Genomic DNA, 202,508 nt, shown 5'->3' with positions numbered 1-202,508 from the left:
TGTCAGGAGTAGTACGGCCAGCAGGAGCAAGGAAGTCATTCGGTTCCTGTACTCAGCACTGGTTAAGCCACACCTTGAGTACTGTGTCCAGTTGTGGGCCACTCAGTTTAGGAAAGATGTTGAATTGCTGGAACATGTCTAGAGAAGGGCAACAAAGCTTATGAGGGGTATGGAGCACAAGCCTTACTGGGAGAGGCTGAGGGAGCTGGGGTTGCTTAGCCTGAACCTTATTGCTGTCTACAACAATAGGAGGGGATAAGTTGAACTTGATGATCTCAAACCTAGGATAATAAAAGCCATTTTAGGAGAACTGAAGTCCATGTGTTGGACTTGAGAAACATCAATCCATCAAATGCTTAACAAGCACAGCACGTGGTGAGGTGTACTGGGAGCCTGTATCCACTCAAGCAATGAAAGGAGCTGCTCACCTCAGCACACTGCTGGCTTGAACACAGTCTGAGCAATTTCCATGTAGAGCCAAGCAACTGGGTGATGTTGCTTTACACTCTGGCTGTGCAAGCCTGATCTCTCCCCAAACCTGAGCTGTGGGGAATGTAGGTTACTTGTGGTTTGGTTTTTGAGAGGTCTGCAGCCTCCACTGCACCTGGGTTATGTAACAAGGCAACCTTTCCACAGGTTCAGACCTGTGTATTTTGGGAACTGAGGACTTAAAAGTTACACCAGAGCAACAAGCAAGGGACGGACTCCAATGGTATTAGAGTCTTAAGCCAGTGATGGTTTGCAGCTGGGTGTTCCTCTGAAAAAGGCTTTCCCTTGATATTCCATGTCCACTGAAGCAGAGATGTTTCTCTGTAATACTGCACTTCAAAGTTCATGTTCCACAGATCACCATAAACATGATGTTGTTTTAGAACACGACAGGGTAGCAAGATGCCAACAACTGTTCTCATATGTGGCCCATCAAACATCTCCACTAAGCCATGGAAAATGGGGATTTGACATGATGCTTTAGTGAATGAAGTGCAGCAAGAGGCAAAAATTGTATCAAACAAAGGGTTTCTAGAAAGACAATACTGGGACAATTGTTATAGCTGGTTTGGAGAAGGTTAGCAGTTACCATGAGGAGCTCAATGGGAATCCATGCTATGAAAATAAAACTGAGACCTTAGCTCTCCTCATACAACACAGTTGCCAGACCACCACAGCAGTAAGCCTGAACCCAACATATCTTCAGTACCATTATCAACTCACACCACTGACCTGCTAAGAAAGCTGGCTGTTAGCTTCCAAGGCTTTTTGGTCTTTGTCTCAGGAAACTTCATCAGCAGAAGCAAGAGTAAACTGATCAACAAAACATACAAACTGATTTGTTATCTGGGGCAGCTCATCTCCCCCAGGTGAGATGGATATAGGATTTACCCAGCCTTCAACAACAAAAAGGTGCCAAGTGGGTGGCAGCAATGTTACACCTTCAGGGGAACCTGTTCAGAGTTCACTCCTTGCTCATTGTCTTGCTCAAGCCAGGACACAGCATTCTGATCAGCCAAAGTCCCTTGATTCTCCAGTTTGACCATGGAAAAGAGCAGTAACTCACAGATTGTTCTGTTTGGGCAAAGTCAGCAGAAGCTGTCAAGACCATTTCTGCTCTCTCCACAGCAGTGCGAGCAAGCTTCAAAGGTCAAGTCTTGGACTGTCAACAGGCCAAGGAGGAAGCTCTTACATAGCTTACACATGTTCACATTAACACTGCTTTTTCTTCTGTATCCAGCACATTTCTTCAATACCCCTCACATTATCTTGCCAATCTTCTGCTCCCAGCAGCATTTCCTATCTTTCCAAGTGGTTTTGGCACCATTTTTTTTTCCTGCCACAATCTTTATCTCAATTATGTCATGGCCTTCAAGTTGCAATTCACTTAGAGCACTACAAAATTGATACTAGGCTCTGAAGACAGGCACTTTTTGTCTAATAAAAGATGCTAGGTTTCACCCTGTCCCTCCTTCTTGCTGAAAAGCTATTTAGTAGCGGGTAGAGCCTGTGACACATTCCAGGAGCTGGTTGATGTCATGTACAGTTGTGCAATGGGTTTTCAAGTTTCCTGAGGTGCTGTCAGTGTCAATTTACTGCACAGAACACTTCAGTTTAGTTTGTAACTCTGAAACAAAGAAGAGAAACAGCAAGAGGATTTAGACTTCTTTTCAGATGAAGATTCCACATGTGGGCTTTCAGAGAACACATGAATCACAGAATCATTTGTGCTGGAAAAGAACCTCTAGCATTATCAAATCCAACCATTAACCTAGCACTCCTAAGTCTGCTGTTAAACCACGCCCCTCAGCACCACATCTATAGTCTTTTAAACACCTCCAGGGATGATGACTCAACCACCTCCCTGGGCAGCCTGTTCCAGGGCTTGACAATCCATTCAGTGAAGAAATTTTTCCTACTGTCTAACCTAAACCTTCCTGTGTGCATGACGTTACTGTTAAGGTTCTTATTCTCACAAGAATAATTGTCTCAAGAGGAGACAATTGTCTTAATTGTAGAATTCTCTGATTAAAGAAATGTAAAAATGCTGTGACAGTGTTGCCACCTAAGTTTCCTTCACGAATTTCTAAAAGGAAGCACATCCCTCTAGCAAAGCTCTGCATCTGTTGCTTGCCAAGAGCAGGCAGCATTCCTGGACAGACTTCTAGGTTAAATTGCCTTTGAACTCAATTTTGAAGAGAACTGGGTTTCCATGACCCTCATTATTACACATGGTCAGTGATTCAAAAGAAACAGGTCTATCAGCTATGCTTTTTAAATTAAGCTGCAACTGTTCTTCCAGCCATATCGCAAACCAATGTACTTCTAAGGAACCAAAGTAAAAGGGAAAATAACCCTCAGGGAAATTCTCCAGCCAGTTTGTCTCCCAGAGTAAACCTAAAGCAAAGTTTATTAGCAAGGCCTCCATCAAGAAAGCTTCACCTGCACAGCAGTTGTTACAGAACAGAGCAGCCATGAGTGAGCAATAAAGATCAGGAGATGCATTCATCGTCCCTGCAGAAGAGGTCCCTTTGTCTGTTCAGAGATTGTCACCTGTATTGCGACCTCGAGTCCACAGTCCCACAAAGAAGGTCTAAAGGGTCACAAAGATTTAGGAAAACAGATCCATCTTCAGTCAATAACCTCATAATGGAGACTGAACTCCATCAGAGCATCACAAACCTAGACAGATGGCAATGGTAGTGTCTGTTTTTATCACAACTCTGTACACTGGTATATGGAGGAGGAAGGTCTTACCTTAATCTTCCACAAAAGCTGCGGACTGTGCTTCACAACTATTTGTACCCTGCTAGTTATCTAAAAGCACACAAAAGTGCACCTTTTCTTCCAGCTGACCCCTGATTCAGACAATCCACATTTTTTATACTCTGAGTGCAAGCAAAAACTAAAAAGCAGTTGTTCTCTGGTGGCAACAGTCCCAGGCTGAAAGCCTCATTAGTAGAAAGGTAAAGATTTACATAAACTATGCATGAAATTCCCTAATCTGGGCATACACATTATATACCCTAAAAGTATCAGCATCAGGGTTTGGTTGGTTGCTTGTTTTATGGATGCTTGTAGAAATAAATTTTAACTCTACTGATCATTTCATGATCCTTCATTTTAGTGATTTCAGTGCTGGGTCAAAGGTTGGACTGGGTGATCTCTGAGGTATCTTTCGACTGCATGTTTTCTGTGATCTTTAATGATCCTTCAGGACAAGCCTTAGGTAGTTGAGAAGAGGAAAGTTCCACATCTATCACAAAAATCATACAATTGCTTAGGTTGGAAAAGACCTTTAAGATCTCCATGTGATAAATTTTTATGTCTAATTGGATGATGATCTCAAACTCTTCAAAGCTTCTCCAGCATTACCTTCTGCTGGAAGATTAGATTACATAATTTTGGGGGGCATATTTGTGTATCTTGCTCAGTTATAAACAGCACAAGTTTATTGCCATGATGTGACCATTTCAGGCTGTGCCTTTAAGAAAGGGACAGTTGCTGGAACACTCTGGCTGAATATTTTGAAAACATTCAGATATTCTAAACGAATTTCATTGGTAGATAGGTAGAATGCAACTTTTAGTTCAGTTTGAGTCTGTCTCTGTTGCAGTCTGTTCTGCCTTTCCAGCCTGTCTACTTCTGAGCAACCAGCTGGAGCTGACCTTGAGATATGAAAACTAATCCCTGCATGCGCTTTTGAAGCCTAACAAAATTTCATCCTTATTAATTAGCTTTTCTCTCTCTCTAACCCTTTTGGGAAAAAGGGAGGTAGGGGGAGAGAGGGGTACAGGGGGGGAACCCTCCTCTGTCCGGAGGAGGGAGTTTTGTTCTGTATTACTTTCTTTGCAGTGTATTTCTGTATATATTGTAAATACTGTGTATTGTGTATATATATAACCTGCATTTCATCTTGCTTGTAAATATAGCTTTGCTTCTCCAACTGAGCTAGCTGTGGTTTCTTTCTCTGTGGGGGAGGGAGAGCTAGGCCTTCTCTCACCACCACACATGAACACTTTGAAAAACTAGCTTGTGAAGTATCTTAAGTAACAAATCCAGGTTTTCATGAGACGCCTCCTGATGGTGCAACTAAGGCAACCTACCACAGCACCACAAGTCATGTCATTCACAGGTTGACGGTGCTGCACTCCCTGTAATACACTATGCACATACTAAATACATCTGGTATTTTATTAATGAGACAAAGCAATTATCAGTGCACATTTTAAGCAGAAAAAAAAAATAAAAGAAAAGCACCTCAGACATTGATACCGTAACCAAAGTTCTGTGGAAGCTGCATTTTATTTGAAAATCCACCCATTTTTGCTAACATACATTTTAATATTTTCAACAAAAATAGAATCTGCAGAGACAATGCAGCAAGTATGCTTAATTCATGTACAGAATTGCTTTCATATCGTGGACTATCCTTCTGAAGGCCCCACTCCACCCAGCAGTTGTGATTTATTTACACAAAGCACCGATCAACAGTGCTGCTTTAATTCTTCGATAACTAAATACCCACTAGACCTGTGTAAGGAAGCTACTTCCCCTTTTTGGACTTTTTAAAAGGTACATGATCAGAAACGTGGCACTAGCCAAATGAAAAGTCTTTCCCCCCCAACACACAACACGTCCTTTTTTTGTTTTTTAACAGAAAAGAAGGAAAGTCTCAAAGTGAAAGCAATTCCTCACATTCATTTTGGAAAGGCCTTATAATGTCAAATGTAAAAATAATGACATGTCAAGCATGAAGCAGTAAAGTTCCTTCCCAATGCACTAATGCTGAATTAAAAATGTAGTGCTTCTTCTAGTCAGTTAACTGTTCCCTTACAAAATCCTAGGCACAGAATTGACTATAAGGATTAATGCATTTTACAGCTCTTCCCTAATTCCCATATATATTGAGAATTCATTAGATTCAGACCTTTTAAAATATTTAGTGCTCTGTATGTCAGCTGAAAAGCTTTCTGAATCAGATTCATTCTTCGTGGATAAAAATCAGACATAGTGTGTACACCCATACTCATTTTCATAAGGAGTTTTTTTTTGATACAATATTAATGTTAAGTTGATAATCATAAATAAATACAAACAATAATACATAAGGAATGTCTACTGCAAACTGAATATATCATTTAAAAAAAAAAACCCAAAGAAGTAAAGAAGTTAATTTCCATTACTGCTGTGCCTACATTTGTGAGGACTGAAGAAAAGGTAACTGCAGAATTACGAATTAGGATTTGACCCTCCCCTGCCCAAAGTCTTGTTTCACGTTATGGTAAAGGACACATCCCCACCGGACAGCACTTCCAAACACCAATCTCAATTCCCAGAATAAAGGCATCTTTTTGTTTGTTATTTGTTACCAATTAGGGATATTATTAGAAGCTGAAAGTATTGACCTCTAAGTCACCAGAAAACAGATCTGTCTTAGTCCATGGCAATTCTTGGCTTTGTCTCATATAGTGACATTTTCTTACACAGTTGTCCCAGCTTCTTTTGTTGGTCTTCATCATTTCACTGCATCACTTCATGGAAGAGGAGAGTTTGAGAGACTGAAGTTCATTTTCTCCTGGAAGTGGGGGTTTACTGGTGAGCACATCTTTTTGGAAACCTTTTCTTCCATTTAACACAGTTACATAAACTGAATCTGGAAAGATTAAAAACCCTTGTGTTAACATCCAACAGAAGTAGGACTTCACTATAAATCTGTTTTCTTAAACAAAACCTTGCATTCTTCAATTGCCCAAGCTCCCCCAAGATCTGGAGGTTTGAGAAAAATCAGGGCCAGAAAACAACCAAAAGCCATCAAGGTGTTTATCCAGCTACACCAGCCTATGGAACATCTCTCTGCATTAAGCTGACTTGTCCAACAATAAGAAAATCCCCTGACTCATCCATGCACCATTATCACCAGTGGCAGCACAACACAGATCAACATAAATATGAAGAGAACTCAAAGTAATTTTTCATGCTGAACCAGAAGCAGCGCACACCAAAAAAGCAGACATTGTGTGCAGGGAAGCCTACTGTCTTTCTGCGGTCTCATTCCTTATGCTGAATTCTTGAATTCTTCCAGGTTCTCCCTTATTTTAGTATTTAATTCCCTGCCCCTGATTGGAAAGAACAGAACCACTCCAGCACACATGTACCAGGACTGAGCCCTTCCATGCATGAAATGAGTACTTCCTGCATAAAGTGAACTCCTTGGTGTGGTGCTTGCGCAGGCTGCCAGCAGCAGACAGGGGTTTGCTGCTGACCACAATCCCTAAGAATCTTCCTGACCAAATATCAAATACCAGGCAGTACCAGCTCCTTCTCCCTAACCACAGCAAGCACCAAGGGTGCTGGTGCTTGCAGGTCAGATGGGAACTACAACACGTCACTTCCAGTGACTCGATCAATCCTTTAAACCACTGCTGTTACAAATAGGATGTGAGGGCGATCTGGCTGCGACATCTGTCACCCCATTGATCGCCAGGGTTGATTCGGCTGATCTGGCTGGCTAGGCGGGTGTCCCCTTCCTCCCTCACCGCTCCATGTGCGTCCCTCCCGAAGCTGCGCGCTCGGTCGAAGAGGACGACCTTCCCCGATAGAGACGGTACCGTTCATCGGTCAAGGGTATACGGTAGCTGCACTCCCCTGAAAGCTCAAGGTCCATTTGTGGGAGAGAGAACGTAGGGTTGGGGTCGGAGTGGCTGGAGAGCTCCCAGACAGAGAGGGACCTGGGTGTGCTGATCGACAGCCACCTGAATATGAGCCAGCAGTGTGCTCAGGTGGCCAGGAGGGCCAATAGCATTCTGGCCTGCATTAGGAATAGTGTGGCCAGCAGGAGCAGGGAGGTCATAGTGCCCCTGTACTCTGCTCTGGTTAGGCCGCACCTTGAGTACTGTGTCCAGTTCTGGGCTCCTCAGTTTAAGAAGGACACTGAGACACTTGAGCGTGTCCAGAGAAGGGCAACAAGGCTGGTGAGAGGCCTTGAACACAAGCCCTATGAGGAGAGGCTGAGGGAGCTGGGATTGTTTAGCCTGGAGAAGAGGAGGCTCAGGGGTGACCTTATTGCCCTCTACAACTACCTGAAGGGTGGTTGTAGCCAGGAGGGAGTTGGCCTCTTCTCCCAGGCAACCAGCACCAGAACAAGGGGACACAGTCTCAAGCTGCGCCAGGGGAGGTTCAGACTCGAGGTGAGGAGGAAGTTCTTCACCGAGCGAGTCATTCGGCATTGGAATGGGTTGCCCAGGGAGGTGGTTGAGTCATCGACCCTGGAGGCGTTCAAGGGGAGATTGGACGTGGCACTTGGTGCCATGGTCTAGTCATGGGGTCTGCGGTGTCAGGTTGGACTCGATGATCCTCGAGGTCCTTTCCAACCTAAGTGATACTGTGATACTGTGAAATACTGAGTTTCCAAGCCACTTCCACAATGCTTCCAACTCAACACAAACTTGTTCCTATTTTCTTTGGAAACAGTTCTAGTCTTATTATTAGAACTTGATTTAGAACTTTGTGTTACATTACAAAAACCAGCATCTCCCCAGAGTAATGGACAATACCTAAGTTGTTTTACAAGAAATCCTGGAGAGAGAGCTCTGCAAAGGGATCCTTTCCTGAGGCTCTGTGAGGACTCTGACTGGAAGGACTGGATGCTGCAGACAGCTAGTAGGAAAGACGACAGAGAAAGGGAAAGAAAGAAAAAGTCTCAGAATGACAGAATATGAAAGCTGAACATGTAATGAAAGGACAAAGGGAGGTTAAGAGGAAAACCTGGCAGAAATCAACTATTAAAACAGGGTGTTTGGTCATGTGGAAAACAGAAAGCCTCATCAATGGTTGGTGTAATGCAGAAACAAGCTGGACATGACCCTCCGGAAAAATAAAGTTCAAGTGGCATTTGCCAAATCAGCAGATAACTTTGTGTCTTCACTGCAGCTTTCTTCAAAAGAAGATACAAACATTAAGCCTGAGTCCTGTGAAATAGGTTAGCACTCTCCCTGCCTTGCTGGCAATCATATGTACTGGCAGGGACAGATGAGGCCAGGGTCTGGTCAGAGCATGACAGCTTTCCACATACCTTCTCCAGAAATAACAACTCTTAGCATCTTTTCCCTTCAAAGTAAGATTCATATAAAAAGAGGCTGGACAGCAGACAATGGAGAATTGTCAATTTGGGGCCCAGAAGGAGAACACAGGATACATTTTGGGGGTAGAAAATTAAAAATAGATGAGTTTGTCAACTGATGCCATTTTAGGTGAGAACTGAAGACTAAGACCACAAGTCTATACTATCTGTATTAAGAACAATCACATCCTGTAGCCAGGTACTTAAAGGACCACAAGACAATTAATCCACATAAAGCACATTATTTACAAATAGGTAATATTGGTGTTCCAGCTGCTGCTGGAAAGGACCAATAACCTGCAGGCTGTAATTGCAGGAGTATCTATTTGTTGATTTAATTTTTTTTAGCCCTTTTCCTTCTTCATTAGTGTCTTCCCAGTTACAAAAGGTGTTTTATTAAGTTCTGTTTGCCTTCCTCCCTCATAGAGCTTGCATGTTTTTGCAGTTACAATTAACACAGTCAGCGTTCTCCATTTCAGGTTCCATCACTAAGTTCACTCATAACTGAGTTACTATTCACCACTGTACCCCTGCACTTCAGACCCACTGCAGAAAACATCTTCTGAAGATATATTTAGTATGAAAATCCTGAATGCCTGCTGACCTAGGCATGACAGAGAACATGCTTATGGGAAATGCCGGCAGAATTGCCTAGGGTGTAAATATTACCACTGCACATTTAAAACTTTCAGGTTAATGTCTATCTCAGAAACCATGTGGGAAGAAGGAGTTTTTTCAGGATAACTATTCTCTGTCTGGTTTGAAATCTTTATCCCCACTTCCCATGCAACACTTGGATCCAGTCCCCATAAATAGATTGTAGAAGAGTCATGAGACAGAATGGGAAGTGCTTGAGAAGCAGTTTCAGGATGTCAGAAGTTCCCCTTTTAAACTTGGTTCTTCCTTTTGGAAAGCCATAGCTGACACACCCCCCACTCTCCAGGATTTAATCCAGACTAATGATGAAGTCCAACAGTCACAACTTCAGCAAGGCAGGCCTGTGACTTAATTCCCTGAGACATTCTTCCCCTTCATGGTCAAATGGCCTGAAGTCACATATGAAAAGTCCTGTTAAATTGAGTTGGCAAATCTCCAGTTGTTATCAGGTCCAACGTAATGTCCCAGTTTGAAAGCAGTGTGGAAGCCTGGTAGAGCTCTGTCATTTATGCAACATCAGCATGTAACCAGAAACAGAGGTGAAATTTTAGGAAGCCTGTTCAGATTAAATACTGGGAAAAAAACAACTTGACAATGCTACTTTCTAGGTGCCACAGCCAAATTGAGACCAGACACAATACTTCACAGTAAATACATAATCAGATGCCTCTAATTAAAAGAGGCCTTAAGAAAAAAAAAAAAAAAAAAAGTGTAAGTATACTTTGATAGTTTCCTACTTTGCATCTATATAGAATACTGGCTATAAATAGATCTGAAAATCTGAACCTACCAGAGCAGTTTCTAAGCAGCAGAATTTGAAACAGCAGCACTGGCTACTACTTTCTCTAGTGCAGATAAATCTAGAACTGTGATTTAGTCTCCTTACTGCCCAGAACTTGTGTGATCAAAAGTGCAGCATCCTGTGCTTGATCAGATACAAAGCTTGTCTCACCTTCAAGTGTTCATCATCTCTTGTGCTTCCAACAAAGACAAAAACTCTCCAGAGTCAAAGCAACACAGAAGAGCCCAGAGGACACTGGTTTCTCATTGAACAAGTCTACATGCCTGTGAAGTCTACTTTCTGGCGTAGGTCTGTTCTTACGGCATACCCTGTTGTTCTACTTTCAAAACAAATACCCAAAAACCCCAACAAGCCAAGAGAAAAGCCCAACAAAATTCAACTAAAAAACAAGAAAACCCCACCCAACCCCACAAAACCAACTCTCTTACTTGCACATTTAGCTATTCTTCATTACCAGGCAATCACTCCAAACACCCTTTCTGTCCACTTCAGTGATGTTATTGACTGCAAGGTTGCAATTCACACAGATGTGAGCAGTAGGCCAAGTAAGTTCTTTGCTGGTTTTTTAAACCTTAACATTTTCACTACCCAGCTGCTTCCCCTTCTAAGGCTACCTTGTTTTGGGGGTAATCAGAGCAGAGTGCATAACACTTAAACCCATACCAGTGGTTTATCAGTACTGTAACATTTTATATTAGCCAAGATCATAGAACCAATCATAGAGTAATTTGGGTCAGAGAAGACTTCAAAGATCATCTGTTTCCATCCCCCCTACCATGGGCAGGGACACCTTCCACTAAACCAGGTTACTCAAGGCCCTGTCCATCCTGGCCCTGAGCATCTCCAGGAAGGCAGCATGCACAACCTCCCTGGGCAACCTGTTCCAGTATCTCACCACCCTCACTGTAAGAAATTTCTTCCTAATATCCAGTGTAAATCTGTTCTCCTCCAGCCCAGATTAAGATAATACTTCTTTCAAAACTATGAATATCATCTTCCCCATGATTTTCAAAGCAACTCTTCTAGTGTCATTCTCAATTGTTTCAATTATTTTGCCCTTAAAACCCCTCACACTACTCTTGTTTTTGATAGCAAGAATTAGAAATCAAGTTGCATGCCTGTAAACAGAATATTTGAAATAGAAGCAAAATATGTCTAGAGATAAGAAAAGTATTAAGGTTAATTTTAAAAAAGTATTAAGTCAGGAACACCAGTTTAAATTACAGACAACACTGGCATGCCTATTTTACCAGTCTGTGAACAAAGCAGGAGGAATTCCCAACATAATACAATTTGGCATCACAATTTTTTGGCAACAAATTTGTACCTGTCATTATGCCTTAAAGTACCTTCAGGTTTCTTTATTGTAGACAGCAGCTAAAATCCATCAGCAGACTAGAGGTAAGTGATGTAATCTGGTGCTTTAAACATAAATATTAAAACTATTTGCTTTTTGTCACCAGGATACCATGGACAAAACCTGTATTAGAATCCTGGTGTTCAGAGTGATCCATGTGGGCTGCAGGCACTCTGAGCTGTGTGCCTTCCAGACAACCACTCTTTAAGCTTTGCACTCCAAGAACATATTTTTTTTGTCTTTATTCTCTGATCTCTGCCACAACAGGAGCATGAACTGAACACAAACAGGCAAATATGCTCAGAAGAACCTCAGGACTAAGCATAAACTGTATGTAACAATGCAGTTCTCCTCTGAGACTATAGGTTAGTAAATGCCTTCTCTGCAGATAGGGGGGAGCATCTCTCACAGGCAGCCTTCGTTTCAGTTCAGTTGTTTTATTTGGGTCAGACTTCTGAGAACTCAACACCTGCAAGCAGCACAGATTCTGTGTCTCGGGGAAAACCCAATTATGTAAATGATCCTTAATCCTAATGATCAAAAAGGTGTGTGTTCTACCAAATTAATTCTCACAGGAGCCAAATGTTTTGTCAGATATGCACAATAACTCTGCATACCTCACTTGTGACTAATTCCTCCTTTTCCTGTTATGACAGCCAGCTAGGATTCAACCTAGACCAAGCCCTGCAATGTCAAATGAAGCAGAAAGGCTCACCCAGCTGTTCAGACCTACTTACCTGTCACAGCTAAATTAGGCAGGTAGGCAGATTTCTGCCCCCCCGACATTCCCAAATGGAAATTGAGAAAACAATTCTTACTCCTGAGGATTCTTTCACTTTTTCTCTATTTAAGAGCTGTCACAAACACATTTTTCCCCTTGAAGTACTGTAAAACCCATGTGAAGGATACTGAATCGCTTGTCTGATGTGCCTGTGTGTGCAAAGCAGCTCTCAGAAGTTCAAGTCAGTCAACAGAAAATGGTATTTCCATCTACAGAAATCTAGCAGAATCCCTTTCAAATAAAGCTTTTAAATTTCTTTAAACATAGCCACAAGACACGCTGTATGCCCACTGGCAGCACACAGCAGTGTCACTCATAAAGGAACAGGACTCAGGCACTTTCCTGTTCCAGTATACTTCTAGTTGTTCTCCCTCCACACTCCAGTCCCCAGCAGCACACATACACCAATATACACCTAAGTGAAGTCACACATGAATGATCTTCTACAGTCACCTATAGAGACAGAGCTCTTCATAGTAAGATCAAGATACGGTCCTGATATACTGCATTTTCCTAACAAGCCATGATGTACTGTGGGACTGCTGACAAGAGCATTTGACTGTTAAGTAAAGCCACATTTAATGCTGGAGTTCCCAATTTAACTGGCAGATTGGCTCTGCCTCCAGCCACAGGTCAAACACAAAGTCTTAAGGATCTCAATGAAGGTGTTCAAAGTTCTCCATCCTTCTTCACCTCTACTCATTTTTCCTACTGCAAAAAAACATCTTCAGGTGGCTATGTTTTGCAAAACAAACAATAAAAGGTAGGTATTTAAATACCATTATTATTAAAGTCAGTTCTTATCAATGCTCAGAGTAACCCTTCAACACACTTGCATTCTTGTATGCTAGGTGATGAATCAACATCCAACAGGAGAAGCAGAAGAGCAGTCAAGGTAAGGAATGCTCCCTTCAACATCACACCTTCACCTAACAAGGAAAGGTCAGCTAGGTTAGCATAGCTATTATCTTCACAACTGTGTCCTCTGCAAAACATGGAGGAATACAGAAACCTTTGGCCAAAACAAGGGTTAAAACTAGATGCACATGCCATATGCCTTTCACAGAATGGTCAGTTCTAACAGCCAGGTGCTGGGTTGAAGTTCCACCAGGTTTTGATACAAGGGTCTTTTCCAACCCATCTCATTAATTTAAAAGGCTACATACAACCTCTTTGTCCTCTGCAAAATCATAGAATGGTTTGGGTTGGAAGGGACCTCTGAAGGTCATCTAGTCCAAGCCCACCCTGCTGCAAGAGCTGCAAGAACTACCACTTATGTTGTCATATAAACACACAGCTTACACTTAGCTTACAGCTACAGTCAGACTGTTACTTTATAAACTAATACTTTTAAGTGTAACAGGTCACAAAACAGTGCCACCTGCATTTAGCAAAAAGCTGTGATGGCACAGTCTCACAAAGCCACACTTGGAGGAAAAGCAGCAGAGAACATAAGGTTCAGGGAAGAAGCTGGTCTTCATCAAACAGAATTAACATTAACTATTCCTAGTACAAAGTACTAGGGTACAAAGTTGAGGGTAGTCTCAAACACATTGCCAGAAAAACAACGCCATCAAAATGCTATCCTCTTTGCTTCTGTGAAACAAACCTGATACTGCCAATATATAGATGAGAAGGCTAGGAAGCAATCCCTACAGGAATCACTGGGCTTGTGCAACACATTTGCCCAAAGCAAGAAAATACCAAAATACTTTTGAAGAAACTGCAGCAGTACAGGTTAGGAGGCAATCTGCTAGAGAGCAGCCCTGTGGAGAAGGACCTGGGAGTCCTGGTGGATAAGAAGTTATCCATGGGTCAGCAATGTGCCCTTGTGGCCAAGAAAGCCAATGTTATCCCGGGGTGCATTAAGAGGAGTGTGCCCAACAGTTCGAGGGAGGTGGTTCTTCCGCTCTACTCTGCCCTGGTGAGGCCACACCTGGAATACTGCATCCAGTTTTAGGCTCCCCAGTTCAAGAGGGACAGGAATCTACTCGAGGGAGTCCAACAGAGAGCAGGATGATTAAGGGACTGGAGTACGTGCCTTATGAGGCTGAGAGCCCTGGGGCTGTTTAGTCTGGACAAGAGAAGACTGAGAGAAGATTTAATATATGTTTATAAATATCTGAGGGCTGAGTGTGCAGAGGGAGGGGACAGGTTCTTCTCAGTTGCACCCTGTGACAGGACAAGGGGCAATGGCTATAAACTACAGCACAGGAGGTTCCACCTCAGCACGAGGAGGAACTTCTTCACTGTGAGGGTCATGGAGCACTGGAACAGGTTCCCCAAAGTGGGTATGGAGTCTCCTTCTCTAGTGACTTTCAAGACCCATCTGGATGCATTCTTGTGCAACCTGTGCAAGATTCTATGGTCCTGCTCTGGCAGAGGGGTTGGACTCGATCTCTGGAGGTGCCTTCCAACCCCCAACATCCTGTGATCCTGTGACATCTGTAACTGGTCCCTAGCACCAAGAATTTTGAATGTACCCACCTGTGCTCCTGGTACAGGGCCAAAAGGATTTGGTGGTCTCATGACTGGCTGACTGTATATTAAAGTTGGCTGTGTCATTACTGGTATTCCTCCCATCTGCGATGGCTGAAAAAATCCAGACAACATTGAGTCACACATAGCATTAACACACTGCAAGTATTTAACAAGAGAAAGGATAATGGCAAACAGGTGAAAATTCTTGATCATAACTAATAGGAGCAATTCTAGACACTTTCCACAATACTCTGCAAATAATGGTTAGAAGAAAGGGACATTGGAGCCTTTTCAAGGAATACTCTCAATAACAACTGAGCCCATTTAATCTCTTTCTGCAAAGATGCAAGACACTAAAATACTTAAGCACAAGCACTTGTGCTGGTTATCTTGGTCCCAAAACTAAGGTCTGACAGCACCTCCCTGTCTGCCTTCAAAAGCACAGGAACAGTTTTACAGATGCCAACACAGAGCTGATAGAGCTCAAAAATGTTGAAAATTGAGAACTGTATGTAAAGTCATGCTACAATCTAGATTATTACTGACACCACAGCTGAGTCGAAACAAAGCATTTAACATGTATTAATAGTCTTAGAAATCAGGTTTCATTTCTTTTACAGAGTACACCCATCTCTGGGGCTGCTTTTGGCACATCCTGCAGGCTTAGGCTGATGCTCATCAGTATGCCTACTAAAGCAATCCCCATTCCAAGCAGCTTTTCCTTGAGTAATCCTTTTACTCCTCCTATCATGCCAACCAGTTGTTTGGGCAATCAGATGGTCAATCCATTCAAGGAAGTGACCCTGATGAAAACACCCTACAAAAGATGTGAATTAAATATGACTGCTAGCACAATGAAGACACAGTAACCATCAGTCTGGGAATTCTAAGCTAGTAACAGAACTGCCTGTCCCAGTATGCCCTCACCAAGGGAAAAAAGCCTGTTACTGGACTGCCACTTTGAAATGGCCATGCTCAGAACTCTGGAACCTACTACTACTTTTAAGAAAAAATACAAGGATTATAGAGTGGGTCAGTGTTTCAGAAACTCCTAGGAGCAACATTCAAATGAGCCAGGACAGTGTTCAGGATGTGTTATATAGCTCACTAACAAATCAAAATAGGAAGAAAATGCTTCCAGTACCATCAGTGCAGAGCTGTGCAGATCAAATCTGAATTAACACTAGAGGTAGTTTCATAGTTTCATAGTTTCATTCAGGGTTGGAAGGGACCACAAGGATCATCTAGTTCCAACCCCCCTGCCATGGGCAGGGACACCCCACACTAGATCAGGCTGGACAGAGCCTCATCCAGCCTGCTCTTAAACACCCCCAGGGACGGGGCCTCGACCACCTCCCTGGACAACACATTCCAGGGTTTCACCACTCTCATGGTGAAGAACCTCCTCCTCACATCTAGCCTGAATCTCCCCACCTCCAGCTTCATTCCATTCCCCCTAGTCCTGTCACTACCTGAGATCCTGAGAAGTTCTTCCCCAGCCTTCCTGTATATTTAGTTATACAAAAAGAAGGGCCTGACTTTGAATCACACAAGGACAGAATGTTAGGGGCTGGAAGAGACCACAAAAGATCATGCAGTCCAACCCCCTTGCCAGAGCAGATCACACAGGAACGCATCCAGGCAGGTCTTGAATGTCTCCAGAGGGGAAGACTCCACAACCCCCCTGGGCAGCCTGTTCCTGTGTTCTGTCACCCTCACAGTGAATTTTTTTTTTTTTCCTCGTGTTTCCATAGAACTTCCTGTGCCTCAGCTTCCACCCATTGCCCCTTGTCCTGTCACTGGGCATCACCAAGAAGATGCTGACTCCCATCTTCTTGGCACTCACCCTTTACATATTTATAAACATTAATGAGGTCACCCCTTAGTCTCCTCTTCTCCAAACTAAAGAGCCCTCAGCTCCCTCAGTCTCTCCTCATAAGGAAGATGTTCCACTCCCTTAATCATTTTTGTGGCTCTGCACTGGACTCTTTCAAGTAGTTCCCTGAGGTTCTTCTTGAACTGAGGAGCCCAGAACTGGACACAGTGTTCTAGCTGCAGCCTCACCAGGGCAGAGTGAAGGTGGAGGGTATCTTCTCTCCATCTACTAACCACAGCCCTTCTAATACAGCCCAGAATGGCATTGGCCTCCTTGGCCACAAGTTGCTGGCTCATGGTCAACCTTGCATCCACTAGGACCCCCAGGTCCTTTTCTTCTTCACTGCTCTCCAGCAGGTTAGTCCCCAACCTATCCTGCTCCATGGGGTTGTTCTTTCCCAGGTGCAAGACTCTACACTTGCTCTTGTTGAGCTTTATTAAATTTCTCCCTGCCCAACTCTCCAGCCTGTCTAAGTCTCGCTGAATGGCAGCACAGCCTAAGGGGAGAGTGATTTTTTGCAGCCCTGTTCAAAGTGGATTTGCCAAATAGCATAACATGTCAGCTGACCTTTGGTCTGGAAGAAGTCCTTAGCTGTGTGTTAGAGACAGTCCACTTCTACAGATGATGCATAAAGATGCTTCAGCACTGGTCGGAGCTGGGGAGGAAGAAGTGGGCAGGGTGCCTGGAGGTACCCAGAGGCACATTCCTCTCTATGCAACAAGGGGACCGTGGTGTTTAAGGGGGTACTTTAAGGTACTTTAACCACAACAATTTAAACCAGAATATACTACAGGACTTCATGGATAGTTACTGGGAAGCATGATATTCTCCCAAAAGCCTGTCAAGAACACAGTTGTCCACTTCTGCAGTTCACTTACTAATTGTATACAAATGATAGATCATTAATCTAATCTGACTGGGATGGAACATTTATTTGTTACACTAGTCTGTGAGCCATTGAACAGAGTAATTGTATCTCCCTTTTTGTTCACTGCATCAAAACTTGAGGCATTAATGCACATAATTTCAGGAATATTTCAAAATTTGATATAAGAAAAATTTTAACAGCTCCTCAGAGCAACATGCATCAAGGTCAAGTTTGTATTAAAAGCATTCTTGTACTGGTGTTCAATCCTCAACCAACACCACAACGTGCCTCAGTGCCACAAACTTGCAGCTTTTTGTACTGATCGTCACAGGTATCTTTTGCTCAATTTAGAGGAAATATTTAAGGAACTTTTCATTTCACTGATAAAATATTCCTGTTGAGAAGGTAGCTATGCTCACGTGTGCTGGGTTACACCCATCCTGGGGGAGGGCTGCAAGAGCCCTGCTTACCAAGGGGATAAGAGAAACCTGATCCAGGTGAACAGAGAGGGACTTGATTTCCCCCTCCAAGGAGGAGGGGTCCCCTGGGTCAAAGGTTTCCTGTCCAGCAAGCCTATAAAAAGGAAGACACTGCAGCCATTTTCTTCTCTTTGCTCCTGCCTCGCCTATTTGAAAGGACTAGGAGCCGCTGCTAGCCTCCTGGTTCTGCCATGTGGTCAGGCCTGCTCTTCTCCCTGCCGCATCCATGCTTCTCTAGAGGACTGAAATCCACATACATCGAGGGAGATACAAGGCCATCCAAATTTGGTTTTGTATTGTTTTTTTTCCTATTCATCCTTATTCCTTACCCTTGTAAATCCTCCCTGTTACTGCTGTATATATGTTTTTGTTAAAAATATTACTTCTCCTACTTCCAAACCAATTCCAGATTATATTTTTGGTAGATTTACCTCCAGTCTCTCTGGGGGCAGGGGGAGAAATTCTCAGGCTTCTTCTCTGAGCTCTTAAGCTCCAGTTAAGGCTCAAACCACTACAGTATTTTGGCACCCAACGTGGGGCTTGAAAAATAGTATTTTATTTGAAAAGTAACACTTTGTTTGGAGAAAAAGGATTGGAAGTAGAGATGTTAACTTTTAAGATTATAATGTTCCAAGCTTTTGCATGGGTTTTTGGCTGGATCTTTTGGACCCATATCTATACACTAATAACTTATCATATGGTTTGGTAAATGACAGAGATGCTGCTTGACTGGATAAAAACTTTACTAATGAAGTTGGGCAATGTACCTCAAATTCTATGACTTTTACTGGCAGTTGTAACTTCTCTAACAGAGAACTTTTTGGAAGCAGACTATGAAACTAACCATGTAGATGAAAATGTCTTTGAGGGAAAATTGCATTATATAATTATATGTTCTATATTTTTAAATGTAATCCTCATAGTAGCATTCACTCTGGCCATGTGATGAGGGGGGAGGTGCTAACCCATTAAGAACTCTCTCCAGAGGAACAATGGGCGCAATGCAATCTTTTGTAAGCTCTGACACCCGAGGGGTGGGGTGTTGTGAACACTGCTAAGCACTGTGTAAGTAGGGACACACAGAGGGAGGGGTCAGATTGTAGTGAGTGCTGCCCAGTGGAAAGGGCTGCCCGCTCTCAACCTGACACATGGGTTTGCCCCCATCACCGGCAGGTCCCCACTCTAACCCCTGATGCTCCTGCCCACATAGTTCCTCTACCACCTGTCACCACGCTCCAGAAAAAGATTCAGAAGTCATCTCCAAACACGGAGGGTGAGGAAGGCATGTCAGCAGGACCCAGCGCAACATGATACACTTATTTCTACAGCAATGAAGTCCATTAAGAACAGACACTGTCCTAATTTTTAGAAGTTTATAGAAACTGAGGTAAGAAATGGTAGATTTCAAACAAAACCCACTTAGTTCAGAATAAACCAATAAGAGCTGAAAATCAACCATCAGTAAAAAGTTCAGAAAAAAAAAAAAGACTGCTGGCAAACTACAAGCAACCAAGTAATACAGAGCATCTGACTTCTGAGTTGCAGGAGTTCCACTCACCATCCCGTAGCCCATCATTCCTGTTGGCGTTGTGGCAGGATATGCCATGACAGGTGGTGCCTGGTGTGAAAAACAGTGGCGAACTTAGAGGAGAAGAGATCAGCTGCATACTGGTTATTGTCTTCTAAGCTTAGGTCAAGTGCAGCACTTGGATTATTATGAACATAAAGAATAAGTAAGATTTGCAGTCTTGTGTGTTTCCAAATTATTTCAGATGTAATGCAACACCTATGCTAATCCTGGAAAATCTGTAGTTGTGTTTTGATATTAACCTCTTAGGATCCTGGTTGACTAAACTACACTTCAAACTGCCATTCTCTCTGCATCCTGTTTAAAGAAAACACCGAGACAGAAATTTGAGAGAAAATATTCAGGAAGCAGAAGCATTTTTTTTCCCCAATCACATGAAATATAAACTTGTCTGTCAATGTCAGAAGTAATGGTGCTTGAAGAGTCTCAAGAGCAAATTTTACAGACTGAAAGAGAGAATGACTATTGGTTCTGCTGAGACTACAGGAATTCTCCTCTCTTTAGCCAGGACGTGCACACTATGGAGATTTTTCCAGCATGCTTCAGTACAAATTCAACTCTAATACAAATATCTAACCTGCATTACCTCTCACTCACCCACTTAGTACAGTGAATTTGAGCAGGTTAGGTTCTCTTAGTATTTTGGAGCTCTGATAATATTATCTTTAAGTTAGCTTTTCTGAAGTTACAGTAAAATTGCTGTGAACAGACAAAACCTGGAGTAAAACTACATTTGGTGAACAGTTTGGCAATGAATACAGAGAAAACCAGCTGATAACTCTTAGAAAGAAAGTATATTAAAGAGAGATCTTTATATCCTACCCATATTATTTGTTCTGCAGTTCTATTATCCACTTTTAAGAAGGACAAAAAAAACCTCTCTTAGACTGTAAATTGGGGCTTATAAACATTCAGATAATTTTCTGTCTATCCACTCCACCTCCTGTTAGTCAGTCTCTCCTTTAAGAAAAAAAACAGCCTAATTCTCATGCTGTTACTGTGGACATTACAATTCATGACAAGACAAAGACCACACACATCACAGTACACAGATTATTGACAGAAGAAAGAGGGAAGTGACCAAATATTTATTATCGGATTAAAGCGGATAAATTGTAACATTAATAGGGTATCAGCAAAGCTGCTTCTGAATTAATTTCTAAGGTATCAGCTGCCTTTTCATAGGTAGTAGCCAGTGTCACTGGCATTTCAGTTGCCATCAGAACAAATTTATCTGATTTTCTAGATTATGTACTACCCAAATATTTCACATAACTGGCAAAGCTATCATGAATATTATTTCCCTTGTGTACCCACATGTACATATATCTGACTAAATTTATTTTTGACTGCTGAAGTATGGACCTACTATACTTTAGAATTGCCCTGCAATAAAAACAGAATACAGGGAAAGACCAATATCACTGTTGACATAAGAGAAAAAAAATTCCTTTAAATCTAAGGCTGCATTCCTCAGACAGGAAGCACAGGTTGTTGCTTGCCCTTTGTAAACTGTCAGCATGGATTTTCTCTTTATATGAGCATTAATGACATATTGGTCTCTCCCCACTAAGGGAAAAAAAAAAAATAAATCAATTAGAAACAAATAATCAAGATCTACCATAAATGTGAATAAAGTGCCAAGTGTCACAGAAGCCCATGAGGTTTCATGCAGTTATTCAAACACAAACATTTTTATCTTCATTCAAAATTCACCAAGTGCATTGAAGGCAGCACAGACACGTGCCCCAGCTCTCTGGCAGCAAATGGTAGTTTAAAGCAAGAAAAAAACCCAAACCTTGGTATTTCCCATGCCATCATTCGAGTCAAGAGCCTGCAGACCACCTATGAAGTTTGTGTATGCTAAGGAAAGCTCAATTTTTGGCACACCAAAGATTTTAAAATGAGAAACGTGTAAATAGCAAGAAGGTTATGAGATTCTGCAAGAGCAGTGGTTAATATCAGCATGCCAATCGATTGCAAAAGGCTGTGGGTTGTTTCACTTACGTATTGTGGAAAATGCATGCCATTCTGTATTTCCCAGGGAGAACAATTACATAATGCAATAACACTGGATTAGAAGCAAATACTTACACAATGGAATATACACAGATAGCATTTTAGTTCACAAATACATTAAATGTTTACCTCAACACATTCTTGTAATTCAAGTAATTCACTGAGACAACAGACACCCATGATACTGTCATCGTTACTAGGTTTGCAATTGTTTTGCATGGTCCACTTATTTGGTATATGCCTTTTTTCCAAGGATGAGAAAGCCATATTTTCAAAAGCATATTTATTGAGCAAGCAGCAGCAAGTCCACAATAAATAGACCAGCAGAGAATGATAAAACTTTTTTTCCCCCTAGATCATTTCTTTAGAGATTTCTTTTATATTAATAGAACAGTATCACAGGAAGTGTCTCAACGGTATAGTAATAAAAGCTGTTAAATGTAATGACTTATCACAAGAAGATGCATCTATACAAGACATGAGTTATTAAACAAATTCAAGCACAAGTAAACCACTGGTCATTAAAGCAGGTGAGTAGTTACAGTTTCTTCAACATACACACCCTCTAATAAGGCCCACAAACATTTCTCTCTATATAAACACAGTGAATTGATACGGGATGCTCAGTAAGGGAGAGGGAGTGGATTCAGAGAGACAAGGTTTTCCTTTCCAAACCCACAGCACTGTATTATTACACTGTGAATTGAATCTCCCTCACTCAGTTGCAGAGTCAGATGCAATAAATCCTTAGAGATGGTTTGTTATCTGTGTTGTCCATATACAGTTTCTCCAGGTACTGGTGAAAGGCTGTGCAGGATTCATGTGCAACACTAACCATTGAAGATTACTCATGTAAATTATTGACTTCTTTTTTCTCATGTTTTGGAGGATTTTTTGGGTGTGGGTTTTGGTTGGGGTTTTTGTTTGGTTAGTTTTGGTGGTGGTCATGGGCCTTTTTCGGTTTGTTTTTATTTCTTTGTTGGGGTTTCTGCATTTTAATTTTTTTTTTGGGGGGGGGGGGAGGGAGGGAAGTATTGGCATGCAATTAAGAGCCCTCACTTTACATACTACCCCAAAAGTCTTGCCAGTTCTATCTGGTATGAAGATCACTACAACTGACTGACATGTATTTTAAAAAACTGCACACACTGGAGCAAGAAAGTAGTATCTAAGTACATTAAGAAAGCCGAATCCCACACCACTGCAGACACCTCTATGGGTATCTTGAGGTTTAATCTCTTGTCCCCTTCTCATCCTCAGAGCAGGCTGAGCAGTAATGTTACACATAGTCGACAAATCAGCAGGCCTGAAGAACTTTTCACACTTCTACTTTTCTGGACTGCAAAGTGGACCCCCAAATACCACCACTGGAACTCAGTTTTACTTCAGTTGAATGAAACAGAGGCTGCTAACTTGCCATAAGGGAGCCTAGTCAAAAACTGCTGAAGTTAGTCAACAAAACTAGTTACTAGAATACTTGAACTACTGAATAAATTGTTTATGCAGATGATTTACTAGAACCACGCAGCTAAGAAAAACAAATCCAAGCAGCACACATCTCAAACTGACCACATCTCCAATGTTCTACTACTCTTTTACTGCAACTGTGGCTCACTTCCAGACTTCCCAGTCACACATCAGCCCATGTATCAAAGTTGCAGGGAACTCACTGTTTTAAAATATTTGCTTACCAATGTTGGAGCATTCCATGCAGTTGTAGGTGCAATCTTGGGTTGCCAGTTGGAACCGCCTGTTAATTTCTTTTCACCTGGCTGAGTCCAGTTTACATCACTTCAAAAAATGTTTTAAAGATTGGTTAGAAGATATTGGATTTTCTTAAAAAACTCTTATCAGGTAAACACAGTTTCCTTGTGGAAACTTACCTTCTTTTACTAGGAAAGAAATGCATTTAGCAGAAGACTTGATCAAAGATCTCAGGACACCTTGTTTGATCAAAGAAGAGTAAGGTACAATGCTCAACATGAGCCACCTCAGCTTGAGTTGAGTTACCCAGTATAGGTAAGTTAGTCTAGCTTACTTGCCTTGCCTTATGATAATTTGGTCAGGAGCAACAGCGTACATTTCAGGATGATTTCACAGATGGTCCCAAAAAGCCTAAGATTTGCTAATCATTCTAAGTTTTCTGCTTGAGCAGATGTTCACTATTTCAGAACACGCCCTGCTTCAAAATTCACTTGTCTAAAGGTCAGCTACAAGTCAGAGACTGTAGTTTCACAGCCATTAATACAGCTTGGATTCAGGATACCGAGTCGGTCATGCATGACAATGCACAGCCTCAGATCACAGAGTACGTAGGAGGTGTGTTAAGATTACCTACCACGACAAAAACATTTTGGTGAACTCATTCCCAAAATATATACAAAGCCTGAGATGAATCAGGAGGACATCTTGCCTGCCGTCCCCACTGTCACTACCACACTGTCTACTGTCACCTTCCAACAGTTCTCAACAATTTGTTATAGCTTGTAGAAGAAGCAAGTACATTCCCAAACATGCTCTGAAGGTTAACATTATGTTAAACAACCAGGTTTAAACCTGTAGTTTCATAAAAATTTATTATCAAGAAAATCCAAATGCTCAACTTTTGATGAAGCATACTCACTTTTTAGTGGTTCCATTGCCAATGCCCAAATCTGTCACAAAGTAGAAAAAGATACTATTGGAATTCTGCTGGTTTAAAAGAATTAAATTAAGCATTTACATTAGTAGTTCAATACTTACTGCCTACAAGATTGGCTAAAGATGAATCCAGATCATCTGACACTAATTTGTTAGGTGGAACTTTGGCAACTGGAAGACTCTGGTTTTGAGAGGCCACTGTTGGTTTTAGAAGACCGCCTAGTTCATCAAAGCCTTGGAGCAATAAACAACAAGTCATTAGAATCCCAGGCCTCCCACAAATGTCATGACATTCAGTATTATTTAATAGACAGCCAGTTCAACACGAGGGCTGAAGTACAAAATTTAACTTAATGACGCCACACTGTTGAAGGATAAAACACATCTCTGATAGAGGAGTTACTGGAGAGATTGCACTTTACTAGTTTAACCTTTATGACATCAATTTTACAGGGAATGGATTCACAATGACTGCAATCAAACTGTAAAACAAAATGAACAATGATCACACAAGCCTTTGCTTTCAACGAGTCACTGGTTTGCTCCAAAGGAATCCAATGTCAAACCCAAAGTCAAAAGATGAGAAAGTTTGTACTTTTCAGCAGCTCAGACAGAGCTACAATCCACATCAACTGTGGATGCTTTGACAATTCATTATCATAGAATCAACAAAGTTGGAAAAGACCTCAAAGATCACCAAGTTGAACCTGTCACCCAAGACCTCATGCCTACTAGACCATGGCACCAAGTACCACATCCAATCCCCTCTTGAACACCTCCAGGGATGGTGACTCCACCACCTCCCTGGGCAGCCCATTCCAATGGTTAACAAATCTCTCTGTGAAGAACTTTCTCCTCACCTCGAGCCTAAATTTCCCCTGGTGCAGCTTGAGACTGTGTCCTCATGTTCTGGTGTGGGTTGCCTGGGAGAAGAGACCAATCCCCTCCTGGCTACAACCACCTGTGACCATTTGAGGCTGTGCCTTTAAGAAAGGGACAGTGCTGGGACACTCTGGCTGAATATTTTGTAAACAAAGACAGGTCTAAACGAATTTCATTGGTAGAACGCAGCTTTAAGTTTTAGTGAAGCTAGAATTTTTCTCAGTTCGTTCATTTGTTCCTTTCCCTCTCCCAACTGAGTTAGCTGTGGTTTTTTTCCTCTTTGCGGGGGAAGGAAAGCTAGGCCTTCTCTCTCTCAACCCACTACACCACCTTTCAAGGCAGTTGTAGAGAGCAGTAAGGTCTCCCCTGAGCCTCCTCTTCTCCAGGCTAAACAATCCCAGCTCCCTCAGTCTCTCCCCGTAGGGCTTGTGCTCAAGACCTCTCACCAACCTTGTTGCCCTTCCCTGGACATGTTCAAGAGTCTCAATGTCCTCCCTAAATTGAGAGGCCCAGAACTGGACACAGTACTCAAGGTGTGGTCTAACCAGTGCTGAGTACAGGGGTACAATGACTTCCCTGCTCTTGCTGGCCACGCTATTCTTGATGCATGCCAGGATGCCATTGGCCTACTTGGCTGCCTGGGCACACTGCTGGCTTGTGTTCAGATGGCTGTCAATCAGTACCCCCAGGTCCCTCTCTGTTTGGCAGCTCTCCAGCCACTCCGACCCCAGCCTGTAGTGTTGCATGGGGTGGTTGTGGCCAAAGTGCAGCACCCAGCACTTGGACTTGTTGAATGCCATCATGTTGGACTTTGCCTATCTATCCAGCTGGTCAAGTGCCTCTGGAGAGCCCCTCTACCCTCTAACTGGTCAAATTCTACTCCCAACTTGGTGTCATCTGCAAATTTACTGATAACTGACTCAAGCCCCTCATCCAGATCATCGATGAAGATATTAAACAGGGTGGGGCCAGCACTGATCCCTGGGGGACACCACTAGTGACTGGCTGCCAGCTGGATGTGGCACCATTCACCACCACTCTCTGGGCTCAGCCCTCCAGCCAATTCCTAACCCAGCACAGAGTGCTGCTGTCCAAGCCACAAGCTGTCAGCTTGGCCAGCAGTTTGCTTTGGGGGACGGTGTCAAAGGCCTTGCTGAAGTCCAGGTAGACTACATCCACAGGCCTCCCCACATCCACCAGGTGGGTCACCTGATCAGAGAAGGAGATCAGTATCTGCCCATCCTAAATCCATGTTGGCTAGGCCTGATCCCTTGGCCATCCTTCAGGTGCACAGTGATTGCCCCTAAGATGATCTGCTCCATAATCTTCCCTGGCACTGAGGTCAGGCTGACAAGCCTGTAGTTTCCAGGTTCCTCCATCCGACCCTTCTCAGCACCCTAGAATGGATCCCATCCAGGCCCAAGGACTTGTGAGCATCCAAGTGGCTCAGCAAGTCCCAAACTAATTCCTCATGGATTTCAGGGGAACTACATTGCTCCCTGACCCCATCTACCAGTTCAGGAGGCCAGTTATCCTGGCGTCCTCCTGCCTTATTGTTGAAAATTGAGGCAAAGAAGGTAGTTAGAACCTCAGCCTTTTCCTCATCTTTAGTTACAATGTTTCCCTCCAGGTCCAATAAGGAGTGGAGGTTCTTCTTGCCCTCTTTTTAGCATTAATGTATTTATAAAAATGCTTTTTATTATCTTTCACAGAGGTGGCCAGCTTAAGCTCTAACTGGGCTTCTGCCTCTCTAATTTTTCTCCTACATGTTCTAACAACTTCCTTAAATGTATCATGAGTTGCCTCCCCACCTTTCCAAAGGTGATACATCCTCTTTTTTTTCCCTTAATTCCTTCAGGAGCTGCTTGCCCATCCAGGTCAGCTACCTTCCCTGCCAGCTCATCTTTTGGCACATGGGAACTGCCAGTTCCTGTGCCTTCAAGAGCTCCTGTTTGAAGTAGGTTCAACCATCCTGGACCCCTTTGTTCTTAAGGGCTGCTGCCCAGGGTACTTTCCAAATAAGCTGCTTGAACAAGTTGAGGTTTGCCCTCCAGAAGTCCAGAGTGAGGGTTCTGTTAGTGCTCCTCCCACTTTATTTCCCTGCATATTGAAAACTTCACTATCTCGTGGTCACTGCACCCTAGGCAGCCTCCCATCGTCACGTCTCCCACCAGCCCTTCCCTATTGGAGAACAGCAGGTCAAGCAGAGCCTGTCCCCTGGTAGGCTCACTTAACAGCTGTGTCAGGAAGCAGTCCTCCATTCGCTCCAGGAATCTTCTGGACTGCCTCCTCTCTGCTGAATTAAGTTCCCAGCAGATGTCTGGCAGGTTAAAGTTGCCCACAAGGACAAGATCTGATGATCTTGAGATTCTACAGGCAACTGGAGGCTGTCTCATCTCCTCATCCTGGTTGGGTGGTCTATAACAGACTCCAACCAGGATGTCAGTTTTGTTAGGCCTGTCTCTGATTTTAACCCACAGGCACTCAACCCTTTCATCCACAAGCTCAAGTTCTGCGGCATCTAGCGATTCCCTAACATACAGGGCCACCCCTCCTCCTCTTCTCCCTTGACTGTCTCTCCTAAAGAGCTGGTAACCCCCCAGTGCAGTGCTCCAATTATGTGAATTATCCCACCATGTTTCTGTAATAGCAACTATATCATAGTCCTCCTGGTGGACCAAGACTCCCAGTTCCTCTTGTTTGTTATCCATACTGCATGTGTTGGTGTACATGCACTTCAGATGGGCTGTTGATTTCTCAATTAACCCTAATTTATGCTCCACTCTCTCCTCTCCGGAGAGACTGGTTTCCTCACCCACCCCCTTCAGACCTAGTTTAAAGCCGTCCCAATAATCCCTGCCAACTCCAAAGCTAGTAGCCTCTTGCCCTTTCTAGATAATTTCACCCCATCAAGGTCCAGCAGGTCAGGTGCAGTAAAAGTTGCCCCTTGATCAAAGAACCCAAAATTCTGTTGCCATTATTTTCTAAAACAATCTCATCATTGAAAAGGTAATGTATAGGCAAAGAAGGGCCACAAATATTTTGCACAGTTATCTCAAATTAATTACAACTTTATCACTTCCAACTTTATTCTACAAATAGACTTAATTTTGGCTGACAGCATGGAAAAACAAAGGCTGTTCACAGCATGAAGTTTTAATGTGCAAAATATTTAAGTGAAGGATATCAGGGTAAATATTTCAGCAGGGTGCACACAGAAACCATGTGGAAAGGAAAGAAAAACTGGATGAAGAATGCTGCTAGTGACCTTTTAAAGTCAGCTTTTCTTCATCTGGAATGATGTCACAACAGTGGGAGTAAATACAGATTAAGAGATTTCTAACTCAAGGATAAAAAACAGTTAAAAAGGACATACTAAAATAAATGATGTGTCTTACCACCAGAATCTAGGACAACATTAGAAGATTTGTTTCCAAACACAGACTCAAAGTCAACATTAAGGCCAGCTGATGGCTGTGCTTGAGCAACAGGAGACGGAGTGAACCCTGTGGGGAAAACGAAAGAATCTGAAAGTTTGTACAGTATTTCCCATGAAGCCACCCTCTTTATGCAAGACAAATCAAATAAATATGTAGATTATTTACATACTGCAGAGAGACTAGGAATACATCAAAGGTCCAGGTTACACTCTGACACCAAGAAGCATGTAAGAGAAAGAGCCAGAAGCAGTTCATTTGGAGAGACTCCTCCAAAGAAAGGTTTTGTCTCAAAAACTGGATAGACAGGCCATAGAAGACATTCCTCCTTCCCCCAGCTGATAACCCCCTGGACTAACTATTCAGATGTTCCTTACTCTTTTACCAAACACAATCAAATTGAGGAAATAATCACCAAGCTTCTCCAAGAAAAGAGGCTGGCTGGATGCAGGATCTGTTTCAAGATTATCTGTCCTGAAGATTATTCTCACCATGCTTTATATTTGATTGAGCAGTTCTCAGATGCAACTGGACTAAGATGCAAACCATCCCAAGGTGCCTAGCTAGTAATGCCTTGAATTAGATACTCTTCATAGTAATAATTTTTATAGCACTTATATTATTTTTGGACACACACTTTGCAGGTCAACCATGTTTTGCAGTAAATTTCTACTAATTATGTCAAAATACAGGGAATTAAAGCCAACTTAAAGCCAAGTTTCAGCTCCCATGCCTATCTGAACTCAGTCCATTTGTCTCCTATGTATCTGTAAAACATTGTTATCCAAATACACTTTTTTTCCCAACACTGAAACTTTGCAGAAGCATAAAGCATTGCATATGATGTTCAGCAATATGGCAGTGAATATTGATGTGTGTCTAAAATTGTATTTTATAATGTTATATGTGATCACACACATGTGCATCTACATCGTCTTGATACAATAGTACGGCAATTACAGCTAATTATTACTTTCTATGAAGGGCACCAAAACTATGAAATGCCATCTTGAAAACTACTGCTTCTGGGTTCTAACCAAAATTTTAATGATATGAAGAAAAAAAAAAAAAAAAAGTAAAACATTTTTAAAAATTATCAGAAATCTTTCAGCAGCAGAGCATCAGGGAGCTGAAATAACTCACCAAGTTACTCTTACTTCTCTTGTTTAGCTTACCATGACAGCACCTCACTTCAATCCTACTGTTTTCCTGAAATAAGTCACATTTCACCTCATATTTAGTAACTACAGGATGCTCTCCTTGAACCAAAGATTTACAGATATTTGGATTACCTGTTCCTTCCTATTTGTCTTAAAGGAACATAAAATTTGTAACTCAAAATCACTCATCTCTAAGAATTTAAAGAATGTCCTTTTCAGTCAAAACAAATCCAAGAAAATAGCACACAGCAAAACATGGGAAGCAGTAATGTGGGAAAAGCCTGGGAGTAAATAAACAGCAAACCAAAGTCAGTATCTTTATGACAAGTGTACTGTCAAGTTGTAACAATCCATTTCAGAGACTCTGAAGTGTGGATAGCAATTCCTTTGATGGGATGTCCTGCAACTCTTAAAACTGTGCCTGGACTGATAGAAAACTTGACTTACAATAGCTCACTTTCCTTCAGAAAATGGCCTTAAGTGAAACAATCTGAGTTTTGTGCTCTCACCTTTTAAGTAGTTTCAAGCTGCATGAAGCTAACAAGATGAGGCAAGCTAGAAGACAATAGGAATCCTTTGAGTTAGCCTCTGAAAAAGATTAAATCCTACTCCTGGTATCAACCACCAGCCCAGGGCATTTTGTCTAACATGGATGTTTTGAAAGGTCAGTATTTTTCATGGAGTTCCTTCAGGGAATAAATAAAAGAGACTTGACTAATCATCTCATGTTTTGGATATGGAACAAAGGAACAGAGTCATAGGTAATATTTAACAGTTGCTTAAATTACTCTGATTTCTATTCAAAGACACCAAACCAAAATGTAATTTCATGGTGCTTTAAGAACTAACTCCTCCACAAACCACTTACTGAAGGTATTCCGAAACTCTGCATACTAACAATGTTAGCATTCCCTGTTCAATCTGGTTTAGACAGTTAATCATCTGTCACAGAGCACAGCCTGTTGAATAACTCACAATAGGATGCCAGAGCCAGCACCAGAACTGGGTTACTATACAGACATTACACAGCTGCACAAACAATTCCCCAGTTATTTAATGTATCAGATTACCTATTTCGTGTCCTGTGGCAAAGCTTTGTACTAGTTTAGTGCAGTGTTTAAGAGTAATATATCAACAAAAAAATGCCGTAAGCAGCAGGAACATCCCAATTCCTTTATCTTACAAGCAATGAGGTAGACTTAAGATGAGAAGATACTTTTAACATGCAAATCTTGTGTGGTATGTACAACATATAAACTAAAAGAGATCCTGAAATGGAGAGACACTGATTTCATGGTTAGATTAAATAAGCCTTAGTTCAGCACAAACAGGGAGAACACATACTATTTGTGACAGCGTGTGTAGCACAAGCACATGAATAGAAGTTGGAGCTGCTGTAACACCACACTTCTGTAGTCAACAGCATACCTACTAGTTCTAGGCACAAAACACACTCAGATTTCTGTGTCTGTGGTAAGGCTGTAGCCCATTACCTACCTCCAAATAGACCAGCTACAGAAGAAGGCTCATTGCAGAAATGAGAAGCATTAGGGTAAGCTTGAGGACCACAAAAAGAGTCTGATAAGGCATATCACACAAGAGAGAAAGCCAAGAAAGGAGAAGAGGCAGAGTTACAGAAAGAGAACCAAGAGACACTGTTTATCTGGTATTAAAAAAAAAAACACATTTTCAGGTCAGTTTCTAAAGCCACATATACTCTAATAACATCAAACCAGTGGAATGAAATCAATACACACCAGACACACAATACGAAACAAGTTTACATCATCTACAACACAGAAGAGGAAAGCACAAAGTTACAGCTATACTACTCTAAATATTATTTTAATTTTGTTTTCCCAAGCAAATGCCATGTTTTACACCCTTGGAAGAAATGAGTGTAAAAGTTTCAAGGCATTTTTCTTATACCTGAAGTATAAGGGTACAGCCCAATAGCAGATTTGTATTTGGTTGCCACAAAGGGGTTTAGTGCAGTAAATGGATTGTAATGATCTAAAGAATCAGAAAGAGTTATTTTAAATCCACAGTCGCCTTGTTTGTGCTATAGCTAAAACTGCATCTCCATTTCATGTATCAGTCTCTCAGGAAGTCACCCCTTGGTTCTAGGTGTATCTACAAAGAAGGAGATATTGGGCAGGAGTATAATGCACCAATGCCATCCTTCTCCAGCAGCTTCAGGGCTGTCATTTGATCACAGATCAACAAATGCCACAAAAAATCCATCTGGCTCCTTGGTAACAACCCTGCACTAACAGCGTTTTGTATGACTACAGAACAAACTAGAATGAGAAAGCTGATTTGACTGAGTAACAGTCCTACTAAACCCCACTATTTCAGATGAGCATTCTACATTCACACGAACCATATATATTTTTTTGGAAGTGTGAAAAGAGTGATTTGAAGCGTAGGCAAGATTATTGCCCAGTTCTCTCCCTGGGATCTCTCAAGTTCACAACAGGAGCTGTTGTGCTTGATTTCAGCTGCTTTTACTCTCCCCTATCAAAAGACAATCTAGGAAACTACTTAAGATGACAAAGCAGAGATGATGTATCCCTGATGATATCCCTTTATTTTATCTCCATTAACCATCAGAGATATCAAAGACCCCTTTGCTCTAAAAGTCTGGATTCTTCTGGGATCAACTCTAGAGGGGTTGAATGTGCAAAAAGAAAGCACTGGTGGTACAGCGCAATTGTCTTTAAGCTTAGTTTAAGAACAGAATCGATGTGTAATTAATTGATTTTTAGTTTATGAAGGCTAACGGAATCCTTCATATTGAAAAGTAATCAAATTACTATGTAGCTGCACCACCAGAAATGTTAAAAGGATTTCTAATATGACAGTCATGCTCCATCACCTCCAAGATTTCAACAGTTGTAAAAAGGTGAGTCATTAGTTTATTGCCCAACAGGTAAATAGGTTGAATAGAGCATGAACCAGAACATGCATGGCTTTACCAGTTTTGGTCATGCAAACACAAAGGTGGGAGAGTGTGGGAAATCAACTACCAAAAAAAGTTAGATTAAGCTCCTGTGTTTAAAAAGAACATTTCAATATGAGGAACAAAGTAGCAGCATTTTGTTTTAATTCTCAGGCATACATATTTTACCCTAAAATTCCTAAGCATAAGAGACTGTGTAAAACTCAAATGACTGCCTTAACTAATTTCTTTTATATCAGGTAGAACCCCATCCAGGTAGGCAAGCATGGATTTCAACACCATCATGATGGCACAATTACTAAATCAGGTTGTAACAGTACAAAATCAGCCCCAAATCACCAGGTTTACTTTCTGAAAGGTCCCACAAATATACTTTAGAAACTGGAATGTTAATTATTTTAGGAAATAGGAAATTAGTTGAAAATAGTACTTTACCAATAAACATTTCATGTGTGGGTGTCCTACTGGTGAAAGTAGACACATCAGAAGACACAGACAGATGAGCAGCATCATTAGTTTTTGTTAGGAAAGGATTTAGATTTGGAATGGCATCATCAACACTATCAACAGTAGCAGAAAAAGGATCTGTTCAATTCCAGAGAGCAAGAGAAAGAAGAAAAGGAAGATGGATTTAGTTACATGCTGCTTCCTAGATACAGCAGAGTAGAGTTAAGAAGGGTCCAGGAAGTACAGGGTTTTTCCTGCCATCTCTAAACTTGGGACAACTTAGATAACTGCTCAATTTTCAATTTCTCCAGGATTACCTCTTCTCTGCTCAAGAAAAATACCTACACTTTTACTTGTTTTTTTAAATTATAAATCCAAGACAGTATTAAAGTGTGCTTCTTCCTGAATGTGTTTTATACTCAAAATTAATATGTTATTGCCCTGTAACCACAATCACTTGATGCTTCACTCAGGTGCATCCTGGCACTTGACAAATTCTCTGGAGCAGAAAGTGCCTCCTAGCATAAGACAACAACAGGAGCTAAGGGAGGATTTGACGCAAGCACCCTGAGGGCTGCTTTAAAACCCAAAAGAACAAAGAGGCACTTGCACTGCTTCAGCCTGTGTTTATGGATTGTTGTAGCTACTGAGCATCATGAAATTTTCAAGAGCTATGAATACACCAAGGCAGCATACAGGACTACAGCTTTTTCCTTACTACCTGGGACAAGCTTGTAGCCATTAACCCCAAGAAAGGAAAAACCTGCTGTGAGGACACCTGCCAGTGAGCAGTGACATAGAAAATGTTCCACATTACAAAGCTGTTGGACAATACTGAGGAATGAAGGAAACATCAATCTATGTGAGTCACTTCCCAAGGCATATAGGAGTGTTTTGAGGCCTCCTGAGGGTGGATACAATTCCCTTGCTAAAATACTCCTGTAACTTCAGGATCCAACAGATAAACAGGACACAAAAGGCAGCTACAATGCTTGCCGACAGAAGTAGCTGTGGTTTAGCTGTCTGGCTTCAAAGCATGTGAATCCTTGGTGAAAACAACCCATTGGTGAGATCACCAAAAGTTGCATCTAGTCTAGTTTATCACAGATTGATAACATATAGATTCTGATCACATGCGAGTCTTAAAGAAAAATAAGACTAACTCCATTATTCTTTGCAGATTTAGTAAATGTTTTGATTTCCAGCAAGTTCAAGGTATCTTATTCAGTAGGATCTGACTTCTCTCACAAATTGCTTGGCTATGTTACAAGAATGAGTGAAATACCTTATAAAGCTTTGTTGTAAATCATTCAATCAACAAAATGACAGTATCAGACACTGCATAAATAAGCAGAATAAGCTAATGTAGTATTTGCAATATGTAACAGCAATAAAATATCTGTATTGTTTTATGTGCATTTTAGAGAATAATATTATTAATGCCTCTGTGGACATGCCAATCAGCTGAAACCAAGTCCTTGCTTCCAGGTACTGCTTCAAACTGTTGTCTGCTCTGAATGCTATTCTAGAAGCTGCAGAACAAACAGATCTGACAATAAACTAGGTCAGAGTATCCTTTAATCAGCTCCTGCTTCCTTTTTCTGCTGCTGCTTCACATTCTTCTGATTCTATTGGTTCTCCTTATAATTGGAAAAAACATCCAAACAGGTCAAACTGATTATTTCCACACTGATACATTTGTTTAGTTTCTGAAATTTAGGTACAAATTGATAGCTGGCAAACACACCAGACACTGCTGGCAAGGTCTCCAAACAATCCCAACAAAAAGCTCAGATAAAAGAATATGAGAACAGCTGAAAAACATAAAAGTTTTTTAACCATATTTGCTTGAAACTACTGCCTACTGGAACTATTTTACACACATAATCAACAAAAAAAACCCACTACATACTACTTTCTATTCCAAAACCACAAGGTTGGTTGTGGAGTTTCATGTGTTTTGACTAGTAAGATAAAGCAATACACCTCTAGATTGCGATTTTCTGAGAAATGCAATCTGTTCTCAGACTCTCTGCTCACCTCCCTCATTCTAATTCTAGCCAGTGTGTTCAATCTTGTCCGAGTCTCAAACTTGCCAATGCTGGTGACAAAGTTAACTGAAAATCAATTTGGTTTGGGTCATTTATATGCTTGCATATTCAGATTTTAAGAACTGCTGTCTCTCCTGACAGCAGCAACTCAATGTTTCTAAAGTCCAATTTCATCCCTGAATACACATGGCATCTGTTTGTATCAATGAAATTACTCTGCACCTTCAGGCTATCATTAGGCATTAATGATTCAGGTGCATTTCAAAGAGCATTTGAATTTAGCAAACTTCTAGTTGGGTAACTTAAAGGTAGAAGTATTTTACCTGAGAGAACAAAGGGTTTTCAGTAGCATCTCTTACAGTTTGAAAGAAGTAAACTGAAAACATAAAATTACAGCAGCCATTCCCCAGGGGTTTTAACATTGTTAGCCCAACATTTTTTGAAGAACAATACAAAAGGCAGCAAGCCAAATATAATAGGAATGTAACAAATTATCTTTTTATTACACATGTAAGAGCTGCTGCATAAAACTTAACTGAATTTAGTCCACTGCAACTTTATCTGGATGGGTACTCAAAGTCACTATACACATACATTGTCATGTCAAAAAATTACCTAAGAGAAGGATGCTGTGCAATGTTTAGTGCACAGGTTCCACTCTTGGCTCTGCCACTGACTTGCTGTATGACTTCAGACAAGTCAGTGAATTGCTCACATTTCCCCATCTGTAAAATTCAGAAAGCAATTCTTATCTAACCTAATCTATGTGAAATGAGTGTTCCTGTCTGTAAAGCTGAAAAGTCTTATGTGTTGGGTTGGGTTTTACTCCACGAAAGGTAACAAAAAATAGTGATCTCAGAATTTTAGCCTCAAGTTTTAGCAGACAATCTGAAATCTTCACAGTTAATTAAACCTCAGAAGTCTTTAGAAATGTGTCAATAGTAAGCAGACATATCAGTGACTTAGTGAAGACTTGTAGCAGGACTAACAACACTGAACACAGACTTTCAGGCTCAATTTCCAGGTTAATAAAGAAATACTACATTGTGATGTGACCTCGGAGTGGAAGATAATTTCCTCTTTCATTGCTCACCCATGAAACAAATATGACAAGCTGAAATAAAAGATGTTTTCCAGTAAATGAACAAGATGAGCCACAACATTTCTCTCCACTTCTAAACTCTAAGCCTATTAAACACTGAAATCTGTGTCTAACTCAATATGTGCCTCACTGCATTTCTCTCAAAAATCCTCTGCTCAGCAAAATTAAAGGACAACTAAACTACTTATTTTTGAAGCTACCACATATACTAGTATTGCTTCTGCCACTCAAAATTGTGTTACTTCCTTACAAATGGGGAGGCATACAAAATGCAAAGTACAAAGCAGAAGGTAAATAGGAAAGTCAAGTATATACACTGCTTATTATGATGATATCCAGATAGGTGGAAAGATATTCAGGTAAAGTTATAGCTCATAACAAGATAGCGAAGTAAAATTTCAGCACAGGATTATTTCAGTGCCTACAAACTCCCTGAAGCAGCAACTCCCATTTTTTTACATCTTAAGAGCATTTGTGCAATCACCTTACTGATCAATTTAAAAAAGTAATCTGACAATAGCCATGTAGTTCAGGAGTTTAATATTCTGTGAAGTCTTATTTATGTAGAAAACTAAAAAGAAACATCTTTGTAAGAGATTTTTAATCCTTCACGAGTATAACCAACTGTGACAGGTTACGTGGTAGGATTAAACCTTCACACTACCACACCAACAGTGCAAGCAGGCAGTGTGTTACATGTATCAGAAGTAATCTGCAACACTACAAAGAGAAAATCAGCTTAGAGTAAATGACTAAATGCTCTAATATTCAAACTAATCTACCAGTAAAATTCATGACTTTCTAAAATGCTCTTGCTTGCCTCCTTGGTTTAAGGGCTTGCCTTTATCAGTAAGATAAACTAACATGTCATTCAGTCCATCACAGCAATTGGGCAGGATGACAATTTAAGTGTTCTGAAGTAAATCTCAGAGAGAGGACTTCCTGATAAATTTTGTCTCTTCATTTAAAGGGCTCCAAATGCATCTTTTTGCTCATTTGTCTTTGTAGTTAAATGAAATACAGCAGAAGTGTATTAAGAGGTGCCTTTTGCTTTCAATAGCTGACTGACTTATCTTGCCTTCTGTGCATAATTGTCACAACTGTCTCCTTTCAGGCCTCATCCAAGTTCTGCTCTATTATGACCCGTAAATTTGATTTAACGTTAGACAAAACCGAAGATGCACAGTATTCAAGTTCCCATGTATGCAGCATGGGCTATCTGGCAGACATCTTCACACAACAGACTTCTCACAGATAAGTTTCTGTAGCTTGCTATATGACACTTGAAGACAGCAATTACAAGGCTGACAGAACTTGCCAACAACTTGAGTAACTTTGCTACTAAGAACTCTCAAATCAAAAATTTTCTTGTAATCACCACATGCTGCCACATTATTTTAATCCATACCCATGTTTGGCTTTTCCTGTTCCCTTCATCCTCTTGTAACCTGTCTTTTCAAGATCTCTAAGGAAGAAACAGCTCACAGACTAGTACATTTACAGGACCACAGACACAACAATTAGAACCTTCATCTGATTCAGAATTCTTACCTCCCCAGGTACTTCCTACTTGTGGAGCAGCAGATATAGGATGTACAGACGGATGAAAAGTTGGCTGCAAATCAAGCAGATCATTTGGCAGCTTTGAAGTGCTATAAAGATAAATTTATACAACTGTTAGAACTATGTCAGTTTTCAATACAAGGCAAGTGCTAGAAATTGTCAATAGTAAGGAAAGCTTTGTTACAAATGTATTCATTGTTACAAAACCAGATAGAACTAAGCTGAAAATCAGGCAGTCTAGTGAACTTCACATTTTCAGTTCTGCAGAACTTATCTTGCTAAATGAACACTTTTCTATCTTATTCCAAGTGACTTTTGTCAAAACCGTTTAAGTCAGACAACCAGTGTTCTCACTTTCCTCATAGTCCAACACCAGGGCTAGAGCATGTTGTTCAGCAATCTTCAGCAACTTTCAAAATTAACTTCATGAAACCCTACAGTGTGACAAAATCAGGCTGTCAGAATGAACTCGAATCAAATAGAATAGACCAGACCAGGTTGGAAGAGACCTTCAAGATCATCATGTTCAACCCATCATCCAACACTGTCTAATCAACTAAACCATGGCACCAAACACTCCATCAAGTCTCCTCCAAAACACCTCCAGCGATGGCAACTCCACCACCTCCCTGGGCAGCCCATTACAATGGGCAATCTCTCTATGAAGAATTTCTTCCAGTCTAAACCTCCCCTGGCACAGCCTTAGACTGTGTCCTCTTGTTCTGGTACTGGTTGCCTGGGAGAAGAGACCAGCCCCACCTGGCTTCAACCTCCCTTCAGGTAGTTGTAGAGAGCAATAAGGTCACCCCTGAGCCTCCTCTTCTCCAGGCTAAGCAACCCCAGCTCCCTCAGCCTCTTCTCACAGGGCTGGTGCTCCAAACCCCTCATCAGCTTTGCTGCCCTTCTCTGGACACATTCCAGCAACTCAACATCTTTCCTAAACTGAGGGGCCCAGAAGTGAACACAGGACTCAAGGTGTGGACTAACCAGTGCAGTGTACAGGGGGAGAATGACCTTCCTGCTCCTGCTGGCCACACTATTGCTGATGCAGGCCAGGATGCCATTGGCCTTCTTGGCCACCATGGCACACTGCTGCCCCATGTTCAGCCAGATGTCAATCAGTATCCCCAGGTCCCTTTCTGGCTGGCTGCCAGCCTGTAGCTCTGCATGGGGTTCTTGTGGCCAGTGTGTAGAACCTGGCACTTAGATGTGTTAAATCTCATGCTATTGGACTCTGCCCATCTGTCCAGCCTGTCAACATCCCTCTGCAGAGCCCTTCTACCCTCTAACAGATCAATATCTTCCCCCAGCTTGGTGTCATCTGCAAATTTACTGATGATGGACTCAATCATGGGCTGCACCACCAAAATGTTACACCTGAATTCCTATCTTTCCACTATGACCTACTGTCGAGAAAGCGGCTTCTATCTATGAGCCGTTGAAGAACTTCGGGGAAAGCGAAATATAAAAAGCCTAGAGTTCAGTTAGACCTCTGACACACAAAATGAACAAAAATTTGCACATATGGCTGTTCATATAGACAGAAGCGAAGTCACTGTGGCATCCAAGCATCTGTCGACATGAGACTGGCAAAAGAATTCAAAGGCTAGTAATGACATCTGAGGTCTCTGTATATTCTCTTTCTGAGCAAATCACTTGTATCACTCAGTTTCTGCCATTCTATTTCACTCATGAATTTCAATCTCATTTTGCCACTCGTGCTCCTATTAAAAAGCAGCAGCCTGGTATAGCCCTAAAATGTAAGCAGCAGAACCAAGACAATTATCAAGGTAAAGCTTGTTTGATGGTTTGCTTGGTAGTGAACAGTGCCACATCCAGCTGGCGGCCAGTCACCAGTGGAGTCCCCCAGGGATCAGTGCTGGGCCCTGTCCTCTTCAACATCTTCACCGATGATCTGGATGAGGGGGTCGAGTCAGTCATCAGCAAGTTTGCAGATGACACCAAGTTAGGGGCAGATGTTAGTCAGTTAGAGGGCAGAAGGGCTCTGCAGAGGGATCTTGACCAACTGGATAGATAGGCAGAGTCCAACATGATGGCATTCAACAAGTCCAAGTGCCGGGCGTTGCACTTTGGCCACAACAATCCCATGCAGAGCTACAGGCTGGGGTTGGAGTGGCTGGAGAGCTCCCAAACAGAGAGGGACCTGGGGGTGCTGATCGACAGCCACCTGAATATGAGCCAGCAGTGTGCCCAGGTGGCCAGGAGGGCCAATGGCATCCTGGCCTGCATTAGGAATAGTATGGCCAGCAGAAGCAGGGAGGTCATTGTGCCCCTGTACTCTGCTTTGGGTAGGCTGCACCTTGAGTACTGTGTCCAGTTCTGGGCCCCTCAGTTTAAGAAGGACATCGAAACACTTGAACGTGTCCAGAGAAGGGCAACAAGACTGGGGAGAGGCCTTGAACACAAGCCCTATGAGGAGAGGCTGAGGGAGCTGGGATTGTTTAGCCTGGAGAAGAGGAGGCTCAGGGGTGACCTCATTGCCTTCTACAATTACCTGAAGGGTGGTTGGAGGCAGGAAGGGGTTGGTCTCTTCTCCCAGGCAACCAGCACCAGAACAAGGGGACACAGTCTCAAGCTGCGCCAGGGGAGGTTTAGACTCAAGGTGAGGAGGAAATTCTTCACCAAGCGAGTCGTTCGTCATTGGAACGGGTTGCCCAGGGAGGTGGTTGAGTCATCGTCCCTGGAGGTGTTCAAGTGGGGACTGGACGTGGCACTTGGTGCCATGGTCTAGTCATGGGGTCTGTGTTGATAGGTTGGACTCGATGATCCTCGAGGTCCTTTCCACCCTAAGTTATACTGTGATACTGTGATATTGCATCTAATAGCAACCAACTGAACTTATGACCCAAGATACCCCCTTTAGGGCAGCTCCTGATGTAAAAATGTGTTCTTTGCCCATAGCAGTCATGCTGCCAGCAACTGAATTTAAATGTGAAGACAAACTAGCTTTTTAAATTTTACTTTTTGAAGAAAATGCTCATCTTCACTATGCAGCATTTCTGGCTGTTTGAACAAGCTTTCTCAGATCTTTGTGTTTCAGAAGCAAGATCAGATATTTAAGTTTTTAAATTCCAAGTATACACCTATTTCCAATTCTAGCATCCAAAAAGAACTTGAAAGAAAAAAATATTTTAAAGAAGTCTTTCATTTAGCAATACTGAGACTCCAGCTCTTCCTACGTGATTCAGGTATTTTTCACACATTTGGTGTCAAGTTAATTTCCTACAACAGCTTTCTAACAGGGAAAGAAGGCTGTCAAAGTGCTGACTACTGTAAAAGAACAGCAGATTCTTATGTGCTCAAACAGAAGAGCTAAGCAATCCTTTAGGTTTAGGATCATGCTCAAGGCAAAAGCATGCTTTCAGAGAGCTCTATCTATACTGCTAAAAGCACTGCACCTTCTGCTGTTGCTGGATTTGACAGATATTTTACAGAATGAAGGCCACACACCTACTCACACAAACAGTTCCTGCTAGTTGAAGTTCAGGATTAGTGTGCAGTGAGTACGCTTGCACTATCCTTGCAAGCCCTTGCAGATAGAGATATTCCAGATACAACTCAAGACTGCAAAACCTGCCTCTCTTCTTTCAAGCCCTGTTTCAGGCTTTCCTTTTTAGTGAAAATCTAAAAAGAACACTTGTTACCATTCTACTTTTGAAGATCTAGAATTGCAAGACTGTATTAATCTTTATGTATTTATTTTTATGACCTCCCAAACTGAATTTTGACTTTTCCCAAATCAACTTGTAAGGCTCCTTGGGGACAAAGCATGCATGGTTTTACAGTTCCAACCATCTGGCTGACTGACCAAGAACTGGCAAGGGCTCTCAGCAGTTGGCTTATATCAGAAACTATTCTGCAAATTTTTATGCCATTTGCAGCAATGGGTTATTTTCTCATCAACTTCTACCCAAATGATCATTACTTATCACATTAGTAATGTACTCTACACCCACCCAATTATGTACAATATACATTTTGCAGCAGAATTTCAGAAGAAACCCCAACTGCAGCGCAACTGTCAGTGAAGCAACACCCTTAAGCATACCTGTTTGAAGAGCTAGGGGTAGAAAAAATATCAATGGCTGGTGTAGTCATGACGCTTCCTGCTGTGGTCGACACAGGAGAAGCTGCAGTTGTTAAAGAGGTATGAGGTTTCTTTGCAAGTTCTTTTAGACGTTGCTCCTGTTGGGAAAGTGAGCTGGCATAAGAAATCCAGAAAGATCATTTGTGTGTATGACTTTGGAGGCAAGTAAAGCCGAACTTAAGAACACTCTTCATTTTTTCTACACAGTAGCGTCAGCCACACCACAGTGTCAGCAGTGGTACAAATCCTTCAGAAACTATTTTAACAAACCCTCCACAAGTTGTATACGTACCTAAGATTTAACTGGCAGCGCTCTACCAATAGTACACATTCAGTATAATAATTTTGTTTTTTTTCTTTGCTCCTTTAAGAATCCTAATAAGCTATCCACAAGAACACATTAAAAGTGTTTCGTTACAAATTCTGTATGCCTACCTTTAAAGCTTTTAAGCGAGCCTGCTCCTCCTCTAACGCAGCCTGTTTTTCCCTTTCATCAACTTTTGTGAGGGACAGGCCAGTGCTTGCAAGGGAAGAGACGGCATTGGAAAGGGTGGTAGCCCTAGAAGTAATTGGACAGGAGAAAAGCCGGCTGTTAATAGCTGACACGTGATAGGAACGTCAAAAGAACAGTTTCCTGGTATCCACCCAGTCTTCTGAACTCTTTATATAGATCTTACACTGTACAACACAAAGTTTAATTAAGATTCAGCATATGAACTGCTAAATTAACACACCTAGAAACTGTGCTACCTACTCTTAAATCCTGAATTTGGGATCCTCCTCCTTAAGTGCTTCCACTTCAAAACGCATCACAGAAATGTTTGAAGCCTTTGCTCTTTTCCTGCTTGCCCAAGTAGGCATTATTTGTAGATAATACAGGCTCCAAATTGTTGCTAATTTAACAATTTTAATTAAGAAATTATCAACACAGCTAGTATATCCATGGGGAAAGCTTGCAATTTATCATCATGTTTAAAAGTGTGCAAAAAGGTTTAAAACAAATACTTTTAAAACAAACTAATCTTTCAAAAGAAAGCAAATATTCTGAAAAGTAGCTAACAAAATGGTGCTAAGCCCCAATATTGTCCCTACCATAAAAGAACATATAAGCCATAACTAACTATCTTATTTATTGAACATGCAATAAAGAAATGTTATTTATCTTTGCAAGTATGATTATGAAGTTAGCTCCAAATTGTGCTTTGTTTTAGCAAGCACTCAAACCCACTGAATGCTTTTTATCATATACACTATGGTTTTAATCCTCTATTACTTTAAAAATCCACTCTTAAGCATCCATTCTGGAAGCATTTCCTTGCTTTTGACCAAAAAAAAAAAAAAAGTGATTAAATGAAGTGTTGTAAGGACATTTATAAATAAAAGTTACAGCCCTCACAGAAGTCTAATGATTAAAATGAACATCTGTAGGCAGAAAATGAAAAAATACTTCTCAGAAGTTCCAGATTAGATGTTAAAAGTGTAACTTCTACACGAGATACTCTACAACAAGTGACTGTAGCTCCCTAAATTCTAGTTCTGTTGACCTGGAAGAAGTTAAGTATTTGGCAGAAGATAGGATAACTTGCTGCTCTAACACTGCTAATACAGCACCTTCAAGGTAGCCTACACAAAACTTAAGTTCATAATGAAACTGAAAATAAAGTACTTAACATTTGATTCAACAATTGTTTAGAAGGATAAGGGGCATAAGCACCTGCTTGCAGCTGTGGAATCTTTGATCTTCTTCCCTTCTAGAGAAGCTAAGTGTTGTTCCAAGGCATCAAGAAGGCTACTTGGTGCCTGCAAAAAGACATTCAGGAATAGATTTGGAAAAAACTAAGGCAAAGCAAATCAGTAGTCAAAAAAAAACTTTCAGAGAACACAACTGTAGGGCAATTGGTACAATAGCTCAGCATACTTAGACCCCCTCTTAGCATCCCATACATATTTAATTACTTGAAATACCAGGCCACGTACTCTCTTCACTAAATTATTCTGTCATAATGACTTGCCAGTGAGTACTGAAATAAGTCAAGAGATGTTACGATTAACAACTAGGAAACAGCAAGCAGACAATCGGAAGCAGTCAAGAGTATTTTAAGAGACACTAAAAAGGAAATTGTACCTAAAAATCATTTTTATGTGCATGTCTGCAAGCCTTCACAATGACTTCCCTGGGCATATAGCCAAAAGCAACCTTGCTAAAATCCATAGCTTCATAGTATAATGTAGAAGTTTCATTATGTGAACTCACTAATACAGATTTTATGTTCAACTATGATAGAAATCAGTGGCCTTAAACTCAATTAGAATATGTCAGAAATTATCAATAATATTTTACAATAGGATCACTGCATACAAAGCCAGGCTCTGACAGAGGTTGGATTTAATCATAAACTTGGAAGTAACCTGGTGACAGTGTAGGCAAGAAAGCCTATGTGAATGCCATAATGCCAGGTTTTTCTGATTAAGCAACCCCGAAACAGACATGAGCTGGCAAACACATAATAGGTTTATCTACCTGTGAGAGATCTGGTATGTCTCCTCTGTCAATTCCAACTTGCTGTAATAAAACAAATGAGCTTTAGAACCTGTTTGCTTTTGTTAAAGGCAGAGATGATCAAATAAACATTAAGATGAAGTCATGTAAAAAGCACAAACCTGTCTATATATGTTTCATGTCTCCACAATCTGAACTTTATAACAGTTAGTTACAAATTTTTGTTAACTGTATACACATTTGAAGTAGGTGTTACAGAGATATTTTAATGATACAATGTTAGAATTAAACACAGCAAGAATCACATTTCAGAATTTTAAGGCTACAGAGGTTTTCTTATTCCAGTTTATAGGAAAAAATTCTCAGACCTACTGGCACAGTGCATGCATTTGCTAAAACAAAACACCTTCCAAGTTCTGTAAAGAATCCATTTTCTAAAATGCAGATCTAGCTTAAAATGCTCTGCATCAGGATATATATTGTTACAACAGAGAGACTAACACTATCAATATCAGTTCATAGTGCTGTCAACTAAAGACACCTGGAGGCAGTATCTCAGATCTTTTTTTTTTTCCCCCAGTCATGACTGACAACGAATCAAGCTTTATGACTTAATTTCTTCCTAAGAGGCATATGAATACTGACGGAAACCAGAACAAGAACAGAAGCACTTATCAACTGTGAAATCCACAATACTAGGACATTAATTCAGCAGTGCTTCAGAAATAAGAAACTAACATACATCTTTACAAAAACATAGACCCACAAACCAAAACATTTTGGAAGGAAATGGAACTATTTTTTGCTCTATAAATACATCTAAAGCCAAGATATGTTTAAAAAAAAAGTGATTTTTAGAAATCACGTATTTATCTACTTGTCTCCATTTCTTCTTTGTGAAGCTGCTGTTTCATCCAAACCTTATGACAGAATGGTTTGTTTCAAACTAGAATACAGTTAGAGTCACAGAAGGTAGCAGATCACCATGAAGTTACGCTGTTAAAGCAAAGCTCTTCAAAAGAAAGCTCGCAATTATCATGTAACCAGAGAACTGTTAACATTCATATTTACATACTTTTCTTCTTAAGATAAATCATTGTCATAGTTTGGGCTGGGTGCCCTCTGCTACGGGGGTGTTTCCTGTGTCGAGAAGTCCAGCCCAGTGGGTGGACACAGGAAATTAGGTATTTCTACCATAATCCCTGCACCACTATAATTTTACAGCGGGGTCTGGCACTTCCTCTTTTCCTTCCTCTCCACCACCCAGTAACTGGGGGAGATGTCTCCCGGCCATGGGCCTGGTTAGGCCCAAGGCCACAGGGGGATGGGCAGTCTCAGATCTGGCTGGCTGAGACCAGCCTAGCGAGGCTGGGGGGGAAGAAGGAGCCCTGGGGGTGTTTGGGTGCACCCTCAGGTGGGGATGGGATCTTTCTGGGTCTGTTTTGGGGTTTCTCTTGTCACTGTGTTTCTAGCTTTCTGCACGCACTCACTGTTTTCTATTTAAACTTTCCATCACTTTTGCAACCCGTTTTGTCTGAGTCGTTATTTCTGCGCGTGGTGGGGAGGGGGTTTGCCCCAACCCATTACAACCATTAAGCATTCTATTTGGATTTTTCAACACCGTCCTCAAATGAACTAATCATCAGGGAAGAGACTAACAAGATGACCACTGATGCAACTGCAATCAAGCTGGAAGGAAGAAGTATCTCTCCCCGGAAAAAAATAGCCCTTTATGAGCTTTTCAAATAAAGGGCAGCCAGTTTGCCTGATGAAGGCTTACCTCTGCAACTTTAAGGAACTCCGAGATCCGTGTCATTCTTGTGAGAAACTTCTTATAGATATCAAGGCCTTCTTTGCACTGATTCTTTTTCATATCAAAGTATTTTTCTATAAGCAGTAAGAATACTTGCATTAAATAAGAAAATCAAGCATTCTGCAAAGGCTATGCAAAATAAAAGCATATAAACCAAGACAAACAGAAAATGCCTGCAGATCTCTTTTACTGGGTTAAATGCAGAAGTTGCTACACCACCTAACTTGCACCAAATTACAAAAGCTCCACTGAACATGAGCTAAAGATCACACGCATGCCATTCCACTTTACATTGCTGGACCTAGATCTCATAAAAGCAAAACCACCCTGAAGAGGACAATCAAGTTTAAGAATAGGTCACCCAAAGAAATGTAAATTCATCATCTCGGGTTGGGGTGGGGGGAAAAAAAGCAAAACCTGAAAAAAGGCAATTTCACAGTCTGGCAGTAAAACATCTACTGTATTCCAGTGGCCATGATTCAGGCCAGATTTAGATGTTCTCTGCCAAGCCAATGCCTCTTGTTACGGTGTGGTCTTCAATGAGGTGCCACTGATCACAAAATACTGGTGAAGAAAGCAAGAGAGTCCCACTATCCTTGCAATAGAGATTCCAAGGCTTGTTTCTACATTAAGCTTTACTCAAAACATGAGTGAAAGCAACTGCATGCTAATTCTTACTATTGAGGGAAACTAAAATATCAGAGTGGTGGAACACTGCAAACAGGTTGCTAACGGAGGTGGTTGGGGCCCCACTCCTGGAGATATTCAAAGTGAGGCTCAACAGGGCTCTGGGCAGCCTGATCTAGTTGAGGATACCTCTGCTTACTGCAGAGAGGGCTGGACTAGATGACCTTTGGAGGTCCCTTCCAACCCAGACCATTCTGTGATTCTAAACAGGGGCGTCCTAACTGGAAGCATGACTGTCCTTTACTGACTAATTCTGGGGGCTTCTTTCCATTTTGCAAACATGGGGTAATAACAGCAGTTAGGTAGCTTCATCCCATCACAAAACACAACCAAGTAAGATTACTTTCTATTTCATTTTCCAAATTTAGGCTCCCCTGCATCTCCAGTGTGTGCAAGTGAAAGGGCCTAAACTTTAAGGTTGTAATTGTGCTAAAAATCTAAGACATGCTCTAGAAAAAAACAACCAACTCATAGAATCAAGCAACAATAAGGTTTTGATAGCCAAGCAAGTGCAAATTTGTAGCTGGCAACTTATTCCACTTAAAAAGAAACAATATCTGATCTTTTTTCTTTGAGACAAAACATCAACATCATTATCTGGGTTTGCCACAGAGTTCAATGAGACAAAAGCAAACAAGCAAGCACAAAACCCCCCCCAAAAAACCCAAAAAACCCCACACCAACACAATCCCCCCAAAATAACCAAAACAACCAACCCAAACAACTCTAAAGCAGGGCAAGAAGAAAATGAAGTGAAAAAAAATCCTGACCAGGCTCCACTTTCAGAAGTTTACCAATCCCTGTATATAATGCAATGGAAGATATGGTTGGGTAGAAAAACCTTGAGAACAAATCTGAATTAGAAATAACAGTAATGTTTTGATGCTTTAGAGCAAGACTTATTTTCAACTTCTCAAACGAAAAGGCAGTTGTATTTACCCAAGAGGTTAATAATCCCTTCATTATATGCTGCAAACAGTCTAATGGCATCTTTGAAGAGAAGCATGAAGGCAGCATTAATTACACCATTTGTAAGTTCATTGCTATTGACCTAGGAAGATCAGAAACAAAGTTATATTAAATGAATTGATCTTTTATTGGAAAACCTCTAGTTGAACTCCAGTGCTCTATCCCAAAGCATGCTTTCCAATCATCTCAGTGGCTATTAGTGGAAAGTAGCAGCATAGCAAATCAACAAAGGATCTCTCAGCACAGAATTAAATCAAATAATTTTGGCAGACATTTTTGTTAACTAATGTTAATTTTAAGAAACATAACTAGAACACAGAGAGCAGAAATAATCAGCTCTTAAACAATTCTTACACAACATACACAGTAAACAACACGAATTCAGTACAAAGTATTCTCTCCAGTAAGCTGCATATTTTTTGGTTTGTTTTCCTGGGTGTAGATCAATGAACAAAACTATTTAAGCTGTTTAAATTTTGCAGATAACACAGATCCAAGCTCAAGACATTTGATCTTGACCTATTTTACAAGCTTGCGCAGCTTTGTACAAAGTCTATAGTATGCTAGACGTGTATGTGCTGCTACACTTACATTGAAGTCAAGAAGTGCATCCATTTGATTTTGTATAATTGGTACAGTTTTTAGGAGTTTTTCTGTGCTCATTGTTCTCATAACTCCATCAGCCCTGTACAAAACAAAAGAACATTCTTCACCTGAATTTTGAAGGCGTTAGCGAGAAACAAACAAAGAAAATAAGAGAGGTCAGAGAAGACATTTAAATCATGGCCGAAGCAGGCATTTTGGTGTTTAGGAATGCCATCTAGCCAATAAAATCATAACAACTGCAACTTAAAAAAGCCACAATCTTTATTTGGCCAAAATATGAATCCAAGATGAGTTTTTATTCAAAGTAAAAGAAACTGACAGTGTTTAGAAATAAAGCAGAGCTATGATGCACCAAATAACCAAAAAATGCTTCTAAGGTTATTTCTGAAGCCAATTTTTACCTATGCTTCTTCCAGTCACTTGATTATTTCATGTCAGTTCAGAGTATTTTCTTTTCAACTAAAATCAGTAGGAAAGAACAAACAAATGCGGCACTGTTTTTTTCAAGACTTTTCTGAAATTTAGAGACCACGTGACACTTCCTTTTAATGGCTGACTACTAATATTTGGTTGTTTATTAGTTATCCAGATTAAAGAGACAAAGATCAAAGATATCCAGGAAAAGCAACAACTGAGGAAGAGACTAGATCGCCTCAGTGACAAGAAACAGCTGCTTTCCCTAAGACAAAACAGACAGCCTTGCAGTCCATCAGTATGTACACAGCAAACCAAGTGTTTCCTGCAAGTGCAAATCTCACAATACATCTGCACAGAAAAGGCTGTGGCTATTCTCCAGGCTGAAAGGCAAAGGGCAGCACATTGATTCCAGCTTTCTACATATTCTACTTGTGCTGTACACTCCTTCCTAACAGCAAACAGCAGCTGCAATAAACCCAATGTGGCATGGCACAAAAAAAAAACCCCACTCCAAACAAACAAACAAAAAAATCCACACCCAAACCAAAAACCCTGAGGTATGAGAAAGCTCATTGCTACCAGCAGAAGTTATTGCTGCTGGCTCACAGAAGACCCAACAATTGTGTATCTCTGCAGTGTTTCTGCAGTCACCTGGCCACACACACATCATATATGTGGAAAAGGTTAATGGTTTTGTGTTGTTGGGACTGCAACCACCTCTAACAGAAGAGACAGCAGGAGAGCTCCAGTGTTCCCCTTTTACTTTATCAGCACATTACAAATCCAAATATATAGCGTTAGCAAGGAGGCACAAGGGATCTGGACATTGTTCTCAGGCCAGTTTCAAATGCCTTTGTAACACTAATGCAAGATACCATTAGACAGCCCACTAATGCAGTTAGCGCATCTATCAGTTTTAAGTCAATATTTTTGTGGGTTAAGAATTTAGCTTTCGGCATCAATATAAATTGCCCTGTGTATGAATGATAAAGGATGCCCCAGTGAACAACTAAAATTGTGGGTTTAACCTTTAAAAAGCACATCATACAGAGATGATGGACAAAGATGGAAAGATTTTCAGCCATGACAAGTACATTTTCTCCAGCTTTCCCAATGGAAAAGATCTCCAGATTAATTCCATTGTTCATTACAATACACGATTTACACAACTACTCACGCTCTGCACTTATTTTACACGTAAACAGGTACCTAGTCTCAAATGACCAATTTCTCTTTGAAAGTGTTCACATCCCAGGGAACTTTTTAATGCCTCAAACTCAGAGTAACATCTACAACATTCTGTTAAGATTGTGAGTTGCACCTTTGCGAAGGCAGTAAACTTCACCCAGACATTTTGAGACAAGAATGGAGAAACACCTAGGAGGACTGCAAGGTGTTTTATGGAACACCTGCCATTTAAGCATTCCAGAGCTAGAAGCTCCAGTAAATCACAGTCCACTATACTATATGCAAGACAAAGTAACTTTGTGATGTATTGTGGAAGACTGGTCCAAACTTCAACTTTTTGGATAGATACTTTGATGCATACCTTTTCTCATTTCTTTCTATTAAACTGTTAAATGTCTGAAGTAGTAACATTACAATAGCTGAAGTCATGTTTGCAGTGTATGTAACCAAGCAGTTGAACCTGCATGTGTCATGGGAGATACCCAAGAAAAGCAGGCATTATTGTCTATACTAAGCTGAAGCCAACACTGGTAGCTTCCTACTGGAACTACAGGACAGAAGGAAAAACAAAAAATCAAGATAAGCAAACCAAAATAGCATCCTTACCCTCTTTTTACTTTTGTGAAGTCAAAAGCCACTTGTCTATAGGAAACTGCCTTTTCATTCAGATATCTACTATACCGTCTGATAAACGTTGACATGTCATAACCTAAAAAACAAGTTTCAGAACCTCATTACTTACCTAGTCAATTAAAGATCAAGAGCATGTCTCTAAATCAAGTGTAAGGTATTAAATACAAGACTGTGTCATTATTATATTTGCCTGATTTAATACTTATGAAGAACCATGTACATCATTGTATTCATGATGTAATCAAACAGACAATTCTATGACTATCTCAAGACCTGAAATATGTAGATGTTTATATTTCACTTCCTAAGGAAATTACCTCCAAAAGCAAAACAAAGTGTTTTAATGAAATTCCTATCACAGTATGAGAGAAATTACTACCAAAAAATTTACATTCACCAAGATGTTCACATTCACCAAGATGTTCACATCAACTTCATACCACATTCTTTGTTGTTTACAAATGAATAGGGGGGAAAAAGGCATCAAGGTTAACATTGAGATATCACAGTAACACCAAGGTTGGAAGAGACCTCAAAGATCATCAAATCATATGGCAAAGTTTTCTTATGTTAAGAGAGTGGAAATTTGAAACATTTTTATAACTGTCAGCCTAAGGTTAGAGACCAAGAAAAAGATCTGTTACAATCCATACTGAGATCATGCAAATTAAAGACTCAATAAAATAAAGCAATTTAGTAGAACCTTGCTTATCCCTGAGGTTTCTGTGCCAAGGCAACTGCTCAGAGTTTGTTTACATGCTCTTGTGGTAAAAAATAGCAGTTACAAGAAGTAATGCAAAAAGAAACCACCTCACGAGATAAAAAAAGACCAACCAAAACATGAGAGCTAGATGTATGATCAAAACAGCACTGAGCTGAAGTCTAATACTTAAAAAGGGTATTTCAATTGAGAAAATCTGAACCAGAGAGATATTTGCCCATAGAATGAGTTTCCAAATGTGAATGGCATGGTTGTCAAACAATTTAGCAATAATTGTTTTTTTTAAAGACAGTACTGCCTCTATGACATACTGCATCTGACATATATATGATGCATTATTTTAAATTTTAATTACTAGTCAGAACATACCTCTCCCAAAAGGAAAAATCTTTTCACAAACAGGGGGAATACAAAGTCAGATGTATTTAGCTAAGAGTTAGAAGCACTTATAAATGAGCCTTTCCTAAAAGATGCAACAAATTTCTCTAACAGAAAGCTTCTGCCATGCCACAACAGCCTTTTATATTAATTAATGCAGTCTGGGGTAAAACAGACAGAAAATTGCCTTCTTAAATGATGTGGTCCATTAAAGCTACCCAGGTGTATTTACTGTCCCCCAGCACACTACTAACTGCTAACGAAAAAGATGTCTTACCTTGCAATCCACTTTTGTCTAGGAAATTGCTCAAATTAAACAATGTGTTTCTGGACGCCAGATACTGGATAAAACGCTGGATGAAAGGAAAAATTGGAATGCTTTTACTATACATCAGTGAGCTGGAACTAAGGTAACAGTACCAAAACTTTATCCAGTTCATGAAATTCAGCTGTTATGCTTTAAGAATTATTTCAAATCCAGAAACTCTGACAAAAACTCAGCTAACTTAATTTGAAAATTTAGCCATTATTCTCACTGTAAAACTCTGTGAACAAAGCAAAGTCATGAAGGTGCTGCATGAAAGCTAGACTGAAAGACCTTTTTATTTTAAGCCAGAATATGGAACTAGAAACTTCTGAAACAATCCCTCCTCAAATAGATTCTCATTTTAGATGCTCACAATTGTTTCACTAACTTCAATTTTTATATAACCATTAGATAAAGCATCTTCACTCAGCATATAATTTTAATAGTGTTTAGATTTAAACTAAACACTATGAAAGTAAGTTGATATAAAAGGTTAGTTTGCTTATAAATAAAACATTAAATAAACAGAAGAAGCCACATAAAACATTGCAGAGTATCAAACTTGGTATGTGTCATTCATTAGTTACGTATTCCAAACTACACTTCACAAAAATGAGTGATGCTGTTTTCCTGTCATGAAGACACATTTCAGATAACTGGCATCACATTTTTTTTAGTAGAAAAAATATTTTTATCTTATGAGCCACTATGCAGGTTGCTGCTACAAAAATAAACCCATTATGCACTTGCAATAACATTTTGACAGAGGGAAAAATAGTTCTGTTTAAGGGCAACATGTACCATTGGATTATTACCATAAACACAGGTTACATGCAAACAAGACTGGAGAAAAGTACTCAGTATATAAATGAATTAAGATATGTTCAGCTGTTGATAGCTTAACTCAGCTACAAATCAAGCAAGCCAAAGCTGGGGGACCAAAAACTTTCCAGAGTTCTGTTAATTTCATTTGTTGGGTTTGGGTTTTGGGTTTTTTTTTTGTTTGTTTGGTGTTGGTTTGTTGTTTTGTGTGTTTTCTTCTGGTTTGGTTTGGTTTTCTTTTCTTTTCTTTTTTTTTCAGTGAGGTATATTTTTTTAGGGGTTTTTGTGGGGTTTATTTGTTTGTTTTGGGGGAGTTTTCTGTTGTTATTGGGTGGTTTTGTGGTTTTTGTTTGGTTGGGGTTTTTTTTTTTTACAAAAGGATTTACAGATTCTCTATAAACTTCTGGACATTTTCATTAGCACTGTATTTCTATGTTCAGTGTTCAAGCACTACTTCTACCTGTGAAAAGCTTCATCCTGAGCAACAATCTTACCCTCATTACTTCTGTTAACACATTTAGCCACTAAAATTTTTTGGTAGCTTTATTCTTAAATAAAAAGTATTTCAGACAGTGGTCCCATAAAATAACTTTAACTACGATGAATTGTACTGGAATCAGTTTAAAATGTCTATGACGCAAAGTGCAAGCACAGCAAAAGCATAGACTATCTTGAATAGTATGAACAATCCCCATGATAAAGCTTAAAGTCAGCATGAGAAGTTTGCCCTCTTGTGGTTTACTTAGTTTCAAAGCATAGATTTTCACCAAGGCCAGAAACACTGCAGCTGAGCTGCAAGAGAAACCAGTATGTATATTTATATTTTAAAATTTCAAATCCTTCACAAGATAGTCAGTCAGCCAGAGGGAGCAATTACATGACTTCTAAAGAGATCTGAATGCAAGCCAACATTTTGGTCCTCTCTAAAAAAAACTACTTCCAATTTTCTAAAGCTATCCCTTTTAATTCCAAAATTCTTGTACTTCATGTTATACTGACTGCTGGCAGTAAAAAGCAATGTTTGCAAACATGTTCTAAGAAAGCCTTAGAAGTATAGTTTGGGGGGGTTAAAATGCAGAATATTGATGCTGTTGCTAATCTTGGCTCTTCAAAAAAGAAGGTGCCATAGCCAGTTCACAAGTACACTTTGGCTTCACTACAGAAGATTAGGGAGCAATGGTGGAAATAAATTCCAAATTAAGTTGTACAGAGACCACCTGTGCCAGCTAGACCATGAACCTAAAAACAATTCACTTTTCAGCTTTCAGAAAACTTTTTTTTCTTTTTTCTGTTATTAAAATAACACCACAAAAAAGGTACCTCTAGCATTCAGGACACTTGATTCCAGAATTGCAATCTTTAAAGTAGAAACAGACTAAGGAGGCAAACATCTTTGTTTATGGAAAGTTAAACACAAAAAGGTAAAAGTCCCGTTTTCTTACAAAAATAATTATTGGAAGTATTTAAATGGTATTTTTAAAGTGCTGTGACTGTTCCCAGATACAGAAAAAGATGTATTACCTCATTTCCATACACCATTAGATGATGGGTTGTGATAAGGGATTTGAAGACCACTACCCAGCTACTGTTGGTAGTTCTTTCAAACAAACTGTCAGCTAGTTGTGGGATGTTCACATTCATCTCATTTGTGCACTGGATTAAATCTGCAATACAAGAGTTTTTGTTATTATTAGTTCTGCGAAGGAAGATCAGTAATACACAATCCCAAAAAAATCAGTACACTCATTTTATATAGTGTTCTTTTCTGCAAAAACCAAGGGGCTTCCAAGTGAAACAAACAATTTCTTGAAAAACATCATGGCCCACGTCTACCAAAACCTTGTAATACAAACTCCACTCTGCTCACTGCCAAGATTTCAGGTCCCCAGTTGCTTTTGCAGTTGCCTTGGAAGGTCCTGGAATAGAAGTACCATCACGACTTCCATGATTTTTGACTAACAACTTCCAGCTTTCAAACATCTAAAGCACAAAATAGCAAAGTAATTCTTACATGCTACCATTTAATCAAGTTCCACTGGAAGAGTATGAATAGAATTAACTGTAGCCTCAGATTTCTGGACTCTTAAAGGACCAGTAAACCCTTCTAGACATTAGTTCAATCTGAATAATACAGGATTCAAATATTGCTTAGTCTTGATGCAATACGATCAACATCTTCAAAATCATGGAGGAAATGTTAAGTGAAAAAAGAAGCCTCTAGCTACAATGTCTGAAACTGGCAGATAAATTTAGTTTTTAAAATGGCTTAACTGAAAAAATGGTTAGGAGCTGGGCTACCTAAAAAACTTGGATGTCCAGTAGATAGGGTAACTGTTTTAAAAGCTAGATCCTATCTTCCAGATTTGCTACTGTCACACCTGTATAGCATGAGGACCTGTACTTATAATACAACCAAAGTATGTAACAATCCAGAAACTGCCAAATGCCAATGAAGGAAGCAGTAACTTACCATGATGCCACAGGGACAAATTAACAAAGTTACATTTTCACATCCAAATGTGATACAACAGCTTGCTAGCATTTAATATGAAGCTTAAACTTAACACAACAGAGTACTGATTGGTTTTTACTGCTACTACCAGCCCCAAAAGTAAGACAGTAACTGTGACTGAAACTACCAGCTAGTAAGGATCAAGATTTGAATAAGCTCTATGCCTGGATGTCTATGGGATACTAAAGCCAACTGCAATCTGAAGGGAAACATTTAACCTTTTAAGACAATTTTATATCGGGTTATGAACAACCATTCACCATAGAAGACTCCTGAAAGATAGGACCTTTCTTCAGACAGGCAGGTAAACACAGCTACCACAAACTCAGAACTAAAAACACTGCTATTTACAAGCTTAAGCATTACAGGAAGCAAACAGGAAATTACTTCCACATTCAAAATGTAATGAGATGGAAAGATTAGGCATTCCTTTATCTACAAGTAAAACTGTGATGACTACAGGCATTCACAACCTCATTTTTAAATCATGGTTATCTACTACTGAATGGTGATTTAGAGCTATTAAAACAATGCTAGGATGTTACTCAGCAAATTACATGCACTGAACTGGGTCATTAAAACCAAGCCCTGCAGCTTCTTGATCTTCAGGTCTTCCCATCTAAGCAGTAACACAAGCAGTTTTGTGCAAGGCTATGTTGCAGGAATGCACATTAAACACAAAGGTAAATGCATCACAGGATGTAAAGTCATACATTTTGGCATAAGAGGTGCAAATGCATGATAGAAAGCAAGAACTTCTATTCTTAAATGCAACATATACCAACTAGTCAACAGAAACAAAGAATCATAGAATCAACAAGGTTGGAAAAGACCTCAAAAATCATGAATTTGAACCTGTCACCCAAGACATCATGGCAGTAAGTGCCTCATCCAATCCCATTTTGAACACCTCCAGGGATGGTGACACCACCACCTCCCTGGGCAGCCCATTCCAACAGCTAACAACTCTCTCTGTGAAGAACTTTCTCTGCACCTCGAGCCTAAACTTCCCCTGGCGCAGCTTGAGGCTGTGTCCCCTTGCTCTGGTGCTGTTTGCTTGAGAGAAGAGACCAACCCCCTCCTGGCTACAACCACCCTTCAGGTAGTTGTAGACAGCAATAAGGTCTCCCCTTAGCCGCCTCCTCTCCAGGCTAAACAATCCCAGCTCCCTCAGCCTCTCCTTGTAGGGCTTGTGTTCAAGGCCTCTCACCAGCCTTGTTGCCTTTCTCTGGACACGTTCAAGTGTCTCAATGTCCTTGCTAAACTGAGGGGCCCAGAACTGGACACAGTACTCAAGGTGTGGCCTAACCAAAGCAGAGTACGGGGGCACAATGACTTCCCTGCTCTTCCTGGCCACACTATTCTTGATGCATGCCAGGATGCCATTGGCCTACTTGGCCACCTGGGCACACTGCTGGCTCATGTTTAGGCAGATGTCAGTCAGCATCCCCAGGTCCCTTTATGTTTGGCTATTCTCCAGCCACTCTGACCCCAGCCTGTAGCTCTGCATGGGGTTGTTGTGGCCAAAGTGCAGCACCCAGTACTTGGATTTGTTGAATGCTATCATGTTGGACTCTGCCCATCTATCCAGCCTGTCAAGGTCCCTCTGCAGAACCCTTCTGCCCTCTAACAGATCAACACCCACTCCCAATTTGGTGTCATCTGCAGATTTGCTGATGACTGACTCAATGCCCTCATCCAGATCATCAATGAAGATGTTAAAGAGGATGGGACACCACTAGTGACTGGCTGCCAGCTGGATGTGGCACCATTCACCACCACCCTCCGGGCTCAGGCCTCCAGCCAGTTCCTAACCCAGCACAGAGTGTTGCGGTCCAAGCCATGAGCTGACAGCTTCGCCAGCAGTCTGCTGTGGGGGATGGTGTCAAAGGCCTTGCTGAAGTCTAGGCAGACCATGTCCACAGCCTTCCCCACATCCACCCGGTGGGTCACCTGATCATAGAAGGAGATCAGATTGGTCAGGCAGGACCTGCCCTTCCTAAATCCATGTTGGCTGGACCTGAGCTCTTGGCCATCCTTCAGGAAAGGAACATCCTTATGGAGCAGATCATCTTGGGGGCAATCGCTGTGCACCTGAAGGCTGGCCAAGGGATCAGGCCTAGCCAACATGGATTTAGGAAGGGCAGATGACACCAAGCTGGGGGCAGGTGTTGATCAGTTAGAGGGCAGAAGGGCTCTGCAGAGGGATCTCAACCAACTGGATAGATAGGCAGAGTCCAACAGGATAGCATTCAACAAGCCCAAGTACTGGGTGCTGCACTTTGGCCACAACAACCCCATGCAGAGCTACAGCCTAGGGTCGGAGTGGCTGGAGAGCTGCCAAACAGAGAGGGACCTGGGAGTGCTGATCGACAGCCACCTGAACATGAGCCAGCAGTGTGTCCAGGTGGCCAAGAAGGCCAGTGGCATCCTGGCATGCATCAAGAACAGTGTGGCCAGCAGGACCAAGGAGGTCATTCTGCCCCTGTACACTGCACTGGTTAGGCCACACCTTGAGTACTGTGTCCAGTTCTGGGCCCCTCAGTTTAGCAAGGACATTGAGACACTTGAACGTGTCCAGAGAAGGGCAACAAGGCTGGTGAGAGGCCTTGAACACAAGCCCTATGAGGAGAGGCTGAGGGAGCTGGGATTGTTTAGCCTGGAGAGGAGGCGGCTAAGGGGAGACCTTATTGCTGTCTACAACTACCTGAAGGGCAGTTGTAACCAGGAAGCGGTTGGTCTCATCTCTCTAGCAACCAGCACCAGAGCAAGACGACAGTCTCAAGCTGCACCAGGGGAGGTTTAGGCTCGATGTGAGGAGAAAGTTCTTCACTGAGAAAGTCATTCATCGCTGGAATGTGCTGCCCAGGGAGGCAGTGGAGTCACCGTCCCTGGAGGTGTTCAAGAGGGGACTGGATGTGGCACTTGGTGCCATGGTCTAGTCATGAGGTCTCTGGTGACAGGTTGGACTCAATGATCTTTGAGGTCTCTTCCAACCTTGGTGATACTGTGATAATTTTCCCTGGCACTGAGGTCAGGCTGACAGGCCTGTAGTTTCCAGGTTCCTCCATCCAACCTTTCTTGTGGATGGACATGACATTGGCCAGTTTCCAGACATCTGGGACCTCTCCAGTGAGCCAGAACTGGTGGAAAATGGAGAGAGGCTTGGCCAGCTCATCTGCCAGCTCTCTCAGCACTCTAGGGTGGATCCCATCTGGTCCCATGGACTTGTGAGTCACCCCAGTACATGTCTGTCTTGTATTGGGGAGCCCAAAGTTTGGGACAGCATTCCAGGTGTGGCTCACCAGGGCAGAGTAGAGGAGGAGTAAAACCTCCCTAAACCTGCTGGACACACTTTTCTTGATGCACCCTGGGATGCCACCAGCCCTCTTGGCCACAAGGCCACATTGCTGTCCAGTGGAGAACTTGCTGTTCATTAGGATTCCAAGATCTTTCTCTATGGAGCTGCTTTCCAGCAGAATGATCCCTAGTCTGTACTGCTGCCTGGTGTTATTCCTTCCCAAATGCAGGACTCTATACTTGTCCTTATTGAACTTCATGCATTTTGCCTTTGCTTAGCTCTCCAGCCTATCCAGATCTCATTGGATGGCAGCACAGCCTGACAGGGTGTCAACCACCTCCCCCAGTTTCATATCAGTGAACTTGCTGAGAGTACACTGATCCCTTCACCAGGTCATTGATGAAGATATTGAATAAACCTGGACACAGTACTGATCCCTGGGGAGCACCAGTGACCACAGGCATCCAATATCCCAAAGCTCCTACATGACATGTGTTTCAGAAAAGTTACATTTATCTAAAAACTTCTTTAAAAGTATTCGTATGAGCAATGTCAATTAGGTAAAGAAACATTTGAGCCATTAAATCCAAGTGAGATCAGCAATTTTTGTGCTAACCATAGCATAAGTAGTACAGTACAGATACATCAGAAGAGAAGACGTCCCCCACGGCTGCACTGCCTGCTCGGGAAGACTGACACACACAGTGCTTACTTATCCTACTCCTACAGACACTCTTCATTAAGGGAAAGGAACAAATATGTAATTATTTTCACATCCTACACTTTACACAACTTGTCTCACACCCACCTATGAAATTACTAGATACATATTTTGAGATTTCAGAGCCCAAAGCAACATCAAGACTCATGCTGGGTATGGTATGACCAATACAACAGGCTGGTATATAACCAAAGGGCAAAGCACTAAGGGGAATGGATTTAAAGAACAAAAAAGAAACCACAAATAAATAATTGAGGAATTAAGAACAGATAACGCTTGGCCAAAGTATGATGACTGTTTCATCTCTGATGTTCTTGTTGTAGGAGAGAAGAAGGACAATTGAAAGCTTATCCTCACTGATACTAGAGGAAGTCACTAACTCTAGTGACCTGCATGGATGTCCACAACACCTTACAGCTGAAAAAACCCCAAATTTTCCCAGGAAGTATAAACCATCTTCCCAACTCTAAAAGCTGCTCCAACTGCCATAGCATAAGACATACAGCATATGGGTCTACAGTTACTAAATAATAAACACTTATCATTTCAAAAAAGGAAGCACTCAGCCACAAGAAATTTAAGTTAAGCTTGCAGCTGGCTGGAAGAGCTGCACAAGCAAAGCTTAGACAGCAGTGAATGCACTGTTATGTCCATGGATGTAGCTGGAGATAGCCCAGAGAAAGGCCATCAGGATGGCCAGGGCGTAGAGCATATCATAGAATGTTAGGAACTGGAAGGGACCTCAAAAGATCATCTAGTTCAACCCTGCTGCCAGAGCAGGATCACCTACAGTAGGTCACACCAGAACACATCCAGGAGTTTTAATGTCTCCAGAGGAGACTTCACAATGTCTCTGGGCAGCCCATTCCAGTGTTTTGTCACCCTCACACTGAAAATGTTTTGATGCACAAGAAGCAGCTGAAAGAGAAGCATTTATTCCATCTGCAGAGCAGAAGGCTAAAGGCAGGGAGGGAGAATATAAACACCATCTCCACCATCAGGTGTTTCTTAGAAGTTCACTGCAAAAGGATGAGAGGCAGTAGACACATTGTAAGAAGAGAAATTTTTATCAGATGAAGAAATTAAAAATCTTCACAATGAAAGTGGTCAGGCACTAGAGGCCATAAACAACCAAATATTTTGAAGTTTGACATGGTTTAAGGAGATGGTTAATTCTGAGGTCCCTCCCAAACTAATGTAAGCTGCTATTTTTTGTATTGTCTATGGACAGAGAATGACAAAATGGGAAACAAGTAGATAAAAATTACAAAGCAAGTCAAAGTTCAAAAGAACAGTCCAACAGGAGTAGAATTCCAAGAGAGTCCAACCAATTTAAATGATTGATATGACTTATATTTTGAAGAGCTCCATTTACCTACAGGCACTAAATTATACATCAAATTTCAGCAGTCAAAACTATTCTGTTCTTAAAAAAACAGTTCTAGTTTGTTCTTAAATAGAAGGATCTAAACCACTTTTGCTGTAGCAGTTAACGTTTTTACTGTTAAATGACTTCTCCATTATTCAGTTCTGGGCTTTTTCCAGCAAAGACTTTGCAAGGAATTGTAACAAAGATCTGGTCTACAGGCATTGCAGGAACATTGAAGATAGGCAATTCCACCTGTATCAAAGACATGGTATTGCCTAATCCTGCTGAAGTTAACTGGTACATGTCCAGTAAAATACTATATAATACCCTGGGAGATACAGTCTTTTTCTTACCTAGTCAAGATATCTACAGACTTTACAATGTTCAGCCTTCACTACAAGAATGAACCAAATGATCAGTCCTTTTAAACAGCTTAAAAGTGAGAGACATATCAAGTTGAATAGTAGAGGAAAATTACAGCAAGACTCAAGATTCATGTAAATGTGGATTAGCCAACCTGTCGTAAGTGATCACGAGTCTTGACCCATAGGAACCACAAGGCAGTCAGGCTAGATAGGAATACAAAGGCATCTGCCACAAATTACCTGAGAGAATGTGCATGCTTCCAATATGCCTGCGGCATAATTCCTTGTGTGAACTTTGTGCACTAAGCAGCTTCCTAAGACATAGCTATGAAAAACTAGTTTACTTCCCCAGAAAAAGAACCACCAGGTAAGCTGATGATCATTTTCCTTACAGAACATAAAACCAGGCTTCACTACCTCAGACTTTATCATTTGCAGAAACTTGAACAGTAAACATAAGACAGAACTAAGTACTTCATGCACTGATGAATTCCAAAGGTTTAGCAATACAAATAGAAACATTCCTCAAAATAAAAGGTAAGTATCAACATGAAATATTTGCAAGAACCCAGATCTGCCAGACCAGTGTGTCCTACACCTCTAGTTACTCCAAGGTAGGTCAAGTATGTGACAGATTACAACCTTGATAACTATTGCTTTTTCATCTGTTATAACAAAGATACTGTCTGAAGTGAGAGCTTAATTGGTTACACTCTCCAATATGCTGACAGCTTGGGTTTTGTTATAATGTAAGAGACAGTATCCATCCAACAAGCAGGCAACTGAAATACGATTGTTTTACATTAGTAGGCACACACAGTGCTGGGGTGGAAGGAGGAACCTGGAAACTACAGGCCTGTCAGCCTGACCTCGGTGCCAGGGAAAATTATGCAGCAGATTATCTTGGCGACAATAAGGATGCCCCTTTCCTGAAGGATGGCCAAGGGCTCAGGTCCAGCCAACATGGATTTAGGAAGGGCAGGTCCTGCCTCTCCAACCTGATCTCCTTTTATGATCAGGTGACCTGCCTGGTGGATGTGGGGAGGCCTGGGGACGAAATCTACCTGGACTTCAGCAAGGAAGGCTTTTGACACCATCCCCCACAGCAAACTGCTGGCTAAGCTGTCAGCCCATGGCTTGGACAGGAGCACTCTGTGCTGGGTTAGGAACTGGCTGGAGGTCCATGCCCAGAGAGTGGTGGTGAATGGTGCCACATCCAGCTGGCAGCCAGTCACTAGGGGTGTGCCCCAGGGATCAGTGCTGGGCCCCATCCTCTTTAATATCTTCATTGATGATCTGGATGAGGCTGTCTCAAGATCACCTGACCTTGTTCTCATGGGCGACTCCAACCTGCCTGCCATCTGCTGGGGTCTCAACACAGCAGAGAGAAGACAGTCTAGGAGGTTCTTCGAGTGCATGGAGGACAACTTCTTATCCCAGATGCTGCGTGAGCCTACCAGGGGTAAGGCTATGCTTGACCTCTTCACCAATAGGGAAGGGCCGGTGGGTGATGTAGTGGTCAGAGGGTGTTTAGGGGACAGTGACCATGAGATAATTGAATTTTCGGTATTCGGTCAAGCTATGAGAGGTAGCAAGAAGACCTCCACTCTGGACTTGCAGAGGGCAGACTTCAGGTTACTCAAGGAACTAATTCAGAGGGTTCCTTGGGATCAGAGCTGGGCCCCATGCTCTTTAGCATCTTTATTGATGATCTGGAAGAGGGCAATGAGTCCATCATCAGTAAATTTGCTGATGACACCAAGCTGGGGGCAGGAGTTGATCTGCTGGAGGGTAGAGAGGCTCTGCAGAGGGACCTCGACAGGCTGGACAGATGGGTAGAATCCAACAGCATGAGATTTAACACATCCAAGGGCCAGGTTCTGCACATTGGCCACAACAACCCCATGCAGAGCTACAGGCTGGGGTCAGAGTGGATGGAGAGTGGCCAGGCAGAGAGGAACCTGGGGGTACTGATCGATGGTAGGCTGAACATGAGCCTGCAGTGTACCCAGGCAGCCAAGAGGGCCAAGGGCATCCTGGCCTGCATCAGGAACAGTGTGGCCAGCAGGAGCAGGGAGGTCATTCTGCCCCTGTACACTGCACTGGTTAGGCCACACCTCGAGTACTGTGTCCAGTTCTGGGCCCCTCAGTTTAGGAAGGACGTTGACTTGCTGGAACAAGTCCAGAGAAGGGCAACAAGGCTGGTGAGAGGCCTTGAGCACAAGCCCTATGAGGAGAGGCTGAGGGAGCTGGGATTGTTTAGCCTGGAGAGGAGGTGGCTAAGGGGAGACCTTATTGCTGTCTACAACTACCTGAAGGGCGGTTGTAGCCGGGAAGGGGTTGGCCTCTTCTCCCAGGCAACCAGTAGCAGAACATGAGGACATAGTCTCAAGCTGTGCCAGGGGAAGTTTAGGCTCAAGGTGAGGAGAAAGTTCTTCACCGAGAGAGTCGTTCACCATTGGAATGGGCTCCCGAGGTAGGTGTTGGAGTCACCATCCCTGGAGGTGCTCAAGAGGGGATTGGACGTGGCACTTGGTGCCATGGTCTAGTCATGAGGTCTGTGGTGACAGGTTGGACTCCATGATCTTTGAGGTCTCTTCCAACCTTTGTGATACTGTGATTCTGAGTCAAAACACACTACATTCCTCAGCAAAAACCAAAACAACGCACCAAAGCCATAAAAGGACAGTAAGGTAAACAACATCCCAGTTGGGGAATATTTTATATACTCCTTCAGACAGAGATGAAATTCAGATTAAATCAATTCCTGACAAGTTTTGGCCAATCACCATTGAATCTGAATTCGTGTTTGATAAAACAGCTAAAAATGTAAGGCAATTCTGGTATGAGGTTTGGCAGCTGAGCTTGTTCAGGACAAACTGCTGCAGAAAATACTTCTGTGGAAACTACTTGGGAATAGAAAATACTCTAGATTAGATACTGCCCTCACAAGTTGGGAAGATATGCCAGAATGAGTCACCTACGGAACACTATCTCCAGGTAACAGCTGCAATCCTGGGAAGCAGTTCATACACAATATTCAGACTAAAAAGAACTAGAAAAAGTCAGTCATGGGTCCTGCCAGAAAATAAAGTTTGCATTGGAAGAACTTACCCAATTTATTTCCTTTTTTTCCATTTTTCTTTTTTTTTTTTTTCCCCTTATTTAAAAAAAAAAAAATCAGATCTCAACAAGCTCCACAAGACTACTGATTCTGTTTAAAGGATCTAGTTTTCATACTGTAGCTATCCAATGTGTGAGCAGCTTTGTTTGGATGGCAGGGTTTCTTTTGAACCCTCCTAAAGGTCCTACTGTTATAACAAACTCAGTGTCTCCACAAAGCAGCTTCTTACGTGGGTCAGGCCTGCCTCTCACATCTGGTCACAAGTGCAGCACTGAATCTTAGTACAAGATTCAGTAAGAAAAAGACCATGTGAACGGAAAGGGCAAAAATTGCCTTAATGTATATTTTAACCTCAGAAACTAACACAAGAAGTATAAGGAGTGATTAACGAAAGGAATGTACACCTTCACCACATGAAACAACTATTTGATTTCTCCCAAGCCAGCATTAAATTAACATACCAAATTAACATACAAAAGACACTAGGGATAATTAATCAAGCAAACCACATGCTAATAGCCAGAGCTCTTATATTCATATGCACATATTCAGCTCCAGGTCCAACAAGAGTCTTCAATTTATTTTGTGATCTTCCACAAATACACACTTACATAGCTATGCCAAGTAACAAGTCCTATATATGACTAGTCCTATTTTAAAGATTATTAAAGCACTATGCTATTAAATTAAGCAAATAGCTGATTTCATTGTACTATTACCTTCAGGCATATTTGCATGCTGCACATCAGTGCCCTGCCACAAAGTATTGTCAAAGCTTAAAGGTCATTCTGAATAGACTATACACTTTTCAGAAAAATTCTGCCCAGACAAGAAAAATATTATAAAAGACATACATATATAATCACACACAAATTACAACTTCCATGGAAAAGTCAAAATACAAACTGTCAGGAGGAAAAGTGAAGTTACTGAGCAAACTAGGAAGTTGTCTGGAAGCTGTCATTTGCCTTAACACCTCATCTTTTCTTAACAGGAGAAAAGCCAAAAAATATTGATAGATCCAAAGTACAAGCCAAGTATGCATGAGATGAAGTTTACTTCAGTGGTGAATAAACTCAGAGCTGAAACAAAAACACACTATAAAGCCATTTTTTTTTAATATAAAAGGAAACATAAAACATTTATTGAATGAGTTGACTGATTATTCTTGTGAAATTATGCCCACATAACGAAGTTCAATAGTGTGCACTCAACCTAGGATATGGATTAGCTTTTCAACTGAAGAGAATGTGCTGGTGAATGACATTCTGCTGGCAAAAAGGAGCACTTGTGGCTAACCATGAATAGTGAAATATGGAACAACATCTATAGTTCAAACAATTTTTTTCAAGACTGTGCATCTGCTTGTGATTGCTCTTTTCCCTTTTCACCTACGGCCACATGAAACAATTTTAGTAAAGCACCTGAGATTTTAAAAGTTCTTGATACAGGATTATTTTTTCCTCTAGAGAAGCAGTTTTTCCACACAACATTCAAAGCTGAAACACTTCTATTTTATTACGCTTCTGAAAATCACACACAGTGGGGGAAACTTTGGTGTCTCAAATGAATCCAGCAGCTGAAACACACATATAGATGTATGCTCTGTTAAGACTTCAGCTCTCTTCTCCAGCTGTCTGATTTCTTCTTAAAACTCCAAAGTTACACGATTTTCCAGTACATTAGGGTCTCCTTATGTTATACTTCTCATTCAAGACAAATATTTTATCAGTGCAACAAACATTAAGTGTTCCATCGTTTGCAAGTGCTGAGTATCTAGATCTGTACAACTTCACAGGTAAAGCATTATCAAGGAGCGGATGACAATCTCAGCACAGACAACTGTTCCCCACATGATGACACAGTGTAACAGCAGCTAATGCTGTCATCTGTCTTTAAGGATCTAGTGAAACATTTCAAAGATCAGAAGTGTGGTGGTTTGGCCCTGGCCTGAAGGACAGATGCCCACCGAAGCAACTCTATCGCTCCCCCTCTTAAACGGACAGGGAGAGAGGGGGGAAAAAAATAATATGTATATATATATATATATATATATATATATATATATATATATATATAACAAAAACCAGCAATAGGATAGAAGCAATTTTAATAACAATAATAAGCAATAGACCGCACGGAAGCAAAAAGCAGAGAGAGAGATGTTAGTCTCTACTTCTCATCAGCAGGACGATGGTCGGTCTCGGGAAGCAGGGCTCTCTAACCTTGGTGATTACTTGGGAGGACAGATGTCATAGACGAATCCCCCACTTGCTTCTTATATCTGAGCTAACATCATATCGCATGGAATACCTTTTTGGCCAGTCTGGGTCAGCTGGCTCAGCCATGTTCCCTCCCAAGATCTTGCCCACCCCTCAACATACTCTTGGGGCAGGGAAATGTTGAAAGGACACAGCCTGGATACGTACTCAACAGTAGCCAAAACACTGCTGTGTTATCAACTACTGCTGCAAAACACAGCACTGCAAAGATGCTGTGAGGAGAACTAACTCCAGCTCGATCCAACCCAATACAAGAAGTAAGTAAATCTGTGCCAAACTGATTAACACACTAAAGCAATGGGGTTTAGGCTAATAAGTTTGCCACTAGGCAAGAAATTCCCTCATTTGATTTTGTGTTTGGAATACAGTTACATTAAACAGAGGGAAGTAAAGTTTAACTTAGTATTTCTAAAGCAATTGTATGGGTTCTGAAGTAATTTTCCCCCATACTCCTTGAAACAGCTAACATAATCCACATACTCAACTATCATTTCCAGGAGAACTTGGGAAAATGTTACACAATAGAAAAAAACATAGGTATTATTGAGGGGAAAAAATAATCAACAAAAAAAAATAACCCCCACAAAACAGCAACAAAGAAAAACAAACCAAACAATGAACCCACCCCCCAAACAAACAATAAACCAAACACATGCATACAGAGATGCTCTATTTAGTAGAACATTTGACAGCAAATCTCAAATGGAGCAGAAACTGAATTTAGGCACACACTGCAGCAGCTGCACAGTCTTCCATGGTCAGTTTTTATTGCATCATTTGCTGAACTAAAGACTTTTTTGTAGCCTGGGTGATTTGTGTGGCATTTAACATGAAAGATTGTATTTACCTAATGTCTCCATATGAGATATTTTTCTAGTTGCTTTGTTCTCTTCAAATCTCCATTACTTCCTACCTTTTATAGTAGTCAAATCAAGTTAAGCTCTTGTCTTCAAATGTCCATATGAAGCATCAAGAAGCAGCTTTTTCCAACTGGCTGCTGCTGACAGCAAGTATTTTGGTTATTTTTTTTTCTCTCCTCCTGACAAGCTGATTATGAACATAACAAGCACTTAAGGTATTTCTTATTCTAATTTTATTCAGTTTCAAAAATGCTTGGTTTCGTGTTTCTTTCCGAAGACCTACCTAAATCTAAAATTACTCCAACTACATACCAGTTTTCCTTGAAAGTTTATTAATTCATACATCTGAAAACATTTCTAGAATATGTAACATGTACTCTTCTTCAATATTTAAACACAAAAGGATTTAGCTATGCTATGAAAGGATTTTGGACACTTTAAAAAGACAAGAAATTGGGAATACAAAAATAAAAACTAAATACAGAGACTGGCTGTAAAATCTAAAATTATAATCCACTTCTATAATTAACAGTTCTGATGACCATGCACCCTGACACCTCAAATTGATTCTATGCATTCCCACTGACATTTTAAACACAAATAGTGTGTGCATATGGTAAGTTTGTAAATAACTTCCCACCACAGGTGACTGCTTATTTAAATATGAAACATAGGATTAAGAAGTTCCCGGATGTCAGTAATTTTCAATAGAGACTCAATCTGTCTGAAAAACATTGAAGTAGTTTTGAACAGGAATTGAAGCATGCAAAAGTGACAATATTTTAAAATTTATTTCATGCTCAAAGAGATACATTTACTAACTGCAAATGAAGCCTGTGCCAGAACAAAGAAACCCCAAGTAGAATACTTAAGTGATTAAAGCTAGAAGGAGAGAGTGATGTTAAATTTCAGTAAATGACATTTAATCTGGTTGAAGAATATTATATATCCTGAATATATCTGAAAACTGAGCAATACCTAAACATTTTCACAATTACCAGAAAATACCTACAGCTTGAAACCAAAATATGTTATGAACTGTATTTGTTCTAAATTTAGGGGGGTTCTCTTCTGAAAAAAGCCATTTGTACCAAACTGACTTACCAGAAAAAGCATTCTACACAAGACTTCCCAGAGGCTTCACCCAAGTCATCTTGAGAGTGGGACAAGGAAATATGCACCACAAGTTTCTTATAGCTAACAATAAAATTTAAAAACAAAAATTCTTCCTCTGCACATAATGTTTTTCTATGAGGCAGATACACTTACTCAGGAAATAACTTATGGAAGGATTAAAGAAATGTGAGAAGACCCACCCTGTTCAAGGGCTTTCCACGTTTAAAAAGGAATGTGATTTCACTTTATCTGTATTAGATATGCAGGATAAAAAAAGGCAGAAGGCAAGTTTTATATAATGTAGAGTAACTTGTTCTACAGCCAACATTTTAATTTTCTCAAGTAGCATCTTGTCTTTTTCTTCCAATTAAAAAGGAGACAATTGTGTTCTCTCTGCTACCTAAAACTGTAATTTCTAACCACAATTCCTAGAAACTATTTTAAAATCCCTAACAGGAACCCTGGGAACCCAGAATTATTGCCTCAGGTATCTCTGTCCAGAATTAGTCTTAGGGCAACTCTTTGACTAAACTTTCCTTCTATGTTTGAAAACTGCAGAAAAATGATTAAGATACTTTCTTTGAAAAACAGTAAAAATGGGTTCAGCTGGGCTACTGCTTCAATGAAGACTTCTCCAATAGCATTAGGATGGTCTACCAAACCTCATCAGCAAACAATGCACCAATAAATCAAACAGCAAAGGAAGTTAAAAAATAAGGGAAGCATGATTCAAAACCCAATAGGTAAATCATGCTTAAGAGTATCCTTTGAATTTTTTAATCTTCATTCCCATGTACAGGTAGGTGACAAATTGCCATTTTGATCCATCAATCATAATGATAATACAAAGTTCTCCACAGTTACAAATACTGTTGAAATGATGAGTCTGGCTAGGCTACCTTTGCAAGACATACCACAACTTCTCAAGTAATTTACCTTTAAATTTCCTGGGTGCTCCCATCATACTTTAAAGGCTAACATTAAAATACTGCTAAATTCTGTCTCAACAGCTCCATCCATGTACTAGAATCACATCATGGTTTGGGTTGGAAGAGACCTTAAAGAGCATCTAGTTCCAGAACATTTCAGGGACAAATACTAGAAGAGGTTGCTCAAAATCCCATTCAACTTGGTCTTGAACAGTTCTAGTTTTGGAGCCTCCACAACTTCTCTGGTCATCCTCTTCCAGTGCCTCAACATCCTCACAGGGAAGAATTTTGTCTGAACATCTAATCGAAATCTATCTTCTTCCAGTTTGAAGCCATCACCCATCATGTCGTATCACTACACGTCTTTGTAAAAAAGTCCCTCTCCATCTGTCCTGTAGGCTCCCTTCACATACTGGAATACTGTTATAAGGTCTCCCCAGAGGCTTCTCTTCTCCAGTCCGAATAACCCAACTCTTTCAGCCTGTCTTCACAGGAGAGGTGTGCAGCTTACACCATCGCTGTGGCCCTCCTCTGGACTCCCTCCTACAGTTCCATGTCATTCTTTTGCTGGGGGCTCCACAGCTAGAAACAGGCTCATGAGAATGCAGTAGAGGGAAAGAATCACCTCTGTTGACCTGCTGGCCACACTTCTTTTGATGCATCCCAGGATAAAGTTCGCTTTCTGGGCTGTAAGCACACACTGTTGGCTCATGTTGAGCCATATTGAGTGTGGTGTAAACATGATACTCTAATTTCAACTACGTTTGTCTCACTAATCCAGAAACAGTTACAGGCAAAATTACCTAAGTATAAGTGTATCATGACATCTCATAAACAAGTTACAGCAGTTAAGAAACTGAATTTATCAATACCATGATCGTTCCTCTTATATGTTTATCTATCAGATACATCTCTCCTTGGAAAAAAGAAATTACAGTTTCAAGCTGCAAGCATCATCATGCTATGCTTTCAGATGAAAGAAGTCACTGTTATTCTATTAAGCCAAATTTAGGAGAACTACTTAAATTGCCATATCATCATAGGAGAATAAATAAGTTCTACATACTTAGTATCATCAAGTTATACAAGGATTCACATTGGATAGAACCTCTGGAGGTCATCTACACCAATCCACATCTGAAACAGGTCCATTCCTATCAACTAAGCTTGTTAAACTCCACTCAGATACTGCAGAGACTTGATTAAACTTAACCAGGCTCCAGTAACCTCTCCCTCTAAGGAATAAGTTTGCAAAAACATCCAATTGTGTAACCATTATCGGTGACAACTAGTTTTGTTCAATTCTGTGACTCTCTCTTCCATTTAACATAAGGAAAAAGTCTGTCAAACTCACAACTGAGTAGACTTATCACTACCAGATCTAGTTTGTTTTGCTACTGCTACAAGCTAACCTTCCTTTGTTTCCTCAACATTTCTACTCTTCAAGTACCAACCATAGCTTAATTCACCTAGATATTGATGCAATTTAACACATCACAAGCCAGGTTTTTAGGCCAGTAAAAATTCATAGGAACAAGTCAGAGTGGTTACACATACCGTTAGCCCAGGAGAACCATCAATGGGGAAGCAAGAGTGAGCCTTAAATTACACTTCCCTTCTGACTCCAACTACCTACGTTTTTTATTATTTGAAACAACAGCTACTCTATTTCTGAAGCCCCTCATAATTAGGTTCAGCCTATCACATCTCAATCACTATCAAAGCACAGAAATCAATGAATCAATTTCACTCTTTCATCTTAAACATAATTACCCATCTATGACAGCTTACTGATATGAAGTAGGGTGGTCCCTTTTCTACCTCTACCTGCTGACAGCCACACACTTCCATTGCTTGTTATGTCACTGCTGGTGTGCTTCCCTCCAAACCACATTAATTTTTCAGAAAAGAAAAAAAACCCAACACCTTAAGTAGTGGTGGTTGGGATGATGATGGATGACACACATGGAGACGAAACCCTGCATAGTTTTTCCCTTGTCCTACAGGACAAAAAAAAATGTCTCACATAAGACCAAAACTGACAAAAAGGAACTCCAGAAGAGGAGATGACATGTAAAATTAAAAAGAATAAAAGGAAAAAGGAAAGTGGGCAATTTTCCCCCACTTTCAGCAACAATGAGCTATTGTATTATTCAACCATCCAACTACAAACATCCACTCTTGCCCAAAGGTCTGCCTTGGCCTTTAGTGGTTACTCCAACATTTTCATAAATCCAAGTTTCCTTAGACCTATCTCATATTCCAAAACCCAAATGTTCTGGTGCAGATTAAAAAAGGAACTTCCTCTTGTCCTTCTCAGTGGAGACAAGGATCTACCCACTGAATAAATACCATCAACACAATGAAAAATAACAGTTCTCTACTCTTAAGTATTTTTCTTTCAATGTGACCTAACTTTCCAGTCTTCATAATCAGCTGATACCTGTTTTCTCTACAGTTTCACTAATGTTTTTGTTTATTTTAAATATAGAGCCCCAATCTGGATAATGAAAGTTCCCTAGCACCAAATACAATGGAAACATCTGTTTCAAAAGATATCCTTCTATAGATAGATGGAAGGATGCTTCATCTTCCAGGTAGCATCACTTAAGTGGTTTATAAGGAAAATTAAGCCAAAGCCTCTTGTTGTGCTCTCACTTTCACATAATCCTTTTACACTCCACTTTGACACATTCTTTGTCTATTTAGAACTCAAGCATTCACTGAGTACTACTCCAATTTATAAGCATAATTTTGTTTTCTAATCTTGGTCTGAAAAGCAGCTGCAAACACTCCCCACACAATGCTACTCCCTCCTAACACATGATGTATTCCAACATACCATTCTGTTACTAACAAAAAGACTCATTTGAACTAGATACAGGCATTCTCCACTTTAAATATCCCCCCAATTTGATATAAGCAGCTGAAGCACTTCTCCCATGCACTACTTAGAGACATGCAGACAAAAACAAATTAAAAATACAGGCTTGTTTCCTGAGGCCACAAAGATGGTTTTCTGTAATAAAAGAACTATCTTTGTTTAGATCTTAGATATTAGTTATCCTTCTACAGTTCTTCCAACAACTTCTTTTGCCCGCTGTTCTTCAGGATTCACATTATTGACATAGCCACCTAAACTTTAAGAGATTTAAGCTAAGAATCAGAAATTTAATTCCAAAATATATTTACTGGGCCATGTCAATTTGAATTCAACTAACAATAAATATTCCATAGCACAGTTTTCTGGGTGTAGCAGTTTGGGCTGGGTGCCCTCTGCTGTGTTCATACAAGGTGTATTTCCTGTGTCCAAAAGTCCAGCCCAGAGGGGCGGACACAGGAAACCAGGTATTTCATCCCATAATTCCCTGCACCACTATAACATCCCAGCGCGGGGTCTGGCACTTTCTCTTTCTTCCCTCACCGCCACCCGGTAACTTGCGGGAGGTTTCTCCCGGCCTCGGACAGTCTCAGACATGGCCAGCTGAGACCAGCGTAGCGGGGCGGGGAAAAGAAGGAGCCCTGGGGGGTCCTGGGTGTACCCTCAGGTGGGGATGGGATATTTCTGGTTGTGCTTTTGGGATTTCTTTTAGTCACTGAGCTTCTGTCTCTCTGTAAACATTCACCACTTTCTATTTAAACTTTCCACCACTTTTGCAATCATTTGTCTGAGTCATCATTTTTGCCCGTGGTGGGGAGGGGGGTCTGCCTTAACCCATCACACTGGGTCAAAAAAGAACACTCTTCTAAAGAAAAACTACACTAACCATGAAGTCACAAATACCTCTTTTGTGAGGATTAAAGAAAAAAAGCTTGTTAATGTTTGAGCATTCTCAGTATCTTTTTCTCTCCCTTTAGGCAGGCATGGGTTTAAGATAATTATTATTAAATTAAAGGTTATCAATCTCCACAGTGGATGCAGCATAATGACAAAAAAATCTTTACATAAATAATCATCACTGGTTCTACACTTTTCTGCAAAAGAACTGTTTTGACACAATAAGCTATGTCTCCACAAGGGATTTCTGTTGATACTGCAGCTTTTTTCAGCACAGAATCCTCAATATGCCATTTAAGAGTGAGGTCTAAGCTCCTCCCAGTACAAAATGTCTTTCCAGTATATCTTTATTAAAAATCCACAGAGACAATTTTTAAGCATATATAGTTATTTATATATGGTGATGTCACACAGTGAATATAGCTAAAACACCCAAAGCCCAGAATTCCACAGCTACACTGGGCACAAAATGTGAAAATGATTACTAGCTGATGGTCACACCAGTGGAGGTTTCTGTTGACACCAAATAACCCATGGCTCACTGGAACTCTTGGCTGAGAACGTGAAAGCCAGACTTTGAATCCTGTCACACTTGGAAGTGATAACATTGCTTTTCTACATACCATAGTAGCAATTTAAAGGACGTCTTAAAAATTACAATTTGCCACATGCAACATTATTAAACTGAAATATGCACACCAAGCTTAACAAGTTTAAACTGGGGGAAGATCTATCAGCATGCAAAGATAAAACATTTTTTGCCAAAAATCATTGTCAAATTTTTCCTGCATGCCATGTACACATAAAAGTTTGTGAAATTCTAATTGCCTGTATTTCATATAAAGAAGAGATAGAGGTACAGGATTATTGATATAGGTAAGATTTTTCTCCCTCTCTAATTTAGGTAACATTTCTCATGACATCTTTTCAGATATTGAAGTTATTTTTCTTCTGCTAAAGTATTATCCACTTGTGAAGTTCTAAGTTTTATCAATATTGCATTACTCTTAGGAAAAGATCCTAAGTTGTCCTTCTAAACAAGACAACACATCATCTACTGTTTCAGCACCCTAAGGCTGAGAAATACACAAGACATGTTAAAAAAACCCTACTAAACACTTTTGCTCTACATTTAATTCCCACAGTACTATTTTAAAAAGCATTTTATCATGAAGTCTAGTCCAGACTAAGTATTAACTCCCACACATAAACCAGTGAATTATTCCTACTGAAGAGCATCTGTAAACTTGTAGCCTTGATCTTGATCTTTACAAACATGCTTAATAATGAGCCTGTGAATCATGATCTAAGGTCATGCTTTATTCAAAGATGAGAAATGCCTGTACTGGCCAATGGATATGACAATTCTTGCATAAGTAGTACATGCAATTTAACCGTTGGCCTATTTAAACCAGGGAGAAACAAAAGCTCTTTTTCACTGATCATATGCTAGTTTCAATGCATTTCAAAACAAAATAATGAATTCTTTTCAAGATTAAGTCAGCATTTTCAGAGCATGTAAGTGCAAACACTTGAGGATGCATCCACTTCAGGTTCTGATGAGTAAGAAAGCAGGTACATAAATTAAGGGTTCTGTATGAGCAGGGAGAAAGAATACTTTAGCATAGATGGCCAGGCAAAGCATGGGTGTTGAATTATAGCCCTCTGATTCAATATTGAAATTAATATTTAATTTTAGAATGTTAAAATGTATTATTAAATTATGTTAATAATAGATATTTAAGTGTCCAATATAACATTTATAATTTAGACAGTCATGCACAGTGGATGGCTAGAAGCACAATGAATTGAATTTGGTGGAACATTTTGATGAAGACTAAATACTTTGAAATTGTACAGCTTTAACGCTACTTTTATCTCCTACTCCAAACATGAACCTATTTCAAGAAAACAGTCTGCATACTTGCAAGTCTATGCTAAGGTTTTACCTTAAGGCGCACAGAGAAGGCTCAGTATGGCATCACATCAGTATGTCATGTCAAAAATACTGGCCCTCAGGTCTCTCCATTACCGCATATACATGGAATATGTTATCATGCTGTTCTCTGTCTTTCTCTCCAAGAAGAACAGTTTACATACTGTAAATTTTTTGGTTATAGCATGCACTTACAGCCTTTTCCATCTGCTTGAGAGGAACTTAGTCTGTAAACACTCCATAGCTATTACACGTCCATAAGCTAAAAAGTTGCACTAATGGACATGTGCTAGAAACAAGACTCATGAAGCACATACAGGCTGCTGTTGTACTGCCAGTACTATGCAATCGCTGCCTATTGCTTTGGAATACCTTCTAGACTCATGTGAAGTACTAACAGATGCCCTTACCTACTAGCTTGCCAGCAGTGGCACAGTAATATTACTGTAGCCCAGCCTAATGTCAACAGCTGAAAATGCAGAACAAAAATCCTCAATGAGCACAACTCTGAAGTTGTTCTGCTGCAATGTAATTTCTTTATTTTGAGAAGCCATGTCTTTAACATATGCAGAGCTCTCTTCAGTATCCTTCCTCAGCCCTGCAAAGAACTCCTGATCTCAAATTGTGGGAACCAGTTCTGTAGTTGTAGATGTCAACATTTGTGATAGAGATAAAAGGTCTGTCTTCAAAGCTTCTAGTCACAGAGCTTGACTGGTTCATACACAGTTCAGCTCAAAAAGTATGCCCAAAGGCTACCTGTGCCACATCCCATCTGATACTCCATTAATACTACATTACAGAAAAGCAAACATACAACTTCATGCACAGCACATTTTGTCACTCAACACCTCTAGCGGTTTCTAAGTCTATGTATCTTCTAAATACATGAAGTATATATGCATATGTAACTCAGGTGCTCGTTACATGCTTAAACTTCCATGTCCCTTTATTCCAAAATATGCATCAGAAAGTAATTTTCTAGTGTGTACTATCACTTGACAGCATAGCAAAACTGAATCCACCAGAGTGTTAACACCAACCTGACCGCCTGCCACCACATCTCACAGAAGAGATTTTCAAGCTGAAAAATTCTACTGATCTTTGCTATTTTAGAACTAACCATACAAATGTAATTCACAGGTTTTCCCTTTGAAGGGCAGTACTGCATCTTTGATTAGACAGCTTAATAGACAAAACCAAAGAAAAGAAATAAGCAAAACATCTCATCTGAAGTTCCCATACTTAATTAAATATTAGTCTTACTTCACTAGCTCAGAAGTCTTACTCTGGCAAAGCTGTTTGGAATATCTGCTGTTTTCTCCCATGTTGAAGAAAGACTTTGGAAATGGTATTTCCTTCTATGCAGAACTTAATTCAGAGCAAGAATAGTACATTTTTCCTGAATGCCTTTGGGAGTTGTCAAGAAACATGTATTTGAGTTAAAGGAGTTATGCCACTCTATTTGCCTACCTCCATTAGTGCTGAAACTGCAGATGAAGATGACTATCTCCATCTCCACACAATGTTTTCCGGTCAAACTATGACCTTCTCTACATTAAAGGTTTTCCAGTTTCTGGAAAGCACTTGGGCCATAATACATCTTCTGGTAGGCAGCCTCCCAGACTAGGTAATGCCTGCAGCATATTAATTGTCTTCAGCAAATCAGAAAAAATTCAACATAATTGTAAAAACATTTGAAATGTACAGTGGAGACATATTTCTTGGCAGGCAGCATCCTCTGCAGCTTCACCTACAGCAAAGGGCGGCCTAATTAATTACTGGCAAAAAAAAAGCCAGACATATCACTTTGTGGATTTAAGCCTTCTTTTGTCAAAAGTTCATGCTAGTTTGTGATACAAAAATCAGCTGTGTTGCCAAGAGTTTCTACTAATGCAACTGCATCTCTTACAGACCCTTTTGCCCCTGCAGTACATAGATTTAAAAAAAAACAAAAAAAAAAAACCACACACCACTTCACAATTCAATGTTTTTCATGTACTTTGTACTTCATGTACATAGGTTTAAAAAAAAAAAAAAACCAACAAACACACACTCCACAATTCAATGCTTTTCATGTACTTTGTGGAAAAATTGGGAGTTCAACACTATAAAGGGAAGAAAAAAAAACAACACTGTGAAACTTTTGCACATGATTTTTTAGTCACCACCTAAAATGGTATGATTATTAAATCATGCTCTACCAACATCATGAAGATGCAAAAACTACTTTAAGTAACCTATGTTCATTTTAACACAGGGAGTGTCAAAAGCTCAGGACAAACTTACTGCAAGTGCTGCATTTTCTGAAATGAAACAAAAGTAAGTCCAAAATATTTAGTTTGTTTTTTTTTTTTTAATTAGGCCATTTATTACAAGACAGGGCTGTATGTGTTTCCTTATAAATATCATGATGCTCACCTACTGGAGCAATACTCCTCAGATAGTAGCCTTCAGCCCAGATTCTTTCTATGAATGAACTTTACACACATCATGCCACAATCCAGGCATGCAACATTTCCTATCTCTATGTGGAAAATCTGTGCCTCTTCTCTGTTGATTTCTTAGGCAATACCTACAGCACTGCCCTGTCAGATGATCACTTACTGCTTTAGCTGACTAAACAGAAATGACCTTGTTCTCACCAAAAGGGAAGGGCTGGTAACCAATGTGAGGCTCAGAGACAGCCTTGGCTGCAGTGACCATGAAGCAGTTGAATTTAAGATCCTCAGGGCAATCAGGAGGACATATTCTAAGCTTATAACCCTAGACTTCAGACGTGCAAACTTTGATTGCTTCAGAGATCTGCTAGCCAAAGTGACATGGGACAAAGCCCTAGAGGGAAGAGGGACCCAGGACAGCTGGTCAGTATTCAAGGACCACCTCCTCTGTGTCCAGGAGCTATGTATAACAACAAAGAGAAAAGCAGGTAAGAATGCTAGGAGGCCTGCCTGGATGAGCAAGGAGCTGCTGGACACACTATTACTTAAAAGGAAACTCTACAGGAAGTGGAGGGAAGGACAGCTATAGAACAGGGGGTATATAAGGAAGCTGCCCGAGCAGCAAGAGACCTGGTTAGGAAAGCCAAAGCACAGCTTGAATTGAATCTAGCCAGGGAGATTAAAGGGAACACTAAGAACTTCTACAGGTATATTAATGGGAAGAAGACGACTAGGGAAGGTGTGGGCCCCCTCAGAAAGGAAACGGGTGACATGGTCACAAGTGACTTGGAAAAGGCTGAGGTTCTCAATGACGACTTTACCTCAGTCTTCACTGCAAGGGCCTCTAGCCACACTCCTGGAGTCATGGAAGATAATGGCACGGACCGGGAGGAAGAACTGCCCATTGTACACGCTTGTGATCACCCGAGAGTCCATGGGACCCGACAGGATACACCCAAGGGTACTGGGAGAACTGGCAGGTGAGGTTGCTAAACCCTTCTCTATTATATTCCAAAAGTCATGGCAGTCTGGGGAAGTCCCCACAGACTGGAAAAGGGGAAACATTACCCCCATCTTCAGAAAGGGTAAGAAGGAGGAACCAGGGAACTACAGGCCAGTCAGTCTCACCTCTGTGCCCAGGAAGATCATGAAGCAGATCCTCCTGGAGGCACTACTGACACAGAAGAATAGTGAAGAGGTGATTTGGTACAGTCAGCATGGCTTCTCCAAGGGCAAATCCTGCCTGACAAACCTGGTGGCCTTCTATGAGCAGGTGACAAAATTAATAGATGAGGGGCGAGCAACTGATGTCATTTACCTGGACCTGAGCAAAGCCTTCGACACTGTCCTGCACCACATCCTGGTCTCCAAACTGGTGGCACACGGGTTTCATGGGTGGACCACTAGATGGATAAGGAACTGGCTTGATGGCTGCACCCAAAGAGTGGCTGTCAATGGGTCCAAGTCCCAGTGGAGGCCAGTGACAAGCAGAGTCCCTCAGGGATCAGTCCTGGGACCTGTCTTGTTCAACATATTTGTGGGTGACATGGACAGTGGCATGAGTGCACCCTCAGCAAGTTTGCTGATGGCACCAAGCTGTGTGGTGCAGCAGACACGCTGGAGGGAAGGGAGAGGTGGGCACAAGCCAACCTCACGAGGTTCAATAAGAGCAAGTGCAGGGTCCTGCATCTGGGTCGAGGCAATCCCAGGCACAAATACAGGCTGGGCAGCAACTGGCTGGAAAGTAGCCCTGAGGAGAGAGACTTGGGGGTGCTGGTGGACAAAAAGCTCAACATGAGCTCTCAATGTGCACTTGCAGCCCGCAAAGCCAATCAGATCCTGAGCTGCATCAAGAAAAACAGAGCCAGCAGGTCAAAGGAGGTGATTCTCCCCCTCTACTCAGCTCTGGGGAGACCCCACCTGGAGTACTGTGTCCAGTTCTGGGGCCCCTATTACAAGAGGGATATGGAGGTGCTGGAACATGTCCAGAGAAGGGCCAGAAGGATGATCAGAGGGCTGGAGCACCTCTCCTGTGAGGACAGACTGAAGGAGTTGGGGCTGTTCAGTCTGGAGAAGGCTCCAAGGTGACCTAATTGTGGCCTTCCAATATCTGACGGAGGCCTACAGGAAGGCTGGGGAGGGACTTCTCAGGATTATCAGGTAGTGATAGGACTAGGGGGAATGGAGTGAAGCTGGAGGTGGGGAGATTCAGGCTGCATGTGAGGAGGAAGTTCTTCACCATGAGAGTGGTGAAGCCCTGGAATGGGTTGTCCAGGGAGGTTCTTGAAGCCCCCATCCCTGAAGGTGTTTAAGAACAGGCTGGATGAGGCTCTGGCCAGCCTGATCTAGTGTGGGGTGTCCCAGCCCATGGCAGGGGGGGTGGAACTAGATGATCCTTGTGATCCCTTCCAACACTGACTGATTCTATGTTTCTAAACTGGATAAAACAGCATTAAAGCTCAAATAGGTGATTTAAAAAAAAAATTAAAAATCACCTATCTCCCCCCTCAAAACACATGCATCTTCACAAAACTATTTTGACTGACATGCGTGCAGCTCTCTCATGAATGGAGGCAGTCAAGTAATGGAACAGCTAAAATCCTCCATGCTATTAATAGAAATGTTGAACATTCCTGCCCAATTTAGCTTTTACTTCCTTCTTCATTTTAGACTAACATTTCCCATGAATATTTGGATCTCTGAGCAAACCTATCCTGTCTCATCTCAAGTACATCATCAATGCACATTTGAATAATATTCTTTTACAAGAACTCAACAGTTAAACTATCAAACCCACTCTTCACAGCCTATGTTCAAGTTTCTCATATACTATGGTAAAGCCTAGGGCTGGAGCAGGAGTGGTCTTCACTGAATACAGAGCAGGAAAATGAGGTTGCATCTTGCAGCACTACTGATTAAAGCTTTACCAATTCTCAACAAAGCAAAGGATCTTACAAAGAGGAGCATACTCTATCAGAACAACATTGTTATGTCCAAGTTTCATAAATCCTGATCAGCTCTTCCCCTCACCTCCCAGTTTCACATACTGTTCATGAGCATTTTACTAGTGACCATGTAGTTACCAAGTTTCATGACATTTCATTGAAAACATGGAACATCAAACCCTTAAGTTTAAAACTGGACCAGTGAAGGAAGCTGTATATAGAAATAACTCCTCCGTATCATCCCACAGCTTTCAGATGGGAATTTCTTTGTTTACCATGTACAAAGATATGTCGCTATCACAAACACCCTCTAAAATAAACTAAAGCCAAGAGCAGAAGTAAATATACCATCTGCCTTTTAGTCTTCAGTAAAAGAGATTATTCCACCCAAATTCAATCTTAAAAATGAAATTGTTTCATAAAGAAAATCTCTAACAATGCAAAATATAGTTATTCCACTTGCTTTGAATGGAGATTTAGTCACCAGTTAAAAACCTTAGAGAGCTAAAAAGAATATGCAATTATAGTAAAACTAGGTGTTATAACAGATTGTACTAGCCCTGCTGCATACCAAGAAGCTGTCCACATTAACGGTTTAAAATAAGGACAAAAGTATCTCCTCTAATGCACTGTGTTTCACTTACAGATAATTAAATCTCAAGAGTCTCCTCATAAAGTAGCTGTAAACAAAAAGCAAAAGAAAACACAACAAACCAAAAAATCAGCCCCTGGAAATGTAAGAGTTTCAAATTCATAACAATGCAATTTCAAGCATCAGAGGTTGGACTAATTGTGCTGTTACCTGGTATCCAAGAACAAACAAAAAAAATTCTCTGGATTTCCCTCCACTTAGACACCAAATTAGCAAAAAAACCACACAAACACCACCAACCAACCAAACCCAAACAAAAACAACAGCAACCAAAAAAAAAAGAGAAAACAACAACAAAAAAATCCAAACCAACAAACCCCACATCAACCTTCACATACTCCATATTGTTCATGCAAAGTAATCTGCTGGGAAATTTACTTAATTTATGGCTTTGCTTTAATTACATTTGATAGGCTTAATGATCCCACTGTTGTGGCAAAGCATTCTAACCAAACAGATCCAGAAAAAATAATAATAATAAACCAGGTTGGAAGAGACCTTCAAGATCATCGCGTCCAACCCATCAACCAATCCAACCAACCTAAACAACTAAACCATGACACCAAGCACCCCATCAAGTCTCCTCCTGAACACCTCCAATGATGGTGACTCCACCACCTCCCCGGGCAATCACTCTTTCTGTATAGAACCTTTTCCTAACATCCAACCTAAACCTCCCCGGCACAGCCTGAGACTGTGTCCTCTTGTTCTGGTACTGGCTGCTTGGGAGAAGAGACCAGCATCTGCCTGTCAACAACCTCCCTTCAGGTAGTTGTAGAGAGCAATAAGGTCACCCCTGAGTCTCCTCTCCAGTCTAAGCAACCCCAGGTCCCTCTGTCTCTCCTCATAGGGCTTGTGTTCCAAACCCCTCACCAACTTCGTTGCCCTTCTCTGGACTCGTTCCAGCAAGTCAACATCCTTCCTAAATTGAGGCGCCCAGAACTGGACACAGTACTCGAGGTGTGGCCTAACCAGTGCAGTGTACAGGGGCAGAATGACCTCCCTGCTCCTGCTGGCCACACTGTTCTTGATGCAGGCCAGGATGCCATTGGCCCTCTTGGATGCCTGGGCACACTGCAGGCTCATGTTCATCCTACCATCGACCAGTACCCCCAGGTCCCTCTCTACCTGGCCACTCTCCAGCCACTCTGACCCCATCCTGTAGCACTGCATGGGGTTGTTGTGGGCGATGTGCAGAATCCGGCACTTGGATGTGTTCAATCTCATGCCGTTAGATTCTACCCATCTGTCCAGCCTGTCGAGATCCCTCTGCAGAGCCTCTCTGCACCCCCAGGTCCCTCTTTACCTGGCCCTTCTCCAGCCACTCCATGAACTAGCTTCCCATTAACTACCAAGAACTTAAGAAAAAAGCCCTCTATCTTCAGACCATCATTTCCCCCTAAATCCCAATATGATGTGCTTGTCTTCATATTTCAAACAGCTTACAACCAGGAATTTTGCTTCTTGAGCTTTTCCATTCTATGGCCAATCAAATGCAGTAACTTGTTATGCATTTCATATCCTTATTACAAGTAACTGCAGGCCAGGAATACACAACTGTTCCTATTTGGTTCCCGTTGACTTTTCCTTCATTCCTATGATTAAAATCCACTTCACATATACTTTTGATACTTTAAATTTTATTCTGCCATGTGGTACTGTGACACTCATGACTGAAATACAAGCACTCCAGGGAGAAGTAACTCCTATTGAATTTAAAACAGGTTATTAATACATCACATAAAATTCCACTAAAAGGATAATAAATTAAAATTCAGTAAATCACATTAAAACTGGATAATTAGAGTATGTCTGTATCAATGAAAGCAAGGGGACATAGACCATCACTGTAAGAATTAATTCTAAATTAAAATCTACCTAAGGATTTCAGTGTCTTTCTAAAGCAGTAAAGAAATCTGGCTTCTCAAGAGGGAAAAAAAAGGACAAGATATTGTTAAAAAGGGCATTTTTTCATGTTTCTACATTTTACACAAAAAGTAATGTTGGATCAAGAATATGGAGAGTTGGGATCAGAGAAAGAAAAAGTTTGAAATAGGTTGCAATGATGCCTGTAACTATTAGAGCAGTATTGGATGAGGAGGGAGGGGAAAGGGGATAAATCAAATTCAAGTGTGACCCAATTTCCTATTAGGTATCGATCCATTTGTCAACAAGAAGAGAGAGCAGCCAAAGAAGCCAAATGCAACTGGTAACAAATACAAGTGAAATGCTGATGTGCTATCTGAACATACAGGGAGAAAGAGGGAAAAGAGCAACACAATATATAACAAAACTAAGCCCAAAATGTAAAGCAAGAGACAGGTAGAGAAACACTGTCTTATCACATTACACCTCATTATCCATGCCAGAGGAATCCAAACATTGCCAACAGCAAAGCAAGTTACAAGCAGCCCTTAAAGCCAAGGAACATGAAGACACCTGTTTCTAACTTCTGATAGTCAAGACACTCAACCTTCTGATTTGGCAGAGAGCAACAAACCACAGAGCTGCTCTTGAGTGGATTTATTCAAGATTGCCAGATTGAAGGCATAAAAAAGAAAAAAGCCTGAAAAAAAAAAAAAATTAAAAAAAATCAAGCATTCATTTGTAACCTGAGTTTAAATCTTCCTATGTTACCCACTCTGGGTCTAGAAATCTAGTTTATTATTGTAGCTTTAAAGACTTCTAGCTGAATACCAGTGAGTAGGTTTTGCTTTGTTGGTGTTTTGGTTGGTTGGTTTGGGGGTTTTGTGGACAAAAATTGAAGAATGATAGAAGTTTCATTATCACCTTTTTCAACAGAATAAAAAAATAATAATCTGCTTTTAGACATTATTAACCTGGAAAAAATTATACATGAAATATTTTACTGTGAAGCAGTGTTAACGATTCTAACTTTATACAATTTAAAGCAGAAATTAAGTATTAAAAAATGACAAAGGTTACAAAAAAATAGAGATACTTTTTGATGTCATAGTACACAGTCAGCAGCTGGAATAGCTGAGCTACATGTTACTGCAAGTTCCGTATTTAGAGTAAAAATGTGAAATAACAGAGCAGTTTCAACCTCTGTAAACTTATCACTTCCTACATTAGAAAAAGAATCACTGCTCCTAGAACAGCACCACTGTAAGAGCGTAAGGATGTTGTGACTGAAGGACTGCTTGCTTGGGAGGAAACAATAAAGAACATTAAGACTTCAGAAGTGCTCTTTTCCCTTTTGTCCTGAAAAGTCATACAGGAGAAAAGGAAAAAGAAGGGGGTTGATGTGGAGTGAAAATTACCACAGGTGTGGGAGAAATTACATAAAAGAGCTCAGAATAAGTAACTACTCTGCTCTATCAAGTGGGCTGGAATGGATGACCTTCAGAGATAGGGGTTAGAAGAGACCATTCTGTAATTCTGTGTGTAGTAAAATCCACCATTTTTTTTATTTTACAGACCATGTATATGAATTTAAATACAAGCACTGGATTTCCCTTCCCACCACTCTTCACTCCAGTAAATTTCCTTATACTTCATGCTTGAAACTGACCCACAAGTTAAATTTTGATATAAATCTTGTTCTTTTACCCCCCCGTCTTGACATAAAACTTATAAAAGCCTAATTTACTCATGTTTAATATTGCAAATGATCCAGATAAGCATTACTTTAAAGCTCCTTTAGCTCAACAGCACAATTGGAAAATCTAGCATATTTGTTAAGTCTTTATGAAATGCTTAACTTGAGTGAGTTACTTTCACACAGCTAAATACACCCTAGTTCCCTAATTTCTCAAATCTCAATACCTGATTTGTCACATATTACTCATACCTTGGATTTGCCATCAGCAAGCATGGAGTACCACACTGAATTTACTAATATTATTTTGAGATTTAGACACTACCAGCTAAAAGATAAAGCTAAGAGAACAGGAGGACACAGTCTCAGGCTGCGCCAGGGGAGGTGCAGGTTGGATGTTAGGAAGAAGTTCTATACAGAAAGAGTGATTGCGCTATGGAATGGGCTGCCCAGGGAGGTGGTGGAGTTGCCGTCATTGAAGGTGTTCAGGAGGAGACTTGATGGGGTGCTTGGTGCCATGGGTTAGCTGTTTGGGTGGGATTGGTTGATGGGTTGGACACGATGATCTTGAAGGTCTCTTCCAACCTGGTTTGGTTTATTCTAATAAAGTTTATTCTAAAGCTCTAATGTAAGGCTAGGGGTAAAATACAAAATGCAACAGTATTTCTACTTCCTTCAAGTTTAGAAGGATATACAGTTGATAAAAATTTCATCCCCTGCCTGCTCACAGTCACATTTCACAATGAAGAAAACTGCTAGAACAGCAACAAAAATATCAAAACCAACAATTTTATATCAACATCAGTTTTTTTCCATTCCACTTGGAATTGCAGCTTTTTGGCCACTTATTTCTTGTTCACTTGTAACCCAGTGCAGATGTAATCAGTTACAAAATCTCTCTCCTACCTAAGTTTTCGCAAGGTAACATCCAGATCCAAATCACAACTACTTTTAGCATTAATACTTCAACCAGCAGGAAATCTAAACCATCACACATACATACCAATGGACAATAACAAAACCCAAACAGTTCTTTGACAAAAAGAACACTGCTGCAGCAGCAGAGTTTGCTAAGATACTCAGAAGTAATGACACATACACGAAATCATTGCTTAAAAGGTGTTTTATGAACCACTTGGAAACATTTAATAACTGCCCCAGTACAGGACTTCAAAAAATTATAAACAAGTCATTTACAATACTTTCTTGTGTCATGCTTGAGGAAGAGCTTCAGCACAGGTTACAGAATTTAAGAGAGTGCATTCTGACCAGTAGAACTAGGTTATTTTTCAAAAAGCAATGGATGTTTGAGAAATTAATCAGTGAGAAGGCTTTGAAGATACTGAAAAAACTGAAATTTAAGGAGGCAGCTAAAAAAAAAAGCAACATTTTGAATACAAAAGGTGTCTCTGCTGCAGAAAACGTGTTGCGTTTTCCAGGGAAAGCAAAATGTCAGTAATGTTTTCTACAGGAACTTTCCCAGCATTCTACCATTGTAAGTACTTTACCAATCATGTATTTTGCATAACGCAACATACATGAAGCTAAAAAAGGGAAGCTTTGAATTCCATATTGGATAAGTCATCTCTTTTGTATTATTATGCAAACTATTTAGAATAGAATAAACCAAACCAGGTTGGAAGAGACCTTCAAGATCATCGCGTCCAACCCATCAACCAATCCAACCCACCCAAACAGCTAACCCATGGCACCAAGCACCCCATCAAGTCTCCTCCTGTTGTTTTTTTTTTTTATTGTGGCTTCACAAGCCAAGTCACTAGGAACAGCTTAAAACTTTCACATCTACACATCAAAAACTGATTTGAGGATGAGGAACTAAAGACTGAAATAGACGATGAGGTCAGAGGCTGAACTGTACAAGGATACCTCTTCCAAGCATCACTTTTGGAAGACATGGCTGCACCATTAAAAAAAAATAAAATAAAATCACAACGAGAGCTAAAGCCCAAAGTTACATGACACCTAAAAAACCATAACTGATGGGAAACAATGAAGTACAAGGATTCATACTAAGCCGATTGCAGGTGTCCTACAGCTTCTCCTTACTTCCTGCCTCTTACTTCATACCAAATAGAACACTGCTTCAGGCTACGTAAAATAAAACAACAGCTGCAGAACTAAATGGCTATTCTTTCTGCAAATAAGCAGCCCTCCGGCAGTCTAGAGGAGTATGATAGTGCTTGTACTTTACTAAAAGGCACAAGCAAATACTCCAAAGGAATTCTAGTAATAAGTTAGGAAAAGTTGGCTAAGGAAGAAATTATAAAGGAAGCATGGAAACAGAAACGATAATGGCTACCTCAAAAGAAAATTGTAATAAAGCAATTATCTGTATTTGAAATAATAATGGTTACACATAACAGTTCTAAGGAGAAATAGCGATTACTTCCAGAAATTTAAGTCAACTATAAAATGGGAAACAAAGCCACAAGAAACTTCAGGTAATCCTGCCAAAACCAGAAAGAAAATATGAAATTGGTGAAGTACCACAATACCAAAAAAGGAACGTGGATAATCTATTTCTACTGGAGAACAGAGTATTATCCACAGAGACCAGGACTTAACCCACAGCACCACTGAAATAATGCAGTTACACTTCAGTACATCCAAGGCAGGTGAGCATTTAAAAACACTGGGTTTCCTTGCTTGAGTAGAAATCTCTTGTGACATACAGGGGGAAATAATAGATCTTTGTCCCTCAGTTCTACAAGACACCCTCTGGGTACTGTCTCCCCTGGAAGCAGAAGCTGTCCTCAGCACAGACATAAAGTAAGTCTTTAGCTAGACTTCTATTTGTACTAATAGGGGCCCCTAGACAAAACCAAACTCCCTGACATAAGTTACTCAGGAACTAAGTCCCCGACTGGGTGTTAGGAAGAAATTCTACACAGAGAGAGTGATTGCCCATTGGAATGGGCTGCCCAGGGGTGGAGTCATCATCATTGGAGGTGTTTAGGAGGAGACTTCATAGGGTGCTTGGCTGCATGGTTTAGTTGATTAGATGGTGTTGGATGATAGGTTGGACACGATCTTGAAGGTCTCTTCCAACCTGGTTTATTCTATTCTAACATGCTCAGTTACATTTACTTTCACTTACACGGCTTCTCAAACATCTATCTGACACTGGGCAGTGTTTTTGCTGTCTTCCTTAAAAATTCCTTCACAATAGGAAGTTACAGACTCACATAACTATAGAAAGACTTCCTGTTAAGAATGGGTAATGACAGCATTTCAACTTCCTTCCAAGCCATTCATCCACATTCTCCTTTAAAGAGCACTATTCCATTAGCTAAGAGCCGACATTGAGAGCCCAACCCTAAAGATGTTTCAGGTTAAAGCTGTTTTAACTACAGAGCATGCAATCGTACACACACCGCGCCCCCCCCCCCCCCCCCCCAATTTTGCTACTGAGATGTCACAGCTACAGCTGTTTCACTGAACTGTCCCAGTGAAACATAGTTAATGCCAAGTAGGAGGTGTCTTCTGGGTTTCCTGCTATCCATGATATATACATATGAAAGCACACACCCTCACCTGCACCCCACCCCCATTACAATCACATGTGTGAAACATGACAAATAACCTGAAGTGCTTGCTCCAAGTATCACTATACCAGCATTGAACACAACAACAAAAGCTAAATCTCAGTATACAAGTTCAATCCACAAACCAGTCTTGAATTATCACTGTTCACAAAGGTGTGAAAATTAGGACAAACTCCTAGTCAAATCAGGTTTTCTGTAAAAGACATTTTATGAACTATGTTTTGAGACTATTAAAACTGTCATATTACTGTAAAAGGGGTAATCCATCATTACAATATCAGCACCTAGGCTACAAAACTGAGAATCCTTACATCAGCTAGAACAATGAACTTTCAAAACAGCAGAAAACCATATCCTAAGTGCAAAAATATATAAATGTGACTGGAAGATGGGTGTTGCTACCTATCATTAGCCATCTCCACTTTTAAATCATAATTCCTTCTCCCTCAAACCAAGAAAACCAACTAAGTTTTGTAACAGCAGAGAAAGAACATTCTTTAAAGTAGATTATATTTTTATCAGCATGGGCTACAAATGCCTTTTTTCATTCTTTGACCATTAAGGTAAGGGCCACAGAGAAACACAAAGGGAATGCACAAACCTAGGATGGAGAGCACTTAAGTTTGGGAACTCCACAAACAGTCAAGAACAAGGTAAATATAGAAATAATCAGGTGCACAGGTACCTATGTTGTATTTCTCCCTATTTGTACGAGTTAACATGAGGCTGAGATACTTACATGCACTCATAATGGCTCAAGCTCATTATAGAAACAATTTCAGAAACAGAGCAGTCAGATTTTGAGATCTGCACAAGCAACACAAATACCACATTAGCAGGAACACATGCCATGGTCACAGAAAATGCTACAAAACCCAGGCTTCATTCCAGGACAGTATTAGAAAACTCCTCTTATCAACTCACCTAGGACCTTTAACAAATTAAGTTTAAGCTGTCATTATCTTAATAAACACGAATTAGAAAAACATTTTAAAAGCATGCTGTCTGTGAGGATTGGTGTATTAATTGACATTCACAGTGAGATGTCAGTTCATAAGACTTACCTAGTAGTTCAATTGTTTATTGTTAAAGGAAGATATGTGCAAATAATTCAGAGGAGGAGCTTGAGGCACAGCTTGTGCAAAAAGCGTTCATTTCCAAACATGCAACCATAAACGGCATGAACAAAGAAAAATGTTCAAAATACGACACCGTGTGTCATTTCCTGATGCCAGGAACAGAGACTCCTAACAAACATAATAGGGACAGCATACAAAACTTATCTGCCCAGGATCTATTTTAACTAGAGAAAAAAAAACAAACAAAAAACCACACAAAACACCCACCACCAACACACCACCAAAAAAAGCAATCAACCAAACAAGTGACAAGTAGTAAAGCTAATTTAAAAACCCAAACAAGTTTGCTTTGCTCTGATAAAAGAATTCTCTGAGAACTGGGGAAATGGTGCTCTCATTCAGCAACTACCAGGAAGTTCAAGCACCCTTCTACAGCAGCATCCTATAGGTCTCAAGGATGACGTCCCCTAGCAATCATGTCCAGAACGGCACAATGAATATACATTCCAGCCTGAAGTGCAGTTGTCCGCTCAAGTTTGATTTCTCTTTCATAAAGCTTTTATCATGAAATATATCAGCTGCTAAATGTCCTATTACTAAAACTGCACTTTTAGCACTATTCCAAGTTAAACCTGACAATGCATTTTCCAGAACACCTCCCTTCTGTTGTGTGAAAACCATTACCACCACACCTTCATACATAAGCCGTACATATGACAAGGTGTATTCTCCACCTGAAACTCATTTACTTAAAGTCCAAAGATTTTCACAGCTTTCTGACACCCTGGGCGGACCAGAAATTACAAAGCCACTCAGTTACTCCTCAGACTTCAGGCAAGAGTGAATACCAGAAAGAAACTAAAGTAGCTGTTCTGGGACTACTCTAAAAAACGGATCCCATCTCACTCTAATACTCACACAACAGTCATTTCTTAAACCTTAAGTCAGACATATTTCAGTGGATAAAAGAAATAACAACAGTACAATTAATCCTAGTATTATCATGTGGTCTTCTCTTAATATAGGGCAACTCAAAAGACAAATTCAAGACACATGAAGACCTAATCTCACAGATGTGGGTGGGAGGAAAGGAGAAAGCACACATACAGAAGGCATAGCCACACATCTCTCTCCAGCATACTTCACTACATACTGCACGGGGAGGGGGAAAGGGTCCTTAAAAGGCCTAGAATAAACAGATGCAAGATAATCGGGTATTCAAGCCAAGAATATCCTCAGTCCTGTGACTTTACAGCTTAATGGGAGGCAGACAAATAAGAACTTTGGTAGATATGAACGAATATGAACCTGGATGAAGCACAGCTGACGCAAAACCTTTTAAGACTTCCCACCTTGGATCTATTTTTAATAGATGCTGAGAAATGGCGAGTACCTGTATGGGATGTTAAGCTTAAGTACCAATGGTCTAAAGAAGTCGTCCAGGCCCATCTCCCCGAGTAAAGGAGACAGTCTGGAAAGGTAAGACTGAGAAGAACACCCTGACTGACAGAAGTTAGCCCTCAGGCTTTCATTTCACATATTCTTTTACGTGGAAAAGTTACAAGAATGACAGAAAAGGATTTTTATTTTTTCTTTTGCTACTAGACTATCTATCAAACAATTAAGTTAACTGATCGGTTATTCCCTTTTGAAACTCCTGCACCTCCTTTACAGAATAGGGGAGTGATGGCTCCAGCAAAAAAAAAAAAAAAAAAAAAAAAAACCAAAAAACTAGATCAATTAGTAAGTAAATTACAATCCATTCCTCTGCTTAGCCTCGGTGAAGCAGTACAGGGCAAGTCCTATCGCTCAGAAGCTCACGTTCTCCAGGGCCCTGTGGACAGGGACGGGCTAATAAGGCCCCTTCTAGAGAGCTAAACAGCCTCTCCCAAGCTCTCCATCGCCACGTCCCCGATCCTACGCTCCCCCCACCCAAGTGAATGCCTTACGCTGAAACAGAGCTGCCATCCCCTCGCGGTACTCACAGTCCAGGTGCTTTTTCTTGGGCCCCATGACCTCGTGAGTCGTGGCCTTGCAGACGGTTTTGGAGACCGCCGAGCCGGTCACGCTGTGTTGCGCCGCCGTGATACGGTCGGTGAGGCTTTGGCCGGACATGGCGGGTTGCTGGCGGCGCTGGAACCAAGAGCGGCTCCGCTCCCTCCTCAGGGGCCGGGGATGGGAGGACTAGGCGGGCGATGGAGCTGTACGGACTCCTCAACCCGCCGTGCCGCAGGCGGCCCCCGCTCCGCCCTCAGGGACGGACCTGTCACCCGAGGAGGGACAACCCCCCCCCTTCTTCCTCTTCCTCCTCCTTCTCCTCCTCTTCCTCCCACCCCCCTCCCCCAGCCACCGTCCCCTCCCCCCTGCGCGCCTTCCGCTCGGCCGGGGACAGGGGACACAGGCTGGGCGCCGCAGGAAAATGGCGGCGGCGGAGCTCCTCCTCGGAGCTTGCTGGGCAGCCCGTGTCACGTGACCTACCCGGCGCCCCGCCTACGTAACACACCCCGGCGCGCCCCGCGCGGCCTCGCTCAGCGCAACGAGGCCGTGGGGAGGGGGTTATGTCACGTGGGGCCGCGCGCCCCTGCGCCGGTGTGACGGGCCGGAGCCGTTGCGGGGCGACTGCTGGGCAGGGAGGAGGTGGTGTCAGCTCCGGCCCCTCAGCGCCCCGGGCCTCTGCAAGACGGGCGCAACCCGCCAAAGCTTGGTCATGCCAGAGTTGGGGGGGCCTGGTGTCCCTTCCTCTCGTATCCCATTCCTTCGTATCTCTTCCCCAGTGGTGGGTGAGTGGGATCGTTTGTGGGCCGGTGCTTGGTTTCAGCAGAGTGGGTTAAAGCGCCGTGTAAAAATCTTGTGGAGCAAGTGGGGATAGGGTTCTTCACCCTGAAGGAAGTTTTCGTATTCCTCAGCTTGGAAAGTTTTATGGAAACTCCTTCAGTGTCGCCTTAGACAATGGAAGTGTAAAAGAAAAATCAGTTGACAGGCAGTGAGGAGTTTGGAGCTTTGTGGCTGCTGCGATCATGCTTCTCAGAGTTACTTTTTATTTGAAGGCTTGCCAAAAATTTCTCGAATGTACATCACAGCAAGCATAAGAAAAAAGGTGGGTTTCAGGTCCTTCATGATAAGCCTCCGACTGTTTTGCTACTTGGCTAATGCTTCCCAGGGCTCTTGGATTTTGTATCTCTGTCCCTGGCTTGCTGGGATTTTGTACGAAGTTACTTAGCGTGTCTGTTCATAGAAGTCAGGTAACTGTTCCTTAACCTGTCTTCTGTAAGCCTGGTACCTGTATGACCCAGACACAGTGGCAGAACAGAGAGGAGCTGGAGTCATTACCTCCTGCTGCGCATTGCCAAAATGCAGTCACAGCCTCCCAGCTATCTGCAACTTCCATTACTTAGGACAATAGGGCTGTTCCCCCTCCCAAACGCACAGCAGCGAACGGTACAGCGAAACCACAGGATTCGAACAGAAGTGACTCGTGAAGAGTCGGCTTGGAACTGTCCCTCATCCATGAAACCACTGAAATATTTATTAGGCAACTTAAACAGAAGTAGTATCCAAATGATACTCGTCTCTGCCTGCTTGACAGGATATGTAAGTAGGATTATCTGTTTATAATGCATAAGGAAAATCGGTGTCAGAGGAAGGACATCTGATGAAAGCTGAACCCAAATAATGCCATTGCTTTGTATGTGGAAGGAATGCTTGCACATGCAGAACTTGCTTCCTCCATAATGCCAGGCTCTTTGAAGATATTGTCATGTTTGTATTTCTTGGCTCCTGAATTGCTTCTGGAGTCCCAAATACCCATACTGGGGAAATAAATCAAACATATACAGCAGTGGACTCTCAGATGTGACAGCTTTAGTACAAGGCTTTGTGCCATGAAAAGACTGAGACTGCTATAGACTGTTGATACAGCAGCACATATCACTGTGAAGATACCATCCTTTTGTTTTCAAATTATACTATAAATCAGAGATATAAATAATTTCCACATTGCTGACATTTTTTATGCTAACTTCAACTAGGACCAGGATTTCAACACCCCACTTCAAGATGCTGTTGAGAGAAGTAGGCATTGGCCTAAGTAATTTAGGCTCTGTCGGTTCTCTGATTTTGCCTGTTGCTTTCTCAAGGAAGAGTGAAACTTTCCAAACAGGGGAAACTTGTCATTCTAGGAGTTACTTGAGACCAGACTTGGACAAAATATCTTGTTCCTGAGGGGACAAAAAGTGACAGAAACCTCACAGTTTTACCCCATGGGTTAAAATTCCTCTTGTTATTACTGTTCATAAGGAAAAATGGAGACAGAAGTGGTGAGGAAGCAAGTTTTTGTAGCTGTTTGCTGCTTTTTAATGGCTTGGGAGCCATGATACCATTCCAGTGAGGAGTTTGAAGCACCATGATAGATAATATCTGAGCACCTCTCAAAGATTTGGAAATTGAAATCAAAATATTATCTCTTTTCCTTTCCAACCTGAAGGGAAGTTGTAGACAGGCGGATGTCAGTCTCTTCTCCCAGGCAGCCAGTACCAGAACAAGAGGACACAGTCTCAGGCTGCACTAGGGGAGGTTTAGGTTGGATGTTAGGAAGAAGTTCTATACAGAAAGAGTGACTGCCCATTGGAATGGGCTGCCCGGGGAAGTAGTGGAGTCACCATCATTGGAGGTGTTCAGGAGGAGACTTGATGGAGTGGGTTGGATTGGTTGATGGGTTGGACACGATGATCTTGAAGGTATCTTCCAACCTGGTTTATTATTATTAAAACAAGTTTGATTAGTTTATAAGTCATTTGTTTTTGTTTGTGCACCTGACTGTGCTTGGGAGTGAATGGAGAAAGGAGTACTATCTGAAGAGAAACTAATGCAGAGATGGGAGACCTGTATTTAGTAAAGGGGCAAACATAAACAACTTTCTTTTCTCTTGTAAAAAGTTATTCCAGAGACTGCATCCAGGTCCTGCAAAACCACTGTATCTTACATTCATAAGCTCCCAAAATGTCAGCATTTCACTGGCATCCATCTATCCTGGAAGGACAGACAAGCTGACAGGGCTGTTTCTCTCCCTCTGTATTGTATGGTGCTGAAAACCTTGACTCAGCACAGCCTCTGTAATTTATTATGTATATCACTTTCTTGCAACTGTGTCATTTCTACTCTGTGTGGTGTCTGCCACACTGTAATGCCTGCATTCGACTGTCTGCTTTGGTGTTTCCAGTGCTGGTGACATCCATGCCCTTCCTCTACGTGATACTATGGCAAACAATTAGGAAAGCTGTTGGGTTTGGGGTACTGTTATTCAGGCATAACTTCAGAATTAAAACAGGTGTTTTGGCTGAATTTCAGGCATATTAGTAATCATCCCTTCTGGGGCACAAAACTAGTGAGGCACAAAGCTGAGCATGTTACAATGAACAAGCTGGCTCATTACCAAGAATTTGAAGGCAGATCTGGAAATAGCAACAACAAGCAAAACCTGAACAAACAAAAAAACCCCAAACAAAACAGAACAAAACCCCCCAAACAAACCAACCCCCACCCCCAACTCCCAAAAAAACCCAGAAAAACCAGAAGAAAACCCAACCAAAAAAAAAACAAAAAACCACCAATCAACCAAAACAAACAAAAAGGCCCCTAATAGGCATAATCTGGGAAGTGAAGGAGCCTTGATGAGGAAAATTTGCAGAAAGGCAAAACTTTGAAACTGGGCTGGACTGATGAAACAGAGGTGGAATTGCTGAAAGAAATACCAAGTGAGACAGTGACCTGACAATGGGGAGGAAAATCAGAGGCAGTGAAGCCACCTGGGTAAGGCTAGGAACCATTCTTTTGATATTGTATAAATGGTTTGGAAACATGTTACAGCCCAGATGTTTCCCTTGACCTATTTCAAGTATCACCATTGTTTCACTTGCTATTCAGCATTACAGTATCTCCCCCAACTTTTAAGGAAAGGTGAATTTTTGTGTGAGCCCCAGGTACTGGGAGACATAAGATATGAATTGACTGTAACACCAGGGAAACACCAGCTCTTTAGCTTCCCAAATGTAGCTAGCTATAACATATACCCGTGTTCATTTCTTGTGCTCCCCTAGCAATGTAGAACTCCAGAGCAGCTGTAGGGCAAGAGCACTGTATACACCAATCTACGGTTATTGATGTACTTTTGAGTAGCCTAATTTTGCCCAGCCTAGTAGAACTCTGCCCATTTAATCCCAGTATCATCATTTCAGATTATTTTCAGAGTCTGGCAAAGATTTACCCAATGTTCCTTTCCTATGAATGACATTTCATAGACTGCAGTACTGTCTCCAGTTCTGGGCTCCCTGCTTCAAGAAGGCCAGGGAACTGCTTGAAAGGGTACAGCAAATGGCTATGAAGGTGATTAAGGGACTAGAACGTCTCTCTTATGAAGAAAGGCTGAGGGATTTGTGGGTAGTAGAGCACTGGAAAGGGCGACTTAGAGAGGTAGTGGAGTCTCCATCTCTGGAGTCATTCAAAACCTGCCTGGATGCTGCCCTGTGTAACTTGCTCTAGGTGAACCTGCTACGGCAGAGGGTTTGGACTAGATGATCTCCAGAGGTCCTTTCCCACCCCTACCATTCTGTGATTCTGTGATTTAGTCATGCTACAGCTTGGCTATAATAAGAACTGAGTATAATTTACATCATCATAGCAATTTCATAAAATAATTTTCTGTACAGTAATTAGTTTGTTCTTGTAACACCTGTAAGAAGATAAACATAAAGAAATTAGGACATAGAAAAGTTATGGTTAAAGTAACACCTGGGACAATGAAATAAAGTAGCCCAGATGTATGGTTCTTATTACTCATTTATGCTTTCAACAGGCAGGCAGCAGAAGTGTGCAATGTGGCCAGGTCACACGTAAGGGGAGGAGGTGGCATGGCCATGGAAGACTGCTGGAATATAGCAAAATAGCCATGACACACACGAGAACTGGGCTACTTTTTTAATTGATACCTCTCTCCACTACTCCAGATGTGCTTCTTTACACCTCCAACAGTCCTCTTGCACATGTGTAACATGATGACCCACCAGATTTTATTTCTGCTTCTCTTGTATCCAATTTATGCTTCTGATCCTTCAGATGTTAAGTACTGAGCCCCTTTCTTTCTGAATGATCATTCAGATCCTGTTCATATTGAGAACAGAACATGATCATGGAATACCATGCTCAGCTCATTCGTGCTTCAAATACACCACCCTCTTCCATCTAAATTCTCACCTGAAGCCTATCCAGAATGTTCCTGTTGAAGTTACTCATTGCTCTGCATTCCTATCACAGCACCTGCTTTTCCTTTAGCTCCTCACTGTCCTCACATCTAGTCCAAACCTTATCCCTGCAGACAAAGCCAACTTCCCCAAGTCCACCTTGAATCAGACATCTCTATCTTATTTTTTTACCTCTTTCTGGAAATGGTGATATCTTTGATATTTCTTTTGTTCACCTCACATTTCCTCTTTTGTGCCTTTCCATGTAAGACTAATATCCAATGTTCTTCCTCATGCATATCCTTCTCAGCGTTGCAGCTTGTGTCACCTTCTCATATAGATCCAGTTAACAAGTACTTTATGTCCCTTGCTGTTCTGTTCCCCAAAATGAAGCTGACTTCGTCAAGCAATAAAGCAGCTGCCTGAGAGCTAATGTAATTTTGACATGAGAAAAGCAGGTAGGAAGGGAGAAGAGTGAGTCAATATGATTTCACAGGAGGGGAGCAATTGGAACTAATTTCACTGCATTCAATTAAGGGTAGGGTATCTGGGTAGGAGCTCCCATTTTGTATGCAAAGATCTAAGTAGAAGTGGAATTCTGTTGTGTGTTATAACACCTTTGCCTCCTTGTCCTGACATGAAACTTCCACGTTGCAAAGTTGATCATGTCATTAACACTATAACCAAATGCTTTCAAATTCAGAATTGCTACTTAACTGACAAATGCATGTAACAAATGTCTTTTCATGTGTGAGATAGAAAGGAAACAATCTCCTCTACATTTTGTTCACACTTTCCAGTGTATGTGTCAAACACTGACACCTCTGAAGAACCAGAGGTATGCCGTCCCCTGTGTCTGCCACGCATTGCCCATCAGCGAGCATTCCTAATGCACTCCTGCTGGTCTTTCCTGAGGACTTTTTGTTACACATCCTTTCTCAGCAGCAGGCACTCTCACAGTAACTCACTCAGATACTCCCAGTGAAAAAGCAAACCTTGCAAAACAGCCCTACCAATATACTTACCTCGAACTCCTAGAGACCATCTTTTATACAGGAAAAGCAAGTGGCTCATCTAGTGACCCTGTCTCTAGAGACCATCTTTTATACAGGAAAAGCAAGTGGCTCATCTAGTGACCCTGTCTCAATCCCTTCCCCCAAGTTTTATCTAAAAAACATTTGCTGCCAAATACATCTCCCCATCATTCCAGGCTGGCAGTGTTCATGAGACTTGGCAGGAGATAGCATTTGATAAGAATCATTCTCTGGGTACTTCTGAGAGGGCACTGTCATTCATTTCTCTCCCCTGCCAGTTCACAAGCGCCAAGTCAGCAGGGCTAGTGCAGGAGGAGCTGCATTCCTTTCAGGCTCCTGTAACTCAGAAGCAGCGCCTATCATTTTCTTCATCCACCTTTGAGCCAAAGGCAATCATGACACACTTGAGCCTCAAAGCAATATTTTTAAGGAAAGTTATAAGCAAATGAAAATACAGGATATGAACAGAACAGCCACTTCAGCGTGCTGCCAAACTATAATTGGTACTTACGCTCACACTCTTGCACACACATACGTGCAGCAGAGCTTAATAGAGTCCCTCATTTATGTTGAGGCTCATGTGCTCATGCTCTGTGTCTGGGAAAGCTTTACACCCACATGAATTTTGATGTGGAGCTGAAACAAAAATGTTGATACTGGCAATGCCAACTATAGAGAGTAAATAGCTGGGTCTGGTCCTGCCAATGCTGTCTTGAATAGGGCTTCTCACCCAGAAGAAAACCTATGTGTGAAAAGTATTCTCACGACTGGGTCCATGCAGCAAAAGTAAATACTGGTTCCCTTCCTCAGAGGAATAAATCCATTTATGACAAGGAGTTGGTTTCAAGTCTTATATAGGTAGGTCCCACTCCTTGGCCTTTATGTGAGATCTGAATCTTGCTCAGTGGAGTGAGTCAGGCTATCAGTGTTTGGCTCTCTGCTTCAAGGGTCAGTGACTGCATTTATGTGTGGGCAGACTTTGGTGCTGATTAAATCAAACTACTGCACCAAAAGGACATTAACTAAATGCCTCCCAACATTCTGCTGGTGTATAAGCTATTCTTAATCTTAAAACCAATAGAAGATTTGTCCTATTTTTTCCAGTATACACAACCATATAAATGAAAGTGCTTTCTTCAGTGAAACAGAGGAAAAGCATAAAAAGAGAAATTAACTGGGTATTTAAAATTGGGGTTTCAGGACCTGAAAAGCCAAGAATTACAAGTAATATTGGAGTGACTGTTCCCAACTTCATTGTCATCCTGTGTTTCCTACTTCTATTTCTTAGAGCTCAAAAAGCAGGAGGTTTGGACTAGATGATCTTTTGAGGTCCCTTCCAACCCCTAACACTGTGATTCTGTGATTCTGAGCAGCAGTGGTGCAGGCTTGTCTTGATGATGTGCTTGAGCTGTGACCTCTGTCTAGAAGTGATGGCATTATGTGTTCTTGTTATTTCCACTTAGGCCAGGGCTAGATGTGGGCCAGATGTGAATGGCAGGGATACTGCACTCCCTTCTCAACGCTATGTCAGGAACCCACATGATACTTATTTGGCTCAGGGAGATCCCACAGTGGAGGGCCAAATATAGGAGAATAGATACAGCTCTGCCTTCTTTCCTCTGGGAAGAAGTTGTTTTCAGATTATTTTGGAATGCTGTAGGGAAGATTTGCCTTTGCTCAAATTAGAGAAAACTATGTTTTGTCTTTGACTCTGAGGGTAATGTAAACACCTTGTAACTGAAATAGAGAAACTAGGCAGAATTTGGTTGGGTGTGTTAAAATACTGTTTTGTTATGTTGACCTATTGTATGCCTTAATTACATGCATGCCAGTAGAAAATGACCAGTTGAGATGTGACACGTGCCTTCTGATAGACTATATAACTTTGCTGTATAACGTAATAAACATCTTCACCTGCTTACCTCTTGTCCTGGAAGAGTTGATCAAGGTAAATCCATCATCTATATAAAATCTATATTATTACCTTTCCAACTCCCCACTGCTTGCAGATGGGATTGTGATGCCAAAGAGAGGATGAAATGATGCACTGGGAACAAGTGAATTGCTAGCACTAGAGCGATGGAGTGGGAGAGGGGCTATAGTATGGCTAACATTTCCTTGGTGACCTCCTGGTAAATCCATATCAGTTTAAAGCTACAACAGAATCTGGCAAGAAACTTCTGTGAGTTCAGAAGAGACCTACTGAGTTGGAAATTGTGTGATGTGAAGCTTTCCACTGGTACCTGGCTGCAAGCCAACAAATTCACTTTCCATGGATCACAAAATTACTGGAATTTTTACTGGTCATTTTTATCTCAACATAGAAACAAAGAGCAGCAGAGGATCTGTACCTCATTTCTCTTGCATCCACCTACCCAAAGAGTTACCCTCTTTCGACCGCTTCTTCTGCATGCTTTTGCTAATCAATTAAGCCCTCCTTGCCTTTTCATACAGTGTCCCTTTTCATTAGAAAGCCAGACATGTTGGCAGTGCTTGCTACCAGACGAATAAAGAAGGAATAATGATCCAAAAGAAAGGATTATAGTCTCTCAGATTTCACTGGGATATTCTCAAGTCAAACACTAACCCTGCATGTGTTGGTATTCACTTCTAACATTCTCCGGGAGCCTGTTCATTGCTAAAAGCTTTGTGCATTGCACCAGCAGCTGAAACTGAGGAAGAACCACAAAAGCAATATGCTGATGAACATTCTGTGTACCTGTATTATTTAGCACCCACAACCCAAAAAGGAGGGAAAGATAATGAGCAAAAATGAGTATCAGAGGCATTAAACTGATTCAGATTACATAACTAAGTTGGAGGAAACAGGAGAAGATAAGTAGTTTGTGCAACAGCTTGTTGACCTGAAAGATCAGATGCCTAAAAGAACATTTAACTAAGAACATCTGTAAAGAAAACAGTAGTGTGGGCAGGTAAAACCACAGATCAAATACTTCGCAAGTCCATATTTCATCACATGCAGTGTGCTTTCAGATGCCAAATTCTGTTTCTATCGACTCTATGGCAAAATGCCCACCGCCTTCAAACATAATAGGTTTTGTCTCTGTAAGCTATGAGTATGGGCAGCAATACCAATGCAGTATAGAAATAAATTGCATAGGTGAGGAGGAGGGAGGTGGTACTGCAACTTCAGTGCCTGCCTAATCTTAAGGCTTTTGTTTTCAAATTGTGAAGACTCTTTTACTCCTGGGACATAATATATTTATTTTTCTTTTTAAAGTCTGTTTGCTAGAGCGTACTATGTTAATAAACATTGTTTAGTAAGGGTTTTTTTAACACCTAAACAAAATATTCACAAACATTAGAAACATTCTTTTCAAAACAAAATTTTTTATATTGTAGCAAGTTTTGTTTAGTATAGGTCCTTAAACCTCTTTATTGCTGTTCTCTTCCATTTAACTTCTCTGCTCCGTGATGTTGTTTACTGAAGTTTATTCAAATTTATATTCTTAAGCCTTATCCTGCAAGCAGATTTGATAACACTTTGTAAGTGTGCCACATATCTGAGAATGAGTCTATGCATGGATGTGAAAATGAGTAGCAGAAAACAAACTTTTTTGCGCAGTTAACTAATTCTGCATCAAAACAAGTAAAATTGCCAGCAGTGTATCTGTAGTACTTTAAAATCAGATAAAAATAGGATTCTTTAATTAGCATAGCTGAAAGTTAGCCAAATCAGCTTCAGACACAGCAGGAGATGTACAGTTTGTCCTGATTTTGTGGGGAATGAAAAAATGTAACACTTGGCACATGAGCTAACTACACTAACTGAAAATGTTATTAAAACATTTTTGACTAAATCAAATATGGTGGTTTACCTGAGATTAGTCCACATATTTTTAACAGACCAGAAAAACACAGTTTTATAGTCGTGGAATACTGAAACAAAGTAGAGAGAAAATGATTGATAATGAAAATCTTGAGGAAAACTACTTACATAGTGAAATCAACAAGCTCCTGTTGCCAAACCCTGACATTCTTACTGGCACAGACTAGCATCGTCCCCCTACAAATAGTTTTATTGATTTGGGAATGCAGGGTTTTATCACAAAGAAAATGGCAAGGCGTTTCAACTTGAGAGAACTTTTTCAAATGTTCAGGTCTTAAAAGCCACCACTTTTTATTTTCTGTGTGCTCTGTTGCATAAGATGGGTTCTGATGAGGTTAGAGGTGTTATATTAAAATGGAATAAGTTGTTTATTAAAGAGGAACAAGTATCAACTGAGTAAACATCTAATTGCCACATCTAGCCTAGATGTAGTGCCTGCCTGTGCATGACAGAACTGTTGCATCTAAGTAGACACTTTCTTGTGAAAATACAAGGGCAGGATTCTGGCATTCACAAATGCATACCATTAAGCAAAGATGCCGTCATGAGTCGTGAAAACCTTAAAAATAGTCCCATAAGAAAGCCTCTGGTGAAATCAGATGTGGGCTTCAAACTGGTCCTATTACAAAAAAGGTTAAAAGTTATTATTTCTGAAGTAGTAAGGACTGAATCCAGAGCAAAATCTTTGAGGACTATTGCTAGCCTCTTTTCAAAATTTTGCTACTATAAATTTAAATTTCTGCTAGTGATCTTATGGAGGATGTTCAATAAAGTAGTGCATGTGGCAACTGCCCTCACCATTCACTTCTCCTTAGACAGCCCAGCTCAGTTTGAGAGCAACACTGGCTCCTATACTGGAACAAATATACAGCTACCTACAGCTATTTGGTAGCTCTACAGCTACCCACTTTACATTTACTGACCTTTGCTGTCTGTGTAATTGTTTACTTTTTTTTTTTTTTCTTAAAAAACCTCAATCATTAACATTGTCACAATCCCAGATGTGACATATCATCACTTTAGAAGAAACAATTGCCTGAAAAAACTTTTCCAAATTGCATCTCAGAATATATCTCTTGGTGTTTCTCTAATGCAGATAATTTTGTTTCCTTGAAAGGACAACTCATCACTTCATAGGACTGACTTTCCCCTGCACCGATTGTTTGCCTATTAAAAAAACTGTCCTCCAGAAACCACAGTACAACATGAGCACTCTTAGGCAACAGTTCCCAAATTTGACTTTCTGACCCTTCATGAGGTTGTAGCAGTCCTGAGGGATGTTGTGATTATAGCCAAAATTAAATGGTATACATGGTTTGGGGGCTGAGCGCCAGATTGAAGGGGAACATGGTATCAGAAGAGTTACTCAAAAGCCAACTGGATCACATCCTAATCTTGTAGCACCTTCCATCTTCTGATACTTCGATGATAATACACATCAAGCCATCTAGAAGATGTATCTGATAGTCACAGTGGTTGAAGATTATTATTATAGTCCATCCATTTAACAGGCAATAAACAAGACAGGAAGAATTCTTCCTCAAAGATCCTCAGCTCTCTTTTCTACTCCAACCTATATCCCGTTGGTTTGGAGGAGGTAGGATGTCTCAGTCACCCCAAAAGCTCTCTGTCACTTCTCCTTGATACATACTCTCAAGAAAAGCAGAATACATGTTCTTTGGTAAGCAAAGGGATGTCTGGGAGCGTTTATCCCCTTAGAGGCTTGCTAAATATCTCGTGGGTAAATGGAGCATAGCTGTAAACAAAGACCTATTTCCAGTGCTCTTACAAAAACTTCTGGCAAGCACTATCTCTTAAAAAACAGACTGGAGGAATGTAAACATGTAAACATGTGTTTGGCCAGTAAAGGAGTCATTATATAAATGTTAATTATGAAAAAGATTTCCTATGAGTGACCCAGCTTTGATCCCATGCAAGGCACAAGTCTCAGGAGTCACATGCTTTGCCGTAGAACTGTGCTGACACTTCTCCAAGACCCAAAAAGCTCCAAGGGCATTTGCTGTAGCACAGGAACAGAAGATGCTTTGATGATTGAAGCTTGAACAGCATCATGCTATAGCAACTCTCTCTTTGATTAGAATATTCCACTGGTCACACCATGTGAGTATCTGGCTATGGTAGGTGGGTGGTCCATGCATGATGAAATACCAGAAAAAAAAAAATTCTGACGAGCCTCACAGCTCTCTCTCATTCCCCATAAACCAGCTGAAACCAGCCATAAAATCCACCTATCTCATCCACTCAGACACCTGTTATCTTCTTCCTAGGTTTAAATGATGTCTTTCGTTTCCCCTCAACTGCTGCAGTTTTCCAGAAGTCTTTATTTTAATTTGCAGGACCAATAAAATCCAGGCTACACCTGCAGAGCACACTATAGCATCCTAACAAGCAAGTAGGTGCAGTAATGAGCTAGAAACTACAGTGTGTAGGTCAACTCAATTAGTTCATTTCTTGTGTGGAGTAAATGTATCTTTAGATCCTCTGTCTCCTTCCTTTCCATCTTGTCCTTGCTTACTATGCCCTGCATTTGGCATAGCATCGGCGGTGGAGTCTTTGCGTTTCTGGGGTGTAAGATTCTATTTCTTGCTTTCAGCATTTTGAGCTGTTAGGATCTGACTTTTATGTTTGGTTTTGTTGATTTTTTTCCACAGCCGAGAGGGATTCAAGTTAAATTGAACTTTCCAGAGGGAGTCTTACATGGGTAGTATGACTCCTGGCTCCAACAAAGATTACAAGAACTAGGGACAACCTTGCACTTTCTTTGCTGTGAATAGTACCATTTATTGAAGGGAATGACTCATCATGCCCAAAGTGAAGTCTGTGCTCAGACCATTGAGGTGAAGTCATCCTGTTGGCTTTGCTGGTGGCTTAAGTAGACAGAGAATGACACTCCTCTCTTTCTCCCACTACAGCCATCCATTCCCCACACACTGCCCTGGTGCCTGCAGCGTTTATGCTGCTGGATGATGAAACCAACAAGGGAATTCATCTGACCAAAAAATACAAAAAATATATCACCTCCCCTTTTTTGCACAGTTTCTTTTTCAGTTGGATCGGAGTTGCCTGATGTGGCTCCAAAGTGTGTCAGCACAGAGTAAAGGTGATGAAAGCTGGAAGCACACAGCTGAGAGTGGGAGTTCAGGGATTGTGCAAGTGGTCCTTGGCAGTCCAGTGACTGAATACTGAGCCACAGTTTGGGACTGAAACCTTCTGTCTGCCTTGCCTGTTAAACTCTTATAGCATGTGGTGCTCTATAAATAATGACTTTTGAAACTATTAAAAGGCTGTTTTAAGAGAGAAATGCAGTTACTGAATTTCCACTATGATTTATCTTCCATCCCCCCTATTTTCCCAGTGCCCTGTGACTGGTCATCTCATTTATGTAGTTAAGAAATGTGAAACGGAATGCTCCACTGCTTTTCTCCCCATTCTTAAATAAAATGGTGAAAATTCAGCCTTTCAAAATGACTAAGCAACAGGACTTCTGGTCAGAAAGAAAGATGGATTGTTTAAGATGGATTGTTTAAGGATGTTGCTAAACCATGTAGGAAGAAAATTAGGGAGGCAAAAGCACATTTGGAGCTTAAACTGGCCTCTGCTGTGAAGGACAAGAAAAAGTCCTTCCATAAATACGTTAATAGCAAGAGGAAGGGCAAGGACAACCTCCACTCCTTGGTTGACATGGAGGGAAACATTGTATCAAAGGATGAGGAAAAGGCAGAGGTACTTAACACCTTCTTTGCCTCAATTTTTACTAGCAGGACAGAACATCTTCCAGACAGCTGGCCTACAGAGCTGGCAGAAGGAGCCAGGGAGCTGCATAGTTTCCCTATGTTCCAGGAGCAGGGAGTTGGAGCTCTCCTCAGCCGCTTGGATCCCCACAAGTCCATGGGGCCAGATGGGATCCATCCTAGGGTGCTGAGAGAGCTGGCAGATGAGCTGGCCAAGCCACTCTCCATCATTTTTCGTCAGTCCTGGCTCACTGGAGAGGTCCCAGAGGACTGGAAGCTGGCCAACATGGTACCCATCCACAAGAAGGGCCTGTTGGATGAGCCAGGGAATTATAGGCCTGTCAGCCTGACCTCAGTGCCAGCCAAGATTATGGAACAGGTCATCCTGAGTGCAATCACACAGCATTTACAGGATGGCCAAGGGATCAGGCCTAGCCAGCATGGATTTAGGAAGGGCAGGTCCTGCCTGACCAACCTGATCTCCTTCTATGATCAGGTGACCCACCTGGTGGATGTGGGGAGGCCTGTGGATGTAGTCTACCTGGACCTCAGCAAGGCCTTTGACACCGTCCCCCATAGCAAACTGCTGGCCAAGCTGTCAGCCCATGGCTTGGACAGGAGCACACTGCATTGGATTAGGAACTGGCTGGAGGGCCAAGCCCAGAGAGTGGTGGTGAATGGTGCCACATCCAGCTGGCAGCCAGTCACTAGTGGTGTGCCCAAAGGATTAGTGCTGGGCCCTGTGCTCTTTAACATCTTTATTGATGATCTGGATGAGGGCATTGAGTCCATCATCGGTAAGTTTGCAGACGACAGCAAACTGGGAGCAGGGGTTGATCTGCTGGAGGGTAGAGAGGCTCTGCAGAGGGACCTCGACAGGCTGGACAGATGGGCAGAGTCCAACGGCATGAGAATTAACACATCCAAGTGCTGAGTTCTGCACATTGGCCACAACAACCCCATGCAGTGCTACAGGCTGGGGTCAGAGTGGATGGAGAACAGCCAGGTAGAGAGGGACCTGGGGGTACTGGTCGATGGTAGGCTGAACATGAGCCTGCAGTGTGCCCAGGCAGCCAAGAGGGCCAATGGCATCCTGGCCTGCATCAAGAACAGTGTGGCCAGCAGGAGCATGGATGTCATTCTGCCCCTGTACACTGCGCTGGTTAGGCCACACCTTGAGTACTGTGTCCAGTTCTGGGCCCCTCAGTTTAGGAAGGATGTTGACTTGCTGGAATGAGTCCAGAGAAGGGCAACAAAGTTGGTGAGGGGTTTGGAACACAAGCCCTATGAGGAGAGACTGAGGGAGCTGGGATTGCTTAGCCTGGAGAGGAGGAGACTCAGGGGTGACCTTCTTGCTGTCTACAACTACCTGAAGGGAGGTTGTAGACAGGCAGAGGTTGGTCTCTTCTCCCATGCAACCAGCAGCAAAACAAGAGGACACAGTCTCAGGCTGCACCAGGGGAGGTTTAGGTTGGATGTTAGGAAGAAGTTCTATACAGAAAGAGTGATTGTCCATTGGAATGGGCTGCCCAGGGAGGTGGTGGAGTCACCATCAGTGGAGGTGTTCAGAAGGAGACTTGATGGGGTGCTTGGTGCCATGGTTTAGTTGTTTAGGTTGGTTGGATTGGTTGATGGATTGGACACGATGATCTTGAAGGTCTCTTCCAACCTGGTTTATTCTATGTATTCTAGATCTTAATTTGAGGCTTTAGAGAGTTTCAAATAGCAAGAAAGAGCTGAAGCATTTAAACCCCAGAATTCTTAAGTGACTTTTTAATTGAAGGAGTATTTTATCTATCAGAACTTCTGCCTATATCCAAGGGGCTGTATAGGAGTTCTGTACTGGCATCAGAGCGTTTTGTAGTCACAAGGTAAATGTAGGCTTTGATTTAGGTAGGATATTAATGTTGAAAATAGTATTTTTATTCCAGGCAATAAAATGTGAGTTACAGTTCTGAAGATGACAGAATTTGAAGCATATTTATTTGCAGTAAAAATCTGCCTCAGAAGGAGGAAATAATGATTTGTTGATAATATTGATTCCAAAATAAAGAAACTCAGCAGTGTTAGAGGGCCAGCTTTTCACAGAGCAAGTGATAAAATACACATCTTTGAACTATGGCTTCCAGCCACGTTACTTTTTCTTCTAGTGATGTAATAACAAGGAGGTTCAGAAGGGAGTCAAAACCTCAAGCTATATTTAATGTTGACTCACAAGCTTTTGTCACAGGCGAGCATGATTTCCTGATGCCTGTGACACTCAGGAAAGAAGGCTGGCTGAGAGGCTATAAATCTCGAAGTCCAGTTTTTGATAGAGCAAAAGACAGCATACCAATTACATGGTCAAAGTACTACAGTTGTAATAACAACCCCAATACCCTTGTAAAACTAAGGAGTAAACACTATTATCGCTGTACAGCAGCTTGCCTAAGGTGATATGCCCTGGGATTTATTTAAGTAAGACTGAACTCTTCAGTTCCTCTCTAGAAACCAATAAGCAGTTGCAAAGCAAGCCTGTAGCCGAAGACAGAATAGATTCTGGGACTTTCTGGGTTTCAAGTCCATGCCACCACACAACCATCCGAATTTCCTGGGTAAGAGGCAGCTGGAAGCTATATTAAAACTGGAGTTTTTTGTGGTTTTGCTACAGAGTACCAGTTACCTGGAATTCGGCTTCTGCAAATTGTCCTTCCTTTGGTGTGTCCCTGGAAAGAAGGAATCCTTGTTTCCACTTCTGATGACAAAGCACAAGTTAAAACAAGCAGGTTTCATTCTTGATGACAACCAACTAGTATTATACAATTTGTTATCAGATCAAAGCAAACATGACCTTAGGCCTTGGACAGTGCATCATAGCTATACCTTTTATATGGAAAGGAGGAGGAAGGGGAATGAGAATACATATCCTGCCCTGTTCTCCAGATGTGACTGCAGGTATTTTAAAACATAATAATGGAACTGTCTAAGCTCTTTGGCTTTCAAACTGATTGGGTGTCTGCTTCCTCGGTCTGTTTCTGGGTGCTGTAAATATAGCTGTTCCTGCAGCACGAAAGCACCTGAGCCACAACCTTGCTAGCTAATGACTCAAAAATGTGAGGACAGATAGAAGCCATACCTATTTCTGAAGCTGCTTGCTCAGCAAATCAGTAGAAATCTGTGCAGCCTTTATACCTTAGCAATAGTCCTCCCTGCACAGAGGCAATTTCACACTTGAGGGATCATGTTGTGACAGGTGTCTTTCCCTTAACTTGCCTCTTTCTGTGCCTTAGGAGAAACAGACAGACCACAGCCCAAACTTGCCACCTGTAGGAATCCTTTGCCAAGAACAGAGGATACTTTGCCAAGCTGTTAGCTCTGCTGTTGATGTTTATAATTCTTTGCATTTTACACTTAAACCCCAGCTTCTGGAATTGAGTGAGGAATTCAACTTTTGTTTATCTATTTGAAAGTTTCTAGTCTTCAAAGTTGCAAAGAAGGGAGTTACAAATTCAGGACTCAGAAGTCAGAAGGAAGGGGGACCAAACCCTCTCTGCAATTGCTGTCTATAGGAAATACAGGGAATTTAAAGCAAATCTCATGGTAATGATATCTGAGTCATGATGTTTTAAGATTAGGGCTGCTGATAATGCCTCTTTTATTGTCCTTTGCATAGTCACACACACTCAGTCACATCTGGTCACAGATCAAGCATACAACTTGTGCTGTGCACAACAGGTTTCCTGATACCTGCTTACACCTCAGAAGTCATGTCAAGTAGACATTGTTTGCACCTCCACAACTGGTTGTTTTTCTTCTGAGCAAAGGAAGAGTTTTAGGCCAACATGGATGACACTCTTCATGGATGGTGGCTTTCCTGCACTTCCACCAATACAATCTTTTCATCAGTATTAAGAGTCAGCTCAGTATACAGCACAGTTGTTCTTCAAATGGCTCTTTTTCATTAAGGCTGCAGCTCAGTGTCACTTGAGCTCTGAACATGAGCTCTTTCTCACTTGGTGCTCACCCTTTTAATTACAACATTTTAGGCAGTTACAGAACACTTTAGAGGCATTAACTAATTTATCCTTTACAACACTTCTCAGAGGTTTGCAAATGTATTTTATTATCCTTCTTTTACTGATGAGGAAAGCAAGATGTGGAGATTAAAGGCAATATTCTCTCCTGTGTTTCTGTTCTTGGAAAGCAGCCAAATTTACTAAATTCTAGCTGAAGTAGGGAGAGGAATATTTGGATGCAGGGACAGGTCTGGGGCAAACTCATACAATTCCTTGGGGCCTGTTAAAAGCAGCACTGTCACAGCCTTTGAAACTCAGGTCTCTGTGAGGTCCTGGGGATGACAAAAGGAGGTAAGTGTTGAGTTTTGTGATGGTATAAATTTTCCATCAGTCTGAGTTGAAGGTTGCAGTTTGTCACTGCAGAGACAGGAGACAGCTAGTAAGTGACACAGAGTTTATAAGGAGCCTGTATTTACAAGTATAGTGAGGTGGCTGTAAGTGACAGGACTTCTTGCAAAATTTGCTGAATTGAAGTGGACCTCGAGAAGAAGAGCTGCTGGTTAACGGGTGTAGAACAAATGTGAACAAAAGTGATAATGGAAAGTTTGCTTTGACACCGGTGAACCCTCCCTTCTCTTGTTGCAGCTGATGCATTCCTGGCTCACAGAGGGAAAGGCCAGTTCATTAAGAAAGATAAAATTACACTGATTCAATTAAGCAGAATTTGGAATGCTTTGCAAAGACCGTAATTCCCAGTGAACAAGGTATGTAATCTGAGTACACGGGGACAAACCAGACTATATACTTATGAGTCATGGTGATATACAGATATCTTCCCCTCACCCTTAGGACAAGACATTCCTTGTGAGAACTGGTTAGAATTCCCCAAGAGAATTATGAATTCTGTGTAAGATGAACATACCTCCTATACTTAAAAATAATCCAAATGAGCCTCTAAAACAGATGGTACCTGGCATAGAATCTGTGTTCTTGCATCTAAATTTATGCTACAAACTGGTCTTCCTCCATCCGTCTGCCTCAGTAATGGCTCCAGTTTCTGGAGAAGTAAGGAGATGGCACTATCTATCATCTGTTTAAGACTCAGTTCACCTACCACTGTCATTCCAGAGGAGCAAAGGGAAATACATGGTGTGGCTCAACACTGTAATTCTTTAATTTTGCTTGAGGTTTAGAAAACAAGGTGATAGATGATTTCTAAATGTCACAGATAAGACAGAGAGATGTACTTTTCTTAACCTATTATTTTCTTTTAAACTTTCTCCATGTACTTTTTGTCTCTTCTTGATTCTTGTATTAATTGTGGATGCAGCCCTGTGGCCAGGATCCCTAACTTTTCAGGACTACCACAACTGTACCAAGCTCTGTTTGAAAACACACCCAAGGAGAATCCAGTCATCTTCCACGTATCTCAGTGCCTTCACTTCCTTTATCCAGAGCATTTTTTACTCAACTGTCTTAAGAGTGAGATTTGTTCTTTTCATGTTTTCTGGTTTGCTGATCTTGGTTAGTTTGGTATCCAGTCTCCCAGTTTATATTCTGATCTAATCCCTTTGATTGCTATGCATATGAAATAGAACACTCCCAATCAAGCAGTGAGAATTTTTATGAAGCTGGTGAGGTGTTGGAACAAGTTGCAGAGAGAACTGCAATGCTTCATTCCTGAAAGTGTTCAAGGTCAGGCTGGATGGGACTTTGAGCAACCTGCTATACTGAAAGATGTCAGTGTTCACGGCAGGTGGACTAACCAGTACTTTAAAAGGCCCTTTCAACCCAAACCCTCCTATGATTCTGTGGTTAACTGACACAAATGTATTCATAGAACAGCCCAAGATGGTTTTTGACTTATGCCTTTTTTTGCAAAGTGATTCCTAACACACATTTAGATCAAGTTTGCTAGTCTGTGTTCCCTCTTTTTGCTCTCTTAGAATCTCTTTCTGAGGCTCCACTTTTTTCCTCACCTTTTTATTTACACTTGTTCCACCTAAGACCTCACCACATTTTGGGACCTTATAATTTACCTCCTTCTGGCCTTGGCCAAGCCAGCCAGTTGTGTTAACAGGAGGATTAACTTAATTTACACAAGAGTGTAAAGATTGTTTCTGTTCTTCTTCCTGCTGCTGAACAGAATAGCACTGCTGTTGCAGCAGCTTACCACAGTGGTGGTGCTGTTGGGAGTCCTTTGCTCTTTGTCCTTCTCCAGCTTTTTACGTGTAAATTTTTAAACCTTGTTGCCATCTCTTTCCTTATTTTCAGTCACTATTCTCTGTAGTCATTTGACTTCTCTTTTGCTCTGCTTTCTTTCTTCAAGCCTCTTTCGTTTCTGAGGTACGGCTTTGAAGTTATTTCAGAGTTGGGCTACTGCCCATCCTTAAAACAGAGACAAAAGGGGTAGTGTCCAAAGTGCTGAAGAGCCATGTCCTTTTGTTTGTTCCACATGTTGCTTCTGATAGCTTCACCTGATGGCTTCATGCTCTTGCACTGAAGAGACAGTGGAGAGTGGATTTAAAAACTTGTATGTTCAATGTCCCATAGGAACTGTAGGAAGGCTTGTGTGATTTAGGATCCATATTCATGATAGAACAGTTCTCTTCCTGAGAGTACAGCAATAACAACTTGTTGTGGGATGCAGGGAGGATAAAGACAATGTGCAAATAAAAGCCAGAAATGTGGATAACTTGAAGACATTATCTTCATCTTTGTGCTCCATTCTCGGCTTTGTCCTTCACTCCTTCTCCTCCCTTTCCACCAATGCCAGACTGCCTGTCCAGTGCAGCAGGATGTTCCTGCTGACACAGGCAGAATGTCAGTGATATAGTGGGTTTGGAGCTTCAAACTCTTTACACAACTCTCTGTCAGATGCTTTCTCTGCAGATTTAAATGCACAGCACTTAAACCAAGCTACAGTCTGTCTTCACATCCCTGACCTGTATGTGCACCCTTTTCTTCCAAGCCAGACTTACCAGCATGTTCTTGCTGCTTTGTGCTGTTTATATCACACATGGCATCCCAGCAGATTTGTAGGTTATGTGCATCACTGGAACAGGGCAGACCACATGCACTGGGGCACTTGTGCAGCTGAGAGAAAGAGGACGTAGTTTTCTGGGTTTGCTTTGTATGTGCAATGCTGCATGTGAATTAGCCACAAGTTTGTAGTGGGCCAGTCTTATGCCATTTAAACAGCTATTTAAACAAAAGCCCCTCACAACTGAAGACATTTAATTCTGGCTGCTATTACATTTGATATCTGCCTTCAGTCTCTGTTGGAAACCTATCCCTTTTACAGTGACTCCTAATGACTGATGAGGTGCCCAAGCTGAGTAGTTCCCCTGGTCATATAACTCACACACTGCTACTGATCTTGTTAACATAAGATATTGGTGAGTGTAGCTGAAAATGCTGCCTTGAGATCTCCAAGATACAACTTTTACCATATGCTAATCCTGAGATACCAAAAAAAAACATAGCTACAGGAGAGGCAGATCAGACACTGGGATCTAGCAAAGTACAAATGAAACTACACAAAAGCCACAGCCAGGCCTTTGGAAGTAAAACTCTGTGAAATATTTGGTGCTGTTAAAAATACTCCAACCATTTTTTCTTCCTTTTGTCTGTGTCAATCTTCCTGCAAAATCATTTGCCTCTATGGCATTTTTTCCTCAACTTTGGACACAAAATGCACACTCTGGGTAGCTGCCAAAATGGTGACATACTTTCTCTAAAGAGGACATCTGAGCAATACTGTTTGGATTTTAGAATAGAATAAACCAGGTTGGAAGAGACCTTCAAGATCATCGCGTCCAACCTATCATCCAACACCACCTAATCAATTAAACCATGCAACCAAGCACCCTGTCAAGTCTCCTCCTGAACACCTCCAGTGATGGTGATTCCACCACCTCCCCGGGTAGCCCATTCCAATGGGCAATCACTCTCTCTGTGTAAAACTTCCTCCTGACCTCCAGCCTGAACATCCCCTGGCTCAGCCTGAGTCTGTGTCCACTTGTTCTGGTGCTGGCTGCCTGGGAGAAGAGACCAACCTCTGCCTGTCTACAACCTCCCTTCAGGTAGTTGTAGACAGCAAGAAGGTCACCCCTGAGTCTCCTCTTCTCCAGGCTAAGCAGCCCCAGCTCCCTCAGCCTCTCCTCATAGGGCTTGTGTTCCAAGCCCCTCACCAACTTTGTTGCCCTTCTCTGGACTCGTTCCAGCAAGTCAACATCCTTCCTAAACTGAGGGGCCCAAAACTGGACACAGTACTCAAGGTGTGGCCTAACCAGTGCAGTGTACAGGGGCAGAATGACAGTGAGAGGAATATAAGTTTTTTCTGCTTCATAGATGGTATATCCTTTTGCATTATTTAAAGCAATCCATGTTTTCATGCTTTCATCCAAAGAGGCTTCACTAGGAGCAGGCCTGGACAGTAAAGCCAAGGTGGTTATCTCACACAGCTTGCAACATTATTAAGACACTGATTCCCCTGTAGCTAAGATTTTCTGGTCTTTAACTGAATTGAATGTAATAACATCTTTAATATCTGAGTGGCCTTCTTTGAAATATCTCAGATAACTTGTTTATGGAAAAGCTGTGCTCCTCAGCTGTGAAATTAAGCCCTTTTCAGTTGTCACAGCATAAACTGGTCATACCAAAACTCACAGACACTTTGGAAATCTTGGCATAGTTAACCTTTGACCTTGAAGCTATTCCATCTTTTTTAAATTTTATTTGTATTATTAGAATCCACCATAATTAATCCAGAGCCATACTCAGACCTGTCTTATTTAGATATAAATCTAAACAAGCAAATAAGAGCCCATTTAATGTAGAATATGGAGGTGCTTCAGCAGAATTACCAATGCTGGCTTTAGCCTGTTTTCTGAGATAGGCATGAGTAGTATCTTCCCTCTCCCATTAGCTTCCTAGCTCCTCAGTAAAACACTGTAGAGAATTAGATTCTTCTCTGTTGCCAGTTTGAACAGGAAATGCAGTGCTAGTGAATAATAAGTATTTCCCATATGCAAATTTGTTTATTTGCTGCCCCTAACTTCTCATTAAGGAAAGGGGTCATTTATTTTTTTAAAGATTTCCCTGGTTGCTATTCAAGCTAACAAGATGCTAAGTGCTTTGCTGAGGAGGGTCTTTAATTTCCTCAGCTGGTACAGCTGGAAAATCCACATTGATTTGTTCTATGATCAGAAACTGTGGGGACAGAGACATGTATTTTCTATGTAAAATATATTGTCATCATACTGGGTCAAAGTTAAGAAGGTTAATGAAATGTTTAAAGTGAATTTTCACACAATATTTTCCTTGTATTGCAATGGATAAATCACAAAGCCAACAGCATGTTTATGTAGAGTATCTAATCAGTTGTGTTCATTCTGTATAATGCATTGAGGCTATTATTGAGAGTTTCTTCTTGGGCAAGATTACGGTCTTTATAAATACTCTTTTACAAATTTGAAATTTGCTTGTAAGATTTGATTGCTGGAGTAATGATCAGTAGAATGATGTCATGCTGAGTTTCCTTAAATTTATGCTAGAGGCCAGACTGGATGTAATTACTCTTGGGGCTGAGATTTTTTTTAGAGGAGGCATACCTGCATCATCCCTGTTAGACCAGCATTAGTGGACCTCAAAGGGTCCGAGTCCATCACATATGATAAAGACAGTGTTTCTGGCTAGTTTCCCTAGTCCAAGATATCCAGACCAAGGCCTTATGTAATGGTAATTTTCTCTCCTTGTGTTTCTCTGCAGAATTCCTTGAGCAATGGAATTTCTTGGATGTCATCAAAAGAAGTCAAACCCAGATGTGGACTGTTCCTGCTTGAGATGTTGAAAATGAAACCAGCTTTCTGTAGCTTCCTGTGCTGCAGCGAGAGAAGGATTAAAACCTGTTTTGAATACCATTAAATTGCCCCCCCAAATGAAGTAGTGGATATCTTCACAAGGACATTTTCCAATTAAATAAATAAAAATGTTGCCACTGTCATATAGCAATGCTTGAAAGGAACATGCCAAGATGAAACAGTAGCTGGAACAGAAACAATCTGATCCATTTCATTTGTTGCTTAACAAACAAGAAGCTTGATTGATAGCAATGATCTTAAGCCTTTCTAGCTTTGTGGTAGATACAAGATCTCTCCCAAATGGCTTTAGAAGAGTCAGGGTGTGCTGGTGGAGCATGGTGATCATTTGCCTTTTTCTAACCAGTGGGTTTGGTATCTGTTGAACATACAGAATCATAGAAGGGTTTGGACTGGAAGGTAGCTTTAAAGGTCATCTAGTCCAACCCCCTTGCAGTGAGCAGTTAAATGAATGTAAGGCATAGGATCTTGAACAGAGATGGTTTTCTTCAGGGTATATGCCAGAGTTAATGGATAGCAACAACAGAAATAAATTAACATTCTACACTTTAAACAAAGGATAAAATATTTTGTCCTGTTAAGACTCTTTTTTGGTTACTTTATATAAGAGTTTTGCCAGTTCTCCAATTTCTTTTCCAGGATAAATACAAAACAGATGGCCACAAACTCTTTTAATACTTTCTTCAGTCATCACAAAGAAAGAAAGAATGATATCAGACTTTAAAATATCCAGGTGACCTAGATTATCAATTGAGAATTATGTTGCTAGGACAAAAAATTTGGCCAGCAAATTTGAAATTTCTGGTAATTTGTAATTGCAAATAACCCAGCCATGCTAGCCAGAGCGGTCTGTGTTTTTCAACATTATAACTTACTATGTGCAAGAAGTTGGTGTGTGCCTCAGCAAAATGGGATGACAGGAATCCACCAGCTTGAAAGAAGGATTGTGTTACACCCAAAAGGGAGAAACCTGTTCAAGTAAATGGTTTCATTTGTATCTCACAGCAAATTAAATTCCTTCAAAATCTCCTCAAAGGAGTGTGGCATCACAAAGCCTTTCATCAGGGCCCCCAAACTGGGCTCTGCTTCAAACTTTTTCAGAGGAACAGAACAAACATCCTTCTTCCACTGAGCCGGATGTTTTCTGAAGGTAGAACAAGGTATCCACTGTAACTCAAAGGGAGGAAGGATCACATAGCACCAGGCATAAATGTAGAGTTACCAGTTTTCACAGGCTTTTTTATTATTATTCCTTTTTTAAACCAGAAAGCTTTCCCACATCCCCATTAGAGTGATGAAGTTCTTTGGGTTTCCTCTGCTTTGGATGTACTGGCATTCAAATCCCAGGCTTTCAAACACAGCCATTATGTGCCAGGAGTCTTAGCAGGGAGAGTGACTGGTAGAACATTTCACTCTCATGACAGCCCCATGACAAATGCAGAAATGGTGTACATGGAAAAGTATTTATCAGGAAGCATTTGATGTATTTTTAGGTTCTTCTTTAAGACAATCTGTGGTGGTTTTAGGCTATGCCTTTAAAATTCAGTTACAGATTTTGAGCAGAAAGGTAGGAAAAATATAAATAAATCACTATTTGGTGTAAAAAGGAAAACAAAATATTATTCTAAACAAATTTATTTGATAAATGTCTGAAATAAGAGGAGCTGTACCATAACAATTCTTTCCTTTTTTCTATTCTCTTCTCTTCTCTTCTGATCTTAGCTGTTTTGCTTCACTCCAGAGAGATAGCGTGCTTTGGCTGACCTTGGCTAAGTCTAGCCCACTGCTTCTCTCTCTGCTCCTCTCTCTCTTGGGACAGGATGGGGGGGTGGGGGCAGTGGAATGTCTTCCCTGGTCTCTTGACCAGGGGGGTTTTCTTGTTGTTTGCTAATTGTAAATATCTGTATAATACTGTAAATACTGTATATTTTGTACATATTAATTGCATTCCATTGTAGAGTGTAGATTTTGCCTGTAAATACAGATTCATTTGCTTCTAACTGAGTTGGTCTGGCAAAGTTAATGTTGGGGGGGAAACTTCAACCCACCACACAATCTAGTGGCTACAAATCAAGGGAGAGGAGAGCAAGTTCCCTGAAGTAGTTTCCCTGTAGACTCCAGCTTTGGAATCTAGTGCCTGCCAGCTACAGCTAAATTTGCTGGGATTTGTCATGAGTTCAGTTCAGGGTTGAAGTACCTTCCTTATGGCCTCATGCAGGTACTGGTTCCTGCTATTTTATTCCCTTAATTCAGTATTCTGTTGTTTGTCAATAGAGTAAAAGCTATTTCAAGGAACTTCTTCCTGTTTTGATCACTCTTCAGAATTAAACAGCTTTGTAGTCCTGTTAGAGTTCTCCAGGATGATGCAACAAGCCATAGCAAGGGTCTTTTCCTGTAGCAGACTGCATAATTTTGAAGAAGGAGCCTCTGTGACATTTGATCACTTCAAAATAGCTCACATTCCTCTGTACTCTTCTGTCATTGCTTTAATGGTTTTGCATGTTTTGCCTGTGTATGCAAAAAGAACTTGTTTTAAACTTTCAAATAGTAATTTTTAATTCATACCCAAGAGAGGAAAGGGTCTGATCAGCTCAAGGGATGAGTAGAAAGAGATTTGTAATTTTTCATGTCCTAGTGACTCAGTGTTAGATTGCAAGGTGTGATGATTTTGAGAGACTTAAACAGGCTGGAGAGTTGGGCAGAGAGAAATTTAATGAAATTCAACAAGGGCAAGTGTAGAGTCTTACAAATGGGAAAGAACAACCCCATGGATCAGTATAGGTTGGGGACTGACCTGTTGGAAAGCAGTGAAAGGGGAAAAGGACCTGGGCATCTTAGTGGGTGGAAGGTTAACCATGAGCCAGCAACATACTCTTGTGGCCAAGAAGGCTAATGTCATTCTGGGGTGTATTAGAAGGGGTGTGGTCAGCAGGTCGAGAGAGGTTCTCCTCCTGCTCTACTGTGCCCTGATGAGGCCACATCTGGAATATTGTGTTCAGTTCTGGGCCACTCAGTTCAAGAAGGACAGAGAACTGCTTGAGAGAGTCCAGCACAGAGCAGCAAACATGATTAAGGGAATGGAACATCTTCCTTATGAGGACAGGCTGAGGGAGATGGCGCTCTTTAGTTTGGAGAGGAAGAGGCTGAAGGGTGACCTCATTCATGTTTGTAAGTGTGTAAAGGGTGAGTGCCAAGAGGGTGGAGCCAGGCTCTTCTCAACAATGCCCAGTGACAGGACAAGGGGCAATGGGTGGAAGTTGAGGCATAGGAAGTTCCATGGAAACATAAAGAAAAAAATTTTCACTGTGAGGGTGATGGAAGACTGGAACAGACTGCCCCAGGGGGTTGTGGAGTCTCCCTCTCTGGATGTGTTCCTGTGTGATCTGGTATAGGTGATCCTGCTCTGGCAGGAAGGTTGGACTAGATGATCTTTTGAGGTCCCTTCCAACCCCTAATGTTCTGTAATTCTGTGATCCTGTGAAGACTGGCCAGCAGCACACTGAAAAATGTTTCACACTTGTAGTCCCATCTCCCTGTTTGTCACTGTCTGTCACAAACCTCACACAGCCTGGCAGTTTCTGTGAGTTTGTGGGCATTTCCAAGGTAATAGACTAAAACATGAATGGCAAGGAGATGACCCACCAGTTTACCTGTGGAGGGTATGTCTTAAGACAGAAGAAAATTATTCTATATTTCTTTGTAATTGATTTATTATGTTGAAAACGAAAGTGGGTTTCTCTTTTATAGAGTCAAGCTGTCCACCTGGTAACCTCCTGTTTACAGAATAATGTGGCTTTTCAGGCAGTATTAAAAACAAAGACTGCATAAACAGCAATACTGGAAGCTTTAACACCTCTTTTATCCCCCATATTTCAGTCTTTTTCCAGAGGGACTTTTCAGAGAGAGAAGATACTTTCATTAATACACTGGTCGAATATTGGCTCCTCTGTTGAGATGCTGATGTATCCTTAAATGATAATAGTGGTGTCTGTCTGCTAGGAATGAGACAAATTCTCTTTGTACAAGCTGAAAATGACTTTTTAAGTAAGTGCCTACTTAGCACTCTGAATTATATTCCCACTTATCTCTTAAGATATGATGAGTATTGTAACTTGAAAATGTCTTTCTAGACCATGGCCACAATCTGAAGACACTGAAGTCAACATGAATCTTTCCATTAACTTTAGTGGGTGTTAGACTAAAACAAAATTGTGAAGTTCACCACTTTGTCTTTGTGAGAGTAACCAGGTGGAAGAGTAAGTGGGCGAAAATGAGGATGAATGGAAGAATAATCAATAACTGAGATGTTTAGCAGTTGGTCAAGAGACTGGGTAATTTTTTCAGATGATGATGACAAGGTTTCCTACATGTGCACAAACACAGGCTGCAGCAACAAAATGAAGCTATAAAAAAAAAAAATAAAAGCGATGTCCTGAACCAAATTAGAGCAGTTTCCCAAGAAGTCCAAATCATGAGCTTGAAGTGCTGTGCAGAACTGGTATGAAAAGGAGAGAACAGATTAAGAGTCACTGATAAAGAACAGACTATTGGCTCAGCCAGCTTCAGAAGATAATCACAAGCTTTCTGGAAGCAAATTTAAGTGTCATGCCAGAGCACAGTCTAATTTCTCTGTTAAGCCCTTTGCCAGGAAATAAACTATTTCATTCAAGAAGTTATTGCATTAAGCAGAAATTACTAAGGCTGAGATTCTGAGATCTAGTTCAATGCTGAATGTCACCTCACTTGACAAGCAGACCTTAAATAACAAAGCAGGCATTCAAGAAGTGAGCTTTTAATTCATTTATTTTTTTTAAGATGGGCCTCCTGTTTACCTCTACACATGTTGTTTCTTATCAGAATAAACTAAAGCTTCATGAACATAAGATGGAGGCAAGCTGAGCTGCTGTGGTGCATGACTTTATTTACTGACTAGAAACAAATTGGTGAGACACTGGTGATGCTGGATGGGAAATAGGATTCCCTTGTCTGCACAGAACAATGCCCAAGTGTGGTATTATGCAGAAGCTATTGAAAAATACAAAAATACCAAATGTATTCACAAATATTTTAATAAGTTTGTTTTATTCTGCCTTCTGCCACCAGAATTATTTGCAAATAGTTGGATGACAACCAATTTTATTTTTTATGTTCAGAAGAATGTAATTTCATTGTTCTGCTTTAAAAATTTCAGTCAGTCAATTAGAGGGCTGAAACAATGTCTTGGACAAAAATGACATGTTCCCTGCAAAGCAAACAAAAAACAAACACAAGCCCAGTGGTTTTTTCCATTAAAATAGCTGTCTTTCTCCAGCTGGCTATCTCAGTATAAATCCTGATGGAAGCGAGGCACAGTGGTTTCTATCTCTGTAAGCTTAAGGAAATATGCAGCTGTAGGGAGCAAAGCTGATCTGGCCTAGGTAACCCAAGCGAAGAATATATCCCTTTTGCAGTGAGGGAGAAACCTTAAGCACTTGACCACATGAGATGAGTAATGGATAGTAAAATAATGCAAACAAATGATTCACAAATAAGCCATAGCCTGAGAATTATTAGCTGATGTACTCACCGGATTCTGACACACACCACATTTTAAAAGATTTCCTAACCAAAAGATATCCTATGTTTACCCAGAACTTTAGTGTGCCTAGAAAGAACCTCATGGCTCTGAGTTTTGATTTTTTATAATGGAAATTAAATTGAAAAACCTTCCTTTGAATGAAACATGAAGTCTCAACCACTTTTATCATGACAATTAAGGCACTTTTCACAGAAGTAGGGTGTTAACCTCTGAGACATGGCTATGTTCCAGCTCAGATGTTTTTCTTTTTTCCTGACTTTTCTTTGTAGTTTCAGTTGGATGACGTATTCCTCACTTCCCTTCCTTTGTGTAATCCTGGTGGCACAGAATGGGAAAGGCTGCTGTGTTTCCCACCACAGATATTGCCTGCTACTGAAATGCAGAGGGATATCTGTACAAAGAGAACCACATTCTTACTCTTCAATGAATCCAGGAGAAGCTGCCTATCTAAGAAGCAGACTTTGTTCCCAATTTATTAAACACTGTGGTATGTCCTCAGATAATAGCAGTGCAGGACTAGGGAGTGGTGTTATGCCAAGGATTGTTAGTTAGCCATTCTTCATCCAGAAAACAAACATTCTTTTCATTAAGCCTAGAAAGTGACAGACAGGACAACAATTAGCTGATGAGCTGTTAAACTCAAAATCAAAAATAATAAAAAAGGCAATTCCACAGCACAAAAAAGGACAAAAATTCCAGAGGGACAGACAACCTTGAATAATTAAAAAGGAGTAAACTCTGGTGTCTACTCTTTTTTTTCACATGAGACCTTATGCTTATGCTTGAATATGTAAACCTTAACATCTTTCCACCATCATGATGCCCTGTCAGTAAGTGGTGCCTTTTGCAAGCAGAGGCAGATTTCTCACATATTCTCATAGCACTGTTCTAAGGTGGAAGACTCTCTTTTTTATAAGGCAGGAATGTGAGATGGGTCTTTCCAAAAGGTCCCTGAAAGGTCTGGGCTGACATTTTTCCATTGTGCCACAATTTCCCTCCTAACACAGATACATATCTGGGCCTGGAAGGAGCTTGGCTAATATTTGGGCAGCCCTCAACTTAGAAGTAAAGGATGAGGAAGTATTCAAGATACTTTCCAGAGCCTAAGAAGCCATTCAATATAACCAGGGCAAAGTTAGTCTTGGCGTTACTAACATTTCACAGAAATCCACCTCATCCCGAGATTTTATTTTTATAACCTTTCAGGATTTCTCTGTACACTATAAAGAGAGGCACAGTCAAAATTCTTTGAGGATAACTTCTAAATCTGCTTCAAAGACTTACTGGGGTGATATTCCAGGATCTAAGTGCCTCAAACTTTTGAACAACCCAGGCCTGATATTTGTGGCTTAGGCCCATCTCTGCTCTGAAGGTTAGGAAGCTCTTTCCATCCCACCGGTGTGATTTTAATTTTAAAAGCAGTTCTCCTGGCAGGCTGCACTGCCCTCAGCCCATTACGTAAACTATTGACATATGACAACCAGTTGAGGCCATTTTCTCAGTTAAATTCAAACCTTGTTTTAAAAGTGCAGTTTTAACATGTTGTTCTTTCTGAAATATTCCACAATATGTGCTTTCACATTTGGTTATATAACATTACATTCCTTTTGCAATAATAAAGTTGAGTGTATTTTGGAATTGTTCACAGACTGAAGCAGTTTAGCAAATGGGACACATCCAGATGTGAAAACGTTCTGTGGCTTGGCTAGACATGTCACTAAACCTTTGACTCAGATGCCCAAATGATGCTCAGGATGAATTTAGATTTTCTTTCTGAAAGGGACCGTAGTGCCTTCCTAGTATGCACAGGGAGAACCAGGAGTTCCTGCTTCTGATGCTGGCCTTCTGCAGTTTAACATAATGTAGCATAAATTTAACCAAATGTTAATTCAGTAAGATATTTCAGCTGCTTATGAGCTTATTTTAGGTACTTATGTAGTCTGCTACTGGCCTTGACACATCTGGCTGGATACATCTTGGAATAATAATGCTGTATTGAATCTGATGCCTCCAAGTTTCAGACAAGGGACAGAGATGACTGGCAATAATGTGGAAAGAAATCTCTGCTTGATAGTTCCTCATGTATGGGTATTGGCTATAACTCCTCCAAATTCACAGGTGGGTATTAAAACATAAACAAGGAAATCTGCTATTCTAACAGAATAAATAAAAAGTATGTGGAGTTTTTCACAGTATCACTTAGGTTGGAAAGGACCTCGAGGATCATCGAGTCCAACCTATCAACACAGACCCCATGACTAGACCATGGCACCAAGTGCCACGTCCAATCTCCCCTTGAACGCCTCCAGGGTCGATGACTCAACCACCTCCCTGGGCAACCGGTTCCAATGCCGAATGACTCGCTCGGTGAAGAACTTCCTCCTCACCTCGAGTCTGAACCTCCCCTGGTGCAGCTTGAGACCGTGTCCCCTTGGTCTGGTGCTGGTTGCCTGGGAGAAGAGGCCAACCCCCTCCTGGCTACAACCACCCTTCAGGTAGTTGTAGAGGGCAATGAGGTCACCCCTGAGCCTCCTCTTCTCCAGGCTAAACAATCCCAGCTCCCTCAGCCTCTCCTCATAGGGCTTGTGTTCAAGGCCTCTCACCAGCCTTGTTGCCCTTCTCTGGACACGTTCAAGTGTCTCAATGTCCTTCTTAAACTGAGGGGCCCAGAACTGGACACAGTACTCAAGGTGCGGCCTAACCAATGCAGAGTACAGGGGCACTATGACCTCCCTGCTCCTGCTGGCCACACTATTCCTAATGCAGGCCAGGATGCTATTGGCCCTCCTGGCCACCTGGGCACACTGCTGGCTCATATTCAGGTGGCTGTCGATCAGCACCCCCAGGTCCCTCTCTGTTTGAGAGCTCTCCAGCCACTCTGACCCCAGCCTATAGCTCTGCATGGGATTGCTGTAGCCAAAGTGCAGCACTCGGCACTTGGACTTGTTGAAAGCCATCCCATTGGACTCTGCCCATCTGTCCAGTCAGTCGAGGTCCCTCTGCAGAGCCTTTCTACCCTCTAACTGACTAACATCTGCCCCTAACTTTGTGTCATCTGCAAACTTGCTGATGACTGACTCTACCCCTTCATCCAGATCATCAACGAATATGTTGAAGAGGACAGGGCCCAGCACTGATCCCTGGGGGACACCACTGGTGACTGGCCTCCAGCTGGATGTGGCACCGTTCACGACCACTCTCTGGGCCCGGCCCTCCAGCCAGTTCCTAACCCAGCACAGAGTGTAATGGTCCAATCCACGGGCTGACAGCTTAGCCAGCAGTTTGCTGTGGGGGACGGTGTCAAAGGCCTTGCTGAAGTCTAAGTAGACCACATCCACAGGCATCCCCACATCCACCAGGCGGGTCACCTGATCATAGAAGGAGATCAGGTTGGAGAGGCAAGATCTGCCCTTCCTGAATCCATGTTGGCTGGACCTGAGCCCTTGGCCATCCTTCAGGTGTGCAGTTATTGCCGCCAGGATAATCTGCTCCATCACTTTCCCTGGCACTGAGGTCAGGCTGACTGGCCTGTAGTTTCCAGGTTCTTCCATCCGACCCTTCTTGTGGATGGGGACCACGTTGGCCAGTTTCCAGTCATCTGGGACCTCACCGGTGAGCCAGGACTGGAGGAAAATGATGGAGAGTGGCCTAGCTAGCACATCCGCCAGCTCTCTCAGCACCCTAGGATGGATCCCATCTGGTCCCATGGACTTGTGAATATCCAAGTGGCTCAGCAGGTCCCGAACTAACTCCTCATGGATTTCCAGGGTATTACTCTGCTCCCCGACCCCAACGCCCAGCTCCGGAGACCACTCGTCCTGAACTCCTGCCTTGCTGTTAAACATTGAGGCAAAGAAGGTGTTCAGGACCTCAGCTTTATCCTCATCCTCAGTCACTGTGTTCCCTCCAGGTCCACTAGGGAGTTCAGGTTCTTCCTGCCCCTCTTCTTATTGTTAATATATTTATAAAAATGCTTTTTATTGTCTTTTTTCTGTTTTAGGAAGCTCATGGAGGGATCTGATGTAGGCAAGGCTACTGCTATACACCATCCTTTTGGGTGGAGATGGCCAACCAATGTGCTGCAACAGGAGATTTTGCCAAGCGACACCTCTTTACTATGAGGGCGTTTTCATGACCCTACATAACAGAAAGCAACTCAAGCCAAAGCTGTGGCCTGCATCTCCAAACAGACATTTGAGAGTATTTACATAGCTCTGCCAAGAGTTGACATCATTGACATGAGTCTTGGCACAGAGGATCCTTTGCCCAGATACCATCCATTGTCTCTTTCTTCATTATCATGTGTTGCCATCCCTGCTGGAGCTACATGACCTGCACACTCAATTGCAGCAGCACACTGCTTCACCTGGCCCTGTACTGTCATCTGCACAAATTGAGGCTTATGTGACCTCACAGGATAGATCCCACAGAACTTACCTATATATTTAAAATCTACTGTATTGTCTCTGCACAAGGTCAGATTTGATGGACTTCAGGAATTTCATTACATACACTGCTTACCACTCATTGTTATGGACCTTCAGTATATCAGCCACCTGGTACCTGATTTATCTACAGCCTGGTGAAGTTAGAGGACTAAAAGGTCTCCACTGGGATCAAACAATCTGCTTCAGTGACCTTATTCCAGTTTCCAGTTTATTCCAGTTTCAGATCAATCAGGACCTATACCATTAACTCAACAGCATTTCCACTGGCATAATACAATGGATATATGTCAACAGTTTGCTGGTCTGGCTGTACATCACCTTGAAATCAAAGCAGTCATCATGTCATCATCCCATAGAAACACAGTGGTAAGTTCATCCACAATGGTTATTTAATTTTTTTTTCTTTTTTTTTCCCCTAAGATGTCTTTGATGGAAAACTCTGGGCTGACTGCCTTTGAATTTGCTATTTTATGTTGTTTGTTGTTCTGCTTCCTGATTCTTATTGATATGCTGTCATTATCCAAATACTTTCTAGCCACAGGAATTAGCACAGCTACAAATCCTCTTTTATATATATATATATTTCTCTCCTTTTCTCATAGCTTGCAAATCTTTATTTCTTTGTAGATGCCAAAAGTCACAGTGTTTTCTTCCTTTCCCTGCTTATAGGCACAATAAAGTGATTTACCATGTAACCAACAACTTTAGATTTATTAATTCATATCATTTATTGCTTTATTAATCCACACAATTCTTATTTATCCTTTCAAAGGATTCATTCTGGCACAACTCAAGTTTATCTTAGTGGTGAGATTCTAATTGGTTAAGCTTTTGCTTTCTTTATCAAAGTTCCTATTTGAAAACCACATTTATCTCCAAACACCCTTCATTCACAGCTGTGAGATATCTGGTGGGAAATAGAGACAACTTCAAATTGCATACCAAATCTCCTTTATTTGCAGATGTGCCATGTACACAGAATGGCCACCTGTCCTTGCCAGCAGGAAAAGAGATAGTTGTTAACCTCTGCACTTAGCTTTGCAATGACAAAAGCTTTCTTCTCAAGGAAAAAAAACTCTGGATGTTTCATGCACTTATATGGTAGTTTGTAGCCCTAGTACTTCAGAGCCAGAGGAAATGTACATGTGAAAGAGTTTTCTGGATCCAGACTGTATTCTTGGAACTGGGCTTAACTGTAGTCATCAGGAAATCACTTTGTTGATTCCCCTATGCTAGTATAGCCAGTGTGCAATTCAGGGCAAGCCTCCATCCAGAGCAGAAACTTTTCTATTCTTCCTGATGGCAACAATTTCATACATGAGCAGAACATACACACAAAAACATAGACTTCTGTTCTCTTTGCACTTTATCTGTGGGAAGCCTCACACTCATACATGTATTAATCTACTAGGACTGTTCTGATTATGTCTGTGGATACAGTCTTATGAGACAAACATCATAGTTCAAAAAAGCCCTTCTAGATCTTTGTTTAGTCTGGAGAAGAGGAAGCTGAGGTGAGACCTCATTGCTCTCTACATCTCCCTGAAAGGAGGTTGTAGTGAGGTGGGGGTCAGTCTCTTCTCTCTAGAATTGGGTGATATAATGAGAAGAAATGGACTCAAATTGCAATAGGAGAGGTTTAAAGTGGGTATTAGGAAAAAATTCCTTATGGAAAGAGTGGTCAACATTGGAACGCTGAGGGAGGTGCTCCAGAAACATGTGGGCATGGCATTTTGGGATGTGATTTAATGGCCATGGTGGTCTTAGGTTGACAGCTGGACTTCACAGAATTAACCAGGTTGGAAAAGACTTTTGAGATCATCAAGTCTAACCTATAACCCAACACCATCTAATCAGCTAATCCATGGCATTAAGTGCCTTATCAAGTCTTTTTTTTAAACACTTCCTGGGATGGTGACTCCACCACCTCCCTGGCCAGCCCATTCCAATGGCAAATCACTCTTCCTGTGTAGAATTTCTTCCTAACATTCAGCCTAAACTTCCCCTGGTGCAGCTTGAGATTGTGTCCTCTCATTCTGTCTCTGGCTGGGGGAAAGACCACCCCCCACCTGGCTACAAACTCCTTTCAGGTAATTGTAGAGAGCAATAAGGTCTCCGCTGAGCCTCCTCTTCTCCAGGCGAAACAATCCCAGCTCCCTCAGCCTCTCCTTACATTGTCTCTCCATGATCTTAGAAGTCTTTTCCAACCAGAACAATTATATGATTCTATCATTCTATCCTGCTGTGAAACAGCCCTCATGTTTTAAACTAGGGTGCCATTTACAGAGCTGCAGTTTCTTCGGGTCTTCTGTTCTGTGTGGTGTCTCATTTCTCTTCTACCTCCAGTGAAACCTAGGTGAGGAAATAATAGGTGGAAGAATTAAACTACTGTATGGTGGTAATTATTAATGCAAATATATCTGAGAAGTCAGAACTGTGTGTTCATTAAACTTCTTTTTCCCAAATCTATGAAAACTGAGCACTGTCAGAGGGAACTAGCTTAGGTGCCTGTCACCTTCCAACATCTATCTGTGCCTGTGTCAGGATTAAAGCATCTGTTGGTGCAGACTGTAGCTGAATGGAGCTGCTCAGAAATGGATGTAGGTGGCTATAAGGATTTCATCAGCAATAGAAGTTTTTACAGTGCATTCAGCCAGCATTCCCTCTGAACTCTGTCAAGCCTTCTGTAGGCACCTCAACAGCTTTGCCTTCTCTTGTGTGCCCTGTTCCTCTGGATAACTGTTTTCTGCTCTTTGCTAAACATGCCTTATTTTTGGGAAACGCTGTTGAGCTGGCATGATGCCTGAAAGCTTCTGCAGATGGGCAAAAATGTTTTGTTCTGATAAAGAAAGGGCTCCAGATTCAAGAATATCAATTCTAAAGAAAAAAAGCAGAACAGAAATAACCCTTCCCTTTCTCAAAGACAATAGATGTGCTTAAGCGGTTTTCTAACTCCCTTTTGTGCTCAGCAGCAGCTTGTGTTCTATTCATTATTTTGTCTGTGGAGGAGGATCTAATCTTCTTGGTGTTTTATCATCCACACAGGTAACTTTTAGGAGAGGCAGTGAACTTCTCTGATGTTAGTCATTTGACTGCGGTGATTGCTGCTGCTTGAAATCTGTTGATCCTGACATCCTGGTAACATTCGCACATGACTTTCTCTATTACAGTTCCAGGCACTGTCACTTTTCTCCTTTTTCCCAATGTCTTGGTCTGATGCAGTGTCTCTGCAGTACTGTGAAATTAGTCACCTTAATGTAACACAGCCCTCTTCTAGGAAGCAAACCTTCAATTTACTCTTGAAAATTTCCAACTTTATTTAGTAGGATTTACTCAGCAGGGGCTTTTTCCTATCAGGGATAAATGTGGTCTGAAAGTACAAAAATTGCCTCATCCTAAAGTAAATGTCTAAAAGACAGCAGATGAATGGTGCTGCCTCCTCCACTGCCTGCTCATGGACCCTAAGGTGATTAGCTGAGACAGAACTACCTCTGTTACGAACATGGGGCACTGGGAAAATGAATTCCATCTTAAATACCTGAAAATACCTGAGAATACTCCAGCACAGAGACTGTATACTGACAGTTGCTATGAGACAACTACCTCTTTGTACTGCCAATGAATATAGTTTGTCCCTATAGCTCAAGCAGGCTGAGCAGTCAAGCAGATGGATCAGGATTCATGAAGGTTCCATATGTGCAATATCTGTTTCTTTCTTTATCCCTGAAAACCTAAGGAATAAGAGTACTAGTTGTTCAACTATAGCATATATGTTAAGATCACATCTTTATTTATATAATCACATGCTATTGTGTCCCACAGAAAAGGTTACAGAAAGACTTCACAGGAGGAAGGAACTAGGACAACCTTCCATATGGCATCTGTTTAGCTTTCCAACCTATATGCATGATGTTTTGCATAGGATATATGGAAAATACAACGGTAAGTCATCTGTGAATCCTGTTCATGGTGCAGTCAGGGAGTGAGTGGAATGGTAAAAGATGAGAAGACAGTGAAGAGAAATAAGGTTATTTTTTATTGTCAGTTTTCTTCACAAAGTGTGCTGGGAAATGGCAGAGAATGGGAAAGAAAATGAGATTTTTAGTGAAAACCAAGAAAGGAAGTCACGGGAGCATAGAATAAATGGTAGGATCACTCAAAGCTTGTGGGTACTTATTGTAGAGATTTGAAAAAGTTCATGACTCAATGAGATGCAAATAAAACTATACAGCATGCTTGTGAATGCTCACCCAGTCTTTTAGTGTTAAGAGGACAGGGAAATATATGTTTGTTTTCTGTCTGGAAACTCCAATATTGCCATTTGAAAAGGAGTACCCACAATATGTGCTTCATTTAACTTTTCACTGCTTTCTTAGATGTAAAACAAAGGCACTGTCAGCCCTATGAGTGCTGTAGTAGCACATCCTGGATGAACTCAGATCAAGCTCCTCTAGCTCACATGTTCCTCTTGATTATTTGTCTGTTATTGTGCAGATAGTATGATGTAGAGAATCCTTTAGTAAGTGCTGATCCATACTTACAAATCTATATAGTAGGGATGTTCTTAATCTTATCCACTGTCATTTTTGCCTAGCTGTGAATGTTCCCTGGGGCTATTACCTTCCCAGCTGAGAACTGTGCTACTTTTTACACTCCATCGTGGGTCTCCCGGGATTTCTTCTCTCAGCCCCAGCTACATACATTACTGTTATAGGGTCCATAGCCAGATAGAATCTATAGATAGGTGTTTTCTTCCATAGTCAGGTATTGGTGACAGAAGTGACCACTTCTGCCTATGTCATTGTGTCTCCTCACCAAGGCTGCTATTCTTTCTTCCCTTTAAAAATATGATCTCCAGTGGGAATGCTTCCTAGCCCATTTGAGTGGAAAAACAGCCAACTTGCCTTAGAAAGTTGAAATAATTAATTTTCACAGTCCAGGTGACTTTGCTAGAGATGGGTTTAGAGGTCGTTACATGAACAACTCAGCTGACAGATATGAGGCGATATGAGAATCCATGGAAGAGAGGAAGCAATAACATCTGGGAGTGATAACATATGTCAGTGTCACAAATGAATCTAGAGGAAGGTACTGGGTCACAGACCAAAACTGCTTACTCTTCAGAAAGAACATGGGTGGCCCATATAGCTAGTAGCAAAGCCATGCTTTGGTGTCTGGGATATCAGTTGAGCTAAAATTCAAAATGGAACAATAAACTAGAAAGACAATCAAAATGTGACAGATCCCCACCACCTTCTAAAGAAGAAACATCTGTCCCATCACATTACATTGCAGTGCTCTCACCCCATCAATAACATAGGAAGAGGAGAAGAATCAGGTGATAGAGCTGGATGTGAGTGAGCCTTTGAATAAGTTCTTTACAAGGAATAACTAATCTGTCTGAGAGAAGTAAAATGCCATCACAGGCCAGAGACAGGATAAATCAGTACTTACTCCACCCACGTTCATTACAGCCAATAGTTGACACTGAGAAGCCAAGTTTGTAGCAGAAGCTGCAGTACTCAGTGCAGCTTTGCCACACTGCCAAATAGCAGGAGACATCTCTGTCCTCACAGCTTGGTGTGCTACTACAGTACTCATACTTTTGCCATAATAATGTGTTATACAGACCTGGGAGTAATGGTGAGGACAGTGTCACCTACTCTTTCATATATGCTGGAAGCAATACTATCCCCAGACCTGTTCTGGTGAGAAGGATTAGATGAGAGAACAAATGGTCGTTCTACTTGCCATGATTCTTCCAAAGGAAAAGCATCTTAAACGAGACATCAATAAAGCAATTTCTTCCCAAGCTAAACTGCTTACATAACAAGAAAAGCAACTTGTATTATTAACTGTAAAATTGCTGTTTAGGGGCTGCTCACTCTATATTCCTTGTTTGGAATGGTATCCATGGATTTATTTATGAATGTTTATTACTGAGCTGGAAAAGAGGTGAGAAGTAGGGAGGCAAAACCTGCAGACTAGTCAGTATTATTTAAGGAAGAAGAGGCCTGGAGACAGATCAAAGAATTTCTGCAGGGGTATTCTGGAATAGTGTGCTCAGCTTGGCCACTGTGTCTAATAAATAATATAGCTGAAATAAAAAGGTTGAGAGATGGGCAGTAAAAATCCTGCTAAGAATGGAAAACCATGAGTATTAAAGGAAAAATGCTGAAACTTAATTTTAGAAACAGGACAACGCGCAGAAACTGTGATGGAGTGCATGAAATGAACACTTAAAAGAGGCACACTGGGACGCTTCCATTCATGTGTTTTTCACAAGAAGCCATTCACTAAAGCAGAATAGTGGTGAACATGAAAGGAAGGAGGGAAATAGTATTTCAAACACTGTACAACCGCTATTGACTTATGAGGTACTAGGATGAGAGATTAGCTGGGCTGAAAAAAGCATTTTCTGAATTTTTCATGAGTATTTTCTGACTATTTTAATGAAAAAAATGTGAACATCTTCACTTAAAGGAAGAGAGATCAAACTGTGGTGTGGAAGAGATATAAACTGCAAAATTCCACAGCAAGAATGTAGCCAAAGTTTGAGTGATACTGTTAGGGAGAAACCACCAACCACAAAGTACTCATGCACCTGGTTTTATAGAATCTGGCCATTACCAAGGATAGGACACTTCAGTAGATCACAATGCAGATCCTATCTTACAATTCCTATGCAAGCACCAACACTTTGGTGGGCATTCTGATTAAAGATTAAGAAAAAATTAGGTATCTATGTTGAATCACCTTGTTTGGCTTCAAGTGTGAACAGCATGTGATAGTGAGATCTGCTTAATCACAGGATCATAGCATGGCAGAGGTTGGAAGGGACCTCTAGAGATCGTCTAGTCCAAAACCCCTGCCAAAGCAGGATGACCTAGTGCAGATCACACGGGAATGGGTCTTGGAAGTCTCCAAAGGAGATTGTGCAGCCTGGGCAGCCTGTTCCAGACCTCCAGCACTTTCACAGTAGAGAAGTTTTTCATGTTGAGGTGGAATTTCCTGTGCTCTAGTTCGTATCCACTGTCCTATGTCCTATCACAGAACATCATTGAAAAGAGACTAGCACCTTCTTCTTGACAATCACCTGTCAGATATTTATGAACAAGATCTCCTCTCAGTCTTTTAGTCTTTTCATAGTTTCATAGTTTCATTCAGGGTTGGAAGGGACCACAAGGATCATCTAGTTCCAACCCCCCTGCCATGGGCAGGGACACCCCACACTATATCAGGCTGGACAGAGCCTCATCCAGCCTGGTCTTAAACACCCCCAGGGACGGGGCCTCGACCACCTCCCTGGACAACACATTCCAGGGTTTCACCACTCTCATGGTGAAGAACCTCCTCCTCACATCTAGCCTGAATCTCCCCACCTCCAGCTTCATTCCATTCCCCCTAGTCCTATCACTACCTGAGATCCTGAGAAGTCCTTCCCCAGCCTTCCTGTAGGCCCCCTTCAGATACTGGAAGGCCACAATTAGGTCACCTCGGAGCCTTCTCTTCTGCAGACTGAACAGCCCCAACTCCCCAACTCCTTCAGTCTGTCCTCATAGGAGGACAGCAGACTAACAGCCAGACTAACAGCCCCAGGTCTCTCTGCCTTTCCTCATAAGAGAGGTGTTGCAGTCCCTTAATCATCCCTTTAGCCTTTGTTGGATGCTCTCTAGTGTATCCCTGTCCTTCTTGGACTGGAGAGCCCAGAACTGGACATAATACTCCAGATGTGGTCTCACCAGGGTAAAGGAGAGGTGGGGAAGAACCTTTGTAATTTTTTGTAAAAGACCTCCAGACCCTCCCTCTCTTTACAGTGACACCAGAGGTGGCTTGTACTGTAGCTATTATATGAGAAAATATGTGCAATAACACCTTTGTCCTCAGATGTCTCTGAAATGGTGAAATCTTGATATGAGAAAAATGCTCCTACTTACAGTAGAATTTGCTGAGGGCTTTCAATTTCCTTCTTCTAGCTTTTTTGTCTTTGCAAACTCAGCACAAATGTCAAACTCTTTGGTAGAACAGTGGCATGTAATTACTGCAGAGAAGGTGTGGAAATGCTGTGTATATAATAACTGTGTGTATATGCATTTAAAGTTGGCCACATCTTTAATTACTGTGAAATAGTAAAGCCAACTACAATTTGGTTTTAGTACTGGGCACACTTCTTCAACCTAGAAACATGGTAGATAACTCTGTTTTGATTGTTAGCGGCAGCTGGCTATATTCCAAGACCTATTTAAAGAATAAAGCCAGGCCAATATGACCCATAATAATTCCTGGAATTATATGAGAAAACACAGATATGTGCATTATTTTTGTTAAAGCTTTTGAGACCTCTCCTTCTGGAGGATATGTCACTAGCCTTTGGTAAGGAATTTATTATTTTACAAATTGCTATGAATCAGAAATACAGTGAATCTGACATGAACATGCACAAGGGGAAGACAGAAGATGATGACTAGCAGCCTGATGGCCAGTGCCTGTTGGGCTGCTATGGGAAATTTTGTATGAGCACGAGTGTTTCATTAAGGCATTACATCTTCTTTAACTGCAAAGAGCCATTCCCTGCGTGAAACAAGACAAAGGCTAATTTATGTCATCCTCACCATTGCAAATTTTAAACCAAAACAAAGCAGATTTTCTTTTCCAGTATTTAAACATCTCATCATTGAGCCAAGAGTAAAATCATGCTGTTCTGCAGAAGCCTTTGCCTTGTCCTAATATGCAGCAGCTGAAGATTTAGTCCTAAACCTCTGGCTTCTATTTAAGGTCTAAAAGTGGCTGGATTCCAGTGGGTATCTTCAGGGACCTTATAAAATACTGATCTCCAGTTACCATTGTAGTGTGCAGTTCAAGAGGTAGGCAGAGCTCCTCCAACAGCAATATGAAAACATAGTCCTAGTATCACCTCTTCCATGAGCCTGTATTGTATAAAAAGTTGACTGTGTAAATAAAATGGACAGTTTTGAGGTGGTTTTAGACCTACTGATGAATTGTGAGAATGGTGCTGAACTGTGGCACTTTGCTATGAGGTCAGAGGAACATAGGGTTGTAACTCATAATCATAGGCAGATTAAAAATGGCTGTAGGGGCTGACACCTATAATATGAACACAATGTCCTCCATCACACTGGCACTGGAACTTGTCCAGTCTCTTGATGAACCAGTCCTGGGCACCAAAATGGTAGGAAACTAGTTCGGGGAGGGGGGGGAAAGTAGAAAGCTTCCTGCTGATTTATTGCCTTGGAGTGGACCATCAAGGGTCATATGAGCATGAGAGCTGGCACTAGGAACAAGATAGGATCATATAGCCAGGTATTGATCAGGGCTGTGGCAATCAGACTGGCTTAAATTGTCACAGAACTGTGACCAGAGCTGGACCCACCATTGTGGATGGTGATCCTTCTCTGTGCTCAGCTCTTCTAGCTGCCAGTCCTCAGCCTCCTCCTTCCATTAAATGGTGCTGTTCCCTCAGATCTATCAGCAGAGCTGCTCATTCAGTCATGGTGATCCAGGACACTTAATGTTACAGGAATTAAGCAAACCAAACTATCAGAGACTGAAACGGGCTGGGAGACACCTCTGCCTGCAGAAAGGGACAGTAACCTCCAGAGGAAGAACATGGCAAGAAGTTTGATGGGCTGTGTAGAGGGGGTACTTGCGGCACGTACTCCTTTGGTCACAGCTGTTTACAGTCTGCATGATGGTTTCTGCCCTTAAGGAGCCTGTATGTTTGATGTTTAAAACATAAATACATAAAAACCCCAGAGACAGAGAAGTAGGTGGCTTGGTAATAAAATTTCTTCTTACAGGGAGCAAATACTAGATCTCTTTATTGTAGCGGAGGGAGACAGCAAGAAGAGATGGCCAGAGCTGGAGCCAGGCAAATTTCACATGAGACATAAGGCACAATTATTCAGCTGCAAGAGTGATTAAACAGTGGAACAGGCTGTCACAGGAAAGCAGTAGATTTTCCATTTCTTCAAGTCTTCATCTGAGGACTGGATGTCTTTGTGGAAAATACTTTTAATAAACATGAAATTTGAGGCTCAGCATTAACTAATTCAGTAAAATTCTGTTGTGCTTATTAAACAAGAGATCAAGCTGGATGATATAATATGGCTTCTATTCTTGAAAATCCATTAAGTGTAAGTGGAAAAAAATATTGAGCTCCACTCTGGAACTGGTTAGGGTATACATTCATGCACTTTCCTTGTCAGTGGCAATGTTTTGGCTGGAACATTGCAGCTCCTGATGACCTGGTGTCCAGCACAGCATTCTACTCCTCCTGAACCCTCACAGAATCACAGAATGGTAGGAACTGGAAGGGACCCCTGAAAATCATCTAAAGCAGGTTCACCTAGAGTAGGTTGCACAGGAAAGTGCCCAAGCAGGTTTTGAAAGTCTCTAGAGAAGGAGTCTCCACAGACTGTTCCAGTTCTCTGTCATCCTCAAAGTAAAGAAGTTTCTCCTTAAGCTTAAGTGAAACCTCCAGTATTCTAGTTTATACCCATTGCCCCTAGTCTTAGCACTAGCCACCACTGAAAAGACCCTAGTCCCATCCTCATGAGTTCTACCCTTTGTATATTTATAAGCATTGATAAAATCCACTCTCAGACTTCTCTCATAAGGACACTCAGCCTCATAAGAGAGATGTTCCAGACCCCTCATCACCTTTGTGGCCCTCCATTGGACTCTCCTCAGCAGTTTCCTGTCCCTCTTGACCTAGGGAACCCACAACTGGAAAATACTCCAGGTGTGGCCTCATCAGGGCAGAGTAGCAGGGGACGAAAACCTCCCTCATCCTGCTAGCCACAGTCTTCCTAATGCACCCCAGAATACCACTGTGCTTCCTGGACACAAGAGCACATGGCTGGCTCATAGTAAACCCAGCGCGTGGCTGAAGAGAGGAGGCAGCTCGAGGAGCTCAGCTCAGCCTTCTCACTGACAGGGGAAAAAAACAGAAAGCAAAAAAAAAAAAAGCCGTGTGGAGAGGGTGGTTACTGCAAGATGGTCACTACTAGAGCAAAGGCTAACAGAAGGACAGTGGGCACCCAAAGAGAGACCACACACAAGCATGCAGATGTTCAGGTAGGTGGCTGCAGTGAGTGCTGGAACCTGGGAGGATGGAAGGAACAACTCCTCTGTTAGGTGTGAGCAGATTAGTGATCTGATGAGCTTGGTGGATGAACTAAAAGAAGAGGTGGAAAGGCTAAGAGCTACAAGAGACAGCGAAAGGAAAATTGACTATTCCCGTAATCTAACCTCTTCAAAACCAGAACAGGAGGTAACTCTTAGTGGAACAGGGAGTTTGATACCTTCCCAGCAGCAAGACTCTCAACCTCCCTGTAGTAACCCACATGAGCAGGGCCAATGGGAACAGGTCTCTGCCCAATGGAACAAACACAAGCAGAGAAAGCCTGATACTTTGAGCAGCACGCTGCCTCCAGTGCAGTTACAGAACAGGTATGAGGCTCTGCAGGAGGAACAGGTCATTGGTAAGGTTGAGGACTCAAGAAGGTCAGAAGCTGCACCAATGACAGGTTGCCTCAGGCCAGCCATCAAAACTAATCCGGAAAAGAAACCTCGTAGTGTCGTCATTATAGGAGACTCCCTACTGAGGGGAACAGAGGGCCCACTATGCAGACCAGACCCATTTCATAGAGAGGTCTGCTGCCTCCCTGGTGCCCAAGTAAAGGACATTGTAGGTAAAATTCCCAACCTCGTGAGTCCTTCAGACTACTACCCACTTCTGGTCTTTCAGGTGGGTAGTGATGATGCAACAATGAGAGGCTCACAATCAATCAAAAGAGATTTCAGAACCTTAGGGCAAATGCTAAAGGGATCAGGGGCTCATGTTGTGTTCTCTTCTATCCCTCTAACATCAGCAATGGATGAGGACACACTGAGGAAGGGCTGACAGGTCAATTCATGGCTCCAGGGCTGGTGCCATCAATAGGGCTTTGGGTTCTACAATCATGGATTGGTTTTGAAGGCACCAGAGTTGAAAACAACTTATGGGACACACTTGTCCCAGAAGGAGAAAAGGATCCTGGGGCAGGAATTGGCAGGGCTCATTGATAGGGCTTTAAACTAGATTTGAAGGGGGAAGAGGTTAATAGTCTCCTGCTGGCCAGTGATAAACAGAGGGGCAGCTCACCAGCAGCAGAGAGAAGGAGAGCTGGTAAGGGCGCTCAACTTGCTGCCCTGAGGCAAGCCACGAATGATCCACCAGGACATTCTGTGGAAACCAAGGGGAATTGGCACAAGAGGACAGGGCCAGCCCAGCTGAAGTGCTTCTATGCGAATGCGCGCAGCTTGGGCAACAAACAGGATGAGTTAAGGGCCACTGTGCTGCTGGGATGCCATGACACAGTGACTGTTACTGAAACTTGGTGGGATGATTCCCATGGCTGGAATGTAGGGATAGATGGGTATAAGCTCTTTAGGAAGGATAGGCAGGGAAGGAGAGGAGGAGGTGTTGCCCTCTATGTCAATAACCAGCTGGAATCAGTGGAGCTCCACCTGGGGAGGGATGATGAGCTGGTTGAGAGTGTATGGGTTAAAATTAAAGGCAAGACAGAGGAAGGAGATATTACTGTGGGGGTCTCCTACAGGCCACCTGACCAGCAGAACCAAGAAGATGAGGCCCTCCACAGGCAACTAGAAGCGGCTTCCAGGTCACAAGCCCTGGTCCTCATGGGTGATTTCAACCACCCGGACATCTGCTGGAGGGACAACACAGCAAGGCACCAGCAATCCAGGATGTTCCTGGACTGCATAGAAGATAACTTCCTCCTCCAAATGGTAGAGGAACCAACAAGAAAAGGTGCTATGCTGGACCTTGTTCTCACCAACAGGGAAGGGCTGGTAAGCAATGTGAGGCTCAAAGACAGCCTTGGCTGCAGTGACCATGAAGCAGTTGAATTTAAGATCCTCAGGGCAATCAGGAGGAAGTATTCTATGCTTACGACCCTAGACTTTAGGCGTGCAGACTTTGATTGCTTCAGGGATCTGCTAGCCAAAGTGTTGTGGGACAAACCCCTGGAGGGAAGAGGGACCCAGGACAGCTGGTCAGTATTCAAGGACCACCTCCTCTGTGTCTAGGAGCTCTGTATACCAACAAAGAGAAAAGCAGGAAAGAATGCTAGGAGGCCTGCCTGGATGAGCAAGGAGCTACTGGACACACTATTACTTAAAAGGAAACTCTACAGGAAGTGGAGAGAAGGACAGGTAGAACAGGGGGAATATAAGGAAGCTGCCCGAGCAGCAAGAGTCCTGGTTAGGAAAGCCAAAGCACAGCTTGAATTGAATCTAGCCAGGGAGTACACCCATGGGTACTGAGAGAACTGGCAGATGAGGTTGCTAAACCCCTCTCTATTATATTTCAAAAGTCATGGCAGTCTGAATGAATATATGGTGAACAAGACTGGACTTAGTGTTGACCCCAGGGGAACACCACTAGCCCTCTTCTGAGGTCAGTCCATCTCTGCCTGAAGCCCCTTAGCTATGATTACCTGTAGTTCACCATTCATTGTGTCTAATTCAGATTGTGTCATATAAAAGCAGAAGTACAAATTATGGGATAAAGAATTATGTACCTAGTGAAAAGTAAGTGGAATAAAGCAAATGCAGTCAGACACAACAGATGCTACATGTGAATGAAGGCTTTCCATGAAGTCTGGAATCTGCAATTTTCTCAGCAAGGCATACCAAAAGCTCCCACATCGTAAATAATCTCCTGAAAATAATAAAGTATCTCTTAAAAAAGTACTTTCCATCAATAGGTTCCAAAGTCCATTAATGAGGAAATCAGCATTATTTCCTTTAGTTTTATACATGAAAAGTGAGGTGTCTGTAGCTAGTTAGAAACTAGTTAAACTGATACTACTGTCCATAGCTCAGAGAAGTATCTAACAAGCTTGCAAGTATACAAATATCTGTATTTGATTACAAAAAAACATGATTCATTTTCTTAGAAGGGAATTCTGTGGCTGCCTTTTGATAATAATCCTGAAAGAACTGGGATAAGAGATTCTTTTACCCAGAGTTGGATCTGGACCTCATGATTTGGATATTAAAAGAATCTTCTTCACTGATGGAGTTCTCAAACACTGGAACAAGGGTCCCCAAGGAGGTGGTGGAATCACCATTCCTGGAGGTGTCTAAAAGACATATAGGGGTGGTGCTAAGGGACACAGTTTAGCGCTAGGGTTGATAGAATTAGGTAATCATTGAACATGCTGAGCTTAAAGGTCTTTTCCAACTGAAACAATTCTATGGTTCTCTGTTTTTCACCAAACACACTCAAACAACAGACAATACATAGTTAAAAGCTCTAGATACTTCTGTACCCCCCTGGAGAGTCATTTCCATCCCTTTAATGTCTCCTTTAGATGTAGTTAAGATGTTTAGAGTGGATCCATAGCCAGCAGTGTGGGTACTGTGCAGTCCAGTGACAAATGAATGGTATCAGGTGGGAGATGTGAAGCGACTGCTGCTCACACTGAAGCTGAGCATGCAGCTGTGCAGCACGAACTGGACGCCTGCCTGCCACCTGAGTATTTCTATGAAGCCATGGTTAGGAATGGTTTGCATCTATGCCCTTGGACTTTTTGCACACTTGGCTACACATTTTGAAAGCAGGCCTTCAGTTTGAGTTTGAACTAAAAAAAATAAGAAGGCTACTATTGAAGCATGTCCAGAAGAGAGCCACAAAAAAGATCAGAGGGATGGTACACCTCAGTGCCTGAGAGTTGGGGTTGTTCACGCTGGAGAAGGCTACTGGTAGACATTGTCGCAGCCTTTCAGTACTTAAAGGAGGTGTGTAAGAAAGATTAAGACAATCTTATTAGCAGGGCCTGTTGTGACAAGATGGGGGTAATGGTTTTCAACTGAAAGAAGTGAGATTTAGGTTAGATATAAGGAATAATGTTTTTACAATGATGGTGATGAAAAACTGACACGGATTGCCCAGGAAGGTCAGTGCTCTGAGCTACCTGCTCTAGCTGAAGATGTCTGTGCTCACTGCAGGGGGATTGGAATAGATAACCTTTAAAGGTCCCTTCCAATCCAGGCAATTCTATGAACTTGTGAATACTACAACACTATTTTCATCCATGAAAGACCCAGACAAACAGCCAAGCATTGGCCATGGTACCTAGAATGATCTGAAGGCTCCAGTTTTCACAGTAATTTTTTTTTCTACCAGTCAACTTTATAAACCACTTCCCAGCAACAAGGCAGCATACACACTGTGGAAACACTGACTCTTAATTTTCTCATGGATTATCAGAAATATGTAGCTATCTTGAGCTCAAATCTTACCTTGGCACTAAAGGAAACAGGACAATGAGACTTTCTCCTGATTCTGCTTCTGTGTAATCTGTTAGATCGTTTTGTTCTCTACTAATCCCTCTTAATTCTGTGCTTCCTTCTTGTCTGCCCTGCACCCAAAACATGGCTGTACAGAAAGGAACTCAAAAAGCCTTTGACCTCATTGGCCTTAGACAGGATCAGTCATGCCTAAAATATTCCTGACTGACATTTCTCCAACCTTAAATTCTCCATATATCATTCTCCACAGCGATCTTTCCTATTTATTATCTGTCACTATAGCTTCCTATACATAAACTCAATCTTGTTTACTGCAATTAAAGCACATTGCTTCTTGTGCTATAGAAAATAAATTATTTCTTCTTTTCAATGGCCTTTCATTTCTTTCATGTCTATGATCTTCTCAGTTTCCTGTTGTTTAGAGTAAGAAATTCCAGTTTGTTACATTGTTTCCATTGCAGGTGTCAACCCTCTCCTCATTCCTGCTTCTTCTTCTCTGGACACTCTCCATCTGAGTCATACTGTTCTTGAAGTGTAGAGCCTGAACCTGGAAAAAAAGATGACACCTTAGCAGCAGTAGCTGACATTATTCAACATTTACTTGTTATTACAATCCCCTCAACCTGAAACCTGGTCCATCCTTCTGTGTTCCCTGTCCCATTCTTGTGCAGTTGAACATTCCTGCCTAAGTATGGTATCTTGAATTTATCCCTGTTAAAAAGATAATTTCAGACCCCATTAGAAATATGTAAAGAGTTTTTTTTGGATTCTAATACTATACCTCAGAGTATTTTCAGTCCCTTCCCACCTCATTATCATTTCCATGAGAAATATGCCCATTTTCCATCCCAACAGGTAAATTATTACTGAATAGATTGAAAAAGACTTAATGAGGGAGAGTCCCACTCTATACTAACAAAAGATAGCAACAAAGTACAACACAATTGCAACAGCACTGTACTACTGTGGTAGCACCCAACACAGGTATAGATTAAGTCTGGCATCATCTCCAAACATTTTAAGATCTTCAAGTGAAAAATTGGTGCAAAGCCAATTTTGGGCTATGGCTCAAAACGTTATTTGTAAAAGCAGCATCAACTTATGTATTCTGTTCCCTACCTTCCATCTGACACTTGCTCTTATGTCTGCACACCCTCTTTTGTTCAAAACAACACAACTGTGTAGCCAAGTCGTAAACTGGGTTAAGAAAACTAAAACAGCACAAAGAGCACATCTGAGGGCTCAATGCACGTCCTGAACTCAGCCCTTGCTGCTGCTCACAGAAATGGCCCCACATACCTCTCTGCTCTTACCTTCTCTCTGACACTGGGTGTAGTACTTAAACCTACTCTATTATTTTTGGCTTGGTTAGTTTTCAATCTGATTGGATCCCAATCTGACTCAGAGCAAATCTAAACAGTCAATAATGCTGGCTCAAGCAGGTATTGGACATAGGAAAAAAGATTCCTAAAGAAAGTAGTTCCATGACTGTCTTTTATCTAGCTAAAACAATGTTTTGGCCCAGAAAGGTTTCCTTTATTGTGCTTTCCACCAGCTCAGTGTGCGGCTGTGTGACTGATAAAAAGGGCATAAGTACCAGCAGTGTATCCTTGGGCTGTTGCACTAGTGCCTTGTGTGCCTTAGCCTTCTGTATTGATAAGGGCCTTCCATCCACCTGCTTTCTACCCCCAGATGTGTGTCCTCTCCTCCATCTGCCCTGGCAATGTTTCCCAGGGCCTCTGGAGCCATATCTTTCCCTTGTTTTTCTCCTGCTAGCCTCATGACCTTGCAATTGCAACTCCCTGATAATCCTCCTGTCAGGTTCTCATGGGAAGTGATTGCCACCAGTGTGAGAATCAACCCTTCTTCCCTGCTTTTCCTACCCTTGGGTTGTAGCTTTTGGTTTACATTACAGGGAACACAAAGATTAGCAACCATTCAGTGTGATGCACCTGCAACGTAAGTGGTTACAATCAGCAGTGTTTGGATGACTCCAAATAAACACTGTATCATTCCTACAGGAAAAATGCTGCGGCGAGGGGGGTGTGTGCTGAAGAGGAGCCCAGGAGAAAATGCTTTCTGGGCACCCTTTCCTCACTTTTTTCTCAGCTGCCTACTTACAAGAGTTTTCCCTTTCCCTTTGCTTTCTCAATCTCTCTCTCTTTAGTTTATTTTACTGTTAGAATCAATGTATGCCCTCAGCTGTGAATCCCACTAAGAAATCTTTGTGCACATCAAAGTGTCCCCACACCCTACGTGTGACAGGGGAAAGGCACTGAAGGCAGGAATCCTCCCAACAGTCCCCCTGCTTTAGCAGCAAGAGTCTTAGACTAGTTTTGCACATCTTACAGGTGACACCGCAGTTCCACGCAGTTTAATCTAAATTGGATGTTCCACTGTGTGTAATGGGGGGAAGGGAACACCTGGCTGAGGAAGGAGGGAGAGTGACAGTGGAAATTTATTGGAATAGGGTGAGACCATACTCTGTGTGGGAAGAAACTCCATTAATACCCAAGACTTTCCTCTTTGTAGGGAGATAACAAGTTTACATGAACTGGTGTGAGCAGAGGAGTGGTTCAGGAATAGAACACTGCCAATCACTACAGAGACAGGAAGATCCTGGGGAGCAGGGCTCTTGGGAGAAGAAAGGGCCCCAGTAAAATTGTGATGTGACAGGACACAGGAGCAGCTCCAGTAGCTGCTGCTGTTGGGTACTAAGTGACTGTTGCACCCTTAGCGCTGCTGGTAAATCTCTGCCTGCACCCTGTTACGAGATTTCACAGTTACTTTGGAGCTTTTCCAGTACAACTACTGAAAAATTAAACTGAAGCATGAGCTGAGAGAATAACCCATTTATTTAAATATGGATTAACCTTAGATGTCAGGCCGTTTTTCTCAGCAAACAATTCCCACACCATGCAGCTAAAGAAAGCCTGAATTAGAAAGAGTAAGTGTGTCTCTAAGGCATTTCTAAATCACCAGATTTTGTTGCAGCTAATCATCACACTGATATTTTAGCTCTGTGAGTAGCTTCTGAAGATGATGCCAGCACAGTCATCCTGGCTCTGTGTGTTTCAGTGGAAAATATTTTGGACTAAACATTATGCATGGCTATTTCAATAGAAAAATATTTAAGAGAAAAGTGCATTGTCATGCTAAAGCACATAGAAATCTAGGTAGGGGCATGGGAAAAAAGGCCAAAGTTACATACAAAAAGGTAAAATCCCCATTTTGCCAAACTTTATTCTGTTATCCATAGATCCTTTGCATTAGCTGCTTCTTTGGTGAGTGAAATTTAAATAGAATAGATAACACAGCACATGGTTTGAGCCTGTAATTTCCCCATGGACTAGCTGGTTAAAAGGGCTGTTCCCATGTGCCCAAGAGGCACCAAGATGTAACAGAAGCATGAGGCTTGCTGGATGATGCTGAGTTGCTGCATGTTTCCCAAGGGGAGATCATCTTTGTAGTGGTTTTTGGGAAGAGGTGGAGAAAATTCTAGGGAGGTAGCTGCACATCCCTCTGTTCACTGTACAGACAGGGTCAGCAAAACAAATTTTATCTGAACTGCAGTTTCTTATATTGGCCTTTCAGATTATTTGATGTTATGACAGATTTAGTACTTTACTATTCCCATTTCTAGGAACAATTTCTGGGATGGCCAAAATGGTGGACATCAGCTTTTAGCATTTAGACCACAGCAGCTGCAGATTTCCTGTTGAATTGATCATAGTCATTTCAGTTGGAAAAGATCTTTAAGATCATCGAGTCCAACCATTACCTGACTCTACCAAGTCTGGTGCTAAACCATATCCCTTAGCACCACATCTGTCTTTTAAATACCTCCAGAGATTGTGATTCAACCACCTCCCTGGGGAGCCTATTCCAGTGTTTGAGAATGCTTTCAGCGAAGAAGTTGCTTCTAAAATCCAGTCTAAACCTTTCCTGGTGCAACTTGAGGCCATTTCTTCTTCTCCTATCACTTGTTAGGAGAGACCAGAAGAGACCAACACCCACCTCACTACAACCTCCATTCAGGTAGCTGTGGAGAGCAATAAGCTCTCCCCTCAAGCCTCCTTTTCTCCAGACTAAACAATTTCAGACCTTTCATCAGCTTCAGGTGATGAAGACATCAATGTCTTTCTGGTAGATTGAGGCTGCATTGTTAGTGGACGATACACAGTTAGTGTGGGGCTGCAGATCCCCCTCCTCTCCATTTCTTCTGTAAACTGGGGTCTGAAGTCCCTTGGTAAATATGCTTCATACACTGTAAAATGTGTCTTGCTGCTCCAGTGAGAACTCCTTCGCACACAGAACAAGCTCTTCTGGAAGAAAGGTCACGTTAGACTAAGGGCTCTGTTCACATGAGCTGTGGGTCCATGAGGATTTATTTGGTGACGATACTAATTCTGGCTTGTTTCCTTCCCACCTCCCTGTCTTCCCACCAATTGTTTGTGTGCCACTCCCTGCACTGCATCAGGAGAACTGTTTGTGTAGCTATGTTGTGAACAAACAAGGGAACTGATCTAATAGAACTGGGCAAAGTGGAGAAATGTTTTTTTGTTTTCTTCTGCAGAATCATTTGACCTGAGTGATTCATTACACAGCTTTATAAATCACTCCAGAGAATAGGAGAACAGGTGGAAGCAGAAGAAATTAGATGGATGAAGTGGGATGGAACTGGCTGAGCAGTGCTGTTGCTGACTGTGAAACCACAGAAAGAGTTTAGATTTTACTGATGCTAACTGCATGTTTTTATCCCTCTCCCATCGTGGTAGCAGAGCTGTTGGAGTAGCAAGCACAGTCCTACACCTTGGGTCAAACTTGAATAGAATAGAATAGAATAAACCAGGTTGGAGGAGACCTTCAAGATCATTGTGTCCAACCTATCATCCAACACCACCTAATCAACTAAACCATGCAACCAAGCACCCTGTCAAGTCTCCTCCTGAACATCTCCAGTGATGGTGACCCCACCACCTCCTGAGGCAGCCCATTCCAATGGGCAGTCACTCTCTCTGTGTAGAACTTCCTCCTAACCTCCAGCCTAAACCTCTCCTGGTGCACCTAGAGACTGTGTCCTCTTGTTCTGGTGCTGGTTGCCTGGGAGAAGAGACCAACATCTGCCTGTCTACAACCTCCCTTAAGGTAGTTTTAGAGAGCAATAAGGTCACCCCTGAGTCTCCTCTTCTCCAGGCTAAGCAATCCCAGCTCCCTCAGTCTCTCCTCATAGGGCTTGTGTTCCAAACCCCTCACCAACTTTGTTGCCCTTCTCTGGACATGCTCCAGCAAGTCAACATCCTTCTTAAACTGAGGGGCCCAGAACTGGACACAGTACTCAAGGTGTGGCCTAACCAGTGCAGAGTACAGGGCGCAGAATGACCTCCCTGCTCCTGCTGGCCACACTGTTCCTGATGCAGGCCAGGATGCCATTGGCCCTCTTGGCTGCCTGGGCACACTGCAGGCTCATGTTCAGCCTACCATCAACCAGTACCCCCAGGTCCCTCTCTGCCTGGCTGCTCTCCAGCCACTCTGACCCCAGCCTGTAGCACTGCATGGGGTTGCTGTGGCCAATGTGCAGAACCTGGCACTTGGATGTGTTAAATCTCATGCCGTTGGACTCTGCCCATCTGTCCAGCCTGTCAAGATCCCTCTGCAAAGCCTCTCTACCCTCCAGCAGATCAACTTCTGCCCCCAGCTTGGTGTCATCAGCAAATTTACTGATGATGGACTCAATGCCCTCATCCAGATCATCAATAAAGATGTTAAAGAGCATGGGGCCCAGCACTGATCCTTGGGGCACACCACTAGTGACTGGCCGCCAGCTGGATGTGGCACCATTCACCACTACCTTGTTCATCTGTGAAGACAAATGACAAACTAAAGTGGCACACAGGGAGATTTCAGGAGATTGCTGAGCTGGGGCTCACCACTACCATCAGCATGAGATCTTGTTCCTCAGCCATCTTTCACTCCTGGCTGCAGCTTCCAGTTTTCCTTTGCACAAGTTCTGGAGGTCATTATAGATTTTGCAGAAGTCTGGTCTTGTTCATTGGCCTGAGAGAAAAGATCAAATTTGTGCTTGATCAGTATTCTTCTGGGTCAGTGAGCTGAACTGGCTTATCGATAGCCTCCTGACAAGCAGAGTCCATGGAAGAGAAGTGGTGGAAAACCAGATCCAGAAACATGGAGAAAGTTTGGGATGAGTTGCAGAGGAGATGTCCTTTCCTTCAGTAGTGCTGAGTTGTAAGATCGACTCAGCTGTCTGATCTTCTGATTCAGGTATACCTTCCAGTTCTATGGAGGCTGTTAGCTGTAGAAGACGGATAAAACAGGACTTTTATCTATATCATCCTGAACTTCTGCAGCAAGATTTCTGTGTGTGAGCTGTTCCTTGCTTTCAGAACATGAGTCAGCTAACGGTTTGACTTGTTAATTTTCCAAAAGTGAGAAGGGGAAAAAAGGCTGCAGCCTTTTCTGGCTGTCATGTCCCCATTATGCAAAAGGGATCACAGATCATGTCTCTCTTGAACTGGACACAGGACTCCAGATGCAGTCTCCCCACGGCAGAGCAGAGCGGGAGGAGAACCCATATTTGAGGACTACCTTCTCCTGCTTGCTCCTGCGTGCTCCATACCCAACTGCAGGGCCTGGAAGCCTCACAAGAAGTGCCTTTGTCTTACTGACAGGCTTGGCCTGGGCCAGAAATGTCAGCCCAAGGTGTCAAAGTGAGTCACTGTTCATGCTGTGGGTTTCGATGTTAATGCTTCTATATTTGCTGTTTTCACAAGGCAAAAACTATGATGTTGGCTGTCAGACTTGCAAACTCAACTGCTGTTCTGAAAATCCAGCAATGTTCTCAGATTCTCAATAGAAATATCAGTAGCACAGCCTCTGTAATTGGAGAGCAACTGAGAGAGCTCCTGAAAATACATGAAGCAGAACAGAATCCACCTCAGTTGCCATGGCTATGTTTTCCCATCAAGCTAACAGAATTTTAAAATTATTTTTCCCAGTTAATCCAGCAATTCTGACCTATACATACACAGAAAACAGCTAGTATCAGTAACAGGGAAGCATTTTTATACAGCAGATGCTGGTATCAGGTAGTTTAGGTGCAGGGCTATCTCTATACACAGGTACAATAACCTGTGTAGCATCAGAGGCAGCACAGAGGCAGAGCCCCACTGTAAATGCCAGAGCTCTGAAGAACCAAACTTAGCTGCTCTACTGAGTAATGGGAGAGGTTTGAGGACAACAGGTCCAGTCTGGGAAGAATACTAAATAAAGCCTTTTTCATGCTCCCTATAGCTGTAGAAACAAAAAGCCTAGTTTTCCAGGGCTCTGCTCCTTGATCTGTCTGTCCACTGGCTCTTTATTTCAAGTATCCTTCTACACCAGTGTAGCACAACTCCTTCATCTTTTCACCCATTTCTTGCATTTTATCTTAAGTATCCTCTACTGCCTGCTCTTTGGGGTTGTTGTCTGGAGAAGGCTCTGGGGAGATCTTATTGTGGCCTTTCAGGCTTTTTAGCAGGGCCTGCAGTAAGAGGACAAGCAGTGATAGTTTTAAACTAAAAGAGGGGAGACTCAGACCAGATACAAGGAAGAAATTTTCTATAATTAAAATAGTGCAACACTGCACAGGTCTGCACAGACACTGGCACAGGTCTCCTAAGACATGGTAAAACCCCCATTTTTGGAAACGTTCAAGGTCAGGTTGGATAGGGCTCTGAACAACCTCATCCAGCTGAAGGTGTCCCTGTGTGCTGCAGGGAAGTTAGACTAGATAGCCTTTAAATGCCCCTTACAACTCAAAACATTCCGTGATTCTAGAAGAAGTACTGGGCTACTTGAACCAGCTGATTGTCCAAATCACCACCAGAAGAATGCAGTTGAGTAGAGATCCTTCTGTTTTATATAGACTATCTGAAATTTATCAAGGAACAAAGATGTCAGAGGGGATGCCTTGGTGGACCAAACAAGAAAAAAGAACTGGTCAAAGATGTGAAGGTGCGGTATTTGCTGCAGAAACACATGACTAGAACTGAAAATCTCAAGAGAAATGAGAAAGGCAAGTAGTAGATTCACAGTCTTGGACTTTAGGAAATCAGATTCTGGCTTACTCAGTAGAGGGCCTGTAGAGGGCATGGAGACCCATGGCAATTGGTTGATCTTTAAGGAGAACCTCCTCAAAGGAAAAGAGCAGTCTGTTCTGATGTGCAGAAAAATCAAGCAAGTGTGGCAGTAGGCCAGCATGGATGTACAGGGGACTCCTAGCTAAGCTCCAACATGCAACATTGCTGTAGCAAGTGGAAGCACAGATGGGCTGCCCAGGAGGAATACATGGCTTGAGTATGCTGGGCTGGTGTTAGGAAAGGCAAGGCTCAGCTGCAGTTGAAACCAGACAAGGAGATGAAGGTTAACAGGAAAGGCTTCTGTAGGTATACTGGCAGCAAAAGGAAGGCTGAGGAAAATATGAGCAGGTGACATGGTGACAAAAGACGTGGAAAAGGCTGAGGTACTCAATACTTTTTCTTGCCATGTTTTTCACTGATGTGGTCTGCCTTTAGGCTTCCCAAGGTAGTAGCAGCCTGTGGGGGTGAAGCAGTACCCAGCATAGCAGTCAGGGATCTCTGAAGCCAACTAGGCATACACAAGTCCATGAGACCATATGTCATGCAACAAAAGCTGCTGGAGGAGCTGGCCAATGTCACTGTGAGGGGCACTATCATCTTTCAAATATTATGGTGATCTGGGGAGGTTCTTGATAACTGGAGATGGGTAAAGATCACAGCTGTCTTCAAGGACGGCAAGAAAAAAGATCGAGGGAGTGACAGACCAACCTACCTAGCCTCCCTTACTGGGAAGGTGATGGAACAAATACTCCTAGAAGCCATGTCCAAGGACATGAAGAACAAGAAGGAAATTTCAAGTGGCCATCATGTATTTGCCAGGTCAAACGGATGACTTTATACCATGACATGACTGGCTATATGGACAAAAAGGGGAGCTGTGGATGCTGGAAAGCTTTTGACATGTTTTCTTATAGTACCTTTGCAGTGAAAATGGTGAAATATATCTGGATAAGTGTAGTACCAGGCAGGTGGCAAGTTGGCTTGGCCATTGGCTTAAAGAGCAACTAGTGGTACAAAGTCCAACTGGTTGCAGCCCAACTAGGGATGTCCCCCAGGGGTGGATACTAAAGCCAGTACCATTTAATGTCTTTTAATGATGACCTGGATAGTACAATAAGGGGCAATCACAGCAAATTTGCGGACAGTCCTAAACTGGGGGTGAATGATTGCAAATTTGGAGGTCAAGGCTTGTAAGCAGAGTGTCCAAGACAGGTTGGAGGAATAGATTCACAGAAATTTCATGGAGTTCAACAAAGGCAAAGTCCTGCACTGGTGGAGAAATAGCTTTAAGTAAAACTAAAGGTTAGGTGTCAACAAAGGAGCCTAGGGGAAAAAGACTCAGAGGTCCTGGTCAGTAGAGTGCCATTGTAGCAAAGAAGGTTAACGACTACTAAATGAAAGAAAGAGGTTCTTCCCATCTATTTGGCACTTGTGAGATCACATCTTGCAAGTGTCCAGCTTTGAGCTCTCCAGTACAAGAAATACACTGATATGCCAGATTGAGCCCATTGTGGGGGCCACTAGGCTGATCAGGGAACTGCTGCTCCTCATTTATGAAAAGAACCTGAAAGAACTGACTCTGTTCAACCTTAAGAGAAACCTGAGGCGGGAGCTTATTGCTGTCTACAGCTGCCTAATGGGAGGATGTAGAGAAAATGGATACACAGGGAAAGGATGAGAGGCAAGGATAAGGGTCAAGAGACATAAATCAAAGCATAGGAATTGCTGACTCATTACAAGGATTACAAATGTTACCGTAAGTGTAGTCAAATACTGAAAACAGAGTACCACAGTGGCTGCAAGTTCTCTTGGATCAATTTGGCCTTAACTGGCTTTAACTGGTCCTGCTTTGAGCAGATGATGAGCTTTGTAGGTTCCTTCCAAACTACATCATTTCAGGAGTCTGTGAAGAAATGTGCCTTGAAGACAATGAATGAAAGGAGTGACACAGCTTTGCTTTCAACTCGTGTATGTATATATATACACACACACACACATATATATATGTATATATGTGTGTGTGTATATATATGTATATATATATGTGTGTTTGTGTGTATGTATGTGTGTGTATGTGTAGAAGTATTTCAATGCCACTGATTGATCCAGAAATATTCTGGTATGTAACCTGCCCGCACCCCCAGATCAGCTCATCTCTTAAGAGCCCACATTTTCAAGGCATTCCAGAAATTCTTTTTGACTTTTACCATGGCAATCCTATGAGAACTCGCACTTAGCAAAATCCTCTCACATACATCAAATCTAGCCCTCCCTGTGTACTTTTAAAGTACCAGTAAATTGTTGTTATTTGAAACTGACTGTAGGTGTTAAAAAATATTGTCTTGTTCTCACATTTTCCTCTTTACACTATGTCAGGGGCCTTATTACTTCTTAATTAATCTATGTATGGTATTTATATATCAGTGTAATAATAACTAAACAAATCATGAACTGTATTTTTTTTTTCGTAATACCACCCTGGCTTGTAAGAAATGCTTCTGCCAAAGCAGCCTTGAGAAACTGAGGTACAGAAAAGCACAGGACCTTTCCAAGAGCAAAAATTGAAGCAAACTCTCTTAAATTTCCAACTTGTGTTTAACCACACAACTAATTCTGTAAATGAAGCTTGATGAAGTGTGCCATGACTTTTGGAAAGTCATCATGCCTGGTGTACTTTCAATGTCTCCTGAGAAAGCAAAATAGGCAAGTGGTTTAGACTAGAGCAGCCAGGATTGTCACCTGCTAAAGGCATCCAGAAAACGGGAGATGGCATAGACCAGCCTGGGACCGGTAAATGGGTGATGGGAGACTGAACTGGTTCATTTTGGGTGTGCATGGGGAACTTCCCTACATGCCGGCCAAGAAACAAAGACTAGCTGAGTCTTTCATTTTCCTTGTGTTTTGGATAAGCCAGAGAAACATGGTAGAGTTGAATGTGTTGCAGGCTGTCTGGAGACCATCAGTTGACAGCTGCAAAATGAAGAGGAGCTATCTTCTCTCCATCAGTTCAAGGACACCCATGGGGAGAAACAGAAAACCCTCACCACTAAAAAACTTTGTGCTTGCCCTTCTTTCAACAGATCTGCAGCACAGTTGTTAGTCTTGTCAGTGTAAAAATATGCTGTCAAATTTTAAAAACAAGCCTGTTGTCTACTTTCCCACACACTTTTATCACAACCTTGATCTTACAGCACAGACCCAAGAAGAGCTTTTATTAATTGTACACTATAACCTTTTGCTATATATTATGTAATGCTTCCTTGCAACCTACAGTTCTGCAGATGACAATTTGTTTATTGCTAAAACCACTACACTACATGCATCATTTTTAGCATATCTCTTCCTCTTTATCTTTGAAATGTTATGTGAGGTTAGATTTTGCATACAGAGCATGACTCACCTCTGTCACCGCCACGAAGTAATCGCGTTTTGAGGATGGAATGTCTCCCTCAGGACAGAAAGGCTTGGTTTTGCCCTCCCCCAGCAAACAAACAAACCCACCCCACCAGAAAAACAAAACAACAAATAAGATCCTGTGTCTATGGGCAGGTTACGTTTTCCCTTTTGGTAGAAGTTTTTTTACTGTTCATAATTATTATAACTCTGGGACCTGTCGATTCTGAAATAAAAATCTAGCAACTGCAGTTCCTTCATTTAGAGCTGTATTAGGAACTTGCCAGGGAGTACAAGAGCAGGCAGCAGAACAAAACCGCGTCCCGCAACACCGTTTTCAGATTAAAGGGTTTTTGTACAGCGAAAGAACAGAAAAGTCACCTCCCTTTAGCGCAAGAAAAGACGCTCCGGAGCCGCATGAAGTCGGACAGAGGCACCGTTAACCCTCGGCGACAAGGAGTGCTTGTTTCTACCTTACGCACGTCCTCGCCCGGCCCTGCCTGGCACGGCTACGCACCAAGCAGAGATATAAAGTACCACTAGATGTTAACGGACGGGTCAGCTTAACGCCCGCCCCCACCGAGGGGCGAAGACACCCTCTACCCCTTCAGGAACCAACCCCGCCAGGCACCGACCCCGCCAGGCACCGCCGGACATAGGAAGAACGCTTTTTCAGCAGTGTGGCAGCTAGCCGCGGCCCGGCCGGGGAATGGGCGCGCTGCTGCTTTACGGCAGGCGTTTCGACCTCCCCGGCCGCGCTTTGCGGCTGCGTGGCGGGGTGGGGGGCGGGGAAGATGTCTGAGCGGGGAGAAGCCCCGGCGGCGGCAGCAGCATCGGCGGGAGTCGGGGGCGAGATGCCGGCGAAGAAGCAGAAACTGAGCAGCGACGAGAACAGTAACCCCGGCGACCTGTCTGGAGACGAGAACGTGAGGCTGGGCCTTGCGATAGGATCTAGGGGTGGGGGGTGGGCAGAGGTACGCGGCGGTGAGGCGGGAGCGCGCGCCCGGCGGCCGCGGGGCCTCGCACCGGGGGCGCCCGGGAGCGCTGAGACCGGGATTGGGGGTGGCCGTCGCTCGTCCGCTCGCTCGCCAGCTCCCGCCGTGTGGGGACCTCCCGAGCTGGTCCCTCGGGTTTCCCGCGACGGGAGGTCCACGTCCCACCCTGCCGGGTAGTGGGCGCATCCCGGACGGGAGAGGGAATGGGGGTGATGAGGGAGAGGAGGGTGTCAGCACGCCCGCCGCGGCTTGATGGCTGCCCCTGGAGGCAAACGGGCCGTTGGAAGGAGGCCCCGGTGGGACAGACCCGCGTGGATGCGAGGGAGAGATACTCGCTGTGCCTCCATGTGGGTGGTGAGGAAAATTTGCGGCCCAAACTCGAAGCGGGCGCTGTCTTGAAGTCTGCTTCATGATGTTAGTCTTTTTCTTTCCTTCTTTCCCCTCCTTTCTTTTTTTTTTTTTTTTTTTTTTTTTTTTTTTCCCCCCTTCTACACACCAGCACAATCTTATATTTTTCTTGTAGTTTTGTGTCGTGTCTTCACCGTCACGTTGTACAGTAACGTGGCATAAATCTGTGTGCAGCCCTTTGGTGAATGAGGAATAGGGGACAGTGCTTACAGGCTTCTGTCAGCAGAAGGTGGCGGGGGCTTAGGGCTGGAATCTCAAAAATGGGCTAACATCTAGTATTCAGATCAAAGGTAACATGACTGAAGCAAAATAACTTTATAATTGAAATAAAAACTTAATCTAAGCTATCTAGCAGTAACTATATAGTTCCTGGTCTTTGTGCAGCGTGGGTTTTTTCGTGGTTGGAGAAAGTGAGGGATCGGGACAGCATCCCCCACAACCTGTGGAAGTGCTGTTTGTGAGTTGACAGGCAGGTTTGAGGTGTTCAGTACCACTGCTACTGATTTTTTTTATTTTTTTAACTGCTCAGCAACATTCGTGAATCCAAGTGTAATTTGGTTACTGAGTAATTCAGATTTGCTTTAGTGTCTGTTGTAGGCCATTGGTGGCCATGGGATATGTGCTGTCTGGTTACTGAAAATGTGACTTATCTTAGTGGCGAAAGGACTCCCTTTCCAGAAGTTTGTTACTGGATGCCTCTATTCTTGAAAGATTATGGAGTTTCTGGAAAGACTTTTGGAGAAATATTCTGAGTCTTCTGTTTAGAAGTTGCCATAATAGTGTCGATTTGTACAAAGGATGTATTTTGTTCCACAGGAACTCAAGTTATGAGTGTTAGAAGAGAGGTGGCCCTTTTAGGGGTGCAGTGAGAAGTTTTGAAATAATTCCACGTTTGGCCAGCTCACTTACAAGCTTGTGTACTGTCTTTCCTCCTATTTCTTCTCTCAGGTGTCCTGATTTTTGGAGTCACTGGGCAGCCAAAGACCAGTATATCTTTACTGGCTTTTGATGATACAGATATGAAACTGGGAGAAAGAATAAATGTTTGGTAGGAATTGGTGTATTCATGTTTATAGATGACCTTATTCACTATTCCTAGTGGAGTTCGTGATGCAGCTTCATGTTTCCTGTAGTCTTTTCCAGTGACAGGCTGTTGCTTGTCTCTGTCTCCCTTAGTTCAGATCTAGAATTCATGTGGTCCTGGGACGAGTTTGTTTCCCCCTACTACTCTGATGGGAAGTTGTTTTTCAGCAAGCTTAATTTACTCATGGGGAATCACAGAATTGGCAATTACAATGCAGTGATGGGTGATGCAGAGAATACAAATGTTCTTGTGAGCAGTGTCCTGCAGGCAGACTGCATTTGGATTCATAATTGCTGTTAATTGTCCAAAGCTGATTTAAAACTGCTCAGCAACTGGGTGGATTATTTTGCACATCCCTTTTTTCAGTACTTCATGTCTTTACCTTAGCTCTGGCTGCTGCTGTTTGGAGGGCCAGTTGGATTAGTTAGATGATCAGGCAGCAAATAGTTTTTTTGATGTTGTTTTGTTTGTTTGCTTGTTCATTTTTGCTTGTTGATTTTTGCTTCATGTGTGTTTTTTTTTTTTTTTTTAAACTTAGCTTTTAGTTTGAGTATCTGTAGGAAAGAGAAGGGAGAGGTAGAACTTCTAGTGGCAGTGCTGACATACTGAAGATGCTAGCTGAAGGTGCACAGAAGTCTCTCAGAATGGTTATATTCTTAGTTTGGCTGAGCATAATGTTTTTACACAAATAACCTCTTCCTTCAGCACTTCAGAAGAACTCATTTCATCTGCATCAAAGACGTTTTCTAGGGAAAGTGACCATTTTAGGGATTTTGTTAAGAGGAACTGCCAGTATTCTGAAGAAACTTCACTAGATCACAGTTCACATCTTTCACTTGTGGATTAGTCCTCATATGACTCATGTTCTGTTTCTAGGGAGGAATGCTATTATGTTAGTAATAGATTTAAATATGTGAACCTAAATAACACCAAGTCCTAGGAGACCTTGTGTTCTTGTGGAGCAGAAGGAAAAGTGAAAAGGCCAAGTGCTTTGTAATTAGTTGAGTTTAAAAGCAGTTAATGATAATCTTTATTACATTCTATATAATTTGCATGTTTTCAGGATGATGCTGTTAGTATTGAAAGTGGTACGAACACTGAGCGCCCTGATACACCAACAAACACTCCTAATGCGCCTGGGAGAAAGAGCTGGGGGAAAGGAAAATGGAAGTCAAAGAAGTGCAAATATTCCTTCAAATGTGTAAATAGCCTTAAGGTAGGTATGTGTGAGCTTCAGCTAGGTACCACTTGCTGGCGGTAATGTTCATGTTGACTTCAGGACAGTGTTAAGATAGATACTTTAAAATCTTTGCCTGTTCTTTGCTCATTTAAAGAATATTTGGAATAGCTGAAGAAAAAAGGATACTGAGAAATGGGAAACGGTAGGTAGTGATGCAATTCACCCAGTTTTTGCATGTGCAAAGTTATGTATGATATGTTATGTTTCATTGAAGTTGTAGTTGCTTGAGAAAAAGAAACTAAATAAATAAATTCAAATAAAACCAAACCCATGACCACTCGGTGCAGAGCTTATAACCTCTACAGATTTTTACACCTGTGGAAATGTTTTTAAAAGAGCCCAAACAAACAGCAGAACAACTCAACAATCTGGGAGCAGTTTTTTCCTCAAACTTACTTTGAGGAAACTTATTTCCTCAAATGTTTCCTGTCCTCTGGCAATTGTCTTAAATGCTGTGTAGTGCAATTTGATCAATTATGAGTTGCTATTATGTGTTTGCACCTGATTTAGGTCATATTTATCTTCCCACATCATACCTGATGGTATGAAGGGATGTGTATTCGTGGTCTTTACTCCCTGTTTCTGTCTTTAGGGTATTGTTCTCTTCTGTGCTGGTGACAGACTATGGTGGACTGAATGCATTTTCTCTTTGATTCTTTTACACGGTCAGGATGTTGTTCTTTCATTCCCTGGTCTTGTGTAAGAGATTTATGTGGCAAAAGCTGTAAATGTGTCATCTGATTTTGTTTTTGCAAGATTTCTAAATAAAGGAAAGCTTGTGTCTGGAACAACAAATGTTAGCTACCAAGAGGATGTGTGCAGCTCCATGGTGGGTACTTTCTGCAGAATTGCTTTAAGAAGGTGTTTTTTTTCATTCCTCCACATGTTAACTGTTGAGCTCTACTGATGAAGCTTTGGCTTCAGCCCTCCTCACTGAAATGCTGGGGTAGTTGAGCAGGAGGGGATGAGAGTTCTGGAGCATGGGAACGTCCTAAGTGAGTTTTGCCACCAGAGAAATTGTGATATGGAGTTATACTGACAAAATACCTGAGAAACAAGTTGATCTTAACGTGTTTTCTGAGGTATAAAAATTACCTCCAGTCCTTTGAGGTGTGAGAGGAAGGGAAGTTCTTTCATTTTCACGTAAGTAGGCAGCTCTTCCTGTGATTCACGTGAATTGCCCCTGCACATAGTGCTTTTTGTGGCTCCAAGTCATGCTTCAAACACAGGCACAGGTCTTTTGGCACCCAAACATTTACCAAGTGCTGAGTTTTGCTATGCACATTTGGTTTCTATCTGCAGACCAAATACTCCAAAGGGGTTGGTACTTTTCAGTTGTCTTCTGGAAAAAGAGAGTATTTCTTCACCTCAACTCCAACTCAGATCCCCACTGTACGGTGACCCTAAAGACCATGCTATGAAGTTAAGAAATCCCTGATTTCTGTGGATTTGGATAAGGGCCTGGAAATTGATTCCTCTGCAAGTGAAATCAAGTTGTGAGAAAGCCAAAATACTACATTTCCTAAGTGGGGCATTTTTATTATCTTTTCTCAACTCCATTTCTCTTTGAACTAAAGTAAGTGCTAATAATAAATGTGCATGCTAATATGAAGACTACATAGCAGCCAAATTTGGTAACTACTTCCTACTTCATGTTTGAGGAAATGTCTCTTCTGTTTTTTTTCCTGTTCTTCCATACTAATTTTGCAGTTACTGTGCAGATAAACTAATGATTGAATGTTAAATGTGGGTTCAAAAAAACACTTGTGACTCTTTGAATATCATGTCCTGTAATCCCATAGTTTTTGTATCTTTGAATGAGGCCGTAAGGTGCACGTACTGATGTCAATGAAGAGTCAACATGGTTTTAAAGACAGGAAAATAAATTCATTATTCTTTAGGGATATACAAATTATGTATTTTTCCACTTCCCTGCTCTTGTTTTTCCCTCTTAATTTGCTTTTTACTTTTTTTCCTTGGGGAATCAAAGAAATACAGCCATTACTGTCTGCTTTGGATGTTAAATGGTTATGATTCAGCCTGAAAAAACTCAGTGGTTGCTAAATATGCTTTTTAAACACCACTGTGGAAGTTATTTTGGGTGAAATTTAAGCACCAGGAAAACAAAAATACAACTTGGAAAATGACAGGAAATAAAAAAGGCAGGACTGACTTTGTTGCTGTATCGGGTTATTGTAAGGTGTAGTGAAAAATCTTTCTGTGAGCTGAATGGAAATGTAGTTTATAAATGAACATATACAGCTAACAGGTTCATATCCTCACATCCATATGAGCTTTGCTTATAGATCCTCCAGCAAAGAACTGTGTGTATTCTGCTTTGATGTGCTCCCTTTAAAGCTGTTATTACTTGCCCTACCTTTTGCTCGTGCCAAAGAATGTGGCTTACTGTTTGTTAGCAGTGTTGTCTCTAACCTCCTATTTGCTGTCCCCTGAGCTGGGAATTGGTACCTAACCAAATCCAAGAGTCTAGCTTGATGTGTAAAGGAGAGGTGACTAAACCTAGTGCAAGTAATGGCTTGCTTCCATTCCTTGGAAGTGGAAATGTATGCATGGTCATTTGTTTCCATGCTGGCAGTGTGGGGACAGCATATTAATTGTGTTTATTGAGTTGCAGATGATTAGTTTCTCTTGTAATATTTACTTGACTGCCTTCAAACTTAAAACAGGTCTAGTTTTATTGTCTGATGGAACCTGAGCTAGTTTTAAGTAAGAGCAGAACTAGTCATAGGTTATTTATTTGCCTTTGTAACAACTGTAAACCTTATTTTCTCCTCTGACTTCCTTTTCTGATGGATGATGAACCAGAGTACTTTGGGTTTTGTGCCCTTTATTCATACTAGGGTCAAGATAGCGCTTCACAGTTCTACAACATCTGGGTCATTCTTGTCTGTATAAACCAGCGGTCGGATTTGTATGACATACTTGGCATCTCAGGGTAACCATAATGTGCAGCACCTAAAAGCATTATTTTTTTAAAAACCTGCTTCTTCATTGTTTAGCACTTGGGATAAAAAATAGAACAGACAGGTACTCTCAAGATATCTGTGTGCTATCTCTGACCAGTGAGGATAGTGGTAGTTTAAATGAGATGAGCATAACTTCTTCACATTCTTTAGTGACTTCCTGTAATATTCTCTGCCTGATTCCTTCATCCATTAAGCTCCAGAACAACTGCTGTGTGTACAGTCAGGCTCTTGGAAGTTGTAGCATTCGATTTGAGCAATGTAGTGCAGATGATGTTAGTAGTCTAAAGACATTTGTCTCTCAGAGTAATTTTTCCAGGGAAATAGGTTGTCTTTGAAAAAGCTTACTAAGTTCTTGAAGTATGTGCTCATACAGAGTTCTGTCTCTTTGCTTATTATGTATCACCTTAGTCTGGGCCCTGCGTAGAAAATCACAAGCTTACCACAACTCATGCTGGAAAAATACCCATCTTGAGGGAAGGGTAAAAATCTTCCTCTTTTCCGGTTTCACTGAATTTATCAGAAACAGTGCACCTGTAATAAAGCAGTAAGAATACGTGTGTTTTACCTGTGTTATCTTCATGCAGTATGTCAAAAGTCTTTGGTATTCATGAGCCTAAACTCTTTCACACAGAAGTTCAGATCCACCTAATTATCAGTGGAAAATTCTTTCAAAGGTATTCAGTGTTTGACCTCTAGCCATTCTCCTCAAGGAAGACTTAAATACACTAAAAAAAAAAAAAAGCTTAGAAAGCATAATTCACAGCTTTATTGGGTGTTAAACATCATGGATTTATGTATGCAATCTTATGACATACAATCGTCATCATTCTTCATCTCTGATTAAATTCCAGTGCTGATTAAATTTGCAGGTGCTGATTACCTGTTTTTTTCCTCCTGCATGGGGGCCACTAATAAACTTACTACTTTTCCTTTTCCTAACATCTTATGTCCCTCATCACATAAAGCCACTAATCTATTCTTCTTGTGGTGGGTAATAGGTGGAGTTAACCTTTTAACAATTGCTTTGTGTTCAGCTTTGAAAGTTGTTTACTCTCCTTAAGAAATGCAGGGGGGGCTTTCACCTGTTAAAGATTTTCTCATTTCTCTTTCTAGGTCTAGCTCTGTCTTTTTCAGTAAATAACGCTATTTTAAGTTCTTCCAGACTTCCTTACTTTTCTGAGTAGTGTTTGACACCCCACCCATACCCCATCCTCACATTTGTTCTTTGGTTCTTGGATAGGCTAGAGTTGCCTGGGCAAACATTTCTCCTGTTGTCTCTGAAGCGCTGCCATTTGAAGGCTGCTTAACAACCATCATGAGACATTTCCTTCCTGCCTGCACCGTCCCAGACAGTCCCCTGTGGGGAGGCACTTTAATGAACATTATTCTTACTGAAAACTTCCTGTCAGGACAGGCCAAAATACTGTTATCAATTATTAACAAGCACCACCATATTCATCACAATTCATAAACATATTTGCCCCTCTTTTCTCTATTAAACTGATGTAAGCTGTATAAAAATAATACTTGGCATTTCTCTGCTGTTTGGGAAGGTGATGTGAAAACACTTTGTAGACATGACCTTTGCAGCAGCATTGTGACGTGTCTGATAGAGTTGCATGATCTAACTGTGTTATAATAGTTAAATGTGTCCCTTCTCCAGCTTTTATTAGTATAATTCTTTTCTGACCTAATAATTCTCCTCTGTGAAGCTGTAAATACTTGCATGGAAGTAATTATAACAAAATAAAATACATATATATGTGTGGCCTTAGCTGCAGGGTTTACCTTGGTTAAAATTACAAAACTAATTAGTAGAGCTCAAATGTAAACCAGGAGTTCTTGCAACTTCTGGCCATAACTGAGACAACAGTTCTTCCTCTTCACTTATAATAAAAGTCTGTGAGGTGGGGAAAAGGAGAAAAGGGTGAAATATTCCTTTAACCTCCCTTAAGGCAGCCAAGTTAAAATGTGGCATTAAAAAAATGTTTTTTAAAAATGTTTACTATCTGAAATTATACTGGATGCAAACCTAGTAGTTTGAGGAGGAAAACATCAATTAAACTTTTTGCCACCACTACCAAATTTCACAGAAATAATATGCCTGTGGGTTTTATTTTTATGTTGTTACTTTTTTTTCCCCTCTCTATTCTTACTTCACATCTACAGGAGGACCATGGCCAGCCTTTGTTTGGAGTCCAGTTTAACTGGCACAGTAAAGAAGGTGATCCTCTCGTGTTTGCCACTGTAGGCAGCAACAGAGTGAGTAAAGCTGTCTGTAACCATAAGCCTTTCCTTGCTTTTCCTTGTGGTTCTGATTGCAATTTTTTTTTTCTTCCCTTCATCCAATCTCTTTACCCATGTTTAGTCCAGACACAGGATACTTCACAGAGAAAGCTTTACTTCTGAGCTAGGTAGCATCTGTTATTTGGGAGAGTTGCATCCTCTGGATTGTGTTATAAAGTTGTGTTAGCTATTTGGGGATTAGCCTATATAGTAAAGAAAAAAATCCTTTAGTAACAGAAACATGGGATAAGGAAGAGAGCTGCATAAATGTATCTTCTTGCTAAAAGTCCTCTTCATAGATATTACTATTTCCAAAAGGTTGTGTGCTCTAAAATGGGATGAGAAATGTCTGCAATGATGCCAGGCAGCTCAGTAGCTAAATTAATAGCCTGTGTGGAGTGAATGTATAGCCTTTTTCTGAATAAAGGTCTCTGTCATTTCCATTTTGAAAATAACTCCTGAATAAACCAGAAGCCTTTTGTAACCTTGCAGTTACAAAAAGAGCTGAACTAAAATCGAACAAGGCATCAATTGCTCATTAAAAGACCCAAGTCAAGCTAGAGCTGTTGTGGTGGGTTGACCCTGGCTGGACACCAGGTGCCCACCAAAGCCACTCTATCAATCTCCATCTCAGCAGGACAGGGGAGAGAGAATCTGATGAAAAACTCATTGCTTGAGATAAGGACAGGGAGAAATCACTCACTGATCGCTGTCATGGGCAAAGCAGACTCAACCTGGGGAAATTAGCTTAATTTATTGACAATCAAATCAGAATAGGGTAATGAGAGATTCCAAATCTTAGAACACCTTCCCCTCACCCTTCCCTTCTTGGGCACAACTTCACTCTGATTTTCTTCACTTTCCTCCTCTGACTGGTGCAAGGGAACAGGGTTATGGTCAGTTCATCATACCTCTATTGCTGCTTCTTCTTCATCGGGAATACTCTTCACATTTTTCCGTTACTCAAGCCTGTGGTCCCTCCCGTGGGAGTCTTCCACAATCTTGTCCAACTTGAAGTCCTTCCCACAGGCTGCAGTTCTTCACTGCTCCCATGGGCTATAGTCCTTCAAGAACAGACTGCTCCAGTGGGGTCCCCCATGGCATCACAAGTTCTGTCAGCAAACCTGCTGCAGCATGGGCTCTCCATGGCTCCACAGGTCCTGCGAGGAGCCTGGTCCAGTGTGAGCTTGCCATGTAGTCACAGCTGTCTCTTTGTCTTCAGTTGCTGTTGAGCAGTAACTTCCCCCCCCTTCTTAAATATGTTATGCCAGAGGCACTACCACTATCATTGATGGGCTTGGCCTTGGCCAGCAGCAGGTGCATGCTGGAGCTGTCTGGCATCGGCTGTGTTGGACACGGGTAGCTTCTGGCAGCTTCTCATAGAAGCCACCCCTGTAGATTCCTGCTACCAAAGCCTTGTCAGGCAGACCAGTGCAGTAACTAAATCCAAGTAGAGTTTAATCTTGCTAAGACATTTCAAATAGTAGGTGTAAATATCTAGGAAAGACTGTTGACAAGTCCTGCAGTGGTGCTCTACTGAAACTGCTGTGAGCATTCTTTTACCAAACCATTTCCATGTGTTAGAAACAAGCAGACAGGGGTTGATATCTGAACCATAAAGGCACACTAGCGCTCCCCATCAGGAAGTGAATGCACAAGTGCATGTGATTTTTCATCTGAAATATCAGAAGTAAGCAGCAGTCTCTTACACTTCCTTTTTCCCCTCCAGGTTACTTTATATGAATGTCATTCCCAAGGTGAAATCCGTCTGTTACAGTCCTACGTGGATGCTGATGTATCCTTTTAAGTTAAAAGCCACTTGTGTGCTTCCTGAAGATCAAAAATGATGAGGAAAATTTGTAGGAAAAGGCATATGAAGACTTTGTTTGTAACACTTTGCTCATATGAAGCATTTGTTAGGTCCAAGTCTTGATTGTTTCCCACATCCCAGAGTCTCTCCTATCGGAAAAGTATCAAAAATACAAAGTCACTGAATGTGCTGTATTGAAAACTGATTCTTCATCAGTTTAATCTTTCCAACACTAATGTTGTGTAATGTTGCACATTCACTGGTTTACTGTCTTAGTTTCCCTGTGAATTGGAACTGGGTTTAAAGTCTTAAGAATTATGTGTCATGCTCTGAAGGGGTAATAACTTGTCTTGCTCATTTGCAGTGCACAAGTCAGTAACTTGTGAACATGGTCTTGATTCATCCTTATTTTATTCCCAACCTTCAGATGTTTCAGTGAAAGAGGTTGAAAAGTGATGCTGAGAGAGGTGGTGTTACTTGTATGTTATGAAACAGAAGTGAGGAAACTGGCAGCTATAGAAAAGGTGATGTTGCTTGTATTTACAGATATGTAATCAAATATGTATCTTACTGGGTCCAGCAGAGACTTGCGGACAGTTGCATAAAATAGCAGCGAGTTTTAATTTAAAAAAGTTGCATTGTTGAAGAGGAAAAAGAAAAGGCCTTTTCTGTGTTCCTTAACGTGAGATATTGTAGGCAGATGAAAATTTTTATACTTGTGCATGGACATATGATAGCAATACAAGCCATCCTCTCCTGGCTGTGGCAGGGTCCAGGGGTATTATTAGGATTATTAATCCTATTACAATGCAGTGCATAAAGGTGAGTGCTCTAAACATCGAAACTGGCATTTCAGTAAGGCAAGAAACTTACATCTTCTAAATTCAGGTAAACATGAGGGGAAATGATAACTTGGTCTCTGAATTTTATCCCAGCACTACGTGGGCCATGGAAATGCAATCAATGAACTGAAATTCCATCCAAGAGATCCGAATCTTCTTTTATCTGTAAGCAAAGGTGAGGAAATAAATCTCTTTTGTTTTTGAACAAATCAGGATACTTTGGATTGGATTTTGGTCTTGAAAATGGCCAATACCTCCATGAATTTTTTTGTGTGTCACTAACCAGGCTTACCTTGAAAGTTTAGAGCAATTCCTACTCTTTTATGGCTATATATCTTGTATGCATTAAATCCAAGGCCTTCAATAGACATTACTCCACCTGTGTGCAAAGGGGTTGTAAACAGTGTTACTTTGGGGAAAGAAAAAACATGAGGATTGGGTTTACTCTTTCCTTTCTTACAGTTGAGGTACATTCAGTTGTTGAATCATGTTGCCATCTAGGGGGATGTCTCAGTGTCGCAGGCAGCATTGACTGTTCAGGGGAGAACTTCTGTTCTCTTGCTCAGGAGCAGCTCTGACTTTAATTGGACACAATGGTAAAAAGCACATTAGTGAAAGAAGTAGATTTTTGGTATGATGTCTTGTGGGATCGTCCAGAATATCCAAACAGTCAACACCTTCCTTGTCTTGAGTGTTTTGTTAAGTAAGGGAGTAGTTGGTCTGCTGCAAGAACAGGCCTTTTGGGAATGCTTGAGTTGGAAACATTCCTACGTAAGGAGACTCTTCATTTTAGTGTATTTAGTATTACTGATGAAGCTACCTGAGAATAGGATTTGGGAGTCTGATTCTTGCAGCTGTCAAGTTTGTGCTGTGGGTCTGTAACATTGAATTTCTTGAGTTTTGTATATTTGTTAGGTTCTCTCTTCATAGCATTTTGACATCAGTAGTAGTGCTACAAGTTCTGATGCAGTCTCTATCAGGTACTTGGTGCCATGGTCTAGTCATGAAGTCTGTGGTGACAGGTTGGACTCGATCTTTGAGGTCTCTTCCAACCTTGGTGATACTGTGATACTGTATTTGAGAAGGCACAAGGCAGGAGAATATTTGAGACTCAGAATGACTTGTCTGAGAGATGAGTAGAAAAAGAGGAAAGTTATTTGGGACCTTGTGGCCTTCCATTTGTTACTGCTGTCATTCAGTGCGGTGTACTTGTGGAAGCCAAAAGCCAAGTGCAACAGAACTTCCCATTTCCACATGGGAAATACAGTAGAGGTGCTACAATAGAAACTGTTAAAACTTTCTTTAAACAAGTGGATTGTTCTGACTGACTTTGGAGCACATACTGTTTATATAGACAGTTTCTCCCATCACTACAGTCTGTATAGTTTAATAGTTTAAAGATTTATTTTTTTTTAAGGAAAATCAAAACATCTGAGAAAGCTGATGTAAGAATGGCCAAAAGGAATTTAGTATTTTTGGATGTATAAATTATTTTTGAGATAAGACTGAATAATACCTGTCCAAGATCAGACTTTTCTATGCTTTTTGGATGATCTAAAGATCAGAGTCCGTTTTGCTTAGAAGCTGCCCCTTGGGGAGGCGGATGGACACACTTTCTCAACTACAGAATCGCTCCACAAACAGTGTAGTTGTAATGGTGATTTTAGTTAATGAAATCCCCATGTTTCTTACGAGTGAAGAGGAATTAAGTGCCTTTTTGATGTTTACATGAACACCTGTTACTAAAAGTAGTTAAGCTGAAATATATTATTTGTATGTGCATATAAAAAGCAGCATGTAATTTTATTTGTTCTTTATAGATCATGCATTGAGACTGTGGAACATCCAGACAGACACGCTGGTTGCAATATTTGGAGGAGTAGAAGGGCACAGGGATGAGGTGTTAAGTGCAGTAAGTGGAAGACTTGGGGCAGTGATTTAGATTTACAAAGGGTAGTAAGCCTACAATATGCAACTTTTTGTGCACCATTTTGATATTATACCTACTTGAAAAGAAACCAAACAAACAATAAAACCAGAAGTGCATAAATACTGGTTTGAGGATAGAGGCAGGTGCCTTGATTGATCTAGTCACCTCTCAGTATACAGGACAGGTGTTCACTTTCTGCCTTTTCAGTAGCTAGTTTTCTCACAGTGCAGCCTAGAAATAAACAAAACAGGGCTCAGTGGGTCTAGGAAGAGTAAAACACTTTTGTGACAGTCCCACTTTTTAATTTAATGAGATCTTAAAAGCCAAAGCAGCAAGAACAAATAAATGTTAGAGATGTGGTAGTGAAGTAAAGAAGTTCAGTTGAGTTGTGCTGCACATTTCGGTGGCTGTGAACACACACTGGTACCCAGCAAATACCATCTAGAATAATTGACTTTAGTCCACTGCTCTTAAGAACTGTTTCCATTCCTGTCGTGCGACCTGAAAGCTGAGGGGTGCATCTACGTGGAACCTGACACTGCGTTATTCTCTTACGGTTGTAAATAGCCATCACTGGTGTCATAGCCCTGCAATTCTGTCAAAGTTGCTGCATGGCATGAATCCTAGGGCATTTACTGAGGGGAGAGCACTAGCAGTAGATTCTGTGTCCATCAGTGCCATTGAATATGTCTCTTTCTTGAGAGAGAGTGAATATAATTGTTAAAATACTGTGCTGCTTTGCATGGAGCAGGATTAAGTTGATAGTATTTTTCTGTTGGAAATATGCAGTTTTGATGCATTTTTTGTGAGAAAATACTCTTTTGATTGAAATGATGGAATAAAGTTTGAGTCATTATAATGAAGTTTAGGCTGGGGATGCTCAAAATTATTTCATATACATAGGATTATGATCTTCTTGGTGAAAAAATCATGTCCTGTGGGATGGATCACTCTCTAAAACTCTGGAGAATTAATTCCAAGAGAATGATAAATGCCATCAAAGAGTCTTATGAGTACAACCCAAATAAAACCAACAGGTATGTAGTTTTCATCTTCTTGGCTGTCTTCACAAAACATGAATATCCTCATCAATGGCCCAAGTTAATTCCTGTCCAGATAATGAGTTCTTGGGGATAGTGAGTGACCTGGGAATTGTGCTGGATACTGCAGCTCTCTGGATGTGTATTACTGATGTTTGCCTTTAGAATTTCATTTAATTCAGATTCAAAGTCCTAAGACTTATGTAGAATCACCATCTTTATCATTCTTTGTTAAAGCTTATATTTCATTCTGTTTCCAGACATCAGTGGCTTTGATTCATCTTGCTTCAAAATTGCTAGGAGGGAAGCAAATCCCTGTGATTAAATGTAACAAATAGTTTTGTTGAGTAGTTATTACTAATTATTTTATCTGTTACTTGACTTTGGGGAGGGGACAGGACTGTCTGCATAGTAATAATCTTAATTGCCATCATTCTTTGATCTGACCTCAGATACAAGTAAAATGTCAAGTAAACATAACAATTAGATACCTGGTAGATAAATCCTCCTTTGTGAAGTTCCTCAACTTTTTAATCTTAACTTCCAGTTAAACCATTGAGAGAATTGAAGAGTAAAACACACTGAACATGTTCAGCAATGAGACTAGCTGTGAAAATTCTCTGGCTTTTTTGGTAATGTTACCAAATATTAAATGATGCCTTTTTTTTTCTTCTTTTTTAAGTGCCTTTTTTTTTAATGATGGTTTTTTTTATAATGTGTATTTCTGTTTAGCAATTCAGATATTGCAGAGGCAGCAGCAGGAAAATAAAGCTTTAAATAGTTCTTGAAGTACTTGGCAACAGGAGCTGTATTTGAAGGAGTGGTTTTGCTCAGCACTGTCTCTGCAGTCTTGTACCTGGGAAACTCATTAATTCATTAGAAATGAGGATGAAAACAGGCACTGTTCTTACTAGTATTTAAATAAACAAAAGCATACAAAATCTACTTTGTTGTAAAACTGTTAAAAAAGACAGATTTGTCCTTTTAACATCAAGATATGCTAAAACTGGCCATTAAAATTTAGTCTTGTGCTTCTTTCTCTGAACCTCACTTGGCATTTTTTTCCATAGGCCTTTTATTTCCCAGAAAATTCATTTTCCTGACTTTTCTACAAGAGACATACATAGAAACTATGTTGACTGTGTGCGATGGTTGGGAGATCTCATTCTTTCCAAGGTAATGTTGCAGCTAGTCATGGGGTCTGTGTTGATAGGTTGGACTCGATGATCCTCGAGGTCCTTTCCAACCTATGTGATACTGTGATACTTTTCTCTTATTTGATTGTTTTGAGGATCTTGAGCAATAGAAGTGTTACTAGCATTAGGGTCTTAAAATCCTATAACACAGCACAGTAATTTAATCTATTGAGTGTGTGTGAACGCTCTCAGCTGTCAGGATGTGTGGATAAGCAGCTTATACTCAAAAAGTAAAATTATTACTGCAGCTTTATCTCCACTAAAGGTACTGGCTCTCTAACCAAAGTCTGCATGGAACATACAGAAATAGAGTGACTAGATACTGCTAAAGGGATAAAAGAGAGTTCTTACAATGAAGTAACTTCAATTAATGCGTTGTGTTCACTGGTAGTACTGGGTTGTAGAGGCTAAAGGAGGTAGTCCTACTGCCTCATTGCCAGAAACTAGTGCATACATAGTCCTTTTGGTGAAAGGAACTGGGTGAACAGTCCTCAAATCAAGGTTAAACTGCTCATGGAAGTGTTTGAGAACATCTGGTTGACTTCATCTGAAACGTGTGTAGGGGCCCTAGCAGTGCTGTTACCTGGCAAAGCTGTGAGGGCAGCAGGTTCCCAGTGATGTGCAGCAAGGAGTTGTTGGTGATGTGGCTGTGATCTAAGGACAGAGGTGAGATTTTCAGTTGGTACTTTTTTAATGTCATTGGGAAGCTGAGAGGTGAAACGTTTGGCTATAATTATGTTGCTCCTTCAGTCTAACTATACATTGTAAATATAACTGATTGGTTTTGTTTTCCCCCCAGTCTTGTGAAAATGCCATTGTGTGCTGGAAACCTGGCAAAATGGAAGATGATATAGATAAAATCAAGCCCAGTGAATCAAATGTGACCATACTTGGCAGATTTGATTACAGCCAGTGTGATATATGGTACATGAGGTTTTCAATGGATTTCTGGCAAAAGGTAGGTGTGAGCTTTGACACTGCTGCATCTGAAAGTGCATAACTTTTAATTGATTCTGTGTTTATGGGCACAAGAGGTCTTGGTTCATGTTATGTGATGTTTGAGAACCAGAACAATTTGCTGCAAAGGACTTCATATGAAACTGAAGGAGCTCCTGATTTTTCATTCTGGGTTCTGCCTGGTGGATAAAGTTCCACCAAATACTTCGTTTCTGTCAAAGATATGTTTACTGGTATCTTCCTCCCTCATCTACAAAGATGGATAATAAAGTGGAAGAAGGGAGGTAATTTTACAGCATTTCTAGCCCCTCCAACAAACCCAGTAAGTGATTCAGGTTCAGGCGTTGACATACAATTTACCAGCTCTAGAGCCTTTATAGAATTCTGAGTTCCATTTTTTCAAGATAGCATTTTAAAACCTATGTATTCTGCTTTCTTTTAAAGATGCTTGCTCTGGGCAACCAGGTTGGCAAACTCTATGTCTGGGATTTAGAGATAGAGGACCCTCATAAAGCCAAGTGAGTACTTGTATTTCTTTTTTTTCTTCTATTTTAAAGACAAGGAGTTAGGGTGCTTTCTGTTTTTCCTGCACTGATAACTATAGAAATTCTTTAACAGTAGCAGTCACTTCCCATTTTAACTGGTAGTTAAATATCCTGAGCCCCTTAAGGTTAACACTTAGTATTTTTCACTGATTTAGTATTTACATTGCAATAGTACCTGTGCTTTCTGTTTTTCCTGCACTGATAACTATAGAAATTCTTTAACAGTAGCAGTCACTTCCCATTTTAACTGGTAGTTAAATATCCTGAGCCCCTTAAGGTTAACACTTAGTATTTTTCACTGATTTAGTATTTACATTGCAATAGTACCTGACCAGATTGTGCTGCATGCCATATACAGTAAAGAGCTTACAAAACAGCAAAGAAGAAATGTGCTAGGTGTGTGTAGGACATGATAAAGAACACAGTGAAAGCAATGAGAGGGTAAAAGCTAGCACTGAGCACAGTGTGAAGAAAACTGCAGCTTCCCAGTTCCTCACCTCAGTGGCCAGGAAGTTCTGCAGAGAGTTCTAAATGATGGGATTAAAAAGATTTCAATCAGTGCTTCAGTGAACATTGGGTGGGTGAGAAATGGTGGTGGGTGAGCAGGAAATGATTGCTTTCCCAAGTCCACACTGGGAATACAAAATACACCCTGAAGGGAATAATCCTGGAGCCATTCAGTTCTTCCTAAGCCACGTAATGGTGAGGTTAATGGAACAGCACTCTGGTGTAGGAGCAAGTGCAGATTTAAAACTGCAGCTGACTAATTTTCTCTTCTTTGTAGGTGTACAACTCTTACTCATCCTAAATGTGTTGCTGCCATTCGACAAACCAGTTTCAGCAGGGACAGTAGTATCCTGATAGCTGTGTGTGATGATGCCAGTATCTGGCGCTGGGACAGACTACGATAAATTACCTTTTATGAATTCAAAGTAGAAGATATATTTTCAAATTCTAATATAGTCAGTTAACTTGCTAGTACAGTAGATGCATTTAGCATAGACTTCCTCAAAGGTTCGGCAAGCTGGAGCTGAACTTAGTGATGTTTACATTCTGTGTCTTGTTCTGCTTGAAATTGCTGCTTTTTAATAAAAAGAAGTATTTTTGTAAAGTTTTCTGAGTTGTCCATTTTAATTATTTCCTACAGTGAGTTTTCACTTATGGCCTATGAAATTACTTTGTGTATGGCTGTCACTTAAACATATGATAACTTGCTATAAATTTGATATGGGCTTTGCTGGGACAAAATCCTAGGCCAGCCATGGGCTGCAGATCTGAGTCATCCAGGACAGCTGACTGGAGCTGGCTACAGGTGTATCCCAGACCATGAGCATCACACAACGTGTAATGGGGCAAGTTTGCTGAGAAGAGGGCAGTCTCTTGCTAAGAGCCTTTTGAAGCGCTTCTGCTCTTGCTGGGGCTCCTTCCAACCCAGCTCCTTTTCCTTCTGCTCTTCATGTTTAGTGTGCCTGCAGTGGCTTTGCTGTGTGTAGCTATGTACTTCGTACTGGAGGTGGTACCAGTTTTACTGTTTCATTGAATCCATTTTCATCTTGGCCTGTGGGTCGTCTTTTCCTGATTCCTCTTCTCTTCTGGGGAGGGGTTACCTGGTGATAGAGTAACTGCTAAAGTGTAGCCCCAGATGTGGACTAGATGCAGACAGGAATGCTTACAGCTGTATTTGTGGCTTTTTGATTCAAACCCTTGTGTTGAATATTGTCCAAAGACCACATAAAGGAAATACTACACTTGGAAATATGGTATAAAAAAAAGTTGAATTGCTGCAAAGGAATGAGTTAAAAATGTTTTATATAAAATGGTTTATATTTTAAGTTGTATATTGACATTAAGTTTTAATAATCTTAGACTGGGATGGGTTTTTCACCATTTCTGTTGCTTGAAAATATTGACATTTCATGTGTGGATCACGTTGCTCACCTGTTTAGATATTGGCTGGTTAGTTACTATGATTTTTTTAAAGTTAGTTATTTGAAATATATTTTAATTGTTCCTATTGTTCATATCCCAAATTAGCCTCATCAATATTTTACATGAATTCTGAAATCAATACTATTTCATATAGGTTTAAAATATGTATAGTTAATAGAAATGAAAGGGGACAGATGGGGAAGATGGCAGGGATAATCCGTGTTCAAAACACTTGCGTATATCTTGTCAGGGTCTAGTAGAAATGTTAGTGTATTCTGGAAGTGGTCCAAGGCATGGCACAATAGCTGTGTGTACCTGAATGATGAAGAAAGCTTTGTTCTGAAGCTGAACTATTTACATACTTTTCCCCCCCTGCCATGCTCTTATCCTTCACCAGAACACGTTACTTGAACGGAATGTGTGAGGGTATTACATAAACACAAGTACACTGTTACTGGCAACAGGATAGTGCTGATTCTGATCAGTAGATTAAGTTCAGTAGTCCTGTCTGCAACTGGCTTCTTAAGTGTGTATCTGACTTTTATCTCTCAGGATATGGCTTTTGCCTGTTTGTTACAGTTTGGAAAGCTTGTAAGTACTCTGTTTAAACAAACTACCTGTTTGGTTTGAAGTATTATGGCTAAGCCAATTTTGATTTATGTCCTTGAGAGCCTGCAAAAAATTAAGTCTCGTACTGGCATGTAGCTTACAAGTCTTCGTCTGTAATAAATTATTTTTTTAATTTTTAAATCCTTATCTTTACTGCTGGGGAGGTGCAGTATTATTATCATAGCACAGCCCTGTCCAGTGGAGCTGCATTCTGAACTATTATTTCTCTTGCGCAAACCAAGTGGCCAGCACACTCCTTTTTGGAAGGGGTGCTCTTGACTGGCTGTTCATAGGGATGTTACCCAGAAGCCAAGCATAAAACAGAGACAGGCAGAACCACGCACAAGCTTGAGCATTGGAGGGAGGAGTAAAAATACCTGCAGAGTTGAGCACAAATCAGATGGAGCGGGCACAGGTGAAATGGGAGCTTGGACACAGTTTTTAACCTCTAGTCCTACTGTATCTATAGAACTGCTGGCACAGCATGAACTAGTATTTATGCAACAGTGAGGGCCTGTACACCTTATAGTTAATTCTGTGGAAAGTATGTGGGGTTGGCAGTCTGTAAAATGGTGGAGGTGGGGATGTGGTTGGGAGAGCACTCCAAAAAGGCAGAGGGAGTGCTTAGGCTTCCTACAGCCTTCAAGGAAAGAGCTTTCACCTGATGAGCTCAAGTATATTGAGACCACTTGGGTTGGAGGCTGGTACCATTTAGACTCTGAAATGCTTTCTGGTAGCATGCCGGAGGACTAGGTTTGTGTTTTCCTACATCCAGGATTGAGAGTGAAAGGGGATACAAAAGCAGCAGGGATTTTTCATCCATGGTTGGGGTTGTTTTGTGTGTAAGTGTTATGTTCTGACAAATGAGCTCTCTGCTGGAGAGGAAGGAAAGGAAGGGTGGTGCTGGACCAGAGAGAGACCTAACAATTAGGGTCAGCTTGAACTTGTGTATTAACTTGTGAATGTGCTGAAGACTGTTCTCTTAAAATGCAGATGAGAGTTCCAGCAGGTTTGCCCTGAGAAACCTGGTTGAAGCCAAGATCAAGTTCAAGGTGTTCAAGGGAAGAAGTAGAGACTGTGAACTTGCAAAAGTAAGAGTTGAAACAAGCCCTAGGGAAGAAAGAAGTTCTTTACAACAATCAGCCCCATCAGCATTTTTAATACATTGAATATACACAACAAGGGGCGGGGGGAAACTTGTCAACATTCAGACCTAGAAAGTGCAAGCAAACATACAACTTGGGTATTTATTTATTTGGGGTGTTTTTTTCCTAGAATTGCCTAGTTCTGAACTATAAAAGGGAGACAGACCAAATTATTTTTGTGTGTTTTCTGGAAGATCCAGAGCTAGCACAGTTTAAATCTTTGCAAAAGAATTTAGAGTATTTTGGAGAGCATTAAACTCTTCTAATACATACTTTTCTGTAACACACCTCAAGAGCTCTGGTGTCTAAGCTCTTCATGAAACAAAGTATGATTTGACTCTAGAATTGGGGAACCGTACCCAAACTATCCCCAAAGGCATTAACATGTTCTTTGCCTTTGTCTGCAAGCCACCCATAGTTCTGGTCTTTGACAGATTCTGGGCTCTTTGTCTTCCATCTCGGCAAAAGGCAGATGAGAGGTTAAGTCAGGCTCTGCCTGGCTTCAATCTCCTGAAGGATAGTTGCAGTTCATCCAGGAAGCTGTTTCAGGAGGCTGCAAGTGTTGCAGATGTCTGTTTTAGAAGAACTCTGCATGAAGACTACAGTATAATTTCAAAGTTGCTGTTTCCTTCAACTAGTATACACTGAGCAGTTATTTGAAAAGATTAATCTTTCATGCCTTCATCAAGGAAAAAAAAAAAAAAAGTCTCTGAAAGACCTCCAGGTACCTAAAAATTGGCTAAATGATGGGCTTGGGCCACAATCCTAATTTTTAGGCAGAAACTTTGCCTAGAGTCAGCAAGGAAGTTTGTAGCACAGATGGAGGTAGAGAACAGGCCCTCGGTTGTTGAATCAGCAACTGGGTTAGAAGGGTCTTCCTGTTTCAGTGAGTAAGGTCCTATTTGCTGGATTTTTACTCCATCTGCTGGTGACTGACTCAAAAAAAATGTTGCCACAATGTAACTTAATTTAGGTACACTTTAAGGGCTTCTTATTTCAAGCCAAAGAATTTCCTATGAACATGGGGTAAATTTTCCCTTCCTAGTCTACACAGGAGCGTGTGATCCATGCTCCTCTTTCCCCACTGATTATGCTGGGGAGCTCTGGCTCTATGGCCAAAAGTCAAGAAATGTGCTTCCTTTACAAGTGCTGCAGGGAAGGCTTCAAGCCTCACCTGAGACTGTCCAGCTGTCAGCATGAGCTGTGTGCTACACAGAGCTGTCTGCCAGAAAAATATCTGTCTCACTATTCTAATCCTTTTTTAAAAAACAAACAAAAGTAAACAGACCCAAACACTGATTTCTTGTTGCAGCCAAGTACTTGAATGACAGAGAAAATGCACAGGCAAGTAGTTTTCACAGGTTTTAATTTTAAATAATTTTCAAGAGTAATAAAAAAGGTACAAGTTTCTCTATTCAGACTGTTTGTTTGTTTCCTTTTTTCACCCCTCCCTCTCAAATTCTTCATTGGAGACACTTGCTGCCTCTTTCAGGTAATGCTCTTTAGACTGCACTTCAAAGGGCACAATTCAAGTTTATGTTTTCCAGAACAGAGGGTTCTGTGTCAGACGTCTCTGGAAGTTCTCATACCTAGAATGAAAAAACAACCAAACAAACCGCAAAAGCTGCTGTAAATGACATAGCCTTAAACATGATACAAATAATTTAGTCTATGCAGAGAACACAATGAATTACATTTACTCCATGCCAGTAAACACGTAAATCCAAAATCATCCTTTTTAATTCCACATCAAAAATATTCACAGTGAGACTTGTGTATTTCACCAACACTACGTACTTAATTAAAGCACTATCTCAGAGGATGTTCATTCAAGCTTAGTAAAATTTTAAGTGAATTAGAAGTGGCTATTTTGTGCCTAACACTTTTGGGGCTAGTTGAATGCAAGTTCAGGCAGGTAGGAGTTTAAATGAGGCTGCCCATCTCACAGAAGAAATCACAGCCATACTAAGCTGTGAAAACCTCATACCAGTTAGGGACGTACAAGGTAACAGCATTGCTTCTGAAACCACCTCAGCTCTCCCTGTACAAAGCCCTTCGGTGGGGCTCTGTTTGGGATGCACAGAGCCAGCTTAGCACTTCTCAGTTCACAGGACAGTGGAGCAAGCTTGACTGACACCAACAGGCTTGTGCAGAGACCACAGCCTCCAACTCAGGATCACTTCCCAGCAGGCCACGTGTAACTTGTGGGCAGGTATGGAAGAGGGGACTGCAGACAATTCCATGCTTAAGGCCACACATTGATTTGCCCCGCAGTTCCAATAGAAACCTTGAGAGAAAGCAGCCCCCATTATTTTTCCCACTCTGAATAAATAACTTCAACTTCTGCATTTGTTTAAAAAATGTTTTAGTAAAATCTGAAGAAGAAAAATAATTGATGATGGCAATCTTTTTAGCAGGGCCTGTTGCAACAGCACAAAGGGTGATGGTTTTCAAGAGGGAAGATTCAGACTGGATACAAGGAAGATTTTTTTTTTACAGTGAGGTTGGTGAAACACTGGCATGGCTGCCAGGAGATGGTAGAAGCCCCATCCCTGGAAACATTCAAAGTTAGGTTGGTCAGGACTCTGAGCAATCTGATCTACTTAAAGATGTAGGGGTGATGACTGCAGGAGTGTTGGACTAGAAGACCTTTAAAAGGTCACTTCAAGCCTATAGCAGTCTGCTTCTATGAAGTCTCTAACATGCAACGGAATCAAGTATGCACACATGTTGTCTGATAGAAACAAGCACACCAGAATTCATTATTGACCTTCAGTGAAAAAATGGGGAAGTAAACAATCTCTTTACCTTTCTAAATAAATAAATAGCTGAGCTACAAAAGTCTAAAGCCTCCTGTCAATTCCCACAAACACAAACTGTAAAGTATCAGAAGATACTGGCAACTGTAAAACAAGATAAAAAAAGCTCTTCCCCTTCATGTCATAGTTCTTAACCCAACTGAAATGCAAGGAGAGACTCTAAAGGACTTTAAACCCACTCAGTTTAAGAGAGAAAGGCTTATTTATAAGTGAATTTCTTAGCCAAACGATTGAATTTCCAGTGCAGCCAATCAGTTGCATAGACACAAGATACTCCACCCATTACAAGCTGTAATCAAATTCATTGTAATGACTCAGAAACATATGAAACAGAGCCAAAAGATGTTTTCCTGTGGCTGCAATCACCTGAACAGATTTCTGTACACAAATGTGTTCAGTTTACTTGAATTATGCCTCACTTCACCACACTGTTTTGAAAAGGTGCCAAAAGCAAATTCAGCATCATCCAGGCAGCGGCCAGACATCACCCTGATGCTTTTGTCTGTCTTCCCTTTGGTTCTTTTCCTCAGAGACCCTACCCATATGTGGTCATGGAGTGAGCAGAGTTACCTTGACCTGCATTATGTTACACACCCAAAGAAAATGCACTGTTGAAATTAACTTCTTGCATATTCATGAGATCAGTACTAAGACTAAGACTGTATTCACGGCGTCCAGAATACTGGTTTAATAAAGGGATTGGGTTAGTACTGTAGAGGCTAAAGAAGGCTGAACTGGAACTGTAGGAAAGACTTTTTCAGACATCTTAAAGGACTGCCTGACAGTTCACAACTTGTCTCCAGACTACACGGGCTATTCCCATAGACTTCTTAAACCAGTTCCCTGGAAAACAGCTCTCAGAAGCACAGTTGTTGTGTGCACTCAAAGGTCTTTGTGACATAACAAGGCCATTTAGGAACAGCATTTCTGCACCCCCTCTCATTCTTAAGCAATGTGCTGGAACTATGCCTAAGCAGAGAACAAGTATTACAAATAAGCACAAACTGACAAGTGTCTTCTGTCTCCATGTTCCTCCAGAGCATTTGCATGATCACCAATGTAGTGCAAATCCACTTACGTCATTTGTGGAAGCAAAAACATAGGCTTTTAGCACTTTTCTAAAAAATATCTGATATAAAGATGATGACAAATAAACAAGAATGGTGGCTAGAACTTCCCTATACTTGAGAAACAAACCCAAACCCTTAAACCTTTTTGTATCACCTTGATGAAAAGCATCAATACTTAGAAATCAGGTGGTTTAACGCCTAGAAAAAAAGAACACTTGTTAGCAGAAATTACTGCCATGCCATTACCATTTCAGAACTACATTTGCAGGAATGAAAGCTTCAGAAGGATTTGGGGTCATCTGTGCCTGAGTAACAGCAAATGATGAAGCAAAGTTATAGAAGTTATCCAACATCTTCTGAGTGAACTAAAATAAATAAAAAGAGACATTTTAAGTAACTTCTCTTTTCAGTCTGAATTTCTGTGAAAAAAGTTGACAGACACAACTCCTATATGAAGTAAAACTAGCACTATGATCTAAAACAGAATAGGAGTGGACATAGTGGGTCCAGAGATACCCATTTTAAATCAAAATATCCTCACTCTTGAATCTTGCCTTCAGATGCATCCAGAAATCATTTTCACAACCTTCACTCACCCTCTCACTGCCCAATTTCATCCAACTGAATACAGAGCTTTATGAGGAGCATTTCCTTTTTGTGACAAAGTAGTAGTGCAGTGACAAGATCTGTCCTTCTCCTCCAAATTAAACTATCAGAACTGCAGTCCAGGTCAAACCTGCCATTCCAGCTCACAGCAAAACACCAGGTGTTAAACCGGCTGCAAAGAGTGCAGTCTGACTTGTAACAATTCATTAGGCTCCAGCAATAGGGAAATTTCCTTTAGCTTTCACCACAGAAAGGCTGCTATCCTGACATCCACTGCCACAAGATGCTGCTGGGAAAAACAGGAAAAAAGAGGCATAGGAAATTCCCTAACTGTAGTAAGAAGGAAGGAAAAAACCTCAAAGAGAGGCCAGCAAGTAGCAAGCCCTGTGCGCAGTCAGTGAGGCTGCAGGACATTCGACATTCTCAGCCAGTTTACAAATACATAACCCTGTGGCACTTACTTCCTTCCCCTAATCTTTTTACGTTTCTTTGGAGATAATTGAATCCAACCCCCCTGTCAAAGCAAGATCACCTAGGCACAGGAATGCATCCAGGCAGGGTCTGAAAACCTCCAGAGAAGGAAACTCCACAACCTCTCTGGGCAGCCTGTTCCAGCGCTTGGCCAACTTCACCATAAGGAAGTTTCTCCTCATACTGAGGTGGAGCCTCCTGTATTCCAGTTTGTACCCATTGTTCCTTGTCCTATCACTGGGCACCATCAAAAAGAGGCTGGCACCTTCATCTTGACACCCACCTCTCAGGTATTAATAAGATCCCCTCTTGGCCCTCTGAGATATGCACTGTTTTGCTTCCCTCCATTTGCTCTGACAAAAGGAATGGAAGAACTGATAGAATCATACCATAGAATCAGTAAGGTTAGAAAATACCTCAAAGATCATCAAGTCCAACCCATCACACAACACCTCATGACTACTAAACCATGGCTTCAATCCCTTTTTGAACACCTCCAGGGACGGTGACTCCACCACCTCCCTGGGCAGCCCCAGAATCCTGAAGCCTACCCTCAATCTCCTCCCACTCATCCTGAACTCTCTGGGTTTGTCCATTTTTTTTCCTTGCGCAACTTTTTAGAATATATTCTACACACAGATGTACCAACATCTGTCTACCAACAGATGTAGAGTAGCAACTCTAAGAGCAACTCAGAGTAGCAACAGATGGTTTTGCCCTTAAAAAACCACTTTTATTGGTCAAATATAAGTTTCAAATGGATGATGACAAGTATTGAACAAAAGCCATTAGTCATTCACAAACATGCTCTCAGTTGTATCCCTTCCTCTGTTCTCTACTCCCTCAAAAGTCTTCTTCAATTATGACTTTATAAATTTTCTCTATAGGAGTAACTATTACTTGAACCTTTCATTTAACTGCATTCCTTGAAAGCAGTGCACAATTTCAGTTAAGCAGCATGTCTTTTTTTTCTTTAATAAAGAACCCTCCTAACTGGAAGTAACATTTGTAAGATATGCAGTCATGAAGTAATATTTATTTTTAAAAATACTGCATCAGAAACCTTACAAATGACCTCAAGTGGCACATTGTTACCTCATGGCTTGACTGCTACAATAAAAACTGCTGGAACCAGAAGCATTTAGATGTCATTTGCCCCAGGAAAGCTGAATTGACCATATTATAAAATGGCCAAGGACGGTAATAGCATCCTAGCCTGTACCAGGAACAGCATAACCAGCAGGAGCAGGGAAGTCATTGTGCCCCTGTGCTCAGCACTGGTGAGGCCACACCTCAAATACTGCATCGTTTTGGACCCCTCACTACAAGAAAGGCATTGAAGTGCTGTATAGTGTCCAGGCAAGGGCAATAAAGATGGTGAAGGGTCTGGAGAACAGGTCTTATAAGAAGCAGCTGAGGGAACAGGGATTATTTAGTCTGGAAGAGGCTGAGGGGAGATCTCATTGTTCTCTACAACTACTGAAATGGAGGTTGTAATGAGGTGAAGGTTGGTCTCTTCTCCCTAGTATCAAGTGACAGGATGAATGGAAATGACCTCAAATTGTACCAGGGGAGGTTTAGATTGGTATTAGGAAGAGTTTCTTTACTGAAAAGGTGTTCAGGCACTAGAACAAGCTGCCCAGGGAGGTGGAGTCCTTGTCCCTGGAGATGCTAAAATGTGTAGACATGGCACATCAGGACATAGTTTAATGGCCACAGTGGTGTTAGGTCTACAGCTGGACTTGATGATCTTAGAGGTCTTTTTCAACTGAAACAATTCCATAATTCCATGATTCTATAAGAAAACAGCTGTTGGTCAGTTACAGTAACTTTCTCCAAGAGACCTTCCCTATTAGCAGCTATTAAGGGTAACAAACTGCCAAAGGACACCAGCTACAGTACCAGGACTACTGTTCAATTACCAATCTATCTCAAGGAGAATCTGTAAGGAAAGCAGGCAGGAAAAATAAAACCCTCACCAAATGCTGAGATGTTAAAAGGTAACAACAGAGCTGACAGAGCTGTCAGTGTTAAGGAGATCAAGACTTGCCATGCTGAACTAGCTCGCCTTGAACTGCTGTTAGATGGCCAACTACATGCTACTGCTAGCTGAGGATTTCCAGAGGTTCAAACTAACAGGCTGGGAAAAAGTGGCAAGTGTTGCAGCCCACAGCCAGGTCCACAGGGAAAGAACTGGGAAAAAAAAAAAGAAGAAAAAAACGGTCTTTCTTTGAGAGAAGGCACAATTCTGTAGTTCTGCAGAACTACATAAGTAGTGTTTCTCCAGGGTTAGTGGAGTCTGTCTTGACTTCTGAGTAATTTTTGACCATCCCTGAAAGTCTATGAACTACAGCTGCAGCACCTATAAATCACCAGACATCCACTGTCCCTTCCATTGCTGCTCCTATACGGAAGCACCACAAATATGATTACATTACAGTAACACCAATGCCAGCCTACTGGCCTGATTCCACTGAGTGTGCAAAATCCAGTCTTTTGCAGGACATAGTTTCCCTATGTAAGAAAACATAATTTCAAAATATCAAAGCATCCAGCAAAATGATTTGACAATTAGGTTGGTTACAATCCTATAGCCATCCATAGCAGATTTCCCCCCCCCCCCCCAGTTAGTTCTTCAGAGGCTTAAAGACTTTTGTAGCACAGAAAACTTTGGACAACACACTGTCCAAGCTACCTCAGTGAATGAATCTACTGATGACACAGCAGCACTTGCAACAGGAGTCTGCTGGGCCAGGTTCTCCAGCAGTTCCACTGAGATTCCAATCTGGGCCACCGTTGGTGTCTGAGGGAGGTTCATGGCACCAAAGGGATGTTGACTTCCCTTCCCTGAAAGCACCACAAACACGTGTTAGATTTGGCACACATGTAAAGACTGTTACTTAAATCACCATGTTTCTTCTGTAGAAGGTATTCCTCAACTCCCAGCAGTGATTGTCCTAGCTCAGAAATACAGAAAAAGCAGCACACAGTTCAAGCACAGGCACAAGGGCACGCAAGCACAAGAGATGAAACAGTGAACAGGTATTTAAAATTTGTTTCTAAAAGAAGAAAACCAGCTTTAAAGCTCCCCATGAAGTAAATGAATTCAACAGGAATTATGATCTGTGGATGCAAGAGAACAGAACCTGCTCTATAGAGAGGAAGCCTTTAATTCACATTGCAACAAGTGCAGATAAACAGGAAACATTCAGCACTGCTGCAGAGTTGTTTGATCCACTCATTCCAAGCCAGATTCTTGTGAACCTGCTTGTGTTATGGAAAATACTAAACGCTACTTAAACATCATTGACTCAAAGCTATCCCTGTGGAGGGCTGGGCAGCTCCAAGTCTCATCTGAATTGCTCAAAACCACCAGCAGCAGCAAAGGTCAAAATACAACCATGGAACAGAAAGGCCTCTGACTTTGCAACTACAAAGAAAACAATGAATTGGACAGAGAAACATCCCCAAATTATATACTACTCCCAGCTCTCTACCATCACTTCTGCCCTGAGTATTACCCAGTACTTTGAGCCTCAGATGCAGCTAGGGTCTCTGCAAACAATGACACCTAGAGTCACTTAAATCATGCACTCCTCTGTCAGCATCTGTAAAGGAAAATACAGGGAAAACGTCTGGGAGGACTCGAATGCAAACACGTTCTAATACTCCACCTAAGTTTGGGTGAACACAATAGACAGGTATCTTCTTAGCACAGAAGTGGTGTTTCACTAGCACTCTCTGGCCTCTTACTAGCAGGAGGAAGCAAAAGCTACTCAAGAGCTGTTCCACAGACCAGCCAACACTGTCCTGAGCTGTGAGAAAGCTTAACTCAAATCTAAAGCACCATCTGACTTAGCTCCACTGTTAAAAATTCACTCAGCAAGACAAACTTGAGAAGCTGAACTGAGACTCAAGACTGAAGATCTCAGAAACCTGACCATTATTCTGCAGAGACATAAAGCACAACCACAAAGAACCCAACATCCAAGCCACATGGAAAGCTTTTCAACTGAGGTCCTCACTCAAGATCGTACTACAATACAGTGCTACAGTTAAGTAAAGCACTCACTGTTAAACTGCTACTTTAACACAAGGCCAAGAAGAAGAGCTATTTAGAGGTGCTTTTGACAACTACCCTTGCTGTGTGATCTCAGTATTTACTGTAGAGAGACGCTTGCCTGATAAAGGTAAAATTTGTTAGCTATTAGAATCTACCACACAAGTGACATAAGACTTCTCCAGATCTGAAAGTATAGACAAGTCAGGTACAGTGACAACTGCCAGCAATGGCATTCTTGTAAAGTTTGATTCTCTAGGCCCAAACAGCTTTCTTGCAGCATAATTTCAGTCTTTGAAACAGAAGGCCAGCAAAACATTCTACCCAGATTTTCCAAGCCAACCTAAGCAAAAAGCTGTGGCAAATGCCAGCAGAACCTATGTCTTGCCTTCCAACAGCAGTCAGGCTCTGCAAGGGCATCAGAAGCCCAAGCAAATAATTTGAACTCAAGTCACACTGAGAACTGACCATAGTTCCTTCACAGCAATTACACTGGGAATACCGATGATATTAATGATTACAGTTAGCACAACTACTGCAGCTCCAACAGGCATTGAGGGCTCTTACTACAACACTTAATTACAACTAAGCCTTTATTACACAAGTACAAAAATTGCCTAATTCCAGATCAACCCAGCCTCTTTCACAAAGGTATATTACTGCTTTACTCATCTTGGCACTGAAGAGGCCAATCAGCTTTGTTAAAGCCAGAAACAGTCTATTTTGCCTTGACTACAGGCTGTTGAACGTTTCACCTATAAAAAAATAATCCAGGTATGGGAAGAGTAAGAGGCTGAAAGAATGCACATTGACTGCCATCCCACTGTGGAGTGGGAAAATTACCAGAAGAGTGCAAACACAACACCCCGACCCCCACCATTATTCAGCTTGTAGCATGAAATATAAATACCAATTTTGTAAGTGGATTGTGGGGTGTGCATAAGTTAACAGTCTGTTTTCAACAAGCATGAAGATGGCATTTGAGATGACTGAAAATAATGCAGATTTAATGCTTATTACAAAGCCAAGTCACCATCTTCCATGACAATTAACCCTCAAAAAGAAACATGTTAATAGTGCTGGCTACTTCAGCCTTTTGGTTCCAAGAGTTTCAATGATTATCAGCAGATGCAAGACTTCAGTGACTACATCAAGGGCGGAAAAACAACAACAAAAAAACCTAGAAGCCACACATGCACTTTTATTTCTATACTCAAAAGTATAGCTTTAAAGAATAGTAAAATTATCCAAAACAACAACAGAAAAGTCCCTTACTTGGAAATCATGTTTAATCATTGAAGAAAGTATCTGAAAATGTGTTTTTCCTACAGGACTGTCAGAAACCGTAAGTAATACAGGAACTTTTTCAAGCACAAAAAACAGTGCAACAGCCAGCAATACACTTCAAAGTTTCACTAGCAACAACCATGGAATATTCAAAAGCATACCCCACCAAAGCCTCTCCTGTGGCTGTTCTCTTTTCTGAGGAAAGAGCAAGTTTTTGAGGGACATATATGATCAGCATTTGGTTTACTCTGCACCTCGAGAGCCCCCATCTCATGTCACATGGCCATTCAGGGCTGATTCAAAAGGTGTGCCAGGTTATGAATTAGCACCTATTAACACAGCAACCTCATTGCTTACCAAAACAGAGATTCAGGTTAAGACTGAAGCCTACAGAAAATGTGTATTACTTTATCAGCATAATACTTTAAGCTGACATACCCAATCCTTGAGTGAAGACCAAGTATGCCACTCAGATGTTTCATTTTTATAATATGCATGGCGCAACTCCCAGATATTTAGGAAAACACACCCACATCTACTTCAGGTAGCACCATCAGTCTCTAGCTCCCAAATAAGGCAGACTTGCCCAACTCGGGTCTATTTAAACAATACTAAAAGGTTTGGAAAGCTGATTTTCAATGAAGACTCCCTCTACTGGGCAGTTGTGGAAAGGCACCCGAGCAGGAAGCGGCCAGCTGTCCGAAATCACTGCATCACAGAACCGCCACTTTGCTACAAAGCACACAGCCGCTTAAGAGTGGAAGGTGAAAGAAAACGCTGCAGGTGTTTGTCTAGACAAACGCCTGAAAACTATGCTATGGAAGTTACAGAGCTATTCATCCTCAGGTTCTCTGTGCAGAAACACATGCCAAGCCTACTCAAGGGAATTTTCAGACCAACAGCATGGAAGAAGAGTGAGAAATTTCACTAGGAAGACACACAGACAGATGTCAATGAAGATGACAGACGGCTTCTAGTACAACATCTGCTCAGGACTATCTGAAAACTGAGAGTGCTCTGCCTTTTTGTTGAAAACCACCTTTAAACATTTCTCTCTTTTTATGCGTGCAGGAATACACGTGCTTCACCATTCTTACCAGATTTCAAACCAGAAATTTTGAAGATGGCACTTGGCTTCTCATTAGTGACAAACCCCAGCAGCTGCCATACTGCCATTCCGCTCTGGTCTGGATAACAAAAATAGACAGATCCTCCCATTCCTTCTGGAAATGGTATAGTTCCCAGCATGAAGACCACTACATGATTGATGTTTTCATAGTCCGGCAAATCAAATACAAATTTGTCTTCAGCCACTTGTTGGGGAGCTGCTTGTACCTAAAGAGAACAGAATTCTTATTAGTATTACTATTTTTCATCTCTGACAGTAACTGTGAATTTCCTTTCACAGAAATACACCTAAGGTGGAACACAACAAAAAGTGTGGAATGCACTAACCTGAACAGCAAATAGCCAGATAAAAGTGAAACACAGCAGAAAAAAACAACTGCAAAAAAATATGACTAAAAATGCACGACAGTCTTGTTCTACCTGCACTGAACACATATCCCACCCGGGACTACAGGATCAGGATACCTTCGCTCCCCATGTGCGTAGGAGGAAAATAGGGTGCAGAAGAGGTTGCCAAGTCTATAAGCAGTGGCTGTTGACCACCTGGCTGGCACAACCCCAGGATCATGGACACCTGTTCACATAGGAAATACAATAGACCTTGAGACAGGCAATTAGAAGGACGGCTAAATGCCAGAGGAAAAGATACCCTCCTCTTTACCCGAGACGCCGCAGCCTGGCAGCCAACGCACAATCTAGGCTTAAAAAGCTTCTTTTAAACTCGCAGCTTGTCTCTGAGAAGCCTGAGCTCGGGGCATGGCCAGTGCCTCCCAGGAACGAGGCTCTACAATGCAGCTGCCTCTGGAGATGAGAGGCAACAGCCAGCCGAGGTGTCGGGCAGACGGCGAGGTCCCTCCACCTGGGGCCAGCCCCGGGCTAAGCCCGGCGAGGCGAGGAACGATCTCTGCCGGGCGGCCCTGCGACAGCTCCACCCCGGGCCCCGAGCGGGTTGAGGGCCCCGCCCGCGGCCCGGGCAGCGCTCACCAGCCTGCCCGCCACCAGGCAGCCGAACATGGCAGCGGCCGCCGAACCACCTCAGACGTTTCACTGTTCCGGAGCCTCCATGAGCACGGTCTGCCGGAAGCCAAGGCGCCAGCACCGACCCCGGGCCCGAAGCGTCACTTCCGCAGCGCGGCCGCGGGGGGCAGGGAGGAGCAGGCGGGATGCAACTTCCCTAGTGCAACGCCACCGGCCGGGCGGGACCTGCTGGTTGCGTTACAGTGCTGAGCCGCTCCCTGGGCGGGAGTGGGAGAATTTCACGCAGTCCGGGGGTCACCAGCGCTGGCAGCCCTTGCGGGTTTTGTGGGATAAAACAGGACTGACTTGTACTGAATGCTGAAGGGCACAGGAAATGCTATCGTAGAACAGTTTCGGTTGCGAAAGACCTCTAAGATCATCAAGTCCCACTGTCGATAAAGCACCCCCGTGGCCATTAAACCACGTCTAGAAGTGCCATATCTACTCGTTTCTTGAACGCCTGGCACAGTGACTCCACCACCTCCTTTGGCAGCCTGTTCTAATGTGTGACCACCCTTTCAGTAAAGAAACTATCCCTGACAACCAATCTAAACTCCTGCAGCAGTTTCAGGTAATTTCCTGTTGTTCTATCACTTGATACTCTAGGGAGAAGAGACCAGCTCCCACCTCGCTACAGCCTCTTGTCAGGTAGTTGTAGAGCACAATGAGGTTTTCCCTCAGCCTCCTCCAGACTAAACCTCTGTTCCCTCAGCTACTCCTCATGTGTGTTTTGTTGTAGCCAGGTGGGGGTCAATCTGAAGTCATGAGCAAGGGAAATTGGCCTGAGGGTGTGCCAGGGTTTAGGTTGAATATTTGGAAAAACTTACAGAAATGGTTGTTAGTGATTGGAACAAGCTGCTCAGGGAAATAAATGGTGAAGTCACCATCTTTGGAGGTATTTACACGGCATGTATGTGTGGCACTTAGGGACATGATATAGTGTTGGGTTTGGCAGTGTTAGCTTAGTGGTTGGACCTGGTGGTTGTAAAGAGCTTTTCCAACCAAAACAATTCTATGTTTCTATGATAAACCAGCAGGAGAAGGGAAAAAAAAAAAAAAAAAAAAAAAGAAGGAAAAAAAAGTCTTTTCCACAACTTGAGAAACTCGGTGGACAAAAGGAAGCAGCATTTTGTTTTCCTTCATGTAGTGAAGGAATTACAGAATCATTAAGGTTGAAAAAGATGTCTAAGATTATCAAGTCCAGTCATCAACCCAATGCTACTATGACCGCTAAACCATGTCCCAAAATGCTATGTCTAAACATTGTTTGAACATTTTAAGAGGTGGTGACTCCACCACCTCCCTGGGCAGCTTGTTCCAATGTCTGATGACTCTTTCACTAAAGAAATTTTTCCCAAGATCCAAGCTAAACCTCCCCTGGTGCAACTTGAGGCCATTACCTCTCAACCTATCACTTGTTACTAGGGAAAAGAGGCCAATACCTGTGATGCTACAACCTCTATTCAGGTCACTGTAGAGAGCAATAAAGTCTCTCCTCTGCCTTCTCCATGCTAAACAACTTCAGCTTCTTCACCTGCTCTTCATGACATGTTTTCCAAACTCTTCACCAGCTTTGTTACCCTTCTGTGGATATGCTGCAGCACCTTAATGTCTCTTGTACCGTGGCACCCAAACCTCAGTATTCAGGGTGCAACCTCACCAGTGCCAGGGGCAGGATGACTTCCCTATTGCTGCTGGAAACACTATTCCAATACAGGCCAATATACTGTTGGCTTCTTGGCCACGTGGGCACATTGCTGGCTCACGTTCAGATAGCTCATGTCCATCAGCACCCCCAGGTCCTTTTCTGCCGGGCAGCTTTCCAGTCACGGTGCTCCAAGACTGTAGTGTTGCATAGAGTTGTTATGACTGAAGTGCAGGATCTATCAGTTGGCCTTTTAAAATCTCATACAGTTGTCCTTGGCCCAACCTATCCAGATCCCTCTACAGAGCCTTCATATCCTCAAATAGATCAACACTCCCCCTCAATTTAATGTGAAGTGACAGGTAAGTACATTGCAACAGTCTCAAAACCAAGTTAGGTAGATGCTCAAAAGGCCTGAAAAAAAGCAGTTGTACCAAGGGTGCAAATCACTGAGCTCTGGGGCTTGGTACTCCTTTGATTATTTAATGCAAAAAAAAAAAAAAAAAAGCCTCTTTGCTTATGAGTAGTTGAAACTCATTCTAGACATAAAGTTGTGGCTGCACACTGCCCTGTTCAGATCAGAGGGGCATGAATGTCACTAGTTTCTGGTACTGCATGATAACAAAGCCTCAATCTGATTTTTGCCTAAAATAAGGCAAGGTGATCTTAAGAAATAGACAATTCCTATGGTGCCAGCAGTTCTGCTTTTCACAGAATCATAGAATCTTATAATCCATTGACTTGGGAGGTGCAACCCTGCTGCAGTAAACAGGGACATCCCCAACTAGATTCAGTTGCGCAGAGCCCCATCAAACCTTGAATGTCTTCAGCAATGGGGCCTCCACCACCTTCCTGGCCAACCTGTGTCAGTGTTCTGCCACTCTTATGGTAAACAACTTCTTCCTGCTGTCCAATGTAAATCTACCCTTTTCTAGTTTAAAACTATTGCCCTTTGTCTTGTCACTATAAGCCCTTGTAAAAAGTCCCTCCCCAGCCTTCTTGTAGGCCCACTTCAGGTACTGTAAGGCTGCTATAAGGTCTCTTCAGAGCCTTCTCTTCTCCGGGCTGAACAGCCCCAATTCTTTCAGCCAGTCCTCACAGCAGGGGTGCTCCAGCCATCTGATCATTTTTGTGGTCCTGCTCTAGACCTGCTATATCAGGTCCATCTCCTTCTTGTGTTGTGGTTCCCAGAGCTGAACACAGTACTCCAGGTGAGGTCTCACCAGACCAGAGCAGAATGGTAGAATTGCCTCTCTAGATCTGCTGGCCACACTTTTTTTGATGCAGCCCAGGATGCAACTGGCTGCAAATGCACATTGCTAGCTCATGTTTATATAGTTTTGATCAAATTGGTAAGCTGGAAATATAAAATATGATTATGATTTATTAAATATATAAAAACAAATTTCTAAGCCAATTTTATCCAGGTTCATTTGCCCAGTCAATGATAGGTTGATTACACACAATAGGATGCTAATAAACAGTAGAATAACAGTCTAGAAAAATCAGAAGTTGGAATACAGAGGAACAAACTGGAAACTTTTTTTAAGCATGAAAAAAATGACAAGGCCGCCTCTGGTGGCGAGATGCACCACCTTGGCTTACAACGGAGTTAAACAACAGGTAAACAAGCTATAAACCCTGGAAATAACCAGGTATGTTAGCATAAGGTATTCACAAACTGCCAAGCTGTTAACTACCGAAACCTTTGCTGAATGAAGCGAATTCATATTTGTAATCCAAAAGGCAGGAATAATGCAAAAGGTAGAATCCAAAATTAGAGGAAGTGAGAGAGAGGGAGAGCATGCTGCTGTGGTGGAGATCTATGGTTCAAACACTAAGCTGCTAGGACAAAAGAAGATAATTGCTTTGAAGACAGGAGCACGAAGTAGGTGCTTGTCACCACCTTGAATCCCATTAATTGAACCCAGCGCGTGGCTGAAGAGAGAGAAGGCAGCTTGAGGAGCGCAGCTCTGGGAGTTTGGCTTTTGGCTTTACTTCCCTTGCTTTTCAGGCGGTAAGGGGCTGGTGGCTCGGGACTTCCCGAAGAGAGGAGGAGGGGCAAGGGGCTCGGATTGCCTACCTGCCGGAGGGCAGTGACGTAGCTGGGGAAGGGGTTGCCGCGGAGACCGCATGCAAACCAAACAGAACCCAGCGCGTGGCTGAAGAGAGAGGAGGCAGCTTGAGGAGCGCAGCTCAGCTCAGCTCAGCTCAGCTCAGCTCAGCTCAGCTCAGCCTTCTTACTGACAGGGGGAAAAAAAAAAAAAGGAAAAAAAAACGGAAAAAAAACCAAACAAACACCACCACGGGTGGAGAGGGTGGTTACTGCAAGATGGTCACTACCAGAGCAAAGGCTAACAGAGGGACAGTGGGCACCCAAACAGAAACCACACACAAGCATGCAGACGTTCAGGTAGGTGGCTGCAGTGAGTGCTGGAACCTGGCACTCGATATGGAGGATGGAGGGAGCAGCTCCTGTGTCAGGTGTGAGCAGGTCAGTGATCTGATGAGCATGGTGGTCAAACTAAAAGAAGAGGTGGAAAGGCTAAGAGCTAGAAGAGATGGCGAGCAGAAAACTGACTATTCCCATAATGTAATCTCTTCTAAACCAGAACAGGGGGTAACGCTTAGTGGAACAGGGAGTTTGATACCTTCCCAGCCGCAAGACTCTCAACCTCCCTGTAGTAACCCACATGAGCAGGGCCAGTGGGAACAGGTCTCTGCCTGACGGAAGAAATGCAAACGAAGGAAGTCTGCTACTTTGAGCAGCACGCTGCCACCAGTGCAGTTACAGAACAGGTATGAGGCTCTGCAGGAGGAACAGGTCATTGGTAAGGTCGAGGACTCAAGAAGGTCAGAAGCTGCACCAATGACAGGTTGCCTCAGGCCAGCCATCAAAACTTACCCAGAAAAAAAAACCTCGTAGGGTCATCGTCATAGGAGACTCCCTACTGAGGGGAACAGAGGGCCCAATATGCAGACCAGACCAATTTCATAGAGCGGTCAGCTGCCTCCCTGGTACCCAAGTAAAAGACGTTGTAGATAGAATTCCCAACCTCGTGAGTCCTTCAGACTACTACCCACTTCTGGTCTTTCAGGTGGGCAGTGACAATGTAACAATGAGAGGCTCACAATCTATTAAAAAAGACTTCAGAACCTTAGGGCAAATGCTAAAGGGATCAGGGGCTCAAGTCGTGTTCTCTGCCATCCCTCTAACGTCAGCCATGGATGAGGAAACACTGAGGAAGGGCCGACAGATCAATTCATGGCTCAGGGGCTGGTGCCATCGACAGGGCTTTGGGTTCCACAATCATGGATTGGTTTTCAAGGCACCTGAGCTGAAAACAACTTATGGGACACACTTGTCCCAGAGGGGGATAAGAATCCTGGGGCAGGAATTGGCAGGGCTCATTGATAGGGCTTTAAACTAGATTTGAAGGGGGAAGGGGTTAATAGTCTCCTGCTGGCTGGTGACAAACAGAGGGGCAGCTCACCAGCAGTAGTGAGAAGGAGAGCTGGTAAGGGCTCTCAACTTGCTGCCCTGAGGCAAGCCACGAATGATCCACCAGGACATTCTGTGGAAACCGAGGGGATTTGGCACAAGAGGAGGACAGGGCCAGCCCAGCTGAAGTGCTTCTATGTGAATGCACGCAGCTTGGGCAACAAACAGGATGAGTTAAGGGCCACTGTGCTGCTGGGATGCCACGACATAGTGGCTGTTACTGAAACATGGTGGGATGAATCCCATGACTGGAATGTAGGCATAGATGGGTATAAACTCTTTAGGAAGGATAGGCAGGGAAGGAGAGGAGGAGGTGTTGCCCTCTATGTCAATAGCCAGTTGGAATCAGTGGAGCTCCAACTGGGGAGAGATGATGAGCTGGTTGAGAGCGTATGGGTTAAAATTAAAGGCAGGACAGGGGAAGGAGATATTACTGTGGGGGTCTCCTACAGGCCACCTGACCAGCAGATCCAAGAAGATGAGGCCCTCCACAGGCAAATAGAAGCGGCTTCCAGGTCACAAGCCCTGGTCCTCATGGGGGATTTCAACCACCTGGACATCTGCTGGAGGGACAACACAGCAAGGCACCAGCAATCCAGAATGTTCCTGGACTGCATAGAAGACAACTTCCTCCTCCAAATGGTAGAGGAACCAACAAGAAAAGGTGCTATGCTGGACCTTGTTTTCACCAACAGGGAAGGGCTGGTAAGCAATGTGAAGCTCAGAGACAGCCTCGGCTGCAGTGACCATGAAGCAGTTGAATTTAATCTCCTCAGGGCAATCAGGAGGAAGTATTCCAAGCTCACGACCCTAGACTTTAGGCGTGCAGATTTTGATCGCTTCAGAGATCTGCTAGCCAAAGTGTCGTGGGACAAAGCCCTGGAGGGAAGAGGGACCCAGGACAGCTGGTCAGTATTCAAGGACCACCTCCTCTGTGTCCAGAAGCTCTGTATACCAACAACGAGAAAAGCAGGTAAGAATGCTAGGAGGCCTGCCTGGATGGGCAAGGAGCTACTGGACACACTATTACTTAAAAGGAAACTCTACAGGAAGTGGAGGGAAGGACAGGTAGAACAGGGGGAATACAAGGAAGCTGCCCGAGCAGCAAGAGTCCTGGTTAGGAAAGCCAAAGCAGAGTTTGAATTGAATCTAGCCAGGGAGATTAAAGGGAACACTAAGAACTTCTACAGGTATATTAATGGTAAGAAGAAGACTAGGGAAGGCATGGGCCCCCTCAGAAAGGAAAATGGTGACATGGTCACAAGTGATGAGGAAAAGGCTGAGGTACTTAATAACTTCTTTACCTCAGTCTTCACTGCAAGGGCCTCTAGCCACACTCCTGATGTTATGGAAGAGAATGCCAGGGACGGGGAGGAAGAACTGCCCATTGTAAGTGAAGATCAGGTTCGTGATCACCTGAAGAACCTGAAAGTGTTCAAGTCCATGGGACCTGACGGGATACACCCATGGGTGCTGAGAGAACTGGCAGATGAGGATACTGAACCCCTCTCTATTATATTTCAAAAGTCATGGCAATCTGGTGAAGTCCCCACAGACTGGAAAAGGGTAAGAAGGAGGAACTAGGGAACTACAGGCCAGTCAGTCTCACCTCTGTGCCTGGAAAGATCATGGAGCAGATCCTCCTGGAGTCACTACTCGCTCAAAAGAATAGTGAAGAGGTGATTGGGAACAGTCAGCATGGCTTTGCCAAGGGCAAATCCTGCCTGACCAACCTGGTGGCCTTCTATGAGCAGGTGACAAAATTAATAGATGAGGGGCGAGCAACTGATGTCATTTACCTGGACCTGAGCAAAGCCTTCGACACTGTCCCGCACCACATCCTGGTCTCCAAACTGGTGACACATGGGTTTGATGGGTGGACCACTAGATGGATAAGGAACTGGCTTGATGGCCGCACCCAAAGAGTGGCTGTCAATGGCTCCATGTCCCAGTGGAGGCCAGTGACAAGCGGAGTCCCTCAGGGATCAGTCCTGGGACCTATCTTATTCAACATCTTTGTGGGGGACATGGACAGTGGCATTGAGTGCACCCTCAGCAAGTTTGCTGATGACACCAAGCTGTGTGGTGCAGCAGACACGCTGGAGGGAAGGGAGGCCATCCAGAGGGACCTTGACAGGCTGGAGAGGTGGGCACAAGCCAACCTCATGAAGTTCAATAAGAGCAAGTGCAGGGTCCTGCATCTGGGTTGAGACAATCCCAGGCACAAATACAGGCTGGGCAGGGACTGGCTGGAAAGTAGCCCTGAGGAGAGAGACTTGGGGGTGCTGGTGGACAAAAAGCTCAACATGAGCTCTCAATGTGCACTTGCAGCCCGCAAAGCCAATCAGATCCTGGGCTGCATCAGGAGAAGTGTGGCCAGCAGGTCGAGGGAGGTGATCCTCCCCTTCTACTCAGCCCTGGTGAGACCCCACCTGGAGTACTGCGTCCAGTTCTGGAGCCCCTATTACAAGAGGGATGTGGAGGTGCTGGAAGGTGTCCAGAGAAGGGCCACAAGGATGATCAGAGGGCTGGAGCACCTCTCCTATGAGGACAGACTGAAGGAGTTGGGGCTGTTCAGTCTGCAGAAGAGAAGGCTCCGAGGTGACCTAATTGTGGCCTTCCAGTATCTGAAGGGGGCCTACAAGAAGGCTGGGGAAGGACTTCTCAGGATCTCAGGTAGTGATAGGACTAGGGGGAATGGAATGAAGCTAGAAGTGAGGAGATTCAGGCTAGATGTGAGGAGGAAGTTCTTCACCATGAGAGTGGTGAAACCCTGGAATGTGTTGTCCAGGGAGGTGGTTGAGGCCCCGTCCCTGGGGGTGTTTAAGAGCAGGCTGGATGAGGCTCTGGCCAGCCTGATCTAGTGTAGGGTGTCCCTGCCCATGGCAGGGGCGTTGGAACTAGATGATCCTTGTGGTCCCTTCCAACCCTGAATGAAACTATGAAACTATGAAACAATAATGAAGGGGGGGGGGGGAGGGAGGAGGGGAGAGAGGGATAAGACCTCTGAAATCTTCCCCTACAAATTCCCTTTTCGAAAACTGAACAGCCCAATGGCAGATTATCTATTCAAATCCCACCAATCAGTTCAAAATGTCTGGCAGGCAAAACTGCACATGCCTTCTCATATAGCATTTGACATCCTTAACAGTGCCTGTCTATTGGCTCCTTGGCCTCAAACCTGGACCCTGCAATAGGGAGAAAGGGCAGTGGCCAAACAGATATAGCTGGCTTGTTAATGCCTCTTCCAGGACACATGTCCACCTGTTTGGCCGCCAGTATCCCCCAAACCCTTTTCCACAGGGCTGGTCTCTATCACACCATCCCCCAACCTGTATTGACAATAAGGATTGTTACAACTTTCATAATCATATGACTTGCATTGCCAAGTAAATGAAAATGAAGCTGAGCCTGGCAGGTTACCATCTTCCTTCTTGGGCATATGTGTTGTAAATATATTTTTGTGGCCTTTCTTTGTCTGAAGTATCACAGAAGGAGAATGCTTGCTTAAGCTGAGTGTCCTGGGGCAACAGTTGAAAAGAAGATAGTGCAGTTGGGTGCCACCCTTTGTATTTTGTTTTCCTCTGTAATTTTGGAACAAGGGGCATAGGAAGAAAGTGAGAGAGAAAGTGAGATGAGAGCTGACTTCATAAGGCCTCTAGACTGTCCTTTGCATATATGCTTGAGGTGAAAATGGACCATGTTTTCTGCAGTATCATTGCATACACGGTTGAGGGACCACTGCTTTTGTAGTGCTCAGGTGTGGTTGACAGCCATGGGAGAACATATTTCACATGTGTGCCAATCATCTAGATTTCAATCAGAGTTCATACAACAGACTGTTCTGCAGGGGACTTGTGCAGTACCACTGGGCTGGGAGTCTGGTGGGCTTACAGCTGAATTTCATATCTTACTTTCACAAAAAGAAAAGACTTGCAACACAACCAGTGTTCAGGCTCGAATAATAATGTTAACCTCTTTCTACACTTTGTTCTGTTTCATTGTATGAGATTTTGGTCACATGCTTAAAAAAACACACCCCTCCCCATCACCAAATACTGCATTCAGCCAATTGTTCTCTAGGGCAGGAGATGTGGCAGGAGTGGCTTCTTTGTCCCTTTTTAATGTTTTCACCCACTTTGGCCTCATTTGGAGAAGTTAATGATAGATTTGCCGTAAGTTCTCTCAAAATGTCTGTGGTCAAAGGATGCCTCTTAGGGCAAGAGGAGTCTAGTGCTCAAGGGGCAGACTTAGGGGCCAGCATTGCATGAGCTGAGCCCCAGCCAAGAGACATCAGGTTTTGGTTCTCCTTGGCACATCACCCTCCTAGGGGCTTTCCCAAACAGCCAGTTCAAGGCAAAGACTGAACTGAGCTCTTGGCCAGTGCTGCAGGCACAGAAGACTGCAACCCTTCTTTTGCCATGTGGATGGGGGTGACAGTCGAGTTGTCTGTAACCCAGCAGCACCTTTTACTATCCAGCCCTATTAATCTGTCTGTCAGTCATTGTGAGGTCCCAGACACTGGCTACTGCTCTCAGAGCTGCTTTTCTCATGAGCTGCTTTGCAGTGTGAAACAAGAACAAAGGGAGGGAGTGGAGTAGCACTTGATGGTGGTTCTGTCTGGTGCAGAGAAGTATATAACTAACATGGGAGGCATTGGTATGAGGAGGCTCATGTTTCCAGCACTCAAGAAGCTTGCCCCTGATGGTAAGGCCTTCAAGATGCTATTTTGCTGGTGCTCATAGAGACTGTTACCTATAGTGACTTTGGGGGCTGGGGTGTGTGAATGGAAGTGCAAGTATGGTGGCTGCAGTGACCAATTTCCCTTGTCAGTGTCTTACTCTGCACTTTGAGGGATTCTTCTCTCTCTGTTCTTTTTATTCTGACTGACAACAGGGTATATCCCAGGATCTGGTGCCTCTGAGGTTTGATAAGGTCTTTCATGAAAGCTGCAGAGAGAGTGAGGTGCCCTTCATATGTACTGATGGTGTCTTCCTGTTTGCAGCCTGTGGCATAAGACAACACCTGCATCAGCTGTGAAAAACACCTCTGAGGGACCTATAAAGCCCTCATAGGAGAAGCAGAGAGATTTTCAGGAAAACACTGAAAGAAAAGGTAATGTCAGAGAGCTTTATGCTTTTGTCTTTTCTTCTTACTAGGTGCTTAACACCAAGTTTAGAGGCCCCTATGTAGCATAGGATTATACAGATGAAGTGGATCTTCCTACCAAGAGAGATTTTCTAGGACCTTCTGCAAACAGTCTTCTGCAAACTGTTCTTTCCTTTTCTAAGTTGGTTTGTGCACCAGGGAGTAAACATCTAGGATGATCCTTCAGACTGCTGAATACCAAGTTCTGCCTCAAATTGCCGCTAGTGGTGGTGCTGTGGGCTCTGACAGTTTAGTCTGTGCTTTTAAGAAAAAATAGCTGCAAAATTCTCTAGCTGAACAGTTGGGTGTAAAAAGGAAGACAAAGATTAATTCTAAACAAATTTCATTGGTAGATGAGTGGGATGTAGTTTTACAATCTTACATTCTGTTCTCAGTCTCTGTCTTTTTCTGTTGCTGCCCTTGGACAGAGACTGTTAATCAGTGTTGTAGTTTATGAATTTATTGGCCGGAAATATGATAAAATATAAATATTATTTATTAAATATAAAAAAATGTTTTCCCGCACCAATTTATTCAGGTTCATTTGCCCGGTTGATAACAGGTTGATTACACACGGTAGAAGGCTAATAAACAGTAGAATAACTGTCTAGAACAATCAGAACTTGGAATACAGAGGAACAAACTAGAATCTCTCTGTGCACATGAAACTAAACAGCAATACTGCCTCGGGTGGCGTAGAGGAACCACTGTCGAATTCACAACGGAGCTATCTAAGAGGTAGCAAGCTATAAACCTCAGAAATAACCAGGTAAAATAGTGTATTTTACTCATGAACCACCAAGCTGCTAACAACCAAAACCTTTGCTGAACGAAGAGATGTTTGAGTTCATAGCTATAGTCCGAAGGGCAGTATCCACAGATTTAGAGGAAATGAGAGAGAAGGCTGCTGTAGTGAAGGCCCAACTTTAGCACTATGCCGCTAAAACAAAAGAAGGTAATTGCCCTGAAGAAAGAGCAAGTAGGGTGCTTGTCGCTACCTTGAATCCCCTTAATGAACGGGGGAGAGAGGTGAGAGTAACCAGCATGCAAGCTATGAGTGTAATGAGCCCAAAGTATATGAGGTCTTCCCCTATAAATTTGCTTTTCGAAAACTGAATGACCCAATGGCACATTAGCCATTCAAATCCCACCGATCACTTCAAAATGTTTATAGTAAACTGCACATGCCTTCTCTCATGGCGTCTGACACGTGCAGGCTCAGGGATCGGGTTCAGCTTCCACTCCCCTCCAGGCAGCCCTAACGGTGCCTGCCTATTAGGCTCCTCAACCTCAATCCGGACCCTGTAACAGAGGGAGGAGAAAGGGGCAGTGGCTCAAAACAGATTTAGCTGTCTTGTTAATGCCTCGTCCAGGACACACTTTACCTTGTTCTCATTCTCATAAGCAATATGTGCTTACTATGGTAGAGGCAAACACTGGATGGTTGGAAACTTATCCAGTTCCACATGCAACTGCACACAACACCTTTCTTGGTCTGGAGAAACAAATCCTGTGGAGACATGGAACTCCAGAGAGAACTGAGTCAGACAATGGGACTCACTTCAAAAACAATCTTGTGAAGAACTGGGCCAAAGAGCATGGTATTGAGTGGATATTCCACATTCCCTACTATGCATCAGCCGCAGGGAAGGTTGAACGCTACAATGGCTTGCTGAAGACCACTCTTAGAGCCATGGGGAGTGGATTTTTGAAAAACTGGGAGAAGTATTTAGGACAAGCAACCTGGCTGGTAAATAGTAGAGGTTCACTGAATTGTGCTGGACCTGCACATTCAGATTTGCTATAGAAAGTAGAAGGTAATAGAGTTCCTGTTGTTAGAGAAAAGAATTTCTTAGGCAAAACTGTTTGGGTATTTTCTCCCTCAAGAGAGGCTAAACCTGTCCAAGGGGTGGTTTCTGCTGAAGGTCCTGGTCACCCTTGCTGGGTAACGCAAGAGAATGGTGAACTTCGGTGTATTCCACAAAGAAATCTAACTTTAGCTGAGAGAGTTTAATTTCAGAATGTTGTACAAATACATCACGCCCAAAGGAAGATTCCATGTGGAATCTATGGTGCACAAACCCTGAGAACCCTGAGAGCTCTGAGTCATCTGAGAGTCCCTGATTCCATTTCTTCGCTTTGTCTGCAAAGACAAACTGTTTTCTGTTTTCTTGTTTCCTGATTTTTCTTGGACTTCTGAATCATCTACACCATCCAGTCAGAATGGACTGCGAACTTTACTTACGAATTATAGGTATTGTTTTAGATTAGATGTACAGTACTAACAGCCATTGAAATTGTTTAGAAGGGGTGGAATGTGATAGTTTAGGCTATGCCTTTAAGAAAAAGATAGCTGCAAAATTCTCTAGCTGAACAGTTGGGTGTAAAAAGAAAAACAAAGATAAATTCTAAACGAATTTCATTGGTAGATGAGTGGGATGTAGTTTTATGATCTTACATTCTGTTCTCAGTCTCTCTGTCTCTTTCTGTTGGAATGCATGCATGCATGACAGGGACTGTTAATCAGCCAACCTGTGACAGTTTCAGGCTGTGCCTTTAAGAAAAAGACAGCTGCAGAATACTCTAGCTGAATGTTAGGTGTGAAAAAGGAAAACAAAGATAATTCTAAATGAATTTCATTGGCAGATCAGTAGAATTGTAACTTTAAGAACTTAGTCTGAGTTCAGTCTGTTCTGCTTTTCTTTTCTGTTCTTGGCCGGGGTGCATGCTGCTGACCTTGGACTGAAGCTTATGAGATAAGAAAACTAACTTCTGTAACAACTGCTTTGAATTAATGATTTTTCCCTTAATATCCATTTCTCTTTTTATCCCTTTTCTGTCCAATGTACCTTGAACAAGAAAGGGGGGAGAGAGAGGTTTTGGGGGAACCCAGGGGAGATTCTGTGTTTCTGTGTCATATTCTTTCCTGTCTATTTTTGTATATACTGTAAATACAGTATATTTTGTATATATATTCATTGCATTTCATTCTGCTTGTAAAATACAGCTTTTCATTTGCTTCTCTGACTGAGTCTAGCTGTGCTTTATGTGGTGGGAGGATTAAACCATCACACTACCACACACAAGATAAGCAAAACTAACTTCTTAACAAAGCTTTGAGATAACTGAAATTCCCTTAATATTTTCTTCCTTTTCTTTTTTCTTCTAATTAACAGAGGAAAAAGGGATGGGAGAGAGGTTGGGGGGAGGCGAGGTAGAATCCTCCTCCCAAGGAGGAATTCTGTGTTGTTTTCTTTTTGTAAATTCTTGTATAACATTGTAAATACTGTATATTTTGTATATTTTCATTGTATTCCATTATTGCTTGTAAAATACAACTTCATTCACTTCTCTGACTGCACTCAGCCGAGTTTTTATTGATGTTGGTGGGGTCAGACCACCACACTACAACAACAGGCCACACTTGTTTTCTTCTGATGAGGAATATCATCTGGAGGTTATTGTAGAAAAGGCTCGCTGTCTGTCCAAAATAGAACTTCAGTTTTCAAGTTTGGAATCCCTGCCTGTGCTGGGGTTGACACCCATCCTGGGAGGGTGAGGGTTGCAAGAGCTCTGTTCTCCCCTGGGGATTAAGGAAACATGATCCAGGTGGACTTGGTTCCTTCCTTCCCCCTGCCCAGGAAACTGAGTTTGTCTGTTCCACTCCCCCTTCCTGTCTAGCAAAACTATAAAGGGGAGGGTATGGTAACCATTTTCTCTCTCTTTTGCTGCTGCTTCACCTGTGTGAGAGAACCAAGAGTCACTGCTGGCTTCCTGGTTCTCTGCCACATGGTCAGGCCTGGTCTTTCTCCCTGCCACAATCAAATTTTCTCAAAGGACTTTTGGTTTTGTATATCTCCCTAGCCATACTTGTTCCTTACCCTTGTGAACCCTTCCTGTTATTGTTTTATATATATATACACACATATATATTTTAAAGGAAGTAATTTACTTCTCTACTTCCAAACTGACTCCAAATTATTTCTTGGTAGATTTACCTCCTCCCCTTTTCCTTATCCCCCTTTCTTTCCATTTTTTCCTTCCCTTATTTTCCCTATTCTTTCCCCTTCCCTTTTTTTTGTCTATTGGGAAAGAGGAAGGGGGAGTGGGGGAGGAGTTCTCCATCTTGCTGCCATCTGAACTCTTTTGCATAGGCATTTATTCTGTAGGATTTCCATGGTAATTTGTTTAAATTTCAAAATTTCAATTGCTATCCACCTTCTATTGGCAGGAAATAAAATACTGAGTGAGAAAAGCGTGAGGTTTGGAAAGGTGAGAAAGGACAGCCCAAGACACAAGGACTGAGTTTCAATCTCTGCAGGGTGGTTCTTTCACAAGTTAGTGCAGTAATTGTTCAGCCACACCCAACTTGTTTTCATATGATCACAGAATGCTAGGGTTTGGAAGGGACCTCCAGAGATCATCTAGTCCCAACCCTCCTGCCAGAGCAGGACCATAGAATCTAGCACAGGTCACACAGGAATGCATCCAGATGGGTCTTGAAAGTCTCCACAGGAGGAGACTCCACAACGTCTCTGGGGAGCTGTCACGGTCCGGAGACATTAGATGTCTCGGTCCGGAGACACAGTTCTTTTAAATATTCCCGTGTTGTGAAATTAAAGGCACAAACGAGGCCAAAGTATCAACAGCTAGACTATTTATTACATAAATACGAAAGGGAGAGGGAGAAAATAGAGAAAGTGGACATAAGAAGGGAAGGGGAGAAAAGAGAGAGAGAGAGAGGGGGACGAGAGATAGAAGAGGAAAGGAATTATATTACCACATCCCTCATCCCCCCCAGGACAGTTAAAGTCTGTGGAGGAAAGGTGCTGCAGGAGATGTTTGGTTTGTAGAGAAACCGTGGTGAGGCTTTTGCTGGAGAACAGCTGTGGTCCTCTGGGGAGATGTTGGGTTGATACAGGAACAGTGCTGAGGCTCCTCTGGGCAGCCTGGGTCTGTAGAGAAAGGATGCTGAGGCTTGGCTGGAGCTGTGGTCCTCCGGGCAGCTTCTTTTCTCCGGAGCAGCATTGTCCCGGCTTCTCAGCGGCCTGGCCCGTCTCCTGTGTTTTCCTTCATCTCCGTTTTTCTCCCCGTTTTTCTCCTCTGTTTCTCTCCTCTGTTTCTCTCTTCTGTTTCTCTCTACAAACCAGTAGTTGCTCAAGTCTTTTATACAGTTTTTTAGTCCTTAGGTATGTGGTCAAATATTGTCCCTCAGGAATTCCAGTGGCAGGAAATCTGTGTGTTTGGGCAAGACCCTGGCTGGAGGAGGGGGGAATCTCCGTCTACCCTGTCTCCATCCAGACAGGTCCTCCCACATTCCTTTACACAGGTGGTGAAAACCATCGTATCACCCTGCCCAAGGTACTTGATGGGCGGAAACCACCCTGCCCAGAAAGCGTGATGGCTGGGTCCTTGGGTCCATTGTTGTAGTCCCGTATTATCATGATGCAATCACAAGCTGATTTGCATCCAGGATTGGTGGACAGGATTCTTTCCACCTTCTTTCCAGTGGCTCTGCTATCACTTTATCTTTGTTGACTCACATAGAGAGAGACAAACTTATTAGACTCTCACAGGAGCCCATTCCGGTACTCTTCAAACCTCACAGTGAAGAAGTTCTTCCTCATGTTGAGGTAGAACCTCCTGTGCTGTAGTTTATATTTATTGCCCCTTGTCCTATCATAGGGTGCAACTGGTTGAGGGAAGCTCCTATACTTCATTGCTCATCCTCTCCTTGTATCAGAGCACAGACTGGGCTAGACGGAAACAAATCATTCCTCAGTTTGACTGGGACTGATATTTTGCACTTTCTGTAGAAGTCATTATTTTCAATCTTTTTCTGCTGTTTCTTCTGGTGTTTACATAGATATTTTCATTCATGCTGCAATCTTAACCATACCTGTTCTAGCATTTCTGTAACAAACCTCTATAAAACCTTCCCCTTTTTACTGTCCCAGTGTGCTTCTCTGGGCTCTGAAGTCTGTGATTAGACTCATCCCTGTTGGGATCTTTCTTGCAGCCAGGCTCAGTTGTAGTGGAGAGTTTCTGCTGTTGGGCAGGGTCCTCAGACATCCCACTACAGCCTTACTAGGCTTGCACTGCATCTGTGTCACTGGGGAAGCTCCCATGGCTCTTGTTGCCCATTGTGCAGTAGTAAAATTGTCAACAAAGGATGGCATTGCCTCTTAAAATGCTAAAACCTTAACAAATACAAAATAAAGTCCCTGGCATCTGCTACCAGGTGGAGAAACCAACCTGTGCTTTGCAATGTATTTGTGTGGGAATTGATGAGAGCAAGACCTAATAAAATCCTGGTGCTCGTCCACTGTTGTTTGTATGGGTGTAATGGAAGAAGTACTTCTATCTGATTCATCTCTCGGATTCAGTAAGAAGCTCAGGTGTGAGAAGTGCTGAGGCAGTAGAGCAAAACTGCCCTAGTCCCAGTGCTCATTTTAGATGTGAACCTTTGTAAGCACTTGGCACGTGATTTTCCAGCTGGCTTTGATGAACTAGAGTGAAAGAAAGTGTTTTAAATCTTGAGATGTTGCAAATTAGTAGAGAGTGGCCAGGCTCTGCTGTGCAGTCACTGAGGTACAATAAGAAATCTGCTAATTAGGCAAGACTTCATCTCACATTGCTGATTTGCTGCAGACCTCTG

The 202,508-nt window shown here is 42.0% G+C and overlaps 3 protein-coding genes and 2 long non-coding RNA genes across 19 annotated transcripts; 2 read left to right on the top strand and 3 right to left on the bottom strand.

Moving 5' to 3' along the window:
• Positions 1 to 4,775: 4,775 nt before the first annotated feature.
• Positions 4,776 to 91,758, bottom strand: PICALM (phosphatidylinositol binding clathrin assembly protein). Of its 6 annotated transcripts, XM_068140237.1 has the most exons (24): positions 91,433 to 91,758; positions 54,434 to 54,576; positions 52,061 to 52,136; positions 50,658 to 50,760; positions 48,432 to 48,525; positions 47,811 to 47,922; positions 46,152 to 46,258; positions 44,393 to 44,434; positions 43,586 to 43,671; positions 42,307 to 42,430; positions 41,833 to 41,969; positions 37,752 to 37,852; positions 33,036 to 33,185; positions 31,568 to 31,651; positions 31,136 to 31,216; positions 28,440 to 28,547; positions 24,262 to 24,393; positions 24,143 to 24,173; positions 23,211 to 23,310; positions 21,508 to 21,531; positions 19,471 to 19,530; positions 14,696 to 14,800; positions 8,046 to 8,148; positions 4,776 to 6,145 (listed from the first exon to the last, which is right to left on the bottom strand). In XM_068140237.1, exons 1-23 carry the CDS (start codon positions 91,560 to 91,562, stop codon positions 8,056 to 8,058), a joined length of 2,223 nt encoding a protein of 740 aa, XP_067996338.1. In that variant the 5' UTR covers positions 91,563 to 91,758; the 3' UTR covers positions 4,776 to 6,145; positions 8,046 to 8,055. The 6 variants fall into 6 exon arrangements, with proteins under 6 accessions (XP_067996338.1, XP_067996350.1, XP_067996361.1 ...); XM_068140249.1 differs by lacking the exon at positions 21,508 to 21,531; XM_068140260.1 differs by lacking the exon at positions 8,046 to 8,148 and having other exon boundaries at positions 91,433 to 91,757.
• A 327-nt stretch (positions 91,759 to 92,085) lies between these two features.
• On the top strand, positions 92,086 to 117,016 carry LOC137441264 (uncharacterized). Its single transcript, XR_010987364.1, has 3 exons — positions 92,086 to 92,544; positions 109,959 to 110,077; positions 115,086 to 117,016. It is a non-coding gene; the product is annotated as an uncharacterized lncRNA (long non-coding RNA).
• Positions 117,017 to 125,361: 8,345 nt separating this feature from the next.
• Positions 125,362 to 152,777, bottom strand: LOC137442042 (uncharacterized). Of its 4 annotated transcripts, XR_010987569.1 has the most exons (4): positions 152,102 to 152,777; positions 144,581 to 147,486; positions 140,555 to 141,110; positions 125,362 to 127,573 (listed from the first exon to the last, which is right to left on the bottom strand). It is a non-coding gene; the product is annotated as an uncharacterized lncRNA (long non-coding RNA). The 4 variants fall into 4 exon arrangements; XR_010987567.1 differs by lacking the exon at positions 125,362 to 127,573 and having other exon boundaries at positions 134,058 to 141,110; XR_010987568.1 differs by lacking the exon at positions 125,362 to 127,573 and having other exon boundaries at positions 134,058 to 141,110; positions 146,494 to 147,486.
• A 102-nt stretch (positions 152,778 to 152,879) lies between these two features.
• On the top strand, positions 152,880 to 170,507 carry EED (embryonic ectoderm development). The gene is made up of 12 exons (XM_068140204.1): positions 152,880 to 153,020; positions 155,645 to 155,797; positions 160,978 to 161,070; positions 162,824 to 162,889; positions 163,601 to 163,726; positions 163,840 to 163,921; positions 165,567 to 165,658; positions 166,580 to 166,713; positions 167,787 to 167,892; positions 168,712 to 168,870; positions 169,314 to 169,387; positions 170,199 to 170,507. Exons 1-12 carry the CDS (start codon positions 152,889 to 152,891, stop codon positions 170,323 to 170,325), a joined length of 1,344 nt encoding a protein of 447 aa, XP_067996305.1. The 5' UTR covers positions 152,880 to 152,888; the 3' UTR covers positions 170,326 to 170,507.
• Positions 170,508 to 174,446: 3,939 nt separating this feature from the next.
• HIKESHI (heat shock protein nuclear import factor hikeshi) lies at positions 174,447 to 185,652 on the bottom strand. Of its 7 annotated transcripts, none has more exons than XM_068140175.1 (6): positions 185,523 to 185,592; positions 185,004 to 185,112; positions 184,508 to 184,745; positions 180,759 to 180,910; positions 177,233 to 177,351; positions 174,447 to 174,686 (listed from the first exon to the last, which is right to left on the bottom strand). In XM_068140175.1, the coding sequence occupies exons 3-6, from the start codon at positions 184,656 to 184,658 to the stop codon at positions 174,632 to 174,634; spliced, it is 477 nt and encodes a 158-aa protein (XP_067996276.1). In that variant the 5' UTR covers positions 184,659 to 184,745; positions 185,004 to 185,112; positions 185,523 to 185,592; the 3' UTR covers positions 174,447 to 174,631. The 7 variants fall into 7 exon arrangements, with proteins under 7 accessions (XP_067996276.1, XP_067996267.1, XP_067996249.1 ...); XM_068140166.1 differs by lacking the exon at positions 185,523 to 185,592 and adding an exon at positions 185,200 to 185,514; XM_068140148.1 differs by lacking the exon at positions 185,004 to 185,112 and having other exon boundaries at positions 185,523 to 185,652.
• Between the last annotated feature and the right edge of the window lie 16,856 nt (positions 185,653 to 202,508).

Source organism: Melanerpes formicivorus, unplaced genomic scaffold (assembly GCF_026170545.1).
Source record: "Melanerpes formicivorus ecotype bairdi unplaced genomic scaffold, bMelFor1.0.p_v2 SCAF_1, whole genome shotgun sequence".
Classification (NCBI taxonomy): domain Eukaryota; kingdom Metazoa; phylum Chordata; class Aves; order Piciformes; family Picidae; genus Melanerpes; species Melanerpes formicivorus.
The sequence above is the reverse complement of the archived record's forward strand: the minus strand, read 5'-3'. Positions and strand labels throughout refer to the sequence as shown.

Bases quoted from the DNA above. Each gene is read 5' to 3' on its own strand.
- EED (XM_068140204.1), top strand. From the start codon at position 152,889: ATGTCTGAGCGGGGAGAAGCCCCGGCGGCGGCAGCAGCATCGGCGGGA. The intron at 162,890-163,600 runs GTATCCTTTTAA...GAGATATTGTAG, and splicing joins AGTCCTACGTGGATGCTGAT to GCAGATGAAAATTTTTATAC. The intron at 163,727-163,839 runs GTGAGTGCTCTA...ATTTTATCCCAG, and splicing joins TTACAATGCAGTGCATAAAG to CACTACGTGGGCCATGGAAA.
- PICALM (XM_068140237.1), bottom strand. From the start codon at position 91,562: ATGTCCGGCCAAAGCCTCACCGACCGTATCACGGCGGCGCAACACAGC. The intron at 33,186-37,751 runs GTAAGAATTCTG...GGAATTGAACAG, and splicing joins AGTAGGAAGTACCTGGGGAG to ATCCTTTTTCTGCTACTGTT. The intron at 24,174-24,261 runs GTAAGTATTGAA...ACTTTGTGACAG, and splicing joins TTTAGCCAATCTTGTAGGCA to ATTTGGGCATTGGCAATGGA.
- HIKESHI (XM_068140139.1), bottom strand. From the start codon at position 184,973: ATGTGTTCAGTGCAGGTAGAACAAGACTGTCGTGCATTTTTAGTCATA. The intron at 184,746-184,865 runs GTTAGTGCATTC...TGTTCTCTTTAG, and splicing joins TCTGGCTATTTGCTGTTCAG to GTACAAGCAGCTCCCCAACA. The intron at 180,911-184,507 runs GTAAGAATGGTG...TGGTGCTTTCAG, and splicing joins AATTTCTGGTTTGAAATCTG to GGAAGGGAAGTCAACATCCC.